A 288,358-nucleotide genomic window follows, 5' to 3' on the forward strand; every position below is an offset into this window, starting at 1 on the left:
ATAAAATGTGAGACTTGGGATGCCTACCCCTTCATCCAACCTTCACCGTTCCATCTCCAAATCCGATATCCATCCAAAACAACCCACAACCCTTCTAAACCCAAGCCCAACACATTAAAAGCCCATAAAACCTATCCATACCTAATTCACTATCCGACCCATACCCATCAACCATTACCCACATCAACCAATCAACCCCTCAACATCAAAAGATGACACTTGTCATCACCATCCTTCACCTCCCTCATCCAATCACCCACTCCCATCATCATGCTCTAAACAACTCATCTAACCCATCTCACCTCTCTCCAAAATCACCTCAACCCATACCCTACCCTAACCTAACCTATCCCCATCCTCTAACATCATAACACCCACATCATCATCACCCATACCTCTACCCATCATCTTCCTTAAAACACTCCAATAAAATCAACTCAACCCATACTTCCTTCATTATCAATCAATAACCCATTTCTCTCTCTCTAATCAAACAAGCCCCATCAACCAATCAACCAATCTCATCACCTCACCCCCTCATCATGATTGCCACATGGCATCATCTCATTTTTCTTCCCAAAAACCAACTTAACAACCTCTTACACAATCCATTCTCCTAAATCTACACACCTCACCTCATCAACCAACCTAACACTCATTCTCTAAACCACCCCCTTACACCCCCACTCCACCACCAACCATCACTTATGTCAACCCACCAAACACTCTACCCAAATAGATTTGGTAGGATCCAACCCATTGGGATCTACACCTCACCCATTCTCACTCATTACATATTTACCCTCCATTTCACCTCAAATTTCACACCTTTCACTCCTCAATCCTATGTCATTCCCCTTCTCTCACATTTTAACCCCATTATACCCCCCAAACCCCCTCCAACACCTATAAATACCTCTCCTCTCATCCCAAAAAGGGTTACACCATCTCCATAAGAAAAAAATCTACTCTATCTACTCCTCCTCCTCACTACTCTCTCATAACACACTCTAAGAAAAAATAACTTCACTCTCAACTCACCAAAGACTAAAGAGAATTCAAAGAATAAGAAGAAGAAGAAAAAGAAGAAGAAGAAGTCCAAGAGTACAAGGTGGGAGCAATCAACATCCCCCCATTTTCCTCTCTCTACCCTCTCCTCTTCCCTCTTCTATCATCCCCATCTTTTCATTTTATTTTAAATGAGTTGAGCATGAATGGACCTCAAGGCTTGGATCTACAAGGATCATCTCCATTGATGAGATGATCCTATGATCAAGCCAAAATTAAATCCCTACTTAGGGAACAAATGTACCCATGTGGCACACTTTTCACTTTCTTTTAAAAATTAAAATGATTGAGTTATTTGAGGTTACCGCCACGTGGCGGGGAGAAAGGGGTGCCTAACACCTTCCCTTTTCTCCAACCGAGCCGCTTGCCCAAACCTCTAGGTTTGATCAACCCTATCCGTTGCGAGTCACTAACGCCAAAAAAATGGCAATTTTTCGATAGGTACACACCGGGTGACCATTCACACCCCTTTTCAATTTGAATGGTGGCGACTCCGATATTTAGTAGTTGTGGCCGTCATAACGACGAAAACCACGTAGCTACAGTGTGCATGTTGGTAACATACACCTTAAGAAGTATTTTCGCACACACTGTCCTACTGAACTTGTCCATTTCAGGCATCACAAACTTCTCTAGCAAATGGATTCTAAGGATGCGGTTCAGAGCTTCAATGCCTGCTGCAATTTCATCAATACCCTTTATAATGTTCATAGCTGACTCCAATTGAGACATTCTGTTAAATAACGTCAGATTTTCATCAACATACTCTTCGTCTCCGTCGAGTTCAAAGACGTCACGTGGACGTTTCTCTTCTACCTTTTTTCCCTTTGGGTCATCTAGAGGATTTCCCGTCGATTCTGAGGTCTGTTCTAACACTTCCACTTTGCCTTTTATATTGTTGATATCATTGGCAAAGGCTGTCAAGATCTTACGGATCTTTGTGAGTTCAGATTCTAACGCCATTTATACTTGTTGACTTGGTACTGTGGCTCGTTCTAACCGACTGGACTTACGACTCTAACTAGGAGGTGGACGCTTGAGTTTGGGCTCAATGATAATCCTATATGACCCCATCAAAGGTAGATTTAGTCAATTTAAGTATTACCCCTTGATAACATTTTAAGGAATCATTTTATTGAGGTTTGTGCACCAATCCATTACTTAATCCATTCACACAATGCATATTCAAAGAAGAAGTAAATATTTATTTGAAAGAAAAAAATAGTTTTATTGAAAATGATTGACAAAGAAATGTTCTCATTAAAAACATCTTTCAACAAATTTGACTTGAACTATTTTTACATGGACGCTTGGTTTTGTCTTGATGGTCATCGGGATTACTGTCAGGCTTGACCCTCTTGGCTCTAACAACCGGCTCTTTGAATTCTGCTGGTCCGTCTCGATACCCTAAGGTGCGCTTGTTCCAAGCTTTCTCAATGAGGTGTACTAAATTTTCAGTCAAGGGCTCGGGGGAAAAGAAAGCTTTGTGCTGGGGTAAAGATAACTCTATAGGTACGTCGTATTATTCTGGGATCAGATTAGGATGGTAAAAAGATGTTTCTTCTAAATCAATCAGACGGACAAAGTAGGATCCTTTGGTTCCTAGAAGAAGGGGATCAATCCTCCACCAAGGGCACCTAAAACCGATATGATAGGCAAGGCGAAAGTCTAACCATTTGCTCCAAGCTTTGACTGAGTTGTGACGCACTAACATGTTTCTCTTGGAAAAGTGTTATGGCCCATATTCGAGGTTTGAGGGAATATCTACGATTTTGAAACGATCACAAAGCCACATATAGAGTAAGTAGGGGCTTCCTTTGAAAGTTTCCCGCTCACCATTTTTTATGGCATCTAAACCTGAGAAAGTTTCAACTAGGATGAGAGGTACCGGGTTAGCTTTCCTTGAGAGTTGAGAGGCTATATCTATGAAGGACTCAGGGATAGTTTGGCCATCACTATTGGAGGTCAACATGTATTAGGCTAGGATTCCTAGGCATAATCGATAGTCTCTAGTGGCTCACTAGGCTTTGGGTTTTACATTGACGGGATGACTGCGGGAGCCATACGGGCCCAATAAAGGTACTAAGTCCAATCTCCCGTCATGGATTAAGGCCTTGGCTTCTTCCTTAGAAATGTTCAGTCCTGTGGCAAAGTCACCAGAATATCCGGTCTTCAATGAGGGCCTGACTAGAGGTCCTGAAGTGGATATCCTCATGATGCCACAATAATCCTCGTGAGTGGGGCACAAGTGCATATACCCCATATGAAATATGTGAAGATAGGGGTTCCATCGCTTAGCCATTGCATGTAAAAGGTTCCAGTCTATCTCAAATTCATGGAAGTAAAGAACACTCCTCAACATGAATCTCCCAAAATTGATATTCTCTACAGGGTGCATTCGTATGACGGTTATTTTGACTAACTGATCGATTGGGTTATCACCTGCTACTAGCATCCTGGTTTGACACAAAAAGGTATTTTAGTACTCTTCCAAGGTCCATGTAAAATGTCAATTTTCTTTTTATTTAGAAAATATTTTCCTTTCAGAAAATCTTATTCTTATGGAAAATATTTTTCCTTGGAAAACATTTTTTTCTAGAGAACACTTCTTTTGGAAAACATTCTTTTTTGAAAAATATTCTCCTCCTATAAACTATTTGTCTTCTTTTGAAAATTTGATTTCCATTTTCAATTTAAATGGCCTGGCCCACCATGATTGTTGGATAAGGATGGACTGGGTCATTATTGTAAGAGAATGGATTCTTTATTGGGTCGGTGCACCCATTTTAATTTTCAAAAATAACATTTTTGATCCTTGAGGACAATCATACACTCTGATCTCACCATTCACATCATTCACATACATTCATCAATCAAAAGGTTCCATTCAATAAACAACCCAGGAACACCCACGATAAGTTCGAGTCGTGACCTACTGGGAAGGTTTCTAGACTCTAAGCTTACTACGTGCAATGCATTTTTATCTGGCCACCCTTGCCCAAGCACACCTATATACCTCTCAATGCGTGGTGACTTGGTTTGATATACCGTATAGGTGATAATCTAAAACCTCAATTCACTTCTCTGAAGCCAAAAACAACCAGTTTGATCTCCAGTTGAGAGGTGGCGCACGATGCTGAGCAAGGGCCCACTTAAATACCTCTCGTCTACAATAAACGTAGTCTATCCCCCTCGTACAGTAGGGTACAGCGGGGCAAGATCTCGCTTAGGCACCGATTTTGACCAAGAAGTGCAATTGATATACTTAGATTATCTTTTACATACTTATGGGTACGAGTCAAGAGTTGTAGCTTTCATAAATGGTTTGGCATCCCACGAGGGGACCGACACGTACTAGTACTACGTTGGCAATCGGGACATGTGACTGTGTGGTTCACAATAGGTCAAAGGCTGGGGTCGCTCCAGCCTGGGTGCATCAATATACCTCTCAGAATCACCTGATCAGACGGTATTGATGCCCCAGTTTGATATACCCTAAGGTACGTGACTGGAGTTATGATTTTCATGAATGACGTCGCATCTCCGAAGAGACCGGGCCACGCACTAGAGCCACGTTGGCTATATGGGACGTGTAAGTGGGTAAAACAGTAAACGTGCATGTGGTGTGTGCAAAGCAGGGTGGGGTGTGCCCGGGGCCTTTTTCAAACACATTGTCCACGGGTCCAAATAAATCATCATAAAATTAATACCACGTGAATATTAATCAAGGTATACAAAACACATTATATCGCAATTAAAATTAAAACAGTCATGTCAAACACATCTATCAATCAATATTATGGCACGCTAGATAAGCAATCATGAAATCGGGTTCGATTATTGAATCAAACATGCAATCTAATCTGGATATATATTTTTTTTATACAGTCCAATCAAGGGTTATTTTGGGGTGACCCTAGCCAAATTGATATTTCTGAGGACATTGAATTAAGAATGAAGTGAGAATCGTTGGGATGAGAGGTTACGATGATCTTTAAACAAATTGAAAGAGAAAAAAGGAAAAGAAAACAATGGAACATTTTAGAAAACAAATCGACTTTCATCAAGCAATAAAAAACATTTTTTCTCTTTTTATTTTTTATTTTTAAAACTTAAAAGAACACATTTTTCTCTTTTTTTTTAAAAAACTATATAAAAAACATTAAAACAAAACCACCAATATTTGCCATGTCAAACCGTTGGTCATTAGATAAATCTCGATGGTGAATTGGTTTGTCAACAAAAAATCTCTTAGTAGCCAAGTATAAGCTGTTAGTAGTCCTTCCCTTCACCTATTATTATTATTTTTTTTTTAAATGTTATTTTTTTTTTCAATTTCGAAACCAGTGAACCTAAAACAACTCGAGGGGCAATAATCGTTATTCTGTCAAGACTGGATGAACCCGAACTAAATCGTTGAAAAATCATCGAATTATCTCTTTCAATCTGCTTCTCAGTTTTCAATTCAGAATCTGGAATCATTATATCCCTTTTCTAACTTTGTTTACTGAAAGGAGGTTACAAAATTGGAATTAAAACAGAGGAATAGAGATTTTAATTTTCTCTCTTACAGGATTGGCGAATGTGGAAACTGTAAAATTTCTCAAAGTCTGCCCTTCCATTCTTTCTCTATCTCTTTGATCTATAGGGCCATCAAATTCCATAATTTTACAAAGGGAACTTGCAGATAAATTGAACCAGCAGGAGGAGCTAGTTTAAAGTAGTGGCAGCCAAAAAAGACAGCCAAAATTAGATGAGATCAGCAAAACTCCTTATCGATCGAATCGGCAAAACTCTGCATTTCTAAAATAGCCAAAAAAGACATCGATTTCACCAGGAAACCTTCAAGATTGGTTAGGTTCGATGATTCCAAATCTCGCGTCTCTAAATTAGATGAGATCAGAAAAAATTTCTCCAAACATTAATGCCTTAAAATCGATTAGAGTGGAAGGTTCCACCGGACTGAGAGAACAGGCCAAACGACTCAAGCGAGTCAAATCGGTATCTGTTGAAAACACAACGAACGGAGCTGAAAACCGTTTAGAATAGAAGGTTTGCCTGGATTAATAGAACAGGCCGATCGATTTCTGTTGAAAACGCGAAGAACATGGCTGAAAACCGATTAGAATGGAAGGTTCGACTGGATTGAGAGAACAGGTTGATCGGTTTCTGTTGAAAACGCGAAGAACATGACTGAAAACCGATTAAGAAGATGGTGTGAGGTCGAAAGCAAGCTCAAACGTCCAAGCTTTAGATCGTTCGAGTTTCGTAAACCAAAAATACGGGTTTGAAACCCTTGAGGAGTCAATCTCTCTGTTGAGGCCGACAGAACCAACTGGGGAAGAAGATGATGGATTCCTTTTACATAAAAAAAACTATTTTAAAAGGGGTGAAAAAGAAATAAGTAAAAAGGCTTTTCTACTAACAGCACCCCATCGAAATCATTAGTTGATTTGTACTAGGGACACACCACCAAAAGCTTCTGCCTGCAGAAGTTCAAAATTTTTTTTTTCTTTTTTGAAATTCTATATGCTGTCAATAAACAGCATGTCTTGTCTACTAAAAAAAAAAACAACTAAGTAGTAAGCGAAAAACAAATAACTAATAAAGACAAAAAAATTTCTCTCTTTTTAAAAAACGTTATCAAACAACGTATCCACCATGTTTCTTTAAGAAAAAAATCTTTCGTTAGCCAAAAATGGATCGACATACCCCAAAAGGAAGAATAACCAAAAACAAAATCCCTTTCATTTCATTATTCCATCCTCAATGATCATTATTCCACCCTCAACAAACTTATACGTTGAAATTTGGTATTATTATTTAAAGTCACCCTAAGTAACTCTCGATTGAACTATATAAAAATAATAATATGCCAGATTAATGTACTCAAAATTGAATCGAAATTAATGATTGGACTCACAAATATATCAAAACAACAATAAACGAACAATAAAAAAAAACTAACTAAAAATTAAATAGAATCAAATAAAATAAAAACTAGGTTATTGGCAATGTTCCCATACTTGGGGTTTTTCAAGTCTGATCCTCAATGTCCCCAGTGGAGTCGCCACTGAAAACGCCCTCAATCCGCGGGGTGTGCGGATCCGCTTTTGACCCTTGAGGTTTGGGAGTCGCCACCTAGTTATTACGGTCTAGGAACCAAACTGGCTCTAAAAAAGGCAAACATTACTAATCTACGAAAGAAAAAAGGGTCCGGGGATCACGTTACGGGGTTGGAAGGTGTTAGGAACCAACCCCGCCCGGCCAAAGCTAGTCTCTACTAATTTTTCAAATAAATTACATTGCTAAAAAAAACCTAGATAATAAAAAAAATAAAGAAATTATACCTTTCCGAAGATAACTTTATCGTTCCCTCAGATCTGATTGAATAACTCCTTGTACAGAATTCCTTACTTCGGTCTGACTCCGGATCTAATTTCTGATCTTCGAGACGAGGTATCCCTTTCTTAAATCTGGATTCTTCGGATTTGTTTATGGATTTTGGGGTGTTTTTTAAGGGCTTCTAGGTATTTTTCAAGCTAAAATCGAAGTATGGGTGTTAGGTAAGGAGTTGGGGTTCCAAAACTAGGGTTTATGGGAAGCTAGGGGGACTTTTTGACCTACTTCTCTTAGGGTTTATGATTTGATACGAAAATAGGGTGTGAGGACCTCTATTTATAGATTTTTTTAAGGGTTGATTTAGATAGAATTAGTGTTTGATTATAATTTTTTTAATTAGAGTTGTATTTCACTTAGAATTGTTTTAGGTAGAGTTGTATTTTAATTAGAATTTTTTTAGGTAGAGTTATATTTTAGTTAGAACTCTATTAAATAGAGTTATTATTTAATTAGAACTCTATTAGGATTTTGACTTTTGGTCTTATTTGATTGACTTTAATACCTTGACCTTAGTCTTACTTGATTGACTTTAAGATTTTGACTTTAGTCTTACTTAATTGACTTTAATTTTGACTTTAGTCTTACTTCTTTGACTTTAATACTTTGACTTTAGTCTTACTTGATTGACTTTGATTTTTTGGAGAACCCCCCTATATTATATCTTTAATTCTTAGGACTTCCAAATTGAAGGGTCCTTAAAGAAATATCTTGCAAACCCTCAACAATTTTTTTTACCTGAGAGCCTGATTGATCGATTTTTTTAATTCAAATTTTTAAAATTAATTTCATTAATATTTCACTTTAATTATTTAATGTTTTATTTATTAATTTTAAAATTTTTAATTATGAAAATTGTGAAATTACCGTTTTGCCCCCGGAGAGGATTTTTCGCGTTTTAAGTCAGTTTTTTATGTTCCAGGATGTTTTAGAATCGATTTTTCGTAAGGAATTCAATGAAAATATTGGTTTGTGTTATTTATGAATTTTTTTATGTAAAATGATCGTGAACTTTATGATGGGCATTTTCGTAATTTTGTTAAATTTTGTTAAAATTGACGAAATGATTTATTTGGTTTCAATTTGTTATTTTATGTGTTTGAATGAGTTTTCCTAAGTGTAATTTAGGCTCTAAGGATATTTTAATGTTAGGGGTATTTTGGTAATTTGATCATTTTTTTAGTGATTTTTATCGTGAAACTTCTTTTTGTCTGCAAGATGATGATTTCTATGTTTCTGGGGTCATATTTTCCTAGCGTAGCGTGGTTTCTAAAGTTTTGTTAGTTCGAGATACCTCATCCGGATTTCTGAAACATATCTGGTAACAAAATAAAGCATTGGAATAAACATCCATCATTGGGAACCGTTGCGATCAGGTTGACGAGTTGATTAATCCGACGAATGCAAAAATGGGGTGTCTACAGATGTTTACAGATGTCCCTCTTTGAAAAAGGGTGTAAACAAACTAGATAGTAAATCTATTTTGGTAGATAGTGCGACATCCGAATGCCAAAGTCAATGATATTTCATATTTGCAGCCTGATTTGGTGGTTCGTCGGGGTGTCCAGATCCTTGAAGGTAAGTTCTCATTGGACTAAAATTTCAAATCCTCGAATTTTGAAAATTTTCTTTGACTTGTGCAAAAGTGCGCGTGTGTGCGATGTTGTGATGCTTACATAGTAGTGTAGACACCCTATTTTTGCACTCGCCTGATTAATCAACTCGTCCACCTAATTGCAACGGTTCCCAATGATGGATGATTATTCTAATGCTCTATTTTGTTACTAGATATGTTTTAGAAATTCGGATGAGGTATCTTAAATTAACGAAACTATAAAAACTACACTAGGCTAGAAAATATAATCCCAAAAGCCTAGAAATCATCTTATAGACAAAAAGAAGCTTCACGATAAAAATCACTAAAAAATAATCAAATTACCAAAATACCCCTAACATCAAAATATCCCTAGAGCCTACAATACACTTAGGAAAATCCATTCAAATACATAAAACAACAAATCGAAATCAAATAAATCATTTCACCAATTTTCACCGAATTCAACAAAATTATGAAAATGCCCCTCATAAAGTTCAAGACCATTTCACGCAAAAGAATTCATAAATCATAAAAACCAACATTCCCATTGAATTCCTTACGAAAAATCGATTCGAAAACATCTTGGAACATTGAAAAATGACTTAAAACGCAAAAAATCCTCTCTGAGGGTAAAATAGTAATTTTACAATTTTAATAATTAAAATTTTTAAAATTAGTAAATAAAACATTAAATAATGTAAAGTGAAATATTAATAAAATTAATTTAGAAATTTGAACAAAAAAAATCGATCAATCAGGTTCTCAGGCAAAATTGTTGATGGTTGCCCAGATATTTATTAAAGGACCCCTCCATCGGGGGCCCAAAGAATTAAATATATAATAAAGGGGATTTCTCTAAAATCTTAAAGTCAATCAAGTAAGTCAGTCAAGATATTAAAGTCAATCAAGTAAGACTAAAGTCAAAATCTTAAAGTCAATCAAGTGAGACTAAAAGTCAAAATATTAATAGAGTTCTAATTAAATAATAACTCTATTTAAAACAATCCTAATTAAATAATAACTCTACTTAAAACAATTATAATTAAACAATAACTCTCTCTAAAAGAATTATAATTAAACATTAACTCTATCTAAAAGGCACTTAAAAAAATCTATAAATAGGGATCCCTACAACCTATTTTCATATGAAAAAATAAACCCTAAAAAAGTAGATTAGAAAGCTTCCCTAACCCTCCATAAACCCTAATTCTGAAGTCCTAACTCCTTACCTAATATCCATACCTCAACTTTAGCTCAAAAAATACCTAGAAGTCCTTCAAAATACCTACATATCCATAAACAAATCGAAAAAATTCACATCTAAGAAGGAGGTACTTCGCCTTGGAGGTCTGAAGCGAATCTAGTAACAGAACGAAGCGAGGAGTACTGTACAAGGAGTTGTTCTATCAGATCTGAGGGAACAAAACCGTTGCATTTGAAAAAGGTAAATATATATATTTTTTATTTATTATTTAGATTTTTTTAGCAATGTAGTCTTATTTGGGAATTAGTAGAGATCGGCGTTTGCCGGGCGGGATTGGTGCCTAACACCTTCCAACCCCGTAATGTGATCCCCAGACTCAGTATTTTTAGTAGATTAATTTATTTTTTTATCCATTTTGAGTCAACGTTCGGTTCCTAGACCGTAATAACTAGGTGGCGACTCCCAAATCTCAAAAATCAAAAGCGGATCCGCGCACCCCGCGGATCGAGGACGCTTTCAATAGCTACTCCACTGGGGATAATTGAGGATCAGACTTGAAAAGCCCCAAGTATGGAAGCATTGCCAGTAGGACCTAGTTATTTATTTTTTTATTTTGATTTTTCTCATTCTTTTGGCTCTATTAGTTATCATTGATTGGGATATTGAATATTTTTGTTTGGCACATTTTTGTTATGGTTCAATTTGAGGTCATTCAGAATTACCCTAAATAATGCAGGATATCAAAGGTTAATGACATGGGGAATGACCTATTTTTTTATTTGAATTATTTTTGAGTCTGTATTATGGTTCAATTTTGGATACTTTGTTTTGGCACTTTTTTATGACCCTAAATAATGAAAGATTTAAATTGACATATGAATTGACGATGGGATAATGTTAGCAGTAAATTGATGAGATATGAGGTGATGTTAGTTTTTATTTTATTATAAAAAAATAAAGAAAATAAAAACAAAACGTTTTGAAAAAAAAACGTTTTAAAATTTAAAAAAAAATTTAAGGAAAAATAAGAAGAAAACGTTTTTCAAAATTTTTTTTAAAAGAAAAAACATTTAAAAATAAATAAATAAATAAATTATTAAAAAAAAACATTAAAAAAAAAGAAGAAAACGCTTTTAAAAAACTTAGAAAAAAATTTAAAATATTAAAACAATAAAATAACGTTTTAAAAAAAAATACGTTAAAAAAATTAAAAAAAAAAACTTTAAAAACAAAAAAATGTTTTTTAAAAAAAATGATTAAAACAAAAAAAAGTTTAAAAATTAATAAATAAAGTTTAAAAAAAATTTTAAAAAAAATGATTAAAAAGAACTAATAAATAAATAAAAAACGTCTTTAAAAAAAATCGTTTGAAAATAAAACATTTAAAAAAAAATTTAAAAAAATGTTAAAAAAATATAAAAAGAAAAACGTTTTTTTAAAAAAATTTAAAAAACGTTTTTAAAAAAATTAAAATTAAAATTAAAAGTTAAAAAGAAAAAGAAAATGTTTTTAAACAAATTTTTTAAAAAAAAAGGCCTAAAAATAAATAAATAAATAAAAAGTTAAAAAAAACAATTTAAAAAAAAATTAAGAAAAAAAAAACGTTCAAAAAATTAAAATTTTTAAAAAAATAAAAAAAAAAACGTTAAAAAAAAAAATCAAAAAAATTATTAAAAGAAAAAAAAAAGTTTAAAAATAAATTAATTAATTAAAAAAAATATTTAATAAAAAAAAGTTTAAAAAGAAATAATAAATAAATAAAAAACATCTTAAAAAAAACCATTTGAAAATAAAACGTTATTAAAAAAATGTTAAAAATAAAAAAAGTTAAAAAATAAAAAAGAAAAAAAAAACGTTTCTAAAAAATCAAAAAATAAATAAAAAATGTTAAAAAAAAACAAAAACCTTTTTAAAAAATTTAAAAAAAAACATGTTAAAATATTTTTTAAAAAAAACGTTTTTAAAAAAATTAAAAATTACAAAAAAATTTAAAATATTAAAAAAAAAATCAAAAAACAAAAGCAAACGTTAAAAAAATAAAAAAGAAGAAAAAAAAACACGTTAAAAACACGTTGAAAAAATAAAAAAAATGTTAAAAATAAACAAAATAAAAAATAAAAAGTTAAAAAATAAAAAAAACATAAAAAAATTTAAAAAGAAAAAAGTAAAAAAAATTTCTTTGTTTCAAAATTTTTATTTTAAACAATATTCGGTTTTTTTTTAAAAAAAAAGGAACAATTTTTTTTAAAACTGAATTTAAGTTTTCTTTATTTCTTTTTTCAAAGAAAAAAAAATAGTTTCATCACTCCTTATCTTCACCAATACTGTTATGTCCTCAATTCAATATTCGTGGGAAATTTTGGATCATCCTAAAGTGATTAATGATTGGACCATAAAATAAAAATTTTGTTTTGATTAATTCTATGTTTGATTTGAATGTTAGATCTGATTGAATATTCTATGATTACTCATGTAATACACCCAGATCTAATGATGTGCATGCTTTGATCTCGAATTGAATAGATGTTGTTTATATTTGGTTCAATATTTGAAATCAATATTGTGATAGTATGATCAGGCCCATGGGCCCATTTGTTTGAAAAAGGTCCCGAGCACACCCCACCCTGTTTTGCACACATCACTAGCACATTTATTTCTTTGTACTCTTGCATGTCCCATATAGTTCACATGACACTAATGCGTAGCCCGGTCTCTTCGGAGATGCGACGTCATTCATTAAAATCACAACTCCAGTCACGTACCTTAGGATATATAAAACTGGGGCATCAGTATCGTTTGATCTGGTGACTCTGAAAGGTATATCGATGCACCCAAGCTGGAGCGACCTGAGCCTTTGACCTATTGTAAGCTGCACAGTCACATGTCTCGTTTGTTAACGTAGTACTAGTACGTGGTCGATCCCCTCGTGGGATGCCAAACCATTTATGAAAGCTACAACTCTTGACTCGTACCCATAGGCATATCAAAGATAATCTAAGTTCACCAATTTCACTCATTGGTCAAAATTAGTGCCTAAGCGAGATCTTACATCGCTGTACCCTACTGTACGAGGGGGATAAACTACGTCTATTCTAGACGAGAGGTATTTAAGTGGGCCTTTGCTTAGCATCGTGCACTACCTCTCAACTGAGGATTAAACTGACTACTTTTGACTTTAGAGAAGTGGGTTAGAGTTTTAGATTATCACCTATATGGTATATCAAACCAAGTCACCACATACCATCTGACTGAGTACGCTCGAGAGGTATATAGGTGCACTTGGGCAAGGGTAGCCAAATAAATTGCACTACATGTAGTAATTTTAAAGTCTAGAAGCCTTCCTATAGGTCACGACCTGAACTGACTATGGGTGTTCCTGGGTTGCTCTATTTAATCCAACCAACAGGTAAGTGGGTGGACTGATCCAGACTGTTCAAACTAAACCCACTATATCGATCCGACCCAATTGATGAAATGTACCAATTAAACCAGTTGGCCCAATTGACAAATAAATCAAAGTGATCAATACCAAATCAGTTGGACTAATTGGTTTCACTTTTAAAGATCCAGACCACTTTATATAAAAAAAGATTTGATCTTAGGATTAAATTAATTTGTCTGATCAAAGGTTCAATCCCAATCAAAGATAGACCCGCGTCTAACCTTTCTCACATTCTTGGTCAATATAGACTTATAGTGCATTTGGATTTGATATTTCCCATTGGAGGGCTAATTTATATCAAAATTTTAATCATATGATTAAGAGTCAAACCTTCAGAATCAATGGTTAATCTTAGGTGCCCCTAAACGTTCTAAACCCTCATCTGTGTCATTTTGGGTCCTTCAAAAGAGTCGTCTAGTCAAAGTACCAATGTCAAGTCCAAGTAATCTATCCAGCCAGAAGGACCTTCTCTCTTTGTAGATAATTGTCCCTAGTTTCTTTGAGTTTCAATCCAGTTTTTGTCAGTTTTTAAATTCAGTTAGTTGTTTCAGTTACGTTAGTCTTTCTTCAACTTTCAAGTTTTAGTCGAGTCTGTCAATCTATATTTTTCAATTCTAATAAAATATAAAAGTTTCTGATTATCATGCATGTAATAAGGATTTGAGCATAATATCTAACATGAAGATTGACTTAGAGCTCACTAATCAAACTTAATAAATATTGCAATTAAAGAGTACACTCAAGAAGTACAAATTGGTGATACATTATCCTCAGGGGAACATGAGAGAATGATAAATTTACTTGAGAAATTCAACAATGTTCCTGCATGGTCTCATCAGAATAGATTGCACCAAAATAAATCAAGACATAAAGTCGAAGGTGGACTTCAAAGTCAAAGATCATTAAGAATGATGCAGTTGAAACCAGCGACAAAGGTGCAAAGATTTGTAAGAAGGAATTCATCATGTTTTTCACTCAAAGAAAAGAATTATCATTTACAAAAGAACATGAGATTTTCTTTGAAGTTTGGAAATGGTTAACCATTCAATGTCAAATACAAAAAACTCAATCACACTCAACTTTAAAAAAGAACACTAAAGATCATTCATTCTCAAAAGAAGACTGAAGATTGCTCCATCTTAGAAAAGATTGAAGATTACCCCTTCTTAGAAGAAGACTGAAGATTACTTTTTTTCAAAATAAGACCTTCCTCGACAGAGCAATTAAGACATCAAGTTCCTAGAACTTAAACTAAATCAATTAGCACTTCACCAAAGGAGGCCTTCTTTGGCCGAACTATTTTTCTATCTTACCAAAAAAAAAAGATAACTTTCTTTAGCCCCTTGCAGCCTCTAAAAAAATTGAATAGCATCTTCCTTTCTAAACCACACCAACCAACCTCGGGAGGGAAGTCTAAGTATGAACTACGTTTTGAACTGATCCAAAAAAAGAAGAAATATTTGGGATACGTAGGCAACCTGAGAAGTTACTTCAGGCCCGGTCACGCAAAAAAAATGTATTCTCTTAAGAAAAGTGTCATCCAAAAGGAAAATCCCCTATTGAAAGGTTCAAAAAAAATGCCAAACTAGGGGCATTAAAAAAAATTGACAGAAAAAAAATGCCAAACTAGGAGCATTAAAAAAAAAGAGTCAAAATAATTTATAGAAAAGAATGACAAAAAAAGAGAATATCAAACTAGGGGCATTTTTGCAAGTTGAGCCTTATATATTTTCTTTCTAAACCATATCCTAAGCCCACCTATTAAGTCCTCCTAAATGCTACTTGACTCGGTTAAGGCGTAGGGAACCAAAAATTTGTCGAATTGGTTATTCAAGATCATCAAGAAGAGAGAAGCCCGCTAAGTCTAAAATCCGGAAAGACGACTTAGGTAAAAGTTAGGGCATAACCATAAAAAAGAAAGCCTGCTAGGTTGAAAACCTTAAAAGGAGACCTAGGCAAAAATCAATGCATCTTTAGAAGAAGAAAAAAAAACTCGCTAGGTTGAAAACTTGGAAAGGCAATCTAAGCAAAAATTAGGGCATCATCAAATAGGAGGAAAGGTCCCATCAAGAAGAAAAATTCAGAAGAAAACTTGTGTAGAAACTAGAAAATGCAGAACCATTCAAGTCACAACATTCATTTTTCAGCCAAGAGCTCACATCCGATGAAGACAATGTTGAAATCGAAAAAAATCAAAAGTCATCTTGAACATTGTAGGATCTTCAAAAGTATGTTTACTTGTTCAAGTGTTCGTTAATGGAAGATGTAGAATCATCAACCACTTTGAAGAGAAAGATCTTCTATCTATCATACATCAGAGTCCATATTTTTCAAACGTAATCTATTCCATCAGTCTTGTAGTCAAGTTCCAGTTAAAACCAACCTAGAAACTAGGGGCATTTTTTAAAGTCATTTAATTCTAAAGTTTTGTTCTTAATTACATGATAAAAAGGAAAATCTTACTTAAAAGTCCAATGAAGTCCAATGATAATTATGAATCCAGATGTATAATAGGCCAATAAAGGCCCGATCTTTCAAACTTTGAACTCGATTTTGAATCATAGAATGAATTAACAGGATTGTTTAAGTTCTTATAAACCTTAGTCCAAAAAACGTGGCTCCAATAAGTTCGAGTCCGAGAAACGAGACTCTAACTTTTTTGAATCATAGAATGAATTAATAGGATTGTTTAAGTTCCTGTAAACCTTAGCCCGAGAAGCGTGGCTCTAATAAGTTCGAGTCCGAGAAACGAGACTCAAACTTTTTTTGAATCATAGAATGAATTAACAGAATTGTTTAAGTTCCTTAGCCCGAAAAGCATGACTACAATAGGTTTGAGTCCGATAAACGAGACTCAAACTTTTTCGAACTCTAAAAAGAATTTCAAATAAGATTTAACGAAGTTCCTACAATGTTATGACTCCAATTACCTTATTATTCAACATTGTCATGATTGCTTTCGTTGCATAAGCATATCTCAATTTTGAATCATTATTGTCAGCGAGAGAAGGACTCTAGGACCTAACACATTTTTATTCAGTAAGCATCACACCATTGCACACACGTGCACTTTTGCATTAGTCAGGGATAATTTTTTAAAATTCAAGGATCTGACATCGTCAGTGAGAGTTCAAGCTCGAGGACTTGACAAACTTGTTCGGAGAGAGTTTTACCCTTAAGGATCCGAACATCCCGACGAATTGCTAAATCAGGCTGCAAAATGAACTATCACTAGCTTTCGTATTCAGATATCGTACTATCTAGATTTGCTGTCTAGTTTGTTTCAACCCTCTGCCAAAGAGGGGCATCTATAGACACCATATTTTTGCACTCGCCTGATTAATCAACTCGTCAACCCAATTGCAACGGTTCCCAATGATGGATGATTATTCTAATGCTCTATTTTGTTACTAGATGTGTTTCAGAAATTCGGATGAAGTATTTCAAATTAACGAAACTATAGAAACTACACTACGCTAGAAAATATAATCCCAAAAGTCTAGAAATCATCATCTTATAGACAAAAAGAAGCTTCACGATAAAAATCACTAAAAAATTATCAAATTACCAAAATACCTCTAGTATCAAAATATCCCTAGAGCCTACAGTACACTTAGGAAAATTCATTCAAACACATAAAACAATAAATCAAAATCAAATAAATCATTTCGCCAATTTTCACAGAATTCAACAAAATTATGAAAATACCCCTCATAAAGTTCACGACCATTTCGTGCAAAAAACTTCATAAATGATAAAAACCAACATTCCCATTGAATTCCTTACGAAAAATTGATTCCAAAACATCCTGGAACATTGAAAAATGACTTAAAACACAAAAAGTCCTTTTCGAGGGTAAAACGGTAATTTTATAATTTTAATAATTAAAATTTTCAAAATTAGTAAATAAAACATTAAATAATGTAAAGTGAAATATTAATAAAATTAATTTAGAAATTTGAACAAAAAAATCGATCAATCAAGTTCTTAGGCAAAATTGTTGATGGTTGCCCAGATATTTATTAAAGGACCCTTCCATTTGGGGGCCCAAAGAATTAAAGACAAAATAAAGGGGGTTTCTCCAAAATCTTAAAGTCAATCAATTAAGACTAAAGTCAAGATATTAAAGTCAATCAAGTAAGACTAAAGTCAAAATCTTAAAGTCAATCAAGTGAGACTAAAAGTCAAAATCCTAATAGAGTTCTAATTAAATAATAACTCTATTTAAAACAATCCTAATTAAATAATAACTCTAATTAAAACAATTCTAATTAAAATATAACTCTACCTAAAATAATTATAATTAAACAATAACTCTCTCTAAAAGAATTATAATTAAACATTAACTCTATCTAAAAGGCACTTAAAAAAATCTATAAATAGGGGTCCCTACAACCTATTTTCGTATGAAAAATAAACCCTAAAAAAAGTAGATCAGAAAGTTTCCCTAACCTCCCATAAATCCTAATTTTAATTTCCTAACTCCTTACCTAACATCCATACCTCAACTTTAGCTCAAAAAATATCTAGAAGCCCTTCAAAAATACCTACACATCTATATAAAAATCGAAAAAATTCACATCTAAGAAGGAGGTACTTCACCTTGGAGGTCTGAAGCGAATCCAGTGACAGAACGAAGCGAGGAGTACTGTACAAGGAGTTGTTCTATCAGATCTGAGAAAACAAAACCGTTGCATTCGAAAAAGGTAAATATATATATTTTTTATTTTTTATTTAAGATTTTTTTAGCAATGTAGTCTTATTTGGGAATTAGTAGAGACCGGCGTTTTCCGGACGGGATTGGTGCCTAACACCTTCCAACCCCATAATGTGATCCCCGAACTCAGTATTTTTAGTAGATTAGTTATTTTTTATCCATTTTGAGTCAACGTTCAATTCCTAGACTCTAATAACTAGGTGGCGACTCCCAAATTTCAAAAATCAAAAGCGGATCGAGGGAGCTTTCAAGTAGTCTATCGGATCATTGAGAATAAACTCTCCTTAATAACGACAAATGTCAGGTCCTAGAGATCTTCTCTCGCTGACGATGATGATTCAGATTAAAATGCACATATGCAATGAAAAAACTCATATGATAATGGATTACGGCAAGTCTGAATAATGAGATAATTAAAATCAGGCGATGTAGGAACTTTATTAAATCCTATCGAAATTTTTTTTTAGAGTTCGAAGAAGTTTGAGTCTCGTATATTGGACTCGTGCTTATTGGAGTCATGTTTCTCGGGCTAAGGTTTGTAGGAACTTAAAAATTTCTATTTCAAAAGATTGGAATCTCGTTTCTCGGACTCGAACTAAGGTTTATAAGAACTTAAACAATCCCGTCAATTCATTTTATGATTCAAACAAAGCTGAAGTTTCGTTTTTCAGACTCGAACTTATTAGAGTCACGCTTCTCGGGCTTGGGTTAATTAAGGATTCAATATACAGACAAGAAATCATGGACTCCGACAGACAGAAGGATCGACATTCCTGTAAATTTTCAAGACTCTTAAGATTATCATATGTGCAATAAAGAATTGATTATCTTCTTTCGAATTTCTTTTGAAAAATGATTGAGCTGGACTTAAAAATTTTAATAAATATTGGAATAGAATATCTTTCTCTTCAAAGTGGTCAATGATTCTACATCTTCTATTAGCTTACATTTTTAAAGATCTTGCAATACTCAAAAAGACTTCTGAGTTTCTTCGACTTCAACATTATCATCGACAAATGTGAGCTCTTAGCTGAAAAATAATTTTTGTGGCTTGAATGGTTCTGCATTTTTCAGTTCCCATATAAGCTTTTCTTCTGAATTTTCCTTCTCGATGGGATCTTTCCTTTCCCTTCTTTTGAGGCTCTAATTTTTGCCTAGATCGCTTCTTCAGGTTTTCAATCTAGTGGGCCTTTTCTTTTTCTTTTTTGATGATGCGTTAATTTTTGCTTAGGTTGCCTTTTCAGGTATTCAACCTAACAAGCTTACTGTTTTTTTTGTTATATCATAACTTTTGCCTAAGTCGCCCTTTCAAATTTTCAACTTAACGGGCTTCTTTCTCCTTGATGATCTCGGATACTCAACTCGACAACCTTTGGTTCTCTGAACCTTAACCAAATCAATTAACATTCGGGAGGACTTAATGGGCAGGCTTAGGACATGGTTTAGAAAAAAGGTATAAGGTTCAACTTCCTAAAATGCCCCTAATCTAATATTATCCTTCTTTCATCAACTCTTTTGAGTCTCTCTCTTTTCTAATACCCCTAGTTAGGCATCTTTTGTCAATTTTTATTATTCTTTTTTCCAATGCCCTTAGTTTGGCATTATCCCATTTTTTCATATTTCAATAAGAGATTTTTTTTGACACTTTCTTTGAAAGAATGTATATATATTTTTTTGTGTGACCAGGCCTGAAGTAACTTCTCAGGTTGCCTACGTACCCCAAATCTTTATTTTCTCTCTTGAGATCAGGTCAAAATGTAATTCATACAAGATTTCATTCCCAAGGTTAGTTTGTGTGATTTAGAAAGAAGAGGCTGTTGAATTTTTTTATTATTTATTATTTTTTTAAGGCTGTGAAGGGCTAAAGAAAGTTACATTTTTCTTGGTAAGATAAGAGAATGGTTCACCCAAAGAATGCCTCCTTTACTGAATGTTACTTGATCTGGTCAAGATTCTAGGAAATTGATTTCTTAATTACTCTCTTGAGTAAGGTCTTCTTTTCAGGATGAACCGCATTCAACCTTCTTTTGTAAAATCGAGTATGATCGAGTTTTTCATATTCTACTGTTCACTTCTCCTAGAACTCCGAGAAAATCTTCTATTATTTATGAATGAGAACTCACATCTCTAGCGAAAAATATGGTAGATCCATTCGTAAGTCCTCGTACTTTTGTCGATGGTTTCAACTGCATGATTCTTGATTGATGATCTTTGATTTTGAAGTCCACCTTCAAATTTACGTCTTGATTTATTTTAGTGCAATATGTTCTGATGAAAGGTAATGTGATGCTCATATTCAACATATCCTCATAGGACCATGCGAGAACACTACGAATTTCTTAAGTAAGTTTATCGTTTTCTCATGTTCTTCTAAGGAGAATGTAATACCAATTTGCACTTCTTGAGTATACTTTCTTATTCAAATATTTATCAAGTTCAATTAGTGAGTTCTAGGTCATTTTTCATGTTTGATTTTATGTTCACATTATTATTGCATGCATGATAATCAAAAGCTTCTTTACTTTATTAGAATAAAAAAAAACATAGATTAACCAACTTGACTAAAAATTAACAAATCCTAACATAATGGAACTAACCAACTGAATTTAAAGGCTGACGTAACTGACACTTAAGCAAAAACGCAAAATAGGGATATGATTCTGAATGGAAGGACACAACGCTGGGGTCTATGCCACTTTGGATATCTTTACAACAAATGATTTGGGCTTGTCTACTATTTCCACCTCTTCATGTTCTGATTCAAGCTTGTTTGATGCTGGATAACCTATTGCTTCAATATTTTCCTTACTTTTTAGTTCTGTTACTGTCTCAGGGTAGATGGGCCCATTATAGCATGATAAAGATGCACTATCAAGACCAATCAAGCGAATGAAAAAAATTGGGTCAACTAATTCGAGTTTGGATATGGATATTAGGTTCAGAGCAGGAGGGGGTTGATTTTGAAATGTAGGCAAAGGGTTAGTTTTGACATTAGGCGCGGTAAGAACAAGTATGGTAACTTTTCCTTATTCGATAAGGTCTTGGATAGCATGGTGGAAAGTAATGCACCTATCAAGAACATGGTTAGGCATTTGATGGAATTCATAGAATTGCCTATTGTCCAAGTTTGGAGGGAGAGGATTAGGCAATAGCTTAAGTTGTAACAGTGTCAATAGTCTCATTTGCATCAGTTTTTGATAGCCAACACTAAGGGACAACCTAAGATTGGATAATTGTCTCCTAGACTTGACTTGTGAGGATTGAGTGGCTTGAGGAGCTAGGAAAAAAGAGGTGTTGGCCACTTGTAAGGAATTTACACTGAGTTTGAAGTACTTAGGTTTTGACTCAGACGAGTTGCCAAAGAATCCTGAGGAGTAGGCATCCTCGACTTTGTTTCTAGCTTCAAGAAGGGATTGAAAGGTAGGTAAGTATTGAGGCATCAAGTACTTGGCGTAATTGGGAGTAAGAATCTTGAGGATTGAAAACACCATCGATCCGCGGGGTGCACGGATCCACTTTTGACCTTTGAGGTTTGGGAGTCACCACTTAGTTATTACGGTCTAGAAACCGAACTTTGACTCTAAAAGGCAAATAAACTACTTTACGAAAGAAAAATATGGGTCCAGGGATCACGTTACGGGATTGGAAGGTGTTCGGCACCGACCCCGCCCGGCAAATGCCGGTCTCTACTAATTTCCAAATAAAAGTACATTGCTAATAAGACCTAAATAATAAATAATAAAAAAACTACTCACATTTTTCGAACACAACGATTTTGTTTCCTCAGATCTGATAGAATAGTTCATCGTATAGTATTCCTCGCTTTGTTCTGTCTCCAGATCTGATCTTTGAGCTCCGAGGCAAGGTATCTCTTTCTTAGATCTGGATTCTTCGGATTTATTTATGAATTTCTAGGTGTTTTTGAAGGGCTTCTAAGTGTTTTTTGAGCTAAAGTTGAGGTATGGGTGTTAGGTAAGGAGTTAGGGCTTCAAAATTAGGGTTTATGGGAGGCTAGGGAAGCTTTTTGGCCTACTTCTCTTAGGATTTATTTTTTGATACGAAAATAGGGTGTGGAGGCTCCTATTTATAAAGTTTTTTAGAAGAATTAGGATTTGATTAGGGTTTCTTTTAAGGTTTTGACTTTAGTCTTATGAGATTGACTTGATTAGTTTAGATTAGGGTTTTGACTTTAATCTTATGAGATTGACTTTAATACTTTGACTTTAGTCTTTCTTGGTTGACTTTTAGTCTTACTTGATTGACTTTAGTCTTACTTGATTGACTTTAATTTTTGAAGAACCCCCTTTTATTATATCTTTAATTCTTTGGGCCCCTAGATGGAGGGGTCCTTGAATAAATATCCTCGCAACCATCAACAATTTTGCCTGAAAGCCTAATTTGATCGATTTTTTTGTTTAAATTTTTAAATTAATTTTATTAATGTTTCACTTTACATTATTTAATGTTTTATTTATTAATTTCAAAATTTTTAATTATTAAAATTGTGAAATTACCGTTTTACCCTCGGAGATGACTTTTTATATTTTAAGTCGTTTTTCAATGTTTCAGGATGTTTTGGAATCGATTTTTCGTAAGAAATTCAATGGAAATGTTAGTTTTTACCATTTATAAAAAAATTGTGTGGAATTGTCGTGAACTTTATGAGGGGTATTTTCGTAATTTTGTCGAATTCTATAAAAATTGGTGAAATGATTTATTTGATTTCGATTTGTTGTTTTATGTGTTTGAATGGATTTTCCTAAGCGTAATGTAGGCTCTAGGGATATTTTAAGGTTAAGGGTATTTTGGTAATTTGATCATTTTTTTAGTGATTTTTATCGTGAAACTTTTTTTTACCTGTAAGATGATGATTTCTATGTTTCTGGGGTCATATTTTCCTAGCGTGATGTGATTTCTACAGTTTTGTCAGTTCGAGATACCTCATCCGGATTTCTGAAACATATCTGTAACAAAATAAAGCATTGGAATAAACATCCATCATTGGGAACCGTTGCAATCGGGTTGACGAGTTGATTAATCTGGCAAGTGCAAAAATGGGGTGTCTACAGATGCCCTTCTTTGGCAGAGGGTTGAAGCAAACTTGATAGTAAATCAATTTAGATAGATAGTGCGATATCCGAATGCCAAAGCTAGTGACAGTTCATTTTACAACCTGATTTAGCAATTCGTTAGGGTGTTCGGATCTTTGAGCGTAAAACTCTGCCCGAACTAAAAATTTATCAGGTCATCGAGCGAGAACTCTCACTGACGATGTCAGATCCTCGAATTTTAAAAAATTCTCCCTAACTAATGCAAAAGTGCACGTGTGTGCAATGGTGTGATGCTTACTGAGTAAAAATGTGTCAGGTCCTAGAGTTCTTCTCTCGCTAACAATAATGATTCAAAATTTAGATGTGCTTATGCAACGAAAGCAATCATGGCAAGGTTGAATAATGAGGTAATTGGAGTCATAACATTATAGGAACTTCGTTAAATCCTATTTGAAATTCTTTTTTAAAGTTCGAAAAAGTTTGAGTTTTGTTTATCGAACTCGAGCCTATTGTAGCCACGCTTCTCGGGCTAAAGAACTTAAACAATCCTGTTAATTCAATATGATTCAAATAAAACTGGAGTCTTGTTTCTCGGACTCTGGCTAAGGTTTACAGGAACTTAAACAATCCTATTAAAATTGGAGTCTCGTTTCTCGGACTCGAACTAAGGTTTATAGGCACTTTAAAAAATCTATTCATTCTATGATTCAAAAAGTTGGAGTCTTGTTCTCGGACTCGAACCTAGGTTTGTAGGCACTTCAAAAAACCTACTCATTCTATGATTTAAAAAGTTGGAGTCTCGTTTCTCGGACTCGCACTTAGGTTTGTAGGCACTTCAAAAAGCCTACTCATTTTATGATTCAAAAAGTTGGAGTCTCGTTTCTCGGACTCGCACTTAGGTTTATAGGCACTTCAAAAAGCCTACTCATTCTATTATTCAAAAAGTTGGAGTCTTGTTTCTCGGACTCGAACTTAGGTTTATAGGCACTTCAAAAAGTCTACTCATTCTATGATTCAAAAAATTGGGGTCTCGTTTCTTGGACTCGAACTTAGGCTTGTAGGCACTTCAAAAAGTCTACTCATTCTATGATTCAAAAAGTTGGAGTCTCATTTCTCGGACTCGAACTTATATTTATAGGCACTTCAAAAAGCCTACTCATTCTATGATTCAAAAAATTGGAGTCTCGTTTCTCGGACTCGAACTTAGATTTGTAGGCACTTCAAAAAGCCTATCATTCTATGATTCAAAAAGTTGGAGTCTCGTTTCTCGGACTCGAACTTACTAAGCCACGTTTCTCGAGCTTAGATTTATAGGAACTTAAACAATCCTATTAATTCATTCTATGATTCAAAATCGAGCTCAAAGTTTGAAAAATTGGGCCTTTATTGGCTTATCATGCATCTAGATTCATAATTATCATTGGACTTCTAAGTAAGATTTTTCTTTTTATCATGTGATTAAGAACAAAACTTTAGAATTAAATGACTTTCCAAAAATGCCCCAAGTTTCAAGATTGACTTTAATTGGAACTTGACTACGAGACTGATGGAATGGATTATGCTTGAAAAATATAGACTCTGATGTATTACAGATAGAAGAACTGACATTCCTTTAAATTTAAGACTCTTAAGGTTATCATATGTGTAATAAGGGATTGATCATTTTCTTTCGAATTTCTTTTGAAAAATGCTTGAGCTGGACTTAAAAAATTTTGATAAATATTAGAATAGAAAATCTTTCTCTTCAAAGTCGTTGATGATTCTACATCTTCCATTAGCGAACAATTGAACAAGTAAACATACTTTTGAAGATCCTACAATGTTCAAGATGACTTCTGATTTTTTCAACTTCAACATTGTCTTTGTCGGATGTGAGCTCTGACTGAAAAATGAATATTGTGACTTGAATGGTTCTACATTTTCTAGTTTCTGCACAAGCTTCTTTCTGAATTTTTCTTCTTGATGGGACATTTCCTCCCATTTGATGATGCTCTAATTTTTGCCTAGATCGCATCTTCATATTTTCAATTTAACGGGCTTTATTTTTCTTTTTCTGATGATGCCTTGATTTTTGCCTAGGTCGCATTTTCAAGTTTTCAACCTAGCAGGCTTTTTTTATTTATGGTTATGCCCTAAATTTTTCCTAAGTTGCTTTTTCAGATTTTCGACTTAACGGGCTTCTCTTTTTTTCTTGATGATCTTGAATAACCAACTTGACAACTTCTTGGTTCCCTGCACCTTAACCGAATCAATTAGCATTCAGGAAGACTTAATAGGTAGGCTTAGGATATGATTTAGAAAGAAAAGATATAAGGCTCAACTTCCCAAAATGCCCCTAGTTTGATATTCTCTCTTTTCTGTCAATTATTTTGATTTTTTCTAAATGCCCCTAGTTTGGAATTCTTTTCTTTTTATCAATTCTTTTGATTCTTTTTTCTAATGCCCTTAGTTTGACATTCTTTTCTTTTGAACCTTTCAATAGGGGATTTTCCTTTTAGATGACACTTTTCTTAAGAGAATACACTTATTTTTTGCGTGACCGGGCCTGAAGTAACTTCTCAGGTTGCCTACGTACCCCAAATATTTCTTTTTTCTTTTGGAATCAGGTCAAAACGTAGTTCATACTAGATATCCCTCCCGAGGTTGGTTGGTGTGGTTTAGAAAAAAGAGGCTATTGATTTTTTAAAGGTTGCGAGGGGCTAAAGAAGGTTATTTTTTTCTTGGTAAGTCAGGAAAATAATTCGACAAAAGAAAGCCTCCTTTGGTGAAATACTACTTGATTTGGTCAACGTCTTAGGAACTTGATGTCTTGACGGCTCTGTCGAGTAAGGTCTTCTTTTGTGAATGAGAAATTTTCAATCTTCTTTTGTGAAATCGAGTATAATCGAGTTTTCTGTGTTCGACTATTCAACTCTTCTATAACTCCAAAAAAATCTTTTATTTTCTTATGAATGAAAACTCTCCTCTTTTGAGTTAGAAACATGGTAGATCTACTTGTAAGTCTTAGCATCTTTGTCGATGCTTTCAACTATATCATTTTTGACCGATAATCTTTGACTTTGAAATCACTCTTGACTTGATCTATGTTTTTGTGTAATCCATTCATATATCCTTATGAAACCATGCAAGAACATTGTTGAATTTCTCAAGTAAGTTTACTATTCTCTCATGTTCTCCTGAGGATAACGTATTACAAATTTGCATTTTTTGAGTGTACTCTTTAATTCCAATATTTATCAAATTTGATTAGTGAGCTTTAAGGCATTTCTCATGTTAGATTTTATGTTCACATCATTATTGCACACAGGATAATTAAAAACTTCTTTATTTATTAGAATAAAAAAGAATATAGACTGACATACCTGACTAAAGCCTAAAATTAACAATGACTAACTGAACTCAAAGACTGACACAACTGAAACTAAAAAAAACTAAGAAGACTTAAAAAAAAGACGACATCATTCTAAATGGAGGGACACAATTATAGGGTCTATGCTATTTCGATTATCTTCGATGGATGACTTGAACTTGCCTGCTTTTACTATCTCTTCATATTCCGATTCAAGTCTGTCATATGTTGGACAACCCGTTGCTTCAATAATCTTTATGTTCTTTAGTTCTGTCACTGTCTTAGGGTAATTGAGCTCATTCTGGCCTGAAGCGAACGCACTATTAAAACCAATTGGGTGAATGAAGGAAATTGGGTCAACTGATTCGGATTTGGATATGGATATTAGGTTTAGAGTAGGAGGGGGTTGATTTTGAAAGGTAGACAAAGGGTTAGTCTTAATATTGGGTGTGGTATGAGTGGGTATGGTAACCTTTCCTTTTTCAATCAAGTCTTGGGTAGCATGATGGAGAGTAATACACTTGTCAAGAATATGACTAGGCATCTGATGGAATTCACAGAATTGTCCATTATCCATGTTTGGGGGAAGAGGATTAGGTAAAGGCTTAGGTTGTAAAGGTGTCAGCAATCCCCTTTTCATCAATTTTTGATAAGTAACACTAAGGGACATTCCAAGATTGACAAACTGTCTCCTAGGCTTAGCTTGTAAAGGTTGAGTAGCTTGAGGAGATAGTGCAAAGGAGGTGTTGGCGTCTTGTAAGGAATTGACATTAGGTTTGAAATGTTTAGGTTTTGACTCAGACAACTTACCAAAAAGTTTCGAAGAGTAGGCATCCTCAACTTGAATTTTAGCCTCAAGAAAGGATTGAAAAGTGGGAAGGTACTAAGGCATTAAGTACTTGGCATAATTTGGAGTGAGATTCCTGAGGAAAATCTTAACTTGTTCCTTCTCTTGAGGTCGGTCCCATAATTGAGCGACTTTAGCTCTCCATCGAGCAATGAACTTAGTGAAAGTTTTCCCGGATTTCTGTTTAGTAGTTTCTAGGTCTCTTCTTGTGAGTTCAATATCCGTGTTGAATGAATATCGACCAATAAATTCTTTCATCAATTCATGCCATGTTCTTACCCGAGATAAGTCCAATGACATTAACCAGCGTAAGGCAGGACCTGTAAGGGTTTTTTGAAAAAGTTGAGCCATCTGTTCTTCACTCAGACCCTGAGATTGTATTATACCGACATATACTTTTAAGTGAGTCTTAGGGCATCCAATACCGTCAAACTTCTACATATCTGGCATTGTGAACTTCTCTAGCAGACGGACCGTGGGAAACAAGGTCATTGCCCCTAATCCAATAGTAAGATCATCGGGGTCTTTAATATTCTTCAAAGCAGTTTCAACCTGAGTTATTCGATGAGCTAGGACAGGGTCGACGTGTAACTGATCATCTTATTGGTTTTCAACAAGGTCAAACACATCTTGAGGTTCTATAGCTTTATCTTTTCCCTTTTCAATTTTCAGGGATTCGATTTCTGTTTGGACAGAAGCAATAATCTATGCTTGAAAAGATTCTAAAATCTGACGGAACACAGCTTCATCCATGGTACTCGTTTCTTCTTGTGGTAAATACTGACTACTTGATAATGGTACTCTAGAAAGACGGCTTTTTTCACGAACCCAAAGTGGTACAGATGGAGGTTTAGAACGTTTGGGACCAATTATCACCTGATTAGAAGTAAGCCAAGGTTAACCATTGACTCTAAATGTTTGACTCTTAACCACATGATTAAAGTTTTGATATAGAATAGCCCAAGTCTGGTGGAAAATATCGAATCCAAATGCACTATAAGTCTATAGTGACCAAGAAAGTGAGAAAGATTAAACGCGGGTCTACCCTTGATTGGGATTGAACCTTTGATCAGACAAATTAATTTGATCATAAGATCGAATCTTTCTATACAAAGTGGTTTGGATCTTTAAAAGTGAAACCAATTAGTCCAATTGATTTGGTATTGATCAGTTTGATCCATTTGTCAATTGGGTCAACTGGTTTAAGTAGTTCAAATTAATCGGTATATTTCACCGATTGGGTCGGATCGATATTACGGGTTTTGTTTGATTGGTAAATTTGGATACATGTATCCTCATATTGTTCTTAAAATGAGACTATTTAAGGATGATGGAGCCTCATTGCTTCCCGTCAACCATTGCCCTAGTGAACATACATATGATGGACAATTTTTGACTCTCAATTTTTACATCAACCTTGTAAATCTTGAGTGAAAACCACTTTCGTGTGTCTATTAGTATATTTGAGGATTTCAAGCCTCCTTGTTTCGCATCAAACACTGATTGGATGCTTGTGTGCACCACGGAACTCCGTTGGTCTACCAAATTTGAGCCAAAACTGGCAAATATATTTTGTTCCACTCTTGGGCTCCCAAACTTAATTCTCTTACATATATTCCTCATATTTTAATTATTTGGTGAGCATAATAATCAAATGTGGTCACGCGGCACAATTCATGCATTTAACTGTCTCATGTGAGTATTCAAATTGGTAATTCTTTAAATCTACTCACACGTTTATTATGCTACAACTCCAATAATTTTATTTGCATACTTTATTATCTTGCTAGCATACTATGCCAATATTTCAATAGTTAAATCATTTTGGCATTTATTTTTCATACAGTTGTTCCTTAATAGTAACATCAGTTACAACTGTCATGTGTGCATTCGATCGCTCATTTGCATATCTTATATTATTTTGCACATGTTGGCATGTTACGACCATGAGTCATTGAGTAATATCTTTATGTGTCGTTTATCATGTCATGCCAATGCTTAATAGTAAAATATTTTGTTATGTTTTGTGTGCATTTGATTGATTATTGGCATATCATTTAAATTATGCACGCTTATATTCAAAGTTGACATTACTTTATTTAGTTATATTTTCTTTGTGCCAATCAACATGCCATGCCTATGCCTCATAGTTATATTTTTATTTGGCATGTCCTTGTTTGCTTCCATCATTTAAATTATGCACGCTTATATTTTTAATTGCGTGCATGTGTACTATTCCCCTGTGTTTATTGGTATATAATCTGTATCGACATTGGGTTGATTACGCCCTTTGTCAAATACTGACAAAAAGGGGGAGAATGTACTTTCCACCCTTGTGTCCTGTCTCAATTGAATTTTATAGGTAAATCATTCAGGGGGAGCAGTACCAAAGGGGAAGCGAAACAGTTAGAATCTTAGGTTTTTAATTTTAAACACTTTTGTAAGATTCTAATCTGATGTAAGTTGTGTTGGTCATTCCGGAAATGTTTCCCAGCCTTTTTGGTCTAGTTAGGATTTTGTCTCGTAATTGACAAAGGGGGAGATTGTAAGTTCCATATTTTTTCAATCCCGAGACACATGTTGAGTGTCGGATCGATTTACCATTGAAGACATATGAAGACTCCGTTAAAGCTGCTCAACCGTACATACCTCGACAAAAAGCTTCCATGTGTGTGCACAAAGCCTAAGAGGTAATGAGACTACCTAATACCATTTTCCAACACTTAGATGATTGATAGGTCGACCCGTTGTAACTAGGAAAACTCTTTCCTCGACCCGTTCGCTCATCGGACCTTTTGGGAATCGAATATGGACATAGAGGGGACATTAAAGATTTGACCACCCTAAAACCATTTTCTGTCCTTGGTGTTTTATAGGTGTTATTATATAGGTAAAATCTAGCACACCTTCGAACCGTTTCGACATCGAACTTCCTAAAAGCTCGTTTTGACCAAAAATGATAAAAAGGGTATTTTGGTTATTTTACCCATTTTTATCATGACCCACCCCTTGGTGGCAGGTTGGGGATATTCTAAATAGTAATATCTATCAACTCCCCGAACAACATACAAAACGGAGCTACCGTTTGGAAGTTATGGTCAAAACACTCTGTGGGGGCATTTTGATAATTTACTGATGTGCCTCACTTGTGGCTGACGGTGCCACCGACAGTCCTGACGGTGCCACCGACAGCAAGCGCTCAAATGGTCATATTTATGACCGTTGAGCCACGAATTTACTCTCTTCTCATATATAACAACTCCAACTCATTCATTTGGGTTGGTTGAAGCTTGAGAGAAGTAAACCCTCCATTTATACATACTTTTAACCCTCTCTCTAGCCATGGAAGGGCTCAAACTTCATTGAAAATCATTTTGACCCTTAGTCCTTCCTTTGGATCAATCCTAAAGAAGATTGCCTCTCCTCTCTCCACATTTTGAGAGTCTTCTCTACTTTCATGAGAGTCTAACTTAGGTGAACCCTTCAACATTCCTAGACTTCTCATTTGATCCCTCTCCGCCCATCAAACGTCACCTTGTACACACATTGGTACATTCATAGAGCAAGGAGCAAAAAGGAGATGATGGTAGGAGTAATTACAAGTAGCCGACGAACTCGAAAGCTTGATTGGAAATCCAACCGTCGAGACGTACTTATAAGCTCAAGGACTCCAAAAAGTCAAGATCTCCATTGACAAATCTTATGAAGTTGAGTGAGTCTTTGACTTTGTTTTTAATTTTAAAAATATATGTATGTGGTTACTTGGTTCAGCCCTCAAAAACCAAGCTCTTGATTCGAATCGAGGATTCTTGACAAGAGTAGAGGTTTGTGAGTTTCCGAGGAACAAAACTCACAATTTCGAGAGAATGCGTTCTCTCGATCTTAAGGTTTTAAAATTTAGCCTATGTATAAAAATTCTATGTAAAAGGTTTGAGGTGAACCATAAACCCCTTTGATAGTGAACACCAAGTTCCTAGGTAGGAACCTTGGGAGTGGATGTAGGCAAGTTGCCGAACCACTATAAAACGCTTGTCTCGTATTTGTGAAAATGCTTCTATTAGTTTATACTTAGATGAATGTATGCTATGAATGAATACTATGCTAAGTATGTCATACGATGAATGTTTATATTCTAAGAAAATTCTAATTGCATTACAAACTAGAGACTTCCCATAAGAATGGATGTAAGCACATTGTCGATCCATTAGATGACGTATGTTTTGTGCATGTGTTTATAATTCCGCAATTTACACTTGAATGTTTTGAATGTCATGCGATATCATAAAATTCCAAATAGGTAAATCGTATATGAATGTGTCGTTGAATGACATAATTAAATGAATGATTAAATTTCAAGTGTATTTTCATTAAATGCATCTTAGAGACATAAATGCCAAATCGAGGCTAGGTGAATGACTTAGAACACATAGTCAAATTATCAATCTAAGTTAAAATTGGATAAATCGAAAGAAATTTTAATTATCCTATTCACCCCCCTCTAGGACTAGATATGGTACGAAGCACGTATTTTCACAAGATAGTTTATATTTTAATTTGGCGGACTACTAAATTGAATAGGTTCATTTTATTTATACGAAAAGTTCGAACGGAACCTATTATCTGGATGATATGTTTGGTTATACCAATTCTAAATAGACTTCTTAAAAGTACTGTAACCAATAATAGTATTGGCATATTCGGCCTTAATATATGAAAATTTTGGATAACATTCAACCAAATGGTCGTTGCCATCATACAAGACACATAAAGATGTTTGCTTAGCTAAAACTTGTGAAACTGAGTAAGAATCATAATGAGGAGTAGATGTTAAGATGTTGAAAATATCTAGCTTCTTTGTAAGACTGTACAGATCAGGATCTACCTTCATCTCATATATTCTTGACTTCTTAACGAAATCTTCTCTATCAATCTCCCCGTTATTAGTACTCCAATTTTGAGCACTCTCAGCTAGCTCAACTAGAAAATCATACACTTGGTTGGGAGTCTAGTTAATAAATTGACTTTTGTGCATAGACTCAACTAGGGTACGTTGATTTATTGTTAATCCTCGATAGAAGTATTGCACTAACTGTGTTTTGTCAATGCCATGTTTTGGTATTTGACTAATAAATCATTGAATTTCTCCTAAGCTTGGAAAAATTCCTCATCTAGACACCCTCTAAAACTCTTAATTGCATCCTTCATTTTCTCAACTTTGGCCATAAGGTAAAATTTGGCCATGAATTTTTTGAATAGAATATCTTATGACTTTATGGAATTGAGAGCTAGGGAATTCAACCACGCAACTGCGTGATTTTTCAATGATAATGGAAATAATATGAGCTCAACACTCTCCTCATCTAAATTTTGATTTCTAAATATTTGACATATGGGCAAGAATCGATTGAGGTGGGCATAAGGTTGTTCACGCTCAAAATCGTGGAACTTAGGTAGCATGTTTATGGTGACTGTCCTAATTTCAAATTGAGTTGTATATTTTAGTGGCAATACAATGCACATAGGTGGGTTAGAAGAAGTAGAAGCGAAGAGTTCATTGAGAGTTCGTTCTCGATCACCCATCATGTTTAATGAGGATTTCTTATGAATTATACTGATGGTACGCTCGATCTCATGATCAAATGGTTCTAATGTATTACTCCTAGATCATCTACCAAACATACAATTCACAGAATAATTCAAACAATCGTGAAAGAAAATATTGGACCTGGATAGATTTCCTAAGTCTAGACAGCTCCTAACTAGTTAAAAATTGTGCAACTAACCTCCAATTCAATTATATGAAATCAAATTCAGATCATTTAAATCTTCAGATCGGAGGAGGCGCACAATGCATAAGAAGGGCACTCTTAAATGACCTTCATTTCTCGAATAAACTGAATCTATCCCCTAACAAGGGCAAGATCTTACTAGATGCCAAATATGATCAAGAAGTGCAATCAGCACAACTTGAAATGGATTTCTCCTATTGAGTTCATGGGCCCTATAGTCAAGCCTAATTGATTTTAATTAGTTTGATTGGATGACTATTGAGTTGATTCTCCTAATTAGATCAAGGACTTGGTAATGACCTCCAATCCTTATCTTACGGTGTCATCCCTAGACAAGGAGTGTTCTTTACTAAACTTAATTAACTAATCCAAGTGTGTAAAATGAAAAATAACAAACAAATGCAAGGAGTAACCCATTCGCAATGAGAGGCATGGGTGTTTCGAATTTACCTTCCGTGCTAGATAGGATGAAGATAGGTTGAGTCAATTTAGGCCACTAACTCTTATTTTGGTGTGTGAATCAAATAAGTCATGACGGTATCGTCCAATTATCATCATTCCCTAGTACAATCCAAGCTTTCTTGGATAATTAATTAACTAATAGAAGTTTTACAACGTTCCTAATATAAATGGATCTAAAACATAAAAAAAAACGTAACTAAAAAAGATAAAAATAAAGAAAAACTCAGTAAGATGGAATGAATCCTAGATCTAATGGGCTACACATGGTCTTTTTGTCTAAAGATTTCTCCAACCTACAAAAGAAACAAAGTGTTAGAAAATGGGAAAAATAGAGAAGAAAAATAGAAACTATACCTACTGCTACAATCCAGAAGATAATTAAAGAGATATGTCAAAATTAGAGAGACCAATTCTCAAGAATCAATGTGACGGAGTCAAAATTCACTACACCACATTAAAACCTCGAGATCTGTGTCTGAATTGTTTCCACATGTCTTAGATTTTCACCTCAGTTGCAATGAGCGCAATCCTTTTTTATTTTCTAAAAAAAATTAGATCCACAGAAAATAAAAAATTAAATAAAATAAAGAAAACAACAAAAATAACTTCATCCAACTTAGAACAATTACACATTTTCTCGACAGTGACGCCAAAATTCTAACTTGTCGTAAATAATAGATTATATTTTTATACTCTCCTTAACTTGTGGGAAAGTAAAGGGTCGAACTCAAAAGAAAGGCGAGATGTTACCAAGTTAACAAAATGAAGTTAATCTAAATTACAATTCAAACATGTTTTTGTATTTTTGTAAAACAAAATGGAGAGTAGATGTTACTGAAAAATAAAGCAATATAAGGAAAAATTATACTAGGAAAACAAAAGAGATAAAATCATTAGTGATTAGAATAACTAGGACTAGCAAATAAAATTTTATTTGAGTTTATCCTTCTTTGTACTCAACCTTAAGGGCTTGGTGTGAATTCATTGGGTTGGAAGATATGGCATGAAACTTTTTGAGAAAACACTATAGTTAGACTCCTTCACTCATTAATGTGTAAAGTCCTTACCACCAAATATCTAGCTTAAACATATTCTATCTTAATCTTATCTAAGCATAAAACATTTAAGTTAAGCATATAAGGTGTAGAGATTCATCTAAAGCTTTGATCTATTAGAATTAGATAAAACTTTGAAGTGAATCCTATAAATATTATAAAGAACATGAAAGGATATAGAAATAACATAGAATTAAAATTTGCTCCTAGGCTTTCTCCTTTCACTAATGGAGGGAGTATAGCCAATGGTCATGGCAAGCATACAAGAAGAAGTAAAAAAATAACAGTTGTATTTATGGTAACCAAGATACATTATCTCTTTGAGAAACTACAGAAATTGCTGAAATAAAATCAAATAAAAAGTAAAAATTTTATAGAAAATATCAAGGGTATTAGGAGGAGAAGAAATAATGGATAAGATCCTAAAGACTATTTCTTAATTGGAAAATTGATCTATGTATAGATAGAAGGTATTCTCGAAGGATCTAAAAATAATCACCATCACTCTTGCGTATAATCTCACGTGCGAAGCAAACTGAAGTAATTCTAAGGCAATCCAACCGAGGTGGACTGTGTCACATTGATCTGGAAACATCCAAATCTCATTTTTTGATGGGTTACTTGATTTGACTTCCTGATTGCAGTGCACTCTTGCTTAGGTAATTTGGTATTCATCTAGATGAGTTGATTATTGACCTGTACAATGGACACACGCGATCAATTTTTTAAAATTTACAATTATTTTATGAAATTAAGCCTAATTGACATGGTATAACATGAAATGTGATAAATTGAAGTTTAACATACTTATTTATCTAATTTAATGAAATAAAGATGAAAATCAAGATAAATAATTGGGAAAAGTTATAAATAAATCAGTGTTTTGAGACACTGATCACCTGCTAAGTAGAAAATCTGAAAGGATGACTTAGGAAAAAGTTAGGGCATAATCATACAAAAAAAGAGCCTATTAGGTTGTGTTAGTTCCATATTTTGTCAATCCCGAGACATATGTTGAGTGTTAGATCTATTTTCTATTGAAGACATATGAAGACTCTGATAAAACTGTTGAACCATACACGTCTCTACAAAAAACTCCAATGTGTATACGTAAAGTCTAAAAGGTAATCATACCACCTAGTACCACTCCTCAACACTTAAATGATTGATAGGGCGACCCATTGTAACTAGGAAAACTCTTTCCTCGACACGTTCACTCATAGAATTTTTTGAGCACTAAAAATGGTCATAAAGGGGACACTAGAAATATTACCACCCTAAGAACATCTTCTGTCCTTGGTAATTTGAAAACATTATGTAGGTAAAATCTAGAACACTTTCGAACCGTTTTGTAACCAGACTTCCCGAAAGCTTATTTCGATTAGAAATGAAAAAGGGTATTTTGATCATTTCACTCACTTTTTCCATAGCTCGCCCCTTGATGGAAGTTTGGGGATATTCTACATAGTAAGATCAATTAGATCCCCGAACAGCATGTGAACCGGAGCTACTGTTTGAAAGTTATAGCCGAAATACTAGGGGTGCACATTTGATTGGGTAAATCCGAGAATCGAACCAATCTGAAGCCTTTCGAATTGGATTCGTTCGGATTGAGCATGGTTTGGTTCAGGTTGGGATTGTTAAAAAAAATTCGATTGTTTTGGTTCGATTTCAGATTAGGGATATAATAGAACCAAACCAATCCGAAAACCGAACTAATCCGAAGTATCTATTATAATATATATATATATATATATATGTGAACGGATCATGGGACATGTAAAAATAATGTAAGAATAAAAAAATTCAAAATATGGGTTAGAGGTTTTGGATTGATCTGATTTTTTGTGAGGATGATCTCTATGATGAGAAGATCATCCTTAAAAAAATCAATCCAATTTGAAACTTCTAACCCCATCAAAAGTGATTTAGACTATGGACCATCGATTTTTTACCAATAATTTGTAAACCACTTTTGATGGAGTTAAAAGGTTTCAGATTGAGCAAATTTTTTGTAAGGATGATCTTTTCTCATCATAGAGAACATCCTCACAAAAAATCAATTCAATTCAAAACCTCTAACCCATATTTTGAACAACAATTGTTTTTACATATCTATATAAATATATATATTTAAAGATAAAATCCTTTCTTAGTTTCATTTTTCTATTCTCTATTTCTCTCTTCTTTAAGTTTGAAGAAAACCTAACCGTCGTTCGTCTCCCTCACCTCGCCACCTTGCCACCTCGTTGGAAAATGAAGAGGTACCTCATCTCTCTCTCTCTCTCTCTCTCTCTCTCTCTCTTTCTCTCTCTCTCTCTCTCTCTCAACTGTGTTAGTATGTTACGAAGAGGTAACTTATCAAAGTCTTCAACTTCATCTTCTCTTTTTTTTGTAACAAAAACTCATTAAAAAAATATACACAAATCTCTCTTTCAACTCTCAAATGGATCTACCCATTTATGGAAAAACTTTCTCAAAGAGTTTGATTCTTTTTTTTTTACGAGAACTTTTATGTCGTGTTTGTTAGATGAAATATAGTATACGAACCTAGATTTGGATTTGTTAATCTACCATTTATGGATTAATTTCCTTACTAATCCATCCAAAATACCAATTTTAAAATTGTAAGTTTTTTTAGTCTCATTGAGTTTCCTCTAATTTTCAATTTATATAGATTTCAGTCAAAATTTAATTATAAAATCATTTTCATTTTAAAAATAGGCATTATTTATGATCTGATCCAAAGGGTTCATCTTTTGAAAGAAAAAATACTAGTTTTTCTATTTTGAAAATATGAGAATTGAGAACCAATCCGAACCAATGTTGGTTTGGATTGGTTCGGTTCTATAGGGTAATTGGATTGGTTCGATTTCAAATTTGTAGAACAAGTCATGTTTGGTTTCATTTCAATTTTGCCAAAATTCGAACCAATCCGAACCATGTGCACCCCTATGAAATACCTTTCAGTGGCATTTTTGTATTTTCTTCCAGTGCCACCCTTGTGATTCATGGCTTTACCATCAGAAAGTGTTCAACGGTCATATTTTTTACCGTTGAGACATGAACTCACCCATTTCTCTTTTACATCAACTTCATCTCAATTTTGTTGGTTGGTTCAAGCTCTAGAGAAGAAATTCTTTCACTTCCAAACTATTCTAAACTCTCTCTAGCCATGGAAGGCCATAAACTTAGCTGAAAATCCTTTCAACTCTGAACCATTTCATTCAACACCCTTTCTTACACACATATTGGTGAAACTCATGGAGTTCAAAGCATCTTCTTGAAGCAAGAAGAACTTTGGATTGAAGAAGACCTTCTCAAGGACATAAAGAACTCGATCAACACATTGGCAAATCAATCAAGTTAGGCCAGGTCCTTGTGAGTATTTTTGTTATTTTCCTTCTTTAACAAAAAGGATTCTTGATTCTAACACAAAACCAAGCTTTTGAGAAAAGTTGGGACTCTACTCAAGAGAATAAGGTTTCAAGTTTCCAAAGGATAAAACTTGGAGTTTGAACGAAATGCTACTTCTTTTGAACAAGTTGTTTTAGGGATTCAACCGATGAAAAATTTTTATTTCGAGAGGATGTCGTTCTCTCGATCTTAAGGGTTAGAATTTGTCCTAAGTATAAAAAATTATGTGTAAGGTTTCGAGGTGAACCATAAACCTCTATTTGATAGTGGAGCCCAAGACTCAAGAGTAAGGTACTTGGTAGTAGATGTAGGCAAGTTGCCGAACCACTATAAATTTTGTGTCTTCTTTTCGATTATGCATTATGCTTGATTTTATATGGATGACATAAATTCCATGACATGCACATTAACTATTTGATAAAATGTCTACTTTATGAATGTGTGTTATATGATATGCCATAACTCAAAATAAATTAATCTTGTATTTCTCTATGTTGTAACCATCTTAGCATAATCGAGAGACCTATTAACCTCATGTGGTTCCTCTAGGTTTAGACACGATACAAAACCCGTAATTTCAATTGGTAATAGAGCGAGTTACTCTTCTAAAAGAGTCTAAGAACCTTAAACTGATCATATCGACTTTGAATCATATATAAATCTGTGAAATGAAATTATACTTGACCTCTTATGTTCGATGGTGTTAAATACACCTTCTGGAAAAATAAAACGATGATATACATCAACTCCTAAAGTAAGGACGTGTGGAACATGATAGAGGAAGGTTGGGAACCTCCTGCTAACACCATAAAAGTAAATGATGTCTCCACTACTATTCCGAGACCATCAAAGAATTGGTCCGAACAAGATAAGATTGACAGTAACAATAACTTGAAAGCACTTAATGTTATAACTAGTGCCATTTTCGATGATAAAAATCAAAGGATATACATGTATATGTCGGCCAAACAAGCTTGAAAAATCTTAAAGGCCACGCACGAAGGAACTAATATTATTAAGAAATCTAAATTCTAACTCCTCATAACTCAATTCGAAAACATTAAGATGGAAGAGAATGAAATTGTCTAGGAAACTATGTACAGTTAAGTGACATATGCAATTTCATATTTTATGTGGGAGAATCTATTCCACAGGGTAGAATTTGTGCTAAAATTCTTAGATCCCTACCCAAGAGATTCACCTCTAAAGTCACCTTAATCAAGGAATATCGAGATATAGAGACAATGACAGTTAACGAATTCATGGGTTTACTTACAACTTTTGAACTCCATCTCAAAAGTCATCCCTCTAAATGGAAGACATCAGTCCTTAAGACCTCCTTGCCCAAGGTACCATCTAAACGGTCATCTTGTCATCTTTTTAAATCCTCTTCCCAAGATAATAATAAAATCACTTATGAGAAAGATGACGAGAGTGATCTTGAAGAAGAGGACTTGGCCTTGCTTGCTTCACAATTCAATAAATTCTTCAAAAGGAAAGGTTTCAATAGCACTGGTAGAAAGAGTCATGTTGCGGATAGACAACCAACACTAAGAAAATACTCGTTCAAATCTAAAGAAGATACTGAGTACTTCAACTGTGGAAGAAAAGGTCAGTATTCCACTGTTTGTCCCTCCAAGCTAAAATCTAAAGGTCTTCAAAGGCCTAAGTCTAAGGGAAATACTATGGTTGCAAAAGCCACATGGGATGATGACTCAAAATCGTCAGAAAATGACAAACAAAGATCATCGGATTATGAAGACTATAAAATCCTTCGAATCCTTATGGCCTCCACCACAGTCTCCATCCCTGAGGAGGATGAAGTTGAGGAATGACTGGAATTTAAAAATTAGAATCACTGTATTTTCCTCTATAGACATGAGTTGTTCATCTTTGAACCTCAATGTTACATTGTTTGGAGTCTCTACAATTCTTTTTTATAAATAGGTATGAATGGGAACCCGGATCAAATTTTTTAGAAAAATCATTTTTCATGGTATTGTAGTGACTCTCATTTATGAAAAATATATGGTCTAACTAAAATCTAGGTGAGAAAATTTGGTTAGAGAATGAGAAAAGTGTTAAATAGCCCATTCTCTCCACCTAAAGTGGTTGCCTTTTTAAACTTAGTCATTTTTTAAAACAACAAAAATGCAAGAGATACATGAAGTAGGTGTTGCACATGGTAGGTATGTACCTCTTTGAAAGAGGGTTTAAGTTAGTGTTAACATGGGGAATATCTATGGAAGAGGATATCCTATGGAGTCGTCACCTTTTACATGAATTGAAATATTGATTTAGGATTTTAGAGAAATTTTATGAATGGAGTTTCCTTGGATCCATAACCTTGATGCATGCAAGTTTGATTAGAAATTCAGTATTTTAACCATATCAAGAGAGTTATATATTACTTCATCATAACCAAGCTTGTGGGGTATGTGTGCATAGTGAACATTATGATGCATGAGAGGAAATGGGTTAAAAAAGATTTCAACCACCATCTTTTTTACCAAACCGCCTCAAGCATTTAGTACCCAAGGTTGAGGTTCAATCTACTCAGGATAAATGAGAGTTCTACATTACATCCTAAAGGATTTTTAGAACTTTAAAATAATTAGAAGGTTAGGAGTAGAAGATGCAAGTTTTAAAAAAAACCAAATCTACACCCACCTTGCCCCTTGATGTTCTTGAATGATCTTGAGTCTTGAGAGAGGTAACTTAAGGGTTGAGAGCTTTAATTGAGGGTATTTGATTAGAAAGGAAGAAGATTGTTGGTTAAGAATTGAGATATGGGGAAGAGTTATTAAGTTAAGGATTAAATTGAGAGAGGGTTAGAGAGGTAGAGTAGGGATTTTGATAGAGTTTTAGGTTGAGAGATGAGGGCTTGAGAACATGCCTTGCTCATAGAAGATGAGGCTATTTGTAAAGTTTTTGAAAAACTTTTGGGGATAAAATGGTCCAACCCTAAAAACAAAGAGAATGGACATGAGATTTAGGTTATTTCTTTTTGGATTTTTCATTTTTATGAGGGTAAGAATGGAATTTGTAAGATGAAACTCTAAAAGTATTTTTAAGTCTTTGATTTTTTGATAAATAGAGGTAAGAGAAAAAACGTATTTTGGGAAGGTAAGTAGGAGAGTTACATGTGTAAAGGTGAAGTGTTAGGTAAAAAGTAGACCATGATTCATTTGTAAATTACTCATAAAGTAATGGTGGATATATATTTTTGAAATGGACTAATGGGAGAGTTATATGTATGTACTTGAAAATTTCCACCTTTTGAGGGTAAGATTGGAAGTTCTCCCAATTTTATGAATTTTTACCAAAAACCAAAGTATCTTTTTGGTTTGACTATACTATTTAATGGGGGTATTCTTGAGTTTTCACAAGGGAAGTTGACTCTCCAATTAGGTTTGAGCATTAGGTATTGGGGGCTTATAAGAGACCAACATGTTTCATCTTTTTAGGAGAATGAGTTTGGCATAGGCTTGGGTTTGGATATTTGGGCTAAGTTTGAAAGTGGGCTTAGTGTTGGGTTAGGATATGGATAATGGATTAGTTAGTGGGTTAGGGGATTGGGTATGTAATTGGTTGGACTTGTATGGATGGGCTAGAAACAAGGAGTATGTAAAATATGAGATGATGCATGGGTGCATGTATGCATGAGGAAATGTGCCAAGTCGCAATTTTTATGCAACATGGACCTATTGAAGGAATTTGGACTTTTAATCGAAATCAATTTGATATTTTCAAAATTTCCTAATAGGTCGGTGCAAATTGGGGTGTCTACATCCTTTGATGAGGAAATAGAAGATGTTGATGATGATGAACTCGAATTGCAATCAACATTCGATCAATTGTTCATTAGTCATGTTAAACTGACTTAGAAACATGGTCAAGAGAAACTTCAAAAAGAATAGTTGCATGTTGAATATAATCAAGCCAGTGAGGAAAAACACTCCCTAGGACTTCAATTAGAAGACATTAAAATTCAACTCGAAACAGCCCTAGAGAGATAGTCTAGCATGCTTTATATATCTGAGAAAGCCAAGAATGAAAATAATGTAATGCATACATATCTTCAACAATTGAAAAACCTTCTTAGTATGGCAAACTCCACTATAGTCCATCAAAACTTAGAATTATTGAACCTTCACGATAAAAATAAAATTCTTAAGTTTGACGTCAATGAGTTTCAAAAACAAAATGCTAGACCTGAGTGTAACTACACTCAAGGAAGTTTGGAGTTAGAAAAACATCTAGGAGTTCAAAAACCCTATGAAGATAAAGGAGGTTTAGGCTATGATAAGTATACTTCTAGATCACCTTCATCTCCTATAGTATATGTTCATAAATAATCATCTAACACTAAGAAGAATTTCAAAAAAGTCATCATAGGCAATTTCTATGGTGGAACAGGTCACGTGAAATTTGAATGCATCGAACTCAAGACCATCTACCATAGAACCTCATGACCCCCTATTGGGAAATCTCTATTGGTTGAAAAGAAGAAATATAATGAAAAAAAAAATTCTCCACTGTAAAATAAAATAGAAAATGTTAAGAAAGAGGAGTTTCCCAAGTAGAAGGGAGCGAAAAATTCATCACCTCCCAAGCAGAACAACAATATTGGGAAACTCTTTAAACATATTTCTCACCTGAACCTAAAAGCTAAAGAACTTGTTGGTCAAGTGGAGGCAATAGGTGCAAGAAGGTATCCAAAGAAAAAATCACCTTCAAAATCACCCAATAAAAGTATGTCCCATAATGTCATGCCCTAAAATCCCAACACGAATCCCAATAATTCATCAATCAAAATCTCGAGGTGTGAGGTAATCAATCACACAACCTAATAGAACAATCATAGTCAACAATACTATTAAAAAAACACACACAGCGGAATCTATATTAGATAATCTCAAATCAAAGTAGTGAAAGTTAAACAGACATAATTTAAGTACATCAAACCCAAAATTCATAACCAATTACCCGATAAGAATCTCCCAAAATGTAACTTCTCAAAATATACATCAAATCCAACAAAATACATTACAGTACACCTCTAAATCACTAAACTAATTCTCGAGCTGGCGGTGGTTGCAGATCCACAACAAAATCCTTTACAAGAACCTCCTTGAAATGACTCCTAGTCAGGCTCTTCAAAGACTGAACAATCTGAAAGGGGAAAAATAGGGTTAGTAATAGGAGGATATTACTCAACATAATTAACATCGTTCTAACTATGATTCATACATGCACGAGTAATCAAACTGAACAATTAAATAATGCAGGTTTTCATAATGTATCATATGATAAATGTCTAAACATACTCAGTAAATATTTGTAAATAATTTCAATCTATCATTTCTATCATTTAAAGTAACATATACATTTGCAAGTGAAAAACATCTATCAACATCACAAAAGAAAGAAAATACATAATAAGAACACGGCGATTTAGTCGATAAGAGAATAGAGGAATACGTCGATACAACAGCCTCAGCATGACAATCGATATTCCAAACTTTACTTTCGATGTAGAATCCCATCATTACAATCTGATTGTGTAGCCAGTCGGCATACCATAGTTTTGTGACCGTTTATCCGACTCAAACTGATCGTTGGCCAAAAACCCAGAGAGTTCACCTTACGATGAGGCCTACCGTTTGATGACTGAAGACTAACAGTGATCACTAACTAGCCCAGGAGACCCTTCATGTCGAAACCTATCAAGAGGCAATACATGTGAACCCCGCCTACCTCTACACTATATAAAAATCGCCTTTACACAACACGTTCCCCAAGAAAGAAGGAGAAATTCTCAGATCTCATAAGTTGTAATATGCTCTAAGGTATCCCATACTACCTGTAGACACCCCAATTTGAACGGGCCCACACTCGAAAGGGCCCAAAAATATCAATTTTCCAAATAAATGGGCCAACAGGCCTCAAAGGCCCGAATCACTAAAAAGTGACATTTTGATCGAATCGAGGCCCCCAAGACCACCCAATGGTCTAAGGGACCCACCAAAGGGATCGGACCCATCCCATGATGACCCAACCTTCACCGCTCCACACTTACATCCAAAAAAATCGATAAAATCCTTCAACGGGCCCAAAAATCTCGATTTGCCAACACGTGGCATTTTTTACCGAACCAACTATTACAAAAATCTCAAAAAATTAAAAAAATAAAAAATTAAAAAATGTGAGACTTGGGATGCCAACCCATCATCCACCCTCCACCTCAAAATCCCCAAGCACCTTAAGCCCATGCAAGGCCCATAAACCCTTAACCCTCTCCTAAACCAATTTCTCACTTTACACCTTAACCTAAAATTAACTCCATGTTACATAAACCCTAAAACCTACCCATCCTCAAAATGCAATCCAAAAACTAGCCCTACCCAATCCAAAATAACCTACAACCCAAAGCCCAACACTAAAAGCCCACAAGACATCATACTATCCATATCCAATTATCGAACCCACAACCCTAACCCATAAACCACAACCCACATCAACCAATCACTCTTTTACCATCAAAAGGTGACACATGTCATCATCCCCTCTCACCTCCCTCATCAAAACAACCACCCATCACTTTTCTCTAAAACATTAACTACCCACATCACCTTTTCTCTAAAAAATCACATCAACCCACACCCTCCCCTAACCTACCTCATTACTCCCTATAAACCTCTATTTTCTCAAATCAAACACCATCAACCCATACTCCCCTAACCTACCCTCATAACTCCCTAATCCATATTCTCTCAAATCAAACACATCAACCTACACCTCCCCCTAACCTACCAGCATCATACCTCTCCTTAATCTACCATCATCATTTCCTATAAATCCATCTCTACAACCTAAACCTACATCCATCCTCTCAAATCAAACACTCAACCTCTCCCATCAATTAAATCTAAATCTCTAACATCCACACATCATGCCACATGTCACCATCTCCCTCACCCTCCCAACCACCATCTTACACCCTCCATTCTTTTGAATCAAACACCACTTAATCAATCAACCACCCTCTTAAACACCCATCAACTCACCCTCTTAAACACTCCACCCAAATGGTTTGGGTAAGATCCAAACCATTTGGATCAAAACACAACCCATTTACCTTTATTACATAATTACCCATCTTCCAACTCCAAATTTCATACCCCCCACCTTTAAAACCTATGCCATTATCCATCTTTTCAACCTCTCACCCCATTATACCCCCAAATACTCTCCCAACACCTATAAATACCCCTCCCCTCCTTCCAAAAATGGGGACCAAGTCTTAAAATATATATATATATATAATCTCTACTCCCCTTTCCTCTACTCCACTACTCTCATATCATCTTCTAAAAAAAAAAGGTTCATTCTCATATTTCATTAAGGACTCAAGAGAAGAAGAAAAAGAAGAAGAAGGAAAAGAAGAAAAGGAGATCAAAGATACATGGTGGGTTCGAAGCACCCCCCCCCCCCCCCTCTCTCTCTCTCTCTCTCTCTCTCTCTCTCTCTCTCTCTATCCTCTCATTCTCCCTCTTCTAACATCCCCTCCTTCTCTTTCATTTTTTAAATGAGTGGACCCTAAGGCTAAAGGTTCATAAGGGTCATTTCCATCAATGAAATGACCCTATGATCAAGCCGAAAATGAATCCCTGTTTAGGATACAAATACACGACACGCGGCATTTTATTTAAAATCAAGATGATCGAGTTCTTGGAGGTTACCGTCACTTGGCGGGGAGAAAAGGGTGCCTAACACCTTCCATTTTCTCCAACCGAGCTACTTACCCGAATCTCAAGGTTTGATTACCCTTATCCATCGTGAGTCACTAAAAATGCCAAAAATGCTATTTTTTGAAAAATGTCCATCGGGTGACCATTCACACCTACTTCCAACTTGAATGGTGGCGACTCCAATCTTTAGTAGATGTGGCCATCGTAATGACGAAAACCACGTATCTACACTACCAAAGAGCATATGACATCTAGTGTTGATCCTAGATTAACCCGTCACTTATACAATAACGAATCACTCTTTGTAGATTTTCCCACGACTCTTTTCCAATAAACCAATTATTTTATTTTGTATATAGTATATCGTTTTCTTTTATCAAAAATACAAACAAGGTTTAGTAGTGTCATCCAGTGACATGCATCTGTCATTCACATCCAGTAATCATTTCATCCATCTATATATCTATTATGTCTTACATGACATGACCCTCACGTAGAATTGGAGGCTGTGTCTCATTAATCAATCGAGAACATATGTTCTCTTTATTCATCCATAATCAATCAATCAATCTATAGTATAATTTTCTACATATCTACCAAAGTATTTTATTTTTTTAAAATTATTTGAAATCCATAGAGCATCAACCAATTCCATTTGATGGTTTTGGTTGACTAGAAAAGCTATAAAAAAAAACGACAAAGCCATAAGACGTAAAAGTTGAAAAAACTATCAAAATTTAGCTAAGTGTTAGAAAAAGTGATTTTTTAAAGTTGTCAAAATTGAAAATAGATTTTTGTACATGAAAACTCTCGACAACATGAAAAATCCCATATAATTTTTATTACTTAATTCAAGGGAATACTTAAGATATCATGTTTTGAAAATCGATCAAAATTTACGTTTTGTTCTTGAAACCAAAAATTACATTTTGATGTGATGAGTTTGGATCTCAAAACCATTTTCAAAGCTTCCAAATGAAGGGTAAAACCTTAATTTCATTAGAGAACTTAAAGTAAATAGAATGAGAAAGATAAAAAAGGATATTTTTTTAATGAAATAAAAATATTAAACTAGTGTACAAGCTGTGGGGGAATAAAAGCTGAAGAAAAAATTTAGTTTCTGAAAATTTTCAAGTCTGATGGCAGCACCGTCAGCAAGGATGAAGCTCAAAAATCTAATTTTTTTCTAACGCGAATTTTTTCCTCAAAACTCATTAAAACTCGACCAATACATTAGACTATTCATAATATGATTAAAATACATTAAAAACACTAAAATTAATCATAAATGCACATGCAAACATGATTCAAAATCATTCAAATATGTAAAAATAAAAGAAACAATCGATCTATCAAAGTTTGTATGGATTTTCTATGAAATTATCGCATAAATAGAAGGTAAAAGAGAAGGCATCCTACCTCGAACTATATTCAATGGTTGAACGGAGTTTAAGATCGCCTCCGACCAAGTCTTCAAGTTTTTCCTCTAACAAAAATCAAATTTATTAGTGTCCACGCGTGGTCCTTGACGAAGTACACGACTTTCCTTCTTGCGACAAGATTCGAATTGTTCTAGTTTGGAGTAGATCTGAGTTGCAAATCTCGAGAAAAAAATGGGATGATATTTTGGTTGGAGAGAAGAATAAGAAATTTTGATTTTTCTTATGAATTTATATATTTATAACTTAAGTGGGACGTAAGCGTCATTTCGGGAGTTATTTTCTCGAATGTCGATTCGAATATTTTTGTACTCTATTTTGAATGATTTTTCGACACGAATCTAATGGTATGATCGAATTCCTCAAATATATATCTCTAAATTGTCATTTACCTATTTGATAGTTACTTGATCGACTTCTGATTACATCGTGCTTACAGGCTAAAATATGTTTTTCGACCATTTTGAACCTAATAAAGAAGTCAAATTTCATTAAAAATGAATATAATAAAATCGGAGTATTTCACCTTAAGTTCTTCTATCAGAATTTTCTCCAAATTTCACTATTTTATTTTCTTGAAATACTAATTAGAATTTGGAGAATTACACCTAAGAGGAACTAACATGTCTAAGAGAAAGTAGAACCGAAAAGAAAAAGTCATTCCCCTCCTAAACGTAATCCTCAACCCCCCAAGACAACTCTAGATTTTTTACGCTGATAATTATCAAGATTTTAAGTCCAACTCAAGCATTTCTCAAAAGAAATTCGAAAGAAAATGTTCAATTCTTTATTGCACATATGATAATCTTATGAAAATTTAATAAAATATTGGTTCTTCTGTCTATCATTTATCAGAGTCCATAGTTTCTTATCCATATGTTTCAAGTGTAATCATTTAATTAATTTCATAATCAAGTTCCAATTAAAGGCAAAGCTTGAAACTAAGGTTATTTTTTAAAGTCCTTGTAATTCTAAAGTTTTAATTCTTAATCACATGATCAAAAAGGAAAATCTTACTCAAAAGTCTAAAAGTCCGATGAAGCCTAATGCTATTATGAATCCAGATGCATGATAAGCAAATAAAAGTCCAATCTCTCAATATTTGAGCTTGATAATACCGAGGCTCTAACTAACTTAAGCCCGAGAAGTGTGACTCCAGTAAATTCTAGTCTGAGAAATAAGACTCCAACTTTAATATGAGTTAAAGAAAGATTTTTAAGTTCCAGCCAACCCAAGCCCGAGAAGTGTGATTTTAGTAAGTTCGAGTCCGAGAAACGAGACTCCAACTTTACTGAGTTGAAGTAGGATTTTCTAAGTTCCTGCAAACCCAAGCCCTTGAAACGTGACTCTAATAAGTTCAAGTCCGATAAACGAGATTCCAACTTTTTGAATAAGAATTTTTTAAGTTCTTACAAACCCCAACCCGAGAAACGTGACCCTCCAATTTTTGAATAAGAATTTTAATAAGTTCCTACAAACCCCAACCCGAGAAACGTGACCTTCCAATTTTTTGAATAAGGATTTTAATAAGTTCCTGCAAACCTCAACCCGAAAAGCGTGACCCTATAGTAAGTTCAAATCCAAGAAACATGACTCCAACTTTTCAAATTCTAAAAAAGAATTTTAAATAAGATTTAACGAAGCTCATACATAACCTAATTACGATAATATTATGACTCTAGTTGCCTCATCGTTCAACCTAGCCATATTTTGAAATTTTGTTTTATTGCGTGTATACATTTGAATCATTATCGTCAGTAAAAAAAGATCTCTAAGACCTGACATGTTTTTAATCAATGAGAGTTTATTCTCAAGGATCCAATGTAACAATCCGTAAGCGTCACACCATTGCACACACGTGTACTTTTGCATAAGTCAAGAAAATTCTCAAAATTTAAGGATTTGACACACTCTGTTAATGAGAGCTCGCACTCAAAGACCTAACATTTTTTTTAGTCTAAGGAGAGCTACCCTCAAAGAGCTGGATGTCTCGACAAATTGTCGAATCAGGCTACAAAATAAGATGTTATTAGCTTTGGCATTCAGATGTCGCATTATCTACCAAAGTAGATTGGCCATCTAGTTTTCTTCCACCCTCTATCAAAGAGGGGCACCTGTAGATACTCCAATTTTACATCTACCAAATTCGATAATTCATCACCTGGTTGTTGTGGATTCCTAATGATGAGCACAAAGAACTCGAAGACTTGAGAGTATTGTCCCCGATCATTTCATTTTTAGTCATGTCATCTCTTTCACTCATTACGACTCGAACTAGAAAATTACACACACTTAGGATCGTTATACTTTACACTTGATTTAGCAAGTACGTACGCTTAAGTTTGCTACAAATTTCGATAACCTAGAGACATGCGACGCTAAGAAAATGTGACCTTAAAACTTAGAAATAATCACGTTGGGACTAAAAAAAATCTTGGGATAAAATTTGTAAAATCAACAAAATGACAAAAAAATCCATCATAAATTTCAGACCTGTGAAAAATCACGAAAGTACTTTCATTGCCTTCAAAATATGATTTCAAGTCTAATAGGACCTAAATCAACGAAAATGGAAAATTTTATTTTTAGGAAAACATAATATTAAAAAATATTAAAAAATTAGAAAATCCTTGACTAATCAAAATTAAATAAATATTAAAATTCAATCGATCAATAAAATTCAAATTAAAATTCAATCAACCAACCAAAAACCTCGAATTAATTGCAATCAAACAAACTTTAAATTAGTTCCTAATCCAATTTTTAAACGAATGACAATAAAAACAATTTAACAACAAATAATCAAGAGAGTTGTTTAATACACACCAATTTGTTTATATAACACATCAAGCTAAGAAAATGGGTTTAATTTTTTAAGGATTTGTGTGTCATTGTAAAAGTTGAGTTGCAATAAGACTTCTCTAAAAATACTGCAATAGAAAAGAGAATAAAATGCACTTAAATCCAAATTGAAACAAACGAATGTAATTCATTGAAAATTTGGTGTGGTTGAAGTTGGCATAGATAGGGGTCCCACCAACATCCTCTAAAATCTAACGAAAGTCAACCTTGACAACTAAAAAATGCAAGAAGAAAATAAAAATAATTGAAGAGAAAACAAAACAATAAGAAAAACTCTAATTCAATGCTCATATGGAAGGCTAATCCACGTTCATAATTCTATTATATTGGTTGGACCACAAACAAATTTAAAAAGAGAAAAAAATAAATAATAAAATATAAACTAAAAGAGAACAAAATATTGTGCCTGTTGGAACCTTTCCCTTAGCACTCAATGGCATCCTCACCTGCACATGCAAATGGTGTTCTCGTTGGAATTCTTTTCATGTTTTAGAATATCACAATAATAAGTATTATTTCTAAAAATATCTTTTGAAAAACGACAAACAGTAAAGAGGAAACATTGTGTCTATAAAATCCATCATACGATTGTAGAAGAGAGGAGGAGGAGAAGTTGAATCGGTTTGCGTACATCACTCCAACCTCTTTGTCTTGCACAACCCAGTCTCTCTCTCTCTCTCTCTCTCTCTCTCTCTCTCTCTTTCTCGATCTCTCTCTATCGTGCAAATTGTACCTCTCTTGCAATATTTCTACTTTCCAGCTCTCCCAAGATGGAGTACTGAATCAAGTTTGAGTCATTGATTAATCTGCAGATTTGACGGATTACCTCTTGTGGGCAAGACCACCAATGTTCTCAATCTTAGATTACATGATGCTCTAAAAGAATCCTAAGCAACCAACGTTATCTCCGTGCTTAAATTCACATAGAAAATTAAAGGGTAAGGTTTCATTCTATTTACACATCGCTATGATATGATTACTAATCATTTTCTTCATGGCAAGGAATAGTAGAATATGGTTTTAACGAATTGGAGATCAATATTTTCAATTTACAATGACATCTATTCTTTATTTAATTATTTTTTTTATGTCATTATGTTAAGCATTTAATTTATATTTGCACATGATCTATGAATTACCACTCTAATCTGATTTGTGGCCATCGGATTTGGTATTATTATGATCGATATCTAATGATATTCTATCGACTAATTTCATGCAAGAAAACAACCATGGTAGCATTTACGTGGTGACATTCCATCTATTATTTAATGGTTTTATTCATGGTAGGTTTTGATCATTTTAATGGTATGCTTTGAGTTAGTATCAAGACCTTGAACTGGATCATTTTTTATGATTACTTTGTACTAAAGGGTGGATTTTGAATCAACATAGCATTGGATGAGTGGTTTGATATATACATAACGGGTTGAAACACTGTGAGAAGACAATTTTGTTTGTAAATGTTCTCTAGTGTTTTTTAATGATAAGCTGACTCACTTATTTTGGAGGTTTTTAGGGCTAAATTATATTTTTTTTTTAAATTGACGAGTTGACTCATAATTTTAATGAATGCATGGAAATCGTTTTTCTTTTTTAAAATTGGCACATGAGTTAACTCATTGATTTTTTACGCAAGTGTCACCTAAAATGCAAAATTCAATTTCTTAAAATTAGTACATAAGTTAACCCATTAATGTTCGTGCATGCGGCATGCAAAATTGAATCTCAATTTCATAAAATGACACTTGAGTTAACTCATTGATGTTGTGCACGTGGCACACCAAAAAAAAAATCAAATTAAATTTCGATTTCATAAAAATACATGTGGGTTGACTCGTCATTTCTTGTGTACATTCAAATTAATTTTCTAATCCAATTTATTGATATTTGCCTCTTGATGTGGCTAAATTATATGGAAATACGATTTCTTCAAGATTCATCTAATCCAAAACTTGGAAAGTATGATAAACTTATAATTTGATAATCTAAGCTGCATGATTCAATTGGCCAATTTGATATAAATTGATGATGATGATTAGATCGTAGCCTTGACCATAATCTTCCTTATTTGATCTTAGAGTTTAATTTGGATCGTTGTCGAGACCGATCACCTCGATCAGACGGGTTCAGTGCCTAGTACCTTCCAAAACTCATAACCTAACCCCTTACCCATTTTTCTTACACATGGACTTATTTTGATCCATTTTAGAGTTATTTTGGTTCCTAGACCTAAACTAGGTGGCGACTCCCAATTCTCAAAAATCCTCAATCTACCAGTCAGACTCCTTTTTACTATTTAATTAAAAAAGGGTCGAGACGATTTCAAGGATCATCTATCATGTTGTTCTTGATGAGCTCTTTGAAGTCTCAGGCCACATTTTAAAGGGTCTCATGAATGGGATCTAACGAAAATGGTGAAGAGATGACAAAATCGAGGCATGGAAGTAAGTCCTAAGGAACGGGCTCATCTTGCGTAATTAAACAAATATACAATTCTCTTGATCAATTATTATTACAACATTTACACAAAAGGGATCATGTTTACTTTTTATCTAGACAAATAAGCCTTATAGTTTGGTTTTTCTTTGGCTTTGGAATCTGTACCAATATGGGAATGTAGATTGTAATTACCACCCTGCTAAGAGAAAGAAGAGATGTTTCAATCTCTATTAGAACTTGAGGAATTTTTAAAATAGATTCATTGACACTCGCCTAAGACTCATCTAGATTTGACATGTCAACCACCTTCATCAGTAAATCCATTCCAGACGATGTCTCAGCTGCAATATAATTTGGAGTTAAATTTGCACATGATTAAATAAGAGGTCCAATGATATGTATAAGTTTCATATATACTTGCCATGGTCTTTTTTTTTTCCTTTTGAAATTATTACGACTTCTTCCTCACTTTAGCCTCCGAAGCTTTGTTTTTATTTTTCTTCCTTGACTTGTTCTTTACTGTTATCTACCTCTTCTTCTAAAAATGATTTAATTTTTTTTTATCTCTTCTTCTATTTGTTCTTTAGCTTATGAGGATGATTGACGTGCCTCTTGTTCATTTTTAGGCTCTTCTTCTAATATTTCATTTTCTTGTTTCATTAGAACATTTTCTTCATTCTCTGAAACATCACAAAAAATACAATTAATCCAAAAAGTTAGTAAAATACGAAATTTAAAATTCTATTTGACTTAAATTGACAATATTGAGAATCTTATGTGTTTCTTTTACTTTTTTCTTTCTTAAAGATTCTCAATATTACAACTTGTGTATGTGAGTTAGTGTGCACTATTTACATTATTTCATTGTTGCAACCTTATTCTAATATACCCCGAGATTATGACGTTGATACAATGAGTGAATTCTTATTAAATTATTTATTTATTCTTTGTATAGAACAAATGCCTAATTTGTTCTCCAATTTTTCGTTTTCTTTTTATTAAAAAAAGAGAGAATTCTTCTTATTATTCGATTCATTATGACCATGGGATTTTGGTTTTTCCTTTTGATCAACCTATTTTTGCACATATACCAACTAGAGGTAAGGTTTTCTTATCTAGTTTGATTTCCAAGGTAACAAGAAGTAAAGCTTTACTAACCTTAACCGTTTCAAAACTTGAGGTTTTTCTATTAACCTAACTAGGGTTCTTGTTACCTATTCTTTTTATATGTTATTACTTCCATTCGCTTCATCAATCAACTTTTGTTTTTCTTATTTTCTTTTCATTCTCCTTTCTTTCTTTGATGGCAATATCAGTAATTATTTTGGTTATGGGGTTTTTTTTTTTTTTTTTTCTTTTGGGTATGAGATTTTTGTTGTGATGCTTTTGTTGTCTTATTTCTCTTCTTTCTTTGTTTTGTTTCAACTTCTTTGTTTTTCTCTTCTTCTCCACTTTCTTTCCTAGTCTCTCCTTATTGACCTAGTGTTAAGTTCCTTGCTTTTTCTTCTTCTTCTGTTATTTTTATCAACTTAGCATCTATCGTGTCTATATAAATTATACTTTTTCTAGGCTTTTCAGCTACTTCAACATCAAACCTCCAATCTTGTAAATTTTCCAAGGAGGCATACCTACCATCCTCTACCCATTCTAGCCACACTGAATGATTAGGCTTTTGTCCTTTGTGGTTTTCTTGATATCAACTATTAGCTGAGATATTGTTGCACACCAGGCTCATACATAACTCTTGTAATAAAATTTATACTCCTCATTGACCCCTCTTCTATCATTCTCTGCCACATAACATTGTTTGTACAATGGCACGGTGAAGAAGTATTGGATGGTTTTTTCCACTTAATTATACTTGTCTTGTCTCTATTGGTAGGGTACATCTTGGTCATACCCGCATAGGCAGGCTACCTTGTGAGGGTTATACGCGACTAATGGAGTCGTTGGGTTCATGTCCTTCTTTTGATCCTTCAACAAATATGTTGGCATCCCAATAAGATAGCCATGAGTGGTAGTCCTATAGGCGTATAGCCATGTTGTTGACTCACCATTAATTTTGGACGTATCTTCAAACAAAGGCTCAGAACGATACTCATTCAGTTTGTATGGCCTCTATGCTAGCTTTGGCTTTGTGTAGAGCTCTCCCAAGTAGAACCGTGTGCTCTTCATTTTGGGCTTTTCATTCCCATAGCAACATACTTTGTAGAAGGTTGCTGAATTTAGAAATGGGTGTTTTTCTGGGGTAATTGATTTGAATCTTTGGTATGCCCATAGTTGAAGCACCCAGAAATGCTCGTACATGTCCAATTTGATTTTTGGCTTCTCCCTTAAAATCTTTTTGGAGCCAACTCGACTGGTCATCTCTTTATGATAACTATCCAATCCCTGATATACTTTGGTAACAAGCAGATTGGCCAAACAAACGTTCTTGCTAGCTAGTATTCTTGCCACCACATTGAAGATGGTTGAACTGGTGCATCTGGCTGGAACAACTAGTGCAATATACACCGAATAGAAGTACACCAGGTAGGCTGCAAATTGGCTTTCTTCGAAGAAATACACATTGTATTTCTCTCACCAATTCATGTACAATTTTCCATACACAACCTTGATGTCTTCAACTAGTCTCCTTATGCCTTCCATTCGGAGGACTTTTCCAGTCTCTACATCATCAAGTTCACTCTTTGACAAATAGGTCACTTCTCTTCCAACCGGTAGTCTCAACAGTCTTACCACATCTTTTATAGTAAAAGAATACTCCATACCTGTTGTGATGAAGGTGTGAGTATCAGGATTCCATAACTTTGTCAAGGCAATCATTAGAGCCTTGTTGGGGTAAAAATTGTGCATGGTGACTTCCACAGCAACCAACAATCCAAGCTTATCCAGCCTCTTCCGCTTCTTATCATCGTGGAATACTTTTTTTACCCATGCAGTCCAATGGTATGACTCCCAACAATGGTAATAGTGGACATCTAGAAAAAAAACCATGGTCTTCGTCCTCCCTTAGAAAACTTATGGGCCTCTTATTGATCTTGTCAGCTATGGAACCATGAAATCAGAAAACGGTTGCAATTCGAGAAATTTAGATTCTTGGTCCCTTCTGATAGCTGACCAGTTCACCAACTCTTGGCCTACTACTTGGCAATATTCCGTGGTATCCACATCCCAGTATTGTGGTTTTGTTTTTCTGCATGGCTACTTAGACTTTTGAGTTTTTAAAGCACGTTGGATCACTTCTTGGGAGGGTTTTTGTTCTATGCTAGCACTTTTAGTTTTCTTCAGTGTGGATGCCATTTCAGTCTTGCAGGATAGTCACAAGATATGTTAGTAAACAAAGATTACTACAGTTATCAAAGCAATGTGCACATGCAAGGAGACTATTTTCTCTATTGGTTACATGTGTCCAAGTTTGGGAATGATTGAGAATTCGTTGAATTTTTTTAAATTTAAAAGTCTTGATCATTATAATTTTGATCGCTATGCTACCATATATGAAAATTTTCTAAGTATGAATTTTGTGATCGTTATCATCCTGGTCACTATCCTTAGAGTCGTTATTTCATTTGAACCCTCTAATCGTTATCCTAAAAATTTCTATGTAAGCTCGTGTTTGATCATTTTCTTGTTCTGATCGCTATGACATCTGATCGCTTTTTTGTTGATCATTATTTTTCTAAAATTTTTGCTAATTGACATAGCAACCTCTGATGGCTATATTTTTATGACGGCATCGTGATCGTTATTCCAAGGTGAGACTTTTCAATTTATAGTGATCACGATCGCTATTTTTCGCAGAAGTTTCAATTCACTATATTTCATCTTCCTCACACTTTTTACCCTACATCTTAGTTCATTTCTTTTCCTTTTGATACCTATTATCTCCCTACATCAACTTCGATTATCTCTTTTGGTCCTAAGATTCCATTATGGAACCTTAGATTTGTTTTCTTTCAATTTCACTACAGCCTACTCTATTGTCTTGGTATTTGGATCCCATCACGATGGATTCCCACCTCATCCTTCTACTCTCATTCATCTTCCAACTATACGAGGGCCTTTCAAAACAAAAAAAAATGATACAAATCCAAAACGACAAACAATAATATCAAAAAAAAAAACATGGCACTCTGAATGGTTAAGACGATTTTTTACTTGTCGCTCTGATTTCTTATTATTTCTTGACGGTATGATGCATTGAGTTTCCTCTTGTTCTTTTTCTCGGACATATATATACGATTTGTGTCTTGGTGTTTCTGGCTCAGAGGATTTGGATGCAACAAAAATGAAGTGATGACAAACATAAAGTGAGCATTTGTGTTATGTGTTGGCTCCTTTTATAACCATTTGCATTTACCTCGAGATGCACATCATGTGATAGTGGACCTTTTACTTGTCCTTTTAGATTGGACCTTTTGGATCTTTGGGATTTTTGGTGTTGACTAGATTTCTCCATTATTTTTAAATTTCAACAATCATGGGCATTGAAGCTGGTCTTAGGTGTGATGTTCACCTTTAACCCTCTAGCAAATAAACATCAGGAGGACTTTAATGTTATACATCAAGTTGGGTCCACAACCTAGGCCATTAGTTCAAGCTTTTTATCTAAAGATCAAACACTAGTTTGGATGATCAAAGTCTCATAAGAAGAATCTAAGAATTGAAGAATTTTGAAGATTTTACAGTTGAAGGAATTGAAGACTAAAGGTGAAGAGATTGAAGAAATCAAGGTTCAAAAGCCAAGATAATCGCTTTTGATTGCTGTATAGTATCCACAGACCCTGTTTTCAGTTATCTTAACTATTTTTCAACCTTTTCTTGATTTTTCTTTGTAAGACTCCCTCTATATGACTCTATAAATAGAAGGGAGGGTCTCCATTCAAGAGGACGAAAAAAATAAAGTTTAGCTTAGAGTTTTAGTATTTTAAAGATTTTGAGAGAGAGAAAGGGAGAGTTTTAGATCTTGAGATTTGCTCAAATCTTAAGATAAATCCCCCCAATTATCGTGGAGATCTTTGTAAAACTTGGAGAATTTTGCTCAAGAAAAAAAATAAGTGAGAGGAATTTCTTCAAATTTGTCGAAATCCAGCCAAATCAGAAAAGGTAAAATTGAATTTAGATAGAATTAAGATAATTTCTGACTTTCATCTTTAATTCTTGTTTTTCACCACTAAATCTAAACTTTCACCATGGGTTTTAGTCTCTTTATTTGTAAATCTGGTTTTCACCATCAAAATGGATTTCTTGACCGTCAATTTTGATTATTCACCATCACTATTGATTTCTAACCTTGATTTTTGATTTCTCACTACCAGAAAATTTCTTAATCGAATCTGAAACTCAATTTTAGATCCAATGACGATGTAACTCTTAATATTGCCTCAAATCTTGGAGTTTAAAGAAATCCAAAATCCAAAATGGATTTGATCACTTCACTAATTGTGAGATTGGATCAATCATTTCTCCTTATAGTGGAAACGAGATCAATCAAGAACTCTTCCTATTATTCTTCTTTTTAATCTTTCTCAAATAAATCAAGTCATCTATAGGAGGAACACCTACTAACACGAGCCATGGGGCACATACGTTTTGAGGAAATTCAAGTGTGATTTTGTTTGTCTAAAGATGTCACATATAATATTTTCTCTATAAAACATAATGACCACAACATTCGTTCAAGTTCAACTGTGTATGGAGCTATTTTTATTCTCCAATTTTATGCTCTTTCACCCTCATTCATGAATTTTGGTGAGTACCAATTCATTTTATAGTCGTATTTGAATTCGGTGTTACATATGATATTTCTTACACAAAAAATAACCCCCTTGATGCATGTCTTTTACGTGGAGCTAAAAGAAAAATACTATAATACTATCATCATCAACCTCTTCATGTCAAAATATTTTCTGACCGAGAAAATTGTTGTCTATCCTCATGTTATTCTCTTAGGTGCTGATTGATTCAACTTCTTAAATCTGTTGTCAGCTTCTGCTGTCAGAATCTGCTGTTAGAAGCTGAAACATTGAAAAGCCTGTTTGATAGAGCTTTATAAAAGTGATGTGATGTTGACCAGAATCTGGTAATTACTGTTTGATACAGCTTTAAGAATCTGTTGTATTGAGGTAAAATGACCAGAATACCCTTAAGGTTGCTAGTACACCCAGAATGCATTAAAAATTATCATAATACCCCTATAAATATATAATTACAGTAAATATATATAAATAAAATAAAATTATATAAAAAATTAAAAAAAATAATTGTATTAATTTTAAAATATTTATAATTCTAAAAAAATATAGAAAAATTTATAATTCTATAGAAATTTCGACAGCATCTCCTCTTAAAAATAGACATATAACATTTTCTTGATAAACAAAATACCTACATAATACACAATTCAACATAATGTACGCAGAATACATCAAAAATTACTAAAATACCCCTATAAATATATAATTACACTAAATGTAGATAAATATAATAAAATTCTATAAAATTTCGACAGCATCTCCTCTTAAAATTGAACATATGAAATTTTCCTGATAAATAAAATACCTGTATAATATGCAATCCAAGTTTCACATTTTACATAACACATCCACATTACATCGTATATACATAACACATCCACAACCACCATATTTAGATTCTGACATCATTTAAACATAATAATCATAGTTAATATAATAAGTAAAATTGAAATAAATAAAAAAATAAAAAATATACATCCAATAAATGCATACAAAATATACTTTTCATTCTTCTTATTTGACTCTGTTACTTTATCTTGAGGAACATTATCATTGATAGTGTCAAATTCATCTACCCACAGAAAAGACCCTGCATGTCTCTATAAAGTAAAATAACACATGAATTAATATCGATGTCACCAAATATAAATACGCACCCAACATTAATATCAATATTATATTACCTCTCAAGATAGACACCTATAAAACATCCTCCCATAATTTTCTTTTATTTTAGCTGTGACTAATGTCATCACTCGATCACATGAACAACATGGTGGATACGTATAGTTTGCCATCAATGCTATTCATCATACACAAAGACAATAAATAAATAAGCATAGAATCTTTACAATATACTTAAAAATAGTATAATCTTTATTCCAACATTGTTTAACAGTATTTATAATTACAATACAAAATAAAAAAATAGAATATGAAAATACATCAATGATTGCAAGTAAAATGGCATCAGCTATTAAATCCCTATGTATTTTCATTGTTTGTTGACTCTGACGACTTACTAATAGGGGAACTGGATACTCTTGATTAGTGATGCCCTCTTCTTCTACTCCCGTTGATCCTTCTTCTTCGAATCGAGCAAATTCTTCATCGATGATAGCATGTTTTCTGATAAAATTGTGCAATGTCATGCAGGCAATAACAATGCTTCGTTGTTTGTCCAAATTATATGAACGCATCAACTTCAACATTGCTCATTTTGCTTTCAAAACCCCAAAGGTTCGTTCAATCATGTTCCGAAGTGAAGAATGCAAATGATTGAATAATTCATTTCGACCATTTGCCCGTGATCTCCTATAGTCTTGTAGATGGTATCGATCACCTCGATAAGTTACGAGATAATCATTCATGAGTGGGTACCCAGCATCTACCAAATAGTATTTACCTATTATCCAAAAAAATATATTAATTTCTAAGATTGAATATAAACAGATATAATTGAAAAACTTTTAAATACAGACCTGGTGGAGGATATGAAAATTTTAAACTGGGAGTATTCAATGTCTCAAGGAAAACACGTGAATCATTAGCCGACCCTTCCCAACCAACCACCACATGAGTAAACAACATTTCAAACGAACATGTTGCCATTACATTTTGTGTGAGTTTCTTATGTCCTCGATATCGTATTTGTTCCGCTATTGGTACAAATGCACTAATATTCGTCCCGTTTATCACTCCAATACAATCATACATATTTTTAAGGTATATTAATATATAAACATTAATCATATATATATATATAACTTTAAAATATGACCAAAAACGAGGATTGTTACGGATGTGCGAAGAGACTTCATTGAGGTCGGGATGTACAATTAAGACATTGATAAGTTCACCATAGTTAAAAGAACTTTGTTGAAATACTTACTAACCGATTGAACTTAGTGATCAAAACTATTTGCAACTAATCTTTATCCTTGATTATGTCCTATTATCAATAAAAACATCACTAGTTGTTCTTGAATAGTAATGTAAAGTTTCATCTTCAGTAGACCTCGATCTTCCAAAAGACTACACAGATTGAGAAATACGTGTCGTTCCATTCTAAATAATGAATGACACGTCGCACGATTATCATCCAGTGTTTCCCGCACAAAATCAATCCCCTTTAACTGACTTTTATTATGTGGCTCCCTATATAAAAATTCTTGCAATAAAATGAAGAACCTAGGACATCTCCTGTAGTGATCATACTTAAAACACTTGAGTCGACAATATTGGTGGAATCATCATTTGAATCGATGGTATCAGCCGTATCAGCTGAATCGATAGTATTCGTGGTATCAACATATGAATCTATGACCTGCTTATGAATCCATATTAGTAGTATATATCTATCTACAACAAATAAAATATCCATCTAATAGAAAATATTAATCACAATATCCATCTAACAGCAAATAAAATATCCATCTAACAAAAAATATAATATGCACAATATCCATCCAACAGCCAAAAATAACCAATGTATATTGCACTCTATAAGTGCATCATAAAACTCACAAAAATATTGTAGTAACATATAAAACATGTCTAAATGCCTTTTCCAGCCATAAAATTAGACATCATGCCCTCCAACCACTCACGACGAACATCTGCTCATCGTAATACACAAAAAACCTCTCTAAATTGTTTGTTCTTTATAAACATCTTCAACGCATAACGATAGAAATCACTATTGGTGGGTACATCTGGTAGCTGATCTAAGAGCTCGATCAACTCTTGAATACTACCTTTCTTAAGTAGAGTGGGATTGGTAGAAGCGGATATCTGACTGTGGACTGCATCTGCGAGCTTCTCCAATGACTGGCCAATTCGCATAGCAGTAGTCATCTTCTGCCTACGACCTTGAGGTGGTAGAGTATCTCCACTTCTGCGTCGAACGTGGACTGTGGGTGAGGGTACAATAGGAGTAACATCATCCTCAAACTCATCAGCATCATCAGGAGTAAAGTCTAGAGAGTGTCTGAGACTCTGGATGCTGGGTCGGCATGACATCATCTAGATCATCATCATCAAGATTCTCATCCTGAGGTACTGATGCAAATGGCATTGACCAGATGCAGGTGACCACATCCGGCTACCAGTGGCATATGTGCCTCCAAAGATTAAATCCAATTGTTTCGCAAACTTCAGAGGTTGCTTTCGAAATATTGCATCTTTTGGATGATGCTATAAAAAATAAAAAATCCTATTTTACATAAAGAGACAAAAATCTTAAAATAAATAAAATGACAAATTAACAAGAAATGTACCTCTAACCACCCATCCCACCACTCATCACTTGCATCTAATATACCATTATCAACATCATAAGAGACGCCAGTATTTATGCAAATCTTATTCCAACGTTCCCAAATGCCTTTTTGTCTATCCCACTTGTTCTTCATTTGCTCTCTATCGTAATAAACATTAGTTCTTTTATTAAACTCCTTAACTGAGAAATCATAACCGGTCTTGTCAAGCACTTTATGCGGTCTCCTCCCCTTCTTAACTAATTCATAGCAGATCTCGACCCAAACTTCATATTGTTTGGGTGTCCAATCTGCTTTTGCATTCTTTGAATTGTTATCTTCCATCTGTCAATGGTAATAACAAGAGACGACAATAGAACGAAATATTAAATGGTCTATTTCAATTAATCATGTAAATTATCTGATTACTTACACCATCTCAACCTACAATTTTTACACAGTGTATAATCAAATAGAGAAACCAGGAGACAATGTCAGGTTATCATATAGATAGCCGGAAGAACGCACAGTTCTCAGTCCCACGGTGAGAGAGTCCTGTGTTCTCAATCTTTGACTGTACAAAATACAGTAATTGTTGTGTGTGTGTGTGTGTTCTTAGTCTCACGATAGTCATTGACCTAGGACTGCTCATTTCAATTACTATTGAACTAACAATTTGTCAAAGTTTTTTGGATCACAACTTTTCAAAAGGTAATTATTGCAACTTTTCAATATGGTACACAACATTTGAAACAAAAAATGTCACTTTCAAATATTATTATACATCTTTCAATCCCCCACTAGATTGTAATCTTAGAAACATAATCATACTGACATTATTATGCATATGAAAAGGTTTCTTTCGATTTAAACATTTAATTAGTGTAAGTATTTCAAAGTTATAATGAATACAATGGTGGCCTAAGCTTAATCCAAGTTTTCTTAATGTCAAAATTGAAAACATCACACACATTATAATATTTAGTTCCAATAAGAAGTTCATATCAATTTTAATATTATTATGACCTTGTACTACATCCCAGTTTCATGATCATTTACAATAATAAACCCCAAGTTCTTGTTAGAAGTGGCACCACTTCTATGTTCATATAAGTGAAGTTTCTAAATATATTTCTACTTTAAACTTTATTTGCTAGAAGAAATATACAAGTTGACTGTGTTAAAAGAACATGAATTGAGATAATGAGAGTGAAACAATTGGATTTCAATTGGATTGAGAAAGTTTAATCCATGTGCCAAAGAACAAATCAATGTGTATAAATACAATATTCAGAGAACAGAATTTGGATCCTATTCTAAACAAATCAATGTTTTGTTTAATCCAAATGATTAGACCATTGAGTCCTCGTAAACCAGTTGTAGTCGAAAGTACAATATGAATCATCCAAAACAGCAAGTCTTATTAGAATCATCTAAGATAGCAAACAGCCCATGAAAACAACAACCCAATCAAACACATATTAAGAGAGTGCAAGAAAATGAAATTTGAACATGATCAAATAGCCCATGAAAAGTGGACTAATGGTACAAAAGTTGAACGCCACATTGAAGAAATTAAGACCACGATGTAACGTCACATTGAAGAAAAATAACAACTTAGTCATCTTGTAATTATGATTTAGATTAGTTTTGAAAAATAAAAAATTTCTATAACTCTCATCGACAAAATTAAAATAAGTAAAATCAAGTTATTTTTCCAAATCGAAAAATTCCAAGTTATTTTTACAAATTCATTTTATAAACAGAAAAATTCCAAATCGAAAAATTCCAATTTGATTTTATAAACAGAAACATTCCAAATCGAAAAATTCCAAGTTCTTTTTACATCAAATCTGAATACCCAAATAGGGTAAAAATCATCACCGTGAGCACACAACATCAAATCTGAGTACTGCTCTAGTTTCAAAGTTCTAATATATTAGTGTAGACACCCCATTTTTGCATTTGCCAAATTCGACAATTCGTCACTCGGTTACCGTTAATTCCTAATGATGATCACAAAGAATTCAAAGGCTTGTGAGTAATGTCCCTGATTCCCTCTGTTTCCACTCTTTTCATCTCCCCTACTTGTTACGACTCGACATAGAAATATATGCACGCTTAGGATCGCTACACGTTACACCCGATTTAGCAAGCACGTACGCTTAGGTTCGCTACACAGTTTGATAACCTAGAGACCTCGCCACGCTAGGAAAATACAACTTTGAAATATAGAAATAATCACGTTGGGAATAAAAGAAACCTCACGGCAGAATTCGTAAAAATCTACAAAAATCGATCAAATGACGAAAATACCCCTCATAAATTTTGGACCTCCGAAAGACCTCGAAAGTACCTCCACTGCACTCAGAATATGATTTCGAGTCTAACGGAACCCAAACCAACGAAAACAGAGAAATATAGAAAAATTCATAAAAATGACCGAAATGCCCCTCAACATCCTAATTCAACTTAGAGATTCCGATCCTTAGGAAAATATAACAAAAATCGAAATCCGGTTAAAAACCCAATCTAACTAAAAATAAAACTCAAATTAAAAATTAAACAATAAAAAAATTAAAATTAATATCAAGCAGTAATTAAAATTAAACAATTAAACAGTTAAAATTAAAATCAAGCAACAATTAAAATTAAACAATCAAACAGTTAAAATTAAAATCAAGCAACAATTAAACATTTAAAATCAAAATCAAATAACCAACCAATCAAATTAAAACGCAATCAATAAATTAAATCCAATTAAAAAAAAAAACTTTCAACCAAAATAAAAAATTTCAATTAATCAACCATTAAAATTAAATTGAAATTCTACCGAAACCTAATCAACAAATTTAAAAATCAAATAGATCAACCAAATAAAATATAAATCAAATGACCGACTAAAGCTCAAATTAAAAATTTAAACAATAAAAAAAATTAAAATTAATATCAAGCAGTAATTAAAATTAAACAATTAAACAGTTAAAATTAAAATCAAGCAACAATTAAAATTAAACAATCAAACAGTTAAAATTAAAATCAAGCAACAATTAAACATTTAAAATCAAAATCAAATAACCAACCAATCAAATTAAAACGCAATCAATAAATTAAATCCAATTAAAAAAAAAACTTTCAACCAAAATAAAAAATTTCAATTAATCAACCATTAAAATTAAATTGAAATTCTACCGAAACCTAATCAACAAATTTAAAAATCAAATAGATCAACCAAATAAAACATAAATCAAATGACCGACTAAAGCTCAAATTAAAAATTAAAATCAAATTTAAACCAATAAAATTCAAAACAAAATTAATCAATCCATAAAAATTCAAAATGAAAATAATTAATCAAAACTTAGTTAGAATCGACCAATCACAACTCGCTAATAAGAGATTACCAACAAAGTGAGGAGCGTCGGATCGATACTCTCACATTCTCAAAACAAATAAAGAAAAACGTGTAAAGAAACATTTTTTTTTTAGAAACTTCGTTTCTACAAGAGATTCCCTTGTAGGAATGAAAAGAAGGCTTCTTCTCCAACGTCAAAAGGCTGGACTCCTCCTTCCTTCACGTCTTCTTCTCTTCTTCTCCAACGCTTCTCTCTCAACTCTCTCTTCTCGGGGCTGTTCTTGGACGTTCAGACTTGCCCCTTTGGCTGAACCAGCACCCACCTTCATTCCCTCTATTCTTCTCCTCAGCTCTATCTCAACCTCATCTTCTTCTTCTTCCACTTGTTCTTCCCTGTATCAACACAGCCACTGAAACAGTCCCTCTCTTTTCCATTAACACCCCTACAACACAACCTCTCGCTGCCCCCTCCATCAGCTTCATTAAACCTCCTACAACTCCTTCTCTCCACTGTACACACAACGCCCAACAGCCTTCCTCTTTCTCTGCCTGCAACAAACGTTTCTCCCCAGCCCTCTCTCTATTCTCTTCTCCTTCACAATACCCACAACACAACCACGTTTTGCTGAAACAAACCACCATTGCTGTCCCCTTCTCTATCTCCATCTACAGAATGTCCCCCTTGGTTGCAGCCATCTGCCCAGCCACCCCTCGATCAGGTTAATCCTCTCCATGTCTCTACCAGTCCATTACAACACAACTGCTATTCTCCTCTTCTCCTTGCTGCCTTCATCAACCCTGACGCCCTCCTCTCTCATTCTCTGCCTTTCCCTCTCTATCACCTTTTCTACACCAGCCAATCATCCTTAATTCACTACTGCAACTGCCTTCAACAGCCCATCTCCAGCAGCTCTTACAACGACAGCTCCGAGTCTTATTCTCCAACACCTTTTCTCTCCGTAGAAAGCCGCAACAACTCCTCTCTCCAGCATTCACATCTCCACTGCCACAGTGCACGCAAGTCCTCGCATATCTGAAGGAATTGACTCTCGTCATTTTTTTTATTTTTCTATAGGTGAGTTTATCTTGGGTTCATTTTTATTTTCGTTCACGTTTTCTTCTCATTTTTCATGGCATGTTTTCTAGTGTATGGGTAGGGCCAAGATGATTTTTTTCGTATTTGTATATTGTGGCATATCGATGAGCTTAGAAGAGTTTTTTTTTTTTTTAATGTGTTTAAGCTCTCTTATTTAATATAACCTCATTTAATGTTTAAATCATTTGCAATGACTTGAATAAGTCAACTCGGTATTTTAAACGTGAGAAGCGAGTTTAAAAACCATGGTCATAGAGGCTCTTACCCATCATTTTAAAATACTCTTTTTGTCTTTGCACCACATAGACTTTTAGAGCTTAAAATGGGTCAAGATGTTATCCAAAATTCAAGTGAACCAAATCCGATTTTTAGCGGATTTAGTTTCTTCAAGCATATTCAAATTAAAATATGGGTTAGATATAGATACGGGTTGATGTCCCTTGACACCCGAGTCGGATATGGGTCAAATATGGACCCATCCCTATATTCAAATGATATATTATTTTGTATATTATATGTTATATTTTTATATTTTTTTAGTCTACCATTCATCAACAAATAAGTATTAAGTATAGTGGTCAAAGCCTCTTTTCAAAAGAGGAGAGGTATTGAGTTCAAATCACATTTAAGTCACATTTTTTAATAAATTACTTTGTAATAGTTTAAAATTATTTGACTCAAATTAATTAATTCGGTCGGATCGGATCCGGATATGGTTTGAACTAGTAAGATCCAGATCGAATTTGGATTCGGACCTGAATTAAAATTCCTGGCATGGATATGAGTTAAACCAGAACCCGACCCGTTCTAAGTATTATTGACTTGTCCAAATCATTTTATCTATGATGAGATTAATTATTTTTTAATTCTAATTATTTATATAATAAAACATAAACGGAATCCTGAGGGGTTGGCTCGACGGCAATTTTAGACCGATAAGCAATTAATGTCCATATGTCGTGAGTTCAATACCCAATATAAACATTAATTCCTCAAAGGCCACCCGTGAGGGCACACCCTCACTTACCTAGTATGTGTGATGTGTAGGCATTACACGTGCCTCGAAAATAATCCTTGGACGGTCTATGGATTGGACAAGGCCTAGATATAGACCCAATCCACAATCTATAAGGATATTTGGTTATTGGAAAAAAAAAAAAAACATAATGAATAGTCCCATCGTTGCTACCATTATAAGAGATAAACGTTTTATTGGAATAGGTTCCAAATTAAGCATTTTATTATTTTTCCTCTTCACTCCTTCCACAAATTTCGCTTTCTTTTCTCTTTTTAATACCCCTTCAACGTTATTACTTTTTCATTTTTAATCCCTTGACCTTAAAAAGGGTTACTAGTAAGGGCAAACTCTAATTTATTTATATAACAAAACACAGCTGTGAATCCCACCTTTATTACACTTTTGCAAGGGATAAATGCCCCTTCCAATAATAGTTCTGTGGGCTTCACAGTACCCACTTTATTGTCTTTCATCTTCTTTTTCTTTTAATTTTATTATTTTTCCTCTTGCTCTCCCCCTCTCCCTTTTCAATAATATCACTTTAATTTGATTATTTTTCCTCTTTTATCCATTTTTTCAATAATATCCTTCTAACTTTACTATCTTTTATTTTTACTCCTTTAACCCCAAATATTATTAAATATACCCTTCAAGTTTCTTATTTTTTAACTTTTATCCCCCTTAATCCCAAAAAGGATGTCCATGTCATTGGCACAAGCGAATTCTAATTAATATATATTTGCATCCAAATTATTTTATATATATTATAAAATAAAATGTACTAGAATATAATCATTAGCCATATCATATTTCTATTTATATAATAAGTTTTTATTAAAATATGACAAAACCAGGTTGACTCGAATGAGTCATATCGGATTTGTGGATGATTTTTAAGAGAATTGTTATTGGCATCCTAACTTTTACTTATAACACCCCAATAAAAATAAATAAAGGGCAAATCTCCATTTCGCGTATTGAAAATGACAAAATTTCAAGTTTGGTACACTGTTCATTTTTATTCCCAAAACATGAATTCACACTTTTAATATCTACGAATTCATAAATATACCAACGAATTCAATGATTATAAAAATAACGAACTCACTCGAAATGCATGTTTTGAGAATTAAAATGAACAATGAAACAAAATTGAAATTTGAACATAAAGTGCGTACTTTTGAAAAAAAAATTCCAAACATAAATAAGTAAATGGTTAAGAATAAGTAAAAGTGGGGTGCCAATAGAAGCTCTATCTCATTTTTTATTTTTTGCTAGATTGATATTTTTTGGGTTTAAAATTTTATATCAACCTAATTAAAATTGTAAACAACTACTAGAATTGTTTAACTAGAGTGTTATAATGTTTTGTAACGTTGTGTTAAAAGTCTGAGCCAAATTTCAATTGGATGTGATAAATAATTTAAGAAATTGGGGTGTAATAAGTAAATGTTGGGTTGCCAATAACAGCTCTATTTTAAAAACTCACCTGGTTGTTGCTGAATATTAAAAGTACAAGACGACATAACCAATCCACGTCATCGATCCGCGCAAACAATGTCTTCGGCTTCATCAGAATCATCCGATTAACACTTCCCCTATCTTAATCTAACGGTTCAAATTCCTCCCTACTTCATCTTTTAAAAAACCACCTGATCCCTAACTTCATCTCTCTCTCTCATGGATTCAGATCTTCCGCCAAACCCTGAAGCTCACACCGCTCACGTGGCCACTGCTCCGCCGAACCATGGCCCGATTCATCCGAACCATCCTCCCTACGCAGAGGTACTCTCTCTCTCTCTCTCTCTCTCTCTCTCTCTCTCTCTCTCTCTCTCTCTCTCTCTCTCTGTGTTTCTGTGGCTTTCTAACTCTAGATTTTTTTTATTTTTATTTTTCATGAAAAGATGATAGTCTCTGCGATCAAAGCTTTGAACGAGAAAAAGGGTTCGAGCAGAAAAGCCATAGCAAAGTTCATCGATTCATCCTTCACAAACCTTCCTCAATCTCACTCGGCCCTGTTGACTCACCATCTCAAACGATTGAAGAGAAACGGAGTCGTTATAATGGTGAAACACTCTTACAAGCTCCCAACATCTACTAGGGTTTCTAAACCAGATGGTTCGAAGAGGGGTCGTGGTCGTCCTCCTAAGACCAAACCCATGGGTCTTAACCCATCTGGACCCGGTTCACCAAAGAGAGGCCGTGGTCGCCCACGTAAGATCATAAAATCTACGGTTCTTGATGCATCTCTATCCGGTTCACCCAAAAGAGGTCGAGGGAGACCACCTAAGACGAAGATTAATCTTGGTCCTGGACTCGATCGGGTTCGTCCAACCGGGTCCAGACCTAGGGGTCGGCCCAGGAAAGACGCTTCGGCTTCTATCCCTGTATCCGTTGCTGCTCCAGATTTAGGTTCGGGATTAGTGGTGGTCCCACCAATTGTTGTATCTCGAGGTAGACCACGTGGACGGCCAGTGAAGCCCAAGGTTGGTGGAGTACCGAAGCCGAAGAGGGTTTCGACTGGGAGACCAGTGGGTAGGCCAAAGAAGGTTGTAAGTGTTGTGGAATGAGGAAGTAGAAGAAGGGGTGTTTGGTTACTGTTTTAATGCTTTTTCTGTTTTTGTGGTGTTTGGGTGGGTAGGAATTAGTGGGTTGAGTTTGTGCTGTAATTTGGATAGAAAATGTTAAATCTGTACACATTATTCTACAATTAATGTTGAAAAAAAGCTTACCCCAATTTAGCTTAACTTCTTTGTTGCCATGATTTTAAAATTAGGTTTTGTGTCTTGTCCATGTCAGGTACCAGGCTATCTCACAAGTTTCTCAATACGTTTGAGACATGTTGATCAAAAAATTTAAAATGAATATATTTTTGTACTTCTGTAATTTGGGTCATGTAGATGCAAAATCTTGTATTATTTTGAAATCTTGATAATGTCTTGCGATCTTTGCTCTTTGTATCTTTGAGTGTACTTGCAATATCACTTCTTTGATGCTTAAGTCAAAATCTTAATATAAAAAATAGTGTAGAGTGAAAGTATTTTTTTACTTTTTATATTTATAAAAATAAAATTTTAGGATTTATTTTTTTATCCTCTTTTCAATTATGCCCTTATTTATTTTAGTAAGTTGTTTTGATTATAAATATCTATAATCAGTATCATCTCCTTATTCAATTCTTTTTTCTTTTTTTTTTCATTTAATAAAATTTTTTATTCGTTAGTCACACCCAATCCTTAATTTTGTTGGGATTTTGGTTGGTTGAATCATTCTATCATGTAATTCCGACTAATTGAAACTTGAGCCCATAGTTGATTTGTAATTGAGTTTATCTTCAAATCTCCATATCAAACTTGATTCCTTAGGTGTCATGTATCGTCTTTTGGTACCTAACAAAAAATATCTTCTACTATACTCTTTTTTTAGGGTTTGGACTTTTGGTCTAAGCGTCCGAGAATAAATGAACAGAACCATGTGACATGTGGCTTTTAATGTCGGACTATATACCTTATAAATTCTCATTTTGAGGTTTGAAGTATATTCAATTAATGGTCATGTTATGCATCATTAGACTATTTTCCTTTAAAAGCATGGCAACTATGATTGTCTCAATGTTCAATGTTATTCAAACTGTTGATCTCGTTGCATACCTTGAGTTGTTTTTAAATTCCTTTTCCATATCTCTCGTTTTTGTCATTTCTTGTTTTTATCCATACACTCCTTTTTGTAGTAACAAAACTATTTTCTTATCGATTCTAAGTGGTCGATTTTGGTTTTTCTATGAACTAAATCTCCTAATCCAATAAATCCAACCCCCAACAATCAGACTTTGTTCCCTATGAACTGAATCTTAAATAACCAACCCTCAACAATCAAGATTGGTTTCCTAAATGAACCATGTTTTAAGTATTTAAAAAAAAAAAAAACAAACAAATCAGGCTTGGCTTCTCTTATGAACTTAGGTTTTAAATCATAAATCAACCCTTATACGGTCGAGTTTGGCTCCCCTTTATGAGTCAAGGCTTTTTGTTGTATACCAACCCTCGACAGTCGAGCTAGGTTCCCATAATGAGCCGAGTCTTTTCCATAAATCAACCATTAATGGTTGGGCTTGGCTCCCATATGAGCTAAGTCTTTTCCATAAATTGATCCCAAACAATTGAGTTTGATTCTCGTAACGAGTCAAGTCTTCTTAATGTAATTCGACCCCAAATTAGTCGGGCTTGGCTCCCATAGTGTGCCAAGTCTTTTCCATAAATCGACACCAAACGGTCGGGTTTGGCTCCCATAATGAGCCAAGTCTTTTCCATAAACCAACCCCAAATGGTCAAGCTTAACTTTCGTAATGAGTTCAGGTTTTTGTTGTACACCGACCCCCTTACGGTTGGGTTTGGCTCCCCTTAAGAACCAAAGTTTTTTGTTGTAAACTAACCCTCTTACAGTCGAGTTTTACGTCAAACAGTCCTGCACGACCAACTTACTATGTAAACCGGACTCCCAAATGAGTCGGGTTGCGCTAAGTGGTCCTATATGACCGACTAATGATGTAGATCAGATTTTCCATATGAGTCAGGTGTTGAACTAAGTGGTCCCACACAATCGATTTAGGATATGGACCAGACTCCCAAATAAGTCAAGTTGCGTTAAGTGGTCTCATACGATCGACTTAGGATGTAAACCAGACTCCCCATAATAGTCGGGTGTTGTACTAAGTGGTTCCACACAAACTACTTAGGATGTGGATTAGACTCTTAAATAAGTTAGGTGTTACATTAAGTGGTCTCGCACGACTGACTTAGGATGTGGATCGAACTTCCAAATGAATCAGGTTAAATTAAATGGTCCCACATGACTGACTTAGGATGTAGATCAGACTCTTTATATGAGTTGAATGTTGCACTAAGTGGTCTCATACGACGACTTAGGATGTGAACTAAACTCTTAAACAAGTCGGGTGTTGTGTTAAATAGTCCCATAAGATCGACTTAGGATGTAAACTGGACTTCCCATATTAGTCGGGTTGTGTCAAGTCCTTTTGCAACCTACATATTTTAAAGTAATATGGACATAACACAATAATAATTGCATAAAATAATGAGGCAATAAGTTCTCAATCTAGTGTTTTCATTTTAATTTATTGAGTTCTTTGACTCAATCGTATTTCAAATCATTCGTCAAGTAATTCGACGGAGTCCCTTGACTCAATCAAGTTTCCAAATTCTGAACTTAATAGCTTAACTCATCGAGTTCTTAATTAATAAATCCAATCCCTCGATTTGACGGAGTCCTTTGATTTGGTCAAGTTCCCAAATAATAAATTTAACTACTCAATCCGATGAAAATCGTTTTCTCAAACGAGTTTTTGTCTAATAAAATTGTGTCCCTAGACTTGATAAGATCGTCAAATGACAAATCGGGTTCGGATTGAATTCCCATAACTGGGTTGAATCATCAATTTGTCAATTTCAATTGACTTATTATCTTAATTAGGTCCTAAAAAAACTAAATTTGATCCAGCGAGTCAAATTTGAAGGAATCCCTATTAATGGATTGACACCTATGTAGAAGTCGATTTTGTGATAAATTGACCTTGATCATAAAGTGGTATGATTTTCGATTTGGTGCGAAATATTGCGAGTTCAATTCTTGGAATGCCCTCCATGGTTGGATGTGTACCCTATATATCATTCTTGATATATGGGGACCTACTCATTAACATGTAATGATACAATAGATAGAAGGTAAAGAGTTGAGATGGTGTATGGGGCATGCACATTAGTATTTGATGTGTATTAAATCTCTTTAACATTGGTCCCAAACAGAACTTGAATAAAGGTAAGAGTTGGGGGTCGATTGGATGCTTTATGTGCATACCAATATTTTTGTGTGTTAAAATCCTTTAAATGATTTATGGATTTATTGGGATGTTTGGGAATCTACATTAAATTTTATGTACGTAAGACCCACATTTTCAAACATAAATAAATATGAAAAGGATGAGGGATCCCCAATTCCCACAAAATTTCATCGAGCCAATTAATTGCTCGAAGGCTTACTTCACACTCATAATAAGGGTCCCACATGACCCAATTTATTATTTAAATCAACTCGATATAAAAGTAACGTGAGGGCTTAGTTTGGGCTCATAAGATGGGTCCTATGTTATCCAATTCATTTTGTTTGGATGGCTCAGCAAAAGGAAAAAATTAGGGGCTAATTATATGCCTAACTCGGTCGAGACTATAGACTCCGTTGAGTTAAATAGCTCAATTTATAATTCAATTGATAATCTATTGTTGTATGTTTGGGGCTTAGTTTGACCTCATAGTAAGTGTTCCATGTGACCCAATTTGTTACTTTAGGCGGCTCGATTTAAAAATAGTATATGGGCTAATCTCGTACCCAACTTGATTGAGTTTAAGGGTTCTGTTGAGGTGGGAGGTTCAGCCCACAATTTTAACCCACCAAGATAAAAAATGTATACGAGGGCTCAATGCAAGCCTAATCAATAAAGTAAAATGGTTAATTCATACTAGGAGGTTCGGTCCAACTATAATTAAGGACTTGGACTCGAGATTACATAAAGATATATTTTTAAGGATGGTATTATAAATTATTTTTTTTGAATTTTCAATAAATTTTTCAGGTTGATTTAGCAAATTACAAGAAGGTCGGTTTCTCTTTGACCCGAGCATTACTCTATGAGGTGAGTAATGCAAAAACTTAATTAGGCGAAAAGGTTGGTTCTTAGATCCGAGCATCACTTTATGAGGTGAGTGATGCGAAAACCCAATAAGGCAAGAAAGCCAGTACCTCTTGGACCCGAGCATTACTTTATGAGGTTAGTGATACGAAAACCTAAGAAGACGAGAAGGTCAATTCCTCTTAGATCCAAGCATCACTCTATGAGGTAAGTGATGCAAAAACCTAATAAAACAAGAAGTTTGGTTCCTTTTGATTCTTTTTGGCCCCGAGCATCATTCTATGAAGTGACTAATGCGAAAACCTAATAAGACAAGAAATTCGGTTCCTCTTGGACTCGAGCATCACTCTATGAGGTGAGTGATGTGAAATCTAATAAGGCAAGAAGGTCGATTCCTCTTGAACCAGAGTATCACTCTGTAGACACCCCATTTTTGCATCCGCCTAATTAATCAACTCGTCAACCTGATCGCAATGATTCCCAATGATGGATGTGTATTCCATTGCTTTACTTTGTTACCAGATTTGTTTCAGAAATCCGGATGAGGTATCTCGAACTGACAAAACCTTAGGAACCACGCTACGTTAGGAAAATACGACTCTAGAAACATAGAAATCATCATCTTGCAGACCCAAAAAGAAGCTTCACGATAAAAAAATACTAAAAATTGACCAAATTACCAAAATAAACCTAACCTCAAAACAACCCTAGAGCCTGCGTTACGCTTAGGAAAACTCTTTCAAACACATAAAACAACAAATCGAAACCAAATAAATTATTTCACCAATTTTCACAGAATTCGACAAAATTACGAAAATACACCTCATAAAGTTCACAACCATTTCACACAAAAAATTTCATAAATGACACAAACTAATATTTCCATTGAATTCCTTACGAAAAATCGATTCTAAAACATCCTAAAACATTAAAAACCGACTTAAAACGTGAAAAGTCCTCTCTGGGGGCAAAACGATAATTTCACAATTTTCATAATTAAAATTTTTAAAATTAATAAATAAAACATTAAATAATTAAAGTGAAACATTAATGAAATTAATTTAAAATTTTGAATTAAAAAAATCGATCAATCGGACTTTCAAGTAAAATTGTTGAGGGTTCGTGAGATATTTCTTTAAGGACCCCTCCATTTGGGGGTCCAAAGAATTAAAGATATATTAGAGGGGGGTTCTCCAAAAAATTAAAGTCAATCAAGCAAGACTAAAGTTAAGGTATTAAAGTCAATCAAGTAAGACTAAAGTCAAGGTATTAAAGTCAAAATTAAAGTCAATTAAGCAAGACTAAAGTCAATATATTAAAAGTCAATTAATTAATATTAAAAGTCAATCAAATAAGACCAAAAGTCATAATAGAGTTCTAATTAAATAATAACTCTATTTAATAGAGTTCTAACTCAAACACAATTCTACCTAAAATAATTCTAATTAAAACACAACTCTACCTAAAACAATTCTAACTAAAATACAATTCTAACTAAAAGAATTATAATCAAACACTAATTCTATCTAAATCAACCCTTAAAAAAAATCTATAAATAGAGGTCCCCACACCCTATTTTCGTATCAAGTCATAAACCCTAAGAGAAGTAGGTCTAAAAGCCCTCTAGCCTCCCATAAACCCTAGTTTTGGAGTCCCAACTCCTTACCTAACATCCCTCCTTCGATTTTAGCCTAAAGAACACCCAAAAGCCCTCAAAAAACACTTCAAAATCCATCATAAACTCGAAGAGTCCGGATAAAAAAAAAGGAGATACCTTGCCTCGGAGATCCGAAATCAAATCCGGAGACAGAACGAAGCAAGGGAGTACGGTACAAGGAGCAACTTTTATCGGATCTGAGGGAACAAAGTCTTTACTATCGGAAAGGTATAACTTTTTATTTTTATTATTATCTAGGTTTTGTTTTAGCAATGTAACTTATTTTGGAAGTTAGTAGAGACCGACTTTGGCCGGGCGGGGTTGGTGCCTAACACCTTCCAATCCCGTAACTTGATCCCCGGACCCTTCTTTTTTCTTTCGTAGATTAGTTTACCTTTTTAGAGTCAGTTTGGTTCCTAGACCTTAATAACTAGGTGGCAACTCCCAAACCTCAAGGGTCAAAAGCGGATCCGCGCACCCCGCGGATCGAGGGCGCTTTCACACTCTATGAGGTGAGTGATGCGAAATCTAATAAGGGGAGAGGTTTGATTTCTCTTGGACCCCAAGCATCACTCTTTGAGGTGAGTCATGCAAAAACCCAATAAGGTAAGAAAGACAGTTTTTCTTGGAATCGAGCATCACTCTATGAGGTGAGTGATGCAAAACCCAAACAAGACAAGAAGGTTGGTTCTATGTGAATCGAGCTTCACTCTGAGGGGAGTGAAGCAAATTTTTACAAGGCAATGACGGCTACAGTTCTTTTATTATTTATCAAAGTCTTGGATCGTTTTGGAATCCAAGCCTGATCTGGGACTTTGGTTGGTTATTCTATTACTTATCTAAGTCTTGTATCGTTTTGGAATCTAAGCTTGATTTGGGACTTCGGTTAATTCTTATATTATTTATCAAAGTCTTAGATTGTTTTGGGATCCAAGTTCGATTTGGGACTTCGGTCGATTTTCTATTATTTATCAAAGTCTTGGATATTTTGGGATCCAAGCTAGGACTTCAGTAGGTTCTTTTCTTATTTATGTAAGTCTTAAATCATTCTGGGATCCAAGCCTCATCTGGGATTTCGATCGATTCTTCTATTATTTATCAAAGATTTGGCTCATTAAGAAAATCAAACCCTGTTTACAGTCAATTTTATTATTGAAACATCTACTTATTGTAAAAGTTCGACCAATTTGAATATCAAATTTGCAAAAAATAAATAAGAAAGAAAATAAGCTTGAGAGATCAAGAATCATACTAATTTAAAAATTACAGATGGTGCCCACTTAGGTCAAAAGTATTTTTCGAAAGCAAATCTCAATACATCGATCACCACCTTTAAGAGGGGTTATGTGGTGGGATAAAATTATCTTTTATTCAAATCATTTGTTTGCACCATCAACACGTATCTCGAGGTAGATATGTAGCATCATTTGAATATAACTCTATCTTAGTTAGGAAGAATCTCAATTCAAGAGGATTCTTCCCCTTTTTATGTAATTATTAATTTGGATAAGCGGTAATATGATGAATTGTAACCTAATTATGGTTAAGACTTTTTTTAAGGTTTTTCCATTTAAAGGGCTTGAGACCATTGTAAAAGGAAGAGAGAAAAACGGAAGGGAGGTGAAGAAACCATGTAACTATGAGATTTATAGTGAAACGACTCCCCGAGCCCGTGGACGTAGGCACATTTGTCGAATCATGTAAAATATCATTGTCTTCTCTATTTTTCCAAGTTCTTTTTTTATTTTATGGATTGAATGATAAAATCATGATCGAGATTGATTTATCACAAAATTGACCTCTAAATAGAGTGATGCATCATATGTGCATCAATTTTGATGTACATGCAAAGGTGGGAGTTGATGTCTGTGCCTATGAACATCAAACATGATGTACATAAACCCCATGTTTATGGGTAAAAGGAAAAAGGTGTAAAAAAATTTGTATATATATATTTGGATACATGGCATATATATCGATTTTGATGTATTAGCCATTTTTCTTATTTAAACTCAAGTAATTAATGACATTTCCACTGACGTCTCTATCTTTGACACTCTCAAATTTCTCGACTACTTGTATAGAGAACCATCTTTTCTATATTTGCATCTTTGAACTTTGACCCTCGAACATCTCAATCTCATAAGAATAACTGATCTCACGAAATAATCAACATAGGCATGGTTCTGTACTAATCAATTTATCTCTAAGATAACGTTGAAGTCACAATGATCTAGTAACATAAGATTGGTAATCATTTCCTGGTCCTCTATCCTAATTACACAATCTTAACATAATTTCTGAGTTACTTGACGATTTTCCAACGGTGTAGATAATTCATTACTTGACCCATATTAGAAATTTCTGACTTTAATAACCATGCAATCTTAGTAGAAATATATGATCTAGAGGAACCAATATCGAATAAAACTTGAATTTTAACATTATAAATTAAAATTGTACATTCCAACACTTCATCTGAAATAAGTACATTTTCCTAAGTCAGATGATATACCCTACCCTGAGGTCTAGGAATAACCCCAGCTTATGGCTGTGATAGAGGACAATCTCTTCTAAAATGTCCTATCTGACCACACATGAAACATGTCAACGGTCCCGCTTATACAGGTCTTTGTGGAGATGACAGTTAGTAAACTACTGCCTATAGTCTCTAAATCTGCCCTGTTGGTCCCCTTGGCCCTGATGGCCTCAATAGAGCCCCAACTGCTCTATAACTCGGTGGTGGAGGAACTCTGTGTTGTAGATACGTTGACCCAGAGGCACTTGGCTTCAAATACATCGACCTCTTAGCCGGATTTGATCTGGGAGGAAAAGAAGTCTAGGGTCGACTGATTTGTCCCATAGAAGTCTATAACTCCATTTCCTTTCACTCAACTCTCTGAGCTCAACTCATCGTGTCCCTATAACTAGTGGTATCAATCACCGACATCCTGGCCTTTAAATAGGACTGCAATCCCCTGAAAAATTAACGAGCCTTATGCAGATTTGTCGGAATGAGCTCAGGTGCATATTGTGACAATCGGGTGAATTTCAACTCATAGTTGGTAACCGATAGGTTACCCTGCACCAATCTCGAAAACTACTAGTGCTTGATCTCTTAAGCCATCTCAGATATGAATCTATAGAGAAATATCATTTCGAAGTCTGCCCACTTAAACGGTTCATCACTAATGAGACTATCGTTGTTCTTCTCACCGGAGTTAATAATAATCTTATTTTTACCTTACTTGTGGGGTAAGTAGGGGATCGAACCCAAGAGAAAGGAGGAATAGAGTTAAGCTAAGAAGATAAAATTAAAAATAACTAAAAGGAATTAAAACTATTTTTCTTTGTATTTTTGAACTTATAAGAAAATGTAAAATTACTAGAAAAGAAACTAAAGTAAATGAAATTAAAAGCAAATAAACTTATAAAATTAAAACACCATAGGAGGTGGATCTACCTAGAACATGTTGATGAGAAATTCTTAGTTTCAAGCCTTTTTATACCTCAATCGTAAGGGCTTGGTGTTAGCTCCTTAGATCGGAAAGTTTTACAAATGAAATGAAATAAGGGAACATAAACAAAGTAGAATTCTTTGAAAACTTCCTACTATCAATTATCTAGTTTAAGTATACTTTATCTTGATCTAATCTAAGCATAAAGTATCTATATTAAGAATAAAAGGTGCAAGAAACTTAAAGAGAATTCATAAGCATTTTAAATAAAAGAAAGGCATGAAATTAAAAATAACACAAGAACTTACTCTAGGCTTTTCCACTCTCCAATGGAGGGGAACTTAGCCTAATGTCATTGCAAGAGGGAGAAGATAAGAGATGAAAGAACTTTTCTTCATTTCATGGAGAAAATTACAACTTCTTCTTCTTCTACTTCTTACCAGACTAATTAGCTAAAAGAAAATAACTAGAAAATGAAAATACAAAAAATAAGAGAATAAGTAAAGAGCCTTAGATTAAAAGAGTCTTGGATAAGAGAACCAAGATGGGACCCTTTCTCTAGAAATGAAAGCTCTATTTATAAACAAAAATGTGTGTAGAAGAGTCTAAAAGTAGCCTCCACTTTTCTTTGCACAAAAAGACAAAAGAGGAGAATATGAGTTAAGGATTAGGACATTCCAAAGTGGGCCCAAATGCTTTTGCCTTGAGATTTTGATTCCAAATTGTTGATTTTCTGCACAAGAAACACACGTAATTAGATTTATTTAGTAATGAATTTATTTATATATAATTAAGCCTAATTAACATGCAACGTGGTGGTTTGAGGCTTATCATGATTATTATCTTAATATAGAGAAATAGGTACAAAAATCAAGATAAATATCCAGAAAATGTGCGTATAATTGAGTGTTTGGAGACACTCATCAATCACCCATTACGTTCTTTTCGGAACACTACCAGTGATTGGCATCCTTGTCTAACTGAAATGTTACCACTGTCACCCATTGATCCCTTAGACACTATATGGCATTCAAAGTCTCACGGGTCTTTAAAACCCATTCCTCGACCTCAGCCAGGCTGGAAAAATCCCACAAATTTCGACGAACGTAGTTGATGAAAGTTTGGTAACGACATCCTCGGATTTGCCTGTCCTTGGGATTGGAAAACTATTTCATCCCTCAAAGGTACAATATGTGGCCATGGTCCCAATCGTGGAACCCGGGGTGGAGTGGGATTAGTCCCCTATGAAGAAGCCTATGCTCCCTCAGCTCAGCCACCTTCCCTACTATCATGGCTTGTGACTCAAGCATCTCCTCTCTGAACTTGTTGTAGGACTCAACTATCTGTCATATGAATGACATCGACTGTGTTATCTGGTCAGTGGTTTGATTCAAAGCTTGTCTTGTCTTTAATACGTTATGGCTTCTCCCTCGACCTTTGCCTCTTCCACTCATTTTGTTTATGTTTGTCAACAACAAGGCACTTATCAGAATATAACTAACCTCGTTCTTATGAAAGCATCAATTACTATCTTAACTCTAACTTTAGTAAAAAACACATTTTCCATTATTAACGGAATGAACTTAGGATCTTATCTTAATCTTACTAGGTTCTACGAATTTTTAGATAAAAAAAAACTCGTAATATCAATACGAAACTACTAATGAACTCTGATACTACTCTGTGGCACCCCGAGAATACTAACACAAATCCCCATGTCAAATCTCGAGATAGTAGGTGGCGCCTTGAGATTTCAGCATGTTTATCCTATTTATGTTAGAATTCCAAGACACATAACAACCTGATAAACCATGACACACAAAATCCTGCATATATATATACCAAGAAATGAACAAACAATGGAAGACTAAATACCACTATTAACATAAAGGTATATCAGAATGCGGAAATTGTAGGAAATTACAAGATTACAGAAATGTCCTCTCACTAACAAAGTTCTAACTCTTAACCCAAAATCTATATACAATTTCCATAGACTAACACGGCTAGGTATAGCTCAATTCTCACCAGGTAGCGGATTTTAATCGTTTACATGATCAATCAGATGATCTTCACCGGTCGGCTTCACGCCTACTACGACAACTATAGGCTCTGAAACTAAAAAAAAAAAAAAAAATGGTGAGTAACAATGGTTACCCAGTAGGTAACAAATAATTCTCACTAATAACCTCTCCTAGTATGAATTAGTAAACATTCTCAATCTTTTTAATACATACAAAGTTTTACAAGATAAACTATAAGTAACTAGTACATATAACTAGTGATTAGTAACTAAATAATTAAAATTCACATTTCTACGAGTAGTAATACTTATAATATAACATTCTTTTTTTATACAATTCTAATTGATAATGTTGGGACAGTAAACATGTTTTTTATTTTATAATTCAATATAGAGCAACAAATACATAATGCACAATGGTGGAATAGTAGAATTAGAGAATTGGAATTCTACGACTAGATCGCTCCTAGTCGGGACATGATGTTCAAATCTTTTCTTAGTTTTTAATTCCTGATTTTGTGGTCGGTCGTTGCAACTTATCACACTTTGTTGACTATTTATCCAGTTCAGGCTGGCCGTTCGACGTGACTGTAAACAATGTGTCTCTTTTCGACGTATTAGGATGTTCGATTACTATAAATTGTTAGTGATCACTGACCAATCATTTTCGTCTATGCCTATCAGGCGTGCATGTGATTCCTATTATATATCCTCATTTATGTACTACCATCTTTACATTACAAGTTCATTGGTAAAGATAAAAATGAATAAACCTGAATTCTAATTGTGACTCCACTCTCATACGTGTCTCATACCACGTATGAACTTGGTTGTCTCTTCCATACATCTCAGGATAACATGTCACTCCTAATGATATGATGAACTATCCCTTCAGGTATTCACAAGCTCTTTAATAATTCAAAAATAATTTTATATATATATATAACAAATGAAAAATTAACATTACAGAGTTGAGAATGGATATCCAATTTCTTATCATGCAATTGTGGCTCCTGACTTAAATTAAATAATAATGTGAAAATTAAACTACGCCTTGTGTTATAGAAATGAAATAAACATGCAACCGCAATTAATTACCCCTGGATATCCGTTCACCAACCCACACACAAAACAACTATGTAAAATGCAGACCCCACAGGTGTGACTAATATTTTACTATTTCATCTATTTTTCTAATTTTTTACTTTTCAGTTCTTTTAATACCATATTTTTTTTGAAATTCATCAAACATCGTAAACTCCTTTAATACTAATCATTTTTAAAATTTTAAATTTATTTTTAACAATTTAACTAAAAACTATAATAAAGTTAGTCAAAATGAGATCCTAGAAATGCGCGAAAATCAAATTGTCAAAATTAGTTCTAACGATAGCTGGTGATGGCAGAAGGCTATTTCTAACGGTGGCACCATTAGTCCTGCCAACAGAATTGAAAGTCTTCTCAAAATTTAGATTTTCTGTAATTTTTCGGATTTTTCATCAGTTATTCAATCCATTATCTCACCCACATATCAATTGTTAAAATGCGATTAAACCACATCAAATATATAGTCTCGTATGAATTTTAAAGTAAAAAACAAATGATTTTTACTATTTAAAACACATTTCAAGTTTTGTTAAAATCTTAAATGAAAATTTTCCAATCTACAATTACTAATAAGAATTGAGAGTCCCCCATCAAACATCGTAGTTGCTAGAAGTGAAGGGCTAACACAGAAGTCGAGGTGAATTAGTGTGATAATCAAAGTTGGATGGATTTGATTGCGAAACAATATGTGATTTGCGAAACTCTCGATGATAACATCCTCTTACCCTTCTACAATGAAGAACGAACCCACTTCTAAGTAAATAAAACTGCGAGTGGAATGTGTTGAAATCCACTCGCTAGTTTTTTATGTGAGACGAAGAAGAAAGAGAAATGAGGATAAAAAATTTTAAGGATGTAGAGCTCGTCGACGTCGACAATTTCTTCTTCTTTGTCGAGGCTCAACGATGACTCGTTCGTGATGGATCTTGATAAGAAGATGGTTGAAACCCTTGGGTCAACGTTAACTAGGTTTAGTTTCATTGGAGATAAGAGAATGAAATAAAAGAACTTTAAGTTCTTTTATTTATAATGGCTTGTGGGCAAAATGGGTATTTTCTAATTTATTTCTATTATTGACGATATCTCGAATTTTCAAGCTTGGAAATTGACGAATGAGTACTCCATTCTCGATAACTTTTCGTTGTGGACCTAATGATGAGATTGGATTCCATAAATTATTTATTTAATAAATATTTGCTTTTTAAGGTCTCATCCGACACGAAAATCGATGATTCTATAATTTTTCTATCCGAACTTAAATTTGAGCGTGTTTACGGGCTAAAATATATTTTTCAAATATTTTGAATCTAATGGCGAAGTTAATTTTCGTCAAAAGTGAACATAACAAAATTTGAGAATTCCTACTCTAGGTCCTACTTTTAAAATTTTCTCAAAATTTCACTATTTGAATTTTTTCGAGATACGAATTAAAAACTCGGGTATTACAACTTAAAATTATTGTTTTTGGTGCCAAGGTTAGACACTAATTAAGGATCAAGAAAATTTTTTAGGCCAACTCGAAGTGGAGCTTCTCCTAATGAGTATGACTGTTTGGTCTTTAGTTATGTAAATTTTAATTAGGGTTGCTGAGTGATGTCAATCAATCTTTTATTAAACATTAAGGGCAAGAGTTGTTGATGAAATTCAACATCTATCTTATCGTGTGTCCTCCTCGTAGGGGTGCCCCTCTAATTTAAAGATAGCGATGCGTTTGGTGTGTATAGTTGATAACTAGAAGTAGACATCCCATTTTCGCACTCGCCTGATTAATCAACTCGTCAACCTGATTGTGACGATTCCCAATGATGGATGAATATTTCAATATTTTTTATTTGTTACTAGATATGTTTCAGAAATTCAGATGAGGTATATCAAGCGAACAAAACTTTAGAAACCGCGCTACGTTAGGAAAATATGACAAAAAAATATAGAAATCATCATTTCCAGACAAAAAGAAATTTTACAAGAAAAATCACTAACAAATGACTAAATTACCAAAATACCCCTAACATCAAAATATCCCTATAACCCATGTTACACTTAGGAAAACCCTTTCGAACATATAAAATAACAAATAAAAATCAAATAAACTATTTTACCAATTTTCACCAAATTTGACAAAATTAAGAAAATACCCCTCATAAGGTCCACGACCATTTCACTTCAAAAACTCATAAATGACACAAACTAATACTCCTATTGAATTTCTTACGAAAAACTGATTTCAAAACATCATAAGACACCAAAAAATGATTTCGAAACGCAAAAGCCCTCTTTAAGGGTAAAACGGTAATTTTCCAACCCTAAAAATTCAAAATTTTGAAATTAATAATTAAAATATTAATGAACGTAAAACGAAACTTTAATAGATTAAATTTAAATTTTATACAAATAAAATCAATTAATTAAGTTCACGGATCAAATTTTAAGTGGTAGTCCACTTGTTCAAATGGAGCCCACCTGACATTTATTAAAAGACCCTTCCATCTAGGGCCCAAAAAATTAAAGATATAATTAAGGGGGTTCTCCTAAAAACTTAAAAAAATATATTATTTTATTGTACATAAGAATCAAAACCCTAAAACCCTAATTCAAAATCCTAATATAAGAAATCCAATTAAACCCTAATTAAATAACTTTATCTTATCTAAAAGAAACATAATCAAACACAAACTCTTCTAAAAAAATCTATAAATAAGAGCCTCCACAACCCAATCTCGCAGGTCAAAATAAATCCTAGGAAAGAGAGGTCAGAAACTTCCCCCAACCTCCCCAAAATCATAAATTTGAAGTCTCAACTCCCTACCTAACATCCAAACCCTAGTTTTTACTCAAAGAACACCCAAAAACTCAGAAATCCTCTAAAAATACCCCTAAACATTTCAAAAAATTAGAAAACACTCAAATCTAAGAAGAAGATACTTCATCTTGGAGATTAGAATCAGATCCAACGATAGAGAAAAAGTAAGAAAAACTCACACGAGGACGCTCTCCGTTAGTTATGAGGGAACGTATTGTCGCAATCACCTAGGTAAAATAGTATTTTTTATTTTATTTTTTGTTAGGTTATTTTTAGCAATGTGATTTTTGAAAAAAAGTAGAGACCGGCGTTTGTTGGGGGGTTGCTGCCTAACACCTTCCAACCCAATAACATGATCCCCGGACCTGTTCTTTTTGTAAACCAATGTTTTCTTATTTATTTAAAGTTAATGTTTCGGTTCCTAGACCATAATAATTAGGTGGTGACTCTCAAACACCTAAAAAAACGGATCTGCAACCCGCGTATCAAGGGCGCTTTCACCAGAAAAGATAATAAAATAACCCATCGATAAAAATACATGGGTGTCAAAAGATACTACCTCCCGTTCAACACAAGAGATATCTTATTGAGTAAACTTGAACCATAGACACCAATTATGATATATAAATCTGAGGGGCTGAGATAATTGCATCTTACTATCACTCCGTCCTTAATTCTATTACAATCTAGACCTACTTGAATAATTAAAAATAAATAATGAGTAAAAAGGTATTGTTCAAAAATTTAAATTTTAATTAATCTTAATAAACTTTTAAATTATTATTGAAAAAAATTTGATCTTCTTCTTCACTCCGCCTTCAAGATTCTTCTCTTACAAGAATTTTTTTTAAACCAGAAATAAAAACTAAAGTAAAATATAAAAAACTAAAAGAAAAAAAGAAAAACTAATAAAATTAAAAAACTTCCTTGATTTTTTTTTATTCGAAAAATTAATTACGCAAATTCTTGACAGCGGCACCAGTTTGTTCATTGTGTAAAGATGTCTCTAAAAAGAAAAAGAACAAATATAAAATTAAAAATTTATTTTAGATTGGTAAGTAGAGTTATTTCACAAAAGATTGGATAACTAATATTCCAAATTTTAAAAATTCCTGATTTTTGAAAAAATAAAAATAAAAACTAATTAAATTAACTAAAAATGCTGAATTAGAAAATATCTAAGAAGACAGAATCCACCTAAGATAATTAATTTAAATCAATTTATTTTCAAGTTCTTTTTGGATAACTCAAATTAAAAAATCGACAAAGGTTATTGATTCGAAAAATTAATAATAAATTTTTATTTTTATTTTTATAAATCTAGTAATTGACTAAGATTTATTTCCTTTTAAAAGTTTTATTGCCAAATGATCCTACATCACAATGAGTATTCGATATGATAGGTTTTCCCCAATATTAACGAATCACGTCCGAGATAAGGGATAAGGAGAAATAAATAGAATTTTAAAAATAACGTCTGGTAAAGAGAAATCTATTAAGAACTTTGAAAAAGATACAAAACCTTTAAAAATAAAAATAAAAACTAATTAAACACCTTGGCTTCATCAATTTCCATAACTTGGAAGATTACCCAAGACTCATTCTAAAAAAATCAATAAATAAACAAATGAAAAAAGAACTTACCTTTTATTAATCTCTTAAATAAATCTTGAAAAAAATACTTATATTCTAATTTGCAGAAAATAATAACTAAAACTTAAATCTAAAAAAAATGATAAGGAGATGATAAATAGACATGAGATAGCCCAAAATCTTAGAAAGTTAATGTATTTTATAGACAAAAACTATGGTTGTTTTGACAACACATTTTTATCATTTTTTTATTTGAATTTGCTTTTTTATATGAAGTATAATTATCTTCCCTTCTTAATTAGAGTTTTAATCTCATTAACACTGCTCCATTTTGATAACCGAGTGAAAAGTTATATCTAAAATGATGAAACATGACATACTTGAAATCTCTAACTTGTTATATATTTTTAACGAATTCAAAGTCCGAATTAACTTGTTGCGTGAAATACGAATTAGTTTTCTCTAAATCAATTGTCTAATTTTAAAATCTCGCCTTATTTCAATAAGTAAATCAAAAGTTATGGATAAAATCGTATGACGTGACATATTTAGAATTTGATTCTATCAATCTAGAACCATCAAATCTCTTAAACCATGCTTTGACTTTGGTAGTTTTCCTAATATTTGATTTTTTAATTCTCATATATTTTGCCTGTAAGAATTGAACTTATAGTGAAACCCTCAAATTTGTGAAAATACATTTAATTTAGTGAGTAAAATATAACTTATGGTGAATTAACTATTATGCATAATTTTATGAAGAAATCGTACTTCTTAGGTTAGAAAAAAGATTAAGTGCTCTATAAAATAATGAGAAAATATACATTTCTTGGCACATAACAAGTGTCCCATTAACTAGACTCCCCCGTATCTTCCATTATCACATCCTCTTCATCCTCCCAATTTGGATCTTCACTCGAAAAGTCTGCCAAGAAATCTGCTACCACTTGCCTCTTCAGTTTCGTTTGATTTTCAAATAACAAGTTATGCTTCCCGAACATTACAACCCATTTCGCCATCCTTCTGGACTTATTCGATTTCTGGAATAGGTCTCTAAGAGGATAGTCTTTGACCACCCGGATCCTAATGTGATTGGAAGTATGGTCGTAACTTCTAAGTCGAGTAAATTAATGCTAACTTGACCTTCTCCATTCACGTGTACTTGGCCTCTGATTGTTCGAGGATTTTGCTAATGAGATATATAGGGTATTCCCATCCCAAATCCTCTCTCATTTTTTTATTAGATTTTTATGGGTTTAGAATTTTATATAAGTCTAATCATAATTGTAAACAAGTACTAAAATTGTTTGAAATGTGTGTTAAAATATTTTGTAATGTTGAGATTATAATTTGAGCCAAAACTTTGTAATGTTTGAAGAGTGTATTTTAATTTTTAATTGGAGTGTGATAAATAATTTAAAAAATTATAGTGCAATAAGTGAAAATTAGGGTACAAATAATAACTTAAAATTTTTTTAGGATCTCTACAATACATGGAAGATGTGGTTGGTTGAATAGGTTATCTAAATTAACAAATTCAAGATGACAAATGATCTAGACGATGGCATTTAAGCGATTTTACTTTGTTTTAAGGGGATATTTATAAGAATAATGATTTTCTCACTCTCCTGAAGTGTCATGTGCAAGCAAGAACCATAGATTTATAATGTGTAATGATTTTCAAACTCAACTGTGTCAAAGCTCAATGATGTTCTCATGTCAACAATGACAGATATTTTTTCCCTCGGGATACACAACTGTACATGCCCTAAACATATGTTATTCTGTATCCCGAGAAAAAATCTACGAACATACCACATCGGTGGGTACGTCTATTTCACTCCCAAGAAGTTATTATTAATTCCCAAAAACCGATAAAAAAAACTATTAATTCCCAAAACAAAACAGTGTAGGTAAGAAATAGATTTTAATTAAAGGCATTTTGGTCACAAAAATTTGGGTACTTTTGGCAAATATCCGGTTTTGGGATATTTTTCAGTTAAAAAACAGGTCATTTTGGGATTTATATCGAATTTCATTGCTAATGAATTACAGACGTTAATTTCAGTTTTTACTAACTCAGATGACTCGACTCATTGTTCACTATGGAAACTCTTACAGTAGCTTCAGGATTCCATTCTCAACTCGTCCGAATTGACGTGACTTGTCCGAGTCTAAAATAGAGACCCAACAAAACCATGTGAACTCGTGAAAGTGGCCTCAGAGTTGGGTTGAAACGTGGCAACTTCGGTTACTAAAGCTTTGCTGTTACAAATGTTATTAACGATAAAGGGAAAGAAAACAAACCACCTAAACCCTAAAACTCGTTATTTCACTCTCTCTTGATCGATCGATCGATCTGAAGCTACGAGAATGCAGCCTCCAGCTCCTCCGAATCCATCTCGTAAGTGTTTAATGGTTCCTATTTCTACTAATTTGGCTGAGAAATTTGTTTGTTTGAGCTCTTGATCTTTGTTTTTAACTCACTTTTGAGCTTTTGATCCTAGTCTTCATTTATCTTTTGATGTTTTCTAGGTATTTTACAGTTACAAACAGTGTTATCTGTGATTTCTAGGGTTTGATCTTGTTTAGAAGGGAAAAGTAGAGCTGGATTTTCTTTTTGTTGGTTAGGGTTTTTATTTTTTTATGAATCGTTATAAACATACAAGTAAGGATGTTAGTGAAATGCACTTACCTAAATGAGAACTTATATGGGAATCTATTAGTATTTTTAATAGGGCATAAAACTAATAATTAACTGAGAATTGTGTTTGTTTGAGGTCTTGATCTTTGTATTTAACTCACTTTTTTGCATGTGTTTTTACAGCAACAAACAGAGTTATGTGCGATTTCTATGGTTCGATCTTGCTTACATTTTGCTTAGAGGGCAAAACTAGAGTTGGATTTTCCGTTTCTTTGTTAGGATTTTTATTTGTTATACTTCTTCTTTTTCTTATTACAAAATAGAAGTAAACCCCCCACCCTGGTGGAGGCAGGTTTGGGCAGCCCTCACGGTAAATATTAAAACTTGGAATGAGGAGACTTTTGGGAGAGTTGAAGTCAAAAAGCAATCCTTAATCAAAAGGATATAGAGGAAGAAAAAATAGTGAGTTTGTCTTAGGAAGATAGGGGCTTCTTGAATTAATTCAATGACCGAAATTCAAAAAATTGCTTTAATGGAGGAGATTAGTTAAAGACAAAGTCTAGTGTCAGATGGCTTAAGGAGGTAACAACACTATTTTTTTTATCGAATGGCAAATTCACATAAACTAGTTACTTTTATCTCCATAATATGATCTAATGGGGCAGTGTTGGAAGATGAGGATTCTATTAGAGATGCAATTGTTGATTTCTATAAAGAAAACACTATTTGGAGACTCATGTTAATCTCCCTTGACTGGATAATTTGGCTTTTGAGTCCATTCCGATAGAGATGATGTATTGGCGTGCAAGGCCTTTTGGTGATAATTCTACGAAGAAATCTTTGTCATGTGTGGAGATAAAATTCCTGGACCGGATGGGTTTCTATCTATAAGTTTTGCTGGGAGGTTGTTAAGAAGATTTCTTGTTGGCCATTAAGGATTTTTATTATTGGAGCTTTCTTGACTTCGCTTCAATTACTATCATATCTTTGATTCCATAGAAAGATGGAGTTGAGGAGCTAATGGATTTTAGGTCCATTAGCCTTGTATGTTCAGTGTATAAAATCTCTAGAAACTCCTTGCCTCTAGGTTAAAAATACTACTTCCGAATGTCATTGGGCAAGAGCAAGGGCCTTCGTCAAAGGATGTCAATTCTCCGATGGGGTTCCAATTACTAATGAGTGCTTTGATTCAAGGAGAAACGCTGGAAGACCAGGAATTGTATGTGAAATTGATATTGAGAAGACCTATGATCATGAAAATTCATATTTTCTTTGGTATCTTATGAGGAGGATGAGATTTGGGAAAACATGGAATTTTTGGATTAGAAAATGTATTTCTTCATCATCCTTCTCCATTTAAGTGAATGGATGTCCTTTAGATTTTTTCAATTAGTGGGCTAAGGCAAGGAGACCTTCTGCCCCCTTTTCTTTTATATCATTATTGTCTGAACTTTAAGTAGGATGACCTCCAGAGCTGTTGTTGTGAGGGCTCTAAGAGGTTTTGAGGTTTAGGAGACATGCATAACTATCTCTCATATCCAATTTATGGAAGATACTCTTATTTTATTTTATTTTTATAATTTTTTTGGATGCCTCTTCACATCAAGTTTGTTTTTTAAGTGGACTTTTTTGGGTGCTTCGAGGCCATTTCTAGGTTTCCCATCAATTTGAGGAAGGGTTTATGAAGTGCACTCTGTCAATGATATTTGTATTTGAGCTGAGTTTTTTTAGGTTGTCAACCTTTCAATAATAAAGGACATGCTTCTAAATAGAATTGAATGTAGGAACAGGACACATTTAGTTAACCCAAAATCTTTGGGATTGGGCTTCAATGATGTTGATATGATGGGCACGCAATAGAACTCATTATTGCATTTATTGATGACAGGTCAACTTTGGCAAATGGGCAAGACCTAGTGAATGAAAAGTTGGGTTCAACTCTTCTTAAATTTTTTTATTTTTTTATTTTTTTATCTTTTTATCGTTAAAGATAAATTTATTGAGAAGAAATCAAGGGGGGACGAGATGACCCACCCAATACAAAGAGAAAAGGGAATAAAAAAAACAAAACACAACCAAAACAACGATGCATGACCAACAGTAACTCTCACGACAAAGAACACACCCTATCCCATCGCACGACAAAATCTTCAAAGAAGATCCCCTTGAATTCCTTATAAAGTTTACACCAAGAAACAGAAACTCCAAAATCGAAAGTACTAGACTTTCCAACGTGGAAATTTTCCCTTCAAAATTAGCCACATTGTTGTTTGTTAACTTGTTAAACCCTTAAATATGAACTGTTTGAGTAATGTAAAATATTGTCAAACTTATGCGGATTGAATCAAAGAATTCATAGTTCAAATCTTAGTAATTGAAACCTTCTATTAGGGATGCCACTCCAAAACCTTAATTTGATTCTTAGAGATTTGATCATTTTCCAAATCTCTCTATGAAACTTTGAAAAATGACAAAAATAGGAAAAATAATGTTCGTAAGCATTGAGAAACAAATGTTATAATTATATTTGTGATGATTGTGACTATGGAGCAATGCTGATGACAAACCTTATTGGATTTAAAATTGAACAAAAAATATGGATTAAGTACTGTTTTGTGGTGTCTAGTTGGAGTCTATGAGGCTGTGATGGATACCCAATATTGTGATACAACCATTGCATGGTTGAATATAAATGCAACCAAGCCACAAATATGAGTTAGTGGAAATGCAACTAAGTTGTGAAAATGTGAGTGATGGGGACATTAGAGTTCATGGGCCTAACCTATCTGGGTCATGTTTTAGTTTTAGGATTTTATTTTATTTTAATTATTTGACTTAAGTTATGAGCCTATTTCATTTTTTTAGTCTTATTTATTCTAGAAATTTATTATTAGGTTACTTTAGGAATTTGATTCAAGTCCTATGTTACCTGATTCGTGGGTTCGCACGGTTCGAATTTGAGTTCTCGGTTCGCCAGTCAAGAATGAACCCGGTTCGTGGGGGTAGACAAAGATGAGGGTATTGAAGGTTGTAGTGAAGAGTGAGATAAAAAGATGAAGTTGGTATATTTGAGGAAGAAAAAAACCGGTAAAATGATGTAGTTGGTAAATTTGGGGAACAAAAAAAACAGATTTTTTTTATTTACTAGTTGAAGATGAGGGTACTTGGTCATTTTCTATTAGTCCATTAATAAAGACTAAGGTCGAAGGGGTATGCTACCAATTTGAAAATTTAGAGGATATCTTGAATGTAATCAATATGTGGAGGGGATGTACCATATTAACGTAAAAAAAAAAAGTAAATTGATGTGGTAACACTACGCTGACAACAATTGGAGTGAGTTCAACACTTTTTAAAGTAAATGAAGTGGGTGTTAGGTTCGCTGCATCTTACGAACCAAGACCGAACCGTACCGTGAATTGGTTTGGTTTGAACAGTGTTCGCGGTTCGATCCTTTAATAACTAATTAGGTAACCTAGTTCAAGTCTAGGTATTATTCACGTCACTTTTATTTAGACATAATTTTGAAGGGTCAAAACTTATCGTATTAAGTTGATTTTGGTGTCGTTTGAAAGGTATTCAATTACCTATCCAACGAGTCCAAGATTTTACGATTCTGATGAGTTTTGAGAAAATTATGGTCAAAATACTGATAGGGTATATCAATTCTACACGGGATTTGCATCTCAAGGTCAAAAATGTTAATTTTTATATAGTTTTAGAATTAGGATTTTGAATCTAGCATATATATATATGGTTATTGTAATTTGATTTCAAATAATTGATGAATGGAATAAAAAAATTATGTTTTTTTATTTTTTGGATGTTGGTGCATTCAACGTGGTTAATGCCATGGAAATCATTGGGAGTGATTCCAAGGTAAATATATTGTTTTTAAAATTTTTTTTTTTTTATTATCTTCTATCTTCTTCCTCAATTTATCTTTTCTACAATTTTTTTCTGAGAGATCAAGAAACCATTTAGAACCCTTTAATCCTTTCAAGAAACATAAACTATGTTTTCTTGATTTCTTGAATTCTTAAATTCTTGAATTCTTGAATTCTTTAACTTTGATTCTTGATTTCTTGAAAATCCTTTTCCTCTACCCGTAATGCTTTTCCTATTCTCTTAACCTCTAATCCCTACCCTATAAATCATTTTCGTTTAACTCTTATCCAACCCCAACCAAAATATCGTAATTTACAAAATTTTGCATTTTACATCTCAATAGCCAATTGGGACTTTGGAAACCTTGTTCCTATTGTCGCCCAAAACCCTAGTCCAATTCCAAATCCCAAATTAGATCCCTAACCCCCCAAATTTCATCTTTTCCCCTCATTGTCCTGCATCAGTGAGTGTAAAAGGTTGATGGGGTAGGTAGAACCAAGGATAACTAGCAATAACCAAATTGATGTTTGAGTTGTGTCAAATGGCTTATGAAAAAAGTATATGTTGTAGGCCTTTTAAGGTCAATTTTGTTTTTTGATCGGTAACCTTTTAAGGTCAAATCATATAGAGCTTATTTGTATATGCATATATCAAGTATCAACTGCTACATATGTTAAGTTCTTTGAAAAACAAACAAGCTCAAATTTGTAGTTTTGACATGAGATTTGAGTTGGGAATGGGTTAGCACTCTGTTTATGCTCATTAATCCATGCAATTTATTCATCATAAAAGATACTTCCAAGCCATTTTTTTATGATTAAAAAAACTTTATTGAATGGGACGGTCGAACCGACTTAAAACCCCAAGGAGAGAACAAAACGCAAGTATCAACTGCTACATAGGTTAAGTTCTTTGAATAACAAACAAGTTCAAACTTGTAGTTCTGACATGAAATTTGGGCTGAGAATGGGTTAGCACTCCATTTATGCTCATTAATCCATGCAACTTATTCATCACAAAACGTACTTCCAAGCCGTTTTTTTTTTATGATTAAAAAAACTTTATTGAACGGGGTGGTCGAGCTGACTTAAAACCCTAAGGAGAGAACAAAATGCAAGTATCAACTGCTACATAGGTTAAGTTCTTTGAATAACAAACAAGTTCAAACTTGTAGTTCTGACATGAAATTTGAGTTGAAAATGGGTTGGCACTCCATTTATGCTCATTAATCCATGCAACTTATTCATCACAAAACGTACTTCCAAGCCGTTTTTTTATGATTAAAAAAACTTTATTGAATGGGGCGGTCGAGCTGACTTAAAACCCTAAGGAGAGAACAAAATGCAAGTATCAACTACTACATAGGTTAAGTTTTTTGAATAACAAACAAGTTCAAACTTGTAGTTCTGACATGAAATTTGAGTTGAGAATGGGTTAGCACTCTGTTTATGCTCATTAATCCATGCAACTTATTCATCACACAACATACTTCCAAGCCGTTTTTTTATGATTAAAAAAACTTTATTGAACGGGGCGGTTTAGTTGACCTAAGCCCCAAGGAGAGAACAAAACGCACAAAAAAAAACTAAAAACAATCAAGCAACACCTAAACGATTACAAACCCAATCCCACCTCGGCACCTCCCCACGAGATCTTAAAAAAAGATCCCTTTTGCTTTTATGAAGACCAAACTCCAATGAAACAAAAAACCAAGAATGTCTATAGTAATCTTGTAAAGTTCTTGTTCCTTATCCTTGAAAATTCTAGCATTTCTTTCTCATCATAAACCCTAGCATATGGCAAAGGGGAGGATAGACCATAATTTTCCCTTGAAGGCTTGAAAACCTACTCCCCACTAACTCCACACCATCCCAAGAAACCTAGGAAGGCACTCAAGATTCCAAACAAACTGAAGAAATGTGATCAAATCAAAGAAGCAGTCGCATAATGAAGGAGGTGGCTCACAGATTCTTCGTCAGAGTTGCACATGCTACAAAAATTTGCGGAAATAATTCCTCTTCTCATGATATTGTCCAAGGTTAGCAACTTACCTTGTACTCCCACCCAAATGAAAAAAGTGATATTGGAAGGGACACGACAACCCATATGATGGGGACATCAGAGTTCATGGGTCTAACCTATTTGTGTCATGTTTTAGTTTTAGGATTTTGTTTTATTTTAATTATTGGGCTTCAGTTATGGGTTTTCATTTTTCCAGTCTTATTTATTATGTAAGTTTATTGTTAGGTTAGTTTAGGAATTTGATTCAAGTCACTTTTATTTAGACCTTATTTTGGGGGGTCAAAATTTATCATATTAACTTAATTTTGATGTTGTTTGAAAGGTTATTCAGTTACCTGTCCAACGAGCCAAAGATTTTGCGATTCCGATGAGTTTTATAAAGTTATAGTCAAAATACTAGTAGGGTATCAATTCTACACGAGATTTGCATTTCAAGGTCGAAAGTGTTAGTTTTTTATATTATTTTAGAATTAGGGTTTTGAGTCTAGCTTATATATTTGGCTATTGTAATTAACTTCATATAGAGAATGAGTGGAGTATGACAAAATTATAGTTATTGTTTGGATGTTGGTGCATTCAATGTGATTGATGGCATGGAAATCATTGGGGTGATTCCAAGGTAAATATATCGTTTTTTTTTTTCCTTTACTATTTTCAATATCTTCTTCCTCAGCCCAGCTTTTCTACAATTTTTTATTTATTTGTGAGAGATCAAGAAACCATCAAGAACTTTTTAATCCTTTCAAGAAATCAATCAATAAACTATGTTTTCTAGATTTTTCAAGAATCTTGAATTCTTAATTCTTGATTTCTTGAAAATCCTTTCTTCGACTCTTAATCATTTCCCCATTCTCTTAACCTTTAACTCCTGCCCTATAAACCCTTTTCCTTTAACTCTTATCCAACCCCAACCAAAATATCGTAATTTACAAAATTTTGCATTTTCCATCTCAATAGCCAATTAGGATTTTGTAAACCTTTTTCTTATTGCCGCTCAAATTCTTAACCTAATTCTAAATTCCAAATCAGATCCCCTAACCCCCTTATTTTCATCTTCTTCCCTCACTATCCTACATCACCATAACCCTTTGAAAGGAAAAAATTCCAATTGGCTTAGAAAGGTTGAGGTAGAAGGAGCGAACAGTAAAAACAACCCTCTTTTCTAGCCTTCAAACATTCACATCCTTGCCTACAAGGATTCCCACCACGACCTCTAAAGAACTTAGAAGGTTCGAGATATCCTCCGTTTTGCGGTCATTGAGAGAGCTTCTAAAACCCATGTCCTCCTTTTTGAAGGAAATGGAATACAAACCTGGGAAACGTAGATTTTAGATGTTATTTAACTATTGATTCAGCATATGTTGTATGCCTTTTTTTATCTAATTTTCTGATTCGTCTTTTATCATAATGTTTATCATATGTGAAGTTTGGTTGCATCTATATTTTTAGAAGTTCATAAATGCATGTTGTAACTTTGAAATTACAGTTGTCAATCAGTTCACAATCGAGTTTATGTATGTATAAATTTGCGCGTTTGTGCCGGTTTGCATCACAGCATAGGTTTCTTATTTTTTATTATAGAATTAATGATAAAAATATTTCTTATAATTTATTCACTTATGAGGTCACTGCTGTGTCAAATTTAAGCATCCGTGTTTCTATGTTGATAATGTAATGATCTTTTCTTTCTTTATCTTCGTTTAGGTTTGCCAGAACACTTTATGCATAAGAATCGTTTACAAGAATATGCACAAAGATCAGCCTTACCTCTCCCCACATATCTAACTATTAATGAAGGATCTCCACACGCACCAAAGTTTAGATCTACTGTGGTGGTTGGTGGAATGACCTACAAGACAGTTGACACATTCCTACATCGAAAAGAAGCTGAACAAAATGCTGCTAAACTTGCATTGGAGTCTATATTAAAACAGATAAAGGATGAAGGTTGCCCGCTAATTCATGAGGTGTGATTCAATCACGTTTTTCTATTTTCAGTATGGGTTTTTATGCCTCGGTTCACTTGCCCTCGTTATCTTTGAAATCAATTTCAGCCATGCTGAGCTATATCAATTTAAACATAACTCTGTTATGACTCAACAGAGTCAACACCATAGTCACCAAGTCAGGATTTGGGAAAAGGTCGGCAAGGGGACAATTCGGTAAAATTAGGAAAGATCAGAAAAAAAAAGTCGGGAAAAAATCAAGCCAGGTTAGGGCTATGTAATCATTTCTAGTAGCGGGAGTTCTCATATTATTATTATTATTTTTTTGCTTATCGTGGGTATACCCTCCCCCTTCGGGTGAGACTAATCCCATGGTCACACGCACCAGGGTGTTCTCATATTATATCATCAAGTTCCATATTAATCTAGAATGATAAATCTAGAATTCCCATGTTGATATCATTTATGCATCCACAACAAGTAACCATTGATCCACAACATATTCAAGGTTTATACTTTTCAAAATATAAAAAAGATCACAATCATGAGTCCGAATAAGGAAAACATCAAATCAATGTCATTCTCATTTGCATCCTCATTATTTTACGCACTATTCGTAAAGTTTGTGACTTCTCCCTCATTATTAATTGTAACTTCTCCTTCATTATTTTACGCACTATTCGTGAAGTTAGTAAAAGACACGTATTATTAAAAACGTTGTAATTAAATCAGTGAAGGAAGAAGTCACAATTTAATCGCGATTTTTCCAACAAGTTGGAGACTTTGGTGACTATGATTAACATTGAGTTGCATTAATTTGTTTGGCCTAGTGACATGCTAATATCATGGTTTTACCCCTCTTTGTGGCAAGATTTCTATTATGATGGGTCGTTTATCATCACTAATTTGTCTCATTAAACAATATTTTTGGGGAATTTTCATCTCTTATTAAATTGTATATGTTATTCTAAATGGTGCATGCTCCTCAAATTTTGCGTAATTTGTCACCATCATATGAATGATTTAATACTATGAGAAAGAAAGCAATAAGTAAAGTATGGAAACTGAGGAACATTTTGAATTTTTTTTTTTGAAAACTGAGGAAACTTGGGCAAATATTTTCTTCATTTGAAACTCTTAGCAAATCTTGTTTAACTTCATTTCAAAATTAAGAGCAAGTTTGGATTCGTTTACTTTTATTCAATTTTTGGCCTAAAACTCATTTTGGTGAGCAAGGGCCATTTTGGCCAGAGAAACATTTCCTCTTATTTTGTTTTTTTAATGAGTGGGTAAAGAATAATTTTATTAAAAAATAGAGAAAAAAAGGGGAGGCAAATACAAGAAGTAAAGCAAATAAAAAAGAGAGAAAGAAACTCCTTACAAAAACTCATGCAAAACAAAGAACTTCCCATCCAAACAAAAATGCTAAAAATAACTTCTCTAGATTCCTCAAAAAATTATTTCCAAGAGTAATCGGCCCCATTATTTCCAAAATTACATTGTACACGGAGTGCTCTTTCCATTCAAACATCAAGAAAACATGTTCACTTTCACACATGAAGAAGACAAAAAATAAATAAAAAATGGATTAATTGGTCAATTCATAGATGTTTTTTCGTTTAAAAAACAATTCTCAAATTTATGAGATTTTAGCTGATTTCTACTGTTTGCTTTGGAATTTTCCTTTGGCTCCTGTGTCTATTTCCTAGAATTTTAGAAAAATGAAGCTTGTTCGTGAAACCTACATAGCTTCTGCACCTGAATCCTCACCATACCTCATCTCGCTTCATTCAACCAAAGAGTGAACCAACAAAAGTGAGAATAGTCTGAGTGTGACGTGGGATTGTAAAAGCAGAATTACAGAAGTTAACCAGGCGATAATTTGAACGTGAAAATATTTATGTTCCTTTCAAGTGACAAAGTTACGAATCAAACCTTTTCCACCATAGAGAAGCCCTCAAGAAAGCTATCAATCTGTATTCAAGGATCCTCTACCTCGGTTCTTGTTCTTCTTATTGTTATTTAATTTTATTCAGATTTTGATTCCATGGCTATTTTTTTTTCCTGTTTCTTGGTTCTAGATTTTATCCAGCAGATTAGGAATTGATCTCTCATAATCCAAAGGTTCTTTTTGTTCTCCAACATATTAAGAATCTTCTATATTACAAACCATTAGCTTGTACCCCCTGTTTCTGATCTATTCCTTCAGCTAAGTGATGAACAAAAGTTGAACCTTATGTAACATAAAGCTGTGTGCACACTCATTTCAAGCTGTACATTGCAGATTTGTCTCCATTAACTTCTCGTTATGTAGACCTTAGTCTTAATTATCGAGAAAACATCTTTTTGATTAACACTTAACAATGATGAATCAAGTTCTTTTTTTATTTTATTTTTTTACTGTTTAAAGAAGACATGTTCAATTTGTTTTATTTGAGGCAAGTGGTCCACCATCTGAGTATTGTTTGTTTTTTCCAGGATACAATATTTTGCAAATCTATCCTCAATGAGTTTGCTGTCAAAATGAACTTGCAACAGCCCACTTATAAAACTACTCAATCAGAAGGACTTCTTCCAGTCTTCATTTCAACTTTGATTTTCGATGGTAAAACCTACTGTGGTGATGCTGGAAAAAACAAGAAAGAGGCAGAACAGTTGGCAGCACGTGCCGTTATACAATCCATTCTTGGTATTGTTTAAGTTTCATAAAGACTTGATTTAAATGTTGAGTGATTAGTTGAAAGATAAGCATTCTCGTCTAAAGACTCATCATATTTTGTAATTTTTACAGGTAATTCTAGCTCTGGTCCTCTTCTTTCGCAAATTATTAATTCAAAAACCAAACTCTACGCAGCATTGCATAAAGTCAAGAATTATGGCAATAGCAACATGTCCATGGGAATAAACCTGGTTGTTGGGACCCCCTCTAATGGTAGAGGAAGAGTCGTTCATAATAGCAACCCGTTGCCGATTGTTGCAGCTGCAGAGGCTTCTGGACAATTTAATCATGCCACAGAAACACATCTGTCGAAGAAACCAAAACTGGAACCAACATGTGAAGCAATTAATCGTTCAATTGGGACTCCACAATTGGTCCAACCATTATGTGTTGGTCAAGTAGGAGCTATTTGCTGGCCATCAGGATCCAACTCTGGTGCACAAAGTGTAAATGTTGACACAAGTACTGGAGGAAAACGTCCTCGCAAGAACAAGAAGAGGGCACAGAAGAAAATTGGGATTGGTGAACAGTATGTTTTCTTTTTCTCATATTTCATTTTTGTATGGACTTCCTCATGCTGCCTTGTGTATCTATAATATATTATGATGTCAAAAAATCAATTATTTTTGAAAATTCTAGCCCGCATAAATTGTGGAGTTCAAGTTAACATAAAATGGAGGGTCTAAAAATTGTTCTGATTTTCAGTGAGGATCATCTGCATGGTGAGTAGATCATACTCAAATATCTGCTCTTGATTCATCTTGATTAGGCTGAACAATTCCTGTTCCTTATTCAACTCTATGTTAATCCATGTTTTTCGTTGTATAAGTCATGGACTTCCTTTTTTAAAATTTTACATGAAATACATGGTCCAAGTACTCTTGTCATGGAAGATTAATAAATTACTCGTTTTAAGTTTTTTTACTCTTAGTGATTTATTTAATCCGCGCTTGTGAAATTTATTTGTGTGTGTGTGTTTTTTCACTCTCATTTCCATTTTTTTCTTTTGCTTTTTAGTTTATCATTCTCCACCATTTATCCATTCCGAGCTTAGATTCATTATTAGAGTGGCATAACTTGCTACTACAAGATGGCCAACATGTAAGTTTGGTTTGCTGATCATGTCATTGTTTTGGACTTTCAACTCCTTCCTGATATGCCAATCTTATTTTCGAGGATGTCAATTATTTAAACCAGTTATATCTGCCAGTAACTGGTCAGTAAATGGGGGTTGGCTTAAGGTAAAAGTGCTTCTTCATTGAAGAATGTAGCTTGTATGTGAGGGAAACATGGCCCATCTCTGTCTCTCTGTCTCTCTTTTTCACATTTGGGATTGAGATGATACTGTAGCGTCTTCCTCTCATCAGGAAAAAGATGAGAGGAAGAAGCCTAAAATTGGTAATTAGTTTCCCAGAATGGCATTCTGGATCTATATGGTATTCTGGGGGACGAAGCCTAAAATTGGTAATTAGTTTCCTAGAATGGCATGCTATTTGTGCCTTTGTGGCCATGGCTAAACATGGTAAGTCCTATTCGCCATAAGTGGTTAATTTTGTAGCATCAGTCATGCTATTATGTGAATGGTTTGATTTTTTTTTTTATTTTATGGGCATTAATTTGAAAATCTGTTTCATCTTATTATTTATTTGCCATTTTAGAAATCTGCCATGTTACCCAGTGTAATGCCAATTGATGATTTTGGATATCAAATCCTATGGGCTTTGGAATGCTATACTGATTTGATTATAATTTTTTTTCCCTATGTAGCCAATCTGAAAGTTTCTGGTCCATAAATCCTTGGTGTTTAATGGCTCTTGAGAGAGAAATGATCTATGTGAATTCAAGTGTTTTGATTCCTGTCTGACCCAAAGACTTATATATCTAAAATGAAATTATGATGAACTTAATTAAATGATTATTTAACTGATACATGTGCTTGTACAACACGGTGTACTGACATTGTTATACCATGGATAGACTATGCATTCCTCCCAAGAAGAGAGGTTAATGAGACCTAATAGATTAAAAGAATTAAGAACATGTTTAGTGTTAGGGTCTTTACTTTATTTCTTATTTGCAGCATATTTATTTCAGAATAGAGTTGCTATCACATTGTTGGCAAGAGTTGGAAAGTTTTTAGACACAGTTGTTTCTTAAATTTGTAATAATTAGTTTAGGAAAATCTTTAGTTGGTTTCTCTCAGAAATTAGGAGTGTTTTCTGAAAGTCAGGATCTTTTACTGTTTGTAATTGTAGTCGGATAAAGAAACTTGTATTTCAAGCTATGTTACCTGAATCTAGAAACCTCATACCTCATCTTTGTCAATCATTTCATTTTCAAGGGAAAGCATGTTATGACGCTCTATGTTCACGGCTTTGATGATTCAAATATTTTCTTACCAGGGAAAAGCTGTACACGGACTTGTTACAAGAAAACTCATTATGTGAACTTGAAAAGCACATTTGCTTGTGTTAACCAACCAACTACTCCAAAAGACCAATTTATTGGAGAAGGGAAGAACTCTGAATATAAGAGGGTCACGGGGCTTAATTGGGTGTGACACACCTGAGAGTGAGGACAATATACACTCAACACTCCCCCTCACCCATAAGGATGGAAAGAATCGAACCCTTGACCCATACGAACCTAGCACTTTGATACCATGTTAACCAACGAAGTACTCCAAAAGACCGATCTATTGGGGAGGGAGAGAACTATAAATGTCAGAGGGTCATAGGGCTTAACTGGGGTATGACACTTGAGAGTGGAGGAAAATATACACTTAACACTCCCCCTCACCCACAAGGGTGGAAATAATTGAACATGTGACCTTTACAACCCTAGTGCTTTGATACCATGTTAACCAACCAACTACTCCAAAAGACCGATCTGTTGGAGAGGGAGAGAACTATGAATATAAGGGGGTAATGGGGCTTAATTGGGGTATGACCATACTATTAAATTTCGACATATTTCCACGAAATATACCGAAATATTTCCATTTCCACAAGCTCTGACACGAAATTTAACCGACAATTTCTTTTTGTATATATTTCGGTGGAAATCACTATTCATTTCATGAAATATTTGATGAATAATAAATTTTGACCGAAAATTATCAAATTTTAGGTATGAAAATGAAATATTTCCTTGGAATTATTTCAATGAATTGTAAATTTCAACCGAAATATTCTTATTTGAAAATACTTATAATTGCTTTTAGAAAGAACTTGTAAATTATACATAGTATTTACTAATAAAAAATTACACATAACATTCATCCGTTAGTTTAAATGAATTATGATTAGTTAGTTATCTATATCATCTTATTTTAATGTATTCTAAGCATATTAGGACATTTATATGAGCACGCATACAATCAGCCATGTTTCAACTAATTGGATACATTAGAAATTTATTCATAGTTATTCAAAAAATAGAAGAAATATAATAACACATGAATGCAATACTTAATAGTTTCTTCATTTTAATGCCTTATATATTAAGTTCTATGTAGTTAATACAATATTATTATTCTCATTTCCACTGTCAGCCTCGCAATACATGTGCATATGTGTAACAAAATGTTGTTGATATTCAACTTCACACTCGATACGGTAATTTATTGTATTTTGATGACTTAATGAGTGTTTTGTAATACCTATTTTATCATTTCCTATTAGGTTCAATAATATTTCTTCGATATTTCTGTAATTTCCAAAAATTGTATTCATTTCCACACTGATCAAAATATTTCCATTTCCAGACTAGCTAAAATAGACTCCGAAATCGAAATTTAATACCTTGGGTATGACACACCCGAGAGTGGAGGAAAATATACACTCAACAGCTTGGTCATACTAGGCATGTGCTACTTTGTAGGCATTTGGTTTGTGCTCAACTTCAATTTTTACTCGTTCTCTCAAAGAGACCATTTCTAGAAGATAAACATGTCCCCTGATCAGAGTGGATTTGGGTTGATCTACAATCCTAGGTGGGTTAGAGGCATGTCTAGGAGAGTTAGTTTCTTTGAATTTTAGGGGGATAATGAGGCTCTTTTTGGTATCTTTTGTACTATTGGCAAATTTTGTTTCTGGGATATCTTCTAGAAAAGAAGGTTTCTTCTTAAGCAGTCATCAGCTAGTGTTTCAAATGTGATATTTTTTTGTTTTGGAATCCACAAGGGGTCTTTCATTATAAGACGAGACTGCAATTAGTGTTCGATTTCTGAAACTCCATTATGATTTGATTTAAAGTGTTTGGGGCATTTGTATATTAAATTGGACATGTAGATATTGAGTATATAGCATTCTATCACCTACAATTTGCATTCATGAGTAGTTGCAATTTAGGTGTTGTTTGGCAAGGGTCTCTTTCTTGCTCTAGTCATGTTCATGCAAGACACCTTTAGTTTTTATATTTTTTGGAAGCTTCTATTGCCACAACAACTTTTGCTAACGCCACCCTGAGATCTGTGCTAATTCTGTGAGGATTTACATATTAATTGGGGTGTCATTAGCAAAAGTTGGTGCGGGAATATAATCTCTATTTTTTCTCCCTAAATACAATTTCACCTTCTGAAAAAGAAAGGGAAAGAAAAATGCAGGTAGCATTGTGGGAAGACAAGAAATGCCCTTTTTTTCCATCAATGTGTTAAGTTGAAGAAATTTTTTTTTTTTAATCTTCTAATTATTTTCATTTGAAAATTGCAGATTACAAGCGGGCGTATACCCTATAAATCAGACTCCATCTTGTTCCGTTACCTATTGAGCAGTACAAATTTCCAAGGAAATGCTTTTTTATTCTACAAGGTATTCCACTGCCTGAGGAGATGCTTTACTTGCGTTGTTAAATTGTTGCAAATTGACTGGAACGTTAATCTGACTGTATGTATCCTTTTTTTTTTTTTTTCCCTTCCTATTTTGGGTTGGATTGGATGGAATAGAAATACATCGGATGCTCCCTTTGTAAATTATTTATGCTGGAAGGGTTGCTCGGCAACTTTTCCTAGTACAACGTGGCTTCTGCTGTTGTTCAATTGCTCACTATTACTATAATCAGACTGTTAGTTTAACCCAAACCCATAAGTTACTTGTTAAAGCATGTTCAAGTCATAGTCACTAAATTCTCCAACTTATTGAAAAGTCGCACTTAAATCGTTAAGTTTTCCTTCACTGATTTAATCATGACTTTTATGAACTTTGTGATTAAATCACAAATTTAGCGATTAGATCAGCTCAAGATAAGTTGACGTTAATGAAGATGATGGTGGCCTTTTTTTTAAGTTCTTCATGAAGCATTTGATAATGAGATTGCAAATGTCGAAGACGTTGAATATTTTTATATATTTTGAATAATATAAACCTTGAATGTGTTGTGGATTTGTGTCTACTTGTGGATGCAAGGATGATATCTAGACGGAGGTATGGTGATTTGTTATTGTAGTTTAATATGAGATTTGGTGATATAATATGAGAACACCACCTAGTATGAACAATTACTCAGATTTGAGCTTAACCTAGTTTTTTCTGAATTTTTTTTACTCTGTTTTATCAATTTTACCTTGCGGACTTGTTCCCAAATCCCAACTTGGTGATTATGGTTCAAGGTTGGGGGAATTCAAGAAGCTATTTTATGGTAAACTCTACACAGGGCAGTGAGAATTTTTTATGCAGGATGGAGATGCCTAATCTGAAATGATGCATCTGAGATCAAAGGTGAATCTCTAAAGTACTGAAAATATAATCTAACGCTTACGCAACCACAATTCATATGAAATTTTTTGATAAACAATTAGCTTAGATCTTTATGCAAATAAGTATCCTATAATTAGAGTTCCAAATGTTTGAATGGAAGTTCATAAGTTGCTAGATCACAATTCTTAATCCAAGTGAAGACTCTTAACCCTTTCAAGGATTTAAAGAAAAGTCTAAAAGCCTGTTTGGATCAAATGTAGAAAGTAATTTGGAAGAGAGCTGTTTTGTAAGAAAGTAACTTCAAAAAGTAGAAAATAATTTTCTTTCGTTTTTTTTAAAATAAGGATTTTTTAATTTTTAGAAGTAGTTTTTTAAAATGAATTTAAACAGAACTTCTGACTTTCAAAAGTCTACAAGGTTATTTTTTATGTGTATCTAAACGGGGTATAAGGCTCAATGTTCTATCCAAATTACATTAATGCGTGAAGGGATGTACTTAAAGCATAAGTATTGATGAACCAAAAAAAATTTCAGCGACATTAAATTTTCAAAAGAAATAACCTAATTGATCCTAATGGCGTGGGTTTAAGTGGTTCGATTTGGTTGGATTTCACTGAGGGCTAAAGTTATTGGGCAGTAATGGGGACTAGAAGGGTTTTTAAGAGGGTTTGGGGCTTCGAAATAATATCTGACTAGGTCATTAGTAAGTTGTACCAATGTTACAGCCATGTGGAAGGTTGTTTGAAGGGCTTTACAAGGTTGTTTGAGGTGTGCGTTTGGGATTGGTATGCTTTATAGGTATTGGACAACAAATTGGGGGGGTAAATTTTATGAACAAAATCGTAAAAATTTCTTAAATCAATTTTTTTGCTAGCATTTTTCATTTTTATAATTATAGACGAGAAATATACCAAGATTATAAGAATATTTAAAGGGGTAATTATAAAAAAAAATCTAATTTAAATATTATTTATTAAAAAAATAATAATTTTTGTAAATTTATGGAAAGAAAACTATTTCGTTAAAGTTTTTAAATATTTTTTAATCAAAATTTTTTCCATTTAAAGCACCAAGTTTTTTTTTTTAACTTTTTAATCACTTTTTTTTGTTGTTAATATAATAATTATTAATATTTAATATTTAATTAAAATTTCAAAATAAAATCACGTCAATATTATAAAGAGAGTATATTATATTTTTAATAATTATTATATTTACAACCTTTTCTATGTTTTCTATTTATAAAAAAATAATTAAAATTTTTTAAATAGTAATATTGATAAAAATAAGAAAATTGAAGATATGGATGTGATTTTCATTTGAAAATTTAATTAAATATTAAATTTTAATAATTATTATATTAACAAAAAAATTGGTTTTTTCGCTCTATTTTTCCTCTTCCTCTTTTTCTCTTCTAGTTTTGTTTGATTAAAATAATATAAGGTAATTTTCTTAGTATTTCTTTTTAAATAATTAATTAAAATATATATTTTTAACAATTATTTGATTAAATAACTACTTGATTTATAGAAATTTTCAAAAGAATGTTTCAATCATCGAAAAAATACTATAAGAACTACAAGAAATAAGTATCTTAGAGGATTCACTATGAATCTAGATTTATAAATGATTAGTAATAGGTAAGTGGAAATGCATATGTATTACAAAAATTAGGATTTATACCCCATTCATATTTTAATAATTATTATATTAACAAAAAAATTGGTTTTTTCACTCTATTTTTCCTCTTCCTCTTCTTCTCTTCTAGTTTTGTTTGATTAAAATAATATAAGGTAATTTTCTTAGTATTTCTTTTTAAATAATTAATTAAAATATATATTTTTAACAATTATTTGATTAAATAACTACTTGATTTATAGAAATTTTCAAAAGAATGTTTCAATCATCGAAAAAATACTATAAGAACTACAAGAAATAACAATTTTATATCTAATTTTTATTATAACAATTTTTTATAATTTTAAAATGTTAAAAACTAATTATTGGTTTTCTATTTGTAAAAGGTAATTAATAATTAAATATTAAAAAATATTTTTAAATATTAATATTGCTAAAAATAAGAAAATTAAAGATATGGACGTGATTTTTCTTTAAAAAATTAATTAAATTTTAACAATTATTATATTAACAAATATTTTTAAATACTAATGTTCCTAAATAAGGAAAGAAGATATGGAAGTGATTTTCTTTTAAAAAATTAATTAAAAATTAAATTTTAACAATTAAATATTAACAAATATTTGTAATATTCAAACAAGGTAATATACTCTCTTTATTCGTACTATAAATCTTTATTGTCTTATCTCGGTGTAATTTTGTCCGATTTAAATTTTTTTTCCATATTTCTATTCATTTCAAAGGTTTTAAAGAAAAATTTTTAGGTTCGAGGCTTCCTAGTCAGGTAGTAAAACTCGTGTATCGTGAATTTGTTTTCGAGTAGTAAACCCTTGACCAGCCACTAAAAATAAAAAAAATTTAAACCCTTTGATTAGAATTGATAATGGAAATAATTTTGAAACCTTTTAAGAAAAAATTACACTTAGGCAGTAGTACTTCTTCTCAACCAGAAACAATAAGATCTATATCCATCAAACAAAGCGATGAAATATCATATGAAAATATAGAACAATCAATAAAAAACTGGACAATTCCAAAAGTTCCAACAAAAGAAATTTATAAAGATAAGTTTAAAACCAAAAATGATTATATCATAAACACTATAGAACAGTCACTACCAATATCTACAAAAGTTGAAAATATATCCTTATTACCCTCTAATCTGCTCGAAAAACTTCAAAACAAGAAATATAATTATATTCATTTTGGCCTAATTCAAGTTGCCATTGTCCCTTTAACCAGAACGGGCCTTAATACATCTACTCTAGCTCATGTTAGAGATAGAAGACACCTCAAATTTTCTGATCAACTAATAGGCATGATTCAAGCCCCTTTGAATGAGGGACCAGTCTTCTTTAACTGTTTCCCAAAATTTTCTGTTTCTCTAACAAATCCTACTATAACAAAATCATTAACACTAGGAGTACAAACAAAAGGATTCAATATGCCCAATTCAGAAAATATTTCTATAATTTATAGAATCTATTACAAATCAATGATGTCACTAATGCCAAATGTTGCCTATCAAAGTCAGACAAAAGGATTAACAACTTTGTTTCTAACAAATTTTAGAAACACTGTAATAGCACCAAAACAAATACAATGGGACAGTATAGATCTAAACAGTTCTTGGAAAATTGAAGAAGCACAAGAACCAACCCCTAAAGAAGAAGACCAAATAGAAAGCATAACAGAACACCCTGATGGATCTATAGAAATAAATTTTGAAAATATTTGTCAAAAGAACTATATGATTTCTAGACCATCTACCAGCTCTTCACGCAAATCTTTTGATCAGGTTACAAATAAAACATACAATACCGTTCCTACTCATATCTCATACCCAATATATACCAAACAAAAAGAACCCATAGAACCTGATTACAACCCAACAGAATCAGATTTTGGAAGTCCTCCCAGACAAATAAACACGATAACTATAAAAGATAATTTCATAATAAATAAAGAGTTATTAAAAGAACAAATAATAAAAGATCCTCTGAACAAATGGTTTTTTAAAAACTTTTCAAAAACAGAACAAAAAATTATTAAAGAGAAATGGTTTGAAGAAATGCATAATAAACAAACTCATATTCCCCTATTTTTATGGCTAAAAACCCAAGATAATGATAATAAACTTTCTATAAACATGACAAAACAAAAGATATAAATATGGGAAACTTTAAAAAATGAAAAAATAGAATCTATATTTCCTCCATTCAGGTCTATAAAGACAATGGGATCTGTTGCTACACCCCTAAAATCAGAAGCTCAATTTCAAAAAGAAACGCAATGTACCCAGAAGGATTTATCTCACATAATAGAACAAAACAACTATACTAATACCTACCTGAATCAATTAGGCCAACACTTTGAAAACATTAATAATAATAATTATAATAAAAAATTAAGGCCAACACTTATAGGACAGACGTCTAAAATACTAAATAAAGAACCAGAAAAGTCTCAAAAAATAAAAAATCCGTTTCACCTATAAGAAGGATTAACACCTATTGACACTTCAGCCGCTTTTATCGAAGAAATAACAAAAAGAATCCAAGGAAATTTGAAAATAAATGTTCTAATGGAAAATAAAGACGATACTTCAGAAATTCATGAAAATTCTCCAAAAACTGAATCACCATTAACCAGCGACACAAATGATAAACCTATTCAAATAAATAAATTAAAAAGATATAAAAATCCTAGAACGTCTTACTCCAGACCAACTTATTACAACAAGAACAAAAATTATTATAGGAGACCAACACCTGTAGATCTCCAATTTGAAGAAAAAATAAATCCAACCAAACATTATAATGGAAATGAAATATATGAATGGAATATAGATGGTCAAACAGATTATCAAATAATGAACACTATATCCCAAATGATAGTTTTTGGAAATGCCTGCCATAGATACAACCTATCAGTGGAACATATGACTCTTGCTGTTGCAGGAGGATTTACAGGACAGTTGTATGGATGGTGGCACAATATGTTAAGTCAATCGGAAAGAGATGAAATAATAAAACATGTAAAACTCAATGAGAATGGAGAGCCAGAATTAGATGACAAAGGAAAACCACAACCTGATGGATTTTTAACTTTAATATCTACTATATTCCTACATTTTAATGGAAGAATAGATGAAATGGGTCAAAAGGATAGGGAAATACTAATGAGCCTAAAATGCCCAACACTAACCGACTTTAGATGGTATAAAGATGTTTATTTGTCTAAACTATACTCCCTAAATTCCGGTTGTGATGACGTATTTTGGAAAGAAAAATTTATATCCGGTTTACCGAAATTGTTCGCTGAAAAGGTTCGAAAAAGCTTAAAAAATAATGATACAGACACTATAGACTATCGATTATACTCATTCGGAATGTTAATTCAAAGAGTCAATATGGTTGGACTTAAGCTATGCTCAGAACTCAAACTCAAAAAACAAATCGAAAAACAAAAATCTCGCAGAGAATTAGGAGATTTCTGCTATCAATTTGGAAAAGAAATGTTTAGAGCCCCATCACAAAAAATAGGCAGAAAACCTTTGAGATCAACCCTATTTAAGAAAAGCCAAAAACAAAATACCCCAACCTTTTATAAAAAACTCCCAAAAAGAAGTTCAAACATAAGAGAAAAAACAGAGAAAAATATCGACAATAAACCCATTATCTGCTACAAATGTGGAAAACCTGGTCATAAAGCTAATAAATGTCATCTAAAAAATTTTAAGAAAAAAGTTAATGAAATAAACATACCCCTTTCTTCCTCTGAAAATGAAAAAACTTCCTCATCCACAGAAGATGACTGTAGATGCCCATGGCACCTAGATACAGTCTCATCAAGTTCATCCTCAATAAATATGCTCCAAATTAATGTTTTAACCGAAAACGAAAAACTAATGTTAAAAATACTGGATGAAATCCCTAACCAAACACAAAGAACACAACACTTGATTCAAATCATGGAGAATATAAAAAATCAAGATTTGAAAAAAAAGGGCCCAAAAAACAATCCTCCTAGCTCATTTCAAGCATACTCATTAAAGGACATCTATTCTAGAGTCAACAAAATCGGATCAAAAGAATCTACCTCTAATATCACATTATCTAGTTTACAACACCAAATTAATCAACTAAAAGAAGAGATTAGCTTCCTAAAAGAACAAATATATGAGTTACAGATATCTTCAAATATCCAAATAGAACCTGAAAAATTATCTTACACTGAAGAATTGAATACAGAAAAACAGACAAATGATTTTTTCAACACTATTACTCATTATAAATATCAAAAGTGGTATACTACCATAACCATAAAAAATAAAAAAATTTCAAAGAAATTCATAGCTCTAATAGATTCTGGAGCAGACCTAAACTGCATACAAGAAGGAATAATCCCTATATCCTTCTGCGAACCCACCAATACTTCGCTAATTACAGCCAATGGAAAACAAATGAATATCAAATATAAAATCACAGATTCTTATATTTGCAAAAACAAAACTTGTATCCCAGTCCCTTTTTTAATCGTTCCAAATCTACAACAAGAAGCCATACTAGGAAACCCCTTTTTGAATCAAATACAACCATTTATAATGACACAAGACAGAATCCTTTGCAAAATAGAAAATACAGAATTACTCTTTGACTTTATAACACCCCCTACATACGGACAAGTTGACGTATTAATAAACCTAATTAAATCTAAAGAAAAACAACTTAATTTAATAAATCAAGAAAATGAATTTCAAAAGATAAAACAAGATGTCTCTAACAATAAATTACAAAACAAAATAAAACATTTTGAACAAACTTTAATAAAAAATTGTTGCTCTGAGATACCCAATGCCTTTTGGTACAGAAAAACCCATCAAGTAAACTTACCATATGTCTCAGATTTCAAAGAAAAAGATATTCCCACAAAAGCTAGACCTATTCAAATGAATTCTCGATTTTTAGAATTATGCAAAAAAGAAATACAAGATCTGCTTGACAAAAAGTTAATTAGACAATCTAAGTCACCATGGAGCTGCGCTGCCTTTTATGTTGAAAACGCAGCAGAATTAGAAAGAGGAGCTCCTAGACTCGTAATAAACTACAAACCCTTTAACAAAGTATTGCAATCTATAAGATATTCGGTACCAAATAAACAAGATCTTATTGATCGCTTAATAGAAGCAAATATCTTTTCAAAATTTGACTTGAAATCAGGATTCTGGCAAATACAAATAAAAGATGAAGATAGATACAAAACGGCATTCACTGTTCCTTTTGGACATTATGAATGGAATGTCATGCCCTTTGGTTTAAAAAACGCTCCTAGCGAATTTCAAAATATGATGAACGATATATTTGCAAAATATTCAAAATTCATATTAGTCTATATAGATGATATATTAATATTTTCTCAAAACATAGACTCTCATTGGAAACATCTATATATATTTAAAAAAACAATCATACAAAATGGTTTAGTACTCTCTCAAAGAAAAATCAATCTCTTCCAAACAAAAATCCAGTTCTTAGGATTTTCCTTAGAAAATAAAACCTATACTCCTGTAAATCGTGTCATCCAATTTGCTGACAAATTTCCTGACGAAATAACAGATAAAAAACAATTACAGAGGTTTCTAGGATGCCTCAATTATGTTCTTAACTTCATTAAAAATCTAAAACCAGAACGCAAAATTCTTTTTGACTTTCTTAAAAACCCGAAGAAAAATGGTCCTAAAAAGATTTGGACTACAGATCATACTCTTGCAGTTCAAAAAATAAAACAAACTGTTAAGGTACTGCCTTGTCTACATATTCATAATCCTAATCTACCAAAAATAATACAAACAGATGCATCCGAAACAGGATATGGAGGAATTTTACTACAAAAAACAGAAAAAGAAGAACAAATAGTAAGGTATACTACTGGAATTTGGAACCCCTGTCAACAAAATTATTCTACAATAAAAAAGGAAATATTAGCCATTGTTCTAACTGTCTTGAAATTTCAAAGTGATATATTAAATCAAAAGTTTTTGTTAAAAATTGATTGTAAATCTGCCAAAGAAGTTTTAGAAAAAGATGTCAAAAATCTTGCTTCAAAACAGATTTTCGCTAGATGGCAAGCTTTACTCTCTATTTTTGAATTTGACATTGAATTTATCCCTGGTTCTCAAAATTGCCTTCCTGATTTTTTAACCAGAGAATTCCTTCAAAAGCCACAACAATGAGCACTTCCAAAAGTCATCAAAAGACCAAAGGAAAAGATAAGATACCCATTGAAATTTCCCCTTCTAAATTTTCTCCAATATCCCCAAAGTCTGAGTATCTCCATAAAATAAGTCAAGCTTTATTTTCTCTATCTCAAAAGCAATACGAGTCTTTTTCAATACCCCAAATCCAAAAGCAATTGTTTCCTACAAACAATCTGTTTAATCCCAAACAAGCCAACCTATCTTCAAAATTCTATGAAGCCATTCTCTCCCAAACACAAAGTGCTATTGTATCTCACAATCTCGATCAAGATGGCCAAATAGCTTATTCAAAAATAAAAATTCAAAAAATAATCCCTGAGCAAGATTGGGGAAGTTCCTTTTAGATTTCAAAATATGTCAAATCCCCTTCTAACCAACAAATTCCCTTCACATATTGGGACTATCAAAATGCTTGGGAATACGTTCTACTCATTCAAAATACAAAAGGATCTCATTCTTGGTTCATTCAATTCTGCCAAAATTTCAATAAACAAATCCCCTATTGGTTCTTTACCCAGTGGTGGTAAATTTATGGCTCAACCTCCGAAATTCTTCCCTTTGAACAAGTTACCCTCTTTGAAGAATTTATCAACAATAATAAATTCAAAGTTGAAGACTTAAATTATCAAAATATGCTGTTCTTTGCCCATACTAAATATCCATGGATTCTTAGATGAAATCATTCAAAGGAAATCCTAGATAGTTTTCCCACATTCTTCAAAAATACCTACGTAAAATGGTGGGATAAATTTGATCAAACCAAAGTTGCTGAATCTTCCTCCGCAAAGAATTCACCCTTAAGGATTTCTCCATCAAAATTTCCAAATCTACCAAAATCATCCAAAACTTATGCTAAGGTTGCTGCTTCTCCTACAGTAACTCCAACAACATCCCCAGCAAAAGTCTCTGCTCAAGATTTCTTGACAGCCATTGAACAAATGCAAAAGATCTCCAAAGAACTCAAGAGCCTCAAAGATACCATATCCAGCCGTGGATCTGTTACTGCCAAATCCTCTTCCTCAAACAGTCCCTTTGAAAACGACGACGACGAAGATGTTGAGCAGTTTTCGTTCTAAAAATAATACGTACCAAATACGTACCAAACTCAAGAATACAGGTACATTACCAGTAAAGAAGAAGTCAACAAACGGCAAGCCAAAAGTCAAAGCAACAGTCAATCAAATTATTATCCATGAGCATGCGCTCACTTTAACTTTAATTATTATCTGTCCAGTCGGTATAAACGTGTCTTTATGTAATTATTGTTCCACATGCTCCCATCTGTAAATGCGCATATAGCATATTACTTTATGCTGTCGGTCAGTAGAACTTTAATAATGGTTGTAACTATTGTATCACATGCGCTTGTCTGTAAATGCGCATATTACTTTTATTTTGTCGGTCAGTAATACTTTAATAATTGTTGTAACTATTGTATCACATGCGCCTGTCTAAAGCGCATAGGATCCTATATTGTCAGAATGGCTCTGCTTTAGAAAAAGGGGGACTTCCTCTCCTATAAAAGGGGAAAGGAGAAGACCTTCAGAGGACACCCTGGAATATTCATCTTCAACCTTCATCCACTCCATCTTCAACCTTCATCTCCAATCTCCATCTTCGACCTTCATCCACTTTTCTCATCTCCAACCTCCATCTTCGACCTTCATTCACTTTCATCAAATCAAAAGTCCATCATCCTTTAAAAGCCTTTCTCTTCCTCTCTCCTCTTAATCCTCATATCCTCTTAATCCTCATATCCTCAAACGTCATATCCTCATAATCCTCATATCCTCATATCGTCAAATCGTGTCATTTGACTTGACGATATGAGGATATTACTTTGACGATATGAGGATTATGAGGATATGACGTTTGAGGATATGAGGATTAAGAGGAGAGAGGAAGAGAAAGGCTTTTAAGGGATGATGGACTTTTGATTTGATGAAAGTGAATGAAAGTCGAAGATGGAGGCTGGAGATGAGAAAAGTGGATGAAGGTCGAAGATGGAGATTGGAGATGAAGGTTGAAGATGGAGTGGATGAAGGTTGAAGATGAATATTCCAGGGTGTCCTCTGAAGGTCTTCTCATTTCCCCTTTTATAGGAGAGGAAGTCCCCCTTTTTCTAAAGCAGAGCCATTCTGACAATATAGGATCCTATGCGCTTTAGACAGGCGCATGTGATACAATAGTTACAACAATTATTAAAGTATTACTGACCGACAAAATAAAAGTAATATGCGCATTTACAGACAAGCGCATGTGATACAATAGTTACAACCATTATTAAAGTTCTACTGACCGACAGCATAAAGTAATATGCTATATGCGCATTTACAGATGGGAGCATGTGGAACAATAATTACATAAAGACACGTTTATACCGACTGGACAGATAATAATTAAAGTTAAAGTGAGCGCATGCTCATGGATAATAATTTGATTGACTGTTGCTTTGACTTTTGGCTTGCCGTTTGTTGACTTCTTCTTTGCTGGTAATGTACCTGTATTCTTGAGTTTGGTACGTATTTGGTACGTATTATTTTTAGAACGAAAACTGCTCAACATCTTCGTCGTCGTCGTTTTCAAAGGGACTGTTGGAGGAAGAGGATTTAGCAGTAACAGATCCACGGCTGGATATGGTATCTTTGAGGCTCTTGAGTTCTTTGGAGATCTTTTGCATTTGTTCAATGGCTGTCAAGAAATCTTGAGCAGAGACTTTTGCTGGGGATGTTGTTGGAGTTACCGTAGGAGAAGCAGCAACCTTAGCATAAGTTTTGGATGATTTTGGTAGATTTGGAAATTTTGATGGAGAAATCCTTAAGGGTGAATTCTTTGCGGAGGAAGATTCAGCAACTTTGGTTTGATCAAATTTATCCCACCATTTTACGTAGGTATTTTTGAAGAATGTGGGAAAACTATCTAGGATTTCCTTTGAATGATTTCATCTAAGAATCCATGGATATTTAGTATGGGCAAAGAACAGCATATTTTGATAATTTAAGTCTTCAACTTTGAATTTATTATTGTTGATAAATTCTTCAAAGAGGGTAACTTGCTCAAAGGGAAGAATTTCGGAGGTTGAGCCATAAATTTGCCACCACTGGGTAAAGAACCAATAAGGGATTTGTTTATTGAAATTTTGGCAGAATTGAATGAACCAAGAATGAGACCCTTTTGTATTTTGAATGAGTAGAACGTATTCCCAAGCATTTTGATAGTCCCAGTATGTGAAGGGAATTTGTTGGTTAGAAGGGGATTTGACATATTTGGAAGTCCAAAAGGAACTTCCCCAATCTTGCTCAGGGATTATTTTTTGAATTTTTATTTTTGAATAAGCTATTTGGCCATCTTGATCGAGATTGTGAGATACAATAGCACTTTGTGTTTGGGAGAGAATGGCTTCATAGAATTTTGAAGATAGGTTGGCTTGTATCACAGATTCTTATATTTGCAAAAACAAAACTTGTATCCCAGTCCCTTTTTTAATCGTTCCAAATCTACAACAAGAAGCCATACTAGGAAACCCCTTTTTGAATCAAATACAGCCATTTATAATGAAACAAGACGGAATCCTTTGCAAAATAGAAAATACAGAATTACTCTTTGACTTTATAACACCCCTACATACGGACAAGTTGACGTATTAATAAACCTAATTAAATCTAAAGAAAAACAACTTAATTAATAAATCAAGAAAATGAATTTCAAAAGATAAAACAAGATGTCTCTAACAATAAATTACAAAACAAAATAAAACATTTTGAACAAACTTTAATAAAAAATTGTTGCTCTGAGATACCCAATGCCTTTTGGTACAGAAAAACCCATCAAGTAAACTTACCATATGTCTCAGATTTTAAAAGAAAAAGATATTCCCACAAAAGCTAGACCTATTCAAATGAATTCTCGATTTTTAGAATTATGCAAAAAAGAAATACAAGATCTGCTTGACAAAAAGTTAATTAGACAATCTAAGTCACCAGGAGCTGCGCTGCCTTTATGTTGAAACATTCTTTTGAAAATTTCTATAAATCAAGTAGTTATTTAATCAAATAATTGTTAAAAATATAATTTTAATTAATTATTTAAAAAAGAAATACTAGAAAATTACCTTATATTATTTTAATCAAACAAAACTAGAAGAGAAAACGAGGAGAAGAAAAATAGAGTGAAAAAACCAATTTTTTTGTTAATATAATATTATTAAAATATGAATGGGGTATAAATCCTAATTTTTGTAATACATATGCATTTCCACTTACCTATTACTAATCATTTATAAATCTAGATTCATAGTGAATCCTCTAAGATACTTATTTCTTGTAGTTCTTATAGGATTTTTCGATGATTGAAACCTTCTTTTGAAAATTTCTATAAATCAAGTAGTTATTTAATCAAATAAGTTGTTAAAAATATATATTTTAATTAATTATTAAAAAAGAAATACTAAGAAAATTACCTATATATTATTTGAATCAAAAAAAACTAGAAGAGAAAAAGAGGAAGAGGAAAAAAATAGCGCGAAAAACCAATTTTTTTGTTAATATAAATAGGAGTAAAATTTAATATTAATTAATTTTCAAATGAAAATCACATCCAGATATTCAATTTTCTTATTTTTATCAATTTACTATTTAAAAATTTTAATTATTTTTTTATAAATAGAAAACATAGAAAATGTGTAAATATAATAATTATTAAAAATATAATAATTTATTAATTATTTAAAAAATAAATAGTAAAAACTAATTCTTGGTTTTCTATTTATTAAAAGTAATTAAAATATAATTTTTACTTTTTCTACTAATCAATGTTATATCAAATTTTTATCATATAATTTATTATAACGATTTTTTATAATTTTAAAATGTTAAAAACTAATTCTTGGTATTCTATTTCTAAAAAAGTAATTAATATTTAAAATTTTGATAATTAAATATTTAACATTTTAATAATTAAATATTAAACAAATACTTTTAAATAATAATGTTACTAAAAATAAGAAAATTGAAGAAAATTATTATATTAAAAAAATAATGAAAAAAAAATTCGACTCTTTAAGTGTCGAAGTTTTTATTAATATTTTAATCAAAATTTTACGGTTTAAGTGCCAAAAATTTGATTAAAAAAACAAAAAAAAAAAAACTTCCGCATTTTAAGTGCGAAAAATTTTGATTAAAAAAATAATTACAAAACTTCAACTGTTTAGGTGCTAAAATTTGGATTAAAAAAAACAAAAAAAATTTCAACGGTTTAAGTGCCGAAATATGTTTCTTTCAATAAATTTACAAAAATTGTTACTTTTTTATAAATAATATTTAAATTTGGTTATTATTATTATTATTTATAATTACCCATATATAAATGATTTAAAAAATGAAAGAAATAAATGAGAGCTACAAGGTTCACTGTTATTCCTCAAATCTATAGTTTCTTTGGTGAACTCCAATGATTTTTTTGGATAGGTTTTGGTAGAGAGAATAGATTTCTCTATATTTTGATGATATGAGGGGGTGGAAGTTACAATTTAGAAGATTATTTTTAAGAATTTATTAGAGAAATTGTAGGTAAGGTTATTTTTGTTAAAAAAAAAATGAGTTATTGTAGCAAATAATCCTATTTTGAGTATTAAAAAAAATGGTCCTTTTTTGTTATTACCATGAACCTATGAAAATTTTTATACTAAATTTCCTACAAACAATCCATGGAATCAAATTGAACGAGACTGACCTTATTTCAATTTGGTTCAATTCAAACTAATCTTAGTTCAATTTGGTTCTTTTGGCATGTTGGTTTGCTTATAATTCTTATTTAGTGGAATTGACCTATGTCAATCTGATTCAGATTCAACTCCAAACATAACCAAGTTGCACCCCTGACATTGACCATCTCTCTTGATTCATACCATATAGTAAAAGATCATTTACTAATATATTCTAAATACCCTTATTACTTCATTCATAGTGACAAAGTCGGAATTCAGGAATTATTCGAAAAGAGAAATCTTAAAACAAAATAGACAAAAGTTGAAAAAAATAAAAAATATTTGTTTTAAGTAACAAAAGTAAAAATAGAATATGTATTTTATATATTAAATAAAAAATAATTAAAATAAATATAATCGGAGATTTTTTGAAAAAAATTGGGATTAAATCAATAACTATCAAAATCATGATTTAATCGTGACTTAAAAAAAAAAAAAAATGACCGATTTTTGTCACCATAAGCATTTACCATACGAGCAAAATGGGTATTTCACCGCATAACGTTTAATAACCGTTTAAAACAACTTGAATAATACTGGAATGACTTGAAGAAAACTTACTTAAATATACTCAACTGACGTGGAACGTACACAGAACCATAGATTTTTGTTTGTATCTCGAGGAAAAATTCATTGAATCTGTTCACATTCCACGTCAGTTGAGTGGATTTGAGTATGTTTTTTTTGAGTCCGGTTATCACGACTCAAACAACTTACACATTTACGGTCCAAGTGATGGACGATTCACGTTGATGAGCTGATCATCTCGCCCGAGTCATCTCGGTCTCCAGATTAGTTTTAAAACCTCCCACTAAAGGCTAAAGCAACCAACCCATTTTATTATAGTACATTTATAAAGCTAGATTCTCTCTCTCTCTCTCTTGCGTGTCTGCAAGAACAACAACAGCATTATATTTGGGGAGAGTGTGTGTGTGAGAGAGAGAGAGACACACACACAGACAAATACCAAAAAGTCCTCATGGACGACGAAGTAGTTCAGAGAGTATTCGAAGAAGGAGGACGAGAATACCTCCAACAACCCTCTACTTCTTCCTCCACTTCTTCTTCAATTCTTCAATCTCTCCCTCTCCATGTCGTAAGTTTAACTTCGCCTCAATCTCTTTCTATTGGATTAAATAATTTCTTCTTCTCAAATCTATTTCTTTGTTGTAAGGAGCACACAATTCATCCATCACCTTCGATTGCTTACGTTTTTATTGTAATTAGGCTCCTAAATCTTCGCCATCGAAAATTCCCCCAAATGTCTCAAATTTTTGATCGAAGGCTGTTATTATTATTATTATTGTTGTTGTTGTTTTTGCCTACTTTGATTTGTTCTACTATAAGAGTTACGCGCCTGTTCAACGGTTTTAAATTTCGACAAATATTTCAAACATTTCGGTTAATTTGGTCAATTATTAGTAAAAAATTTACTGCATTTTTACGATTGGAATTTTTGGGTTTCATTGACCGAAGAGTGACATCGAAACAGACATTCAGAACATTGGTTCAAGCTTAACTTTGATCTGAAGGGTGTATTTGATTTCCTACTTTGATATTTTGCATTATAGATTCCGGTTTTACATTTCAGGAACAATTTGGGATTTTGGATTCATTTTTGTGAAATTTCGTCCAATTTACTGCATTTTTTACATTTGAATTTCTGCCTGAAAATTGGCATCGAAAGAGAAATTCAAAACCTTGGTTGAAGCACACCTTTGATTGGAAGGTTGTGTTTTCTTGCTTACTTTGATTTTTGTATTACAAGTCCTGTTCAAAGGTCTTAAATTTTGTATAAAAAAAAAAAGATTAATTTTTTTTTAAAGATTTTGTATCCATTTTTATGAAATTTGGGTCACTTCTGGCCTAGTCTTATAAATTTTACAGCATTTTAAGGTTTGAAATATCTGTTGGAAATCGATGCCCTAACAAAAATTTATGACCTAAGTAAGTCTTCCATAATATTTGCATAATTGTTTTGTTCACCTTTTCGAGTCTCCTAATTATGGTGTGTTAGTGCAGTCCTTTGATCATGGGTATTATTTATTAGTAAAAGCTATTCAAGAACTCAGAGGAAAAAAAGAGGGTCTTGTGACAGTTGGCATTGGTGGTCCTAGTGGCTCTGGTAAAACGAGGTATATGTAGATATATTTTAAAGTTCAATTGTTGATAGTTAGGTAGAATATTTTTTAACACTTTAATCGATACTTGCAAATTTGTTCATATATGAAGCTTAGCAGAGAAGGTAGCATCTGTAATTGGTTGTACAGTTGTGTCGATGGAAAACTATCGTGATGGAGTTGACGATGGGAATGATCTAGATTCAATAGATTTTGATACTTTAGTTCAGAATCTTGAGGTTTGCTTCTATTCTTCATTTATTTTATTATAGTTTTGCATTTATATCAACTGGCTTGGATTGAAGTGTTTTGAAAATCAATTAATGCATTTTTTTTACGTCAAGTTCAAGATAGTTTCAATGTGTCTAAATAACCGTTCTTGGGACACATCTTAGTTGAAAAATCGAGATCTCAACTGGGATTGTTGGTAGACAATGTCAAGACAAACCCCAGATTTCTCGTTGGAGTTGCTTTGTTCCTGAGACTGAAACATTTTGAGATGGAATGAAGCTTTGATCTTTGGTCTCTAGGGAGTTCTAACCTAGTGTTCTGGTTTTTGGTCATTTTTTTATGAATAATTTTTGGTCAGTTTTTCGAAATGGAGTGTCTTTTTCAATTACTATTTGTATTTCCAAGTGAAATCTGGACTGAGTTGTTGTATCCAGTAAAAAAAGGAGCCTACTTGAACCACTTGTTGTCTCCTTTTAATTCACAAACTATCAGGAACCAAAACTCCCAGTGACAGGTTAATAGAGAAGGGGAAGGGGTGTTAAAAACCAATTTTGATGCTGGGGGCCCCTGTTGTGCTCTACTCTAGGGAGGAGTGAGCCTAGGCAATGTTTTAAAGTTCGTTTATTCTTTGATCTGAAAGGTCAATTAGACGCTTTTTTGAAGGTAACAAATTACCAAAATAAAATTTAATGCACAACTCCTTAGCTCAATCCCATTGTAAACCAATATCAATTTGATTCCAACCAAACCCTAATCTGATTTAATTTGATTGCTGTACCATTTTTTATTTAAAACAGATTGCAGTATTCCACCTCTCTTGAGAATGTTCTTGTCTTCAAGGCCGAAGAACAAAAAGATATATTAAGACTACTATGAAAAATTGCATTTGATGCAAGAACATCCTTTTTAATATGTATTATGTGGGCTTCTATCTTCAATTGATGAGAATGTGCGGATTTACTCTTTGTTGTGCTGGTCCAGAATTGGACTATTTAGCATGCTTCTTAAAGTTGATTGGAATCACCAAATTAATTACTTCTTGTTGCTCATAATCGTTGACCATTTAAACCTTACATAACAAAATTCATAGTTTTGATTATTGACGATGTTTGTTACTCAATCTTTATTTTTGGTGTTATTTCCCATGTTGAACTCAATATTATAAAATCTCTCATGCCTTGTGTCCTCGTCGTGCTTGGTGATATCGAGATTGCATTCTCTATTTTTTCCTCACTTTCAACAGTATTTTAAGGGAGGCTGTTATTAGGGGTGCACACTGGATCCTGTAAATCCGAGAACCGAACCAATCCGAAGCCTTTTGGATTGGATTGGTTTGAGTACGGATTGTAAAAAAAAAAAACCGATTGATTTGGTTCAGTTCAGGATTAGGGGTATAATAGAACCGAACCAACTTTTATATTTATTAATATATATATATTGTTAAAATAAGTCTAGATGTCCTTTTTAGTCTTTTTACCTACTTAGATTGTGAAATAGCTTTAAAGCCTAATTAGGGCTAATTAATAATTAATTTTCTCTTCTCTCAATTTTGAACTTGGTATCAGAGCCTGCTCTTTGAACCTCTATCGAACTCCTTCTTCATCTGTTACAAACTCAATCGACTTCTTCCTTAAAACAAGTCTCTATACCACTCGCTTCAAGCATATCACCCCTACGAGGGTTCTCTGTTGCTACAAACCCTAATTGCATCATGCAATAGGGAGTTAAACAAGATTCAAAGCCTGTGATTAGACTGTACTCACAGCAATGATGCTGTTTAGGGCCTGCGACACCCAAGGTGGCTGTATCTCTGCCTTGCGACACCCAAGGTGACTTTAGTGAAGTCCTACGACACCCAAGGTAGCAGCCTAGACATCTGTGATCACGTAGGTGATTGTGTTTAAGCTTTTTCAACACAGCAGGTGGCTGTTCTGTTTTGTACGAAATAGCTGGTGACTGTCTGGACCCTACAACCACAATAGGTAGTTGATTCTTGAGCAGACGACCCCAATAAGTGGCTGTTCTGCCTTGTGCAACACAGCAGGTGGCTGTTTTTAATTGTTTTTTGAGCAAACGACACCAGTAGGTGGCTACTCTGTCTTGTGCGACACAACAGGTGGCTGTGTTTTATTTTTTCGAACCCGGTAGTGGTTATATGAGGGTGCCAGCAGTGTTTTTGAACACATACGGAATTTTTCGATCACAGTAGGGTGCTGTTTGAGGCTGTTCTCACACTTATCTTGCTCATTGATTCCCTATACTTGCGGTAATGATTACTTGGGTCACTCACAACAGTGTTTAATCAGCCTTTACAGCTCTTTCGATCGTGCATTGTCACCTTTAGGGTGCTGCGATCACTTTATCCTAGGGAGTCGTGCCCTCATCTTCTTGAACTCTCTTTAAACCAAAGTACTCGGATTATTTGATGGCCCCTGAGTCATCCTCTTCCTTGATTACTGGTATTAGTAATAGATCGAGTTGTCTTCTTTCTCATTCAACCGACTTTCCAGGTATTCAAATTACTACCGTGAAATTAGATGGTCCTAACTATCTCCTTTGGGCACGATCGGTTGAAATGTTCATTGGTGGAAAAGGGAAGATCGGTTACCTCACAGGGGCGGACAAACAACCTGCACAGACCGACAGTTCTTACTCACATTGCTTTGCTAATGATTCTATGGTCCATTCTTGGCTAGTTACATCTATGCAACCACACATTGCAGCCGGTTTTATGTTCTCCTCGACAGCAAAACAGATATGGGATTTCGCAAAGAGCCTTTACTCCCAACGTCAAACAATGTCCGGATTTTTAACCTAGAGCGTGAGATTTCTTGTCTCTCGCAGGGTAACTCTTCTGTTACTACCTATATATCATAACTATGTGCTCGATAGGAAGAGTTGACATTTTATTCTTCGTACTACGCCTGGAAAGACCATCTTGATAAGACATTGTATGCGTCAATTTTGGATAAGAATCAGGTTTTTCAGTTTCTAGCGGGTCTTCGGAATGAGTTTGAGTATGCGAGAGTTCATTTATTGGGTATGGATCATTTTCCGTCTCTACAGACTGCATATTCTTATGTCTTGGCTGATGAGAGTCGTCGCGCAGCTGTCTTACCTCTTTCTTCAGGAGATCACTCCACTATGCTTGCTCGCCTACCTTCTCCACATTCTCATAGTGGATCTCTGTCTACCCGTCAACGATATAAGTGTGATCATTGTGGAAAGTTGGGTCATGTGAATGCTCGTTGTTATGCACTTTGTGATTGTCCTAATTAAAATCGTCAACAGTCAATGATCTTCAGCTCATGTAGTCTCTCAGCAGACAATTGACTTAGCACATCCTTCAACTACAGTTTCCTTATCGAATTCGGTATCTCTATCCCAAGTCGAGCTTGATGAATTTAGAAAATTCTTCAATCAGATGGAGACCTCATCTCAACTAGTTTCTACCTTCGCTCACTCAGGCACCTTTGCATTTGCAAACATGTTTCCACCACTTCATCACCATGGATCATTGATTCTGGTGCCTCTGATACCATGACCGGTACGTCTTCCTTTTTTAAAACCTATAGTGTTTGTTCTGGTCATCGCAAGGTTCGCTTGGCCGATGGTTTGTTGTCTTCTATAGCTGGTCAAGGTCATTTTCCTGTTACATTTCGTTGTCCCTAAATAACACACTACATGTTCCTCAACTTACTACTAACCTTATATCTGTTAGTAGTCTTACCAAAAATTTTAACTGCAGTGCAACCTTTTATCTTTCTCATTGTGTCTTTCAAGATCTGGGGTCGAAGAGGACGATTGGAACTGGATGTGAAGTGAATGGATTGTATCTCTTGGACGTACCCGGTTCATCTAACACTCATTCTGTTTTTCAACTTAGTAGTAGTAGTAGTAGTAGTAGTAGTTCTAGTTAGTCTAATAAGGCTCTTGTAATGCATTGGCACTTACGATTAGGCCATATTTCCTTTGGTTATTTAAAACACATGTTCCCTACTTTATTTAATAATAATAAGTTACTTGATTTTTCTTGTGAAACTTGCCAATTAACTAAACATGTGCATTCTTCTTATCCTGTTAGTATGAATACTATTGCACCTGTTTTGTTTGACCTAATTCATTCAGATGTGTAGGGTCCTTCCTCAGTTACATCTATTCTTGGTTTTCACTATTTTGTCTTATTTATCAATGACCACAGTCGCATTACCTGGGGTCTATCTTATGAAACACAAGAGTGAAGTTTGTGGGATCTTCAAGCAATTTCTTGCTATGGTCCATACCCAGTTTGGTCATACAGTCAAGACTTTCCGTTCTGATTATGGAACTGAGTACACCTATAGTGAGGTCTTAAAATTTTGTTTAGAGTCTGGCATTGAGTATCAAATATCTAATGTTAAGACTCCTCAGCAGAATGGTCGTTCAGAACGAAAAAATTGTCATATTCTACAATTAACTTGTGCCATCTCTATTGATATGAACGTGCCACAATCCTATTGAGCAGATGCAATTCTTACTGCTGTATACCTTATTAATCGAACCCCCTCTCGGGTTCTTCAATTTGCCACGCCTTTCTCTCAGCTCTGTCTAGATCATCCCGTGTTTCCCCTGTCTCTGCGTGTGTTTGTATTGTTCAAATTCATGACCAAACTCGTACTAAACTTGACCCTAAGGTCGTAAAATGTATTTTTTTGGGTTATTACTCTACCCAGAAAGGTTATCGTTGTTATCATCTTCCTTCTCGACGGCGTTTCATTTCTCGGGATATTTCATTTTTTGAGCATACCCCCTACTACAATGGGTCTGTTGGAATTCAATTTGAGTGGTTTCCCCTAGACTCTTTTGATGATCCCCTACCTGTCCTCTTTGCTCTTCATTTACCTGTTCCTCCTTCCCCCCCGTCTGTTTGTTACCTTTTCCCCTGCAGGTTTACTCTTGGCGTCCACGTGATATTATCATCACTCCTATGCCAGACCAGCTTGCCTCCTCGCCTCCAGCTCTGCCTCCTTTTGTTTCATGTGATGATCGTCCTATTGCCACTCGTAAGGGTAAGTGCACTTGTACTTATCACATTTATAATTATGTATCTGATTCAGCTCTCTCACCTTCTTATCAGAGTTTTCTTGCTTCTGTTTTCGCTATTTCTCTTCCTACTACTGTTGCAGATGCTATTACCTATCCAGAGTGGCGAGCAACTATGATTGATGAGTTGACTGTTCTTGATAAGACTTAGACTTGGGAAATTGTTCCTCTTCCACTTGGAAGGAAAGCTGTGGGATGTTGCTGGGTTTTCACCCTTAAGCATAATCCGGATGGTTCTATTGCTCGTTATAAGGCCCATCTGGTGGCCAAGGGTTATACTCAGACTTATGGGATTGATTATTAGGAGACATTTGCTCTGGTTGCCAAGATGACCACCATTCGTGTTTTCCTTTCTGTTGCTGCTATTAAGGGCTGGTCTCTCTATCAGTTAGATGTTAAGAATGCATTTTTCAATGGTGATCTTCAGGAAGAAGTATATATGGTCCAACCTCTTGGGTTTCTTTTATCTGCTTCTCCTACCCATGTTTGTCGTCTTCACCGTTCGCTTTATAGACCATATATACTTCTTCCTGAAGATCACCATTGAAAAATGCATTCTTAACATCTAACTGATAGAGAGACCAGCCCTTAATAGCAGCAACAGAAAGGAAAACACGAATGGTGGTCATCTTGGCAACCAGAGCAAATGTCTCCTAATAATCAATCCCATAAGTCTGAGTATAACCCTTGGCCACCAGATGGGCCTTATAACGAGCAATAGAACCATCCGGATTATGCTTAAGGGTGAAAACCCAGCAACATCCCATAGCTTTCCTTCCAGGTGGAAGAGGAACAATTTTCCAAGTCTAAGTCTTATCAAGAACAGTCAACTCATCAATCATAGTTGCTCGCTTTACTATGGCTATGCATCAATTTGGATTCCATCAAAGTTCTGCTGATCACACTTTGTTTTTGCGTCACTCCCAAGGTAAAACATTGCTCTGATTGTTTATGTGGATGACATTGTTTTTACTGGAGATGATGATGATGGCATTACCGAGGTAAAAACTTATTTAAGCCGTCAATTTGAGATTAAGGACCTTGGAAATCTTCGCTATTTTTTGGGTATTGAAGTTGCGCGGTCCCGGTCCGGTATATTTATTTCTCAACGCTAGTATGTCTTGGATTTATTGCGTGACTCCGGTTAGCTTGGTTCTCGTCCCGCTGATACTCCTATTGAGTATAATCACAGGTTGGCTGATTCTGAGGGGGAGTGTGTGTCGGATATTGGTCAGTATCAGCGTCTTGTGGGAAAATTGATCTATTGGTCTATGACTCGCCTTGACATTGCCTATGCTGTTAGTGTTGTAAGTCAGTTTATGCACTCGCCTCGAACATCTCATCTTACTGCTGTTTATCGTATTCTTAGATATCTTAAAGGATGTCCTGGTCGAGGTATTTTATTCAGCAATCATGATCATCTACGTGTTGAAGCATGGACAGATGCAGATTATGCTGGTTCAGTGACTGATAGACAGTCTACTTTTGGGTATTGTACTAAAGTTGGTGGCAACTTGTTAACGTGACGCAGTAAGAAGCAGTATGTGGTATCTCGGTCGAGTGCTGAGTCAGAATACAAAGCTATGGCACTTGGAGTGTGTGAGTTGTTGTGACTTTAGATTTTACTAGCTGACTCCTGTCTTCCTATGCCAATCCCATTCTTAATATATTGCGATAATAAATCAGCTATTAACATAGCGGGAAATCCGGTTCAGCATGACAGAACGAAGCATATTGAAGTTGATCGTCATTTCATTAGAGAAAAAATTGTTCTTGGACAGATTTGTATTCATTTTATTCCTACATCTCAACAACTCGTTGATTTTCTTACCAAAGGTGTTAGCAAAACCACCTTTGAAGGTGTCCTGTCCAAGTTGGGCGTTATTGATATCCACGCACCAACTTGAGGGGGAGTGTTAAAATAAGTCTAGATGTCCTTTTTAGCATTTTTACCTACTTAGATTATGTAATAGTTTTAAAGCCTAATTAGGGCTAATTAATAATTAATTTTCTTTTCTCTCAATTTAGAACTTATATATATATATGTATAAAAAATATAATCTTAAAAGATATAAGGTAAAAACTAGGGGTGCAAGTTAATTCGGTTCAAACCGAGAACTGAACCAAACCGTGTGTTTTGGATTGGTTTGGTTCGGTTTAGATTAATAACGGTTCGATTTCGGATTTTCAAAATAAAGAACCGATGGATTCGGTTCGGTTCTCGGTTCAGACTTAATAAAAAATTGAACAAAACCGAAAACCGAGCCAACAATTATTTTTAAATAAAATATAATTTTTTTTTTCTTTTTTAAAAACCCTAAACTGATTTTTTGTCTTTCATTTTTCCCTCTACTCTCTCTCTCTCTCTTTGCCGTCGGAGGAACTGTTGCCGGGCTGTTACTACTGTTGCTGCTCTCTCTCTATCGTCGGAGGAAGATTTGCTGCTGCTTTCTCTCTCTCTCTCGTCGGAGGAGGAGCTGCTGCGGGTTGCGTTCTCTCTCTCTCTCGGTGTGGGACTGCGGGCGTGCGAACTTTGGTGGCCGGTAGGTCTTCTCTCTCTCTCGACGTGCGGCTGTGGGAGTGTGACTGTAGGTTAGCTAAACTCATTTTGTTTTGGGGTGGGTTTTGGAGAAAAATTAATTTTTTCGATAATTTTTAGAAATCCAATTTGTTTTTTTGAAATTAATCTAATTTTTATGTGATGTCATAAATTTTTTTTGGTTTTTAATTTTTTATAATTCATGTGTTTACTAAATTTTATTGATAAATTTGTGGGAGAAAAACTTTTTTTTGTTTTTTGCAACCCATGGAACTGAACAGAACCAAACCGAATTAAGATTGGTTTGGGTTGGTTCGATTCTAGACCAAATCGGTTCGGTTCTGGTTTTCATATAATGGAACCGACTTTGGTCGGTTCGGTTCTAATTTTACTCTAAATCGAACCAACCTGAATCAAGTTGCACCCCTAGTAAAAACATTCAAATAATACTCAATCATCCTTTACAAGGTAAGTGTTAAAATTGACTTTTTTACTTTATTTTTTAATTTTTTCATGATTTTTATTTTTAATGTGTTATGCGTGATGCTTTGTTTAATATTTATTTTGCTTAATTTTAATTTTTAACTATTTTAATTGGACTATTGAAAATAATAAGTATGAGAACCGATCTGAACCAATCCGAACCAAGGTTGGTTTGGATTAGTTCAATTCTATAGGGTAATTGGATTGGTTTGGTTTCAAATTTATAGAACCGATCATGTTTGGTTCGGTTCCGATTTTGCCACAAATCTGAACCAATCCGGACCATGTGCACCCCTAGCTGTTATGATGCATTGTATCACCCCTCAAGACTTTTGATTGTATTTTTCAATGATAGGTCTATATGATGGAAGGTAGAGCCTGCGTTGTTGTTGGTTTTTTTCTTATTGATAGGCCAAGCTTTATTAATTGAAAATAAAGAAAGAAAAGAGGCCAAGGAAGGCTCGTAACAGAACAAACTGAAAAAAAAAAAAAAAAAACAAAATGAAAAAAGCTACAAACAAGCAACAAACAACGAGCAACAGGGAAGACAACAAACAACAAATAACAAGATTCTCTTGCTGAACATAACAACTCCCACTTGAACAATAGATCTTTGAAATACCCTCCTCTGAACGTTTTGAGTAACTTGTGTTCTTTCAACTAAGACCAGCGTAATATGCATTTGTACTAGAAACATTCTAAGTATTGCTAACTTTTAAATAGATTTTTTGTTTACATGGATCATCCGGCTCAAAGTTTACTCAAAAAGTAGGATAAGCTTGGTGTGCGGCATGATAAGTGTATATAGCTTATCTATAGACTTCTCCGAAAAAAAAAGTGGGTAGCTTATCTATAGAGTTCATCCTTTGAACATAAGAGAGGAGCTAGACAATGGTGCAAATCTGTTGAGTTATATAGAGATTGTTTGCAAGCATTTTTTCTGTTTTGCCAAGTATTGTGGAGGGAAACCTGTTGAGCAGCCAAGGCTTGGATAAACTCTTTCAAGTATCATAGCAATTGACTTTGGTTTGGAGACCATGAAGTCTTTCGATTATGCCAAGAACTCTTCTTCAGATTTTGGGTGAGAGATATGCACTAGAAAAGAGACTAATACTAAATTTTAGAGATCTAATTTACTGATGGATGCACATTACATAGGGAAGTAAATTAAGGTGGGAAGGAGTTAAAACCCACTTTATGGGTGGTGTATCTCATTTGTGGCCTTGTTCGAGTGAATAGTTAATTCTTCATTCATGAATGCATAATGCATATTTAATGGAAGTAAATTACCAAAAATAAACCAATGCGTGTTTCCAAATCCTAATCTCAATCAAAATTTCTAAAATGATCCATATCAATTCAATATTCAAGTTGAAGAAACAAAGATAAAAAAAAGACATGGATGGGGATAGTGAAAGCATATATGAACTCATTTTCAAGTTTTTTTTTTATAAGTGTAAATTTTATTGAGAAGAAAAAAAGAAAGAAAAAGAGGTTGAGATAGCCTTCGATATAGGAAAAAAAAAACAAACACCAAGAAAAACAAAGAAACCCTCTAAACCTACACTTCACAGAGTGCATCCCATCTAAATACAAAGTCCTCAAACGAAAACCCAACGAACTCGCTGCTCAACTTGCTTGTACCATTGTTTTAGTCTATGTGGATGACATCATTGTGATTGGAGATGATGCGCAGTGGATCGATAGGATTAAGACGCTATTGGGTCGTGTTTTTGAGGTTAAGGACTTAGGTCTACTCAAGTATTTATTGGGGATAGAAGTAATTCGCTCTTGTCGTGGTATATCGTTATCTCAACGTAAATATACAGTGGATCTTCTTCAGGACATTGGGATGCTTGGTTGTTGTCCTCCTTTCTCTCCTATGGATCAGAATCATCGTCTTCAAGCTGATTCTGGCGATCTTTTATCGGATCTCTCTTCTTATCAAAGAGTTGTAGGTTGTATGATTTATGTAACTAACACTAGACCGGACTTGTCCTTTGTGGTCAGTGTGGTCAGCCAGTTTATGCATATTCCGCGTACTTCTTATTTTGATGCAGTTTATTGTATTTTTCGCTACTTGAAGTCACGTCTTGGTCTTGAGCTTTTCTATTCTTCGACTATTTAGCCGCATTTGTCCTGTTTTATAGATGCTGATTATGCTGGCTCTCTTATAGAAGAAGAATTGTTGAAGAATGATTGTCAAGTCTCTATGTGAGAGCTTGGCAGGCATTTATATTAGTATAAAAGTAAAAAAGAAAAAAGTGCCCTTACAAACCATAAATAAATAAAAGCTAACTAAAAAGTTCTATCTAAATAACAACTTGAGCTAAAATAACTAGATTATTTCTAATACTCCCTCTAAAGCTGGTGCAAATATATCAACTAAACCCAGCTTGACAAGATGAGAATTAGTGATAGATGGACCAACAGACTTCATAAGCATGTCGGCAAACTGATCTGCAGAAGGAACGGAGATTGTATGAGGATCACCAGATCGAACTTTCTCTCTGAGAAAATGAATATTAACCTCAATATGTTTAGTTCTTTCATGAAGGACTGAGTCAGAAGGCAGCATAATAGCAGACTTGTTGTCACAGAACAAAGTAAAAGAACCTAAGACGAGAAATTTTAACTCTGCCAGCAAAGAACGAAGTCAAGTTAGCTTACATGTGCCAAGAGTCATAGCACGATACTCAGCTTCAATAGAAGAGTGAGAAACCACATTCTGTTTCTTACTTTTCCACGAGATAAGGTTATCACCATAAAAAATACAGAAACCAGAGGTAGATCTCCTATCTATGAGAGAACTAGCATAATGTGGAAGAGTTGAAAACTCCAACATTAGGATGCGACTTCAAGTAACGAAGGATACGATAAACGACATCAAGGTGAGAAGTACGCGGAGTATGTATAAACTGACTGATCACACTAACTGTAAATGATAAGTCCGGTCTAGTGTTAAATAAATCAGACAACGTACAACTTTTTGATAAGAAGAGGGATCTGATAAAAGATCATCTGAATCAACTTGAAGACGATGATTCTGATCCATAGGAGAAGAAGCAGGACGATAACCAAGCATCCCAATGTCTTGAAGAAGATCCAATGTGTATTTACGCTGAGATAGTGATATACCACAGTGAGAGCGGGTCACTTCTATTTCCAAGAAGTACTTGAGTGGACCCAAGTCCTTAACCTTAAAAACATGACCCAAATAGTACAGTAACTTTGTCAATCCATTGTGCATTATCCCCAATCACAATAATGTCATCAACATAGACCAAAACAATGGTGCAATGACCATCCACTCTTCAACGAACAAAGTTAGTATGATCTGAGTGACATCTAGAAAACTCCATGGATAAAATAACCTCAGAAAACTCCATAGATAACTTCAGATTGAATGGGTTTTCCCTCGGTTATTCTATAATTTAACTATTTTAATTAATATAGATTCCTTCTAAGCTTTCACAAAGTAACTTGACTATTCTTCTTTACAGATTCTTCTGACCACAAGTAGAGAAGACCCAAAATATTTAGAAATACTACTTGGATGGTACTTTTCTTTCCCTGGAACATCCTTTTCTTTCTCTCTTTCCAAAGACCCCACCCAATAGCTGGAGGAAGAATGGCCTAGAGGTATCTTTTTTTTCAAGAGAAAACCTTATATGTCCAACTTTCTTAGAGAGTAAAGAGTAACCGAAGGAAAACCCAATCAATCTGAAAAAAATAAAAAGCACAACCAAATTTCCTTCGAGAAAGAAAAATGAATTAGAAGATGATTAACAGACTCCCCATCTCTTTTACAAAGAAAACAAAAGTTTGGACAAATCCACCCTCGAATGATCAAATTATCTAAGGTTAAGATCTTCTCGAGGAAGGCAAGCCACAAGAAGAGGGAAACCTTGGAAGGGATGATGGTAGACCATAATATATATTTTGAAAAAGACTGATAAAAAAAAGGGAGCAAGGATTTATAGAAAGAGCAAACAAAAAATCTCTTATCCTTACCTTGGTCCATTCTCTTCTATCTTGATCATTCTCCTTGATTAGGTGCGAATTTAGGAGATCTAGAAGAGATGTCGCCTTGATTATTTCCCAATCATTAAGATTTCTTCTCAAGCCCAAATCCCAGGATTGAGTATGTACTTTCATTGCGAATCAGACAACTTTGAATCGTACTATTCTTTTTCAATAAGCAAGCGAACAGAGTTGGGTACTAAGTTGACAAATCAGATTTGCTACACCATCTTATAGATATCTGACCTAGGAATTAGAGAAGATAAAGAGATAAATAAGAGAAAACAAATTTTAGAAAATTGATACTTTATTTTTCCTTGTAACTTGTTTATATAAGTTACATAATAAATAGGAAAAGACAGAAAAGGACATGAACATAAGTAGACATAAATCAGAGGAACTAAATGAAAGGAAAACTATCACTGATAACACTCCCCCTCAAGTTGGTGCAAAGATATCACACATGCCCAGCCTGCCCATAAGATTATCAAAATTGGCATGCTCATGGCTTTAGTGAGTACATCGGCTAATTGCTGTGTAGTAGGAACGGAGAAGGTGTAGATGTCATCGGAAGTAATGTTCTCCCTGATGAAATGGCGGTCAACCTCAATGTGCTTGGTGCGATCATGTTGGACTAGATTATGAGTTATGCTAATGGCAGCCTTGTTATCATAGTAAAACTGAAAGGGCATAGGAGGTGAACAACCGAGTTTACAGAGTAATAATCGTAACCAAAGTAACTGACATATGCCAAGAGCCATGGCTCTGAACTTAGCTTCAAAATTGGAGTGAGCAACTACGGACTGTTTCTTACTGTGCCAAGTTACCAAATTACCACCCACCATAGTGCAATACCCAGAAGTCGAACGACGATCAGTAATAAAGCTCACCCAATCAGTATTGGTCCATGTTTCTACATGCATGTGACCATGGGAACGGAATAGTAAGCCTTTCCTCGGACATTCTTTTAGGTATTGAAGGATGCGTAGGCCAGAATGAAGATGTATCACATAATGGGTATGCATGAATTGGCTAACAACGCCTACAACATAGGTAATGTCGAATCGCGTAAGAGATAGGTAGATGAGTTTACCTACCAAATATTGATAACGACTGATATCTTCAAGGGCTTCATCATCATTGTCACTCAATCGGTGAATGGGCTCAATTGGAGTATCAATTGGTTTAACCCCAAGTTTGCCCACCTCCTGGAGCAGATCTAACACATACTTGTGCTACGAGATAAAAATGACTTGTCTTGAACCAAGCTACCTCAATACCCAAAAAATATCTCAGAAGTCCAAGGTTTTTTACTTCAAAGAGATTTTCAAGAAGATGCTTCAAAGTTTGGATCTCAGTAGGGCAATTGCCTGTAATGACAATGTCATCGACATACACAATAAGAACTCTAGTCTAAGGTCTACTATATTTGACAAATAGTGTGTGATGACATTGTTTGTAACTCATATCTTGCATAATAGAGTGGAACCGCTCAAACCACACATGTGGGAATTATTTGAGACTATATAAGGACTTCTTTATGCGACATACTTTCCCATCAGCATTGGAAAAAAGAACTCCTAGATGAGTATCCATATGTACTTCTTCCTGCAAATTAGAATGCAAGAAGGCATTTTTCACATCTAGTTGGTGAAGCTCCCACGAGAAGTTGGCTGCCGAGGAGAGAAGGACACGAATAGAATTCATTTTTGCTAATAGGGCAAAGGTTTGTTAATAGTCAATGTTGTAAGTCTGAGCATAGCCCTTAGCAACCAATCAAGCCTTATACCTGTTAATCGATTCGTCTGACTTGTACTTCATTATAAACACCCACTTGTAGCTAACAAATTTCTTTCCTTGTGGTAATGACATTAACTCCTAGGTATCATTCTTTGCTAAAGCTCTCATTTTCTCATCCATAGTCTATTTTCACTTGGGATTGGAGAGAACTTCTTTCACACTGGATGTGATGGAAACACAAGACATAGTAGCTACAAAAGAGCAATAGGATGGAGACACATCATTGTGGGTTTGCTTCTAAGCTGCCCCGCCTCCAAGAGAATTGGAGTGTCATTAGAAACTAAGCTTTGAACTAATGTTGTTAAATAGTATATGCGGCCATGTGCGACCAGTACATGTTCGCATATGCGATTTCGCACATCGCATATGTAGGGGCATGTGTTGCAAGAAAAAAAATGTAGAAAAATATGTCATCACACAAATCGCATATGCCATCGCACACTTTGCATATGCCATTGCATAGTGGCATATAGCATAATTTGGGCTATGCAACTATAGCATATGCGATTTTCACTTTGAAAATATATGCGAATATGCGACCACATTTGACAACACTTCTTTGAACAGAAGAATGAAGCACATTTTCGAATTTCTCCTCCCAAAGACTACCCACCAAAAATTTGTTTATTCTTGAAAGTCTAGGACAGACTTGGTTGTTGGACCAAGTGAAAGATCTTCTTCCTAGGGAATTCTAGCAGAGAATGCCCATTCATGAAAGTGATAAAGTCCCTCATTCCTTTTGTAATTCTGGATCCCCACTTCTTTCTTGACTGAATTTGATAACTTCAAATCCCCTCCAAAGACACAAGATTTGTCCCAATAGTCGACAATGTCCTCCAGCTCTTCCCAAAATTGGCCTCTTTTTCAACTTTTATTTAGCCCATAAATATCGGTAAACACCCATTGAAATTCATCATTCACACCGTTACAAAGCACTGAAATTAAGAAAGCACCAACTAAAGTTTTAGACTCGCAAATCTGCTTCCTATTCCACTTCAAGATAATACCCCCAGAAGATCCCAAAGTTGGAAGAGTCGTCCAACCAATGTCTCCACACCAAAGATCTTTAATTTAACTATGATCACAAACCGCCAACTTTGACTCCTGTAAAGTAACTAATAATGGGTTTCAGTTTCTTCAAAGAAGTAGCCACCACCAATTCATTTGATTGTCTATCCATGTAGGAGCAAGTAACCAGACTCTCCCATTAAGGTTGATTAGGACATTCAACCCCTTTTCCACCCTTCCTACCAGACTGACTAAACCCCTCCCCCTTAGGCACTTAATCTTTCAAATCACCTATGGCAACCCTCATAAATAAAGAAGACTCCTTATCCCCTGTCTCTTGAACAATGCCAAAAGATTCTGCCAAAAGCAACGCCCGACTCAACAACTAGTTCATTGTTTCTATTTCTGTTCTAAATAACCAATTCTCTACCTCTTTTGGACCTTGCTCATCATTATCTCTGTCAACACAATCCCCAAGGCTGAAGTCCTCTGTCTGGTTCGCAATCTTCACCTCTGACGGGAATGATGGAACCAAAAGACCTGAATGTTATCAAGAGACATCTTTTCTGTTCTCCCAAATATCTACCTAATTCTAGTAGTGTTCTTGTAGAAGCAGAGTGGACCAAGGAGATAAAATTTTGAGACTTTTCATCAACAAACCAGCCACGAACCAAAGCAAACAGAGAAAGATTCCAAGAGAAACTTGAGGATGCAAGCACCGAGTCATTTTGAAAGAAAAAGATCGAACTAGAAGAAGCGGAAGAATAAGGAGACCAGAATGGAAGAAGCACGGTGGACATACCTCTTTCAGCAAAACCTCCTGATCTTACCTTCCTCACAGACCAATTATTGGTGGTCGTTGGAAAAAGGGATTGTCTTGGGTGACTCCCGAGAGCATAACGTAGTCTCGCTCAAATTACAGAGACTGGAATCAGGTGAGCAACTGAATGATCTTGCCTTGGCTTCATTGGACTTGCTTTGTCTTCATTACTGCCCAAAAATCTGATGTTGCACTCCTTGTCCCTGTTCTTCAAATGATTTGTATTAGCATCAACCGTCCCAAAACAATCATTTGGAACATATCTTACTTGAAAATTAAACGAAAGTTCGTCTCGATCCAACACCGAAGGAACCTCATCGAGCCCATCTTGATTAGACCACAACCCATCTGAATTCTCAAAAGTTTTTTGAAGAACTTTTCTCTTTCCACAAGCTGAAAATTTTGGATTGAATTGAATTGAATTCCATCGCCTCTCCCATCTCCCCTGCTTTGAAATTTTCCGTATAATTCTGATCACCTAAGACCAAAGGATCATCCTTGCTTTTAAATATTAACTCATCCAAGGTCTTTTCTTTGAAAAGAGGAGCCTTGTTCCCTTCTGTAACTGGGGAAGGACAAGAAAACATAAAATCTTGAGTGCCTTCGTGGGCTGACATAAATGGGTTGCTCGGCCCATAGGCATTGTCACTAATCAAGTCCACAGAGCCAAACTAGATTTTATCGCTAGCCAGTTCCGACGATTCCAAGCCTATGAACATAACCTTATTAAGCTCAAAACACGCCTTAAGATAGACTGGCTGATATCGTCGTCATCTTATAAAAAATTAATATTTTTGTAATTTCCTTAGCTTGTGGGCAAGTGAGGGATCGAACCCAAGATAAAGGGGGGATGTTACCAAGTTAGTAAAAATGAAGTTAATCTAAGTTACAAATTTAAAATTTGTATTTTTGTGAAATAAAATGGAGAGTAAATGTTGCTGGAAAATAAAGAAATAGAAAGGAAATTTATACTAAGAAAGCAAGAAAAACCTATGATTAGCAAATAAAACTGTATTTAAGTCTATCCTTCTTTGTACTCAACCTTAAGGGTTTGGTGTGAGCTCCTTTGATTGGAAGATATGGCATGAAGCTTGAAATAATACTATAGTTAGGACTCCTTCACTCACTAATGTGTGAAGTCTCTACCACCAAATATCTAGATTAAACATGTTCTATCTTGATCTTATCTAAGCATAAAACATCTAAGTTAAGCATATGGGGTGTAGAGATTCATCTAAAGCTTTGATCCATTAAATTGGATAAAATCTTGAAGAGAACCCTATAAACAACATAAAGAACATGGAAGGATAAATAAATAAACACATAATTAAAGCTTGCTCTTAGGTTTCCTCCTCTCACTAATAGAGGGAGTCTAGTCTATGGTCATTGCAAGGATACAAGAAGAAGTAAGAGAAACAACACTTGTATTCATGTGGTAACCAATATACATTATTTCCTTGTGAAATTATAGAAGTTGCTGAAATAAAACTTAACTAAAAAATGAAAATTGTAGAGAAAATGCCAAGGGCATTGGGGGAAGAAGAGAGAAGGGACAAGGGCCCAAGGATTCTTTCCTAATTGGGAAAATGATCTATTGATAGACATGAGGTCTCTCGAAGGATCGAAAAATAGTCGTTATCACACTTTCATATAATCTCACGTGCGGAGCACATTGGAGATTTTTTTAGGGCAATCCATTCGAGGTGGATTGCGCCACATTGCTTTGTGACTGCTCTACATTGATCTAAAAGCATCCAGATCTCTATTTTTGCATGACTACTTGATTGGTCTTCCTAATTGTAATGCACTCTTGATTGATTGATTTGGTGTTTATCTAGATGAGTTGATCATTGACCTGTATAGCGAACACATGCGATCAATTTTTCGATAATTACATTTATTTTGTGCCATTAGGCCTAATTAGCATGGTATAACAAGAAATGTGATAAATTTTTAATATACTTATTTACCTAATCTAATGAAATAAGGACGAAAATCGAGATAAATGTTTGGGAAAAGTGCAGATAAATTAGTGTTTTGAGACACTGATCACTAGCCCATTCCCAAAAGATCCCTCGTTACACTTATCCAGCTTTCGAGTATAAATATCCAGGCTTGCCACGCGTCGATCTACATCCTCCCCTGAATCACCATGTGCCCCTATATTTGTACTCAAATTCAAATGAATAGGATAATTCTCCCTTACACTACTGCCCCCCTGAGTCTTGATTCTTCCAGGTTCTTTTGGATAATTCCAGGATTCATCTTCTCCGCTGTTCCTAAAGTACATATCTGGTTATCCTGACGATCTTCTATGGATAAATTCTTCAGTTTAGATAGATTCATCAAGTTCTATACCAACTTTATACCGAAACCCTCCAAAGGACAATTGAAGCCCCCTTCTTATTTTTCATGGTTTTGCAACCACTTATGGCCTCATGGAGGTTAAATCCTCCATCCATCTAGTTTTGTTGTCTACCTCCAGCAACCACCCCTCCTAATTGACTTCCGAAATTTTATACACCAACTCTTCTCACAAATGGAAAGGCAGCCCCCAGATTCTTACCCAAGTACCAGACACCCTCCATCTTGGATCCAAGCAGTAAACATTTGCTAACCAACACCTTAGTTTAACCGTTTATCCTTTTATCGTCAACTCCCATAGACCACAGATGGTCATCGATTCAAAGATATTATTTGTAAGAAGAATTCGCCTCCTTACACCCCAGCTCAAGAGTTTTCTGTTGAAGGAATTGGTAATCTTCAACGCATGCTTGAAATACCTCGACATCTCAACATAATCCAGATCATCCAACTCAGTTTCGCAAAGAATTGCCCATCTCCATTTTCCAAAGAATTTATTCTGATACCAATCCAAGATTTTTCCATTGTTGAAGATGAATTTTCCTGAGAATTTAACGAGACACCACCCTAATCCTACACCTCCGAGCGAACCCCTTGCATAGATTTACATTTTTTAATACCTCAGACCACTTATGATTTGGAATTTGGGTAGAAGTATTTTCTTCCAGGCTCAACATCTTTTCTTTCCTACTGAGAAAAGTCTTCAGCTAGAAAGGGATTTTCTGTAGCTGCAGCTGAATCTAAAGACTTGCACAACCAAAATCTTCTTCCTCCAGGAGGTTTAGTCTTGAATCCCAGTTTCTTCTGACCTCTGTTACCTCCACCTCTTTTCTATTCCTCATGCAACACTATCTGAACTCAAAGCTTTTCTCTTCGACTCTACTACCAGTCTCGATCCACCGTTGCTGAAATTTCTCTCAAACTCATCTCTACCATCGCTGAAATTCTCTTCCTGTGGTTTTTTTTCCTGATCTTTCAATCCATTTTCAAGTTTCAATGGCAGAAAACTTGGCTTTGGATAGAGTGGCATGGAGGAACAAGATTTGTTTAGCCAAACCCTGAACTTCATATCAGTAAAATCTCAAATAATCTCTAATGAAGTATAATTGATGTATTCAGACCTAATTAAATTTCAACACTACCTTCTAAGTAGGTCTGTGTCTTAAAAAGGGATTGTAAAATGAGCATTCCAATTGTCACTTTAGACTAAATATTGTAAGACTGTCATTATGTTCAGAAAGTTTAAACAAGCTTTTACGTTGAATTAGGATTTGATGAAGGGTAAAGATGCAGTGATGCCACTTTTTGATTTCCAAGAAAAGAGACGAGTCGGTTCAAAAACAATAAAGAGTTCTTCATCAGGGGTGGTAATATTCATATTCCTTCTTTATTTTTTTTATTATAAAAATTATGTCATTTCAGCAATTCGTTACCTACATTTATACATCTTGTGCAGGTAATCATTGATGGTACTTATGCTCTACACTCAAAGTTGCGTTCTTTGCTAGATATTAGGGTTGCAGTGGTAACTTTCTGGTTCCTTGAATTCAATTGCTATTAAATAAATGCTTATTTGCTCCAGCATTATGATTCTTTCTCCCAAATGTTTGGTGGTTAGGTTGGTGGTGTCCATTTTAGCCTACTTTCAAAAGTACGATATGACATTGGGGATTCTTGTTCCCTGGATTACCTCATAGACAGTATCTTCCCATTGTTCAGAAAGCACATTGAGCCAGACCTCCATCATGCCCAGGTTTATTAATTTAGATCTCCATGTTACTTTAAAAATTTTAATCCAGTACTGATATGCTATTTGTGGTGTTCGTTCTGCAGATTAGAATCAACAACAGTTTTGTTTCATCTTTTAGAGAGCCTATCTACAAGCTGAAATGCAAAAGTGAGGTCTGTACATATATTTTAATTTAATCACATTTGTTTACTAAGCTCTCCTCTCTTATGTTACCCCCAATTTTTTTAATGCTACATGTCCTCTTTGGTAGTTCAAGGTTCTAGAGCAACAACATAAACCCTATGATTAGTTATTCACGTGAAGTTGATGCTGACATAAAAGACATACTTAAGTTACCAAACTACCCCCAAACATCTATACTAAGACCATGGGCCAATAAAACATAAAGATAAGCCCAAAAACATAAAATAAGTCTAAAATTAAAGCCTAAGAAAAATGCTACTCTTCAAACTTTGATGTCCCCATCAAAAGCTTTAGGCCTAATTAAGGATTTCACAAGAAGCAGAGCTCCTCCCCTATCCCAAAGGTATGGGGTCAGCTAAACGAATCCTTTTCCTCCATTCCACTCTATCCAGAGCTAAGTCTTCTGATACTAAAAGTGAGTTCATATATGCTTTCACAATATCCATCCATATCCTTTTGAGTCCTACTCTAGCTCTTTTAGGGCCTTCAACTTGAATGGTTCTTCTATTTTGTAATTGGCTTTCCGTTAAATGTGCCAAAACCATCTTAAGCAATTCTCTGAGTTTATCGCCAGTTGGAGAGTCTACGAATCATCTTCTTCTTCATTGTAGATTTGCCTTGGAGGTTTGGGACTATTTCCTTGGATTGTTTGGTGTTGTGCATTGTTGCCCATTGTCCCTCCAATCACTGTTTAAGTCATGGATGTGGATGGGCTATGCATTTTTTTTCTATTGCACTTCTTTTGTCTGCGATATGCTGGGACATTTGGAGAGAGCGTACTGGGTGGGTTTTTGAAGGAAAGGAGCACCTTGTTTAGAATACCGTAATATCAATTATGGGCTTTCTATTTGTTGATAAAAATTTCCAAGGAATTTAAGGGACTGTTCTTTTAGGACTTATTAATGGGATCATATAAAAATTTCCTTTTAATTTTATTGATATGCATCTGTTATGTAGTACTCCAGAAATGCCCCTCCACTTTAACCATCCAGCTCTGATCTCTGGGCAACATCTTCCTCAATCTTTCCATCTTTATGTATAATAGACTTGAGATATCAAAAGTGGTCATTTTGGGGTATTTCTTGACCATTCCTTTCTGTATACAAGCTTAGAGTAATTAAAAAAAAAAACAACAATTATCTTTGGGACACTACGTGTAACACATGTTGGCATAAGTTCGGTGAGGATGTTAGCAGATTCTTGGCATATACTTTACTGCTGTACCTATTAAATGTGTCCAGATGGAGCTTTCAGAATTGAGGCAATTGGGTAGGATTTGAATGGTGTTGTTGTAGCAACCTCGAATGAATGGTTAAATTGGCATAGATGCCTGAGAGGTGGAAAATGAAGATTTTGATATCAGAGTATAGGATAAATGATTGGCTTACTCAATAACTTCTTTGATTCCTCCTCAAAAGATCCAAAAACATTTAGTTGAGAAATGAGCACTCTTTAGTCTTTCTTTAAGTTACTACTTAAATTCTAAAGAGGTTTACTGAGGTCCTCAATGTTGAAAACTCCGGCAGAGTAATCTTTGAGCTCCTGAATAGCTCTAGGTTATCCTGTATTACTTGTATGCTGCACACCTCTACCATCAATTAAGTGAAAAGCAATGGAGAGAAAAGTTATTAGATTGATTAGCCCTAATTAGGCTATATAAGTATTACATAAGATAACTAAAGAAGTGAAAAGACTAAAATAACCCTACAGACTTCTTTAATACTCCCCCTCAAGTTGGTGCGTGGATATCAACAATGCCCAACTTGGACAAGACATCTTCAAAGGAGGTTTTACTAACACCTTTAGTAAGAACATCAGCAAGTTGTTGAGAGGTAGGGACAAAGGGAGTACAAATCTGTCCAGAAACTATCTTTTTTCTAATGAAATGACGATTAACTTCTATGTGCTTCATTCTGTCATGCTGAACCGGATTTGCAGCTATGTTAATAGCTGATTTATTATCGCAATATAATAAGAAGGGGACCGTCACAGGAAGACATAAATCAGCTAGTAAGATTTTGAGCCACAACAACTCGCATACTCCAAGTGCCATGGCTTTGTATTCTGACTCAGCACTCGACCGAGAAACCACATCCTGCTTCTTACTACGCCAAGTTACCAAGTTACCACCAACTTTAGTACAATACCTAGAAGTAGACCGTCTATCAGTCACTGAACCAGCATAATCTGCATCTGTCCATGCCTCAATGCGAAGATGACCATGATTGTTGAATAAAATACCTTGACCAGGACATCCCTTAAGGTATCTAAGAATACGATAAACAACAGCAAGATGAGATGTTCGAGGCGAGTGCATAAACTGACTTACAACACTAACATCATAGGCAATGTCAGGACGTGTTATAGACAAGTAGATCAATTTTCCCACAAGATGCTGATATTGGCAAATATCTGACACACTCCCCCTCAGAATCAGCCAACTTGTGATTCTGCTCAATAGGAGTATCAGCTGGATGAGATCTAAGCTGACCAGAGGCACTGAGTAAGTCAAGAACATACTTACGCTGAGAAATAAATATACCAGACTTGGACTGGACAACCTCAATACCCAGAAAATAGCAAAGATGTCCAAGGTTCTTAATCTCAAATTGACGTCCTAAATAAGTTTTGACCTCGGTAAGGTTATCGACATCATCTCCAGTAAGAACAATATCATCCACATACACAATCAGAGCAACAGTTTTGCCTCGGGAGTGACGCAAGAACAAGGTGTGATCAGCAAAACTCTGATGGAAACCAAACTGATGTATGGCCTTAGTGAAGAGCTCAGACCAAGCACGAGGAGACTGCTTCAGACCATTAGAAGATCGGCGAAGACGACAAACATGTGCAGGAGAAGCAGAAGGAAGAAACCCACGAGGTTGGACCATATAGATTTCTTCCTGAAGATCACCATTGAGAAAAGTATTCTTGACATCTAACTGAAAAAGAGGCCATCCTCGGATAGCAGCAACAGAAAGGAGAACGTGAATGGTGGTCATCTTGGCAACCGGAGCAAAAGTTTCCTGATAATCAATCCCATAAGTCTGAGCATAACCTTTGGCCACCAGACGGGCCTTATAACGAGCAATGGAACCATCTGGATTATGCTTAAGCGTGAATACCCAGCGACAACCCACAGCTTTCCTTCCAGACGGAAGAGGCACAATTTCCCAAGTTTGAGTCTTTTCAAGAGCAGTCAACTCATCAATCATAGCTGCGCGCCACTCATGAGCAATAACATCTGCAACAGTAGTAGGAAGAGAAAAAGCGAAAACAGAAGCAAGAAAACTCCGATAGGAGGGTGATAGTGCAGAGTCAGATATATAATTTGAAATGTGATAAGTACAAGTGCGCTTACCCTTACGAGTGGCAATAGGACGATCATCACAGGGAACAGACGGAGGCGGAGCTGGAGGCGAGGAGGCGAGCTGGTCGGACATAGAAGTGATGGTAGTATCATGTGGACGTCGAGAGTAAACCTGCAATGGAGGAGAGGACGAATTGACGGGGGGTGGAGAGGGAGGAACAGGCATGAGAAGGGGAAATAAAGAAGGAAAATGATCATCAGGTGAATCTAGAGGAAACCACTCAGATTGAATGCCAACGGACCCATTATAGTAAAGAGTATGCTAAAAAAAGAAACATCTCGAGAAATGAAACGTCGTCGAGAAGGAGGATGGTAACAACGGTATCCTTTCTGGGTAGAGGAATAACCCATAAAGATACATTTGACGGTCTTAGGGTCAAGTTTAGAACGATTTTGGTCAAGAATTTGAACAAAACAGACACACCCAAAAACAGGCGGAGGAAGTGGAAACACGGGACGATCTGGAGAGAGCTTAGAGAGGGGTGTGACAAACTGAAGAACACTGGAGGGGGTCCGATTAATAAGGTAAACAGCAGTAAGAACTGCATCAGCCCAATAGGATTGGGGCACGTTCATGCTAATCGAAATGGCACGGGCTAACTCTAGAATATGGCGATTTTTTCTTTCTGATCGGCCGTTCTGCTGAGGGGTCTTAACATTGGACATTTGATGCTCAATGCCAGACTCTAAACAAAGTTTCAAGACCTCACTATAGTTGTACTTAGTACCATGATCAGAACGGAAGGTCTTGATGGTACGACCAAATTGGGTTTGAACCATAGCAATAAATTGCTTGAAGATCCCATAAACCTCACTCTTGTATTTCATAAGATAAACCCAAGTGGTACGACTGTGATCATCAATGAACAAGACAAAATAGCGAAAACCAAGAGTGGATGTGACGGGGGAAGGACCCCACACATCAGAATAAATTAAGTCAAACATAGCAGGTGTAGTAGGATTCATATTAATAGGATAAGAAGAACGCACATGTTTAGCTAATTGACAAGTTTCACAAGAAAAATCAAGCACATTGTTATTATTAAATAAATTAGGAACATGTGTTTCAAATATCCAAAAGAAATATGGCCTAAGCGTAAATGCCAACGCATTACAAGAGCCTTATTAGATTGACTACTAATACTACTAAGTTGAAGAGCAGAATGGGTGTTAGGGGAACTGGGAACATCCAGGAGATACAATCCATTCACTTCACGTCCAGTGCCAATCGTCCTCTTCGACTCCAAATCCTGAAAGACACAATGAGAAGAATAAAAGGTTACACTGCAGTTCAAATTTTTGGTAAGACTACTAACGGATACCAGGTTAGTAGTAAGTTGAGGAACATGTAGTGTGTTAGTTAAGGATAAAGAGGATGTAACAGGTAAAAGACCTTGACCAGCTATGGAAGACAAAGAACCATCAGCCAGGCGAACCTTGTGATGACCAGAGCAAACACTATAGGTTTGAAATAGGGAAGACATACCGGTCATGTTATCTAAGGCACCAGAATCAATGATCCATGGTGAGGAAGTGGTGGAAACACTGTGTGCAGATGCAAAGGTACCTGAGTGAGCAAAGGTAGAAACCGGCTGAGATGAAGTCTCTATCTGATTGAAGAATTTTCTGAACTTGTCAAGCTCGGCTTGGGATAGAGATATCGAGTCTGATGAGGATGTAGTAACTGAAAGAGGTGCTGAATCAGTAGTCGACTGAGAAACTATATGAGCTGAAGATCGTTGAGACTGTTTACGTTGCTGATTAGGATGACCATGAAGTGCATAACATCGAGCCTTCACATGACCCAACTTTCCACAATGATCACACTTATGTTGTTGACGGGTAGGCATAGACCCACTGGGGGGTTGTGTAGAAGATAGGCGAGTAAGCATAGCAGAATGATCCCCTGAAGAATGAGGTAGGATAGCTGCACGACGACTCTCATCCGCTAAGACATATGAATAAGCAGTCTGTAGCGACGGAAAATGATCCATACCCAATAAATGAACTCGCGCATACTCAAATTCGTCCCGGAGACCTGCTAGAAACTGAAAAACTCGATTCTTATCCAGAATTGACGAATATAATGTCTCATCAAGAGGGTCCTTCCAAGCATAGGATGAGGAATAGAAAGTCAGCTCTTCCCACCGAGCACGTAGCTGTGAGATATAAGTGGTAACTGAAGAGTCTCCTTGGGAAAGACGAGAAATCTCACGCTCCAAATTGAAGATCCTGACATTGTTATGACGTTGTGAGTAAATACTCTTTGCGGAATCCCATATCTATTTTGCTGTCGAGGAACATAAAATCAGCCGCAATGTGTGGTTGCATAGAAGTAACCAACCAAGAACGGACCATAGAATCATTAGCAAACCAATGGGAGTAAGAACTGTCAGTCTGTGCAGGTTGTTTGTCTGTCCCAGTGAGGTAACCGATTTACCCTTTTCCACTAATGAACATTTCAACTGATCTTGCCCAAAGGAGATAATTAGGACCATCTAATTTTACGGTAGTGATCTGAATACCTGGAAAATCGGTTGAGTTAGAGGGAAGACCACCCGATCCATTACTATTACCAGTGATTGAGGAAAAAGACGTCTCGGAAGCCATCAAAGATTAGATGTGCTTGAGTTTGAAAAAGAAACTGATCGCAGCACCCTAAAGGTGGCAATACACGATCGTAAGAGGCGTGGAAGATGATTAAACACTGTTGTATGTGACCCGAACAACCATCAAATCAATGGTAACACACCAAGGAGTGGTTCTGCCGTTGTCGTATGCCTCAACTAGGGGTCCAGGTGCTGTTATGTGCCCCAGAACTTCCCAAACAGCAACCTGCTGTTGTTGTGCCCCACTAACGATGGCCTGACAGCCACAAAAAAACTAGTAACTGTCGTTGCTGCAGCCTCCTAAACAGCACCTGCTGTTGCCGCAGCCCAAGAACCAATCAACTGCTGCTGCTGCAACCCAGTAAACAGCATCTGTTGTTGCCGTAGCCCAATAACCAGCCAACTGCTGTTGCCGCAGCCCACCAGACATGCACCTGCTGTTGCCGCAGCCCACTAAACAGCCAACTGCTGTTGCTGCAACCCAATAAACAGCATCTGCTGTTGCTCTAGCCCACTAAACACCCAACTGCAGTTGCCGCAGCCCACTAAACAGCTAACTGATATGATTAAGGGTGTCTACACTGCTGCCATAAGGCTTCAAGAAGATCTCAAGGCCCTATCACATGATGTGATTAGGGTGTGGAGCAAACAACCCCCGTAGGGGTGATCTAGTTATTGAAGTCGAGAGTTGTTGACGATAGGTTTAAGGAGGAAGAGGACTATGAGGTTGTAGCAAGAAGGAAGGGATGGGAGAGAGGGAGGGGACGATGGAGCCTAGGCTCTGATACCAAGTGAAAATCAATGGAGAGAAAAGTTATTAGATTGATTAGCCCTAATTAGGCTATATAAGTATTACATAAGATAACTAAAGAAGTGAAAAGACTAAAATAACCCTACAGACTTATTTAACAAATTATGATATGATCTCAACTGCTTCAGAAGCAGGTTGTTAGCATCACTCCAATGTATCTGTCAAACCAGGCTTGGAGTGATTGTTTGAGCCATATTACCTTCTTTATTTGCGAACTTTCCCTTGAATTTTCTCTTGATTTTATTTGTATTTCTGGTTTCCTTTTAATAAAACCTGAACTTAGAGAGGCACCAAAAAGCAGAAGCCCATTTAAACACATTTGTGAGGTTCTTAAAGAGCAGAATCTTTACTTTTAAGCATAACTTCAAGTGAAATCAGTTGAAGGAATGGCTTTAATTAGGTTGCTCTTATGATGTAATAAGTACATAGGGGAAGAAATGCCATTTCAAGCTATGGATTCCAAAAATTGTTTTATGATGAAAGGCTATACAATTTATGAAACCTTTGTGGTTGCAATTCCTTTGCTTGTGACTGGTACGCATTACATGCTTCATTTGTTTGACCCCGTGAGATCAATGTCTAGTTGTCCCAAATTGCATAAAAATTCACTATATTATGAGCTAAGAGTGTATGGGTTTGTCTGTTTTACCTATTAAAAGACCACTTTTTTTTGTTGTTGCTCTTGTGGGCACCTGGTAAGCTTCGTTATTGTTTTTATTGTCTGGTTCTGTACACGACTAAAATTTTCTGAGACTAAGTAACATTTATTGCTCATAACTTCCTCCTTGAACTAAAATGTGAGGCTTTTGTAACAGTCTCCAAATGGACATTCAACTTACACTTTTCATGGAAACGAAGCACAGACAGATAAGTATGGCACTATAATGTTCAGCTTCCAGCTTCTACAATTTATATATATTTGCATCTTGATGTAATACATCCTCTCTAGCTTCTACAATTTCTAAGCATAATAGTCTAGGAAGTAGGAATATCTGTTGTTATTCTAGGCAACCCCAAGCATCATTATCAGTGGCTTTATTTTGTTGTCAGTTTTATTGAAATGTACCTTAGACCACCATCGGCACGTGAAGAAGCACGTATTAATGATTGGATAAAGGTCCGACAGTCTGGTATTAGATATTATTTATCACTAGGTGATCAGAGGATCGTTGACAAGAATTACATAATCAGGCCGAAAGCTGAGTTTGAGGTAAGTTATATCTTTTAATTAGTATATGGTCTTATTTCAAGTTGTATACTAAATACTTCAAATTTTATTTTTCCTGATAAGTAAATTGTATACTCAGATTATGTCTGGATTCAGTTATCAGTAAAAATATTTGCTCGTATTTTCTCATTTAAAGACATACTGCCATTCAATGTCATTTGTTTGGAGTTTATTATTATTATTATTATTATTATTATTATTAGAAATGAATGTCTTTATTGGAAGGATTACGAGATGGCCTCCAAGAAAAAGAAAAAAAAAAAAAAAAAAAAGACAGCTAACTACCTTTACAACTGAATCCCATCTAAAAAGGTGGTCCTAAGAAAGACGCCACGGAATTCATAAAACAGATTGCACCAAAATCCAAATACTAATAATAACCTCCTGTAAGGACTTCTCCTTCCATTCGAAAATCCTTACATTCCTCTCCTTTCATACCCCCCAACAATCCTAATTTTTTTTACATATTCATTTGGAGTTTATACCTGCAAACAAAATGAATTTCTTATTTTGCTAGCTTTTGTGTATAACTGGTGTTAATGTACAATTGTACATATATCAACTTCTTCCACTGAAATCTGATGTGGCTTGAGTAGCTGCATTGTACATTTATACATGATATGTCTGTATTTGATATTTGATGTGCATAGTCAACTTCTCATGGTAGTACTTTATGTTACATGTAATATTTGCTATAGAGACTGGAGATGCTTAAAATATCTTGGTTAAATGCCTACTTGCCTGAGTTGGTAAGGACCTATATTGTGGTGTAACATGTCTTTGGTGCAATGTCCATTTACATCTTTTAGTTACTGATATCATTAATAACAGCTTACATGTGGCAACACCAAAAGTTTGACAATGTCAACTTGTTTTAGTTGTTAAGGAGTTTGCCATTCCTCTCTAAATGCTGACACCATAAGAAGTGAGCACATTTCTATTCCGTCCCTAGTTTTGGCTGGCATATATGTAGGGTCAGGATTGGGGGACAAATTTTTATGATGTGTTTTGGAAATATGGGTTAGAAGTTTCGGAATGGGCTGATTTTTTGTGAGGATGGTCTCCTCACCATGTATATTTATATTCTTAGTGATGGTACCCCTGAAATTTCTCCATGTATATATATATATATTCTTAGTGATGTGTTCGTTGCAGATTATCAATAAAAATAAAGAACAAAATAATAAGCTTTGGCAAGTAAGGATTGATCCACAAAGACAACGTTGATCCACGGTTTTTGACTTAAAACGATCATAGTTCAAAGTAACTAATGAAAACTGATTGAAACTAAATTTAAATTAGCAAAATAAACAGGAAATAAAATCGCAATGTAAAGGATTAGATTGGATGAATCCACCAAGAATAACTCATCTCATCAGCTTATTTGTCTTTTTGTTATCTTGATCCAATCAACAATCTAATGTTGTTGGATCGGAAGATTAAATGTCACACCCCAAAAACTCAACCCGAATCCCCATGATTCCCAAGATGAATCCCGAGGCATGATATAAAACCCATATCATAATAATCAATATATTAGCGTAAGCGACAAATAATATGTCATACCTAATCATTGCTCAATAGAACAGATACGTATCCTCAAATATCAGTACACTTAACATATATACATAAAACAGTAATGACATAATACGGTGTTCATAATTACATAACAAAAAAATGACAGTTAAAGACTTAAACCTAAATCTAGTTTAAGACTTATTACTAGTAGTACTCATGTTCCACTCTATAAGGCCATGGTACTGAGCCTTCTCAGAAGGATCACCTAAACTAGGTGCGCCTGAAATTTGTGATGTCGTAGGGATGAGTAACAGGGGAGTTACCCGGTAGGGGAATCTTACAATTCTAAATAACAGCATCCTATATGCAGTTTAAACATTTTAGGAATTCATAAATCATGCATATTTGGTATTCAACACATAATTGAAAATAATTAAACACCGATGTTATAAAACCTAGTAGGAAATTGAAACACTTAAAATCTGAAGAAACAATTGTTCAAAATATAACATCAAATAATAGAGTATTATAATAGAGAGTTGATGGTCACGACTGATGTGAACATCTCAGTCAAAATACGATTATTCCAATACTTCACCAGTGTGGAACCCCACCGTTAGTTCCTGATTCTATGGTCAGCCTCTGCCACAATTTGGATAAATGCTTTCCGGCTCAGGTTGGCCGTTGACCAAGGGCTTAAGAAATGGGCCAAATCAAGTAGGTCATTCTTTTTTGACTACTCTAGACTATTAATGATCATTAACTAGTCATCTTCATCCATGCCAATCTAGCGTGCATGTGATCCTCGATAATCTCTATCAATCATACAACTATCTATATCTTGTTCTCTATTAAAGATAGAAAGGAAATTCCCAGATTTCTGTTGTGATGTTGTGTTCTTATGCATATCATAATACATAAGAACTCAAACAACTCAACTGTTATCCTAGAATAACACATCGTTCCGAAAATGTTACAACATGTTATTCTTTATAGGTTCTCACAATCTCTTTAATAAATCACTAAAATACTACATATAAGTATTTATTTTTTTTTAAAACATATTGAAAGTAAAACATACACGTGTTTTAAATACCCAGACCACTCTTAAATGTATAGTCTCATCTCACTTTTTTTTCTTCTTTCTTTCGTGTCTTACACGACCAATAGTCGAAGCATTTTTCTCATTCGTGTCTTACACAATCTATGACTGAAGCATCAACTCATCTTTTCTCTCTTTCATGTCTTATACGGCATACGCCAAAGTATCTCACCAACTGGGTATTTTAAAAACACAACAATCAATTGAGAACTTGTTCTCATACTTTATTTTAATAAATGACTTTTCTTACTCAATTTTTTAATTAGAAACATTTCTTGGAAATCTATCACCAAAACGATTAAAGTAAATTCTCCATTAGTTTAACTTATTCAAAATCATGCATGTCTATAAAATATGAATAAAATATATGAATTGTATATAAAAACAACTTATATAGTTGCTGTATTTTCTTTTTTTGATAAGTACAAAATACGTATAAAGTATGTATAAAGTAACAAATGTTTTGAGCATTCAATCTAAGTATACATAGTAAAATATTATACAAAAACAGCAACTTTCATAGTTGTATTTTATTTTTAACATGTATAAATACGTATAAAACACGTATAACGTACGTATAAAATAACAAATTTGGATCATTCTATCTAGCATATATGCAATGTCAATTTTATACAAAAACAATAACTTTCATAGTTGATGTATTTTATTTTTAGCATGTATAAATACGTATAAAACATGTATAAACTAACTACAAGCATGTCATAAATTTTTTTAAACAAAACAACAACTATTAGTATGCTTTAAATTCATAAAAAAAATAATATAAATTCAGCACTTTTTGTCAAAATAGCGCGTTTGTTTACTCTATATTTTCAGTGCTTATTGCTGAAAATAAGCAAAAAAAATTCAGCACTATTTTGACGCTGAAAAAAAGTGCTGAAGCGGTAAGCATTTCGCTTTTTTCGATATGGACAAGTATGCCCTTATTCTTAAAATGATATTACCTTTTATATCCTATGGATAAGTATATAAACACCCCACAAATTAATAAACCTACACCATGCCTAAATTATTTTGTCTTATATGGGTTAAAAGTTTTAGAATGAATTGATTTTTGGTGAGGATGATTTCCTCATTAGTATATAAGCACCCCACAAATTAATAAACCCACACCATGGCTAAATTATTTTGTCTTATATGGGTTAAAAGTTTTGGAATAAGTTGATTTTTTATGAGGATGATCTCTACAATGAGGAGATCATCCTCACCAAAAATCAGCACATCCTGAAACTTCTAATCCTATCAAAACAAGTTCAAGAACCGTAAATCGTCCCTTTAAAAAAAAAAAAAATTATTTTTGATAACCCATATAAAACAAAAAAATTTGGCTATGGTGTGAATTGCCTTTATTAATACATAGGGTGCTTTTATAATTACACATCCTTCATTTCCATCGAAAATTATTCATCCAAAATTAAGTTCTTTTAATGCTAATTTCAAAATTTGGTGACTTGTATGACATTATTATTTTTAATTTGAAATTTGTGGGCTTTTATAAATAGAAATTATTATTTATAAATTGAAGATTTGAGTATTATTTATTATTTAAAAATGAATTGTATTTTAATTTTACAAGAAAAAATATATTTTATTGTGTTTGATGATAAATAAGCATTTAAAACATGCAAACAATGTATAATATGATTGTAAGGGTAACAAAGACAATTTACCAGTTTCAACAATGTGCAACAAACATGATTCAGCATCTAAACAAACAACTTTTTCAGCACTTAAATTCAGCGCTTATAAATTTCAGCGCTAAATGCTATTCAGCACTTATTTTTTTCAGTTTAACAAATAGCACCTTAGTCAAAGTTGTTTGACTAGAGTTGACTTGACTTGACTTGAGGCAACAATGGTTGACCCAGTCAACCTTAGTTGACTTGATCAATATATATATATATATATATTTTGAACATTACTTTAAATCTATTAAACCCAAATACTAAGTCCGATCTCTGTGATTAGATTTAATAATCTAAGGCATTCTCTACCGAGTTCACCGTGCCACGGGCTTGTGGGCCCAATGGGTCTAGATTTTGGTATGTATTCTTGTCTTAGGTCCTGGACTGCGATGTATGTCTTCTATCGTCTTGGTTTATCCTTTTGGCTCTTGGGACTTTGAACTATACGAATAAATAATCCAAATTAGGCCAAAAAATCAGAATTTATTCGAAAATAATAATAACATGGACTATTAATGAATTGTGTCTATTTGGGGAATTTAGTGCATGATTAAGCCTTAAAGTCTTTGTAATTAGGGCCTTACAAACGACTTTCTATGTCCTGATCATGATGGTACCCCCTAGGGCTGGTAATAGATCGGTTCGGTACTGAATCAATATCAATTCATTACCGATCTGAAATCTTTGTCTCATGATCCAAATCTGATCCGATCAAAGCAATAACTTTTTTAACCGAATCTGGTCAAGTTTTATCTCAACCCGAAATCAATTTGATCCGATCTGATAATGTGAAATCTGGTTTTGAGATACCTAGGGTTTGGGAGAAACCTAGGTGTGTCTATGAGAGAGAGAGAGAGAGAGAGAGAGAGCTGACAATGGCCGTCTTTGATACCTAGGTAAGGAAGAGATCAATGCAAGCCTCAGATCAAAGTTTGAAGCATCCAATGGCCCCAACCTTCGCTCTTAGAATCCCTATTTTCAGATCGATCAACAACGTGCTTTCCTACAAGCCTCGTATTCACAGATCTAGCGATAAGCAAGTGGGTCTCGCCGGGAACAATGCCCTCTCACTACATCTTCTTTCAATGCTAAGAAAACCCTTTCTCCTCTTCATCTCTAACCTATCCCTTGAAAGAAAGACCAGAGAGAGAGAGAGAGAGATAGGAACATACTTGTAGAGGAAGAGGTTGAAGGTGATGGGGGTTGAGGAGGATGCTCAGGTTGAGACCTCAAGAGAGGGAGACGAGTGGTTATAAAACCCGAAATAGGTTTTGTATTATAAAATATAATCGGATTGGGTTGGGGTTGATCCGAATCCGATCCAAAAAATTTCGGATTAATCAAATATTCAAGTCTGAATCCTATTTTTTCAGATCGGAACAGTTCAGATACTGGCTCAAATCTGGATCATTGCCAGCCCTAGGTACCCCTGTAAAATTAATCCATGTATATATATATTCTTAGTAATGGTACCCCTGAAATAGATGGTTCCTCCTTTGTCTCCATAACTACTTAGGCAAAAGGTTGTACTGCATCCAAATATCACTTGTAATTGTAGGCCTTTGGTAGGCACTGGTTCAAGCAAAGAATTCATTGTATGATAGTTTTCAGAATAATTCTCACGTTTTTTGTTTTATTTATGCTTTGTAATCTTTATGAGACTTTTCTTACCCTTCCTTTCCTTTCACTTGTACCAGGTGGGACGGATGACCCTAGGTGGGCTGCTTGCTTTGGGATATACTGTTGTAGTCAGTTACAAACGTGCATCTACATCTCTCAGTGATGGCAATCTGTCAATGTCACTTGAAACCATCGATACTCTTGGCGAGACATTCATGGTGTGGAGGGGAACAGATAGGAAAGTGCGTATTTATTGATTTTTGGCTGCGTAGTTTTATTAAGGATTCTTAATTGATTGGTAGTATGATTTTTAGTAATAAAGATTTTTTATTTCCACTTTTTGGGTATATGCAAGAATTAGCAATTTACTAAAGGGGTGATTTCCTACTACATATTTAGAGATAGAAGTCATTTTGGCATTTGAGTGGTTGTGCTTTGATGACTGTTCATGGTAGCATATGGGGGATGCTTCGTTCCTTTGTCTTTTGTGGCATAAGCCATATACTTCATCATGTCAAAATTTCAAACTTTTTAAAAATCAAGATTTCAAATTGTTCCTCGAGATATGAGTTGAAAACCAAGGAAGAATGGTTGGAGGAGGGTTTTCTCTAAGGTTTTGTTTTGGAGTCGTAAAGAACGTGAGAGTGAAACAAATCTGTTAATTTTCTGAAGTTTTGGTATTTATAGAGTCCGAATGTCGTAAGCGTCATTTTTGACAATGTAACCTGCACTCATCGTAGATAGTTCTTCTTCCTATTGTTGGACCTGCATCTTGGTCCATGGTCATGTTCACGGGAGGTAGTAGAGTTTTTTCCTATGGAGAGCACATTTATTTGACTACTGAAACAAACACATTACTCAAATCTTGCAAGTCATACTCATGTTTCCATCTTGGGTAGTAGCAGAGAGTGAAAAATCATTCCTTAAGCTTTGCTTTGATGGGTGTTGACTAAAAAGTTTGAAGATCCAAAGATCTTAAGTATCCCGGTTAAAATCAAGCAAGAAAAATAAGATTTGGAGCATCAATTTAAGGATATAGTGGTTGGGGATCTAATGGCATCTATCCTTGAGTATTTACACATAAGTAATGCTTGATTACTTAGACATTTATCTTTATTTTCATGGATATTAAAGAAAATATTAAAGACCTACTGAAAAATATTTATCAAGGGTAGAATAACCTTTTTATTGTTATGATGCACAATTGTTTTTTCCCCCTTTGTCTAGGAATATTGTCATCCCTAGTATATGTTATTATAAATAAGAGAACCTTAGGAGTTAGATAAATTGTTAGGGTTGATCACATTAGAAGCAAACATTAAGTCATTGTCATATTCAGTTTGGTGTAAAGCAAGTGTGGAATCCGTGAATCATTTGTTTTGATTTTTTCTTTTGCTTATTTCTTTTGGTTTTTTGGTCACTTCATTTTAGTTGGACTATGCCCATTCCTGTCTTAGAGGTGTGCCATGGTTGGTATATCCTCATCTTTTCGACAAGAGTATGCATGCTCCCCTTCGCAATTTCTTTTTGGGGAATTTGGAAAGAGCCAAGCAGAGAAATGTTTGCGAGAAAGGAAGAAGTCTTTCAGGATATTATTCTTTCCATGAAGGACTTATTGTTCAAGTGGTCTGTTCAAATATTGTTGGGGGCTGTTTTTGAGGATTTGGTTTTTAGCCTTTTGGTAGTAGTTATGGCCAACAACCACCATCGAATATCGGCTCGTTGGTAAGGTAAGAGCTTCAGACAAGTATAAGCTCCGCCAGTCAGCATCAGGTAGGTGAGTCTGAATCCACACTATTTCCTTTAACTTACCTCCCTATGATTTAAAAAAGGCTTTTCAAATAGAGGCTTTAGGCTTGCCTTTAAGATAGGGGGGAGAGGGGTCGACTACCCTTATTCAAAGGCTAAGTATAAGCTCCGCCAGTCAGCATCAGGTAGGTGAGTCTGAATCCACACTATTTCCTTTAACTTACCTCCCTATGATTTAAAAAAGGCTTTTCAAATAGAGGCTTTAGGCTTGCCTTTAAGATAGGGGGGAGAGGGGTCGACTACCCTTATTCAAAGGCTACTCGGGCTAGTGCGCCTCCCCTACTGAAATTTCCTTCTCCCTTGGTGGGCGATTGAGATTGATTTTAACCGGCCCAGAGTTTGACGAGCTTGCATCATAGCCTCCTCCTTCATCTACCCCCAGAACATGGTCCTTTGGGCTAAAATTGAGAAAGATCGACTCAAGGAGTAAAGAACTTCGACAAGCCAACTAGCACCCATTTACACACTGCATTTATTGAACAAAGAAGACGACTATAGGATCAAATTTGCTTTGTTCATTTGGTAAGGTTAGTAACCTCGACTTCTTTGGCTTTGCCTTATATTATTCTGCACCTTTTGCCCTTTTTAATAAAGTCCTATGTTATTTGATTATCCAAAAAAGAAGAAGAAAAGGAATGAGTTAAGCTCAAAGTGTAGTGTTTGTAACAGCTCATGAATGGGCAAATAGTTTCCTCAAAACATGGAGTCGAACTTTATAGTGTAAGTTCTCACCTTTTACTGTGGCACTGAGGCGTGCGCACGTATAACAATGAATTGAAAGAGTCAGAGATGTAAAGTTAAAATTGAATTGCTAGAACTAATTTTTCTGAAACTAGCCCTTTTTATACATTGGATCTTAGTAAACTAAACAGAACAGATGGATTCAAGTATGTCATTCACTTCTTATTTGGATCTAGTTTCTCTAGTCTTCTGTTTTGCATTCATCATTTTTTGAATTTTTATCTAATGCTGCAATTGTAGTTTCATTTTGTTATATACTACAGAGTCCAGACCTATGTAAAAAATTATCTAATGCTGCAACTGTTTTTGGTTCTGCACAGCACAACGGAAAATTTGTGCTTGGGCATCTGTATTTGTTATTGCTCACCCCCTGTGCTAGGGAACAATTGGACATGGAAAATTACATCTCTGCTTGGTTTCTGTGTAGGTAGTTGGAGCAGAAGTTTCTAGGATGGGTATCAAGGGGCCATGGATCACTAAATCATATCTAGAAATGATTCTCGAAAGTAGAGGTATGAATTGCACGTCTTTACTTCTCTTTTTTTGTCTGTACTTCTTGTGTTGATTTACCCAATCATTACTCCCAATCACAGGTGTACCTCGTCTTAATACACCACCGCCTTTGTCTAGTGCATCTTCAATTGGGGCTCAAGAGAAGGTGATCAGTGCCCCAAAGCCGATCCGTGTTACTCCAAGCCTTGTTAACAAGCTTGAAGATTTAGCTCAGCCATGGACTCGATCTCCAACAAAGTCCAAAATGGAGCCTGTGCTAGCAACATGGTCTTTCATTTCCTCAGTTCCTCCCCATGCTGACAGTTAAGTCATAGGTTAGAATGGTTTTCTGCTTGAAGGATGCGTATCTTGGTTTCTATTTTATACCCTGTAGCCTTTTATTTTATTAATTGATATTTAACTAGAGAGCTTCTATTGCCACTCCAACTTTCACTAACAGCACCCCAAGATGGGTGTCAATTCTATGGTGATTTACATATGAATTGAGGTGCTATTAGCAAAGTTGGTGTGGCACTAGAATCTCTCTTTTAACTATATTGGAAGGTGTGTTAGTGTTATTTTATAATATTAGGCTTCTCTCATGAAACAACTGCAGATTCTTCTGCTTTCAGGGATACAATGAAGCTTGCTCCAATGCCTGATTCATATGACTTGGATAGAGGCTTGCTTCTTTCTGTTCAAGCTATTCAGGTAAGCTACATTGGATAAACCGATAGAAATTTGTTGTACAGATTTCCTTTATGAAATTTTCAGGGTTAACATTTCTTAATGTTTTTGGTCTACATCACACTTCATACGAACTTTGGTGTTTCATTTCAGGCATTGTTGGAAAACAAGGGGCACCCAGTTATTGTGGGCATTGGTAAATTGTGCTTTTGTTTGTTTACCATACAATCACTCATTTTTCTACAAATATTATATAATCTTATTAATTGACTCTCTCTCTCTCTGTTTCTGATACGCATTAATTGAGGTAAAGAAATTAACTTATTTGCAAGTGATTATCAAAATTTTCACTAAGCATAAACTTTGATTTCTTTCAAGAACCTTCTTTATCAGTGAGGTGAAGGATTGCAATGTCATGTACACCATTGAATCTATAGGCTTCCCTTGCACCATCAACAAGCCAAAAATTAGGGCGTGCAATTTTATATAAGTAGTTCTCTTGATGTCAGTAGATCAATTACAGACCAATATGTAATTTATTATGAGAGCTACTATTGCCACACCAACTTTTACTAATGCCACACCAATTCCTATATAAATCACCAAAGAATTGCACACAGTTGGTGTGGTGTTAGTAAAAATTGGTGTGGCAATAGCAACTCTCTTTGTTATTTACCATCCCTTGAAATCTCTGCGGTCCATTCGGTTAAGCCTATGTTAGCTAGTAGCCAAACTTAGGTTTAATTGAATCGATGAATTGGCTAATTCAATTTCATTCAATGTATAAGATGCATCATTCCTATTACCTATTATTTTGATCTCAATGAGAGCCTCTTCCTCTTCTTTTATGGATGGGAACACTTTATCATGGGCTCTATGGGCCTGTACACGAAGTCCATAATGAAAAAAAGATGCTTAAATCCATCAGCTAGGAGTAACTGACTAACTGGTAAAGATGATTTTTGAGTGTGGATTCACCGATAGGTTGCCAAACATTCAATGGAACCAAATCTGTGGCATTGAGCCACTTCACACGCATTGGTTTGTTCCCTATGCACCACATGTTGATTACCCTTCCGTTTATTTGTTATATGTGTAATATTTATTAACAAAAACAAACAAAGCAACTTTAAAACCTTTCCAGGGTTACCTAATTCGTTGGTAAGGTACCAAACCGAGAACTGGTTCAAACCGAACCAGTTCACGGTATACAGTTCGCTCTCCGTTCGTGAAATGCAGTGAACTCAAAGAACTGCATTTTCCTTTTTTTTTTTTAAATGCCTCTCCACATGTTGATAATATTTGAGATATCCCCCTAAAATCTTAAATTGATAGCATCCCCTTTGACCTTGGTCTTTATTAATAGACTGATGTAAAATGACTAAATACCCTCATCTTCAACCTATAAAAAATTAAAAGTTAATTTTTTTCTTCCCAAAATCTGCCATCTTCAGTCTTTTTTTCACCCTACTCCTCACTTCAACCTTCAAATGCCATCACCTCTGTCTACCTCTACGAATCGGGTTCATTCTTGAGTGGTGAACCACGAACCAGAGTGAACCCACAAATCAGGTAACATAGTTCTATCCTTCATCATCTCAAGGCAGGTTGTCTGAGCTGATTCTTCTGTCATTAGATTTTCCTTCATTTTTTTGTTAATACTGATTGCATCCAATATTCATGAAGTTGGGCCAATGAGAAGTCCAAAAATTTCATGGTTTAGTACCTGGTTCTTGTTTGAGATGCCAATTAAATTTATTAACTAGTTTTTATTTATTATTATTTTTTTTAATCTGTCTCAATCTGAGTTTTGTTGCCTATTTTTCTTTGAAACTGGACATAAATTGATGACCTCTTATTTTGGAACCTTCCTGTACTCATTTAGTAGTTCATATTGTCTGTCCAGGTAGTGAAATGTTTCTTATGTAATCATTTCAGGAGGTCCAAGTGGATCTGGGAAAACTAGTTTGGCTCATAAAATGGCAAATATTGTGGGTTGTGAAGTCATTTCCCTTGAAAGCTATTATAAATCTGAACAAGTAAAGGAGTTCAAGCATGACGACTTTGGCTCTCTTGACCTGTCTTTGCTTTCAAAGGTATCATATATAACCTTATCTTCTTTAGCATGTTCATTGATCCATCATCTGGTCATATTCTTGAAGGTGCCAGCTTGCTAAGTTGGTTAAAGTCTGAGAGTGTTGATACTACGACCAGGGTTCTAAATCTGCTTCACCTCTAATTTCTGACCACTAACTTGTTTGCTTAGCAACAAAAAAGAAAAAAAAAAACAGGTCAAATTATTGATTCATTTTGTTCACACATGTACTTGATTGCTTTGGCATGGAATGCCAAATTTAAGATTCTAAATGCGAGTAAGCAGTGAAAATAGGTTTTTTCTAAGGGCATGTTTAGACAATCAAGTCCCACTCTTTTTAGATTCTCATTATTCTAGAATACTGGCACTTAGGAATATACAAAGCTGTCATATGTGCATATATTTTCCTTAAACACTGAAAGTGATACCCTTCTCATTAAGTTGCATCTGAGTTTGAGAAAAATGGCCCATCTTAAAGACAACAGAAGGCGCCTTTTTTATGTTAATTGATTTTTCTTACAACAAATGCTCTAAATTTCATAATGGTTGATAGAACTAAGTTTCTGATTTATAATAAAAGATTACTGATAAAAGAGAACTTTTATCTTATATTTATGAATCATTTAATCTACATTCAGCATTTATGGGCATTTGGATTCTTGCGTCTATTAAAGATTTCATTTCCACAATTTGTTTGCAGAATATTGATGACATAAAGAACTGTCGAAGAACGAAAGTGCCAATTTTTGACTTAGAGAATGGTACTCGGAGTGGATTCAAGGAACTTCAAGTTTCCGAAGATTGTGGAGTGGTATATCAATATTGAATTGCATTTTGCTTCTAGTGCTTTCTTGTCATGTTTCCCTAGTGGTGGTTTTATTTTTTTAAGCACATGTGCTTTAGGAAACAAAGGTCAAGTGCATTTACTATCAGAAACTAAACCATTACCCAGGGAGACCATGATTCCTTATTCCATTCCTTAAGCGTGAAATACGTGATGCATTGGATTCTTTAGCTTTGAGTTATTAGGATCAGTTTTATGCCCAACATGCTCGTTGATGTCATTGTTATATGACTATCATTTGCTAAAATATGGCGAACTTTGACTTGTTAGATCAACAAGAAAAAATATCAATTTTTTAAAGATCGAAACATATATTATTCAAATCTTACAAGTTGGTCTAAGAAAAATCTTAATATTCAATTTCAATCTATTCGGGCAAAAATCACATCTTACGTGTTCACTCTTTTTGATAGGTATACGTGTACAATTCTCTCCTGCAACTTAATTTTTTTTTTGATCGTTAAACTTAAAAAATTAGCTTTATGAAAATGCTAACTGATGCATCTAAATTTTCATTGTGGTGTAATGAGTCTCGGTTCAAGGTCAAAGCACCATAGTAGTCCTCCTAAAAAGATTAGAAAAGCATATCTTATGCACATAAGGAGTATGAAGAAAGCAAAAGGCGGACTAAGAAGGAGTTCAAGAAAACACATGGGGTTATGTAGGAGCGTAATACACAAAATACTTATTATTTTATTGATCAGATTTTACTATTTAAAATAGTTTTCATCTTACCATGTATAACAAATCATAATTTATACTTTTAGGAAGATATCTATATATAAGAATAAATGAGACATTTAGGTTTGTACCAGCTATCAAGTTTATTAAACTTAGGAGCTGCACTATGGAACTTTAGCAAATAGCGATAGTGTGGAAAAAAGTATATTTCTGTATATTTTACTCAAGCCTCTTAATGGGCTATATATACAAGATATTACACGAGCTAAAAAAGGACTCTTAACTAAATTAGGAAACCCTATATTCAGCAGCACTAATTCTTTCTCAATCACATCCCTAGTCTTTAGGAACAGCTGTATATAGATTCCTAACATTAATCAAATCACAATCAGGCCACAAATCAAGGGAAGATATAATATATCTTTCCACACTAACATAGATCACAATCAGGCCACAAATCAAGGGAAGATATAATATATCTTTCCACACTCCCCCTCAAGCTGGTGAATATAAATCATCCATTCCCAGCTTGCTAATAATCTCTTGAAACATAGCACTGTTCAGCCCTTTTGTGAGAATGTCCGCTAACTGACCTCTTGTGGGAATGTACGGAGTACAAATTAATCCACTTTCCAGCTTTTCCTTGATGAAATGTCTGTCTATCTCAATGTGCTTAGTTCGGTCATGTTGCACTGGATTATGCGCTATGCTAATGGCTGATTTATTGTCACAGTAGAGTCTCATAGGCCCACTCCATTTAATCTTCAGATCACCCAAAATAATTCTCAGCCATAACAATTCACAAACCCCATGTGCCATTGCTCTAAACTCAGCTTCTGCACTTGATCGGGCTACAACGTTTTGTTTCTTGCTCCGCCATGTTATTAAATTGCCTCCGAGAAAGGTACAATAACCTGAGGTAGACCTCCGATCTACAGGAGACCCTGCATAATCCGCATCAGTATAGGCTTCAAGGACAAGCTCTGACTTCCTTTTAAACATTATTCCTTTTCCAGGATAAGTCTTCAAGTAACGAAGCACTCTGTAAACAGCTTGAAGATGAATCTCCTTAGGATTGTGCATAAACTGACTGACAACACTCACAGAGTATGCTATGTCTGGCCGTGTGTGGGCAAGATAGATGAGCTTTCCAACTAACCTCTGGTACATCTCTCTGTCTACTGTTGGATCCCCTGCAACCTCTCCAAGTCTGTGATTCTGCTCAATTGGTGTTGCAATTGGTTTGCTTGCTAACATCCCTGTTTCCTTAAGAAGATCAGTGACATACTTTTGCTGAGAAATAAAGATTCCTTCTTTGGAGTGAGCTACCTCAATTCCTAGAAAATATTTCAATTTTCCCAAGTCTTTTATCTCAAACTCCTTGATCAGACACTGTTTTAAAGCTTGCTTTTCTTCCTCATCATTCCCGGTCACAATTATGTCGTCAACATAAACTATCAAGGCTGTGACTCCCCCTGAGGCCGAGTGTTTGATGAAAAGTGTGTGATCTCCTTGACTCTGCTTATATCCTGTAGCCAACATTACCTTAGCAAACCTTCCAAACCAGGCACGTGGAGATTGTTTCAAGCCATACAAAGCTTTTCTTAGCCGACATACCTTATTCCCCTCAACACCACCAAATCCTGGTGGAATGCTCATGTAGATTTCTTCTTCCAAATCACCATGAAGAAAAGCATTCTTCACATCATACTGTTGTAGTCCCCAATTAAAGTTGGCGGCTAGTGACAAAAGTATCCTTACAGTATTCATTTTTGCCACTGGAGCAAAAGTCTCCTGGTAATCTACTCCATACGTCTGGGTGTACCCCTTAGCAACAAGTCTCGCTTTGTAGCGTTCTAAGGATCCATCAGCCTTAAACTTCAAAGAGAAAACCCATTTGCATCCTACTGTCTTCTTTCCTTTTGGTAGATCTACCAACTCCCATGTCTTATTTTTCTCCAATGCATCCATTTCAACCCTCATAGCTTTCCTCCATTCCTCTTTAGACAATGCCTCAGATAAAGTATTTGGGATAGGAATTTCATTTAGACTCGTGAGAAAACTCTTATGGGATGGTGCGAATTTTTTGAAGGACACAAAATGAGATAAAGGGTATAGTGGTCGTTTGTTGCACTCTCGAGTTGCTTTCCTCACAGCTATGGGTAGGTCTAGATCGGTTATCTGTGTTTCAGGAAGTTGGTGAGTAGTAGGTGGAGCGGGTTCTGATACTGTTACCTCATTATCAGGGGTCGGAGTAGTGGCTTGAACTTGCCTCAGATTTGGAGTTGAACCTAGCTTCCTTGCGTACACCTGTTCATGCCGAAACTGATCAAAGATTTTGTTATCCCTTGGAGACTCGGGTGAAACAGATGACTCAGGCAATGCGGACTCGGGTGACTTGGGTGGAATGGAAGACTTAGATGACTTGGATGACGAAGCAGGAGATGGAGAGGGTGACTCGGGTGGCTTAGGATGAAGTGAGGGTGATAACAATGACTCAAGGTGAACTGAAGGTGAAGGTAAATCGAGTGGAAAAAAATCCTTATCTTCTATTATAGTCTCCCCCTGAAGATAAGGCTTGGTAAAAAACGGTTTGTCTTCCACAAACGTGACATCCGCCGAGACGTACAATTTTCTGGTGGGTGGATGAAAGCACTTGTAGCCCTTTTGAGTAGGTGAATATCCGACAAACACACATTTAATGGCTCTAGGATCCAATTTTCCCCGGTTATGAACATGAACAAACGAAGTACACCCAAATACTCGAGGAGTAAGATTGCTGTTGGCACTAAGGTTGAGATAGAACGTCGAAAGGACTTCCATTGGACTCTTTGATCCTAATATTCGGGAAGGAAGTCTATTTATGATGTAAGCTGATGTAAGCACAGCTTCCCCCCAATACTGTTTTGGTACATTATGATGAAACAAGAGTGCTCGTGTAGTGTTTAAGAGATGACGGTTTTTCCTCTCAGCTACCCCGTTTTGTTGTGGGGTTTTAATGCAGGACGACTCATGTATAATCCCCTCCTTTTGAAAGTAGGGGGACAAGACCTGATTGAAATAGTCCCTAGCGTTATCAGACCTAAACTTCTTTATTTTTGTACCAAACTGATTCTGAATCATTGTATGGAAATTGGGAAAAACATGACTTACATCAGATTTATTTTTGAGTAAGAATATCCAAGATACCCTAGTGCAATCATCTATAAAAGAGACAAACCACCGTGAACCAGAGATATTTGGAACTGTTGAGGGCCCCCATACATCGCTGTGGACTAAATAGAAAGGATAGGAACTTCTTTTATTGCTAATGGGAAAAGATACACGGGTATGTTTTGCATACTCACAAATGTCACAATGAAAACTTTTGATATCCAATCCCTTAAACAAAGAAGGAAACATGAATTGTAAAACTGCAAAAGACGGGTGTCCAAGACGAAAATGATATAACCAGATGACATCTTTATTGGATGAAGACAAAAAAGAAGAGGATAAACTCGATTTGATCAAATTCGGTTGATAGGATGTCTCAAGGTAGTAAAGTCCATCCTTCTCCTTAGCAAGTCCAATCCTCTTCCCCGAACCCTGGTCCTGAAATTCACAGTAAGAAGAAAAAAATGTAACGTGACAATGTAAGTCTCGAGTAAGTTTTTGTATGGACACAAGGTTAGTGGACAGTTTTGGAACATGTAGAAGATTTTTAAGGACAAGACTAGGGGTAATGTGGATATCTCCTACACCTGCTACAGTGATTGTAGTCCCATCGGCAACAGTGATTTTCCTATTATTTGGACATGGGGTATAAGTTTTGAATTGGTTTGAGCCATGTGTCATATGGACTGTGGCTCCTGAGTCTATAATCCAAGAATCCACAAGCAATTTATCTGTTACATTTAATCCAAGAGAAGATGAAGGTTCACCTGATAGGGCTAAAGAACAAGTACCAGACGAAGGCTTCTCAAGAGACCCCAATAGGCTTCATAGCCTCTCTATTTCTTCATTATTGAATTCTCTCGAACTTTGACTTTGATCTTGAGTCAATTGTGCAGCTACATGGGCCTGACCTTGTCGTTGCAGCTGTCCTCCTTTGGCTCCCCACTCACGGCTGGCTGTTGAGGGTTTTCCATGTTTTTTCCAGCAACGATCTTCTGTATGTCGAGGCTTTTTACAGTATGTACACCAGAGCTCCTCTCGGTTTGCTCCCTTTGATGAATGTGCTCTTCCACGCTCAGTGTTTGGTGGTTGTTCCAAGTTGAGACCATGTTGTTTGTTGCCAGAGGCTGCAAGTGCAGATCCGTCATTCGTTTGAGGTTCAAGCGTAACTCCCCTTCGACTCTCTTCAGTCCGTATCAACGAAATCACCTCATTAAGGGATGGAACTTCTGCCTTCCCCAGAATTTGAATCCTCACTTGATCGAATTCAGAGTTTAGACCTGCGAGAAAATCATAAACTCTATCTTTCTCAATAAATTTTTTTATTACAACTGCACACTCACTGCATTTCAAATCAATCACACGATAATAGTCCAGTTCTTGCCACTGGTTTTGCAAAAAATTCGCATATTCAGTCACTGTTCTATTCCCTTGTTTTGTTGCTGCTGTCTTGGTCTTGATTTCGTAAATCAGTGCTGCATCATGGACCTTGGAATAGGTCTGATTCAAGGCATCCCAGATCGCCTTAGCAGTCGGCAGGAACATACATGTATCGCTAACTTCAGGCGTCATGGAATTCCATAACCAAGACATGATCATTGAGTCCTGCTCATCCCACGCTTCAAAACCTGCCTTACCTTTTTCCGGTCCTATTCCCAACAAATGGCTCAATTTTCCTTTTCCTTTTAGAAAAGTTCGAACCAATTGAGACCACTTCAAGTAATTTCTGCCATTAAGGCGATATGCAGGTTGGATGTTCTGCAGCTCGCTTGTGGTGCGCAACGTTTGCTCCTCCTCCACTGAGTGGGACGGTTGAACAATAGGAGTAGATGATGTAGTCTCTGACATTCTTCAAAAATTGGCAATTAAGGCCAGTAGAAAACAAAAAACCACCAGCAATGAAGGCTGGTAACAGAACATGTGAAATAATTTGTTTTGCCTTCAGAAAACAGAGCAAAATAGAAAGGAGAAAGAAAATGTGAAAAAAATCCAACTATGAAGGCTAGGAAAAATGGTGATGAAGGCCAGAATGATGCCCAGGTTTTAGAAACCTAGAAGCTCTGATACCATGTGGAAAAAAGTATATTTCTGTATATTTTACTCAAGCCTCTTAATGGGCTATATATACAAGATATTACACGAGCTAAAAAAGGACTCTTAACTAAATTAGGAAACCCTATATTCAGCAGCACTAATTCTTTCTCAATCACATCCCTAGTCTTTAGGAACAGCTGTATATAGATTCCTAACATTAATCAAATCACAATCAGGCCACAAATCAAGGGAAGATATAATATATCTTTCCACAGATAGAATAGTGGTTAACAAAAAAAATGAATGTAGTAGAGAACAAATTTGTTTATGCCAAGTATCAACCATCAAAGCAATGTGTCTACTTAGGAAAGCGATGGAGAAAAGATGAAGAATATCCGTATGGTGTTTATTGACTTAGAGAAAACATACGACAAAGTATCTAGAGAGTTAATTTAGTGGGCATTGGAAAAGAAATGTGTCCCCAATGAATGCATTGACATCATTAATGACATGTATGAGGGAATTGTGAGTAGTATTCTTAGTTGCAATTGATTTACAATAGGACCAACTTTGAGTCTCTATTTGTGTGCTTTAGTTATGGATGAGGTAACTGTTCATATCCAAGAGCACTTACCTTGACATATGTTGTTTGCGATGTAATGTTAGATTATTAGTTAATGAGACTAGGAATGGAGTTGACTCAAAACTAGAATTATGGAGAGTGGTGTTGGGGTCCTGGTCTTTAGAGTAAGTAGAACCAAGATCGAGTATGTAGAGTGTAAATTTTGTTGACACCTGAGTTGAGGAATATCCAATAAAAAATTGATGGTTTAAAAATACGCCAACCATAAAAGTTGATGGTTTAAAAACAGCCCAAATCAAACACTTTCCTTACCTCTTGCCTGTTATACATAAAGGAGAGATTGAGGAAGATGTTTCATAAAAAATCAAAGCTAGATGGTTAAAGTGGAGGCATGCTTTTGGAGTGGTATGTGATGCATACCGATCAAATTAAAGGAAAATTTTATAAGATAGCTATAGGACTGAGATTGAAAATGCTCCGAGCTAGGAGCTAGGTTGGGCCCATCATGGATTGAACTTGGGTTAGCAGATTAGCTGCTCAAGTTTTTGGGCTGGTCTAGACCAGGCCCGTTTATTTAAAGGATTAGGTTTGAGTATGAAAGTCAAGCTCATTAGGTGGTCTCGTCTCGGTTTGCTCATTACCTAGCCTCCACATCCTCTCTTAATGTTCCTTGCATTTCCAATTTTCTTTTGACTAGTTATTTAACAGTCGTCAAACTGCTCAAATATTGAAATATGCATTGCCTTTAATGTTTATAATTTCTTCTAGCAAATCACGTGACTAGTGTCATAGGACTTCTAATAAAGAATATTTGAAAAATGTATTGCATTTAATGTCTAATCTTATGAGAAGTCATGTCACAAGTGTCAAAAGGCTGCTTTATAAGGAATTTTTGGAAAATGGGTTGCATTTAGTGTCTAATATCTTGTAACAAGACACTTGACAACTATAAAAGAATCCTAATAAGGAATTTTAACAAAACCAAATAACAAATACGTAGCAATGCCCATCTTGGATATAGGGGAGCATGGCCCAACCCATCTTTGGTAGAGGGGAGATACCGTGGCACGACCCATCTTATAGATTGAATTGGTTGTGGGATAAAGTGGTGGAATGCTTGGGGTGAAACCCTATATATTATGGTAGAAGTTCCTTGTTAGTAAATTTGGATGTATAGATGGAAGTAGGAGGTCCTTTTCTTATTTTGGTTGAGAACACGGGTTGAGGTTGGAAATGAGACCATGGTGAAGTTTTGGGAGGACCTGTGGTGCCAAACTGCTAGCCTGAAGGAGTAGTTCCTAAATCTCTATGATAAGGGTAATTTATTTTCTAGCATTGTCAAAAGAGATGGGGAGCTATCTTGGGATTTTGGCTTCAGAAGGCATCTTAATAATTGGGAAATGAATCAAGTTGCTAGTTTCCTTTCATGTACTGGTGCCCCTTTGTCGATTTCTGAATGAAGTGATGAGAGAATTTGGGATCCTAATAGGGAGGGAAAATTCTCAGTAAAATTGTTTTATCTCTCATTAGGACATGGTGGTCAACCTTTCTTTCTGAGTGTGGCCATTTGGGGCTTGAAGGTTCCATCAAAGATATCATTCTTCATTTGGAATGCGACTTTGGGAGGATCCTAACGATGGACCAGCCTATGTGAAGGGTTCTTTGTACGACCAAAATTTATTTGATGTGTAGAAGCGAGGAGGCCTTGGCAAACCATGTTCTTCTACATTGTAAAGTTGCTACAGAGATTTGGTCATATTTTATGACTTTGTTTGGTGTTTCAAGTTGCTTTCCAGCATTCATGGGAGTAGGACTCGGAAAACCATGTTCTTCTACATTGTAAAGTTGCTATAGAGATTTGGTCACATTTTTTGACTTTGGCATTACAAGTTGCTTGCCAGCATCCATCATTTATCATTTTTAGTCTTGGTTTTCCCTTGGCTACCCCTTCTTGGCTTCCAAAAGGATTCAGTGGAGTATCATTCCCTTTGCCATTTGGTGGGGTGGGGGGATTTGGAAGGAGAGAAATCGTCGGATCTTTGAAGGGAATGAATAGGCTTCTAAGTTAATTATAATTATCTTGTGTCTCCTTTTCTTTTGGTGCAAAGTTTTCAAGGACTTTAGAGGAATTTTCTTTGAGGATATCATAGGAAGATGGGACTTGATATATATAATACCTTTGTTGTGTAGTTTTTATTGTTTTCTTGTAGGTTGGTCACACCTTGACTGGCCTCTTCTTTTTATAAAATTATGTTTTTGCTTATAAAAAATAAAAAAAGAAGTCTGGGAATAACTAAAATCTAGACAGTTTTAGAGAAGATATTGCAATCCAGGCAGGAAATGGAGAGTGGCAGTTGGATTTTGGGAAAATACATGGTTTTGGGTTCGGGGAGCGGGGTGTGAAGTTAAGAAGAAATTTCCATCTTTATATACTTTCAGCAAAATGTGTGAAGCTCTTGAAAATAAGAGGGTTGTTGAGGATGAGGGGGAGAAAAGGATGTGAATAGGAACTCCAATGGAAATTTCACAATATACAATAAAATTAGTTTGGGGTGTTCAATTTCTTCTAAGGTCACCTTCCTCATGTGGACAACAGTTCTTGGTAAAATCTTAACCGTGGACAACCTGATAAACACAAAGAAGATTATTGTTAACTGCAGAATCCTATACAATAATGGAGGGTTGTCCAATCAACTAAAAATCCATTCTTGCTTCACTAGGGATATGTGGGCGGATCTTGCAAACCTTGGGGGTATCCTGTTTTTCGAAGAACCTTCTTGACGTTCTTATGGGATTGAGATCTAATGCGTTCAACTATGGAGAGGTTCTTTTGAAATTAATACCTTTTGTGGTTTGTTGGGCTATATGGAAGGGAAGGTGTAGATGGATCTTTGAAAACAACCACATATGGGGTTGCCCACCCCCTATTCTCTTTTTATATTTCACTTTTATCCAGGATTTTGAAGCCCAATGGCTGGGGTGCCCTTCTAATCTTGTCTTTTGCTTCAACTCCTTAGAATTGCGAGAGGATATCAGGCTCTATTGTTAAGTTTGTCCACCGGTTGGTTGCTTTGTCCTGTCACTTGGATAATACCTTCCTTTTCTCAAGATGGTGACACAAATAATTCGTCAACTGCCCACCATTCTTATTCTAAATTTTTAGCACAATCAATTCATCATCTCTATTTGATTTTACGATTTTATTATTATCATTATTATTATTATTTTGATCAGTGCTATTAAGCTATTTTAACATTTGTAGTTCTTCAGTTAGTTCTGTCTTGTAACTGACCCAGTCAGGCTTTTTCCTCCTTTCTCAAATCTAGTTTTATTGTTTGTGCAAATGGTTGACACTTGCTTTCCATTGTGTCAGAGATCATAAATCTAACACAACTTGCTCCATAACGTTTGTGATCATGGCCTGCTTTGATATCTTCGCTAGTGATTTCCTTTACCTGTTTGTATATTGTATTTCATCTTTAGTGATGCTAGTTAACCTGCTTTAGTTTCCTTGATATTTTATTTTATTTGCCTGACCAGGTAATTTTTGAAGGAGTGTATGCTTTGCATCCTGATATCCGGAAATCACTTGACTTCTGGATAGCTGTTGTGAGTATTGATTACTACTCTGTCTCTATTTGAGGATTTTATTTGCCAGGTTTTTCTTTCTTTCTAGATTTCTCATATCAGTGTCAAATGAGAAGAAAAAAACCCTACTATCTAAATGTTTATTTGCAATCAATAGGTTGGAGGTGTACATTCACATCTGATCGCTAGAGTTCAAAGGGACAAGAACAGAGTTGGATTTTTTGTATCCCAGAATGAAATAATGACGAGAGTGTTTCCAATGTTCCAGCAACACATTGAACCCCATCTTGTTCATGCACATGTTAGTATACTGGGAATTATTTGAGAAAGCTTCTCATGGAATATGTTGAGCAGTAAATGACTGTCTTCGTGTTTCTTAACACTGCTGAAGACTAGGGATGGCAATGGGGCAGGTTTGGGCCGGGTTTAGCTTAACCCGCCCCTGATTAATAGTATTCACCCCAATCCCGCTACGACCCCCCTAATAGTATTTCTAAAACCTGACCCTGCCCACCGCCTTTTAACACAAATTTTTTCCTTTTTCTTAATCAATTTGGGAAGTCTCGAGTTTTTAAATCAAAGTAAATCTTAATAAGATTTTAGATGATGCACATCCATATCCCTCAATTTATTATGAGGGGTATATATATAGAATAATGATGAAGTGACCTCAAGATTGGACCTCACATCGCACACCCTAACGTGAAAGTGTATGGGAACCATAGATGCTTTTCCTTGAGATACGAGTGAAAAAGCATCTATGGTTCCTATCCAATTTCATGTCAAGATGTGTGATATGAGGTCCAATCTTGAGGTCACTCCAGCATGACTCATATATATAAATTGGAGCAGGGCGGGGTGGGGTATATCAAAACCGTCCCCGCCCAGAATCTGACTCAGTTTTTCATTTTTAATACCAAAATAGCCCCAAAACTGTTTAAAGGTGTGGAAATGGGGCGGGGCAGGGCAAAATTGCCATCCCTACTGAAAACTTTGAGATATAAGGTTATGTCATATTGATTCTGAAATTACCTAATCTAATTTCAGCTTAAAATTCGAAATGACTTTGATCCTGTGCTTTCTCCCGAGAGTTCACTTTTTGTTCTGAAAAGTAATAAGCAGGTAAACTGTCTTCAATAATGTACTACCCTCAATTCATATAAAGTGGCTTGTCTATAACATATTATGTTACCTCTTAATCTATGTTCCAGGTTGCATATCAAGACATATTGAAACTACTTGACCCTGCAAAGTTCTGTAGTTCTGTTCAGAATTTTACTGATATATATTTAAGGCTTCCTGGAACACCTTCAAATGGGAAGTTGGCAGAAAGTGAGTGCATAAGAGTTAGATTATGTGAAGGCAGATTTGCATTATTGATACGAGAGGTTTGTAGCTTTGTTTACATAAATGGTTCCGTCTTTTCGGTCTATCGTTGTAGACTTGTAGTATGTATAACTACTGCTTTTAATGTTAATGCTAGATCGTGACTTGCTTTCAAAATGTGTGTGGATTAGCCTATCAGGGAAGGGAACTTTATCATACAACCCAAAGTGGATTTTGATATCAGCGTTAGCACAGTTGCTGGCCTTCTTAACCTGGGGTGAGTATCATATTGAAGTATAAGACCTGATATTCATTGGTGTTCTCTTGCATGACCATCATCTATCATCAAAGCCTTATTCCCTGGAATTTGAGGGTTGGCTGAATGAATTTGTTTTTTTCCTCCATAATTGTGTCTCAAGCCATGGATTTGCATGGACATGCCTCTGTTCCTCCTCCTCCTCCTCCCCCTCCCCTCCTTCTATCGTAGCAGTTAAAACATAATGCAAAGACTTATCAAAAAAGTAAAAAAACATAATGCAAGCCTTTCTGGTTGAGTAAGATGATTCTTTTTCCCCACTTTTTATTAGAGAAGAGTAAGGATTTCATTAAAGACAGAAGGATAACAGTTCAAGATGAATTCAATGCCATGAATTCTAGTCAGCCCATAACTAAGGCACCAACTGGAGACTTGCTTTCTGTTAATCTTCATATATCGTTGAGTCCCACTTACAGACAAAATGTTGCCCTAAACTCTTTTTGGATCTTGGCCTGGAAGAACATGTTAGCTTTAATCATGGTTTAAAATATCGATTCATTCTAATGTTTCGGGTTTTTCAAAAATCGAAACGATACTTAAACATTCACAAAACATACGATACATTTGATACAAAATGAGTCTTTTAGAGGAGCCCCAAGTCAAGGGACATGTTATGAGTTTGAAAATAAGGGGGTTTCTAAAATATTACCTAAATATGGAGGGAGTTTTACTAAATCCCTTACGTCTTTGATAGGAGACTGTGGTCAATGGCATATTATTAGTTGAAAACGGGGTTTTGTATTGAAAAAAAAACCTAGAGCGAAGAATATGGAGAAGAAGAAGAAGAAGAAGAAGAAGAAAGAAATTAGGAAAAGAAGAGACCAACCTCAAAAGCACGAATTCTAGTGTGGAAGATCAGGTTTGAGGTCCCTCTCTCTCTGGATCTCTCAGATTTGCTATCTCAACTACTCTCTTTTGGATCTATTGGATTCACCGAGAAATCCAAAGTTTAAACAAAAAAAATCAATGTTTCAATTTCGTGGTGTTTCGTTTCAGAAGATTGAAAAATCGAAATGTTTCAGCCGATAAACTCGAAACGAAATGATATTTTAAACTAGGGTTTTAATAGCTAATATAGTGTCAAACAAGTTTTTGTCCTTCCCCTCGAAAAGTTCTTTTATTCCTCTCTTTCCAAATGCCCCAACAATCGCTGACTATAATAATTTCTTGAGAATCCTACCTCCAATATTAATGGCATGACAGTCATTAACTGCACAGTCAAGAATGTGTGCAAAGATCAATATCTTCCATGTTTTCTCAAACTTACTCTAGAGTTTGTAGTAAAGAAGCGGACAAATTTCAGATGACTGAGGTACAAGTGGAAGTGAAGCGATTCTTGCTTAGACCATGTTGGTCGAAGAATTGTAAAGATGTGGAAATAATAGAGGTAGGTAGAAAAGGAGAATCGAAGGTGGTGTTGTTGACTGAGTAAGGTTTATGGTTGAGCAAGGTTTTAGGTTCAGTTGGAGACTTAGCCAAAGTGATGTGGGCGAAGCATCGTTTGGATGCAAGAACTTTGGTAGCCTTAGAGAATATGAATAGGAGTGGAAAATTTGTCAAACTGCAATTGTTCAAGGAAAAGACTAGGACGCAAATTCTTGTCTTCTATGAGGGCGTTGAGGGAAAGGGATGGTTGGCATTGAGTCTTTATTTGAAGGTTCATTTTGATCCAGAAGAGAAGATGAAGGAAACGTTTAAGGGGGTGAAATCTTTAGAGGTTTATTTCGTGGGTTGGTGTGATCCGGAAAAGGAAAAATGTCCAGCCTATTCCTCCGCCTGAGAAGGACGAAAAGGGTCCCAAGAAGGGGATGAAGATTGCTTTGGGGTTTGGAAATGGGCTGTGGTCTGCAAAACAAAAACCAACTTGGTAGATTGGGATCTTCTAAAAGAGGTGGGATAGGGCTGAGTAGGATGGCTATGAGAAGCGATAAAAAGATCGAGTATTTTGGAAGAAAAGGTTTAGGGAGTGTTTTAGATTGACTACTTGGTAGACGTAGGAGAACTGTTGTGAGGTTTCAGCCACATGCTAAAAAAGTTTGGAGAGCAAAATTTAAAAGAGATGTAGACATAGTTGTCAGGTGGGAATTTGTCTAGGTTTTTAGGGTATTGTTCTCTTTGGAAAGTGATGCTTGCTTGAAAAGTGTGGGAAGTTCCTAGAGATCTGGGTCTTTTGAGAAACATGGACCTATTGGCTTTGAAGTAGACGAACAGGGGCCCAAGCCTGTGTCTGAGAGGGTAGTTGACTTGTGTGGGGGGGGCGCAATATGATATGGTGGTTAGAATGCATGTTGGGATGTAGTGGATATATGGATTTTGATTATTCAAATATTTCTATGCAGGAGAACTTTTTCACAAGTCTAATTTTTAGGAGATTCTGTCGAAATTATTTGGAAGAAATGATATCGTATTTAAGATTTCAAGATTTTGATTTTTCCACCCTTGAGATTTGGGAAAATCGAGGGCGAGCAACCTAATCGTTTGGCCCAATGGGCTCTCGAATGGGGGCCCATCGGCGGTTGAATTTTGTTTTCTCTTTTCTTTTTTGCCTTTGACTCCAGAAGATTTGTGTCTTGGGCCTTGTTCGCAGAAGATCTTTTGAGCTCCTCAGAGGTGATAGTGAGGTGGTTGTGGTCATACTTTGGGGGTGAGTTCTTGGTCTTCTCGATCAGTAGTTGGCCTCTCTTTGACGTGGTTTGGCCATTAGGTTTTCCTAGAAACCAGTTTTCGGCATCATTTGGTCTTGCTCTAATTACGGTAGGCTCTTCTTTTGATTTACTGGTGATTGCTGGAGGAGGTTGGGGTTTCAATCTAAAAGAAGAATTAATTTCAGACTTTCTTCTTTCTGATTGGTAGGATTGGATTGGCGAAGCTAGTGTGTCGGGGGGGAGGTCGAGGTTGAAGGATAAGTATGTTGAGTGTTGTGTTATGTGCCTCCGCTCTCGAGTGTCACGTGCTCACGTATTGTGCCTTAGTTCGACCTGTGACCCTTTTATATTCCTAGTTGCACCTTCCCCATCAGATTGGTCTTTTGGAGTAAATGGTTGTCAACATGGTATCAAAGCACTAGGTTCGTATAGGTTACGGGTTCGAGTCTCGTCGAAGGAATTTTCCACCCTTAAGGGTTTGGGGGAGTGTTGAGTGTTGTGTTATTTGCTTCCGCTCCTGGGTGTTACGTACTCACATATTGTGCCCCAATTCGACCCGTGACCCTCTTATATTCATAGTTGCGCCTTCCCCATCATATTGGTTTTTTTGGGTAAATGGTTTGTCAACAAAGTACAATTGGAATTTGGAGAGGATTGTAGAGGTGGGAAGTTGAAATCTCCGTGGGGGTAGTTAAGAGTAGTACAAAGATGGAATTGGAAGTGCTACCCAAATTGTGGTCAACTCAATCGCATCCAATAACTGACCCAAGTTCTTCACTTCCCAATCATTAGAAGCTCTTCTAAAATCAAAATCCCACGATCTCTAGCTATCAGCAGAGACTAAGAAAGATGAAATGGGTTTACCTTTCTAGAGAGACAATTCATACAACTCTGTGAACTACTCTTCAGAGGGGAAGGCTATACCACCTATCTTCCCAAAACCGGGTCCTATTACCCCTCTCAACCTTGAACTTCACTTTTTTTCTAATGAAAATTGGGTAACCTCCTAAGAATTCATTTCCGCACACCACACTTGAAAGCTCCCTTAACGGCCTTGCTCTCCTACCCATAATCCTTGACTCCTAATAACCCTTTTCCAGTGGCTATTTTCCTCCACATCGAACCTCGAAAGCCACTTAGCAAGAAGAGCTGAACTCACTGCATCGAAGCTTCTAATCCCCAACCCACCTTGATTTTTTGGCGAGCAAATCTGATTCCATCCCACTAAATGGAGCTTCCCCCTTACTACAGTTATGACTATATTTCCAACCGTGGAACAATTGGCTGACAAGGAAGACATGATGAATTGATGATCTAGTTTCTAAAACTCAATGTCTCTAACTAGCATGTAGTAACTAACTAAACGAATCTAGTTTGAATAGTTTCTATAACTTATTCTACTTTCTGACTTCTAAGTTCTAACAAGTAAGTGAATAATAAACAAATAAGAATAACAAGTAAAGTAAACTTAACAAGTAGGATTGTAACATACTTCTAGAAATTTATAATAAAACTAATGGGATCGGTAGACTCATCATAATGGACTCATATGTTCACTCAAATTTCTGATAGTTGATACTCCCACATCCAGCGGTTTTAATTGATGATGACCTGGCATGGATTTTGGAGAAAATAAAGCAGTTTAAACCGATTTTTAGGAGGCCAGGTAAAAACTATATCCCTTATTTGCCCCTCTCCTTTCTCCGCCCAATTCTCTCTCTACCTTTCCTAACCACTGTCTCTCTCTCTCTCTCTCTCTTCTTGAGCATCATAAATCTGATGATGGAAGTAAAAAGCAATAAGGGTGACGTTATGTGAAGACAAACTTTCAATTTGATACTCTTAACATTTGATTTGAAAATGGTTATCTTGACTTGGGGAAAAAAAACCATTACTGAATTTTGGGAAAAACATGAAACCTTCTATTATAAAAATAAAAACAAAAACCATTGAACCTAACAAAATATTTCCTCTTAGACTTTCACAAACGCCTTTCAATATCGTTTGGACTTTCAACCTCCACTCTAAGGTTATTATTGGCAAAACAAGGAGATTCTACTCCTACAATGTTGGATCCTGGGTTTGCCCACTTCAACCCACTGTGTCGCCCTCTCATCTAACTCTGTTTTCATGTTGGAAATCCTGCTATCAATTGTTTCTGTGTGAACATCTGTGGATGCAAGGGACTATGACTTCTGACACACTTTGTTGCTTATCAGCCTTACATTTATAAATTTAAAAAAATAAATATATATGAATAAATACATGCTGAGAGAGAGAGGTGACGAAGAAAGGGGAGGGGCAAATAAGGGAGAGAATCTTTAATTGATTGATTTGAGCTTTATTTTCTCTTGCAAAGGTGCCACATCATCATGATTTAAAACCATTGGATCTAAACATATCAACGATCATAAATTTGAGTAAACATATGAGTCCATTATGATTAGTCTACGGATCCCAACCCAAAATTATATTCTATTTCAAATGTCTAACTTCAAAATAAGTATTAGAATTTAAGAAGAAAATATAAGTAGTAAGTAACAAATTTCTATAAAGAAAATACTTTTAGAAAGAAAATATAAATATCTATGAGTAAAAATATACTTCTAGAAACTAACTAGGTTAAGGATTAACTAATAACTAGTTACTGAGTGCTATCTAGTATGTAATCACTACTAACTAGTAAGTAAGTTTTTGAAAACAAGTTATGAATTTAGGAATATTAAAGTTATGAATCTAAGTTTTGACAAGTAACAAGTCTAAAACAATAAAACACCAATTATTGCAGTAGTGGTATAAATACATCAATCTTGAGTTGGGAAAGGATCTAGGGAAATATAATTAGAATATTGGATAAAGAAAATGAAGATCTTGTCTCTTGAGTCTTGAGTAGTGGTGTAGAGTCTTGAATCTTGAATCTTGATTCTTGATTCAATCTACTTTTTTGGTAATCTTAATTCAATCTTGAAATCTTGATTTTGATCCTTTGACTTCGAGCTTGTGAGCTTGTCTCAATTCCCAAAAGCAAGAAGCCCAGAAGTAGAAGAAGAAAGAGATGTAGAATTGTAGATTGAAAATTGAGAAAAGAAGTGGAGTCTTGCGTATATATTATAGAAAGAGTGAGTGGAGAAAGAGAACTAGAAGGTAAAGATTAGGGGTTTTAACTTTGAGTGGCTTAATGTGAGTGAAAAACATAAAATGTAGAGAAAAATTATAAAAGAAGTGGGGAAGGTGGGAATGAAGTACTTATTGCCAAAAGTGTGTTCGAAACCAAAAAATATTTGGTGTCCGGCAGTCATAATACAGTTTCCATGTGATGGTTAATGTCCGTTTTAATGTCCATTTTTTATTTTATTTTTTATTATCCTTTTGTTGGAGCATTCAAGAAAATGATTTAGTGAAGTCTAGAGATTGTCAATGCATTTTTGGACTCCACAAGTTAGACTGTGTCCAACTTAGGACTACGTCTGGTTGACACATGGTGCACATAGAACGAATAGGACCCACCATTAGATGGTTCTTATTTCCTATCAATAAAATCTTATAATTATTTAATGGGAGGATTGGGGCCATTGTTCTGTTTGACATTTTATCAGCAGTGCAAAGAAAGAGATTGTTAGATGGTTAAGATTGTCAACTACATCGGACCATTCAATCTACATGGTATCTCAGACTACTGAAAATACATCTACCCAACCCTGGATATGGTCCAATGTTAAGCAATCTCCACATAGCTCTTAACCTTTTGGAAAAGATTATTTTGGAAGATTCCCCTTACCTAACAACTTGAATATGCAATCCTTGCTAAAGAGCTATAATCTCCACTTCAGAATCCTTGGATTCAATTGCATAGCCATTTTTTTTTCTATGATCTTGTCTAAGAACCTCTCTAATCCCTATCTTCACCTGAATGGTATTCTCAAAATGTAGTTTAGTTCAGTCGTTTGTTAGTTCCTACCATGTTTTAACTCTCCTATGATTCCTTTGTTCCAGTTTTTTCAAAACCTAAATGGAATGAAACAGAACTGAGAACTTGGGAAACATTGACTTTAAAACATTAAATTTCAGTTTATATTCATAAATGTATATAAAATCTGTTTTTTCAATGTTTAAAATGATAAGTTAGAATTAAATAGTGACATTTGGTTAAACCAAGACACATTAGAAGTGCTTCGAAACATTTTGAAACACAGGAACCTCGAAACATTACCTTTGATGTATATATGATGTTGTGAAAGTCTTTTTTTTTTTTTTTTTTTAATTTGTTCAATGGTCAATTTAGTCTCAAGATATTGCATTTGATTGTTCTAGCATGTTTCATCAAACATTCAAATTTCATTGAAAGATTTTTTTTTCTTGTATGTACAAATATGATAAAACACTGCAACATATTTGAAATTTTGCAAGGTTCGTTCCGATTTCAAAAAGGGGAATGTTTCGCTAAAACATTCTCAAGCAACAAAACATTGGACCATCTCCGCATTTTCTCAACAAAAATAATGTAGGATCTTCCAAGTTCCCATGACTTGCTCAGTAGACAAAAGACTTTGTTAGATCAACTCACAAACATATCTGTCCCTTAAAAAACCTAATGAAGGTATTAAATGTTCATAATTTTCCAAAAACTTCATGAAATGTTTTCTCTTTCCCCAAGTATAGAAATCGGAAGGCACGTAGATCTCTTTTCTACAAAATCTTTAATTTAAATAACTATTTCATTTTGCTAAGAAAATTTAGAAATGGTTTATTTCCATCAAAGTTTTAAAGTTGCAAAATAAAAATTGTATCATTTATTGGAAATTATGTCAAAATGCTCAAAATTTAGGGAGAGAAAATTTCTCAACCCTTTGAAACCCTATTAGTTCTTCAACAATTGTTCCCATGTGCATTTGGTGTAAAAAAAGAACAGTCATTAAAATTTATTTGTTGTGAGTATTATTATTTACTCAATTACAAATTAGAAAGTAAATATCGATGGATGACTAATATTAAATAGTCTATGAAGTGCACAATGTGTCTAAATGTGAGTGAGAGGTCATGTGTAGCAACTCCTAAAGGGCCAGAATATAGAACAACTCAAGAGTTAAAAGGACCTTTGAGTTTTATGAAGCAGGTGAAAGCTCATCAAGTGTCAATTTGTAGGGAAACATAGTCTATGTAGTTGTGTGACATCTCTATTATTGCCTAAATGTGCTTAACTCATTATCATTGTCAAAGCTTATACTAGATATTTGTGTCGGTTGTACTTAAAATAACATGATTAGAATAATTTCCGTGCATAAATATTGCTATTTTTGACTACCAGGTCCCAAGAAATGTTCAATAGAATTCTATGGACATTCATTTCCCCATTCTATGGTTGCTTAATGTCTAAGGAGTATTTTACATCCTTTTTTTAAAATCATTATTGCATTGGTAACATTTTCTTCAATCTGGATGATAACGACAATCTTTCAGCTCCTCCGGCAGTCTTCCACCTGAAAAACACTCCGAAAGTCGATTAGAATTTTGTCAGCGTTTATGCTTGAAAAACAAAAAATTTTGTTTCTCCTTCCATACTTTTTGGGACTCCCAATCCGAATTATTTGTGTTCCTGGAAATATCATGTCTCCTGGATGTGCACGTGCCATGAGGTCATACTTTTGGACCTTTTGCATGCTTGCAACGCATCAACTTCTACCTGGCTGAGAACCATGAAGCAAGTTATTTGTTTTTATGGGTCCAGTCGGGATTATCCACGTGACAATTGGTCTTCTTTGTGCATTGAAATGAGCTCCTTTGGCATGTCTCATTGTTAGGAGATGTCATTTCTCGAGAGGGCTCCTGACACGCTTCTGCCTAGTGTAATGCCTTCCTGATTTGAGATGTTATAGTATTCTGGAAACTACGATACTGTCACTGTTTCACTATGGATCATTATCACAAATGACTCTTCTAATTGTACATATTTTTCTAAGAGAAATTCTATTACCACACCAAAATTTTCTAATGACACCCCATTCATATGTACATCACTAAAGAATTGCATACACCTTGGGTGGCAATACCAGCTCTTTTTTTTTAATTGCTCAACAATACAATTTAAAGCTTGGACATTCACATTTTTTTTCCCTTAATTAATTAATTTATTTTTTGCTACAATTGAAGTTGATGGCCTCTTATGTTCTTGCTAATGTCAGGTATCAAGCTGCAGCGTACATTGAAGCATCTGCACTAATCTACCAAGATGGCAAGGTTTTGTTTTTGTTAGTTTTTCCACTATTCTATCTTGATCCTTAATTTTGGTAGTAAATCTCTGATTCAAACAAAGTACACATTTCTCATGTCCTTCAGATACTTATTGAAGTCGATCATCTGCAAGACGCCCCAAGTCCATACCTACAAATTAAAGGAACGAATAGAGAAGTAGTAGCTGCTGCTGGTTCAACCCTCCGCCTAGATGGTTCATATACCACAAAGGTTTGATTTTTGCCTTATATTTTAGAGAGATTCTATTCCCACACCAACTCTCCCTAATGCCACCCAATTCATGTGTAAATCACCAAAGAACTACCACACATCTTGGGGTGGCGTTAGCAAAAGTTGGTGTGGAAATAGAAGCTCTCGTATTTTATTGGCCATGTCTGCTTACCTGTGCTCCATTCTCATGCTTTCCTTATTGATTTAGTAATTTAATATTCCTATACAGAGTTACCTTCAAATTATTCTGGAAAGTTTTCCAGCATTTGAAAGAAGCTCAACAGGAATTCATAGTCAGCAAGCTACAAGATTGCAGGAACTTGTGGAATTTATTCAATCTCAGGTATATTGATGGTTATGCACTATTGCTGGTCACGTATCATATGAAAGTGAAATAAAAACAAATTGATTCTAAGAAGTTCTAGCACATTGTATGCTTATGTTTCTGATGTTACAACCATGCTTTAAAATCCTTTGAATCAGAATTAATAATAGGAGTTGAAGATAAATTGAAACTTCATCAAGAACTCAATTGAATCAATCATGTTTTCTGCAGTATTCTAATAAGTAAAAAAATCATCTTTTTTTTGGTGGGTAATAGGTTAATGGAGAAGAGGAGAGAAGGAGAAAAATAGAGGAGAAGAGATATAAGAGAGAGACCTTCTCTCTCCCTATTTATATTAATTTTGGTCAAATGACCAATATACCCGTTTTAGGTCTACTCTCTCCCTATTTATATTAGGTTTGGTCAAAAGACCAATATGTCCTTTTTACAATACTATAAATTCTAACACTCCCCCTCAAGCTGGAGCATACAAATTGTTAACCAACCAACTACTTCAAAAGACCGATCTATTGGAGTAGGGGAGAACTATGAATATAAGAGGGTCACGGGACTTGACTGGTGTATGACATACCCGGGAGTGGAGGAAAATATACACTCAACACAAATCGAACATACAGCCTGTTACAAAACTTAGAAAATAACCCCCTAGACAAGGCCTTGGTGAAGATATCATCAATCTAGCTATCTGACCTAAAGTACGTAGTAAAAATCTGATTACTCATAACCAAGTCTCTAATGAAATGACAATCCACTTCAATATGCCTAGTCCTCTCATGAAACATTGGATTACTAGAGATGAAGATATTAGCTTGATTATCACAGACCAAATGCATAGGGGTAGGCACAAAAAACCCCATCTCTTGAAGCAATGACCTAACCCATATCATCTCAACTGCAGTATGAGCCATAGCTTTATACTCGACTTTAGCACTAGAAGAGCTACTACAATATGCTTCTTGCTCCTCCAAGTAACCAAATTATCTTTTACAAAGGTACAATACCGCGAGGTAGATCTCCTATCAGTGTGACTACCAGCCCAATCTACGCTTGGAAAACCTATAACTGTCAATTCTTTAGATGGTTTGTACAATATCTCAATACTTAGTGCACTCTTGAGATATCTTAGAATCCTGATCACAGCATCCCAGTGTGGCTGGCATGGAGCATGCATAAACTGACTTGCAACACTTACTATAGAGGTTATATATGGTCTAGTCACTGTGAGATAAATAAACTTACCAACTAAGCATCCATCTATATCTTCTAGGGTCATCAAATAGCTCTCCCTATTCACCATCAAGGTTGACCGAGCTGTCAATAGGAGTATCCATAGGCCTAGAACCAAGCATTCCAGTCTTAAACAATAAATCCAACACATATTTTCTCTGAGAGACTAATCCCATATTTAGATCTAGCAACCTCAATACCCAACAAATACCAAAGGGACCTCCAAATCCTTAATATGAAAATGCTAAGCAAGATGTGTTTTGAACTTAGCTATCCTTGAAGAGTTACTATCAGAAATGATTATGTCATCAACATACACAATAAGACGAGGGATGTACATTCGGGTAGAACTTAACCAAATTTTTAGCTTTAGTTCGGGTTCTGTTTCAAAGATAGGACCCAAAACCGAACCGAAATTTTCAGGTTCATTTTTGGTTCCAGGTTAGGTTTGGGTAACCTGAATTTTTTTAAAATTCTTTTAAAATAAAATATTATATTAATGATTTACAATAACTTATATTAGGCCTGTCAATAGATGTTCGAAAATTCGAATTCAAATATGATTTTGATATTCGAACATATTTCGAATACGAATTCGGATTTAGCAATATCCAATCCGATTAAAATTCAATTCGAATGCATTGTACTTCTCTTTAATAGATTTTTAAATGTCTAGGTTATACATTATAATATAATGCTTGCTAGGCTATCAAGTGGGGCTAGTGTCATCAATGCTAGGCTATCAATGTCAAGCTAGTATCATCAATGCTAGAATTTAAAAACATATTTCTTTTTCTGGACTTTCAATGCTAACTAGCTATCATCAATTTTGAGAAGTATTTCACCTCTTCACCTTCACTTCTATTCCTCCATGGTTGCAAGAAGATGAAAAGGAGAGGAAGAGAATGATTTGAAGATGACTAGAGAAACAGAAGGGCTAGAAGAAGAAGACAATGGAAAAGATGAAGATGCGAGAAAGAGAAGTGCTAGAAGAAGACGACATCAAAGATGAAGATGAGAAAAATACAAGGAATGTTTATTTTACATGTTGAAGATGATAGGTTTGAGATTCAAATTTAAGGGTTTTTTTTTCACAAGTTCAAGACGAAACAAGGATGGAAGATGATTGGGTTTGAAAAAGAAATCTAGGGTTTTTTACACAAGGATGAAGATGTGTCAAGGGTGGAAGATGTTGAAGATGAATGTGGAAGCTGAGTAGATGATTGGTTTTTAAAATCAAATTCAAATAAGATTTTATCCAATATCCGATAGGTTAATCAGATTCAAATTCGTATAGTGATTATGGATATCCGTTGGATTTCGGATTCGAATTCAAATGTTAGTAGTTTTTTTTTTTTTTCGAATTTGAATTCAGATATACCTATCCGATTTGATTCGTATCCGTTGACATGCCTAACTTATATAGTATACTTAACATATTTTAAAATATATTATTAGCATAAAATAATTATTTTGTTGCCAATTGTATAAAATATAAAGATAGAACATTTAGTTTTCTTTTTGGTGACTATTTATTACAATAAAATAGTTACTTTGTTTTTAATTGAACAAATCATATATATAGAAAGAAAAATGGTTATTGCGTTGTTGCCTATTATGTAAAGCATAAAACATAAAGATAAAAGCAAATTTTTTTATTGGTAATTATTTATTACTGTCAAATAATTATTTTTTTACCTATTTTATGAAATATAAAATATGAAGATAGGACCTTTTTTTCTATTTGTTAATTATTTATTACATAAAATAGTTATTTTGTTATCTATTGTACAAATCCTATATATAAAGGAACTTTCGTTTGATTGGTAACTATTTACTATTATAAAATAGATATTTTGTTGCCAATTGTATAATTATAAAGATAGAAGGTGGTGTGGGGAGAATATTTCAGATATTTAAAAAAAAATTGGCTTATAATCGGTTCAATTCTGATTTTTCGGTTCGGCTCGGTTTTCAGGTAATGGTTAATTCGTACATCCGGAATAAACACTATAGTCCCACATATCGTCTTTTGAATGAAGACTAAGTGATTAGAAGATGATCTTTGAAAACAATAATCCAACACCACAAAGTTGAACTTGTCAAACCAAGCTCTAGGAGATTGCTTCAGTCCATAAATGGGCTTCTTTAGTTTGCATACCAATTCTGACTTCCCAAGAACTACAAATCCTAAGGGCTAGTCCATATAAACTTCTTCTTGCAGATCTCTATGAAGAAATGCATTTTTGATATTTAACTGATAAAGAGGCCAATCACAACATGCAACCATAGATAATAATATCCTAATTGAGTTGAGGTGAGCCACTGGGGAAGAAGTCTCCACGTAATCAACTCTATAAGTCTGAGTGTTACCTTTAGCTACTAACCTTGCCTTTAGCCTTTAAACTAACCCATTTGGGAGATATTTGATGGCATAGAGCCATCTACAGCCCATGGTTCTCTTACCATGAGGTAGAAATAAAAGCTCCCATGTCTAGGGCTTAAAACAGGTCAGGTTTGGGTTAAATATGAGTATGTCCATATCCATATTCAAATTTTTTATTCGGATTCATATGTGGATCCGAATCCGACTTTGATCCTACTAGCTAAAATCATATTTGAACCATTTTACTTTCATTAAATCTATATCTGGATCTGATCCGACCGAATTAATTGATTCGAGTCGGTCAAGTCGGATAATGTCAAATTGTTCAAGGTTATTTCAAATAAAATTGTTAAAATATGGTCAAATGGTGTCTTGAACTCAAAATCTCTCCATTTTGAAGAGAGGCCTTGACCACTACACCCAACCGTTGTTGGTTGATGAAACATAGTTTAAAAATATAAAAATACAACTTGCAAAGCAATATATCATTCGGATATTTGTAGATATAGGGATGGATCCGTATCCGACTCGGGTCAAGGGACATCAACCCATATCCGAGTCATATTTTAATTCAGATATACTTTAAGGAACCAAACCCGCAATATTTGGATTCGGATCACTCGAATTTCGGATAAAATCCATCCCATTTTAGGCCCTAACCATGTCTGTCTTGTAATGCACTCATCTCATCATCCATAGCCAACTTCCAACTACGTGAAGGTAGTTCATCTGTATAAGAGGGAGGAATAGCAATAAAGGAGAAGGACAAGGAAGAGACAAAGGACTTCATCGTGGATGAGATATGATGAAGAGACACAACGTTACTTATAGGATGTTTAGTGCATTCTCGAATACCTTTTCTATGAACAATTGACTGGTCTAAATCAGCTGGTGTCGGAGCCTCAAAACTAAAATAAGACTATAGATGTGGGATTGGTATCTTTGGTGTTTGTCTTCTCATATTGTTTCGCCAATAAACCTGCAATGGAGTCGGACCATCATTTATAGAAGGAAAATTGGAATAGGGGTAGACTGAAGAAACTCCCCCCGATTTGAAGAGATCAAATCTTACTCAAAAGATCTCCCCTTCAGAAAAGAAATGTGTGGAATCAAAGAAAGTGACATATACATTCGCATAGAACCGTCAATGTTCTGAACTATAGCATCGATACCCCTTCTAAGTGCGAGAATAGCCCACAAATACACACTTGATAACCCGAGAAGTCAACTTATCTCAACCTAGTTCCAAATTGTGAACAAAGGACAGAACCAAACAGATACGGTGGAAGATGAAATGGCTGACCAAAAAGATATAACACAGAAAATGGTGTCTGAGCCCCAAGCATGGTAGATGGCATACGGCTAATTAGGAAACAAGCAATGAGGACAGCATCAAACTAATTAGTCTTGGGCACATTGATGTTAAACATAAGTGTGCGAGCTATGTCCAATAAATGAAAATGCTTGAGTTCACCCACCCCATTTTGTAGGGATGTATGAGCACATGAGGTCTGATGAATAATGTCATGGGCTGAACAAAAATTCTGAACTAAAGTCTATTTGTTAGGAAACAAGCAATGAGGACAGCATCAAACTAATAAGTCTTGGGCACATTCATGTTAAACATAAGTGCGAGCAATGTCCAATAAATGAAGATGCTTGCATTCACCCACCCCATTTTGTTGGGATGTATGAGCACACGAGGTCTGATGAATAATGCCATGGGCTGAACAAAAATTCTGAACTGAAGTCTGCATATATTCCAGGGCTCTGTTAGAACGAATTTTTTTTATTGGTGTACCAAACTGAACTCGAATTTTATTGTAGAATGTAGTAAGAACATGATGAAATTCAGATTTGTCTTTTAATGAAAATAACGTCATGCTAGAGAAATCATCCAAAAAGATAAGAAAGTAAGAAACTATACATATTTTTTATTCTCGAAGGTCCCCAAATGTCCAAACTGATTGCATAAAAAATTTTCAATTAACGATTCTCAACTCTAGAAGGAAATGAACTATAGTGATGCTTGCCCAATTGGCAAGCCTCACATTCAAGACTCGATAACTACTTAAAATTAGGAAATAATTGATGCAACTTAACTATAGACAGATGACCCAAACGATAATGCCACTGCAATGGGGAAACAGATGAGCTCAATGCCGATTCAGCGTTACTCATATCTAGATAATATAGACCATTAGCTTCATGCCCCCAAACCAATCGTCCTCTTCATCTTGAGGTCCTGGATAACACAAGATGAAAGGAAGATCATAGAACAATTAAGGGATTTAGTAAGCTGCCTCACAAATAACAAATTAAAAGAAAAATCAGGTACATACAAGCTAGATAACAGTGATATAAATGGTTCCCACTCCAGAAACAGGTCTAGTAGAGTCATTAGTTAGGAAAATATTAGACTTAGAAGAACGAAACTAGGAAAATAGAGAAGGTATACCAGACATATGGGCACTAGCTTGTGAGTCAATCACCCAGGAAGATGGTGATTAAGCTATCACAAGAGCAGATTTACCTGTTTTAGGAAGCATGATTGTATTGGATGTAGTAGATATGGCAGATAAACTCTGATGAAGCTGAGCCATATGGGCAACAAGATCTCCTTGAGATTGTGAACCAACAGATACTTCATGTTGAATCGGTACAGACAGAATAGTTGACTCCAATTTATTGACTTTTTAGTAGCTTGATTGGCTTGAGCGGGCTTACCCTACTTGTCCTAGCAAAAATCCTCAGTATGACCACTGAAGCCACAAGATGCGCACTTTATATTGCTTTTAGTGCCTCAACCATCATTGCGATCACCACGACCACTAGGATTACCACGTCCTCTACCACCATCGTGAGGGTTGCTTGTAGTGAGAGTGGATGATTCTTTACTAGTCGGTGATGAAGAATTCGAAGCCACAAATGTGGTAGGTACATCCCATACAACTTGAGAAAAGGCATCGGTAGCTGTAGGTAAAGTCTCGCTAGCCAATATTTGACCCTTAATAGGTTCAAATTCAGCAAATCATAAATCCAAAAGTTAAGGTCCGGCCTCCAAACTTTGAACTAGTTCCAATCATGTTGAAACTTCGAACCAACACTAACAAACCTTCAGCCAAACCTTAGTTATACATCTAGTTTGAAACAAACACCAATAAATCCTAGAACATGGGGTTTTGTTCACACCAAGATCAAAACCAAGAGAAAAAATTTGAAGGAAGAACCCTAAATCTCTATCTTAGATTAGTGTTCTGATACCATCTAGAAATCTAGTTTAATAGAGAAGAGAGAAGAAGAAAAAGAAATAGAGGAGAAGAGATAAGAGAGAGGCCTCCTCTCCCTATTTATGTTAATTTTGTTCAAAAGACCAATATGCCCTTTTTACAATAAATATAAATTCTAACAATATTAATATAAACAAAAAGAATACAAGCTGGCATAATATTACATTCAAATCATATTTCAAAAGCATAATATTAAATTCATTATACTTGATGTGAATTTTATCAGATTTCTTTGTTTCATGATCTGGTGAAGTTTATCTATAATATCTTGTATACTTTTACTTTAGTTTAAAAGGTATGTATTTAAACAATTTTATCCATATACGTTTTCTTAAATGAGATTCTTACATGAAAAATGATCACTCCTAAGGGTTTTTCAAGTCAACTTTTTTATTTTATTTAATTTATTTATTTATTTTTTCTGATAAGTATTCATTAATCAAACAAGTGGAGGTTGAGATGACTAACCATCTAACAAAGATATCGGAGGCAATAGCCCGACCATACCAAGACCCCAACCTTGAACTTAGATCAATCCTCTCATGTAATATTACACACCCATTCCCACTTCCCCAAGCATTTCTCTAAGAAAACCCTCTTAAAGTTTTCAAATATTTTACACCAAAAGAATAGCTACTCCGTAATTCAGATATTTGTATCCTTTAGAGTGCACTCCCAATCCTTGAAGAAATGCCAATTCCTCTCCTTCCATAATCCGCAAAAAATTGTGAATGGAATTGCACTCTACGAAATATGTTTTGAAGCTACGAATGATGCTCTAAACCTATTAAAACTCAATTTAGACACTTCTAAGCACTTCTAATTATAGCTTAAAGAATAAAAACGAATTTAAACAAAATAAAAACTAATAAGGAATGGTACTCTTAGGCTATGTTTAGATTGAGAGAAGTGGAGAGAAGAGATACTCATTGAGAGAAGAGAAGAGAAGAGAAGGGAAGAGAAGAGAAATTCAATTTCTCTCCACCATGTTTGGATGGACATGAGAGAACTTGGGACAATTTTGGATTTATAAAATATCTTAAAAAGAGATCTAGGGGCAGAGTTGGAATTATAAAATATTTTGAAAGGGTTTCTCTCGATTTCTTTCTTCTTCTCTCCACTTTTGGAGAGAGAAAACTCACCTTTTTTTCTCTCCTCTTCTCTCCAATTCTTTTCTCTTCTCTCCCCACTTAACAATCCAAACAAGAGAAATGGAGAGAAACTCATTTGTTTTCTCTTCTCTTCTCTCCATTTCTCTCAATCCAAACACAGCGTTAAAGTAACTAGGAAATAGAAATCTTACTAGAAATAGAAAATAGAAATAAATCCTATTAGAATTATGAAACTACTTAGAATTGTGGATGTCCTACATCAAATCCTCTATGAGAGGACATCTCCATTCAATCCTCTCAAAATAATCCTGCTACTTTGTACAACAACTCTCAAATTGGATCCTCTTGAGAACTCCTAGTGGACATTGAGAATTACTTTCCACACATTGCAACCATAGGATTTTTAGGTTCCTCCTCAGTTCCAACAAAATTTTCTGCCATCATAGCTCCAGAGTTGCTTTTTTTGGAAGACTAGTAGGGTTCTTGCTAAAATCTCCAAAGCCACTTTCCAAGGAGGGCGGTTTTCATACAGATCTGTAAACCCCCCCCCCCCCCCCCCCCCACCCCCACCCCTTTGCGAGAATTCAAATGGACTTCCAATTCACCATAGGGATGTAGTCCCCTTCCATATGGTTAATTTTGTCCTAGTGCCTATCACAATTTGAGTTTGTAAGGATTTTGAAGCCTTTAGAACATATCAGGGATTCTAGAAAAATAATGCAGATGTGTAGCATATAAGCAACCAATAATGCATGGCCAGTCTTCTGTTTTTTTCTTCCATTTTCGAATGTTCTAATTTCTAATTCAAATGGTTAAACAGGGAAGCAGTTCGGTTGCGGAATCCTTACCCAGTAGGGAGGGTTTGCCAATGGAGGGAATTATTGAAGACATTCAATCACGGATTAGAAGGCTTGAAAGGTGGCATACGATCGATACGGTACTTACTTCCAATCCCTTTGCCCCCTTTCTTGGAGAATCAGAAATACCATTTTCGAGTTTGAATTTTTTCATTTGGAATTTTGGTTCTTTGCTTCTACCTCTTTATTTTATTCCCTTTGATAATTCCTTAGGTGTCATGGTTTTTTTTTTTTGATTGATAATGGGGGAGCCCCATGGGTTTTTGATCTTGTAGAATCTTTTCCTCATCAAGCAAAATGTATGAAATAAATTCGATTGACTTAGTTCCCTTCTTCAATATTGTTTCAATTTGAATGGCTTCACTCTTGATCAATGACATTATGATTTTCCTACTTAATAATTTCTACAGGTGCTGTGGACATTTATGCTATCGGCTCTTGTTGGTTATTCTCTCTATCAAAGAAGGCGCCAATGACCAAAATTTCTTCTAACTTGCCAAGTGGATGTCCTCAAGACTCCATTAACCATACAAAATTGACCCTAACCTCTGCAAACCACAGCTACTACATCTCACGGCTACGAAGTTCAATGATGATGACGATAAATGAGTTATTATTTTGCTAAATGTAAGTACTAACATTTTCTGTTCTACAATACATTCACAATGAGATTTTATTTATTGATGGCAAGACCCACTATTTACTTGCTTCGAAGTTGACTTCATTTCCTTTTCTGGTTTGTGAAAATTTGTTGGGAGAGGAAATTGAGAATGAAATTGACTGATTAATGGAGACTTTTTAAGTACATATTACGTTTTCATTATGGTTGGGTTATAAATGTAAAAATAATGAATCAGATTTAATATGGGAGATCTGGGCCATAATTTTATCATTTGTGCACATTTTTTGGATTCTCAAAAAAGGGCCATTTTTTCCCTCAATTAGTAAGCATGTTTTTAATGAGATCGGTGACTTGGTGATGATGGGAATTGAATGAAGCCAAGTCTATGGTATCGTCACTCAGGGACATTGCCAATGAATATAGTTGGCACCTTCTTGTATTCTTCCCGTTGAATCATCGACTATGATATTGGGTAAATTCATTATATATTTTGCAATTTGTTGGGGATCTGGAAGGAGAGGAATGTTAGGATTTTGGAAGGTAATGAACATTCTTTTCAAGAAATTATTTCTATTATGGGTTTGTTGTTTTCTTGGTGTAAATTGTTTTGTCCGTGGTAACAATTTGTTTTGAGAGCTGCTATTGGTACCCCAACTTGTACTTATTACACCCCAATTTCTTGAATTATTTATCAACCCCCAATTAAAGATTAAAACATAATCATCAAAACATTACAAAGGTTTGCCTCAAAATATAATCTCTACATTCAAACAATTTCAGTGGTTGTTTACAATTATGGTTTGGTTCATATAAAATCCTAAATCCAAAAATAGAATTTAGCAAAACAAAAACTGTGAGCACTTCTATTGGCACCCCCAAATTTTACTTATTCTCAACAATTCACTTATTTTCTTTATGTTTAATTCAGGTGCAATAAGTAAAGGTTGGGGCGTCAACAAAATGATGAATAGTTATAGGACCATCTAGAACAATTTTAGAACCCAAGCATGTCTGTAGAGCATCCCAACATCCATGGTCAATAGTGACAAAATATCGTTTGAGACTAAATTCTCTTCATGAGGTGATCCTCACTATTGTAAGTCTATAATAAACTATATGATGGGAGCATTAGCATCATCCATGTAGCCTAAGAATCAATAATGACAATATGATTAGAGTTCTTCATGAAGTGATCCTCACCATTGTGAGTCCATATAGCATAGCATAGCAAGCTCCATGGGAGCATTTGCATTCTCCATGTTAGTTTAAATACTCAAAATAGCAAGAAATGTGGTTACCCTCTTCATGAGGCGATTCTGACCATTGTATTGGAGCTTGCATGTATTCATATAGTTAAAACACTTCCATTACACTCAATCTAACTGAAGAATACACTTTATGCATCCATGTAGATTTAATCATGAAAATGGCAAAATAACAAAGAGACACCCCCATCCCTGGAGTGATCTCCCAAACCCTTTGCCAACAAATAGCCACGCCCACTTTAGGCACATTCATTAAACATACACTATACTTTAAATTAATGAATCAGTGACCTTATTAAAATAGTTGGAACAACGTTATTTTAATTTCCTCCCTACGTTGTGCATGTTATATTAAATTAATCTATCCTTTTCTTCTTGTTAGTTTTGGTTTGGGAGTCAATTTTCGACTCTAGAGTTAGCAATTGAAGTTTCTTGAAAACATTGAAGGTTTAGATTTTTGAATCCCCTTTCTAGATCAGGTTTACAATAATTTAAAAAAGAGAAGCATTCGGAAGTCTTAAAGAGAGTCAAACATTGTGTCAAACATTTTTCAATACATGGGCTACAAGTTTCTGAAAGGACTGATTTTTATGAGGATGATCTCTATGATGAGGAGACCATCCTCACAAAATAATCAGTCCATTCAGAAATTTTTAACTCATTTATTGAAAAAAAGTTTGGCTCTCTATAGGGGACTCCAAACACTCCCCTTTAAAAAAAATGGATTTGATAAGAGTTTTTAATACAACACTGACACATCTGGATTATGTGCAGTTCAATGGTTGGTTCGATTTGGAGTCCATTTTATACCATTATTGAGATGGAAGGGAGCTTTTTGTGAAAATTGAAAAAGTTTTATCTCTGCTTATATTTCCCTTTTCAAACATAAATATACTAATTTCAATTTATAGATTTTTTTTAAAGTGAGCCATCGACTCTTCTTTCCAAATTGGTGATCCATCAAAACCCTTTTAATTTGTGAAAATTTACCAAATAATTATTAGTATTTTTGATATATTATCAAAATATGCTATTGTATTGTACTTTTAGATTTATCATTTCATTACTTTAAGATCATAATGCCCTTATACTCTATGGCAATGACTGAAATGTCATAAAACACAATTGCAAAGTCTCACTTCAACACATTTAACGAGATATTTCATGGATGATGTGACATGTCATTTGTTTTAAGAACTGTCCAATTTCCTTGAGATACGCATTGACTTTTAATTTAAAAAATAATAATAACATTAACAAAAAACTTTTAAACCTGTAGAAAACTATAAAATGTCATGAAAAATTATTACAAAGCAATTGTCTCTACACACATTTATCAAATAAATCTGACAATGATGTGATTGGATTTGTGAACCATCCAATTTTAGTTATATACACATTATTTTATTTTCATAAAAAAAAAAAATTTCAAAAATTAGTAACAAAATTTGAAACATATCTAAGTGATGTTAGCCATAGATACGTTTAAAAATGATTTAGATCGAACGGCTGCGAATTATGTCAAGGTAAAATTAAAAATTATTAGTCCTATCAGCTTGTAAAGAATAGTCTGTCAACATTATGTGATAACTATATCAACACTATTCATTTATAGATATTTTACAATCTAATCATTGAAGTAAGATTTACTAATATTTTATTATGTTTAAAATTTCATATGATCATGGACTATCAAAAATCTTTATGTGATTATTTAAGATAACGATGTAATAAATCTTCCATTAAAGTGATAATTATTTTTTAAAACATTGTCAAGTTAAGTGTCTTAAACAACTTTTAGTGTGTAAATAAAGCTTTAATTGAGATTTAAAGATTTGTTAACTTTTATGCCAAGTATTTTTCTTAAATTAATTTGATTGACTACTTAAATATTTGTTGACCGTTTTGGTCAAATTTGTCAACATTATCTTCACGACTTGTTAATTTTGTATGAAATTTTCATCAACTTCAACTCTTATTATTTTAATTCCGCAATTGTAAATGTTAGGAGAAAATTTGAATTATCATCATCCACACATATAGCGAAAAAAAATATTCCATCATATCTAACTTTTAAAAATGTGTCATTAGTTAACACCATTGGATGAAGAGTATTTTTGTAACTTCTTACAGAAGGTCCAAATACCCAATAAATCATTGGAAACATTATTCCCTCTCGATAGTGACAATATCGATGAAGGCATACAGATCACAAAGTTTTAGCTCGATAGAATAACTCATCAACAATTGGTAGGATTCACTGTAATTACTCCTGATCTGTCAACGTTATACAAAGTGTATGCCAATACTTTATGAATATATTTTCAACATAATAAGAAGTATTTGTCAACACATAAATTCTACGATTTTTTATCGATGACTTAGAATATGTTTATATAAGATTTGTCAATATTTAAGTGTAGGATTGTCAATCTTTAAATAATGATTAATCAACATGAAAGGAAATGTGTGTCAACTATTATGGAATGATTTATCTACTATCAAGATAATTTTTATCAATTATTAAGAAATTGTTTGATAACGTATATTTTAATATTCTCTCTTTGATTTGAAGGAGTATGATAAATTTTTTCATTGACATATCTTCTTTCTCCTACCTCCACTTCAACAATGTCAATATTCTTTTTTTGTGTGCATTTCATCTATTAATCAAGATAATAATGTGTATATTTCATTTGAAGTGTATGTTTGTGGTTGATTCGGGAAAGGAAAAAAGTTGACTACAGACATCTTAATTTGCACGGATCCATCTCAAGAAGACCCATACAAACAAATTTTTTTGTCAAATTACCAATCAAAAGGCTTAAGGGTCAAATATTGGAAAATCCCACATTTTGCTCAAATAAATGACACAATGCCTTCTATTGGCTAATGGGCTCACAAATAACTTATTTTCAAGGCCTCATTCGTATCCATACATTCTTATTCAATTTGATTTTTAAGTCCATCACATCTAAACCACTAAACCGATCCAAATCAACTTAAAGAATTACCCTAACCTAACCTAATCCAATCAAAATCCTCAAGACTAGCCCTAAGCTAAATTCTAAAACTTATTCCAAGCCTTTAACAACCTCCAACACCACCTCACTTCAAGGTTCATTCAACCAATCTCATTCCATTAAAAGTTCATTGACTCAAGTCAAAAGTTCCATAAGACATAAAAAACTTATTCTCACCAAATAGATACATACCATCACCATAATCAACCTCCCAAATCCATTCAACCTCATCATCACCCTCAAAAGCTACACAACTCATACTTCACCCCCACACCATATCATGTCATTATCAAACCCCGTCACTTTCTCCAAAACTTCTATCACAAATCATTTCTATACCACACCATACCCCTTCTTCTTAATCAACTCACCTAACACACACCTCTATATCGTTTTTATCACATGTCAACACCATACTCGCCTTTCCAAAATCTAACTACCTAACATTTTACATAAATCATTCTTTCAACCAAAGACCCACAACCCTTAACTTAATCACCACTCAACCTAGGGTATGAGTTGTAAAACTCATTTACCCCCTCTTACCATATTTGCCTTCCCTTAACCACAAATTTTATATACTATATTCACATCTCCCATGTCTTGTTTCCCCACCTTCTACTGTGGACAATCCTACCCCAAAAGCCATATCCAAACTCTATAAAAGCCTACAATTTATTCACAAAAGCTGACATGCTTGGATTCTTTCTCTAAAGCCTCAAATCTAAATGATATCAAGCCTCCCTCTCCAACTTAAAACTCTAGCAAAATTCTAACTCAAGACTCTTTCTCTACAAATCACTACTCTCTTACTCCATATTGTTCCACTCTTCTCTTAAAAATGATCTAACTCAATGATATCATTAAGAACGTAAGAAGAAGAACAAGGATAAGAAAAAAAAAAAAAACTCAAGCTTCAAGGTGAATTAGAGTAGAATGGTATTAATTCCCGTCTCTCCCTTCTCTATGTCCATCTTCTATTTCTCTTTTCTTTAATTTTGGTTTAGAATGCCTTAAGATGCAATGATCACCCTCTCCTACTCCCGATAGATTGGGCTTCGGCTGGATTGAAAGTTTAGGGGTTAAAATCACTTTTAAAAAATTTTATCTTTTTTAAACCTCAAACACTTTGTGCCCCCACCACTAAAATTGTTTTGAAATTAAAGGTATCTAAGCATTTTTTTTATAAAAAGGGACCTACAGCCATCAACACCTAAACTTTTCAAAATTGTGTGATTTTAAGGTAAAGTCATAGTTAATATTCCCTCTCTCAATGAGATGATTCTCATGATTTAGGCCAAAATTAATGTCCCTCTTTGTTTAGGGAGTTCAAATCATATTTCTTGATTTTTTTTTTTTTCTAGAAATGGCCATGTTCTCAATCTTACCACCTAAGGTGGAGGAATAGGAGTGCCTAACACCTATCCTGAACTCTAATCGAACCCCTTAACTAGATTTTAGGTAAATCAATGTCGTTATTTGTTAACAAGAGCCACTATAATGCCCAAAATGTCATTTTTTTCATAAAATATTTTCCGGATGGCCATTCACGTCCTTTCCAAAAAATGAATGGTGGCGACTCCAATCGACGTAGTGTTGATATTTCGTATTCGAAAATCATATAGCTACAGTTGGCAACTGCACTGGGGAAACTAGTAAGTTCAACCCATTTTCAACTTAGCCATTTTCAAAATAAAAATAAAAATAAATTTAATTTAATTTGTTTTCTAACCTCTTTGTTATTGTCTTTTTTTCTTTCTGTTGTGATGAGTGAATGTAATCTTTTTTCATTTCCTTTTGTGAGATTGAATACTTCTAATTTTTAAGTGCGTAATACTTGTTTCAAAATGGACGTGCTCTCGCGACTCATAGCTCATTGCTCAAATCACCCCACTTATAAAAAATTTTAACCCGGATTCTTAATAGTTCTACGGCTCGAGATCAATTGTTTCGAGTGTCCAAGATGAACACATCCAACCCAATCACCAACTTAGATGTATGTACTTCGGTATGCATCGAAGTCTAGAGAATGGGTAACCATGAGGCTATAACCACATGCATGAGAACGCTTGATGGTTTAGGATACGATTTTGCTAAAAATGTATCAAACCCAATTGCAAGATGTATTTGTTCGAAAGGTCTTGAAGTTAGTTATAAGCAAGCGTTTAGTTTGTAAACCAATGAAAACCCAATTGTAAAGTCCAAGTTTGGAAACCCACGAAGAAAATGTCGTATAGATTTAGGCTTTTTTTCTTTAGTTCTTCCCTTAGGTAAATGGGGGGCATTCTGCTTTTATTATTATTTCGAATCTAATCTACAAAACAAAACAACAAAAATGTGTGACAAATTTTTAGCCCAGTACAAAAATCAGAGACAATGTGCCTCAAAACTGGGAGCAACAAACCTAAAAAAACAATTCTCGATTTTTAAACTTACTAGTCTGTATTTCAAGTACAGATCAATATAAAATATCCCATTCTGTACTTAAAATATATATATATATATATATCGGAGACGGTTCATGGGACAACAATTGTGGCAACATCCATGACAATAGATTTTCATAAACCGCTTTTGATGGGATTAGAAGTTTTAGACCAAAAATCAGCTCATTCTGAAACTTCTAACCCTATCAAAAGTGATTTACGAAAATCCGTTGTCATGGATCATCCTCACCAAAAATCAACTCATTTCGAAACTTCTAACCCCAATTTACAAGTGAAAGAATCGTGGACCATTAATTTTTTTCTAAACCACTTTTAATGGGGTTAAAAGTTTGGAAATGAGCTAATTTTGGTGAGGAGAACATTCTCACAAAAAATCAGCCCCTTCCGAAACTTTTAACTCATATAATATGAAAAGCATTATCATAGATATTGTCACAATTGTTGTCCCATTATCTATATGGGTAGCGTTTGAGAGCCAACATGGTTTGTCTTATATGGGTTAGAAATTTCGTAATAGGCTGATTTTTAGTGAGGATGATATCTATGTGAGGAGATCCTCCTCACCAAAAATAAGCCAATTTTGAAACTTCTAATCCCATGTTTATAAGTTGAAGAATCGTACGCTTTACCCTACGTGTTTTGTCCTACACGGGTTAGAGGTTTTGAAATAGGCTGATTTTTGGTGAGGATGATCTCTATGGTGAGGAGATCATCCTCACTAGAAATCAACCCATTCCAAAACTTCTAACCCCATAAAAAATGATTTACAAAAAATGGACGGTCCACGATTTTTCAACTTGTAAACATGGGGTTAGAAATTTCAGAATAGGCTGATTTTTGGTGAGGAGGATCTTCTAACCGTAGAGATCATCCTCACCAAAAATCAGTCCATTCCAAAACTTCTAACCCATGTAGGACAAAACAAGTTTAGTAAAGTGTAGGGTATTGAACATTTCCATATATATATATATATATAGGTCTCGTTCCCCACCCTAAGCTTTACCCTACACTTTAACAAATGTGTTTTGTCCTACATAGGTTAGAAGTTTTGGAATGGGCTGATTTTTGGTGAAGATGATCTCTATGGTGAGGAGATCATCCTCACCAAAAATCAGCTCATTCCAAAACTTCTAACCTCATAAAAAATGATTTACAAAAAATGGACGGTCCACGATTTTTCAACTTATAAACATGGGGCTAAAAATTTCGGAATGGGCTGATTTTTGGTGAGGATGATCTTCTAATCATAGAGATCATCTTCACCAAAAATCAGCCCATTCCAAAACTTCTAACCCATGTAGGACAAAACATGTTTGTTAAAGTGTAGGGTAATGCTTAGAGTGTCGAACATTTCCCTATATATATATATATATATATATGAGAGCGGTTCAGCAGCCCCTATATGTGCCACACATTTTTTGTAAATTACTTTTGATGGGATTACAAGTTTTGGAATAGGCTGATTTTTTATGAAGATGGTCTCTACGGTGAAGAGATCATCATCACCAAAAATCAGCTCATTCCAAAACTTCTAACCCCATAAAAATGATTTACAAAAAATGGACGATCCACGATTTTTCAACTTATAAACATGGGACTAAAAATTTCGGAATGAGCTGATTTTTTGTGAGGATGATCTTCTAATCATAGAGATCATCCTCACCAAAAATCAGCCCATTCCAAAACTTCTAACCCATGTAGGACAAAACACGTTTGTTAAAGTGTAGGGTAATGCTTAGGGTGTTGAACATTTCCCTATATATATATGAGAGCGGTTCAGCAGCCCCTATATGTGCCACACATTTTTTGTAAATTACTTTTGATGGGGTTACAAGTTTTGGAATAGGCTGATTTTTTATGAAGATGGTCTTTACGGTGAAGAGATCATCCTCACCAAAAATCAGCTCATTTTGAAACTTCTAACCCTATGGGGTTAGAAGTTTTGGAATAGGCTGATTTTTGGTGAGGAGGATCTTCTAATCGTTTAGATCATCCTCATAAAAAAATAGCCTATTCCAAAACTTCTAACCCATGTAGGACAAAACACGTTTGGTAAAGCGTAGGGTGATGAACATTTCCATATATATATATGGGAGCGGTTCGGCAGCTCTAAAGTTTGCCAAGTTTGGTGCCAAACATTTTTTGTAAATCACTTTTGATGGGGTTAGAGGTTTTGGAATAGGCTGAGTTTTTGTGAGGATGATTTCTACGGTGAAGAGATCATCCTCACAAAAAATCAGCTCATTTTGAAACTTCTAACCCTAATTTACAAGTTGAAGAATCGTGAACCGTCCAATTTTTGTAAATCACTTTTGATGGGGTTAGAAGTTTTGGAATAGTCTGATTTTTGGTGAAGATGATCTCCTCATCATAGAGATCATCCTCACAAAAAATCAGCTCATTCCAAAGCTTCTAACTCATATTTTGAAAAATGTTTGGCACCAAACTTGGCAAACTTTAGGGCTGTTGAACCATCCCCTATATTATATATATATATATATATATATATATATATATATATATGGGTCCCGTTCGGCACCCTTAGTTTTACCACACACTTTAACAAACGCGTTTTGTCTTACATGGGTTAGAAGTTTCGGAATGAGCTGATTTTTGGTGAGGATGATCTCTATGGTGAGGAGATCATCCTCACCAAAAATCAGCTCATTCCAAAACTTCGAATCCCATCAAAATTGATTTACAAAAAATGGACGGTCCACGATTTTTCAACGTGTAAACATGGGGCTAAACATTTCGGAATGGGCTGATTTTTGGGGAGGATGATCTTCTAATCATAGAGATCATCCTCACCAAAAATCAGCTCATTCCAAAACTTCTAACCCATGTAGGACAAAAAACGTTTGTTAAAGTGTGTGGTAAAACTTAGGGTGCTGAACATTTCCCTATATATATATATAGGGTCAGGTTCAAACGACAACCATTTCAACACACATATAGACAACGTGTTTTGTCTTATATTGGCAAAAATATTTGGAATGGGCTGATTTTTTTTGTGAGGATGATCTCTGTGGTGAGGAGATCATCCTTGCCAAAAATCAGCTCATTATGAAACTTCTAGACCGTCCAATTTTTGTTGAAAAATTATAGATCATGCAATTTTTGCAAATCAATTTTGATAGGGTTACAAGTTTTGGAATGAGATGATTTTTTGCCAGGATGATCCCCTCATCACAGAGTTCATCCTCACAAAAAATCAGCCCATTCGAAACATTTTTGCCCATATAAGACAAACACGTTGTCTATATGTGTGTCGCAATGTGTGTCGCAGGAACCCGACCCACATATATATATATATATATATATATATAAAAAGAGAGAGAGAGAGAGAGAGAGAGAGAGAGGCCTACCAAGTTAGTAAGGAATCCACACTAACTATGGTTCCTTTGGCTCACCTTGTAGCCCCAAAAATGATTTGATGCTTCTGGGTCGTAGAAGACAAAATTCTATGAACTTTGAAAACAGAAGTCCAAAAAAGTTGGTTCACCCTTGAGTTTCAAAAATGAGTTATGCGGAAGTTCCATAGCACGTCCATTTCCAAAGCCTTAGACTAAGCTCAAAAGAAATGTCTTTTAAATCTTCTTTTTTTTTTTTCAAGATATGCGTTTTTTTTATGAAACTAGAGGGCTGTGGTGTTGGATTGCTGATGTGGTAATCCATTTGACCAAAATGACCCTTAGTAAGGTTGAAAATCTTATTGAGGAAAAGTTCTCTAAAATCTTAAGATAGACGATGAGGTCCGACTACATGTGCACAAGCATGCAAACCCTGTACGTACGAGAACGCAGTCTGCTAAATCCAATCTAATGATCCAAAAAAACAAGATCAGTCCTTTTAAAATTCAGATCGATTCACACTTTATTGACGTGGATTGATTCACACTTTACTAACGTGGATGTGTACGGAACCATAGATGCTTTTCACTGGAGTGACCTTAAACTTTACATTGATTCACACTTAGTTGATGTGGCGGTGCGCGCATGGAACCATATATGTTCTCCACTCATATCTTGATGAAAAGCGTCTATGATTCCATACACGCATCCACATCAGTAAAGTGTGAATTGATGTAAATTTTAAAATCACTCCAGTATTATTAAAAAAATATGGTCAAAAATCTTTTTATCAAACTGATCAAAAAAAATTTTTAAACTGTCCCAAGCAAAGCAAAGCAAGTCAAGTCCCACACAAAATTGTCCCTAGACTGCAGTTAGAAGCAGATGGAGCTTTATCAAATACAACATGAATAATTAAAGTTGTTGCTACATATAGAGAAAAATAAAAAAACTGTTGAAAAAGAAAATTACATAATGTATCCTATATGGAAATTAAAACATGAATCTCATATAACATTTTTGTTTGTTGTGGTAGGAATAACGCAATTAATAATTATAATTAAATAAATAATGGAGTTCAAATAAAATTCCATAGTTAACATCTACCTGAAACCTATTGAGAAAACCTTCAATGCAAATTGAAGAAAGGCAGCATTAATAGTCTTCCAGCTTAGGGGAAAATATGAGCCAAGAAAAATCAAGCCATCCCACTTCCAGCTGAGCTATCTGACCAAAAAGGAGAATCAGGTATTGAGCGCTTCTACCTTACGCGATAACTCATCGACCACCTCATCATTGTGCTCCGAAATTGGTTCTTCCTGGAAAAACAAATCATAGAAAAGGTTTAGTCAAAACAATGCCACCCACAAAAACTTGCTTTAAATTTAGAGAACTTCTATTGCCAACACCACCCTAAGGTGCGTGCCAACTCTTTGGTGATTTATAGAAGAGCTTCTACTGCCACACCAACTTTGTCTAACACCACCCCAAGATGTGTGCTAATTCTTTGGTGATTTACTTAAGAACTGGTGTGGCGTTAGCAAAAGTTGGTGTGGCAATAGAATCTCTCTAAATTTATGTAGTTTTGTGAATAAAATTCAGCATAGGAACAAAGTCCAGGTTCCTTCTTTAATAAAACAAATTGTGGGTTCAAAACTTGTTGAGCATTTTGCCATGCTACATTGAGATTATGGATTCAAGTCAAATTTTATTGGAAATAATGTTAGTCTCTTTAGTTAGCTTAGTTTAATTCTATAAGGGCATTTATGTCTATTTACTTTTTAGGTTATATATTTATAAATATATATGGGAAATGTTCAGCAACAAACATTTTGGCAAAACATTTTTCAAAACATGGGTTAGAGGTTTTGGATGGGCTGATTTTTGGTGAGGATGATCTCTACGGTGAGGAGATCATCATCACCAAAAATCAGCCCATTCCAAAACTTCTAACCCCATCAAAAATGGTTTACAAAAAATGGACAGTCCACGATTTTTCAACTTGTAAATTGGGACTAGAAGTTTTGGAATGGGCTGATTTTTGGTGAGGATGATCTCCTCACCGTAGAGATCATCCTCACCAAAAATCAGCCCATTCCAAAACCTCTAACCCATGTTTTGAAAAATGTTTATTGCTGAACGGGACCCTATATATATATATATGGGTAGCGTTCAATGGCCAACAGTTTGGCAAAACATTTTGGCAAACACATTTTTCAAAACATGGGTTAGAGGTCTTGGAATGGGCTGATTTTTGGTGAGGATGATCTCTACGGTGAGGAGATCATCATCACCAAAAATCAGCCCATTCCAAAACTTCTAACCCCATCAAAAATGATTTACAAAAAATGGACGGTTCACGATTTTTAACTTGTAAACTGGGGCTAGAAGTTTTGGAATGAGCTGATTTTTGGTGAGGATGATCTCCTCACCGTAGAGATCATCCTCACCAAAAATCAGCCCATTCCAAGACCTCTAACCCATGTTTTGAAAAAATGTTTGCCAAACTGTTGGCCATTGAACGGGACCCTATATATATATATATGCGTCAGGTTCCTGCGACACACATTGCGACAACGTGTTTGTCTTATATGGGCAAAAATGTCTGGAATGGGCTGATTTTTTGTGAGGATGATCTCTGTGATGAGGGGATCATCCTGGCAAAAAATCATCCCATTCCAAAACTTGTAACCCCATCAAAATTGATTTACAAAAATTGGACGGTCTATAATTTTTCAACAAAAATTGGACGGTCTAGAAGTTTCATAATGAGCTGATTTTTGGCAAGGATGATCTCCTCACCACAGAGATCATCCTCACAAAAAATCAGCCCATTCCAAACATTTTTGCCCATATAAGACAAAACACGTTATCTATGTGTGTTGAAATGGTTGTCGTTTGAACCTGACCCTATATATATATATATATATATATATATATATATATTATATATATATATTATATATATATATATATATATATCAAACTCTCATTAATGAGACTAGAGAATTACTTTTCTATAATTCTTCTTGCTATCAGAGCTTTTCTAGAGGACGTCCCACTCTCTCCTTGGGTTCTCCTCTTTGATTTATTTTGAAACCTTGAAATTTCCTTTCATCTCCTCTCCTCTCTTCTCTTTTCCTCCTTTCTCAAAATACCTGGATCTTGATACTTACTAACCAAGCCGTAACTTCGTTAGAAAGTCTCCTCTTAGGGGGCTTCCTTTTATCTTTTATTGATACCCCCTTTATAGCATGTTGCGGTAATTTTTTTCTGGAATTCTTCCACATGCTATGATTTTATGCTGTGATTTTTTTGTGTCCTCCAATAGAGTTTATTTTTCTTTAATCGTGATACTATTCTACGTTGTGTTTTTTGGACCCACAATAACACCACCTTGCTGTTTTAGCATCCACGACAGCAATCTGCTAAGTTTTTTAGACCCACAATAACAACACTTTGTTATTTTAAGCATTCACGATAGTAGTCTGCTGTGTTTTTTTAAGTTCTGCAATAGCAAGTTTGGGAGATTTACTGCCTTGCGACAGCACTTGGGGAACTGGTTCTACCCTACGACATCAACAAAGGTAATTTTTGCTATTTCAAATTTGGATTGCTACGATTTTCTTTGAGTGGGTGTTGGTTATTGTGTTAGGGCTGCTGTGTTCGATTTCTTTTGGCTTGCGGCAGCAGTGTTTGGCTGTGTGAAGCCCTCAATAGCACCTAGGGTGATAGTGTTAACTTGCGGTAACAATTAGGCTGAACTTTTTATGGTTGATTTGACTTATAACAGAAAAAATGTGTTGGTTCTTCCTTCGTTGATTGAGAGTATAAGAGGTCTCCCTTCAAACCAAAGTTTTACTTTTCTGTTTGTAGTAAGGAATGACATCACATCAAGAGACCAAGGACTCCAACACCATTCTTGGAGCAAATTTCTTAGCACAATGAATCACCAATGCCTTATTAGATAGTCACAATTTTTAGTCATAGTCTCGATCTGTTCGGCTTTATCTAGGAAGTAGAGGGAAATCTGGATGACTTTTTGGCACCATTAATAAACCACCTCTTACTAATCCCAAAATTGAGCAATGGGAGATTGATAACTGCATCATTCTTAGATGACTTTTTAACTCCATGGAGCAGCGCATTTACACCATGTTCATGATCATGAGACTGTCTCCTCTTTGTGGGCAGCTCTCACTCAAATATGCGCGCATGCTCGGAATGACTCAAGGATTTATGAGCTTTATCAAGAGATTGCCCAGGCTACCCAAGGGACTCAGAGTCTCGCTGATTATTTTAGATTTCTCCAGTCTCGTTGGGAGGAGCTCCCACTATGAGTCTACAGCTAAACTGTCTGCAGCGGCAGCTAAGTATGTGGTTACAAGGATTGCTCAACATCAGACATACCAGTTTCTCATAGGTTTACGGCCTGAGTTTGAGGCATTTCAGACCCAGATCCTTAGCACCATTCCTTTATCTTTTCTATTTTAGACATTTGCGACCATTGATAGTGATGAGCATCGTCGTCATGTTGTTCCCTCTCAAACTCAGACTCAGGCTCAGGCTCCTAGTATTATATCTGCTCCAGCTACAGATTAGATGGCTCTAGTCGCCAATTCGGATTTTTCTGACTCTCGTACTCAAGGATCTGGGAATAGAGGTCATGGAGGCAGTGGCTATGATAAAAGGAGTGGCATTACTTGCAGCCATTGTGGGAAGACTAGCCATGAAAAGGCCCGCTGCTTCCAACTCTATCCCCCCATCTATTGCGATCATCTGCCGCTCCCTCTTTAGGATAGTCTGTTCCCCGCGCTGCAGCTGTGGAGTCATCATTAGTTCCTCCTACTAAGACTTCTGCTTCTATTGGCACTATTGATCTACAACAACTTCAGACTCGGATCTGTAGAGTCATCATCAGTTCCTCTCCAGTTTTCTCTCCACCTTCATATTATTTGCAGGACTTTTCTCCTTTGCCGGATCCTTCTTCCTCTTTGCCGCCTCTTAGGGTCTATTCTCGTCACTCTCGCCTTTCACCCTCTTCTATTCTAACACCTATTCCTTCCATTTCTGACTCTTACTTACCTATTGCACTTCGCAAAGGAAAGCGAAGGTACGTTACTGATCACCCTATTGCCCAATTTATTTCCTATCAGAGACTCTCCTTCTTATCAAGCCTACCTAGTTGCTACTAATCTTATTCGAGTACCCTGGTCTATATTAGAGGCTTTACAAGATCCTAAGTGAACTGGTGTTATAACTACTGAGATGGATGCTTTGCAAAAGAATCACTTGGGAACTTGTTCATCTTCCTTCTGGGAAACGGATTGTTGGTTGAAAATGGATTTTCACTATCAAATATCTCGCGGATGACACTGTTAATCGATACAAGGCCCGCCTAGTCGCTAAAGAATTTATGCAACTCCAGGAAAAGATTTTGGCACTACATTTTCTCATATAACTAAACTCTCTACAGTCCGCCTCCTCATCTCTGTAGCTGCTTGTCATCCTGGCCTCTTCATCAGTTTGAGGTGAAGAATACATTTCTGAATGGAGATCTGATTGAGGTTATCTATAAGGATCCCCTCTCGGATTTCGTTTTCAGGGGGAGTATTTAAGAAAAATATGTCGCCTTTTCAAATCTCTCTATGGTATGAAGCAGTTCCGCGAGCCTGACTTCAACATTTTCTGAGGTTATTTTATCTATGGAGTTTTCTACATGCTATTCAGATCATACTTGTTTTGTTTGTCGAGAATTAGATAGCCGTTGCACTATTGTATTGGTCTATGTGGATGATATTATAGTAACTGAGGATGATGCACAGTGGATTGACAGGGTAAAGATACTATTGGGTTGTGCATTTGAGGTTAAGGACTTGGGTTCCCTCAAATACTTCTAGGGGATGAAAGTGGCCCGCTCTTGTCATGGTATTTCGCTATCTTAGCGAAAATACACACTGGATCTCCTTTAAGACACTGGTATGTTTGGTTGTCATCCTGTCTCTTCCTCTGTGGATCAGAATCATCGTCTTCATGCCGAATTTGATAATTTATTACCTGATCCTTCTTCTTAGAGACTTGTAGGCCGCTTGGTTTATCTAACTAACATAAGACCGGATTTGACCTTTACGGTTAGTATGGTCAGTCAGTTCATGAATGCCTCACGTACTTCTCATCTTGATGCAGTTTATCGTATTCTTCGGTACTTGAAGTGTCGCCTTGGTCTTGGACTTTTCTATTCCTCCACTGCTCAACCACATTTGTCCTGCTTCACTAATGCGAATTATGTTGGTTCTTTTACAAATAGGAAATCAACCTCTAAGTTCTGTACTTTCCATGGTGGTAATCTGATCTCATAGAAAAGTAGGAAACAAGGTGTGATTTTCTGCTCTTCTGCTGAAACTGAGTATAGTGATATGGCCATTGGTACTTGCGAGCTTATTTGGATTAGAACTTTGCTAATGGAGCTAGGTTTTCCAATCTCTGACCCTTCTACTTTGTTTTGTGATAACAAGTATGCCATCATGCTTGCTTCTAATTCAGTCCTTCATGAGAAAATCAAGCATATAGAGGTTAATGTTTACTTTCTTAGGGAGAAAATTCGCTCTGGTGCTCTACAGATAGTCTGTGTATCTACTTTGGAACAACTTGTGGATATGCTTACGAAGTCTGTTGGTCCTTCTGTCACTAACTCCCATCTTGTCAAGTCGGGTTTAATTGATATATTTGCTCCAGCTTGAGGGGGGGAGTATTGAAATAATGTAGCCTCTTTAATTAGCTAAGTTTAATTCTATGTAAGGGCATTAATGTCTATTTTACTTTTTAGGTTATATATATATATATCAAGCTCTCATTAATGAGACTTGATAATTACTTTTCTATAATTCTTTTAAATTTACTGATACAAAAATAGAGTCGTGATTTTCTAACACCCCTCTGACATGGCATGGGCTAGAACCACATATCTTATTCCTCAGGATACACAACTGCACATCCCCATAAATATGTGCAGTTGTGTTTCCTAAGGAATAAGATTTATGGTTCTAGCACATGCCACATCAAGGGGTTTATGGGAGCATATGCTAGAGGCAAGTGTCAGAAAATCATTACTCAAAAAAATATTGTTTAGGCCACGACTCGTAGCTCGGTCGGTTGTCATATTGCAATGCAACCTTTGAGGTAGTGGGTATGAGTTCAACTTACTAATAAAATAAAACTAAAAGTGCATCTAGATGCGTGTCATAAAAGTATTGGGAATCAGCTTTTTGTCATGATCTAGATAGAATTGGAGTCACCACTAAAAGATGTTTGATTAAGTAATTAGAACCCAAGCTTTTTTCCTAAAATCCGATCATATTTGAATTAGAGATATTCTATTGCCACACCAACTTTTGCTAACGCCAACCCCAATCCATAAGTAAATCACCAAAGAATAGCACACATTTTGGGGTGGTGTTAGCAAAAGTTGGAGTGGCAATAGAAGCTCTCTTGAATTATGTATAAAACGTTTCACATACACCTACGATACCTAAACTTCATTCTATTAAATGTCTGTCCTTTCTATGACGACGACAAGGAAACAAAGCAAACTAAAGGAGGAATTAATAAATGTGACCAAACTTTACCTCTGAACTTTTCCTTCCCTTTACAACCACACATTTGGAAGCACTGATGCTAGCACTCTTTAAAAAGCGGGCATTGAAATTTGCTTTGCTTGGACCATTCTGCACAGCTGTTGTGTTCTTATGCGCAGATTCCATCCCTTTGTTTTGATGAGATCTTGGAGGACTCTGTAGGTTAGTACGAGTAACAGAATCTGAAGTTCGCTTTTCAAAATTATTATCTGGGTCTGCAGCATTGCCCTTAGGCACACAAACCCGCTCTCTACAGGGAAAAAAAGAAGCAAGTAATATCATATGAGATGGAAAGATTTAAAAAGAGAGCTTCTATTGCCGCACCAAATTTTGCTAATGCCACCCCAATATGTGTGCTAATTCTTTGGTGATTTGCATATGAATTGGGGTGGTGCTAGCAAAAGTTGGTGTAACAAAAGAATCTCTCTAAATAAATGAACAAAGCCATATTAAGATTGTCACATCTCTTACTCAAAAAAAAAAAAAAGATTGTCACATCTTTTATCTAAGATTTTACCTAGGCAAAGAAGCATGCTGCCTCAGGAGTGGAGTGCCTCTTTCACCTTTACCGGAGTGTTCCTCAAGATGGGCAAATTGTCGCTTGAATCGATCAACTCCACTGGGTTGACACAAGATCAGATAAAGGTTAGTAGAATGAGCAACACCTAATTTTAGCACAACAAATCCTTGAGCTGAAAGTGAGCACCCTTCTGTCACTAACACGCCATAGATTCCATGATTCGATAGAATATTTAAAATGGGACAAGATATTTCCAGGCACATTTTTCTATTGTCAGATACATTAACAGATTGCATGCAAACACAGTGATTTTGATTGGCCAAAATGACAGAAATTTTCCTGAAATGCATTTAATATGCTTGGCAATCTCTACACCCTTTAAAGTATTTAAAAGATATTTTGGGTTTTTTTTTTAAATAATAGGGATCCCAATGGAGTGTCTACCAGAATACAACTATCCCTTGTAAGATTTAGGCTTTAATTGCCAATCTAAAACCCGTATCAAGGTTCCATTAGCAGCCGGGTAAAACTCATAATGTGAATTCGAACTAGTTGATTTTGACTCATGCTAGGGTATTCTCCCAAAGCAATGTATTACATCATACTCAAGTGTAGTCACAAATGGGATATGGATGGTAAGGTGTCCCCTAGAAATGATGTATTGTAACAATGCCTGGTTGAGAAGAGTAGGCAGGGGACTGGGTTGGACAAGTACAGGTAAAAAAGTCACATGTGAAAAAAATTATTTTTGCTACAATTTAGGGTATTTGTGAGTTAAGGAGTGGAAGTAAGGTGTAGAATGCTCGTGTAGTGGTTCTTTTGGGTAGTTCAAGAATAATGATGGCATACTTGTAAATAGTCAACATTTCATATTTGTTTCTAATCTATTGAATGCATAATGATGGCATTGAGTCGATTTGTCACATCTAGGGTTTGGGTTAGGGTTTTCAATAGTAATGAGATGAAAAGAGAGATTTTGGGAGAATGAGTTGAGCGAGTTTCTGTCCCTCCCTCTCACTCACTCATAATATGCATTCAATATATTTTGAGAAATACGCCGGGGAAATGTTGACTACTTACAAGAATGCTATTAGCATGCTCGAACTACCAAAATGTCCCTACATGAGCACTTCTACATTCTCTCGAGTTGGTGTATAGATATTACTCACACCTAGCTTGCTAACAATGCCACGAAATGTGAACTACCTACTTGGTAAGAATGTCAACCAACTGATCTTCAATATTCACAAATGGAGTACACTCTTTGATAATGTATGTCCATCTCTTTGCGTTTTGTTCTATCATGCTTTATTGAATGATTTGTGATACTGATTCTCGTCTTATTGTCTCGATACAAAGTTAGAAACTCATAGGCTTATGAACAAGAAAACCCAACTCTGCCTATAAACAGGAAGACCCAACTCAACTAATAGGATTTGAAGCCAAGGAAGTTCACAGACTCTATGAGCCATAGACCTAAACTCAGTTTCAACACTGGATCATGTAACCACGACCGATATTTTACTTCTCCAAGTCACAAGATTGCCTCCTGCAAATATGCAATTCCTCGAAGAGGAACGTTGATCTAAAAATGATCATGTCCAATCCACATCTGTGTAAGCTTCAATTTGCAAGCTACCAAGTCGAGCATACAACAAACTTTATCCAGGTGTGGATTTTAAGTAAACAAGGATTCTGCACATTAAAATTGATTGCATATGCAATATCTAGACGAGTTTGGGAGAGAGAGATGAGATCTACAAGTATTTGAGATATCTCTGCATTTAACAAGTGATTACCACAAGCTTTTTAAAGCATATGAATCGACTCAATGGGAGTATAACAGGGTTTGCAGCCCATCATACATATATATATATATATATATATATATATATATATTGTAGAAGACCAAAAACATACTTCCTCTATGAAAATAAAATTCCATTCCTGGATTTGGCAACTTCAATCCCAAGAAAGTACTTCAACTGACTTGGGTTATCAATCTCAACTCCTTCACTAACTTGCTTTTTAGTTTCCTCATATCATCATGATCATTCCCAGTCATTAAAATGTAATCTATGTAAGTAAATAATAATATGTACTAACACAAGTAGCTTGATGAATGATACCATGCTCAGGAAAATAGGATGAAGCTCCATCAAACACGTACCCTTTTTTTTTTTTGGAAGGTCACTCTCACCCATTATTAGAACTAAGACTTCATTTTGGCATCAAATTGGGCTTCAATCATTCAATTAAAAACTTAAACACAAAGTATACATCACTTTTGGATTTAAGCAAGTTAATCCAAGGAACATGAGAAAAATTGTTATCAAATGTAACAAAATAATTTTCTTTGATAGGTAAATGTAACAAAATAATGGAAACCAAATAACGAGATAATTGAGGATGGACCCCAAACATCAAAAGGAAATAATAGAAAAAGCATGTAAATTGCTTTCATTACTATTGGAGGGATATGAGGTTCTACAATGTTGAGCAATTTCACACATTTCATATTGAAGGTTGGATACAAAAGAAAAATGAAACAATCGAGGAAACATACGGTTAAGTAACAAAAAGAATGAATGACCACAACGAACTCCATTGCATCGTAACAATTCCTCAAAATTACTAGCACGGTAATTTCTAAATAGATGAAGCAATCCTTGATGGTAGGGATGACAATGGATCGATTGGATCACTATCACACCATTGTCATCTGAAAACTTTATCCTATGAACCGAATCTGATCCAATCTGATAGGATCAATGAATCCCTGAACCAAATCCAATTCGATTAAGTTTTCATTCAAACCAAAGCTGATTTGATCCAAACCAAAACTGATCCGATCTGAACCAATGAAAAATGGGGTTTTATATAGTCTGTGTGTGTATGAGAGAGAGAGAAAAGAGATTGACTGAGACATAGCGGCTGTAAGAGAAAGATATCGCGGTTGAGCGAGAGATAAAGGGCGAGAAGCTGAGCAAAAGAGAGAGAGATGCGTAACTTTTGTGGAAGACAATGGTGGAAGGTTCAGGAGACTCGCTTTGGAGATTTTTTTTTTTTTTCTTTTATTTTCTTAATGAAGAGGAGACCAGACCCGCGAGTTTTTGTATTAAGAAAATAACAAGTGATCGGATCAGATATTTTTCGGATTGAGTTGAGGTTGATCCGAATCCAATCCGAAAATTCATTGGATCTCTATTTTTCAACCCAAATCTGATCTGAAAATTCAAAATATTGATCCAAACCCAATTTTTTCGGATCGAGTCATATACCAAATAAAAGTTGGATCATTGCCAACCCTACCTAATGGAAGGTCTAACAGATAAAATCCTCCCTCCTCATGCCTTGTACCAATCATCCTTGTCGTCTCCAAGTACTAATAACCACAATGAGATGGGAAAAAGTAACACTGGAGTTGAAGGACTAGGTGATATGACTTAAATGTAGAAGGTTTAAAGTAAAATTAGGAACATGAATGACAAGGAACAATGGCATAGAAGGATTAAATATAATACTACACTTGCTAACAACAAAAGTATAATAACCATCAACAACTTCTACTTTATCCCTATTAGAAAAAATGGGATAAGATGAAAAAAAAAAAAAAAAGAGGGCATACCAGTCATATGATTTGATAACACCCCCACCCACCCACCCACCCAGACTAAAAATTACAGCTAAAGTATCTAAATGAGCAAAATATGTGAAAACAGTACTTTAAGTGGCTCTATGATGTGTAGGGTAGGATACACAAACCTGAAGTTTATGTTAAAAATCTGGTTCTAGGGTGAAATCCCAAGAACTAGGAGTAATAAAGAATCCCTATGTCGAGCAAAACAAACTAAAAACTTCAATCTAGATTTGAGATTGATGGAAATCAATCACAAGCATTAAAATCAAGAACCAATATCGGGTTCTTATGCTCCAAAGAAAAAAAAACAAAGGAAGGGAAGAAAAGTCTCTTCTTTCTTTTTATTAATCAATCTAAAAAAAAACTCATTTACTGAATTTGTTTATTGGGGCTCCTTATATAAATAACTCCTTCAAAACATATTAAAAACCTTCTAAAATACTAAAAAGTAACTTTCTAATCTATCTATAACATATTACTAACCTTCTAATCCTATTAGAACTCAATTTAGACACCTAAAAGGACTTCTAATTATAACCTAAAGAATAAAAACGAATTTTAAAGAAAATTTCTAAAATTGAAATAGAAGCTAACTAGGACTACGTGAGCAACTTAACAAATAGAAACTCAATAAAAGAAATAGTCATAAGAGAAGTTAGATTAAGTCTTGTGGACTACTCAAAGATTGGACCGAATTAATTCCGTTTTGACTTATTTGACTCAATCAATATTGTTGATTTCTTTCTTCTATGCATCTTAACTCGATCATACGCATTGAGATAAGTGTTGGCAAGTCTATCTACATCACTCTAGCTAGGCCATATAATTCCTAAAAGTCTCAATTTCACCTCGTGAAAGGTCAATGCTATCCATGGAGGTGCTAGTGCAAGCCTTGAAGTCTCAATGGAAATAATAGAGAGAATACTCAAGTCCCCCTACACTATTATAGCAGTTACCTCCTTGACCACCAATTGATGAACCCCTTTCATGCGGGTGACCATGAAGATCCCAAGAAGTATTCTTGGCATGACATTTGCAACCACAATGTTTACTTTTTTTAATTTATCACAATCATCACTAATGTCCCTCAAAGAAAGGAGTACATCTACTTCATTAGATCACGTCAACATCAACAGACTATCGTCATCTGACATACTATCAGCGATTGGATCTCGACTATAAGGTCTTTTTTTTTTTTTTTTTTTGAGGTTTTGATTTCAGAGAATTTTTTTAATCAAGTTTCATGTGATTTGGAATTTTTATAAGAAAGTCATGATATTTTTATGAAAAATTGAAGAAGATCTGAGAATTATTTTGTAAGATTGGTAAGCCAGACTTGAATTATTTTGTAGGATTAATCTAAAGTAGATTCCTCTGTTCTTTTTTATGCTTGATCTAATGGAGATGGTTGTGAATCATTTAGACATATATTGAAGCTCCAATGATCAAATGTGTTAAGCCATATTTATTATTTTTTCTGTTGACTATGAAATTCCAAGTAAAGTTGAAATTTGTGGTCATCTAGTGTTTAGCAATTGTCAAAAGTTTAATTTGCAATATTAGAAGTTAGTCAATCTCTATGTTACCCAATTCGTTTCTATTTGTCTAGACCACGAACTAGGACGAAGTGAATTAGTTCATGATACGGTTCATACTGATTCGTAAAATCAAGCGAACCACGAACCCACCGAATTTTGGTTGGGTTTGGCAAACAAAATATTTTTTTAATTGAATTTTTTTTTTTTTTTTCAGTGTTCACATTTAAAATTTAGAATATTTTCCTAATTTATTTTTATTTAACTTAGAATTTTTCTAAATTATAATTGTAATTATAACTTATATACTTGAATTATATAGGAAAGCAAAGTGAACCTAAAAATGCTTTTTTTTTGTAAGTAAAAGTAAAACGAATTTTCTCTACCTACCCCTACAAACTAGGTTCATTTTAGATTGGCGAACCACGAACTCCAAACCCAAATTCGAACCGAAGAACTAGGTAACATGGGTTAGTAGTCTAATGTATCCCTAAATGGTTGAGGAGGCATGGGTGTGACTCATAATGATGCTCCTAATCTTCAGATTACAATCATAAAGCTAAATGGCCATAATTTTCTAGCTTGATCAAGATTGATCATGTTATATATCAAGGGTAAAGGAAAGATGGGGTACTTGACTAGGGATAAACCCACTAGTAGCACTTTAGATCCAGCATTTAGAAGATAAGATGCATAAAACACTGCTATTATGTTTTGACTTCTCTACTCCGTGCAGCCAGACATTAATATTAGTTAATTATTCTTATCAACCACTAAGAAGATTTGAGATAAAGTTTAAACATACTTGGAGATTGACGACATTTCTTGTATGATATGTACGAATGGAGCCAAAGGATTTGGCATATAAAGAAAGGTAATAAGTCCTTGTCCATATATCATTCAACTTTCCAACGGCTACGGAAAGAGTTGCATCACCATCAGATTTTTCAGGGTGAGTGCTCAATTGATGTAATTGCATATATGAAATTGGTCAAATATTGGGTTATACTTGCAGGTCTGAATTATGAGTATAGCAACTCAGAGTTCAAATTCTGAGAAAGGATCCCCTTCCATCATTGACTGAGGTATAAACTTACTTGCACTGGAGGAGCATCGTCTAAGTGTTATGCTCCAACCTACGACATTGGAGAGATCTACTTGGCCATGATGCCATATGGTGGCCAAGTAATAATCGTGTTCGATGATGAGGTCGGTCAGGCATAACCAGTGATAAATTGAAGTGTAAACACTATAGTTAGGGCTGCAAGTTGGGCGGGCCAAACCCGAACTCGACCTTGGGTCCGGTTTGGGCACAATTAGCTAGGGTTCGGACTCAAGTTAGGGCATTTTTTTTTACCAAATCAAATTGGGTTGGGTTCGAGCATAGACCCGAGATTGGGTTGCCCGAGCTGAACTTAATATTGTTATAATTTATAAATCGCTTTTTCTTTCTAATTCACAATTTACATTTCAAACTTTAGTCAATCATCATCATCTTTTTCTTTACATTTTCTAACCATTTACTATACAAAATATATTTTAGGACAAATTATTGACAATTTTATATTTTTACATATCACTCATCTTTTCATAGCCATAATCATTACTAAATCATCTAGTATTAATGAGGAATAAGCCAATACGACTTGGGTTGAGTATTTAATGCCCGAGGTCAGGTTGGGCACGGGTTGATCCCCGTCTGAGTTGCAGCCCTAATTATAGTTGCACTCACCATACTGAAGATACTAGTTGGGATCTTCATGGTTGCTCACAACAAAGGGATCACTCAGGTAGTGGCCAAGGAGGCAGTAGCTATAGTGCTGGAAGGGGATTGAGTACTCTTTCTTTACCTCCATTGAGATTTCAGAGCTTACTCATACATCCCCACGAGCTTTCCAAAGATGGTATTAACCTCTTACGAAGTGAGATTGAGGCTTTCAAACATTTTATGGCGAAGTATATTTTCACGAAGAAGTCGTTAACCTCCGAGATCGTAGAACTCATTAGCCTCCGAGAAATCATTCACCCGGGAACTAGCGAAGTATATTTTCAGTACCTTGGCTATACAGTGAAATATTAGTGTTTTCTGTGTACTTGGTTCTCCGTACAAGAAAAGTTGCTTCGTTTTTAGGGGTCTGTGGAAGCAGAGTTGGCAGGCAATCCAATCCAGCAAAAGGTATTTTTCGCCTAAATCCTCTATATCGTACTCCTTCGGTAGGTTGTGATCGTTAAGGTATTTGCAAATTCGTTCCAGGACGGTTGACTTTCTTTCGGCTGCGATCTTTAGATCCATATATGTCGCTTTTACCGAAGAATAGACGGTTAAACACCTTTTGAAAAATTGTGGGTCCTCAATGAGTGTGTACCAGTCTGGACTTTCCACACATTTTTTAGCTAGAATATCTGGAGTGGGCTCTAGCTCATTGACTCTTTTGTGGGCTTTCTACGCCAACTGTATCACAAGTATTCACTCTAAAGTATCGCCCCAAACGAGGGGCTGTTTATCCTCTTTTGTTGCGTAGGCACACATGGTGTCCCACGCTTTGTGGAATTTTACATCAATTTGCTTCCCGTCAAACTCTGGGAAGGTCTCTCTTATTTTTTTCGTGGCCATGTACCTGGATGCATTTTGGGTCTCAACAGGGATATGAAAGTGAAAGCCCCCCTCTTCGTGCGTTTCGCTAGCGACAATTACTCTTTTGCAATTGAAGCAGCTTAAGCCCCTTTTTAAAGCTTCGCTCTGACTAAGGTCCCTGTTTTCTACATGACTTAAGGTGATGAACACCCAAGCTCTAAAGGTAGATGCCTTTCCTGTCATTCTCATTCTATCCTACTTCCCGTTTTCGTAGCAATTCAAGTGATAAAAAACCCTCTCCACAATTAGGGTTTGTTTGTTTCCTTCCCGCTTTCCTTGAGTCATTCTTGGGTCTGTCTGTTTCTAGGTTAGGTGTTACCCCTGGAGGGCACCCGGCCTGAAGGCCGGCTTTGGTGAGAGGTTGTTGTTTGTGGTACTCAAGGCCAGGTACAGTCAGCTCTAGGAGTTTGAGTTTGTTCTCTCAAGATAGGTTCAATGAGAGCGTGTCGTGATGTAGGGAGGGGCACCCGCTGCACGACTAAGCGAAAGGGGGTAGTATTTGTAGTCCCCCGTGAGTTGAGTTGCTTAGCTTTCTTGAGTTAGCTAAGGTAGTGTAGCGAAGGGCTTCCTTTGAAGAAGCCCGAGCGTAACGTTGAGCTAGGTAGTGTAGCGAAGGGCTTCCTTTGAAGAAGCCCGAGCGTAACGTTGAGTTCTAGTAGTTTCCTTTCTCTCTATCTCTCTCTCATTTTGTCCTCTATAGTTTTCCACTTCCTTTTGCCTTCATTTTCTACTAACTAGTTTATCTTTCTGACATAATTTACGCAATATCTGTCTAATCGCTTCTCAAATCCTGTCTTAAAGTCTCTGCTATACTCGGTGTGGTGGACCTCCGTCTAGCCCTGGTAACGGAGGTCACATTATCAGTTTATCCGCTGTTTTCGCAAGTGAAGGGCATTACCATAATTCGCTTTTTCGTCTTCTTCCGAGTGTCGTGTCCTTGCGCAAGATCCGTTGTTTTCTGTCTCAAGATCCGGGGGTTCTAATCACTTTCCATTATCTTTTAGTTTTCGACTTCGAGTTCCCTGTAGTTCTGTAGGTTTTTTTTTCGGTTGTTCTTCTCACCTCTTTTTTCGGTTGTTCTTGTGGCCTCTTTTTGTTTGTTGTTCTCGTCTCTTTCTTTCCTTGTCTTAATTTGATGCCCACCACATATGCGTGTCTTCCAATGTGTCGCCCATTCGAAACTTAAATTGCTTGTATTTATTCGAGTTAGCGTATGACTCGTGAATGATTCGGGTTACTTCTTCAACACTCTCTTTTGCTTATTCAAGTACCTCAACCTCGACTTTCAGTGCCTTTATTTACACTCTTAACCACTAGTGCATTATTGATTCAGGAGCATTGGATCATATGACTAGCATGTTCTCACTTTTTTCATCCTACTACGACATATGTTATGGCAGGGACGGAGTAAAAGTTGTTGATGGCTTATTCTTCTATTACTGATCAGGACAATATTATTGTTAACCCTTCTATGTCATTATCTTGTGTCCTTCATGTAACTAACTTTGTTTTAAACATGCTATTTGTGAGTCATATCTTCAATTCCTAGAATTGTAGTACCACTTTCTTCACGTAAGTCTCACTTTCAGCCAAGAAACCTAAAAAAACTGCTAAAATGGAAAGCCATAAATCCCAGGTAAATCAGATCTAACATTATCATGTACAACACAAGTCAAAAAGAATTTATGCACTGCCATAAAGGGATCAATGTGATTTCTAAATACCACTATTCATGACAAGAAATAATCAATTAAAATGACAATGGTAGTAAACCAAAATATTAACAATGAAAACAAAGGGCCAGCCTCAGAGAAAAACCAACAAATTGTCACAAAGAAATACATAATAAAAACACTGGTGAACTGATCAAGACAAGAAGGCTCAATTCATTAGAGAATGTAACAATTGTCTGACCTGGGATACATGAAGCTAGTCTGATCTGCACCACAAAGATACTCCTGCAACATCTGAGGATGATACTCCAATATCTGTTTACTTTAAAATGAAAATCCATTATAAGCAGAAGTTTTGGCCAGATGAAGGCATAATACTACTAAAGCAAGAGTATCAGGCTGTTTGGACGTACCTCTCGATATATTAACTCTCTCACGTCCTCTTTTGTCAATTTCCTCCTTTCAAACTCGAACTCAAATTTCGAAATGGGTTGTGTCGTTGGTTCACGATCGACATTTGCCAAACCTCGAAAGTATGGATCAGCTAATGCCTGTGGATATAAGAAACAACATCATCAATAAGGGAATTCCTCGGAGGACATTCAACCTCTTCTAGACAATGTTATGTCATTTGGTGCATTGGAATAAAGTAGATCAGAACTAAGGCCCTGAATTGAGCAATATAATTTAGTTTTCTTCAAAATTTCTCCCCTTAAAATACTCGCATGGAATTTCTACTGTTTTTTTAAAATTTCCTGACAGTAGAAATTTGAATATAAGAGGGTCACGAGACTTACTGGGGTGGGGGTATGACACACCCTAGAGTGGAGGAAAAGACTCCCCCTCATCCATAATGATGAAAAAATCAAACCTGTGACCTATACGAACCTAGTGCTCTGTAACATGCTAACCAACCAACTACTCCAAAAGACCGATCTCTTGGAGAGGGAGAGAACTAAAAATATGAGAGGGCCACAGGGCTTAACTGGGGTATGACACACCCGAGAGAGTACACATTTTAAGGAAGTACTTCAAAGAAGAAAATTTTCTAGGCTTCCATTCAGGCTTAAATGACAATTTCCCCGAAAGAAGAAAAATTCTCTGGAAACACAACCAAAGAAAATTAATTACATTCTAGATGTAGTTCATTGTATATATTAACATTCGATTCGCAATGAATGAACATTGTACTATCTCAGTTATTAAGTCCTACCTCCTCAGCAGACGGACGATCTTTCGGATCAAATGCAAGCAGTCGCTCAAGTAAACGAAGAGCCGATAGGTCTGCATTAGGGAACTTCTGAGAGAAAGGAACTGGTGATTTTTTCCTCATACTAGTTAAATATCTTTTAGCTTTTTCATTCCGAATCTGCGAACGACATCAAAAATTACTATTGGTGAGAAAATGTGAGATTGAACGAAAGAATATAATAAATGTAGTATAGTAAATAGAAATTATGATACAAGAAACAAAACAACAAAGCTCCCTTGAGAATCAAGACAATAGCCAAGGCACTTGATAAAAAATATAGAACTAACCCTAGCAATGGATTCAGCCGAAGGAGTGCCAAGCAAGTCAGTCATGAGATCCAATTGATGCACCACATTCTTCCCAGGAAACAGCGGTTTTCCTGTGAGCATTTCTGCAAATATGCATCCTATGCTCCAAATATCAATTGCAGGGGTGTACTGCAAAACAAAAGAAGCCTTAGAAATGGATAGCTAGATTTCTATATGAATTATTATCTATAACTCTTACTTATTACACCCCAATTTCTTGAATTATTTATCACCCCCTAATTAAAGATTAAAACACACCATTCAACCATTACAAAAGTTTGGCTCAAGTTATTACCTCATCATTACTAAACATTATAGTATAACATACGTTCAAACAATTTCAGTAGTTGTTTACAATTATGATTAGACTCAAAATCCTAAACCCAAAAAGTAGCAATCTAGAAAAAAAAAATTGAGAGATCTTCTAATGGCACCCCAACTTTTCCTTATTCTCTTTATTTTTAATTGGGGTATAATAAGTAAAAGATGGGGTACCAATAGCAGCTCTCTAATTTTAATATAACATAATTCAATATGAATCCTACAAACCAAGCAAAATCCCTCTGCAAAAAATATATAGCCAGCCATTAGGTAGCCTCAGTATACAAAATCAAACAAAGATCCTATCACAAGTGGTCACAGTCATAAAATGCCAAAAGTAGCATACAGAGTAAAAACCTTGTACCAGGAGTAGAAGGGACATAATCTTCAATGAAAAATTCAAACACCCAAAATAATGGCAAATTATAAAAAAAAATAGCCGATACTATAATCCTATCAGAAGTTGCTATAAGAATGTGGATCCCTCATTAACTCTTTCGTAGTCGGTGCAGTTAATTATAATCTCAAAACAAGAAAAGCTGGAACACAATAGTATATGATAGAGACATAACCACAATTACTTTTATCCTTCACATAAATATATCTTTTTTAAACATTAATAGACAAGATGACAATCTCCACAAGCAACTTAAGTAAGATATTGACCAGTTCCAACAACCCTTCTTGTTGCACGAAACATAATCATATTAACATCAGTAAGTTATCAAAGTAAAGGTAACAAATCCATCTCACTCCCAAACACGCTCTAATGTCACCATCAACAACTAGGCTAACAGGATTGTCAAATTTCCAAGTCTGTGTGAATGCCTTTGTCCCAGCCCTCCTATCAACAAGCATCTTTATTTAATAGTCAGACTGCCCCCCCCCCCCCCCCCCTTCCTTTTCTCCCCTAGTTTGTAGTCAAACTTGAGATCACTAGTCAGTTATAAGAACTCTGAGCAGATTATACACCACTATTGCTTCCATGCACACCACTCTCTTGTTTTTTTGATAAATCTCAGTCTCTTGTTAATCCATTGGTCTTTTAGAGGCATTAAAAAGAGCTCTTATTTGCTCCTCACAACCTTTTATTCATCTCCCAAAATATTTAAACGTCATAATCTACTTAGCCCTGGTTTTGCTTCTCATCTCACACACAAATGATTCCAAGATGACTCAAGTATCTTAAAAAGGACAAGATCTTTTTTCGAGATCGGTGAACCTGATCTTGGTGATGGCATCTCATCTCGTTCACAAATGATACCGAAATGACTTAATCTAAGAATGTGGTTTTAAAATTTGTTTGAGACCGAGATGACTTGACTAAGTTATTTTGGTCTCAAACGAATTTTAAAACCCACATTCTTAGCAACTGTAGACAACCTTTTTACAGTTTTTATTCCCTTCAAGCTCCATCTTCTCTTGACTGATTAAGGCAAAAACAGAAAAGAAGAGCAAGAAAAGAGGTAAAAAAAGAAAAGGGAAACAAAGATTGTAAAAAATCTGAATGTTGCTCAAATGTAAGCAAATAGTTGCTCACTATATAGCGAACAATTGTTCTTTATAAGGTAAACAGGATAACTAAGTGGTATAGCAAATGTGAATTCGCTATAGAGTGAACAAGCGTTCTCTACAACACTTAAGAAAAATTCAGAAACTTCCCTCCGTTCGCTATGTGCAAAGCACATAGCGAATAGAGCCTAACAGAATTCCGTTAGGTTGTTGGTTTTGGCGGTAAAAATTGGTTTTGGGTCAAATTTTGGTGTCAAAACCTCTCCAATAAGCATATTAAGGAAAAAAAATTCTGAAAATTTGAAAATCAGAAACAAAAAGTGGAGAGAAGGCTCCAGAAACTACTATAATTGATGAAATTGTGGATCAAAAGCCAAAAAAATTAAGCACCAAAATCAGTTCTGAACTGGAAAATCATTGAAATGTGTATGAAGTAGAACAAAATAAAGCAAATATGCCCAGATTAAGCAAGAGGATCACAGATCCAAAGAAATCCAATTAGAAATGATGAAATTGGCTCATAATTCAAGCCCAGGAAATGCAAGGGATCAATGATGGAAATGTAATTTCGATTTGAAATTGATGAAAATTGAGTTAAAAAAAATTCAGATCTGTATTAAGTTCGTAAAAGGGTCGAAAAGTGCAATAAAGAAGCTCAAATCTGGAATTGGTGAACTAATTGAGGACAAACTGAATTGAACAACTGAAATTAAGCTAGAATCAGAGATCTGAAATTGAGAGAAGATCATGCAAAATTCCAAATCTGGAAAATAGAAGTACAATTGAAGAAAATTCAAGGGAATTAAGAGAAATTAACCGAAATAGGGGTCAATTAAAGATCAAGAAAGATAATTCAGGCAAAAATGTAGTCCACCACAACCAACAGGATCAATGAAAGAACCATTTTGTTCTTTACTCCAAGACTTTGTGTTGATTTCTCTTTGATTTAGGGACAATTCAAGACAACAAATCGATTCGGGACCATGGAGGGAGTTAGCTAGGCTTGAGTTCTCCTTTTGTTCCCACCATGAAAATGATGGATGAGGGATCCAACCTCAACATGGTGAGGTGATTGGTTTCAATTTTGATCAAATCATCTATGTCGATCTAATATAATTCCTTAGAATTGACATCAATTAGACTCAAATTTAAATGAGTAAAAAAATAAAAGAGATGACCATAAATTTACCAAGTGTTTCAATTGTAGAGAAAATTCTTCAAATGCAATAAGGGTCTATTTGATTGCATGGAAGTCACTTCCCATGGAATTTGAAATATATGAAAAAATGGTGGTGGAAAATGGGTAGGGTTGGAAAATCAATTTCCATTGTTTGATTGCATCTAAGACAACTATGGGGGAAGTCTAAGGAAGAAGGAGAAAAAGAAGAAGAAGAAGAAAGGGAGAGGAGGCAGCAACGATGACAGCGGAGGCAGAAGCGAAAGGAGGAAGAAGAAGAAAAAGAAGTGAGAGAGAGAGAGAGAGGTAGCCAACGATGGCGATAGTCATGGCTATAGTGGTGATGGTGGGGAAGAAGAAGAGAGCAGATAAGGATTTTGATTTGGGGATGGAAATTGGGGGTCAATTTCATTTTCACCATGAGTATAAGTGGGAAAATGAAATCCACTTTCTTGGATTTTTTTGAGAGGGTGGAAAACCATTTTCCATACCAAAAACCAATTAAACACATGGACAATGGTATTTTCCATTAAAGTGGTTTTCTACCCTATTTTCCATGTGCAAGCAAACACACCATAAGTAAAGCTCCAATTACAAATTGGGCAGAGTTTTACCTTTCAAATTCCTTCCCTTAACTCTTACGTGACCCCCTATTTATAGATTCATAGAGGGGTGTCTAAAATTAATAAGAAATTCAAAATGAACAAAATTTGAAACATGACCCTGTTGTCCATAAATTTTTTTTTTTTGATACATGGGTACCCAGACTTTGTCCAACTAATCCCATGGACAGCCCCTGTTGTCCTCCATGTAACACACATAGCGAACATGATTGATGACTATAGCAAACAAAGCTTGATTTGCTGGATTTTTTATCTTCCAATTCTCTAAGTGGTCCAAACTGTTTCCCATTCCAAATTTAGTCATCTTGATACATGTACAACCTTGATGGCAAAAAATGTGTTTGTTTCAGACACAAAAGGCTTGTGGGCCTAAATCACTATATAACAAAATCCTAACCAGTCCTAAAGAAAACATGCAGATACACATTGGAGGGTATCAAATTCCAGAGTCAAAACCATAGAAAAATCCTTAAGCATTTCAGAAGTTAATAGGTGGAAAGCAGAGCCACCTTTCATTTTCAAACCCTCAATATAACCAATGGAGATACTTCTCTCATCTGGGCTTCTATCTGCAAACCTTACCGTGATCCATCTCTACTAAGGAAATGTGACTCCTGATCACAATTGTGTGGGAAGTTCTAACAAAACCAGTAGGGACCCATTGCTAACTTGGCTGATACTTGACACATGCGATGAAACTTTGAGGTTGTGTGTTTAAGTCCAGCAAAGATAGCAAAAAATTGAAAAAAAAAAACAGTTTGTAGATAATGGAATTGCCACCACAATCTCCTTGTTTTTGTTCCCCTCCTTTTCTTTTTATTTCTTCTCCTTTGATAAGTAAAGAACTTAAAATAGCACCTTCATCAGCCTGTCACTTAAAAACTAAGATAGCACAAACTTGTCAAGCAAACTCACAGTCAGCTAAGAATCCGAAAGTGAACAATGATATCGTGAAATTTTACAAGTGATTGATGTGTAAATTTCAAGAAGATAGTTTCAAAAGTTAAATGATTATGACCAAGGCAAACTGCTGAGAAATCCTCAAAGCAATCAATAATTATCAACTCCAAATATTGTCAATTACCACCAGAAAACTGGTGTTCAAGTACAAACAATACAGTAAAACTGCCCAGATTTCATAATATACCATATACAAGTTCAGAAATATCATAACTAACATCATCAAAGTCAATGCAATAAACACACACAAAAAAAAACATCTCCAGAATTAAAAAATAAAGAAGACACATTAAGTTAAAAATATCAATCAGCTTACTTTAGAGAAAAAAGAGCCACAAAGTTCAGGAGCACGATACCATCGGGTTGCCACGTAATCCTTCAAAAGGTAGATAAATATAAGTAGCACGTATTGATTGAGGATTTATGATATAATACATAATTGGGGCATCAAAACTGATTTAATGAACATCTAAAAGACCAAAAGCTTTTAACAAAATGCAGTGAACATAAAAAATGCATAGCACGACAAGGGCCTCATACAGTCCAGAAAACTGCGGATGGAGCATCGTTGAATGATACACGAGCCAGCCCAAAATCACAAATCTTCAACTTGCAGTCAGCATTAGCAAGAATGTTTTTAGGCTTTAAATCTCGATGGTATACATTCGCTGCAGGCAATTGAGAAGAGTTAATTAATTAATCAATAATCAATCATTCATTTGGAAAATAAGTGTCCTTAGAGACTATAACAGTAAATAATAATATTAACCTGAATGTATATATTTTAGAGATCGAAGAAGCTGGTATAAGAAAAACTGATAATGTTCAGGTGTAAGATCTTCATTTGCTTTGATTACTTGGTGAAGGTCAGATTCCATCAACTCAAAAACAACATAAATATCTTTAAATTCTCTTCGAGAAGGAGGGAGCATTATATGTTTTATTTCTACAACATCTGGATGATGCAACAGTCGTAGGAGCTTGATTTCTCTTAGAATTCGCATAGCATCAGAAACATGTTCAAAAACATCATTGATCTTCTTAATTGCTACCTTCTCTCCAGTATGAGTGTCCAGTGCTGACGCAACAACACCATAACTTCCTTTGCCTACCACATCAAAAATTTGGTATTGGCTTGCCTCCCCATACTCAGTGAAGAATTCTGCGTCAGGCATTCTGTGACTCAAAACAAAAAACTTTGTCAGTAACCCTTAGCTAGAAAATAAATGACATGGGTAAGAGAAGGGGTGTCAATGGATAATCAAAAATTCGAATTCAAAAAATCAGATATCGGATTCAACTTTGGATAGTTTTATATGTTTGAATCCTAATCGGATACAAATTTGGATATTAACATTTCGAATCTGATAATATCTAATTCGAAATAATATATAATATATATTACTTCATTTGATTAATTTTTTATATAAATAATATAATATATATTATTTTATTTTATTTATTATATAAATATTATAACATATAATAAGTTTTTTTTAATATTGAAAAATCAGTTGGACAAGGAAAAATTATGTTTTCTTATATACAAATTATTCGAATTCTAATCAGATATTATCCGATATCCGATAGGATAATCGGATTCGAATTTGAATTCGGATATCAGATAAAAATTTTGGATTCGGATATTGCTGAATCCGAACCGATAAGCATCCGTTGACAACCCTAGGTAAGAGCCTAAATGGAGGGGGCCTGGAAAAAACATTTATATTTGAGATCTGCTATTGGACCTTCAACTTTTACTTATTACACCCCAAATTAAAAATAAAGAAAATAAGTGAATGGTTGAGAATAAGTAGAAGTTGGGGTGCCAATAGAAGCTCTCTCATATTTTTTTTGCTACATTTCTGTGTTTTTTAGGTTTAGGATTGTATATGAGCCAAATCATAATTGTAAACAACAACTGAAATTGTTTGAACAAGTGTTATAATGTTAAGATTATAATTTGAGCCACATCTTTGTAATGTTTGAAGAGTGTGTTGTATAATCTTTAATTGGGGTGTAATAAATAATTTAAGAAATTGGGGTGTAATAAGTAAAAGTTGAGTTGCTAATAACAGCTCTCTTATATTTTATGAATTCAAGGACAGCAGTTTATTCATCATGATCATCAACAAAGCCTTAAGACAAGAATTTGGGGTCAATTGAGCAAATCATGTTTCTCCATTCAATTCTATCTAAAGTCTTGCCTTACGTTAATTCAAGTTTCTTTGTATATGCTCACTACCTCAATCCAAACTCTTTTTAATCTTCCTCGTGTTCTTTAAGAATCTTCTTGTTATCAGTCTTTGTTGCACGTAACAAAACCATCTCCAACTTTCCCTTAGTTTATCAACTACTTGCAAGGTTTAAAAATCTCATCTCAAGGTATTGTCTTGATTAAAAGAAAAAAATGAGAGTGCTGGAGCTACTAGTACTTTTCACAAATGTTTTCAAGTTAAACTTTATTCAAGTCTTTCCATTCATCCATCTCAACCATAGCATCTTTGCTATGTTCAATCTTGGACATGTTGTTTCTTGATTACCCAACATTCAACTCCAAAAGCACAATTAATCTTATTGTTATCTTATGAACTTTTTTCTTTTAATTTGATAGGCTGCATTGATCACATAACATTCCAAAAGCACACCTGCACGTTAACTATCCAGCTCTAATTTTTTGGACAATATCCTTCTGAATTTGTCATCATCTTTGTAGATAATAGAACCAAAATAACAAAAAATGTCACTTCCAGATTTTCCTGGCCATCATTTTTTTTAATTAGCCCTACCTATCTATAGGTGTCCTTACTACAGTATCGATCAATATATTTTGTACAGGATCAGATCCCTACTGCAGTGCAATTCCAATCATCACTCAGAAAAGCAGATTATCCAAGCAATGAATCCTAAACATGAATGTTCTCCTCCAAAGTGTAATCTGGTGCGCCAAAGAAAGTTAATTGATCAGCCCAAGCGTCTTCAATGTCCTTACCAGCAAAATAGTTCAATGATCGAAGAGTCAGATTCCTCAAGAGAAAATCTTCAATTTAATCATTGTGATGAGTCGAAAATGTTTGAAAGGGGAGAAATTCATTTCCGACGTCAACCCAATGAATTTGAAAAGGTTAAAGAACTTGAAGAATCTGGAGAATGGATAATAGAAGAGGAAGAAGGTGAGAATGGGAGAAAAAAATCGAATAGGAAATGTTCCAATGGCTAAAGCAATATATAACAGATATCGAGGTACCCTTGGGTCTATCCCCTTCAAAAAGGGGAGGGCCCTTTGAGTCCTCCCTAAGGTGGCAATTGGAAATATCAAGGACCAAGCAGTAGCATACCATCACCTAGATATTTTATCAGAATCATCAAATCAAGTAGAAGAGAGTAATGAAGAAATTCAAGGGTTAGTCTCACCCAAAGGGTGGGGATACCCATGATTAAAACTTAAAAAAATTAAAAAAAAGAAGAAGAAATTCAAGGGGAACAAGAGGAAGGTAGGCATTTATGGAGGGAGAAAAAGGAAATAAGAATTTTCTGTTGGGAGTCGAAAGTCAAATCATGGAATCATCATCCCAGTTTTATGAAGAAACTGGGAGACCATGACTCTGTTTAGAACCCTAATCAGAAAATAAAGTGTGGTTATCACCTTTTTTGTATGAAATTTGATAGAGACCTAACAGTTTACGTAGAAATAAGGTTGTTGAGGATGATCAGTTTGGCAGGAATCAATCATCATGGGAGTGTCAATGAGTTCAGGCCAAAATTAGGGAAGATAAGTAGCAATGAGTTGACTTGTCGCCAAATCATGCATTGAAGGGAACCCTCAAGTAAGAAGAAGATCAAATGTATGCTTGTTAAAGGAATTCAAGGTTTGGAGGAAGGGGAGAAATGTGTTTGTTAAAGGAATTCAAGATTTGAATCGGTTTTATATGAGGTCAGTTGGTGTGAAAGGAAGGGGAGAAATGTGTTTGTTGATAAATGTTTCCCAAGCTATTCCATTGGAAAGTATGTGGGCTAGTTGGTAAGACTAAGAGGGTGATGTATAGTATAGAATTGCCATTGGAAACCATGATTGTTGTCTTGATTTGTGTCTCACATTAGAGGGTCATTGTCAAATTGATGACTAGATCAAGGAATCAGCATGTCATGATTCTTCAAAAGAGCAAATTGGATTCAAATGATAATTTGATCCATAAACGAGCCACTAGTCTATATGTGCTACTAGCCATTTGGTACAATGGAAGGAATTGTTGTGATGTGAGACAAGAGATTCATTACTGTGTTCGATTCATTGGTGAGAGCATATTCAGTGTCCTTTTGGTGCAATTGTGCAGAGTAAGATTTTTCCCAGGTTTTTCAGGGTCCCACGAGCTGTATGTAGGGAGAAAGAGAAAGAGGATTCAATAATGGGAAGAATTGGATGAAGTTGCATGTCTATAGGATCTTCGATCGTGTTTGTGTGGGGACTTCAGCATTATCAAGTTTTCTTATGAAGAGAAAAGGAGCTTTAAACTGACAACAAACATGGGACTGAGATTTAACGAATCATAACTTTTTAATGAGCATTATTCTTTGGAGGAAGGGTTTGTTTTCAACAAGGATAACAATTCAAGATAAAGCGTTTATCTAACCTGGGGCAGATTTCTAATTCCTAGCTTGTGGGAGGAGCATTTTGATCAAGTTTCCCAACTATCTATACCTTACAATCTCGAACCAAAACCCCATTACACTCAAGGCAGGGTTATTGGCTAATTATCGTATCCCTTCCATCATGTGGAAGCTACATCAGGATTTCAAAGAATTGAATAAGGAGTACTGGTCTTCTTTTTTACCAGTTCAGATGCACACTTAAAGGAGAAGACTAATCTGTGCAATAAGGAGGCATTAGGAGAAGTGAAACTAAAAAAATATATTATTCTAAAGGAAATTGCAAGTTCGATAGTAAAAAAGGAACCACCCTATCTTTATAAGAGAAGCGATATTCAAAGGCAGAATTCAAATATTGGTGTGTTTTGGAGAGATTAACTAGAGATAGAAGTCAAGTGTGAGAAGTTTAAAGGAAGGAATAACGACAGAATGGTCTATCATCAAATATCTACGAGCCATAGAAGGTCCAATCTCATTGCCAAGCACAAAGTAGGAGGTAATCATTGGAAGAGAAGGAGAGAACATAAAGAGAAAAAAGGTCATAGTATGCTATCTAACCTCTTAAACCAAAAAAAAAAATTTTTTTTTTTTTTTTTGATAATGAAGGGTATCCGGGCCAGCTTGTGCGCATCCTGACTAGTCCCTACGCCCCGCACCCAGGCTTTGGCTGGTGCTTGCTTGGTCCAAGCCAGTGTGTGGCCACCACAAGAATATAGTTGGTGGGATTTGAACTTGAGACCAACTAGGGAGCAAACCTAATGATACCCAAGTCTACCACTCAACCATACCTGTGATGGTTTCTTAAACAAAAAAATCAAAATAAAAAAGAAGGGCAGCCTGGACAAGGAGACTCTTGATGGGATGGGAATCAAGAAATTCAAATTCAAATTTAGCAAAAGAAACCAAAATAAAAAATAAAATAAAAATAAACAATGAAATAGTCAACAATATATACAAAATGATTAATTTGAAAACGTTGCAATATATGAACATTTTTTTTATCGATAATATATGAACATTTTAGAGAAAGAGACGTAGAAATTTATATAAAAAATAAAATTGTTCACCTAACAACATGTCATGAGACCATCCTAGGTAATCTTCCTTTTTGATAGGATTATTTAGAGAATCAAGCTTGGCTCGAGAGATCATTTGTGGAGTAAGTGGTTTTTCAAACAATTAATAGAATGAGTGACATTAAATCTTTGAGATTTGATGATTTATCCTTGGTCCTTTTTAAAGAATGTTGAGTTTAGGGCTTAAAATGGACCAGGTTCAGGGCGGATGTGAGTATGTCCATATCCAGATTTTTTATTCGGATCCTACTAGGTAAAACCATATCGAACCATTTTGCTTTCATTAAATCCATATTCGGATTCGATCTGACCGAATTAATTGAATAGGGTCGGTCGAGTCAGATAATGTCAAACCGTTGAAGGTTATTTTAAATAAAATTGCTAAAGTGTGGCCAAATGGTGACTTGAACTCAAGCACTCTCCTTTTTGAAGAGAGGCATTGACCCCTACACCCAACCTTTGTTGGTTGATAAAAGATATCTTCAAAAATATAAAAATACAATTTGCAAAGTGATATATCATTCAAATCTTGGCAGATATAGGGATGGATCCGTATCTGACCCGAATCTGACTTAGATCAAGGGACATCAACCCATATCCGGCCCATATTTTAATTTAGATATACTTGAAAGAACCAAAACCGCTAAACTCGGATCACTCGGATTTCGGATAAAATTCGTCTCATTTTAAACCCTAGTTGAGTTGGGATATTATTCAAGAGGATATGATGTTATTGGTAGATAACTTCAAATAAGGAAAGTACCTTAGATTATTGTCCTAACTGCACTTTATTGCCCTATTATATCCCTGGAAGAAAAATAAAAAAGATGTGATATTAGAGTGGAAGTTCAAAGGTTTTTGTTGTGTGAAGAGATTAATTGGAGATAGAAGTCAAAAGTGAGATGTGCAAGGAAGGGGATAACATGACAAAAACCTTTCATTGAACATCAAGTAGCCATAGAAGGTCCAATCTCATTGCCAAGTTGAAAGCATTAGGTGATTTGTTAGAAAGGGAGGAGAGAAGGGAAAAAAGGGTATGTCATCTAATTAAAAAATAGAAATCAAGAGGGAAAAGAACATCCAAACCAAGGAGATTTTGTACAAAATGGGAATCAAGAAAATTCCAAATAGAGGAAGGAACAAAAGAACGATCCGGTTTGCAAAACTTCTAGTGACTCTTCCTTTTGACCATAAAAGATGGAATCATCCTTTATGATAAATACAAAATGATACATTTAAAAATGTAACATACAAAAACTTTGGAGAATGTGTCATGGAACTTTATGAAAAAAAAATGTTCACCGGTCATATCATGAGACCATTACATAATCTTCATTTTGATAGAGTACGTTTTCGACCATCAAGCTTATCTTGAGAGACCATTTGGTGATGAATAGATTTTTCAAACAATTAGTAGAATAAGTGGGGATAAAGCTTGGAGGCCTGATTGTTTCCATTTGAGTTTTTTTTAAAGAATGTTGAGACATTTTTAAAGAGCATTTGTTGGTGGTGGTGAAGGACTTCAAGGAAGGTAAGTAACTTCATTATTGTCTTAACAACACCTTTATTGTTCTAATTCCCAAGAAGTTAGGAATTGAGGAAATCTCATAACTTAGGCCAATTAATTTGGTAGATGTCATTTACAAAATCACAGCCAAGATGCTAAACTTGAAAGTCAAAGTGTCATCTCATGTCTGGTCGATCCTGAGCAATGAACCTTCGTTAAGGTTCACCAAATCTTGGATAGGGTTCTAGCAACAAATGAATGTATCAACTCCAAACTTCATTCAGGTTCTTCCAGTGTTGTATGCAAGATTGGCCTCAAGAATGCCTAGTACCATATTAATTGTAGTTTTTTTTATCTATCTCCTAGGCCATACAAGATTTGGTAGTGGGTGTGGTAAAATAGATCATGAAATGCATCTCCTCATCTTTTTTCTCTCTCTTAGAGAGTTGTAGCCCAAAAGTTTTCTTCAAAAGCTACAAAGGTCTAAGGTAGGGGGATCACTTGTCTCCATTCCATTTTTTTATACGAAAATTTTTATTGAGATGGGAAAACAAGAAGTCCTCAAGAAAAAGAGCAAAGCAAACAAAACGCAACAACCAAAGCACAATTACTCCCTAGCCAACACTATTGTCTCCAATTCAGAAGATGTCCTACACAAAATCCTACCTAAGGTAGCTTTTTTCATGTGGTCAACTAGGAATCTTTTCTCTGTGTAACCTTCTCATCTGTTGTCCCTTCACTCCATTTCTATGGTTCCATCTCTTCCTCTCTTTTTTGATTCATTGGATCTTCCCCAATCATCTGTTATTCTTAATTCAAAGATGAGAAACTTCAACTTTTCAAAGGAGAATTTTGTGTAGTCTGATTACTTTTGTTGTATGTTGGGGAATCTAGAAAAGGAACACCCCTATCAATGGGAAAGAGCACTTCATCCAAGGAATCATTATTGCTATTGTTGGGCTCATAATTTATAGAGTAAAACCGTGAATGATTCTATGGGCTTACTTTTTGAGGATTTTCATTTTAGATGGGGTCTTTTTTTGTAAGGAGAATTCTTAACTTTGATAGGTGTTTCTTTTTCGAGGTAGATTGTTGCTGCCTTTTTTCTTATTTTCTTTACTTGCTCTGTCATTAGCAGGTCTTCTTGAACTCTTTTGTTTTCTTCCTATTTTTGATTGATAAAATAATTTATTAAAGAAGCAGATTGAGGAGACCTACTCAAGGCCCACTTCCTTGTCAATATATGCAATTGCAATTATACTTGTAAGGTAAAATAATATGATCATTTCTAAGAGAAAACTTGAAACCCGCAAAGGAGATCTAGGAATGGAAGACAGATATAATTGTCGACACCTTATGCCAATTACTCAGGAAAGCTACAAGAATCCAAGTTCGGCGAGGAAAGAAGCCGAAGTTCGAACTATGATAATATTTATTACACAATTTTCTTGTACCATTCAAGTGCATAACAATAGATATCATGGACCTTACATCTATACGACCAAAGTCATATGGACTGGCATTAGGATCAAATCATAGAACACCAAAGCAACCAATCAGAAAATCAAACAATCCTCTTCAAGGCACTGAAATTTGCCTTACTCACCAAATGAATCAAACATATCTAAATCCAATTAATCAAATCATGAAAGTTTTAGGAGAAGACGCTTCAATAGGATTAAGAAATAGGACAATTAAGGGAAAAGTGACCATTTTGTTGTTTCTTCTCTCCTTTTGATAGAAGAATCGGAGATCGAACACAGCCCACTAAGAAAAATTACATTTTTCGAATAAGATCATAAATTAAACGTAAATATGATTAAGAAATTACAAAAAATTAAGATTTGTTGTTCCTTTCCTCCTTTCGATGGAAGAATTGAAGATCGAAAACAACACACTAAGAAAATTTACATCTTTTTCAAATAAAATCATAAATTAGAACAAACCAATACTGAATGATCGATAATGATCTATAACCAACAAACTTTAATGTTTCCATAACGATGGATCTGAGAATTGTAATGGTGAGATTACTAACCTTCTTATAAGAATCAACGATGAGCTATTCTGTTAGTGCTTTTTTTAGGGATTTTGATGAGATTTAAACCAGAGATGACTAAGTCATGGATGATCTGAAACTCCTCTTCGTTGTTGTTCTGCAAATGACGTTGTTGTTGTTGTTGTTGCTATTCCTTCGTGTCTTGTCTTATCAATGAATAGATGTACAAATGTATGGTGAATTGGTGATGGCCTTCCGAGTTAAAACTTAGAACTGCTAAATGTAGGTATACCCCTCCACATTTTGGTGAGTACTTAAGATACCCCTGTAATTTTAAACTAATGAAATGCTCCCTCCCCCTGACCTTGGATTTCTCTTCTACACTAAAGAGAAAATGACTTAAATACCCTCATCTTTAATATCTTCTATGAGTCCAGTTCATATGCACTCATGTAAAAAGATTGAAACCCTCCTCCCACACCTAACACATATGCCACATAAATCTCTCTTTTTCTAAATTTCCTTGGATTATGAATACATATGGCATGTGTTGTGTTGAGGTGTGGAAGGAGGGTTTCAATCCTCCACCATAGATGCATATGATCCAGATTCGTCTTCTATATCTATTTATAATAAAAATATTTGATTTTTCTTCCTATATTCAATCATCTTTTTCTTTTTGGTAGACTATAACAAAATATTTTCATGTTCTTCAACATATATGGAAAACTTATTTAATCTTTTGAACCTCATTTTCTACCTTTTCATAATCACTTGAAGAAAATTCTTGATTTTTTTTTTTTTTTCAATTTTAAAAATCCCCTTATCTTTTAGGTCAAAATAAAATTTTATATTCTCCTTTTGTAATTTAGAGGTTGAAGTAGATAGAACTTTTAGGTTTCAAAGTTGGATAATTAATGTTTAATGATTCGAGTTTTGGCCTAGACCAACTTGTCATGAATTGATTTTGAAAGTGTCATTAAGCCCTTGATTATTAGTTCGGACCAAATTCGACTATGTTTTACCTATTTTGTTACTAGAGCTTAAACAACATGTTATTCCCAAATCAATAGGACTTAACCAGATTCAACCTTTAGATATGTAGATTTTTTAATATGTTTTTGAGGCTTGGGATGTCTCTAGTCTGACCCCAACTCATTGAAAACTATTTCATTTGGGAAGAGAAAAATCAAGAATTCTTAATTATAGATTAAAGATAAGGGTATTTAAGTCATTTGCATTAATTTATCAGAAAAGAAAGGGTTATGTAATCAGATTCAAAATAATGACTAAAATATTCACCAAAACTATTTCATTTGGGAGAGAAAAATCAAGAATTCTTAATTATAGATTAAAGATAAGGGTATTTAAGCCATTTGTATTAATTTATTGGAGAAGAAGGGGTTATGTAATGAGATTCAAAATAATGACTAAAATATTCACCAAAACTAAATCGGCTTTAATTCACATGATGGTTCCACTTGTTACTATTATTATTGAACGACTTTGAAAGCCATAAAAAAAAACGCTATCCACGAGACTTCCTCTTCCCTCTATTAGTTTAATTAGCAGTCTTCCCACTTTTTCTCACAACTCAACGCCTCTGTATCTTACACATATTTGTTATTTTATCATTATTATTTAATTTAAAATATGATGAATTGTGACCCTCGTTCGGCGCACCAAATTACGGTACACGTTGCAACATAATTCTAAACCACTTTGACCGATTTTCCCTTAGCTACCATGAAGCAATTTTTTGTGGCATAGATAGCGCCAGATGTCAACATAGAAAAACTCCTTTTAAGCATATTTGATTACAGATGGAAAGTTGCTTTCCATGGAAAATCAATATTTTCCTCCGTTTGAATAGCATTTTTCGTGAAAGTCCATTTTCTACCCTAAAGAAAAGAAAATCCTCAAACAATGCTCTTTAAAATAATGGAAAATTGGTAAAAAGATTTCTTTTTAATTAGTCTGATAGGATTTAGACCTTCAAAAAGGGGAAAATAGATGATTGTTTTGATTGGGATGTCTCCCACCATTAGGATTCTTTATTTCAAAACCAAATCTGCCTCTAAGGGGTTGTTACAATCAATATTTATTGGAAAGAATCCACTGATCATGGAGAAATATCCTCCACAATCTCCTAACTGACTTTAGATCAGTTAAAGTCATGGTTTTTAAACTCATCCGAGACCGAGATGTATCGCCCAAGTTAACTCAGTATCGAAGCTGAACGAGACCAACTTACAAAATCATTTTTTGATCGAGATTAGGACTCACATTCAATTTTTTGATTTTTCTTACGAGACGTGTATCGAAAAACTCATCCGAGACGACTCGGTATTGGGCCTGGATGAAACGAGAAGTGAAACCGAGTTTTAAAACCATGCTTAAAGTAGAGTCTACAGTTTGTATGGGAGTTGAACCAAGAGCTTGAAATGGCATCATATGAATAGAGACCTAAAATGTGGTGTTATACACCATTCAGCCCATGGTAACCAATTGGTCCATGAAGAGGGCTTATACGATTTAGGGCCTCAGTCTGACCATCCGTTTGGGGATGATAAGTTGAGTTGTAGCATAGTGTAGTACTTTTCATTGATGTAATCGTACCCCATGAGTTTCATAAGGCATTTATGTTGTTCTGATGTGTTAATGCATTGCTCCAAGAATTATTTGAGAGTGTGGTGATCCGTTATAATGGTAAAGTGTCAACACAAAAGATAAGGGTGTCATTTGTGCACAACATAAATCACAGCCATCATTTTTTTGTTACACACTAAGAGAACAAGGTTGTGTTTAGACAAAGCCTTACTTAAGAAGGCAATAGGACGGTTGTCAAGCATAAGAACTACCCCTAACCCCATGTCCGAGGCATCGCATTCGATGGTGAAAGCCTTGGTGAATTTCAGTAGAGCCAAGATGGACGTTGTAGATATGACAGTTTTCAATAAGAAAAATGTCAAATTAGAGGTTGGAGTCCATAAATACCCATCTTTTTTTAAGATATCAATGAGAGGCTTAGACATTTTTCCATAGTCACAAATCAATTTCTGATAATGTCCAATCAACCCTAAAAACCTACGAAGAGACTTAAGGGTTTTTGGCTTGGACCAGTTGACCATGCAGTCGATTTTAGAAGGATCAACTTGACCATACACTAATTTCAAGATCCTGACTAAACCATCTTGAAGCTTCAATTTTATAGTTCTCATTCTAAGAACATGACAGACTTTGTTATTTCCTAACAAAACTTGTCCACTATTGCATTTTTTAAATTCTGAAAACCATGTCTTATTGGGGCACATGTGAAAAGAACACTTCGAATCCAAGACCCATTCTTAATCAGTCTTGAATGTTGTAACACATAGCAAATCAAAACTTTCATACCCATCTGAGGCAATATCTGTATCTCCATTGTCCTTATGTTTCTTTCCATATTTCTTTCTAGACAATCCTCATTGAAATATCCCTCTCTATAACATATAAAACATATCTTTTTATGCTTCAACTTTGATCTATTTTTTCCTCTCGAGTTGAAGTCTATCTTCTTTGTCCTTCCTCTGACATTAAGTCCCTCTCCTGCTCCATCCTCCGTTCTTGCTTCAATTTCCTCTTAAGCTCCTTTGAGAACAAAACAGCTTGGACTTCTTCCAATGACAGTGAATCCCTGCCATATATCAGCGTATCAATGAAGCACTCAAACTCACTTGGCAATTATCTCAGTAGCAACAATGCTTAGTCTTCATCTTCCACCTTAATCTTGATGTTTTCAAGATCAAGAATGATCTTATTGAAGTCATCCATATGATCTTCAAGGGACTTTCCTAATGCCATCTTCAAAGTATACAATTTCTGCTTCAAGAACAGCCTATTTACTAGAGATTTTGTCATGTACAAAGTCTTTAATTTCAACTAAATAGTTGATGCAGTCTTTTATTTTGATACTTCACTCAACACCTTGTCTCCTAGTCTCAAAGATTAGAGTATTATGAACCTTATCCAGCATGTCCTTTTTCTCCTTCTTAGTTAATGCTGGAGACAGATTCTTTTTTCTAGAAGTGTCTCCTCGAGCCTTTGATGAACAAGAAAGGCTCTCATCTTCAACCTCCAAAGGCTAAAATCATTCTTCCTCATGAACTTTTCTATGTCAAACTTGGTTGACCCCATTGTCCTTCCCCAAAAGCTCTGATACCAATTTGTCACCAACAATATTGATGGAAGGATTATCGACATTTTAACAATAAACACCGTTGTTTATCTATAATTAACGATAAATTGCAAGAAATGTCGTGAATCTTCCGCCATAAAAACATGTCATTTTTCTAATGAATGGTATGTGTCCAATTTGTAATGATTTGTACATGTGGGAATTTTCAACTATTTGGTAATATTTATGCATGTGGTAATATTTACCAATTTGTAAATTAGTTATGCATATGATGATATTTACCCAATTCAAAAATTAATTGTGCATGTGCTGTTTTTTACCAATTTGGAAACTTATTCATGCATATGGCTCTTTAATTAAATTTCATTTTTATATAAAATTTTCACGGGAACCTTAGGGCATTGGGTGATTTTTCAAATTGTTATTTTCTCTTTACGTATAGAATTTGAGAGATTATGTAATATTTGAAGAGATCATAGCCATGGAATTTGATTGATCGATTCAATATAAAATAATGACGATAAATAAACCTTAGCCTTGACTTTATTCTTTATATTTTAACCTTGGATGCTCTTGGATCGTAATAGAGATCGATCATCTCGATCGGTCAGATTCGATGCCTAACACATTTCGCACCCCGTAACCTGCCCCCTTGCTCAGGTTTTTTACTCGTGAACTGCTCCGGATCCATTTGGAGTTATTTTGATTCCTAGACCTAAATTAAGTGGAGAATTCCTATTCTCAAAAAATCCCTCAATTTATTATTAGATATTTTTTATATAATTGTAAAAAATGCCAAGGCACTTTCAATGGCAACTCTACTGAAGATTTTAAGGTCAAACTTGACCCGATCCAAGATTATTCGTAGGTTGGCTTTCCCTTGAGTCAACCCAATTGATTCAAGAAAACTTAAAATATATTAGCTTTTGTCATTTTTATTGTGGGTATGTTTTTTGTGGTTTAGTTTTCCAAATATTTGTGGTGAATGTGATTATTTGTGCTGATTGATTTATTAGATGATTATTTTTTAAAATGCCCCGAGTGCATACTGTCCCTTTGCACATACTCACAAGAATACATATTCATGTTTACATCATGACATGTCCTCATAAGCCTCACAGTCGGATCCAAGCTAACTTGGTTCTTCGGGACTTGGAGGACGCACGTGAACACTACAACTTCAGTACAATACCTTCATATATATCAAACTAGAATACCATGTACTGTCTAACTAGGTAAAACTGGGAACTATATCGGTATTTCAGGTTGAAGTGACCTAAGCTTTGTCATAACATAGCCTCAAGCATGTAGTGAGCCTAGAAACTCAAACTTAGTGTGGTGCCATTAAGCCACAAGTCGAATCGACTATGGGTGTTCTCAGGGTTGCTCTATTCAATCCAAGTAAAAAAGTAAGTGGGAGGACCACTTTAGATCGCTCAAATTAAACTTGTAATACAGGTTCGATCCAGTAGAATCAACTTAATTGATGAACTATACCAGCCTATTTGATTAAACCTAGTTCGCATTGAACCAATTGGTCAGTCTAACTGACAAATGGATCTAATCAAACCACATCAAACTAGTTAGACCGATTGATTCTTGGGTATAAACCACTCAATTCAATCTAATGGATTGGAATAGTTTACAACTAATCAATTGGCCTATTTTTGATAAATGGTATGATCCACTTTTAAAAATAAAATGGACCAATTTATTACAAGCAAAGGAATGATTACTTTAGTCTATTTGGTCAGATCGGTCTGAATTGAACTAGTAACTTGAATGGGTGTGTGGATTCATTCATGGAACTGATCGAGTCACTGACATCAATCACCACATGAAATGATATAATTTAAAGTCACAATCCAAATATTGAAATATTAAGTCTAAAAATAAAAATAAAATTAGAATTAATCTGAAATTTAGACCTAAATATTGAAATGTTCGATACATTAAAATCTTAAATATGTTTAAACCTTGAACGAGTTAATCAAGTTACATAAATCGAACCGATTAATCAACATATTAAAACTCCAATCCAACTAATAAATTTTGAACAAATGACCAATAAAAACTTAATCAACTAATAAAATCACCAATCAATTTAACCCATCACTCATCAAGAACAGATTCAAACCAATCAATGCAAAATTAGGGTAGATCAGACCAATTATTAAATTAAAATCAATCTTGATCAACCAATTGCCAATTGATCATTACCCATAAATTTTTAATCAAACCCTCGATGAATAATTATTTTCAAACAAACCAATTCAAATTTTAAAAAAAATAAAAATTTAACCGATCAAAAATGACATAAATAAAACCACCAATCTCTCTAATGATTAAATCTTAGTCGACTAATCAATCGATCAAATCAAATTTAAAACTTTGAAAGAGAGATTGGAACATAGATGATATGCATGGGATCACTCCCCCAATATTTCAACCAAATTAAAAGTCTTCATGCATTTGATCAAGCAAGAAAATGGATAAAGAGATTAAATATAACTCAAGTAATAAAAGATTGGATCAAATAAAAAAAATGTTTCTCTCAAACACTATGACTTCATTCTATAAAAGGAGGACACCCCATGTTAAAAAAGGGGAATTGGAGAGAAAAATAAAATGCAGAAAAAAAAAATGAGAAAAGAGAAAGAATTAACCTTCTTCTTCGTCATCCCCATATTCTTGTCCTTCTTTCACCTTTTAACCACTAATGCAGCCTATAAATCCTCTTTTCCCTTTGTTTCAGCCCCAACCGACCACACAAATTCTCTCATCTTTCTCATGACTTCATATCCACATCATCTCACACCCGTAACATTCTTGGCGAACACCCAACAATTCCTCATAGGCTCTCAACTTTACACCTATAACATCATTACGAATCCTCTCAACATCTCATAGAACCTCCATTAAAGTCCTTAACTCACACAATAAAAAATCAAAGAAAGAGAGGAGTATGTCACAAAATAAAAAATCTAAAAGGAGGTTCTCATGCGATAAAAAAAATAAGGGAACAACATGTTATAAAACAGAAAACTAAAATAAAGTAAAAGTCTAAGAAGAAAGCTGAAGCTCTTGTCACTTTAATTGAATAATAGTAGCCTATAAATAGGCCTTACTAGGGGTACAACTTCATTCGGTTCAAACTGAGAATCAAACTAAATCGTAGAATTTGGATTGGTTTGGTTCAGTTTAGACGGGTATCGGTTCGGTTTCGGATTTATAAAATAAAGAATCGATGAATTCAGTTCGGTTCTCGGTTCAGATAATATAAAAAATCGAATCAAATCGAAAATCAAACCAATATTAATATAAAATAACATATTAAATTTATATTTTATTTTTATTTTTTTCATTTTTTACAAAACCAGTACCTAACCCTCGTCTCTAAGCTCTCGTCTCTACGGCCTGCAGCCTGCGGTTACCACCGACTCATCTCTCTCTCTTTCTACGTCTGCGACGGTGCAACCTGCAACTGTGTCTGTGTCTGCATCAATGCGACTTGCGACAGTGCATCCCTCCCTCTCCCTTTCTCTCTCTTTCCCTCTCTCTCTCTCTCTACGTCTGCGACAGTGCGACCTGCAGTTGCGGTTGCATTGGTGCGATCTGCGATGGTGCGTCCCTCCCTCTCTCTCTCTTTCTCTTTCTCAATTTGCAAAATAACCAAACAATGGGAGAGATGAGGGAATTTCAGATCTTCCTTGGCAACCCATGGAATCGAATTGAACCAAACCGACATAAGGTCGGTTTGGATTGGTTCGATTTTAAAACAATTCAGTTCAGTTCTGGTTCTCATATAATAAAATCGATCTTGATCGGTTCGGTTCTAATTTTGCTCTAAACCGAACCAACCCGAACCAAGTTGCACCTCTAGGCATTATATCAAAAGGGAAATAACCAACAAAAAAACCACTATTTTAATCACTAACCTTACTTCTTATAAACTAACAACGATAAAGACACGACTTTAATCAGTAAACAAAAGCTTTAATCATTAACCTTACTTCCTATAAACCAGCAACAATAAGCTACGACTTTAACCAGTAAATAAAAGCCTAAAGACTCAATCAAACACAACAAACAAAATATAAGAGCTTAAACAGAATAAAATAATGATTCTCGACACCCTCCTTTAAATTGATATATGCAAAAATCAGTTTAAAGATAAATGAACTTCAACAATTCTACAATACCTCCCCTTAAACAACATCCTTTGAAAAGTAAACTCCAAGCATTCTTTGAAACTTGCTTAAGTAGTTTAGTTAAAATATCAACCACTTGATCTTCATTCTTACAAAATACCAAATCAATTTTACCATCATTGCAAAGATTACGCAAAATGATATCTGACATCAATGTGATTGCTCCTTCCATGTAGAATTGGATTCTTTGAAATCTTGATTATTGAGACATTATCACACTAGATTGTTATTGTACCTAGCTGTTGAATTTGAAGTGTTTCAAGCAACCTTCTCAACCAAATAGCTTGACATGAACATAATGTTGTTGCAACAAATTCAACTTCAGTAGTTGATAGAGTCACAATTTGTTCATTTTTTGACGACCATGACACAGCTCCAGAACTCATCATAAAAATAAATCCTGATGTACTCTTTCTATCATAAATATGTCCAGCATAGTCACTCTCAGAAAAACCAAACAGATTTTCCTTTATTCCTATTTTATACAAAATTTCAAAATCAGATGTACCTTTCAAATAACGAAAGATCCTTTTTGCAGCTAAAAGATGATTCTCAGTTGGGTTCTCTATATATCGACTAATTAAGCAAACAGTATGCATGATTTTAGGCCTTGTTGAAGTTAGATACATCAAACTTCCAACTATATGCTTGTAAAGAGTAATATTTATCTATTTTTCTCATTCATCTCTCATCAACTTTAAGTCACATTCAACTAGTGTACAAACTGGATTGCAATCATTTATTCTGAACATGTCCAAAATCTCAATGACATATTTTTTCTGTGAAATAAAAATACCAATAGATGATTGCAAAACTTCAATCCCAAGGAAAAAATGCATTAATCCCAAATCTGACATTTCAAATTCAGTAATAATATTTTTCTTAAAAGCATCAATCATTACACTATTATTACAAATATATATCATATCATCTACATATAGACACACAATAAGCATTTTTCCATAAAGACATTTATGAAAATATTTCTCTAGAAAAATAAGCATCTATACGACTATACCAAACTCTTGGTGCTTGTTTTAGTCAGTATAATGTTTTTTTTTTTAATTTGTATACATTGTTCTTATTGGCTTACATCACATAACCAAAAGGTTGATCATCGTAAATCTCTTCTTGCAGCTCACCATGTAAAATTGCTGACTTCACATCTAATTAATAAATTTTCTATGAATTTTGAGCAGCCATGGAGAGTACTAATCGAATAGTGTTTAACTTTGCTACTAGAACGAACACTTCTTTGTAATCAATGCCAAATTGTTGTTTGTATCTTTTTGCGATGAGCTGAGCTTTGTACTCATCAACTTCATCATTCTCGTTTAACTTTGTTTTGTAAATCCATTTAACACCTATGGATTTTTTCCCTTCTAGAAGATTTGACAACTTCTAGGTTAACTTTTTTTCGATTGATCTGATCTCCTTATTCATGGCTTTCTGTCATTTTGTATCTTTGATAATTTCTTGGAATGTAACTAGATCACAATCTACAAACAAAGCAAAATGGGCAATTGGGTCATCATCAGACAAGTCATCTCCACTTGCATAGTCTATTATTTAAGCTGGTCGCTTCCTTAGGCGTGGCTCATCATCAATATAATCGTTTGCTATCCTATTTTCACCAAAAGATTATATTTGATGATTAATCACATGATCTGCATCAAAGGATTGTACTTGTGGTTTAAACCTGTCTGCAACTTCATCAAAAGTGACTGAAATTTACTGTTGTTTTGAACAACTTTTAGTCCAATTCCATGTATCTTCCTCATCAAAAATGACATCTTTGCTGGTCAATCTTCTTCGTGAGTGGATTGAATAATTTTATGCTTTTAAAGCTTCACTTACGCCAAGAAAGACATATTTTTCACCCTTATCATCAAGCTTCTTCCTCTTTTCATCTAGAATATGCACATAAGCAATGTAGCCAAAAATTCTGAAGTGATCTACAACTGGTTTCCTTCCACTCCAAGTTTCTTCAGGTGTCATATTTTGAACAGAAAAAGTAGGACTTTGTTTAACACATGAAGCTCCAATTTACTATTTCAGGCCAAAAGCTTTTTGGAGTGTTCCCTTTTGCCAACAAGCTTCTCACCATGTTGATGATGGTTTTATTTTTCCTCTCCGATACACCATTTTGTTGAGGTGTGTAGGTAACAAATCCTCTTCAAATACCTTCCTTATCACAAAAAGCTTCAAATTCTTTTGAATAATATTTTTCACCACGATCAGTATGGAGAGCTTTAATGACTCCTTGTTTCTTTTTCAACCTGCACCTTGAAGCTTTTAAATGTACTAAAAGCTTCAGATTTCTCCTACAAAAAATAAATTCAAGTTTTTCGACTATAATCATTAATAAAGGTAATTAAGTATCTTTTACCCCCATTAGAAGATGGATTCATCGACCCACAAATGTAGGAATTAACCATCTCCAGGGCATTTTTTGCTATCCATGATTTTCTTTAAGGAAATTGACTGCGATGTTGTTTGCTAACAACACATTCTTCACAAACTTGAGAAGGAATAGTAATTTGAGGAAGACCCATCACCATATTCTATTGAAAAGTTGTTAATCCACCAAAATTCAAGTGGCCATAGTGAAAATGCCAAAGCCATGATGGATCATCCACCTTAGCCATTAAGCAAGTTTAGACATTTTTGATCTGCAATGGAAACAATCTATTTGGACTCATTTGAACAATTACGACTGCTCCTCTTGAAGGATCATATATCTCACAAGCTCTTTTATGAATAGTTATAACATAATCTTTTTCTTGCAATTAACCAGTACTTAAAAAAATTACTTTTCAAATCAACAACTTTATAAGACATTAGAGATTGTTTTTACAAAACTATTTTTGATTTTTATCTTAATGTCACATTTCCTATAACATCCACAATAGAACAATCACCAAAACTCACAATAATATGAAAGCCTTCATTTAAATAAGAAAAAGAAGACTTTCTACCACACATATGGTTGTTATAGCTTGTGTTCACATACTAAACATCTGATTCACGATTTTCCTTCTCATGATAAGCCATCAACAGGGTCTTGGGTTCTTTTTTTTCTATAAAATTTGGTCTCTCCAAATTTTCTTTGTAGTTAGGCAATTTTGTATATTATTCAAATTGATAATGACAAAATTTATGACACCTGTAGACACCTCAATTGGAACGGGCCACTACTCGAAAGGGCCCAAAAATACAGATTTTTTTAAATAAATGGGCCAACGGGCCTCAAGGGCCCAAGTCATTGAAAAGTGACATTTTGATCGAACCAAGGCTCCTAAGACCTCTTAATGGTTTGGGAGGCCCGCCAAAAGGACTCGGCCAACCCTCCGCTTTCCCAATATTCACCGCTCCGCTTCCAAAATAAAAAACGCCAAATTTTTCATAAAGTTCACCAACAGGCCTAAAAAGTCTGATTTGCCAACACGTGGCATTTTGATTAATTTAATAATTTCAAAATCTAAAAAAAATGGATAAAACTAAAAATGTGAGACTTGGGACATCTATCACTTCCTCTACCTTCACCGCTCCATCGCCGAAATCAAAAATACTCTAAGCCCATTTACGGCCCACTAACTTTCATCTCTCTAAAATCAATTTCTCACATTATCCTCAACTTAAAATCGATCCCATATCACCTAAACCCTAAAATGAACCTACCCTCGAAAATTTAACCCAAAACAAACCCCATCCAAGCCAAAATAACCCACAACTCTCCTAAAACCCAAGCCCAGTACACTAAAAGCCCACAAACCACTATCTATACCCAATTCATTATCTAACCCATAACCCTAACCCATCAACCACTACCCACATCAACCAATCACCATCTTGATAATCAAATATGACACATGTCATCACCCAATCTCACCTCCCTCATCCAACTACCTACCCTCATTAATTTTCTTTAAACCTCATCTACCCACACATCAACCCATCACCTTTTCTCTCAAATCAAACACATCTACCTACACCCCTAACCTATACCTCCCCTAATCTACCCACATCAACCCATCATATTTTCTCTAAAAAAATCTAATTTACTCACACCCTTAACCTATACCTCCCCTAATCTACCCTCATCATTCCCTTCAAAACTCACATCTATAACCTAAACCTACACCCATCCTCTCAAGTCAAATACTCAACATCTCCCATTAACTCATCTCAACCCTTCATTTCCACCCATTTTAACACATGACATCATTTCCCACACCCTCCCAAAATATCATCAACCACCCTCTTACACAACCCTTCTTTTAATTAAAATCTCATCCCCTCAACTCACTTCACCAATTAATTACTCTCTTACACAATCACATTCTCTCAACCACTCTCATTTATTATATTCCATCTAATACTCAACTCAAATGGGTTGAAAGATCCAACCCATTTATCCTTCTTACACAAATGCCCTTCAATCATCTTTAATTTACCCCCACTTTTCTCTTAAATCCCACACCATTCTACCACTTCTCTTCATTTCACCCCATTATATCCCTAAAATAATCTTTCAACATCTATAAATACCCTCCTCCTCTTCCCAAAAAAAACCTCCAACTTTCACTACTAACAACTATCACCAATTCTCACTAAATCTACCAAACATCTCTTATTAACTCCACACCAAGTCTCACTAAAAAAAAAAAAATCCCTACTCTCTCTAATCACCTCTTCCATTCTCATACTCTCATATTCTACTAAGGACTCAAGAAGACTCAAAAAAGGAGAAGGAAGGAAAGAAAAGAAAAGAAAACTTTGAAGCTTCAAGGTGGGTTCAAGGCAATCCCCCTCTCTCTCTCTACCCTCTCCTCCTCCCTCTTCTATTATCCCATTTCATCTTCATTTTATTTTAGATGACTTATGATGAATGGACCTTAAGGCTAAGTATCCATAATGATCATCTCCATCAATGGGATGATCCTATCATCGAGCCGAAAGTAAATCCCTATTTAGGGTACAAATGTACAACACGTGGCACTATATTTTTCGCATTTTTTAAAATCAAAATGACCGAGTTGAGTTGAGGTTACCACTATTTAGTGGGGAGAAAATGATGCCTAACACCTTCCCTTTTCTCCAACCGAGCCGTTTACTCCGAATCTCAAGATTTGATACGTACCTTATCCATCGAGAGTCACTAAATGCAATAATGTCACTTTTTCAAAAAATGTACATCGAATGACCATTCACACCCACTTACAATATGAATGGTGACGACTCCAATCCTTAGTAGATGTGATCATTGTAATGACGAAACCATGTATCTACAGCTTGACGACTCCGCTGGAGAGTAAAGGCTCTACCCTCATGTCAACTCGGTCATTTTGGAAAAAAAAATTTTCAAAATATTCTTATTTGCAAGCTAACATTATTTGTTGTATTTATTTTTTAGGTAGTTTTCTTTTTATTTATTTACTCCCTTGAGTGAAAAAAAATTAAAAAAAAATCGGTTTTTACTTTATTTATCTGATTATATGTTTTTTTAAGCATGTATATTATCAAAAAAATGAAAAAATAATTTCTTTTTTTTTTTTTTGGCCCAAGCCAAAAATCAGAGGCAATGTGACTCAAAATGAGTATAAAAAATAAAAAAATAAAAAAAAATAAAAGAAATCTTTTTCCTTTTTTTTGCCGAATGGACAGTCGAAATTAAATTGATTGTAACTTTCTCGTCCGATTTCCGATTAACTATTAGTGCATATCTATTTGGGGTAGAACAAAATTTTCTTTCAAATGTTACAAAGTTAGCAAGATTTTGTCATGTCAGAATCGGTTTTTGAGCTCGTTTACTATCGTTTACGCTAGCATTTCTGTTTGACGTCTTTTCGGGATACAAAATGAGTAGAAAAAAAAGAGCATAAAAAAAAATTTGGCCCAAGCCAAAAACCAGAGGCAATGTGCCTCAAAATGAGTACAAATTTTTTTTTTAAAATAATTAAAAATAATTTTAAAAAATAATAATAAAAAAAAAAAGAAATTTGTTTTGCTCAGCTTGTTCCTTATGTCAGTCTTGGAAACTTTCATCTTGGAATTTATTTTTGTTTCAAGTTTTAAAGCTTCAAAAGATCAAACGGATTATTTTTTTTAAACTCAAGGCGTGCCGCTCGCCACTTTTTGATTGATCAAAATGAAAATTCAAAGCGATCATCGATTGGACAATAAAAAAATAAAAATAAAAAGAGAAGTCATTTTGTTATTAGTTCATTCGTTAAAAAAAATTGAAAAAAAAATGATGAAAAAAAAAAATCGAATGGTTGATGCGTAACCATGAATGTGCTATTCTTGTGGACTAATTATCTAAAAGACCATGGTCTCTATAGGTATATTTTAATGTGCCTACATGATCGTAATGTGGATGTAATAGATTTGATAGTCTTTGAGCTATGTGGCATCCATGTAGAAATGGTTTGATCTGGCCAACGGGCCCACTCATCTGGAAAATGCCCCGGGCACACCCTATCCTATTTGCACACACCACTAACACGTTTACTCTATTGCATTGCACGCTTGCATGTCCCTAATAGCCAACGTGACACTAGTGTGTGGCCCAGTCTCCTCGGAGATGCGACGTCATTCATGAAAACCACAACTCCAATCATGTACCGTAAGGTATATAAAACTGGGGCATCAATACCGTTTGATCGGGTGATTCTGAAAGGTATATTGATACACCCATGTTGGAGTGACCTAAGCCTTTGTCCTATTGTAAGTCGCATGGTCACATGTCCCGATTGCCAACGTAGTACTAGTACGTGGTCGATCCCCTCTTGGGATGCGAAAACCATTTATGAAAGCTACAACTCTTGACTCGTACCCGTAGGTATATAAAAGATAATCCAAGTACATCAATTGCACTTTTTGATCAAAACCAGTGCCTAAGCGAGATCCTGCCCCGCTGTATCCTACTGTACGAGGGGGATAGACTATGTCTATTCTAGACGAGAGGTATTTAAGTGGGCCCTTGCTCAGCATTGTGTGCCACCTCTCAACTGGGGATCAAACTGGTTGTTTTTGACTATAGAGAAGTGAATTGAAGTTTTAGATTATCACCTATACAGTATATCAAACCAAGTCACCACGTACTGTCTGATTGAGTACGCTCAAGAGGTATATAGGTGTGCTTGGGCAAGGATGGCCAGATAAAAATGCATTGCACGTAGTAAGCTTAGAGTCTAGAAATCTTCCCTGTAGGTCACGACTCGAACTTATCGTGGGTGTTCCCGGGTTGTTCATTGAGTGGAACCTGATGATTGATGTATGTGAATGATGAGATCAGAGTGTATGATTGTCCTCAAGGATCAAAATTTTAGTTTTTAGAAATTAAAATGGGTGCACCAACCCAATAAAGAATCCATTTCTTACAAAAATTCAATAGTGACCCAGTCCATCTCGATCCAACGATCATGATAGGCCAGGCCATTTAAATCATGGAAATCAAATTTTCAAAGAAGAAAAGTGGTTTATAAAAGGAAAATATTTTTCAGAAAGTATGTTTTCCAAAAGAAGTGTTCTCTAGGAAAAAATGTTTTAAAAAAAAAGTGTTTTCAAGAAAGAGTTTTCCATAAGAATAAAATTTTTCAAAAGAAAAGTAATTTTACATTGACCTTGGAAATGTACTGAACTATTCTTTTGTGTCAACTCAGGAAGCTGCAGGCAATAACCTAATCGACCAATTGGTCAGAACAACCATCACGGGGATGCACACCGTAGAGAAATTCAACTTTGAAAAATTCATGTTGAGATGCGTCATGTACTTTCACGAGTTTGAGATAGATTGGAACCTTTTGCGCGCTATGGCTAAACGTTGGAACCCTTATTTTCACATCTTCCACATTGGGCATATGCACTTTTGTCCTACTCATGAAGACTATTGTGGCAACATAGGGATATCTACTTCAGGTCCTCTAGTCATGCTTTCATTGAAGACAGGATATTCTGGTGACCTCGCCACAGGCCTAAACATTTCAAAAGAAGAAGACAAGGCTTTAGTCCGTAACGGGAGATTGGATTTAGTACCCTTATTGAGTCCATACCACTCCCGTAGTCATCCCATCAATGTAAAACCAAAAGCTTGGAGAGTCACTAGAGACTATCGATTGTGTTTAGGAATCTTAGCCCAATACATACTGACCTCCAAAAGTGAGGGTCAAACTGTTCCTGAGTCTTTCATAGACATAACTTCCCAGCTCTCTAGAAAAGCCAATCCTGTACCTTTCATTCTAGCTGAACTTCTCAGGTTTGGATGCCATAAAAAATGGTGAGGGAATGGATTTCAAAGGACGTCCTCATCTACTTTATATGTGATTTTGCGATCGTCTTAAAATTGTAGATATTCCTTCAACCCTCGAGTATAGGCCAGAGCACTTTTCTAAGAGAAATATGTTAGTGCGTCACAACTCAGTCAAGGCTTGGAACAAATGGTTGGATTCTCGCCTTGCCCGTCATATTGGTTTGAGATGCCCTTGGTGGATGACGGACTACCCTGTTTTAGGTACCAAAGGATCCTATTATGTCCGTTTGATTGGATTGGAAGAGACATCTTTTTATCAACCTACCTTGATCCCAGAACAATACGGAGTACCTATAGAATTTTCGCTACCTCAACACAAAGAATTCTTTCGTCCCGAATCATTAACTGAAAAGTTAGTGCATCTCATTGAGAAGGCTTGGAACAAACGCACCTTAGGATATCCAGATGGACCAGCAGAGTTCAAAAAGCTAGTCGTTAGAACCAAGAGAAACAAGCCTAATGGTCCTAGCAATCCTGATGACGATCAAAATAAATCCAAGCGTCCATGTAAAAAAATCTAAGTCAGAGTTATTGAAAGGTGTTATTCAATGGAAACCTTATCTGTCAAATAATCTTCAGTAGTTCAATAAAATTTATTTTAGTTGCATAAATGAATTATTTAATGGGTTGGTGTACAAAATTCAATCTTAGGATTCACTAAAATGTTATCAAAGGGGGTAACACCGCAATTAATAAATCTACATCAAATGGGTCCACAACCCATATCCATCTCAAATTGGGTCTACGACTCATATCCGATTTCGAATCAAGCCCATGACCCATCAGTTAATCTACTTTTGCAAAATGTCATACCGACTCCATGTCGATGCCAGCTCTCTACTGATGAAATCATTTTTAAATTTTATCGACTCTGCGTCGATGCCAGCTCCGTGCTGATGAAATCACTTTTAAATTTTATCGACTCCGTGTCGATGCCAGCTCCGTGCTAATGAAATCATTTTTAATTTTTACTGACTCTGTGTCGATTCTAGCTCCGTGCTGATGTAATCATTTTTAATTTTACTGATTCCATGTCGATGCCAGCTCCGTGCTGGTGAAATCATTTTTAAAATTTTACCGATTCCGTGTCGATGCCGACTCCGTGCTGATGAAATTGTTTTTAAATTTTATCGACTCCGTGTCGACGCCAGCTTTGTGCTGATGTAATTGTTTTAATTTTTACCGATTCCATGTCGATGCCAGCTCCGTGCTGATGAAAATTTTTAATTTTACAGACTCCGTGTCGATACCAGCCCCGTGCTGATGAAATTTCTTTTTTAAAATATTTTACCGACTCCGTGTCGATGTCAGCCTCGTGCTGATGAAATTTCCTTTTCAAAATGTTTTACCGACTCCGTATCGATGCCAGCTCTGGCTGATGTAATTCTTTTTCAAAATATTTTGCCAGTCCCGTGTTGATGCCAACTTCGCGTAAATGTCGACTCTGAGCCGAAGAACTATTTTCTTTAAAACTCGTTTACTTTAAAAGAAATAACTTTACCCGACCTAATAAAATGTCATGCATTTTTATTTTTGTAAACAAGATAGTAATGCTTGGTCTTCTGTACCCAAAGGTGGCCAAACGAAAGAAATATAAGCAACCAGAGGAACCTCCATATTTTCTCAGATCTTCCACCGTCATCATGAGTTCTTCTGAACCAGCACAGCCCCTAGTAGTTGAAACGTCAGGTATCGATCCACAAATAGCAGCACTATTGAAAATAATTGAGAGGCAAGAAAAAATGATAAGTGCCGTGTTAGCCAACGCCAGCATCATGCAAGCCCAAACAATACAGCAACATGCGTCCGGATCAAATCAGGATCTACCCGAACAACCTCCACAAGGACCACAAACCACCATGCCTCCTGCAGTGCCTGAATACCAAGGGCCCCCGCTCTATATTCCACATAATCGACCACCCCTTGTGGTCATTCCTGATGACGAATGCGAGTATAGGACCATAGAGGCCAAGAGTGCCATAGATAAAAAATTGGCTCAGCAAATCGAGTCTCTGCAGGAAGAAATGAGGAGGATGAAGGGCATCAACACTATGAGTGGAACTCGGTTCAAGGACCTCTGTTTCTACCCCAATGCTCAATTACCGACCAAGTTCAAATGTCCAGAATTTGAAAAATACAATAGGGTAGGGTGTCCGCTGTCACATCTAAAGTTGTACTGTGGGTGTATGTGCCAATATGGAGAGGACGACAGGCTGTTGGTACAATTATTCCAGAGGAGATTAACAGGACCGGCCCTTAAGTGGTTCTCCGGATTGGACCATACACTCATCAAGAATTGGTAGGACCTAGCTGAGATGTTTTGGCACAACTATCGGTTCAATACGGATGTGGGACTAGATCGAAATGATATGGCTAAGATGGTGAGAAAACAAAGGGAAACAGTAAAAGAGTATGCCCAGAGATGGTAGGAGTCTGCTTCACAAGTGAGGCCTGCAATGACTGAATAAGATATGAACACCACATTCATCTCAACACTAGGGCATGCCTTTTATACTCATTTGGTTGGACACACTACAGGCACCTTCTCAAATTTAGTTCAAGTGGTAGACCGGGTTGAGGACGGGATCCGAACTGGTTTAATATTCGACTTTACAGCCTTGAATGCAACAGTAGGGACATCGGCACAGAAGAAGTTAGTGCCTTTTGTCAAAAAGAAAGAGAAAACTCAAGTCAACAATGTACAACCCAGCCAACCTTTTTTCATTCAGGCACCAGTTTAGAGGCCGCAAGCACCTCAAGTCCCTTGGGTGCTAGTACCTCGAGCTGCTTGGGCTTCAGCACCGCAGAATCCCTTTCAGACAGTTCTTCCATAAGCACAACCAGCATCACAGTATGGGCAAAATCAACAAGCACGGCCCAACAGGGTAAACAGAGTATTCACCAGATTGCCTATGACGCTGACAGAATTACTTCCAATCTTGCTTAGGGGAGAGTACCTCACAAAACGACCACCAAATCCAGAGGCTGCGAAAGGACCAGGGTATAACCCCAGCTTATTTTGTGAATTTCATATGGGTGCACAGGGGTACTCTACTGATCAGTGCTGGCAACTCAAGCACCAGGTGTAAAATTTGATAGATAAAAAAACACTCATACTGGATGGACCAGCGAATCCCACTCAGCAACAAAATATAAACCAAACCCCCTACCTACTCACAATGGAGGGGGAAGTGGACACAGGGTAAATGTTGTTTGTGGAGAACTCGACTTCAATCCCTCAGATTTGATAGCGTCTATCGGGGCAAAAATCAGGGTCCATTTAACTCAGGGATCAAAAGTACCAACAGTCAGTACAGTCAATCATTACACAACAAACTCCTCCCAAAATTTACTACCACCTCTCAGATTGTCTGACTTCACCATCCACCCTACTCATCAAAACACTATTACCCGACCACCTTTAGTTATACCTTACGAATCACCAAGCCATCAAAATTCAACCCGACTTCCTCTTGTTATACCCTACACACTGTCAACTTCTTAGGAATCAACCCGACCCCCCTTCATATACCATACACTTCACCCTCACGTCCACCGCTCGTCATTCCATACACGCCATCAACTCCTCCTATCATCACCACATCCAAATCATCACCACCACCCCTCATTCTCAGTGTAAAACCTGACCCACCTCCAATGACCATCCGCTCACCTAAACCATTCCCCTATAGCTCCAACCAAGCAATTCCTTGGAGCTATGAGACCACCATCATCACAACCGCAGCGGTTGAGACCATGAAGAAAGTAATGGTGGCTAACATTGGCCATATGACAAAGGTAGGGAGGTGTCAAAAGTTGCCAGAAAAAGGGATAAGCATCAGGGAAGAAACAGTGAATGAGGAAAAAAGAAAGGAAAAGGGCAAGGGCAAGATAAACGAAGAGGGCAAAGAAGAGAAAATAGGGAAGGTGACAGACAACGAAGTAGCAGACTTCGTTAAACTCATTCGTAAGAGTGAGCACAATGTCTTAGATCAATTGAACAAACAGCCGGCTCAGATCAGCATCCTGAGTCTGCTACAAAAGTCAGAAGAACATCAAGAAGCATTGCTGAAAATTCTGGGAAAATCGCATGTACCTACAACTACTTCGCCAGCACAGTTAGAACAAATAGTGGGTCAAATCATGGCTCCCAACCCCATCGTCTTCACAGAAAGTGAGTTCGTGCTAGAGGGATGGGGGCACGTCGAGTCACTAAATATCATGGTCATGTACAAGGGCATGATGGTTGCTAGGGTGTTAATCGATAATGGTTCAGCCCTCAATGTCTGTCCTCTCGAAACCTTTCGAAAACTTAATGCGGACTGGTCGCATGTTAAACCCAACAATAAGGTTGTCCGAGGTTTCGACAGCTCGAGAAGAGACTCTCTGGAAGAGATAGATTTACCAATCACTATAGGACCCTACACTTTCGAGGTAACATTCGAGGTAATGGAGATACCTACAACTTTCAACTTGCTGCTGGGCAGGCCATGGATTCATATTGCTGGGGTAGTGCCTTCCTCTTTGCATCAAAGAGTCAAATTTATTATGGGACAGAAGATGATATATGTACTAGCAGAAAACTTGATTCCAGCTGGGAGAGCTTCGGACGTCCCCTTTATTGACATAGAGATGACGAAAGACAAGGCGTTATATCATTCTTATCAGTTTGCTATTGTTAACCACGTTGAAAAAGGGAAAGAGAAGGTGAAGACAGAACTATCAAGGGCAAATCTGATGATTGGTCGGGTCCTGAAAAAGGCAGGTTATCGACCCAGGCAAGGGTTAGGACCGAGAGGAAAAGGGAAAGCTACGCTAGTTGAAGCAAAGAAACATACTCCTTATTTTGGTTTGGGATTCAGGCCCACGAAAGAAGATATTATGGAAATGAACGACAAAAAAAGGGAATTCCGGTTAGCCAGAAAACAAAATCGTGAGCCTAATGTTTGGAATCTGGGCAGGATTCCTCATTTCAGCGTCAGTTTCCCAAAATTACAAGTCAGACCCGACAGTCTTTCAGAACCATTGTCAACAAAGCCAGCCAGAAAGAAGAAAATAGTGAGTTTCAAACCCCAGCACAGTCAAGAAGACTTAGTCGTTGAGTCCCAATCATTTTTCATAGAAGGCATTGATGTCTTATTCAATGGGGATTCCGATGAAAGTTTCTCAGAGATTGCTCTAGAATCCACAAAAGTGGAAACCACCACGAGCCAAGAGAAAAAATCACCCTTCCCCACTGGCATCGACTGGGGCATCAGTCGTCATCCCACCAAGTTTGGGATGGACTATGTCCCAATCTGACAACAATCAATCGGAAATCATGGTCATCTCCGAACCACCAATCAAATCATCCAACAAATCACTTGCTCATCTCATTTGTCCCCTCAGAGAAGGGGAAGCTCTAAACAATTGGGATGAATTCTCGTTAACCCTTGAGGCTGTTGAGGCCTCCAAAAAAAAAACGTCGTTAAACAAATCTAGTTTGCCCGAGGATCATAACGAGCCTCGTCCTCGGGTAAAGACTGTTTTGAGGACTCCCTATCTTTACTAATGAATTTGCATGGTTGTTCGTCTTATTTCGGGTATTCAAAAAATAACAAAAAAGCAAATACTCCTCAAAAAGTAAAAAAATAAATAATTTCTCAAAAGACAAAAAAATCAAAAAGCTTTCAAAATTACAAAAAAATAGATATTTTTCAAAAATCAAAAAAAGAGTTTTCAAGGGATCTATCTCCATCAAATGAGTACCCAGATAAAACATAATTTGAAAGGGACGAGTATGATTTCGATCTTGAACTCGACTTTGACCTCATAGGGATCAAAGAAGAGTCTAAGGACGAAGTGGAGTACCCACCCAAAGGAATCAAAGACTTGGTAGATCGTCACGAGAGAGGTGTTCAGCCAAGCATTGAGGATACAGATTCAATCAATCTTGGTACCGAAGAGGACCCACGAATCGTCAAGATCAGAGTCTTGTTAACATCGCAACAGAAAGAAGAAATGGTCGAACTCTTATGAAACTATCAGGACGTTTTCGCATGGTCGTACAGGGATATACCGGGATTGGACACAGATCTTGTTGTGCACAAGCTACCAATTACCTCCGGAAGCAAGCTGATCAAGCAAAAATTGAGAAGATTAAAGCTAGAATGGACCCTCAAGGTCAAGGACGAGGTCATGAAATAGTTCGAAGCCAGATTTCTTGCAGTCTTTACGTACCCTGAGTGGTTGGCTAATGTCGTCCCAAGACCCAAGAAAGATGGGAAGGTACGCATGTGTGTTGACTATCGGGACCTGAACAAGGCCAGTCCTAAGGATGATTTCCCACTCCCACACATCGGCACTCTAGTCAATAGTACAGCAGGGCACGACATGTTCTCGTCCATGGACGGCTTTTCAGGCTATAACCAGATAAAAATGATAGAAGAAGACCAGGAAAAGACTGTATTTATCACATCATGGGGTACTTTCCACTACAAAGTCATGCCATTCGGGCTGAAGAACGCATGGGCGACTTACCAACGGGCAATGAATGCACTACTCCACGATATGATCCATAAGGAAATGAAAGTCTACGTAGACGACATGATTGCTAAATCTGGCACTGAAGAAGACCATCTGGTGAATCTAAAGTAGTTGTTCGACAGGTTGAGGAAGTATAGTTTAAGGCTCAACCCAGCAAAGTGTGTATTCGGGGCAACATCAGGCAAGCTACTGAGGTTTATAGTCAACAGAAGAGGTATCGAGATAGATCCGGCAAAAACTAAGTGTAGACACCCCATTTTTGCACTCGCTTGATTAATCAACTCGTCAATCCGATTGCAATGATTCCCAATGATGGATGTGTATTCTATTACTTTATTTTGTTATCAGATATGTTTCAGAAATCCGGATGAGGTATCTCGAATTGACAAAATCTTAGAAACCACGCTACGCTAGGAAAATACGACCCCAGAAACATAGAAATCATCATCTTGCAGACCAAAAAGAAACTTCATGATAAAAATCACTAAAATATCAAATTACCAAAATACCCCTAACCTCAAAACAACCCTAGAGCCTACGTTACGCTTAGGAAAACTCTCTCGAACACATAAAATAACAAATCAGAATCAAATAAATCATTTCACCAATTTTAACAGAATTTGACAAAATTACGAAAATGCCCCTCATAAAGTTTACAATCATTTCACATAAAAATTTTCATAAATGACACAAACCAACATTCTCATTGAATTCCTTACGAAAAACCGATTCTAAAACATCCTAGAACATTAAAATCCGACTTGAAACGTGAAAAGTCCTCTCCGGGGGCAAAACGGGAATTTCACAATTTTCATAATTAAAAATTTTGAAATTAATAAATAAAATATTAAATAATTAAAGTGAAACATTGATGAAATTAATTTAAAATTTTGAACCTAAAAAATCGATCAATCGGACTTTCTGGTAAAATTGTTGAGAGTTCGTGGGATATTTCTTTAAGGACCCCTCCATTGGGGGTCCAAAGAATTAAAGAAATAATGGAAGGGGGTTCTCCAAAATTTAAAGTCAATCAAGCAAGACTGTAGTCAAAGTATTAAAGTCAATCAAGTGAGACTAAAGTCAAAATTAAAGTCAATTAAGCAAGACTAAAGTCAAAATATTAAAAGTCAATCAATTAAGATTGCAGTCAAAATATTAAAAGTCAATCAAATAAGACCAAAAGTCATAATAGAATTCTAATTAAATAATAACTCTATCTAATAGAGTTCTAACTAAAAAATAATTCTACCTAAAATAATTCTAATTAAAACACAATTCTACCTAAAACAATTTTAACTAAAACACAACTCTAATTAAATACTAACTCTATCAAAATCAACCCCTAAAAAATCTATAAATAGAGGTGCTCACACCCTATTTTCGTATCAAATCATAAACCCTAAGAGAAGTAGGTCTAGAAGCTCCCCTAGCCCCCCATAAACCCTAATTTTGGAGCCCCAACTCCTTATCTAACATCCCTCCTTCAATTTTAGTCTAGAAAACACCTAAAATCCCTCCAAAAACACCCCCAAATCCATAAGAAACTTGAAGAGTTCAGATCCAAAAACAAGGAGATACCTTGATCTAGGAGATCCGAAGTCAAATCCGGAGACAGAACGAAGCAAGGGAGTACAGTACAAGGAACTCTTTTTGTCAGATCTGAGGGAACAAAATCCTTGCTATCGGAAAGGTATGTAATTTTTTTATTTTTATCTAGGTTTTTAGCAATGTGATATATTTGGGAAGTTAGTAGAGACCGGCTTTGGCCGGGCGGGGTTGGTGCCTAACACCTTCCAACCCCGTAACATGATCCCCGAATTTAGATTTTTTGTGGTAGATTAGTTCTTTTTATCCATGTTAGAGTCAGTTTGGTTCCTAGACCACAATAACTAGGTGACGACTCCCAAACCTCAAGGGTCAAAAGCGGATCCGCGCACCCCGCGGATCGAGGGCGCTTTCACTAAGTATATCCTCGAAATGAAGGCACCTGTTTCAGAAAAAGACGTTCGGGGCTTTCTGGGGAGGATACAATATATTAGTTGGTTTATAGCTCAACTCACGCCTATCTGTGAGCCAGTCTTCAAGCTACTGAGGAAAGACACGCCAAAGAAGTGGAACAAGGACTGTCAGGAAGCGTTCGATAAAATTAAGCAATATCTGCTCAATCCACCAATCCTAGTTCCTCATACGTCAGGACAACCCTTACTAATGTATATCTCAGTGCAAGAAACATCTATTGGCTGTGTATTGGGGCAATACGACGAGTCAGGTCGAAAAAAGCAAGCCATTTATTATCTCAGCAAGAAATTTACAGAGTACGAAGCGAAATATTCGACACTTGAGAAAACTTGTTGTGCACTAGTCTGGGCATCTCAACGACTACGTCACTATTTGCTTAGTTACTCAACTATGCTTATTGCCAGAATGGACCCACTCAAGTACCTTTTCGAGAAATCGGTATTAACAGGTCGTATAGTAAAGTGGCAATTATTATTATCTGAGTTTGACATCACCTATGTCACATAAAAAGCCATCAAAGGGCAAGCAATCGTCAAGCACCCGTTGCCTGACTACGAGCCATTAAAAACAAATTTTCCTGATGAAGCCATACTGATCACTGAGGTTGAAGACGATGATGAGGAGCCAGGCTAGAAAATGTACTTCGACGGAACAGCCAATCAGAAAGGAAACGGAATAGGGGCAATTTTGATCAAGCCAGATAGATCCTACGTGCCAATCGCAATCAAACTAAAATTCCAATGTTTCAACAACGAGGCTGAATACGAAGTATGCATAGTAGGGTTGAAGGTAGCACTGGATCTCGAGGTAGATGAGATCGATGTTTTCGAAGATTCAAGCTTAGTAATCTATCAAACGACTGGAGAATGGAAGACTCGATAGCAGAGACTGGTCCCCTACCACGAGTATCTGGAAAAACTAAGCTCGCGCTTTGATAGGATTTTATTTACGTACATGCCGAGAGCTAAGAATCAGTTTGCAGATGTACTAGCTACACTTGCCTCTATGATCAACATCTCGGAAGACCTAATCATCGACTCTATTGAGATTGGAATTCAAGATGAGCCAGCCTATTGCTTACCCGTCGAAGTAGAAGAATCTGAGGAAAAGCCATGGTACTCAAACATCAAGGCATATTTCGAAGATCGAACCCTCTCCTCAGATGCAACACCAAATGATTGAAGGATCATTCAGAAGCTAGCAGGGCAATTCTTCTTGAGCAACGGTATTTTGTACAAGAAATCGCACCACGAGGTCTTACTTCGGTGTGTGGCAGAAGTAGAAGCAAAACGATTAATCGAGACTGCACATGGTGGAGTTTGTGGGCCCCACATGAATGGTCATATGCTGGCCAAGAAGATCATGAGGATGGGATACTATTGGTCGACAATGGAGAGTGACTGCTATCAACATGTCTGCAAATGCCATCTATGTCAGATCTACACCAACAATATCAATGCCCCACCTTCAGAACTACATAATATGACTACTCCTTGGCCTATCTTACTCTGGGGCATGGACGTCATTGAGCAGATCTCGCCAAAAGCTGCAAACAGGCATCGTTTCATCCTTGTTGCTATCGATTACTTCACCAAGTGGGTAGAAGCAGCTTAATACGCCAATGTCACTAAGAGCAACATCATGAAGTTTGTCAAGAACAACATCATTTGTCGGTATGGACTTCCAAGCGGATTGGTAATTGACAATGCCAAGAACTTCAAGAACAAAGATATGATCAAAATGTGCGAAGACTTCCAGATCACTCATCACAACTCTGTACCCTATAGACCTAAGATGAATGGAGCAGTCGAGGCAGCCAACAAAAATATCAAGAAAATAATCGAGAAGATGGCAGTTACATACAAAGATTGGCACGACATGTTGCCTTTTGCACTACACGCCTACCGAACCTCATTCAGAACTTCGACTGGGGCAACTCCGTATTCATTGGTCTACGGAATGGAAGCAGTCTTACTTGTAAAGGTTGAGATTCTCTCCCTCCGAATCTTAAAAGAAGCAGAGTTAGATGAAACTGAATGGATTCAAGGTCAGTTTGATCAGCTGAATCTGATGAAGAGAAATGCCTTGCAGCCATTTGCCATGGACAGATCTATCAACGACGAATAGCTTGTGCCTATAACAAGAAAGTCAAGCCTAGGGATTTCTCGTTGGAAAATCTTGTATTGAAGAAGATTCTGCCAATCCAAGAAGACGTCAGAGGAAAGTTTAGACCGACCTATGAGGGACCATTCATCGTGCAAAAGGTAATGACGGGAGGGGCTTTGATCCTCACAGAAATGGACGGACAAGTCTTCCCGCAACCAATCAATGCTGACACTGTCAAGAAATACTACGCCTAAAACTGATCCTGAGACGACGAAAGGCCATCTTTGTTATTCTAAACCAACTATCAACCTTAGTCAACCCTTTTGAGCTATCACATTCATTTCTTAACCTAAGACCGGGGTAAGTCAACAATTACAAAAAAAAAAGGTGACAAAAGAAAAAAAAATCAGAGAAACAGAAAAAGCAAAAACATCGAAATACTCCTGGCCCGTATGAGGATAAACTGTGAACGGCTAAAAATACAAAAAAATAAAAAAAGTCAAAAACTCGGACACTTGATCTAAGCTCGACCCAAATCTCCAGCCTAAACAAGTTCGAGAGACGCTGGGAGGAGACATAGATCACCTTTTCAAAATAAAATAGACGAACTCCATGTTTATCTCACTTTGGATAAACTAATACCCAGACCTTAATCTTTTGTATCCTTCCACTACCATTAGCCCAAGCCAACGTTTCGTCCCACCAAAAGTCCTTTTTGATCATGAAATGTTCTAGGACAACATAATGACAGTGGCAGCACCAATGATCTTACGACTTGGTCCGGATCTCAAAGTCTTATTAGTCGTTGGAAGACTCGAGAGGGGAATCCAGGTCGTATATTCGAAAAAAAAAGAGTACTCGAAGTGTAGAGTAGCCGATCTCGCAGTTCAACTTGAGTCACCAAACCACAAAGACACAGAGACTTCGGGCAGAATTATAATGAAAAATAAAAGCATAATCTGAAAGGGCATAGTGAAAACCTGAAAGGGCGTTATGAGTAAAATAATCAGACTATGGCAAGATCAAAGCCAGTGGTACGATGAAAATCCCAAAAAGGACGTCGATGCGTAAAAATGTGAAAACCGAGTCTGATGAAAATCGTAATTGGCATCAGGGGCAATAAAGATTAACAAAAAAAAAAAAAACAATTCTTGGCCCGCAAGAGTATAAACTATGAACGGCAAAATCTTTCAAAAAAAAAAATTCTGAGACCCAAACAGATAATAGTCTTCCAATACCAGGGCACTGGGAATGACTCTAAAGGAATCAAAAGTGCAATTGATGTTTATATCCTCTGTCGTTGGCAAAAACACCAAGATCGTTGCAACCAAAGATTTTACAATCTCTAAATTTATCGTACTCATTTGATAAAGATATTTCATAAAATTTCAAAAAGAAAAAATACTATTTTGATCGATGATGAAGAATCTAGGACTTATTCAAACTTCAAGTTTTCAAAGCATTAGATACACCTGAGGCTAAGTAAGTACAAAACCTATTTTTTTTGCATTAATCTTTCAACATTTTGCATACATTCAGATAATGAAAAGAAAATACAAAAAGAGTGAATACAATGCAATCAATCAAACATCATGAAAAAAGAGTCAAGGCGTTCCTACAAAGCACAGATCTGGGCAGCCCGACTCCTCATCAATTTTTCAGCGTCCGAAGCATCACGACTCACTAGACAAGACGCGAAGGCATCGAAGCAGGGTCCCCAAGCAATCCCCTCTTGAGATCACTCTCCAGGACTACTAAGGCAGATAAACCATTGATCATCGAACTCATAGTTGCAACAATGAAAGAGTTTATAAGAATGGCCCACCTAGGAAAACCGTTGTGAGTGCATAGTCTTGATCATGCTTATGAGATTCTAAGTAAAGATGAGTACATGCAAACATTCCTGAGGGGAATTTGACCAAAATCATTTGGATTGAAGTCAAAATCTTCTCGAGAAACTACCATTGTTATCATGAATCACATTAACCTTGTTGAAATCCTTATGGATGTGAATTAGTGGTCCACCGTGTTTTCTAACATAGTTTTAAAAGCAACGACTCTTGAGGTTATATCAACAGGCTAGCAGAAAACCATAAAGAAGCCCTTCAAGTGATGGCAACAAAATTTCAAGTCCCACAAAGAGAGTTTTCAATTTCCTTCGCGATGAGAACTTTAGAAGTGAGTGGGACATTCTTTCTAATGGCGGTGTTGTTGAAGAAATAACACATATTACTAATGACAGAGATCTTGGTAACTGTGTCTCTCTACTGCGAGTTAATACTCCAAATTCCAGCCAGAGCAACATGTTGATATTACAAGAGAGTATCATCGATACAACGGGCTCTTTCGTAATCTATGCTCCTGTTGATATTGTTGCAATGAACGTGGTTCTAAATGGGGGAGACCCAGACTGTGTAGCACTCATTCTCCTTGGTTTTGCTATACTCCCCGATGGGCTAACAGTAAATAGAGGTAGAATTACTGAAGTTGGGTCTGGTGGATCTCTATTGACTGTCGCATTCCAGATCTTGGTCGATTTGGTTCCAACTGCAAAACTCTCTCTTGGATTTGTGGCGATTGCTAAACAACCTCAGTACTTACACCGTTGAAAGGATCAAAGGTATCATTACAAGGGACAATACATGAATTGGGAAGGTTAACTTATGATAGAAATAAGGCAAAATCAACAAAAGAAGGCAATGAAGAGGGATTAAAAAAAAAAGAACTTCAAAAATCTTTCGAGTTGTACTCAATTCCAATTTGTTAAAACGCGACTGACGAAATATCTGAATTTCTAAACTCATCAAAATTTCATAAAATCCAAGATCTCACATGAGCTTCGCGCCATCAAGATCAAGGAATTAATAAGGCAAAACTCTGTCAGACCCCGTGCTTGAGTAGCCATTTTCCACAAAAATCTTCAATACAATCGGTAATTCAAGATCGCGTTTTTACAGAATTTTTCTGACCCGTACAAATAGGGGTTTAGTCTATTCTTTGTAGTTCTTTGCATGCAATTCCTGCAAAGAAGGGCAGCTGTAGACACCTCAATTTGAACGGGCCACTACTCGAAAGGGCCCAAAAATACAGATTTTTTTAAATAAATGGGCCAACGGGCCTCAAGGGCCCAAGTAATTGAAAAGTGGCATTTTGATCGAACCAAGGCTCTTAAGACCTCCTAATGGTTTGGGAGGCTTGCCAAGAGGACTCGGCCAACCCTCCGCTTTCCCAATATTCACCGTTCCGCTTCCAAAATAAAAAACGTCAAATTTTTGATAAAGTTCACCAACGGGCCTAAAAAGCCCGATTTGCCAACACGTGGCATTTTGATTAATTTAATAATTTCAAAATCTAAACAAAATGGATAAAACTAAAAATGTGAGACTTGGGACATCTATCACTTCCTCTACCCTTACCGCTCCATCTCCGAAACCAAAAATACTCTAAGCCCATTTACGGCCCACTAACCTTCATCTCTTTAAAATCAATTTCTCACCTTATCCTCAACCTAAAATCGATCCCATATCACCTAAACCCTAAAATGAACCTACCCTCGAAAATCCAACCCAAAATAACCCACAATCCTCCTAAAACCCAAGTCCAATACACTAAAAGCCCACAAACTACTATCCATACCCAATTCATTATCCAACCCATAACCCTAACCCATCAACCACTACCCATATCAACCAATCACCATCTTGATAATCAAATATGACACATGTCATCACCCCATCTCACCTCCCTCATCCAACTACCTACCCCTATTAATTTTCTTTAAACCACATTACCACACATCAAACCATCACCTTTTCTCTCAAATCAAACCATCTACCCACACCTCTAACCTATACCACCTATACCTCCCCTAATCTACCCACATCAACCCATCACATTTTCTCTAAAAAAATCTAATCTACCCACACCCCTAACTTATACCTCTCCCTAATCTACCCTCATCATTCCCTACAAAACCCACATCTATAACCTAAACCTACACCCATCCTCTCAAGTCAAATACTCAACCTCTCCCATCAACTCATTTCAACCTTTCATTTTCACCCATTTCAACACATGGCATCATTTCCCACACCCTCCCAAAATATCATCCACCACCCTCTTATACAACCCTTCTTTTAATTAAAATCTCATCCCCTCAACTCACTTCACCAATTAATTACTCTCTTACACAATCCCATCCTCTCGATCACTCTCATTTATTTTATTCCATATAATACTCAACCCAAATGGATTGAAAGATCCAACCCATTTGGATTGTAAAACAACCCATTTACCCTTTTTACATAAATGCCCTTCAATCATCTCTAATTTACCCTCACTTTTCTCTTAAATCCCATATCATTCTACAACTTCTCTTCATTTCACCCCATTATATCCCTAAAATAACCCCTCAACATCTATAAATACCCTCCTCCTCTTCCCAAAAAAAACCCCCAACTCCCATTATTAACAACTATCACCAATTCTCATCAAATCTATCAAACATCTCTTATTAACTCCACACCAAGTCTCACTAAAAAAAAAATTCCTACTCTCTCTAATCACCTCTTCCCATACTCATACTCTCATATTCTACTAAGGACTCAAGAAGACTCAAAGAAGGAGAAGGAAGGAAAGAAAAGAAAAGAAAATTTGAAGCTTCAAGGTGGTTCAAGGCAATCCTCTCTCTCTCTCTCTACCCTTCCTCCTCCCTCTTCTATTATTCCCTCTCCTCTTCATTTTATTTTAGATAACTTAGGATGAATGGACCTCAAGGCTAAGGATCCATAAGGATTATCTCCATCAATGGGATGATCTTATGATCGAGCCGAAAATAAATCCCTATTTAGGGTACAAATGCACAACACGTGGCACTATATTTTTCGCATTTTTTTAAATCAAAATGACCGAGTTGAGTTGAGATTACCACTATTTAGTGGGAAGAAAATGGTGCCTAACACCTTCCCTTTTCTCCAACCGAGCCGCTTACCCCGAATATCAAGATTTGATCCGTACTTTATCCATCGAGAGTCACTAAACGCCAAAATATCACTTTTTCAAAAAATGCACATCGGATGACCATTCACACCCACTTACAATATGAATGGTGGCGACTCCAATCCTTAGTAGATGTGGCTGTCGTAATGACGAAACCATGTATCTACAATACCCATAGCACTCTACCTTGGATTTGTCAAATTGTTGATTTCGACCTTTGCCACTGCCTTGAAAATCTAATTAATTTTTATCGACTTTGAAAATACTGCCAGCTTCCATTTATATTGTCTCGACCCCTGCTTTTATTTCCATTACTTCAACAACAATTTTTATCTCCATTGACTCGACCCCAACTTCTTCTTCCTCTACCTCTTCCAATTCTATTCGGTACCGAAAAGTGGTTGTCAGTTAAAGCCTTCAATGCTTGCTCTTCTTTTACTTTTTCTTGCTGATTAATTTTCTACTTATAAACTAGCAAAGAACTCTGCACTCATCAATTGAAAGTTCATCAATATCCTTAGATTCCTTTGTAGAACATACAACAAAATTAAATTTAAGTGTTAATGATCGAAAAGTCTTCTTAATTATACTGACGTCCTCCTTCTTGTCACCGTGATTAACATCTTATGACGATTGCTATCGTTCGTGAAAAATAGTTTTGATCGATTCTCCCGATTTCATCGAAGTGTTTCGAACTTCGTATGAAGTGCTTGAAGTTGTTGCCTTTTTACTATTGTTGATTCTTGATAATTCTTCTTCATAGAATCCCAAATTTGCTTGGAAGTTTCTTTGCTAATAATTATTTCCAAGATAGAACAATCAATTGCTTGGAAAAGATAGTTTTTTTGCTTTCAAATCCTTTAGCTTCAATCCTCTGCATCTCTGTCAAAACCACATCAGCTACTGGTTCTGCTATCCTAGTACTAACTACTTGCCAATACTCTTTGGATTTCAGGAAATTCTCTATTAGTATGCTCCAATGGTCATAATGACCATCGAAACGAGGAATAGCTGGCTACACAAAGTTATCAGATGTCATTAATCACTGTTACTGCTGCAAAAGAAAACAAAAAAAATAAAATAGAAGTAAAGCTGCTATTAAAATACTCTATCTCACAAATTCTCTCTCTCTTCTCTCTCTCTCTCTCCTTTTTACTTTTCTTACACTCTTACTTCCTTGCTCTAATACCACTATTATAAAATAAAGGACTAAAATAAAGTAAAAGTCTAAGAAGGAAACTGAAGCTCTTGTCACTTTAATTGAATAATAACAACCTATAAATAGGCATTACATCAAAAGAAAAATAACCAACAAACAAATTATACTTTAACCACTAACCTTACTTCCTATAAATCAGCAATAATAAGACTGACTTTAACCAGTAAACAAAAGTTTTAACCACTAACTTTACTTCTTATAAATCAGCAACAACAAGTCACGACTTTAACCAGTAAAAAAAGCCTAAAGACTCAATCAAACACAACAAACAAAATACAAGAGCTTAAACATAATAAAATAATGACTCTCAACACAACAACCATTGTCAAATAAATTGGAGAAATAGAGAAAAGTTTGATATATTTAAAGAGAACTCCTTCCAATCAATATTTTGATTTAACCATCAAGTTGTCGTATCCATCTCATAAACCTCGAAAAGTTGTTGCACTTGATTCATTATCTTCATCGTCTCTAAGGAATCCATATCAACAAGGTACTTTTTTTTCTCTAACCTTTGATCCATGTTATTGCATCATGTTTTGATCAGGTTTATTATTTAGGAAATCATCTCGTTATCCTTGTATTTTGGTTAGGAAAGCCAATATATTGTGTGTGTCATAGCATATTGTTTAGCCGATTAGGTGAGGTATTTATTCAATCTATTAGTTAAGTCAACTCATTAGTGTAGCTCTAAACTTTAGATTGCATTATTATGACCTTTAGTAAATTTTCCTAACTCGTGGTGCCAACTTGATTCAACCCTTGTTATTATTAAAATTTCAGATCGCATGATTTTAATTGCTTTGATCTTGTGATGTGATTTATGACATTGAGTCAACCTGGTTGTGTTGGAATTTTTAAATTTCTTAAGTTTAATCTTGATAGATTTTATCAATGGATGTCACTAAATTGACCTAATATTTCAGATTATATGATTGTCATTCATGATGGGCTTCATTAATCAGTGGGCCGAGTTGACTCGCTAAGTCATGGTTGCATTTGATTAGATTTGTTTGCATCCTCTTACTTATTATTATTATTTTCTTCTTTTGAATATGTTTTTTTGGCTTTGTTGATTCTTGTTAATGAGTAGGACTGAGTTGACTCAACTATTGCATTGTAATCTCGAAATTACATGCCTTCAAAATTATTTTCAAAGATTTGGTTTGCAAGTTTGAGCATTGGATATATCTTAGTTCATTGTTTTTTGGAAATGCATATTCAGAATGATAATGAAGAGACCCAAATCTAGCAATTTTGATTTTAATTAAATTAGGTCAAGTTTTTTTCAAGTCAATGGATCATTGTAGGGACTGACTTTCAAGTCAAGTGGAATCGATGCCTAACACCTTCTGGATTCTGTAACTTGATCCTTTGCCCAATTATTTCTGTCATACACCGTCTCAAATCCATATTCAAAGTCAAGTCATGGTTCTTAGACGTAAACTAGGTATGTAGGACGAGGCACTTTTAGAGTGGATCCTCAATCCTTCTTCCTTGTAGTGGGGATGGGATCAATCAAAATGTCTCCCTTCAATCAACAAAACAAGAGAAAAGGAAGAATTTCCTGATGGATCAGGGGAACAATAGTAATATTTCTATATGTGATTTTTTTCATTCATCCAATTTTCAAGAGAGGTTCCACCAAATTTTTGTATAAAATTTTTAGAGTAGCTATTGGCATCCCCTAGGTTATCCAATTTGTTAAAAAGGAATCGAATCGTAAACCAATTAATACCAAACCAATTCATAGTATGGTTTGTTAAAAGTATCAAATTCAGCGAATTCTATTTCACTTTTAATTTTTTTAAATCCCCCTCCACATGTTGATATCATTTGAAAAATTCCCCTGAAAATTTAAACTAATAACATGCCCTTTTGACTGTGGTTTTTACAAATAGACTAATGAAAAATGACCAAATACCCTCATGTTCATATTATAAATAAATAAATAAAAGTTGATTTTTTTTCCAAAATCTGCCTTTTGTCATTCTCTTTTTTACCTTACTTATTACTTCAACCTTTAAATGTCCCCATCTTTGTCCACCCCTAGAGTCGGATTCATTCTCAAGTAGCGAACCACAAATTGTGAACCAAGCGAACCCAAGAATCAAGTAACATAAGGCATCCTTGCTTTTACTTATTGTTCCTCAATTGGAAAAAAAAAGTCACAAAAAGTTGGGATGCCAATAAAAACTCTTACTCTCTCTTTATATATATATGGAAATGCTAACGTTTCCAAGACCTCATGGGATGTTAGCATTGTCCAACAATTTTTTTCCCAATAATGCCCTTCCTCGTTTTGTTTTTTAATAAAAAAGGCAAAAACATGCTAATCTTTTACATAATAAATACATTTATTATGCCATTAATAAATGCATTTATTATGTTGGCATTAATTGCCAAAGCATTTATAAAAAAAATAATATATTTAATTCAAAATACTTAAATGCCCATAGCATTTATTATATAAACAAGTATTTATTGTGTAAAAGACTAATATACCACTGTCTTTTTCACTAAAAGACAAAATGATGAGGGGTATTATTGAAAAAAAAAGTATTAGATAATTCTAACGTCCCCAAAAAATATTAGATGTTAAAAGATTTCTATTTGTTAGATGTAGGATTTTATAGGGGCTTAATCCTAATGGTAAACATCTATTAAAGTTGTTTTAATGCATTATAACTCTTTTTAATGTTTGAATGGTGTGTTTAATATTTAATTAGAGTGTGAAAAATAAGTTAAGAAATTTGGGTGTATTAAGTAAAAGTTAGAGTGTCAACAATAGTTCTCAAAAGTTTAGCATACCTTATGTTTAAAATGATAATATAATGATTTTTATAATTTATCTCACAAAACATAATTTAGGGCATAGTAAATGAACTAGTAGAACTAAAAATAATAACCGGTGCTAATGAGGGCATTTTATTAAAATCCGGATGGTTCTCTAGACACAAGTCTATCTTAAGACTTCTTCTCATGGCACTTGTCAAAATTGTGTCCACAATATTTCTCCAACTCTTCACTTTCAAATAGTGCTTTAGTTCCAACTCTATCTTGAAGTACTTCTAATTCTAATATCCACACAAAGGTCGGTTAACTTCTAGCAACAAATCTCTTATTAAGAGGTAATTATTTGATACACTCATTATTAAAATTAATTATAAGATAATTAATTAAAGAAAGAAATAGAAAAAAGAAATTCAAATTTCGTGGTCACAATGACAGTTTTGGGAGAAAACTTGTGTGTTGAAAAGGAGGACATTTAAGTCATTTTCATTTATAATTAAGATAAGAATATGGTCAATTAGCGTGTCATCAATTTGAAAACGCATGTGGGTATTTCAAAATGTTGAGGGTAAATCTAAATAAAAAAAAGAGATTCGATTGGCACATCAACTTTTACTTACAACACACAATGGTCAGTAAAACCAAACCCTAAAATGTGCACCCAAACCCAGGAACTATTATTAACCTCTCAAGAGTGAAAAAGATTCCAATATAGAGAATGAAAACACCGAATTTCCAAACCTAGGATTAAGAACCATTAACACAAAAACAAGGGATGTTCTTCCAAATTTTTAGAGCTATTATTAGCATCCCCTGGGTTACCCAATTTGTTAAAAAAGAATCGAACTGTGAATCGGCTCATACTGAACCAATTCACAGTATGGTTATTGGTTCATTAAAAGTAGCAAATTCTATTTCACTTTTTATTTTTTAAAATCCCCCTCTACATGTTGATATTATCTGAAAAATCCCCTTGAAATTTTAAACTAATAACATGCCCTTTTGACTGTGGTCTTTACTAGTAGACTAATGAAAAATGACCAAATACCGTCATGTTCATATTATAAATAAATAAATAAAAATTGATTTTTTTTTTTCAAAATCTGCCATTATCACTCTCTTTTTTAACCTTACTTATTAATTCAACCTTCAAATGTCATTATCTTTGTCTACCCCTACGAACTAGGTTCATTCTCAAGTAGTGAGCCATGAATTGTGAACCAAGTGAACCCACAAATCAAGTAACATAGGGCATCCTTACTTTTACCTATTGCTCTTCAATTAGAAAAAAAAAAGTCAATAAAAGTTAGGATGCCAACAAAAACTCTTATTCTATCTTTATATATATATATAAGGGAATGCTAACGTCCAAGACCTCATGAGAATGTTAGCATTGTCCAACAAATTTTTTTTTTCTAATAATACCCCTCATTATTTTATTTTTTAGTGAAAAAGACAAAGGACATACTAATCTTTTACACAATAAATGCATTTATTATGTCATTAATAAATGCATTTATTATGTTGGTATTGATTGTCAAAACATTACAAAAAAAAAGATATTTAATTCAAAATACTTAAATGCTCATAGCATTTATTATGTAAACAAGTATTTATTGTGTAAAAGAGCAATACACTTATTGTCTTTTTCACTAAAAAACAAAATGAAGAAGGACATTATTGAAAAAAAAAAAAATGTGTTGGACAATGCTAATGTCCCCATGAAATATGGGACGTTAGCATTCCTCATATATATAAGATTTCTATTCGTTAGATTTAAGATTTTATAGGGGTTTAATCCTAATTGTAAACATTTATTGAAGTTGTTTTAATTCATTATAACTCTTGTAATGTTTGAATGATGTGTTTAATCTTTAATTAGGGTGTGACAAATAATTTAAGAAATTCTTGTGTAATAAATAAAAGTTAGGGTCTCAACTGTAGTTCTCAAAAGTTTAAGATACCTTATGTTTAAAATGATAATTTAATGACTTTTATAGTTTATTTCACAAAATAATAGTGGATGGTTCTCCAAACACAAGTCTTTCCTAAGACTATTTCTCATGGCACTTGTCAAAATTGTGTCCACAATATTTCTCCAGCTCTTCTCTTTCAAATAGTGCTTTATTTCCAACTTTATCTTGAAGTACTTCTAGTTCTAATATCCACACAAAGGTCGATTAACTTTTAACAACAAATCTCTTATTAAGAGGTATTATTTGATACATTCATTATTATAATTAATTATAAGATAATTAATTAAAGAAAGAAATAGAAAAAAAAATTCAAATTTCGTGGTCACAATGGCAGTTTTGGGAGAAAACTTGTGTGTTGGAAAGGAGGACATTTTAGTCATTTTCCTTTGTAATTAAGATAAGAATATGGTGAATTGAAAATTCATGTGGGTATCTCAAAACATTGACGGTAAATCTAAATAAAAAAAGAGATTCGATTGGCACATAAACTTTTACTTACAAAACACAATAGTTAGTAAAACCAAAACCTAAAATGTGCACCTAAACCCAGGAACCATCATAACCTCTTAAAGAGTGAAAAAGAGTCCAAATATAGAGAATTAGGAACCATTAACACAAAAAAAGGTGAGAGACATAATAAAGAAGCCATGGAAAGATTGAAGGAAGCTGTGCTTCAACTCTACACCAACAACACTAATGTCGATCCTTCTTCTCAAGCTAAATACATCCAAGATCGTCTCCAATCTCTCTTCCCTTCTTCATTACACATTCCAATTCATCCTTCTTATGCAGAGGTCTGTTTGTATCATTAACTAATAAAATCTTTTTATTTCTCTAAATCTTTCTTGCATTTGATGTTTTGTTTTCTTGAATCGTAGATGGTTACAACAGCGATTGGAGTGTTAAACGAGGAAGGAGGGTCGAATGAGGCGTCTATATCAAATTACATCAGATCAAACTATGAAGATCTTCCATGGGCCCATTCACGTCTCCTCACACACCATCTTAACAAGCTTATCAAAACTGGTGAGATCATCTGTGATCCTAACTCACAATGTTATCTACTCCCAAACCCAAACCCTAACCCTAACCCTAACCCTACCGAAGAGAAGAAGCAGAAATTAAAGGGTCGACGAGGAAGAAAGCCTTATAAGAAGAAATGCTACCATGAACAGCTACAGGTGAGCTGAGTTAAACAATTCTCCAAATATATGGTAAGATTCCCCTTAATCGATGATTTCTCTAATAATCTACGAAATAAGGTAACATTTTTACTCTTTAAGCTTAAAATTTTATCTCCAAATCTCAAAAATAAGAAAGGGTTTTAGAGATGCTGTGCACGATGGATTTTCTAGAAAGCAACTATTTGCACCCGCTATCTGCTCAAGGCACACCTTAAAGAGTCGATTAAAAATGGTGAAATGACCAAATTGACCCTAACCAAATAAAAACTCCTCAACACACTAAAAAAAAATTGAGAGCTCCTCTGTTGGTACCTCAGCTTTTACTCATTATACCCCAATTAAAAATAAAGTAAATAAGTGAATGCTTAAAGAGCATCTCCAACGCAACACCTTCTACCCATATCACCCAAGTCTTTTAGGTATTGTTGGTATCCATGTGATACGCACTCCAACTGTGCTACCCTTAAATTGTTTAATACTTTTATAAATCAATTCAGATTTAAAATTTTCTAAAATTAACCTTTTTTTTTTTCAACATTACTGACTGAATCTTTCCCTTCCAAAAGGGATGGGTAACGAAGTGGGAGTATCCTTTTTTAGTCTTGAAAATGTCTAGATGCAAAAAATAAATGGTGAGGGATGGTTCTTGGGTTGGAGACACTATTTTTGGACTCCATGACTGAAAACAGGAAGGTAGAGGGATGGGTATTGCATTAGAGTTATTCTAAGAATAAGTAAAAGTTGGGGAGCCAATAGAAATTCTCTAGATTTCTATTTTTTGGGTTAAGGAATTTTATATGAGCCTAATCATAATTGTAAACAACTACTTATAATGTTTTGTAATCATTGAGAATATAATTTGGGCCAAAACTTTGTAATATTTGAATGGTGTGTTTTAATATTTAACAGGGTGATAAATAATAGCAATTCTCAACTCAGGTGCTGTTTGTTAAGCTGAAAAAAATAAGTGCTGAATAGCATTAAGCACTGAAACTTATAAGCGCTGAATTTAAGTGCTGAAAAAGTTATTTGTTTAGATGCTGAATTATGTTTGTTACACATTGCTGAAGTTGGTAAATTGTCTGTGTTACCCTTACAATCATATTATACATTGCTTGTATATTTCAAATGCCTATTTCTTATCAAACTCAATAAAATATATTATTTCTTATAAAATTAAAATACAATTCATTTTTAAATAATAAATAATACTCAAATCTTCAATTTATAAATAATAATTTATATTTATAAAAGCCCACAAATTTCAAATTAAAAATAATAATGTCATACAAGTCACCAAAATTTGAAATCAACATTAAAATAACTTAATTTTGGATGAATGATGCGTAATTATGAAAGCACTCTATGAATTAATAAGGGCAACCCACATCATAGCCAATTTTTTTTATTTTATATGGGTTAAAGTTTTTGGAATGAGCAAATTTTAGTGAGGATGGTTTATATGGTCTAGAGATCATCCTCACCAAACATTTGTCCATTTTGAAACTTTTAACTCGTCAAAAATAGTTTTTTTTTTTAAAATGGTTAATTTACGGTTATTGAATTTGTTTTGACAGGGTTAGAAGTTTCAGGATGTGCTGATTTTTTGTGAGGATGATCTCCTCATTGTAGAGATCATCCTCATCAAAAATCAACTTATTCCAAAACTTTTAACTTATATAAGATAAAATAATTTAGCCATGGTGTGGGTTTATTAATTTGTGGGGTGCTTATATACTTATCCATGGGATATAAGAGGTAATATCCTTTTAAGAATAATGGCATACTTGTCCATGCTCAAAAAAACGAAAGGCATACTTGTCCGTGTCGAAAAAAGTGAAGTGCTTACCGCTTCAGCACTTTTTTTCAGCATCAAAATAGTGTTGAATTTTTTTAACTTATTTTCAGCACTAAGTGTTGAAAATATAGAGTAAACAAACGCGTTATTTTAACAAAAAGTGTTGAATTTAATTTTTTTCAGCAATAAGCACTGAAAAATAGCGCAAACAAACACGGCCTCAGTCGGAACATACCTGAGTGTGACATTGTAGGAATCTATTGAGTCTTTTCAGGGGAATTCGATAAGATTCTACTGTGACATTATAAGAATCTATCAAGTCCTTTCAAGTGAATTAGATAAGATTCTACTGAATTTTTATTGGAGATTTTGTTATTGATATATTGAATGAAGTTTTATTTGAATTTTTTGTTGTTGATAATTTCTATCTACCCCTATGCTGGGAGTTGAAGTTTCCATGGTCATTTCTAACCTAATTTGCAAATTTTAAGGGTATTGCATCTTGCATCTAGAAATCCTCGTTGAAACAGAGAGAGAGAGAGAGAGAGAGAGAACCCAACATTGGTTGTTACTCCAGCACAAATGGTGGGTGTAAACAACCTGGCCCAACCTAAAAATATACTCCAGAATTTTTCCTGATATTTTTAATGAAAATTTCTGAATTTAAATTAACCGAATTGAATCCTTGTGAATAATTTTCGAGTCCAAACATGACTACAATGCAGATGAGAAGTGTTAATGTTGATGAGGATCCAGCGGCAGTAATTGAGGTGGAGCCATTGCAGGCAGTAGGATCGTTGGTTGTACGCTTCAAGAAGAACCCAACATTGGTTAATACTGAGGATGCTTGGACGCTCATACCTAACAATCTTCCTAGGGCTGCAGTTAAGTTGGAATCTTCGCAACAGCAGAGGAGTCAAGGGCGACCAAAGAAACGTGACCAAGAGGCAATGGGATGATGATGGTAATGGTGATGGTGATGATGATGATGGGTTTAGTCCTACCCAACAAACTTCCTACAATTCTGCTGAAGGGAGAGGGGATCCCCTTACAAATCGAAACCAACTGACAAGTAGTAGTGCTGTTTCTTGTAAAGAGTTTCTAATGCCACACCAACTTTTGCTAATGCCACTCCAATTCATATGTAAATCACCAAAGAATTAACACACACTTAGGGTAATGCACCCAAGAAGTTGGTGTGACAATAGAAGCTCTTCTCTTTTATGCTCTGCATCTCTTTGCAGCTTCTGATACGTAATCAGTGCAGCTTTTTTTCCCTCTCTATTTTTAGGTGTGAATTATTCTAATTTCATGAAACAATGGCAGTAATTCCTCCCCTTTCTGTTTTTTTCAGTCAAAATCAACCCCTTTTCATTTGATCCCATGTTAAAAGACCTTTTAAGGACATAAAGAATGTGTTTTTCACTATGATATCTTTAAGAGTTTTTTTGGCATCAAACCTTTGATTATTTAGATTTTTTTCTGAAAAAAATCTAATGTTTTTTCAACATCTTCCATCTCCATTTTTAATCTGTCTTCAATCTCTTGCTGAACACCCTTGTTTTTTATCATCTTTCCTAATCCGTTATCATCTTGGATCTCCCAAAAATTAAATTAGAAACAAACTCATTTGAAAAAAAAAATAGGGATAGGTTTCACTATGCCATAAACACTAGGGGAAAACCGATTGGGAAAATGTTCAACAAAAGTGAATTATAAGAGAGAAAAAAAGGCCAAAAAGAACATGGATGGAGATTGTGGAGTAGATATTAATGGGACTGACTACTTGCACACCATTAGTGGTTGATTACATCCCAATCTTAAAAAAAATATCATTTTTCTTTTGTTTTTCTTATTTATAATCTCTATTAACATATAAGTTGCACTTCACTAAGATAACTTGCTTGTTCATATTCTTGATTTTGCTCGTGTTCTCTTTTACAATAATTGCAAAATACTAATTTTCCAAACTTTTTATTAAACATTTATGAGAGTCCATGTTTGATTTCAACTTTGAATGTAGATTGTGTGGCTTGCACTCTTTACCCATTCTTCTCTTGCCTTCGAGTACCGAAGATGATCGTAATAACAAGAATCCATGACCATTAGAATTTTTTACACATGAACTAATTTCTGTAAAATGAAGGGATTGTTTACTGAAAATAGTTTTCTTTAATAAAAACTTTTCTCGATCTCTTGGGAAAACTAATAAAAAATGGTCAAGTATTTTCTTTCTCAACTGACAATAACTTTGTGGCATGGTTGGGAAAGAAAAAGAAAATGAAGTGCAATTTTATATATTAATGATTTGGAGGGCAATAGGAAAATTTTAAGTGATAAAGTGCAATTGGTATTAGAAACACATTGGAATTATAGGCAATAGATTGAAGATATGGATGCTAAGCAAGTATGTTAAGTTGAGCATTTCAGTCATTTCATGTTAAATCTCTTGTTGATGTCAAGGAGGCATGGCATTATAATTAGATATCTCTAATCTAACCAAAATTATCGTGGGAATCTTTTTAGATCTCCCATTCATCGAGATACATGTTACAATGAATGATTAAATCCTCCTCGAATTCCGAATTAAAATAAATGAAAAACTCTGAACATCTTCTCTGATGAAGTTTTTGAGTTCTGATTGGCATCTTTGGTAAAGGTTCTAAGTCTCCAATCGTAGTCTTGTGTTGCTTGCAACTAAAAGGGCATCGATATGGTGTCGATCAAGGAGCCTTCAATAATCAAGTTAGATTTTAATTAAATTGTAGAGAAGAAAGATGAGAACAGGTATAAGAGAGTTTTGTATGACTTGTTCTTCATGACTTAAGTGGGATAAGTCTCCCTATTTATAGGTTGGATTTATTGAAGGAGGTAATGATCCCAGTTGTAACCTCTCTCCCATATTGTTCAGCATTTATGAAAGTTAATGCCCATGATGTATTGATGACAATGGAGATCCACTTCTCATGGTTCTTGTAACTTATGTGAAGAGTGGCCATTAATGTGTAATCGTCTTAACTCGATGGCTACACAGTTCTCGAGTTGACTCAGTCAAGTTATGTGATCGTGGTTCCTTCGGGTACCATTTGTAATTTGTGTCACTTGCATTAGGTTGCATCTTTAGTTATTGCATGGGTTTCTTCTTGATTTATAAAGAGGCACATTGGTTAAAGCATATTATGAAATCTTATTATAATAATAATAATAATAAATTTTAATAAAAGTTAAAATTTACTGTCGAAAAAAAATATATAAAGTCTTGATGTAAGAATTAAGGGTATTTTTAGGTTTTTTACATTACAATTAACTGGTGATGGCATGGGTACATAAATAATGATAGCTTTTAAGGTAATTAGCTAAGTAAGGATATGAGAAATTTTAGGAGAAGATATATGTTAGTAAGGTGTGGGATATTCTTGGAGAGAATTCTAAGTTGATTTAAATACTTATTACTTAAGTTAACCCTTGGATTAAAAATCTAGGGCTTAAAATTTGAGAGAGAGAAAAAATGGGGTCTTTCATTCGTAAGAAACATGAATGAAAAAAAAAAAAATATTTTTCTTGGAAAAGAAGTCTCCGTATGTTCTATTAGTTAAGAACTAATTAAAAAAAAGTTTTTCAAAATATATATATATTTTTTTGGAGAACTATAGCTAGAGTTGGTCTTTCGATTTGAAGAAATAAGAACTATAAGAAAAAAAAATTACGATTTAAACTTTACCTTAACAAGATTGATTGGAAAAAGGAAATACCAGGTATGTTTTTTATTATTATTATTCTAAAATCAACTCGGGTGGATTGATTTAGGTCAAATTGATCCACAAACAATTGCTAGGATTTTATTTTTTCTATGTTCTTGGTGAAATAGATCGATTAAAGATCATTATATAAGGATAAAATTTATTTTTAGTTGCTCTCAAGTTAGTTTCGATTATTAGAAATATTAATTTTTTTCTTATTTGGATGCCTCTATTTCATATTTAAAATCGTAAGATCTATTTTAATTAATTAACATTTTTATTTCAATATTTAGTAAACTTAATACCTTATTTTGTATGATAAAATAATTAGGTTTTATTTCGTATAAATCGAAGTAGGAAAAAACCCATCGTTTTGAAGAATCTATGATTCTCGTTACTCGAAACAAATTTATGGGATTAACTTGTAAAATTTGTCGATGACTCATTATTTATCAATTTTCGATGATATATATATCGTTGAAAAGATCAAGAAATCCATTTTATATAAAAAAACATATAAAAAAAATGTGATAAAATATTTTAATGTAGAGAAATAGTCATGCAATGTACATCTATTTTGCAGATTTTCATTTTTCAAGACAACACAATAGTGCTGACTTGTAAAATTCGTCGAAAATTCACTAGTCGTTCGTTTGAGATGATTTATATATCACTAGAAAGATCTGGAAGTCCCCTTTACAGGAAAAATATTAGAAAAATATTAATAAAATTTTGTATTCAACGAAGTCAGATTATTATGCAAGACTGTGATGCTAGTCTTTTTTCTTGTTCTTAAATGTTGTATTATTTTATTTTTTGTATTTTTTTAAAAGAAAATAAGATTTTTGGGATAAGAGAGATGCTAAAAATTCTATTAAGATAGTTTGGACACTATTTGTAGTCATGTAATTTTTATTTATATAATTATTTGGTGAAGAAAATCGAGAAGGCACAGAAAACGAAGAAGAATAAATTGATTTTCATTAGCGAATTCCAACATTAATTAAGACAAGTTTTCACGACACATCTATATATATATATGTAGTAATTAAAATTAAGTGTATAACATGATTATGTATTTTTAAATGTCTATCGATGAATAATGTGATATAAATATCTAGTAGATTTTGATGATAAATCTTTGGTTGTCGTGACAATGTTTATGTCAAAACTGCATGGAGTGTTCTTCTGGAAGATGAATGTGAAATTGCATAATCATTGTAGACAACTCAATTTGCACAAATCTGTTAGGAAAATCCAAAATTTCTCTAATTGATTTTAATTTAGAGCTTAAGCCCTCTAATGGGCCCGTATTGCCACTTGACACCATTTTCATGCATACATGCATACATGTATCATCTCATATTATTTTGCATGCCTATACCTTGTCCATAATCCAATCCAATTCTACCCACATCCATGATTCAATCCGAATCCATATCCATTCTCCAACCTAACCCAAGTCCCAAGCAAAGTCCATACACCAACCCAAGTCCAAAATCAAATCCATCTCCTAACCCAAAGTCTATAGCTCAAGTCCATCCCCTAAGTCCAATACCAAACCCATTCTAAGTTTATTCTCTCACACCCTTTCAAATGATAACACATGTTGATCTCCCATAAGCCCTCAATAACCAATGCTCTAACCTAATAGGAGAGTCAACTCCCTATTGTCAAAACCCAATAATAACCTTATCAAAAAGTGTGGTCAAATTAAAAAGATACTTTAGTCTTTGATAATAATCCATAAAGTGGAGAAAACTTTCAATTTTACCCCTAAAATGTGAGAATCTTCAAGTACATGCACGAAACTCTCCCATTAGCCCATTTAAAAAATATACATCCACCCTTTGTTTTATGAATTATTTACAAATGAACCAAAGTCTACTTTTTACCTACCACTTCACCTTTACACATGTTACTCCCTTACTCATCTTCCCAAAAATATTTTTGTTTTCTCACATCTATTTATCAAAAAATCAAAGCCCAAAGAAATGCTTTTAGGATTTTTTCACAAATTTCACCTTTACCCTCATACAAATGAGAAATCCAAAAGAAATAATCTAAATCTTATGTCCATTCTCTTTATTTTAGGGTTGGACTACTTTATTTCCAAAAGTTCTCCAAAAACTCTGTAAATACCCTCATTTTCTATGAACAATTTATGCTCTCAAGCCCCTTACTTCTCTATTCCAAACTCTACAAAAATTTTTACTCATTCATCCAACCCTCTCTCAACCCAATCTCCAGCTCAAAAGCTCCCCTTATCTCTCCATTCTCAACCAATAATCTCCACCATCTCCAACCATCTATCTTCAATCAAAGTACTCAACTCTCAAGGTCATCTCAAGACTTTAGCTCATTCAAGGAACCTCAAGGGACAAGGTGGGTTGGACTAGGTTTATTTTATTTAGCTTGTATCTTCTACTTCTAACCCTCTATTTTTATATTTTAGCAATCTTTTAAGATGTAATGCATACTTTTTCCCACCTCCGATAGGTTGGATTAAGGTTTGGCTGAATGGGTGGGGGTTGAAGCCTTCTTTCCCTATCATATAACTCATGCATCATATTGTACACCTTGCACTCATTTACATATGACTGTCAATGATGAAGAAATGTGTCACCCTCTTGCTGGGGTGAAATACTAAGTTTCTAGCCTCGCATACATTGAATAAGGTCGTGACCTTAAAGGAACTCCATCATGGAATCTCTCTAAAAGCTCAAACTAACATTTATATTCATGAAAAATAATATAGACTATATGGGTCATCCTTTTCTATAGGATGTTCCCAATGTCACATTGACATCAAAACCCCTTCTAAGGAAACATTTTCACTTATTGCATAAACCACATCTAATACCATTTTCATGCATTTTTCATATTTCTTAAGCTTTATAAAATGATGACCAAGTTTCAAGTTAGACTACGTTTTCTTTGTGTATGAGAGTCACTACAATAAAAAATCAATTTCAAAAAATCATTTCGGGTGCTCATTTACACCCATTTCCAAAAAAGAATGGTGGCGATTCCAAATATCGTAGCATTGAGATTCTACGATGAACTTCTCATGTCTACAAGTTGGCAACTCCACTGGGGATGGTAGTGGGTTCAAACCGATTTTACTTGGCCATTTTTTTTCTTTTAAAAATATCCAACTTTGTTTTTTTGTTCTTATTTTTTTGCTTCTAACATATTTATTTGTTGATTGCCTTTATTGTCTTGGTTCTTTTCTTTTCGTTGTGGGAATACATGTAATATTTATTTTTTTATTTTATTTTAATTCAAATTTGTAAGGGTTGATACACATTTGTAAATGCACTTATGCACATTCGCTTCATAGCTCAATGTACAAACCACATTCTCCTATTTTAAAAATCTAATCCCGGATGCTGGTATTCTCAAACCCCTTAGATTGTTCATTTGGGAAGGCGGGGAGGAGAACATCCACCTCAATTACCAACCTAAGAAGTGTACATTTCAATGTCTATGGAGGTTTGAAGATTGAGTAACCTTAAACCACCTATAGACGCATGCATCAATATGACTAGAGGCATAGGATACAAATGTATCGACCCTTGAGTATTTTGTAATTTTCCTTTTCTTTTAACTCTTGAAGGCAAAATTGTAATATCCAAAGTGGCAAAGTTTTATAGATCTTAGGATTTCTTTTGTTCTTTCCCCTAGGTAAAAGGAGATAAACTTTCTTAGAATTCATTTGCTTTTGTGATTCAATTGCATGTCAAAAAAGAGGCAAAACAGTGGATATTAGGCCTCAAGACAATGAACAATATAACAAACAGTGGTCAACAAAGTAATTCGAATTGCGAAATATAGCTACTAGTCCGTGCACACAATATGGACTGAAGAAACCAACAAGAGTATGAGCCTATAGCACGGACTCGAGCATTTTATTTCAGTCCGTGTTGTAAGCACGAACCAGAAGTTATAGGAATTTCAAACACTGTTTAGTGAATTTGAGGGTCTCCATCAACCAAATTTCAATCCCTCAGACCCACTATCCACACCTCATTATCTAAGCCTTCCAAGTTACCCATCCGAAGTTAATTTTCTAAAGAGAATTTAAGTCCTTTTTAGGACCCACTTCTCACTTAGCTACCCGTAAGGACTTGTTCCTATTTACCATGTTCTCAAGCCCCCCTACTTTTTATAGACACCCTATTTTTGCATTCGCCTAATTAATCAACTCGTCAACCCGATCGCAACGGTTCCCAATGATGGATGATTATTCCAATGCTTTCTTTTATTACCAGATATGTTTCAGAAATCCATATTAGGTATCTCGAATTGACAAAACTGTAGAAACCACGCTACACTAGGAAAATATAACCCCAAAAGCTTAGAAATCATCATTTTTCAGACAAAAAGAAGCTTCACGATAAAAATCACTAAAAAATAATCAAATTACCAAAATACCCTTAACATCAAAACAACCCTAGAGCCTACATTACGCTTAAGAAAACCCTTTCGAACACATAAAACAACAAATCGGAACTAAATAAATCATTTCGCCAATTTTCACAAAATTTGACAAAATTACGAAAATACCCCTCATAAAGTTCATGACCATTTCACACAAAAATTTCAAAAATAACACAAACCAATATTTCCATTGAATTCCTTATGAAAAATCGATTCCAAAACATCATAGAACATTGAAAACAGACTTAAAACACAAAAAGTCCTCTCCGAGGATAAAACGGTAATTTCATAATTTTTATAATTAAAATTTTTGAAATTAATAAATAAAATATTAAATAATTAAAGTGAAACATTAATAAAATTAATTTAAAATTTTAAACTAAAAAAATCGATCAATCAGGCTCTCAGGCAAAATTGTTGAGGGTTGTCAAGATATTTCTTCAAGGACCCCTCCATTTGGGGGTCCAAAGAATTAAAGATATAATAAAGGGGGGTTCTCCAAAAAATTAAAGTCAATCAAGTAAGACTAAAGTCAAGATATTAAAGTCAATCAAGTAAGACCAAAGTCAAGATATTAAAGTCAATCAAGTAAAACTAAAGTCAAAATCTTAAAGTCAATCAAATAAGACCAAAAGTCAAAACTCTAATAGAGTTCTAACTAAATAATAACTTTATTTAATAGAATTCTAACTAAGATATAACTTTACCTAAAACAATTCTAATTAAAATATAACTCTAACTAAAAGAATTATAATTAAACACTAATTCTATCTAAACAAACACTTAAAAAATCTATAAATAGGGATCCCTACACCTTATTTTCGTATCAAACAATAAATCCTAAGAGAAGTAGGTCAAAAAGCTTTCCTAACCTCTCATAAACCCTAATTTTGAAGTCCCAACTCCTTACCTAACACCCATACTTCGATTTTAGCTTGAAAAACACTTAGAAGCCCTTCAAAAACACCCCAAAATCCATAACAAATTCGAAGAATCCAAATCTAAGAAAGAGATACCTTGCCTCGGAGATCAGAAACTAGATCCGAAGACAGAACGAAGCAAGGAGTATGGTATAAGGAGCATGGTATAAGGAGCGATTTTATCAGATCTGAGGGAATAGAATCTTTGCTTATCGAGGTAAATTTTTTTTTATTTTTTTATCTAGGTTTTTTATTAGCAATGTAGTCTTATTTGGGATAAGTAGAGACCGGCATTGGCCGGACGGGGTTGGTGCCTAATACCTTCTAACCCCCTAATGTGATCCCCGGATTCAGTTTTTCTTCAGTAGATTAGTTTCTTTTTATCCGTTTAGAGTCAGTATCCGGTTCTTAGACCATAATAACTAGGTGGCGACTCCCAAACCTTAAAATTAAAAGTTGAATCTTTATTGCGCTTGTGGTAATCAAATATTTCAAACTTCATACAAGGGGCACTTTCTTTCTTCTCTAATATGTAGTTTCTCCCTTTTACTAGGGGCATTTTTTTATCTTCAATGCCATATTTGTTATCAAACCAGGGACATTTTATTCTGGAGCAATGTTAATTCTAAAAGATAATGGGAACCCCAAACTTAAGGTTATCTTCTTGATAACAGTTTTTCGAAAAACCTTTAAGATTCAAAAGAAATAAAAACTCAGGTTTTAAATTCATAAAACTTTAAGGTTTAAACAAAAGCATTTTGGATCTCACATTTGGTTGTGCTTAGAGATTAACTCATAACCTTTTCACCTAGAATATGAGATAAGGCATTCATTCTTTCCCAGATCTATTCATTCCCAGATTCAATCACTCTTTTCCAGATTCATTTTCAGTCATTCTTTCCTAGATTTATTCCTTTATTCTCAGTTTTACTCAGCCAGTTACCGTCGAGGGTTTCTCAGAATTATGCTCAGATGCCGCCGAGGGCTTTCTCAGAATTATGCTCAGATGCTGCCAAGGGTTTTCTCAGAACTATGCGCAGATGCCGCCAAGGACTTTCTCGAAATCATACTCAGATGCCGCCGAGGGCTTTCTCGGAACTATGCTGCCGAGGGCTTTCTCGAAATTATGCTCAGATGCCGCCAAGGGATTTCTCAGAATTATGCTCAGATGCCGCCGAGGGCTTTCTCGGAACTATGCTCAGATGCCGCCGAGGGCTTTCTCGAAATTATGCTTAGATGCTGCTGAGGGCTTTCTTAGAACTATGCTCAGATGTCGCTGAGGGCTTTCTTGGAACTATGCTCAGTTGCCCCCGAGGGCTTTCTCGGAACTATGCTCAGATGCCGACGAGGGTTTTCTAAAAATTATGCTCA

At 35.0% G+C, this 288,358-nt stretch overlaps 7 protein-coding genes across 10 annotated transcripts; 4 read left to right on the forward strand and 3 right to left on the reverse strand.

Moving 5' to 3' along the window:
- Positions 1–58,687: 58,687 nt before the first annotated feature.
- On the reverse strand, positions 58,688–69,506 carry LOC147394210 (L10-interacting MYB domain-containing protein-like). 2 transcript variants are annotated; one of them, XM_086454015.1, is made up of 3 exons: positions 69,370–69,506; positions 62,433–62,756; positions 60,566–62,349 (listed from the first exon to the last, which is right to left on the reverse strand). In XM_086454015.1, exons 1-3 carry the CDS (start codon positions 69,460–69,462, stop codon positions 62,179–62,181), a joined length of 588 nt encoding a protein of 195 aa, XP_086310141.1. In that variant the 5' UTR covers positions 69,463–69,506; the 3' UTR covers positions 60,566–62,178. The 2 variants fall into 2 exon arrangements, 1 of the variants encoding a protein (XP_086310141.1); XR_015181455.1 differs by lacking the exons at positions 60,566–62,349; positions 62,433–62,756 and adding an exon at positions 58,688–60,559 and having other exon boundaries at positions 69,370–69,501.
- Positions 69,505–70,617, forward strand: LOC147394211 (uncharacterized). Its single transcript, XM_086454014.1, has 2 exons — positions 69,505–69,665; positions 69,785–70,617. Exons 1-2 carry the CDS (start codon positions 69,561–69,563, stop codon positions 70,448–70,450), a joined length of 771 nt encoding a protein of 256 aa, XP_086310140.1. The 5' UTR covers positions 69,505–69,560; the 3' UTR covers positions 70,451–70,617.
- An 18,844-nt stretch (positions 70,618–89,461) lies between these two features.
- LOC147394212 (double-stranded RNA-binding protein 4-like) lies at positions 89,462–105,520 on the forward strand. Of its 2 annotated transcripts, XM_086453441.1 has the most exons (6): positions 89,462–89,625; positions 97,480–97,742; positions 100,200–100,410; positions 100,513–100,969; positions 105,153–105,251; positions 105,386–105,520. In XM_086453441.1, exons 1-5 carry the CDS (start codon positions 89,595–89,597, stop codon positions 105,208–105,210), a joined length of 1,020 nt encoding a protein of 339 aa, XP_086309567.1. In that variant the 5' UTR covers positions 89,462–89,594; the 3' UTR covers positions 105,211–105,251; positions 105,386–105,520. The 2 variants fall into 2 exon arrangements, with proteins under 2 accessions (XP_086309567.1, XP_086309566.1); XM_086453440.1 differs by having other exon boundaries at positions 105,153–105,520.
- A 15,130-nt stretch (positions 105,521–120,650) lies between these two features.
- On the forward strand, positions 120,651–193,737 carry LOC147394213 (P-loop containing nucleoside triphosphate hydrolases superfamily protein). The gene is made up of 26 exons (XM_086454559.1): positions 120,651–120,893; positions 121,820–121,932; positions 122,030–122,156; positions 141,536–141,634; positions 141,724–141,792; positions 141,886–142,020; positions 142,101–142,169; positions 149,806–149,861; positions 150,041–150,200; positions 156,242–156,406; positions 159,142–159,226; positions 159,308–159,529; positions 159,823–159,917; positions 160,047–160,089; positions 161,832–161,989; positions 162,689–162,799; positions 172,824–172,892; positions 173,029–173,172; positions 173,919–173,993; positions 174,083–174,259; positions 174,389–174,474; positions 183,338–183,392; positions 183,492–183,617; positions 183,847–183,960; positions 192,799–192,915; positions 193,246–193,737. The coding sequence occupies exons 1-26, from the start codon at positions 120,777–120,779 to the stop codon at positions 193,309–193,311; spliced, it is 2,853 nt and encodes a 950-aa protein (XP_086310685.1). The 5' UTR covers positions 120,651–120,776; the 3' UTR covers positions 193,312–193,737.
- On the reverse strand, positions 166,153–168,968 carry LOC147394214 (uncharacterized). Its single transcript, XM_086454560.1, has 2 exons — positions 167,434–168,968; positions 166,153–167,104 (listed from the first exon to the last, which is right to left on the reverse strand). Exon 1 carries the CDS (start codon positions 168,512–168,514, stop codon positions 167,492–167,494), a length of 1,023 nt encoding a protein of 340 aa, XP_086310686.1. The 5' UTR covers positions 168,515–168,968; the 3' UTR covers positions 166,153–167,104; positions 167,434–167,491.
- A 10,678-nt stretch (positions 193,738–204,415) lies between the features above and the next one.
- Positions 204,416–236,786, reverse strand: LOC147394215 (mitogen-activated protein kinase 9-like). 2 transcript variants are annotated; one of them, XM_086454267.1, is made up of 12 exons: positions 236,604–236,786; positions 233,822–233,865; positions 228,105–228,511; positions 227,876–228,003; positions 227,652–227,711; positions 222,722–222,871; positions 222,396–222,551; positions 221,596–221,733; positions 221,424–221,497; positions 211,697–211,798; positions 211,171–211,429; positions 204,416–204,864 (listed from the first exon to the last, which is right to left on the reverse strand). In XM_086454267.1, the coding sequence occupies exons 3-12, from the start codon at positions 228,508–228,510 to the stop codon at positions 204,790–204,792; spliced, it is 1,548 nt and encodes a 515-aa protein (XP_086310393.1). In that variant the 5' UTR covers position 228,511; positions 233,822–233,865; positions 236,604–236,786; the 3' UTR covers positions 204,416–204,789. The 2 variants fall into 2 exon arrangements, with proteins under 2 accessions (XP_086310393.1, XP_086310392.1); XM_086454266.1 differs by lacking the exon at positions 233,822–233,865 and having other exon boundaries at positions 236,604–236,785.
- Positions 236,787–275,453: 38,667 nt separating this feature from the next.
- On the forward strand, positions 275,454–279,168 carry LOC147394216 (uncharacterized). The gene is made up of 3 exons (XM_086454769.1): positions 275,454–275,696; positions 275,781–276,083; positions 278,610–279,168. The coding sequence occupies exons 1-3, from the start codon at positions 275,550–275,552 to the stop codon at positions 278,841–278,843; spliced, it is 684 nt and encodes a 227-aa protein (XP_086310895.1). The 5' UTR covers positions 275,454–275,549; the 3' UTR covers positions 278,844–279,168.
- The last annotated feature ends 9,190 nt before the right edge of the window (positions 279,169–288,358 follow it).

Source organism: Akebia trifoliata, chromosome 9, assembly GCF_017979445.1.
Source record: "Akebia trifoliata isolate Shusen 1 chromosome 9, ASM1797944v1, whole genome shotgun sequence".
Taxonomy (NCBI): Eukaryota; Viridiplantae; Streptophyta; class Magnoliopsida; order Ranunculales; family Lardizabalaceae; genus Akebia; species Akebia trifoliata.

Bases quoted from the DNA above. Each gene is read 5' to 3' on its own strand.
- LOC147394210 (XM_086454015.1), bottom strand. From the start codon at position 69,462: ATGATTCTGATGAAGCCGAAGACATTGTTTGCGCGGATCGATGACGTG. The intron at 62,757-69,369 runs GTGAGTTTTTAA...TACCATTGACAG, and splicing joins TAATATTCAGCAACAACCAG to ATGGAAGATAACAATTCAAA. The intron at 62,350-62,432 runs GTACATTTCTTG...TATTTTTTATAG, and splicing joins GGTGGGATGGGTGGTTAGAG to CATCATCCAAAAGATGCAAT.
- LOC147394211 (XM_086454014.1), top strand. From the start codon at position 69,561: ATGGATTCAGATCTTCCGCCAAACCCTGAAGCTCACACCGCTCACGTG. The intron at 69,666-69,784 runs GTACTCTCTCTC...TTTCATGAAAAG, and splicing joins ACCATCCTCCCTACGCAGAG to ATGATAGTCTCTGCGATCAA.
- LOC147394212 (XM_086453440.1), top strand. From the start codon at position 89,595: ATGCAGCCTCCAGCTCCTCCGAATCCATCTC. The intron at 89,626-97,479 runs GTAAGTGTTTAA...ATCTTCGTTTAG, and splicing joins AGCTCCTCCGAATCCATCTC to GTTTGCCAGAACACTTTATG. The intron at 97,743-100,199 runs GTGTGATTCAAT...TGTTTTTTCCAG, and splicing joins GTTGCCCGCTAATTCATGAG to GATACAATATTTTGCAAATC.
- LOC147394213 (XM_086454559.1), top strand. From the start codon at position 120,777: ATGGACGACGAAGTAGTTCAGAGAGTATTCGAAGAAGGAGGACGAGAA. The intron at 142,170-149,805 runs GTCTGTACATAT...CTTTTGTAACAG, and splicing joins AGCTGAAATGCAAAAGTGAG to TCTCCAAATGGACATTCAAC. The intron at 183,961-192,798 runs GTATATTGATGG...ATGGTTAAACAG, and splicing joins TGGAATTTATTCAATCTCAG to GGAAGCAGTTCGGTTGCGGA.
- LOC147394214 (XM_086454560.1), bottom strand. From the start codon at position 168,514: ATGTCAGAGACTACATCATCTACTCCTATTGTTCAACCGTCCCACTCA.
- LOC147394215 (XM_086454267.1), bottom strand. From the start codon at position 228,510: ATGCCTGACGCAGAATTCTTCACTGAGTATGGGGAGGCAAGCCAATAC. The intron at 211,430-211,696 runs GTAAAATCTTAG...TTTTCCCTGTAG, and splicing joins CAGCATGCTTCTTTGCCTAG to AGAGCGGGTTTGTGTGCCTA. The intron at 204,865-211,170 runs GTAAAGTTTGGT...TTGTTTTTCCAG, and splicing joins AGGGAAGGAAAAGTTCAGAG to GAAGAACCAATTTCGGAGCA.
- LOC147394216 (XM_086454769.1), top strand. From the start codon at position 275,550: ATGGAAAGATTGAAGGAAGCTGTGCTTCAACTCTACACCAACAACACT. The intron at 275,697-275,780 runs GTCTGTTTGTAT...CTTGAATCGTAG, and splicing joins TTCATCCTTCTTATGCAGAG to ATGGTTACAACAGCGATTGG. The intron at 276,084-278,609 runs GTGAGCTGAGTT...ACTACAATGCAG, and splicing joins GCTACCATGAACAGCTACAG to ATGAGAAGTGTTAATGTTGA.